The sequence below is a fragment of the Crocodylus siamensis genome, chromosome 4 (assembly GCF_052110815.1).
Source record: "Crocodylus siamensis isolate JL-2025a chromosome 4, ASM5211081v1, whole genome shotgun sequence".
NCBI classification, from domain to species: domain Eukaryota; kingdom Metazoa; phylum Chordata; order Crocodylia; family Crocodylidae; genus Crocodylus; species Crocodylus siamensis.
In genome coordinates, this window is record NC_143398.1 from 207,643,881 (window position 1) to 207,862,711 (window position 218,831).

A 218,831-nucleotide genomic window follows, 5' to 3' on the forward strand; every position below is an offset into this window, starting at 1 on the left:
TGGGAAGGAGGAAAGGGAACAGGGGAGCTTGTTCTAGGGGTTGCCCAGCTGGTCCTGAAAGGTGGTGGGGGTGGACTGGAGCCTTGGCGTAAGCTGCAATCCACCCACCTCACCCTCTAACCCCAGCTGGGCAACTCCCTCAACTCTCAAACAAGGGTGGGCAAAATGCAGCTTGTGGGCCGGATGTGGCCTACCAGACTATTCTAATCAGAGCTTCTAAAAAAATTAATATTTATCTGCCCCTGGCTGCCTGTCATGCGGCCCTTGAAGGCTTGCCAAAACTCAGTAAGTGGCCCTCAGCCCAAAATAACTCCCACCCCTACCCCAGAATGAGCTCCCTCCACATTCCCTTTCCCTCATCCCATTCTAAAAACCGCGCTGAGAGCAGGGCAGCTCAGCCCAACTCCTGGGGCATGCAGACACAAGTTACTGAGGGTGCTCTGCTTTGTAACATCTTCATCTTCATTCATGTAATGAGGGTTCAGATTTTCACAGGATTGGGCCCTTTTAAAGCAGTCTGTGGCCATGCACTTGTTTGGTCATGGCTATAGAGTGCCTGCAGGGGCCAGATCAGGCGAAAATTGGCACTTCTGTCTGCACCTACAAAGTGATTTTGTTTTTCTATAGTAATCTTCTGTTTGGAATACTGGAACAAACAATGACCTAGATGCTCCCTTCCAGCTGTCAGTTCTACGCCCTGCAATTGAGAGTACCATGTCATATAATTTTTAAAATAAACTTATCAAATTTCCCATTAAAACCAGCTAGATTTTTTGTTTTCATCACGCCCATTGGAAGGTTGTTCTAGAACCCAATTGCTTTAATGGTCAGGAACATTCAACTTTTGGACAGTTTATGCCCATTTATTTTTACATGTTGCCCTTTGGATTCATTTCTATATTCACTTGAATCTAACACAAGGTTTCTTCCTCCTAATCAGCATAGGGAAAAAGCTCCTTATCTTAAATTTGCATACAGGGTGGAGGGGTGGGAAGCAGGCCTCAGACTCAGACCCACAGCAGCTGCCTGTCTCCCATTCTGCTGTCCCTCTGGAGCTTCTGCCCCACCTCTGTCCCCTTCCCCACCCCCGACTGTCAGGTGCAGCTCAGCTCTGGTTCAGGCTGGATTTCCTTCTGGGCACAGAGCACAGGAAAACTCCATCACTTGTCTGTCACCATGCACCAAGGTGCCTGCTCCTTTAAGGGCACAAACTGCCTAGGGAGAAGGCCCTAGTAGTCCGTCAGGAGCCCCACAGCTGCAGGTTACTATGGTAGCAAGAATGAGGGGACTAGTCTGCACCTGCAGGCAATCAGCTGACTGGAAGAGGCAGGGCCTGGGATGCACACAAACCCCAGGGATGGGACTAGAGGCTAGTTGTCTGTCAGCAGTCAAGGAGCTCTCTTAGAGGAAGCTAAGTGGAGCTGTTTGACTGCCTGTTCTACTTATGGTAGGATTAAGAGGCTCTAGGAGCTCACCAAGGATCTGGCCTACAAGGCATTTAGTGCTAGTGGGGGAGGTTTAATGCCTTTGAAAGGACAGAGCATACCCTGAGCTGCTTGCATTATGTTATAGCCCAGGGGTTCATATTTTGATTTCTGTTTGTAAACTGGTGGATTGGGCAGAGGCTATGGGGGAAGGAGGAGGCCTCACTGGGGGACCACTACAGTATGGGGACCCCAGTGCCAGGGGATGTAGTGACAAAAGGGGGAGAGCAGACCCTAGCACCAGGGGGCATAGTTACAGAGGCTGGACTAGGTTGAGGCCTCAACTCAAGGAGACATCGGCATAACATCTGCGAGGCTTAGGTGCCCATACATATGACACCTCCTGAGTATAGAACCTAATAAAGGGGTGAAACAGCCTACAGGGTTTTGGGGAGACTGTCAGTACTGTGACCGAGCAGCAACTTGAGGGCAGTCTCCTAATCCATCATTTATGACTACAAGATGTGGCAGGTGAGATTAGTAGGGCAGAGCTTGCACAGTCACGGTGTCCTAGGGACATCATGGCCATCTCTGGGGTGGCTGTATCCTGACACTGCCCAGCCAACCAGCAGTGCCAACGCTACTGCATGGCCTATCAAAGACTGATCTTTTATGTGCTGTGCGCTAATAGATTCTGAGCAGCATCTCACAACAAAGGGCAGGAAGAAGGCAGAGACTGTGGGGAGTTTGGGATGGGGAGATGCATGTGGCTGGGGAGGCAGGAAGGCTGCAGGGGGAAAACGTGGGTGAGGCAGAAGGCAAGGGGGCTGCTTAACTCCCCCCTCCACCCCACCCTAGCCACTGCTTTCCCTGCTGCAGGAATGGGGGGACAAATTTAAGATGACCCTCTGATAATTAGATTCTATTAGATTAAACTCAACAGCTTATCCGTGAACTTTTGTTTTCAGATGATTGTGCCCTGGTGGCCCACACCCAACATGATCTGTAGTACATGACTACTTGCTTTGCTACTGCAGCACAACTCTTCAGACTCTCCATCAGCTTGAGGAAGACTGAAGTTCTTCATCAGCCAGCTTGATGCCAAGCTTATATGCCACTGAAGATGACTATCGAAGGAACTGAGCTGCATGACAGCATTTAGCTCACCTACTTGGGAGTGTCATCTCATATGATGACATGATCGACACAGAGGTATATAATAGACTCTCAAGAGCCGGTAGCGCCTTTGGCAGACTCTTCAAGCATATCTAGAACAGTTACAGCCTACGGGCACAGACCAAAGTTAAGGCATGCAGAGCTATTGTTATCTCCATCCTACTACATGGTGCTGAGTCATGGGTCACTGCCATGTACACGTCCATGAGCGCTTCCATCAGTGCTGCCTCCACCATTCTTGAGATCTGTTGCTATTATGTCACCAACGTGGAGGTGCTACAAAGAGCCCAAACCAGCAGCAAGGCAATTCTCCTGCAGACTCAGCTGCGGTGGGCAGGCCATGAGGCCCAGACGGAGGACAACTGCCTACCAAAGGCCATGCTGTATGGGGAACTGACAACTGGGGAAATGTGACAGAAGGGCCCCACACAAGCACTTCAAGGACACCTGAAGAGGTCTTTTTTTGCCTGTGCTATTAACCATGAGCTGTGGGAAACACAGGCTGCAGATCCAAATCAAAAAGGCAACAGCCCTCCTTTTGAATGTCAGTGCAGAGCCAGCATGGAAGAGAAGAGGAGGAAAGATACATCCCCATTTAGCAGCAATCAGCCATACACATGGAACTGTTGCAGCAGGATTTGCCTCTCTGCAACTGGACTGACTATTCACCAGTGGGCCTGCAGCCAGAGTGGACATTTACCTTCCTAATACTTTCATCTGTGAAGAACTGCCACAACACCTGGAAAACAAAAAAATTCATAAATTTGTTAATATATGGAGTCTACTGGGGGATCATCTTGCATTCAGAGTCATCTTAGCTTTAAGTAAATATAGTAGTTCTTGTTTTCCCTCACTGGAGTATACCCTGATGTAGTTATAAACAGCAGTTCTCAACCAGAGTGCTGTTAAAACCCTTTAAGGGTGCTACTCAGTATTAGTGCTATAAGGTGTATAAATACCTACACGTGATTCACAAGATAAACCCAGAGATTTCAAATAGGAATCCACAGTGTTAAAAGTATTTTAACCTGCTGTGGTATTAATGAGTTCTTTGCTGTAGTAAAAAAAACAAAACAAAACCCCAAACAAGTGAAAGCTAAGAGCTGAGGGGGTGCCTAAAAAGGTTGAGAACACTGTTACAGACAAATCATATCCCTACTCAGCCCTGGTGGTGGTCTAAACAAGCCAAGTTCTTCTGGTTGCCTACTTTAAGGCAGACCCTTCATTTCCTTATCATCCTTCTAGAAGTCTGTCTTTGCACCTGTGCCAGTTGGAGTTCGCTCATCCTCAATACGGACAACCAGAATTGTGCGTAATGGTCCAGATGTTGTTTGAACACTGTGCACATTTAATACTTTTCTACCCCTACTGGAAATAACTTAGCTGATTCAAACTTAGGATCATATTTGACTTTTAACAGCTGTATCAAACTGGGGGCTCACAGTTATCTTGTAATTGATTAGTAACACTTGCCTCCTTCCCTTTTCTAGTCCCATTGAACTAGTTTATAGCAGAAGTCTTCATTTTTGTGCATGACCTTGCATTTTGCATTCTTGACTCTGACTTTCATCCCTTATCTGGTACTTTAGTCCTGAAGATCATAAGCGTGCTCCTATTTCTTGTGCTAGTCATTAATAAAGCACTAAATAAAACTGATGATGAAGGCACTCCACTACTAACATGCTGTGAGCTGATACTTCATCTTTCAACACTACCCATTGTAGTCATTCCTTAAGGCAACTCCTTAACCATCTTACAATTCCCCTACTTATCTCCATCTTCCCTTTCTTAATTACGTTCCCAGAGGCCAATGTATGAAGTACCTTACCGAAATCCAAAGAGGAGAGATCTACTACATTTTCTTTGTCTAGAAACCATTATGAACTAGGCTGCATAGAACTATATGAAAAAAAAATTAGTCCAATCCAGTTGTCTAACCCAATATACCTTTGGTAAACCCATCCAACTTCCCCGTTGTATCCACGTGTCTTATCATCATTCTTTATTTCAAGGTCTTTACTTGAGGTCAGACTTGCAGGTCTCTATTCTTAAAGAAGTGTTATATTTGTTATTTTCCAACTGAAAGTTACCCAAACTGCCTTGACAGTTGCTTGTCACCAGACTTGCAAATTCACGTGCCTGTTCCTAGTAGCAATTTCTATTTTCATAGCCTCATTCCCATTCTCTATTTTGCCTTTCCCCCTATGGTCAACAACATCACTGTTACTGAAACATAAGGCCAAACACTTGTTAGTTTTTGGACATACCAAATTATCCATAATCTCTACTCTGTCTTCATTGAATACTGACCCTGCTTCTTTCTGTTGTCTTTATATGAGTAAAGTACCTTTACCTATTTTTTGTGTCTAAATCAGTGTATGGACAGGTAAGCTACACTTCTTAAAAGGTTTGGGGGGATGCAGTAAGGAAAGACTGTGTGGTACAGCTGAATGCAGTATTGCTGCTGTATCCATCTCCTCCCAATAGCAATCAGCCAAGTTAAACTGGCAAAAATTGGGTTTCATTCAGGGGTAAGTTACTGTGGTACAGCCTCCCATTTGGCAGGTTAGGAGTAAGAGTTACACTGCATGAGCTGACATCTGCTTCTGAGAAATAGGTCCTGCTCTCTCCCCTTTAAAATCTTGTCATCAACCATCTGTCTACGGCCTCATCCTTTTTGTCAGCTCTTACCCTCTCTTTAAAACACATTTATTGATTTATTTTAATAAACAGGTCCTTTTTTCCCTATTTCTAGTAGACGCCCTGCTTATTCCTTAAGGAGTTACTAATCCCCTTAGATGCGGAGCCCCTTCCTACAGTTCTTGTTTTAACCCTCTCCGTGGCAAGACAGTTTCTTGATCCCTTCCCAACCTTGCCTTGACGTGACAGGCCTCCTCCAGAGCCAATGTCGCTCTGCTCCTCGGCCCTGGCGGGCTCCCTCTTCGTGTATGAACTCGGCCATGGTGGCACCCAAAACGTCAGCTTAACTTTTGCTTCTCTTCCGTGTACTTCAACTCACCCAATCCTAAGCAAAACACAGTAGAAGAGACCTTACATTATTTAAACATCACTTTAGGGGGACAACACCCTGCAAATCGGGCAAGTCCTGCCTCGGCGCACCCCCACCTCCCGCGGGCGCTGGTGCCCGGGGCCGACGGGGAGCGCGGCTGGTCGTGCAGGCAGAGCCACGCCCGGCCGCAGCGACGCGCGGGGTATGAGCAGGCCGCAGGGGGCGAGGGGCCGGGAGCGGCCCCGCGAGAGGCGGGCAGCGGCTGCACGGGCCCCGCCCCGATGCACTGGCTGGTGGGGATCGCGCTTGGTGCCGGCTGCTCCCCCCCACCTGCCTCTGCCCCCGCCCCCCGGCTGCCCGGCCTCCTTCCTCCGCCGCGCGGCGGCTGCTGGCAGGGGGCGGGGCGGGGCGAGGAGCCGTGCCGCTGGAAGGGAAGTTTGAAGGAGGTCGCGGGTGCCCGTGCGCTCCGGCAGCATCATGGCGGAGCCAAGCGACTCGCCCGTCCACGTCCAGCCGACCCAGCCCGCGCCTGCCCCGGCCTTGGCCCCAGGCCCGGCCCCGGCCGCCGCGCCGGCCGCCCAGGCCCCCGCCTGGCCCATCTGCCGGGACGCCTACGAGCTGCAGGAGGTGATCGGTCAGTGCCGGGGCCGGCCCGGGGCGGGGATGCTGCGGGCGGGATGCGCCGCCGGGGCCTACCGGCGTTTTCTCTCCGCTCCTTGCGGCGGCTGCGGCAAAGTTTATCGGGGGGCGGCGGCTCGCTGTAGACCCGGCCCCGGCATTAACTTGTGCCCTTCCCTGATGCGCGGCCCGGCCCCGCTGCCTGGCGCCCCGCACGCGGCCGCTCTCGGAGCCGCGCCGATTACTCTGCATTTTCCGCGGCGGGGGCTGGGAGGCGGGCGAGGCTCCGCGCCGCCGGCGCCGCTGCCGCTGTGGTGGCGATTTCCTTCTCCTCGGCGAAAGCCGCCTCCCGCCTGTCACTCGGCGCCGCGGCGGCCCGGCTCCCCAGGCGCGGTGCGGGCGGCATCCTGCCCCTCGCCGCGGAGCAGCCTGGCCGGCCGGGCGGAACGAGCCGGTGCGGTGCAGAGCGCGGGGCTCTCCGGGTCTGCGGTGGGGGGGCTGGCCCTTCCGCACCCGCAGGGAAGCTTTTGCTTTTCTGTGCACAGCCCGGCCCAAGGCTGCAGAAGTCCGAGGCTGGACCCAGGATGGCGCGCGCTGCTCCTGACTTAGGCCATGATCCACTTGGCTCCCAAATTCCTGGAGCCTTGTGCTGCCCTGGGTTATCTTTAATACTGGAAACCGATGGCTGCTTGTCAAACGTGTGACAGCCATAACTATGTGCTATCGATCTGGGTTGTAAATAGTGAGCACTGGGTCCTGAAGCTATTTATTTCCCATTGTTTGAAACCAAGTCTAGAGAAGAATAAAAATTTCTTCCTTCGCAAGTTTTTTAAAACACCCACTCCCTTTCCTGCTTTATTCTAATGACTGGACAAGTTTGAGGCCTGGTCTAGCCTTAAAAGTTGTGCCAGTGCAGGTGTGTTACTAGGAGCAGGGTCAGGGTCAGGGGAGGCCCCTTGCTGGGAGAGCTCTCCACGGCATCTCTGCTGGGGTTTCTGTAGTTATGTTGGCAAAACAACTCATTTTGCCTGGATATAGTTTACTTAGCTTTGAGAATGGGTCTTATCTAGCCTAGAGTAAGAACTTTTTATTTTGCTGGTACAGGCTGCATTTCCAATGCCAGGATTTGCTGGTATAGCTAAAGGAGCAAAGCCTATGGCACAGAAAAAGCCTTACAGCAGTGCTTCTCAACCTTTTTTGTACCGGGACCCATTTCTAAACATCGATGACCCAGTGCCCCTCACTCCTGATCTGCTGCCTCCCACCCCTAGGCCCCAGTGCGCCCCCCCAAGTGTTTGGGCATGGGGGGCCCCAAGCAACCCCTTGCAGGTTGGAACTCTGCCATCCTGCAAGGGAAAGCCACCATTTCTCATGGTTTTCTCTCTTAAAGGGAAATCCATTTTTTAAAGTTTGTTCGCAACCCTTTCATATATTCTTGTGACCCATGGGTTCAAAAACGCTGACTTAGAGGATGTTACATTGATTCTTATCTGTGTTACCACTTGAATCTGCAGCATGCTTCTTAAAGGGTGGGAATCATCCTTTTCTGCACTTTTATAGAGCTTTCAAAAGTTTAAAATTCTAGATTTTTTTAAAAAACATTCACAATTGCAAGGATGCACTTTCTTTTTTTTCTGTAGAGAAGATACTGCTTATAGACGGTCCTCCCTGCTAACTGACTTAGTATTATTGAGCTACAATATGATTGGTAAATACATTATCAGGGCGGCTTCCTAGCAAGGAGCTCGTGTTTGGATTCTATTGGACCTCATCCAGTCAGGTCCTGAGCACCTTCTACCCTGTGCTGAGTATCAGCAAGTTCATAGGAGCGTTTTACTAAGTTTGGGTTAGTCATAATGACTTCTCTACTCTAAATGCACTGAGTAATATTTCATACTAGACAAATATAAAAATACCATGCTGAGCAAAATAGCTCTTTCGACTGCAGTTTTGCATATTGCTAACTTTTTTTTCTTTTTCTTCTCTTTTTTTTTTTTTTGCCGTAAGTGACAAGGGACTGCTGTAACAGAAGCTACTTGTTTAAACAATAAAAATGACTTCTGACACTTTCATTTTCTGTACGTGGATTCCATGCCAATCATTAAATATTAATATATAAGTGTATAATAACTTAATATAATGTTAAGAATTAGAGGTGCATCAGTATATTGCTCCATATTATATCGGCACCAATAAAAGGAAAAATGACATTATTGACAGTCGGCTTTTTTGGCTGATAATATCACGGATAAATGCCACGTGCGTGAGTGCAGCTGCAGCATGCATATGGCTAGGAGTGTAGCCCGGCAGCTTGGAGAGTAGCAACCGGCTGGTAAGTCTGTTGGGGGGAAGCGGGGGCAGAAGGGGCATGGGGCAGATTGAGGCCTCTGTGGTGAGGGCTGGGGTAGGAGCAGGCATTGCCCATCTGGGGTAGGTCAGGGTGCAGGTCAGAGCTGGCAATTCATGTGAGGGGGTGGCTCCTGCTGCTGCGCGCACCCCCAGGGGAGGTATGGAGGGCATATGCTCCCTTGGATCTGTGCGTGGGGTGAGGGTGGGCTGCCGTGGTGCGCTTGGGGCTGGGGCTGCTCCAGCCTCTTCCTGGTGGCTGCACTCGGGCCCTGGCCCTAAGCATGCGGTGGCATCCTGCCCTTGGTCCGTGCACAGATCTGGGGGCCCACATGCTCCCCGTGCATCTCCTGGGGGTGTGCACAGCCATGGGAGATGCCTGCTCCCCCCCCCCCCCATACCTCCTGGGTGAGCGCTGGCTCTGTCCTGCGCTCTGACCCACCTCAGCAGGGCAGCACCTGTCCCAGCCCCACTTCCTCCCTCACTGTGGGGGCCTCAGTCTGCTCCCCTCCCCCCTTCCCTCATCCCATCTTCCTCAACAGACTTACCAGCTGGACACTGCTCTCCCTGCTGCCCGACTGCATGTCAGCAAGCAGATCGGTATTGACCGATATGACTGGTCAATAATTGGCCACTGTTGTCCCAAAAAAATCTTAATGTAACTTTGCAGTTCCAGGGTAAATGTTTACATTTTTAAACTAACGTAATGTGGGTTGCTTTTGTAGAACTTCTTCATATTCCTTGGAAAGTAATACAGTGGATTTTGCAGCTCTTTTCTCTTTTGCACTCACAGGTTACATACAGGCATTAGGTTTTTACCAGGATAATTGCTGCTCCTATAGTAGAAACTATGACCATGCAAACATTTGTTTAATTTGTCCTAGGGGAAACATACTTTTTCCAGAAGAAAGATCTTCCAGTTGTCAGTAAGGAAGAAACTCTCTCAGAAGAGTGAGTGCTTTTATGCTTCCCTTCTAGTTCGATCCATGAGGGGAGTGAAGCAGCTGGGTAATACTCCTTGCACTATCCCAGGCTGGGGACTGCCTGGTCGGGGGAATAGGTAGGGGGCATTGCCGTGCTGCTCCAGTCCCTTCCCAGACTGTTCAGGGAGGGGACTGTAGCAGTGGGGCAGAGCCTCCCTATCCACCACTTAGACCAGGGTCTGAAGTTTGGAGATTGGGCAGGGGGTTTGCTGTTCTATTTCTTCAGGTTGCTTCTGGCCACTGGGAGCCAAGCAGACAATCAGTTAGACCTTGCCCCCCACCTGCTCCTCAGACCAAGGTCCCTGGTCTGGAGAACGGGCACGGGGCTTGGCCCTGTTGTTCTCTTCCCTTCTCTCCCAGGACTTGTCATTCTCCATCCCCCCCTCACTTCTGGAGACTTGGAACAGAGTGTAGGGGGTTACTCCCAGTAACCCTCAGGGTGTGGGTTTCTTTCTGTGACACTCCACTTCTCCTGGGGACTGAGTGGAGCAGAGCAACCATTCTTCCCTGTGCCTTTCCCAAACTAGGATCATCTCTGGTGAAATCTTGGAGAGCAGGTGGGTGCCTGCAGGTTGAATACCTGTATGCTTCCTCCAGAAACATTTCCAGTGGTGGACGTTTCTCAGAAGTTGAAACCTGGAATGCAGAAATTCAGGGCAGGAGGGAATAACTTTGTTTTCTGTCTATGAATACATTGTGGGTAAACACTGGAAGGGGAGAAAAGCTGGTTGTCCTTTAGCTGAATATTGGTACAATAACTGATGGTTTAAACTAGTCATTCTCAACCAGGGTAGCCTGGCACCCTGGGGTTCTTTGAGATGCTTTCAAGGGAGTTACACAATTGCTTATCAATGTGATTCACAAGATAAACCCAGAGATTTCAAATATAAATCCATAGTTGTGGTCTTTCTGAGTTTTTTGGAACAGAAAAACTGCTCTATTTTTTTGTAGTCAAAAAACAGTGAAAACTAAGAGTTGGCATTTTACAAGGGGTGTCTTGAGTCAATCCAGAGGTACTTCAAATCTATCCAGTGGGTGTCTTGACTCAAAGTGGAGAACTGCTGGTTTAAGCTGCCCATGGACCGTTTTGGCAGGACATTAGAAGACTGCGTCACACATCAGGGCTAGGAACAGAAGTTGCACGTAAACTGGTTTAAGTGATCAGAAACTATGTTAAACCTGCAACAGAATAATACATCAGTACACGTAAACCATTTTCAAAATGACTGAAACTGGTTTAAGATACACCTGGTTGGATGTAGTATTACACTTAACTGATTTAGGTTAAACCGGTTTATGAGACTTCTGTCTCAAATCGCTTCCTGGTTCAAGTTAAATCACAGTCCCCTAGCATGCTTTGCAGCCTTAGGCTGGACTGTGCTGTCTGCTCCAGAGAGCAGGGTTGGCCCTGCCCCTCCACTCCCTAGCCAGAGCAGTGAGGGCTGGCTCACTGCCCCTCACCCCCCAGCAAAACCTGGCTGGGGAGGGGGGTTAAACTTCCCTTCCCCTGAGTATGGTGCTGCCCTGCCTGGCTTACTTAGTGCTGGCTGTGACTGTGGACTACAAATCCCAGAGGCACCTGGAAGTAGGAAGAGGAAGTGATGAGAGTTCTGCTGCTATGATTGTGGACTGCGAATGCCAGAGACAGCAGGGGGCAGCAGGAAGAGGAAGCGAACACAGCAGAGCTGTAATTTATAGTTCTCCAGAGAAATAACTGTTCTTGTTCAAGCTTTTATGAATTCAGTGTCACTACCTTTTTCCCCGCCCACCCCCTCCTCAGCCTGGCAGCCTTCCTACCTTCCCGCCCCCAGTAGAGCATGGGCTGGGGCCTGGCTAATGCCCCCTCTGCTCCAGTGGGGGGGGGGGGAATCTTGGAGGGCTTCTCTCTTCCCTCCCTTTTGGCAGTGGCTGGCAGGTGTGCTCTAGCCACCCCCAAGCTTCTGGCTTGAGCCACTGCAGGCATGTACCTGCATTTCCTCAATCAAAAGTGATTGTCTGCTCATTTGCTTATTGGTTCAATCTTTGCGGTGTAGACTAACTTGCAAAGACTGAATCAATTCAGCCTCAGGCTTTTTGACTGTCTGTACTTAGCCCAGAGCAGCGAGGTTCTTGAACTTCTTTTCTAGTAGGAGTGGGCAGGGCAAGAAACCTAAGTGCTTTTTAAAATGAAGGTTGGCCCCTTTATGAAAGGCGTTATCTGATGATCTTGCTTGTGATTGCAAGACTTGAGCTTAGCAGGGACCTATGAAGTCGAATTTTAATGGGCTTTGTCATATTGGAAGATGTTGTTGCAAGTTCATTTTGAACATTTTTTTTGATGCAGACAAGGCTTGAGATGCAACTATTACTTGTGGGAATATTATTTTTAATAGGAGTTTGTCAGTTTAGGCCTTCCATTTCTGAGTTTTTTTCTCAGCAAGGCAACTGAAATTAAAATGCCTCTGAGATGCAGTTATTTATAAACTTTGTTGTATTTGCCTCTCAAACAAGGGGAAATTCACATCTTAAATTGATTGTTTTTAAGGATATGCTCAGCGAGTTAGCAGATGAAGAATCATATAAAAATCATGCTAGAGTTGACCTGAAATGGATGAATGTTATTAAAGACTAAGAAATATGATAATTTTTAGAAGACTGCTTGACTGCTTTTGAAAGAATTAAGTATGTGGTTTGTCTTTTTCCATTTCTAAGTTGCGGACTAATACTTTTCTACCTTCTGGATGTGCAAGACAGGCAGCCGACTTCAGTAAAGTGCTTTGAGAGTCTTGGGTGGATGACAGAAGCAGTGGCGTGATTGTAGCCAAAGTTTGTAGGCAGGATCTGGTATAAAGCTCTTCCTTTGCCTGGCTTGGAAAAATAATAACTCTAAAAGTAAAGGGTTGCATCTAGATGATGAATTCTCTTCACACCTAATACAGGTCATTTTTAAATATTTGTGTACTTGAAGATTAAGACTCCTGTGTAATATCCGTTTACTATCCTCAAGCTCAATAATAATTTGTAACCTAGAGTCCTGTTAGACCAGGGGTACCCAACCTTTTTCTCAGCTTGACCCCATTTAGACATTGGAAGTTTTTTGTAACCCCAAAATAATGCAGATGAGGAAAATGAAGATGGATTCATCAAATTTCCACTTTTGTCTTGCACTCCTTTTGTTTCTTATTCTCATCTTGTCATTAGTTTTACTGCTAGAGCTCAAAGCAGAAACTTTGGAGAAGAGCATCCACGTTAGATTTCTTTGTCATGTAAAACATATTTCAGCCAGTCAGTATCAACATACTGATTTTACGTCAGCTTCCTGTAACATACGAGCACCTTGCATCCGAGCTGCAACTGTTGTGCGTGGATGAATAACTGCCAAGTACAAGAGTTACATATCTATAAAGAGGAAGCATATTTATCATAATCGGTCAACAGTTTTTGGAACCCCCTTTTTTAATCATTGGGACTGTGAATGGGGTCACAACCCCAAGGTTGGGAACTGCTGCATTAGACTGTAAGTATAGCAGAGTTGCATTGCATTTGGCTTTATAGTTATAGTTCGGTTGAATAATATTAATTTTTCTCATGGAAAATTTTTCCACTTTTCTCAAGTAGAAATTTTGGGGTAGTCTGTTCCTTTAATGCCTGAATTAGAGGTTTTTAAAAATTGTTTTTATTAGTATTTGGGTGGTAGAGGTGTATGTGTGGGGTGGGGTGAGTATTTGAGGATTTTTTTTCGCTCTGTCCCTACTCCCTTTCACAGGACAGTGTATACTGCATCTGTATTGTTAATGGTAAGTGTTTTTGGTTTTGTTGTTTTTTGTTTAAGCCATGAAAGAATAAACACTCCTTAGTTCTTACTATTTGTGAGATCATCCTTTAGCTCACTGGTAGAAGCCAGTGGTGCTAAAGGACTGGATTCTGTAGGTGTTTGTTTTTGGTAGAAGAAGAAAAAGCTTTTCTGTAGTTAAATTGTAATAGCATCTGTATTATCCTTCTTATACTTAGAGGGTAATGGCTCAGTAACAAGTAGAATGCTTAAAAAATTTTGGATAAACATGAGTGAATAATCATTGAAATTTAAAATACTCAAAGGGCTCTTTTTTGAAATGGGTTGTAGTAGGCACAATGAAACACTAGCCACTCTCAGTCTGCTCATCAGGATAATGTTACACCACAACACTTGAGGCCTAGTTAGTTTTTGATACTAGCTCCTGCAAGAAACCTGTGTTCAATTACTGCATTATTTGAGAACTAGTATTTATGCAGTATTTAGTTTTTCTGTCAAAAGAAAGTTTCAGTATGAACTAAATATCTAATGATCTTAATTTTGACCCAACACAAGTACTGTTCAAAATAACACAGCACCATTAAACAAAACTGCATCTAATGTGTATGTGCATATAATGCTACTAATCTGCACGAGCTGAAATCAACACAAATAACTTGATAGTCAAACATTCCTATTAAGCTAGATATTCAACATGTTTATCAGGAAACAATTATTTGCTAAGAAGGTCTGTCATTAGACAGACTGTCAAGTGAAGATGACTAACGTTTAACTTTTCAAATTTTGAGAAATTACTTGATGTGTAGGGACCTAAAATTCATGAGTCACAGTTGAAGTGAATAGTGATAAAGCTGTTTTTATCTGTGAAGATTATGATATAATTGTGTGAGATTCCTAGCTGTTTGACCTAGTCTGGCCTTGACAGTTTATTAATACTGTATTTAGAGAGTTTTTTTTGTTAACCTAGAATAGTTACGTCTATAAAACTGTCTAGTATAGACCAGGTCTTAGTTTTTGTAGCTTCTTAGGGCTTGTGTGGCTGTTTTAGTGACATAGTAGTTAAATTTGTTGTTGCTTAGCAACATTGACTTATTTTATGGGAGTGCAAGGAAATTATAAAGGTTTTTGTTTTCCCCTCAATTTCAGATTTTGTTTGAATTTTAGCTACATGATTTCTGCTTTCTCTGAAGAGATGTGAAAGTAGCTAAAAATAAATAAATTTAAAAATTACATATCAATAGTAACACACATAACAGAGATGAATAAAACCTGTTAGTTTAAAACTAGCTTGATAAACTGGAGTTTAAAGGCATACAGAATGTATGGAACATACTGGTACTGCATAGCATTGCTTGCTTATGAGTGCACAAGTGCATGCTACAGCTTCTCTCTTTTTTGTCAAACTGCTGTGCAACCTCTCTTTATATTTGGACAGCTCTTACTTTCTCTTCTCAGTCACTCCCAAAGACTTCCTGACTTTAAGGTTCTGTACCTCTGAAACCTGAGCTGACTTAACTCCACAGGGGAAAAGATGTACTTGAAGAGGAACCATTCTGCTGGGGAGCTGGGGAAGTTAGATCTTTAGATGCCTAGAGTAAGCAGTTGCTTTTTTGTGTCCTTCTCCCCAGCACCCAGAGCCGGGGCTGCTATCTATGAATGGGGTTATATGACGTGGCTGCTAAGGTAGCAGCGATGTAGATCGAAGAGCTTGATCTACAGTAGCCTGTCTCTACTTCCTGCCAGGCGTTTCTCTCTCCCTCAGCAGCTAGGTTCCTGGTGAACGCCGTGCAAATACAGCAGGGCCTGAACATAGGGATTCTCTCCTGGGAGAAGTGCAGGTGGCATGGTTTATCTAAGAGGGTCTGTTGAGGTAGGAGTGAGGGCAATAAAAGTAGACAAGATAATCATATGTTCTCTGAAATATATGCCCTCTTAAGCTTCTGGGAGCTACACTGACTAAGGTACAGCAAAGTCCATTAAGTACTTACCTTCAGGGCTGAAGAAAGACTTTATTTACTTGGAGCAGGGACTTTAACTCAACATAAACATTGCTAACTAACTACAGGAAGGGTCTTAGCTAAGCTTTTTGTGCCTTATTAATGCTCCTTTGTTTGTTATGCTTTTAATAAGCGCCCTTGAAACTGCCATGACCTACTCCAGGGGTGGGCAAAATCCAGCCCGCAGGATGGATCCAGCCCACAAGGCCATTTTATCTGGCCCATGGGGCCCCTAAAAAAAATGTAGAAAATTAATATTTCTCTGCCCTTGCTTCCTGTCAAAAGTGACAGGAACCAAGCGCAGTAGGACCCAGGGGAAGCCCAGTGGGCTCCCACAACAGAGGGGCCCACCTGGCCCCATCCCCCCAGCCAGAAGCCCCAGCCAGGGTTTCTGGGCTGAGAGCACATGGCTGCCCCAGTGCGGGAAGCTCAGGTAAGGGGGTGGGATCTGCTCCAGACAGTCCCATGTGGGCTGCAAGCGCTTGCAGCGTGGGGCACTGGTTGTGGGGCAGGGGAGGGGCCACTTCCCCCACGCGTTCAGGATTTCCCTGGGCTCCTTCCCTGTGTGGAGAAGAGTGGCCCCTCTCTCACCCCATGGCCAGTGCCCCACGCTGCAGGCACTTGCAACCCATGCGTGGGGCTGTCCGGAGCAGGCACAGGCAGCCCCAGGTGGGCTGCGAATGCCTGCAGCATGGGGCGCCAGGGAGGGGGTGCTTCCCCTCTCCCCCCGGTGCTCAGCACCAGCTTGTAACCAGGCCCCACTGTCAGGCTGGCAGCAGGGGCAGATTACAAGCAGGTGCTGAGTGTGGGGAAAAGTGGCCCCTCGCCTGCCCCATGGCCAGCGCCCTGTGTTGCAGCCACCTGCAGCCTGCATGAGGCTGCCTGTGCCTGCTCTAGGCAGCCCTGCGTGGGCTGCAAGTGCCTGCAGCACGGGGCACCGGCCATGGGGCAGGTGAGGGGTGACTTTTCCCCACGCTCAGGACCAGCTTCTTCCCTGCTGGTGAGCAGGGGGTCGGGGCTGTGCACTGCCCCCTGCCTGTACTGTGGGGCTGGAGGGCACTGAGTGTGAGCGGGCAGGGAGCCAGCAGGAGCACAAGGCCTGCACAGGTGTCCCGGGGCCAGTGCTGGTGGGGCCCAGAGTAGCATGGCAGGAGCACAGGGTCCTGGCTGGCAGGGGCTGTATGGAGCCAGGCCAGCTCCCCACTCCCTGCTGCTGCAGGCCAGTCTGGCTCCACAGACCCTTGCCAGCTTGTGCCCTGCTCTGGGCCCCACGGATGCTGGCCCTGGGACATTGTTTCCAAGATGGTGACCAGGGGGCGGGGCACCTGTCAAGGGGCGGAGCTACCCATGCGGCCCTCGACAGCCTGCCAAAACTGGGTAAGCGGCCCTCTGCCCAAAATAATTGCCTGCCTCTGACCTACTCAGTTTAGGGGTGCTTGAGAACTGTTTAAATTGACGTTTGGGTATTAGTTTCACCAACTATGCAGTTTAAAAATGTACAGTTCAATTATAAGGTAGATGGTGAGGCTGAAAGATGGCACGGATTTAACCCATATGCAGATTATCAGTGTTTTTTACAATGTAAGCAATAGGTAACATTAGAAATGGTACTTTATTATTCAGCTAAGTGAAGTATGCATTTACCTAATATGTGTAAGTAGAGTACATGTACCCCCTAGATTAATTTCTGGATTATTTAGAAAGTAATTGTATTTTAATCTCCCCCAACATACTTTTGTTATATTAATACGTATAATAAAGATGGAAGATCTGGAAGGTTCTCTCTGTTTCTGTAACAAAACTGGAAACATTCAAAAGGCACTGCCAGTGATAGTTTTCAGGACTCTTCCAAAAGAAGCTATAATGAAAAGCATAAATTATGATTCACTAATTGGTTGAAACATTCATTATGTTACATCAGAGGAGTTAACATTTCAACCTGAGATCCCTAGGCATTTGCTCTGACTTTACTAGTCAGGTTTCTGAAAGCCCCGTATGAGAAGCTAGTATCAAATCTTGTTTCATGATTAACAACAACTGATGAATCATTGTATTAGTCTAATTACTCTTCAATACTCTGTGGATCACTGATGCCTCACAAGCTTTCTGATCAGAAATTGTGTTGGGAGCTCAAGGCATCTTGAAAAGCTGGTATAATATTGAAACAGGCTGCATCAGAGGTAGCCAAATGACAGCTTGGGAGCTGTGTCTGGCTTGTCAGCACAGTATATGCAGCTCACTGGAAATTGGCCAAAGTCCTAGTCTCCTGGGACTGCCGGCACAGGTACCAGGCTGCCAGGGCGGGGGCTGCAGCCGTGCCGCTTACCCCAGGGCACACTCGCCGTGGGGAAGTCGGAGCAGCTCCAGGTCACTCGGGACTCTCCCGTTACCCCACTTCCATTTGCACTGCAGGTCACTCGGCCCCGCCATCCTCCCATCCCACTTTTGAACTTCCGTGGAGGATTGGACGTGGCTCCCAGGGTGGGTAACTCTGGCCACCCCTGAGCTATATGATGTACCTAAAGGGGACAGAGTTTAGAAGTGGTGAGAGAACTGAAAGGAGCAGAAGTAGTAAGCAGTTTAGTTTGAACACAGCCATGCCTTTCCTATGGCAGAAGCACTTGCTCAGTTGTGTGAAGCTTTATTTGTAATTGACTCATGTATGATCTCTAAAGTCAGAATCAGTGCTGAATGTTGCATTTTAGCTTGCGCAAATAAAATCAATCATCACAATAGCTGCAAGAAAGCAGCTTATATTCTTTAAGCTAGTAGCAGAAACATATATTGTTGTTTTAATAGGTCATAAAAGTACAGGGCTTTATGTTGTGAAATGTACTATGATCTAGGAACGGTGATGCACAAGTTGTCATGAGCTTTCTTTCGTAATGTTATAGTTCTAAATAAGTTCTATTTACCTCCAACAGCACCATTAAATTGTAAGATGTGCCCTCCGAACTTCTACCCCTCTGGAGCTTGAAAAGAAACTGTATTGCATATGTCAAATTAAAAGCAAATACATATTGATGTTTTAACATGCCTGGTCTTTTTTCTTCATCCAAATGGTCTTATAATATTGGCTTAAAACAACTTCTGGAGAAGCTATTTAAGATGGTGCTTTTATTTTCCTTTTAACTTGAGACTAGAAAAAACAAAAATACAGCAATAGCAACAACAAAACCTTTGGAGTTACTTTGGCAGTTAATGTGAGGGCATTTGTTACTAGTGTCCTCCCACAACAGAATCAAATTTATAGCAAAGCAAATTCTAGTGATACGAACTAGTTGGAGTTGCTTTGTAACTAAAGCTCAGTAGTGGAGCATTAGCTGGAGACTTTGGTGTTAGTGCAGCAGCAGTGTTATCTTTGTTTTTGGTGACATGTGGTTAGCCTGCTCCAGTCTTTGCAGAAAATGACAAGCTCTGCTTTAACATATGAAAGACTTTGAAAATTCTCCGTGAATGCCTCTGCAGCTCTGATTGTTTTAAAAGGTTTACTTCCAAACTGAAATAAGAGCAGTAAAAATGTGCCTAATAATAAACATCACAATCTTTCTTTGTGTTCTGGTGCCATTTGAAAAATGAGCTGTAGTTCTTTAAAAAAGCTTATCTCTTGTTATTTAGCTTCCCTGGAGAAGTTCTTTAATTTAGCCTGCTTGTAGAGTGTGGCTGGGAGAAATAGAGCTTCTATATTGATAAATCTAGGATAACAAACTAGTTCAGGATTTGGCTTCCCCCTCCCTCCCTCTCTCCTTGGACATTCGTCTTTTTCAGAAAAACCTCTAGGAGCTAGTTGTATTTTAATTATTTAACCACATAAGATAATTGCATAATTTTAAGGACTTTTCAGGAATACTATTTAACTTGTGCAGCATCTCCCTTCTGTAGATCAGTCTGGGGGACTTGTATGAATGATACTTTGCAACATGAACTCTTCTGGTGACTTTGGAAAGCAGAAGGTTTTAAAGTTGCTGTTCTGCAGCTTGTAGAGAAGAAAATAATTTTTGAGATGTGAGACTAGGTAGTGGTTAATTTATCATAAAAACATACCTCCTAACTGCATCTTTTGTCTTTTCTCTTCTTTACCCTTCAAGTCTGTAAGAACCAGTTTTTCCTATTTTATTATTTTTAGGCGATGTTATACCAGTAACTGCAGCTCAGATCAGCATCATCCTATTGGGATTTTTTTTTTTTTTTTTTACTTTTTATACTGTAGGCCCTGATTCTGCAAAACAGGGAAGGGCTAAAATATAAGTTCATAAGTGGTGTCACAAGTCTTTCACTGGAGACTTTAAATCCAGAGAAACCATAAGCAAATCTAGCAGTGATCTAATCAGCAGTGCCTTGCCCTTTCAAAGGCCATGTGCCACGTTCAGTCTTTACAACTCACAGGCTGGGTGTACCTTCTTGTTGGTTGTGGGAATGGATTTAGAAGCCATTTATGGGTGGTGAGTTATCCCAGTATTTGTCTCCTTCCAGGATCTTCGGTTCCCTTGGAACTGTATGGCTTTCCCTGTTAAATCAGAATTTTGTACTCGCAGCTTTGTCCTTCAGGTATACTTATTCACAGTTCTATTATTTTCCACCCCCCACCATCCCTCTCTGTCCGTAAGAACAGAGTCCAGCTGCTGCTGGCAACTGAATGCTTCAAAGATAACAGATAATAAGATTTTTCTTTTTCAGAAAGCTTTCGCTGAGATTGCTGTATGAGTGTATATGGAGTCACATTTTAGAGCTTGGAGACAACTATTTCTGATGCCAAATATTTAAGGGGCATATGAATGCCGAATTTCCTATTTTCTTCTTGAATGAGCCTCTCCAAAATTAATTGTGACATACTGTCTGGCATTATTTTGATTTGGAGCCAGATGTTTGTATAGAAGTTTGTTTTTGCTTGGATTTTAAAACAGATAATACATCTAGTTTCTATAACGTACTTCTGTGTCTAAATAGAGAATTCATACTGTGACAGGTTGGTGGAGGAAAGAGGATGCTTCTGGCATGCTTCCTGATGGGCTAATTAGGCAGAGTAAGGACCAGTACATTTCTAGCACAAAATTGTAAGGAGAGAAAATCTACAGTAGAGAAAGGATTTATCATATTAACTTTTGTAGGAGCTCTTTTCCTTGTGAACTAAGTGGGTTTCACTCATTCAGCTTAATGCCTAGAAGCGAGTCCCTAAATATTTAATAATTTTTCCTAGCATTTCAATGTGTTACAGTACAGACAGACTAAATGGTTAAAAATGAATGAGTGTTCCCTTTCTTGCTTTCTTTATCACCCCTAACTAATCATAATCAAGGCCTAAAATCATGACATAAAAAGTGCCTGTGTGTGTTGGGGAGGAGGGTGGGGCGTTGCTTAGTAAAGCTGGCACTTCTCTGCATCTTTGAGATGAGAAATTCCGCTTTTAAAATAAAAGTTCAGATTATTGCATAATTCCTAGAGCTGAGTCTTTTTTTAAAATGTGGGTTCTCCCTTCCCTCACCCCTCAGCTTACAGGTTAATGCATGCAATATTGACACAACTTTAATAACATGGGTAATATTGGTGATTGTCAATGGGTTTGGATAAATGCTATATCATAATAGTGAGCCCTGTAGATTATTTTTGGCATTTTTGATTTGATGTATTTGCTCCATGATTAGCATTCCAGGTAATTTACCTTTATCCATAACTTAATGTAAAATACGAATATTAATACATTGACTGACTTTTGCATATTTCACAATATTGAACACACAAAGCACTATTTCATGTACCTTGGGTAAGTATGTCTGAAATGAGACTGTTTTCTTAAGGTAATCTGATTATAGATGATTGGCATATTTTTAATTGGATGGTTCAGATTCTGTTACTTTTCCCCACTTTTTAAAAAGCAAAACAAAATTCAGGATCCTGAAGGTTTAGTTTTTAGAATATGATGAAACGGGTGACACCAGTTGTGATTGCATGCATATTACACGTGTTTTTTGGGTTTTGTTTTTTTTTTTGCATAATGGCTGGGGTGGAGGGGCAGCATATTAGGCCTCTCTTTCAAGGGATTTCAGTGGAAGGAACAGATTTCAAATGCACTAACAGGTATAAGTGAGAAAATTAACTTGGTAAGCTTTGGTTTTAACGGCATTTAACAGACTAATGTACTCTGAAACCCTCTTAGAAATGCATGTTGAAAGAGGCTTTTAGTATGTGATTGTTACTTCTGATGGAAAAGAAGTTGGTAAAAAAATTAATGAATAATATTTGAAAGTAGTAAGAAAATTGCATAGAAACAGTGCACAACAATTCTTGTTTGGATGACTTCCCATCTCCATAAAAGTTGACTGCATTTTTTTTGGGGGGGGGGGGGGAGGGGGGGTTTGATGTAGTGATGTGCAAAAATGTAAATTATGGGATGGCTTTATCTCTTGGAAATCTGTGACATGCAGGAAATGGACCATGATATTTGTTGGAGGAAACCTGTTTAGGAATTAACAATGAAAACTTAAAAAAGTAGTTGAAGTACAGAATTATGAACTTTCAGAGCTCTTACAATGAGGAAAATAGCATATAGTTTCTAAAATGGATGGGACCTGGTATTTGCCCAATTCATTGCAGGGAGTTGCTTAGCAAATGAAAGTCTCAGTGTAAAAATAGCAAATGAAGGTCCCAGTGTTGTTTCACAACTGGGAAACAACAGCTTTTTTGTATGCTAGCACAGGGCTGGCAAACTTATCTGGCTTCAGATGAGTGGTGTAGGACGGGTCCATGGACTAGATGTACACCCATGAGCTGTATTGTGTCCATGGACTGCCGCCCTCCCCTATGTTGAATCCAGTGCCTGCTCTAGTTGGTCCAGGACTGTGCTGCACTCTGGTTTGATTAGGGCACAAGCCACACAGTGTCTGCTCCAGTTGACCGGGGGCAGGTGTCATCTGTAGCGCAGGGCCTGGAGCAGGCATTAGAACTGGCATACTGGGGACCCACAAAGCTTGCCTCTTACTCGCCACATGATGGATCCAGTGCCTGTTCTGGCCAGTCTGGGAGTGTGCTGCAGGTGGCTCACATTTCAGGCTGGCCAGAGCAAGTGCTGTCTGCAGCTCTCATCCCGGACTGGCCAGAGAAGGCACTGTGGGTGCTGGATTTGGCATGCAGGGAAAGGAGAAAACTCTGTGGTTCCGAGGGATTTGGCAGTATGGGAGTGGTGTCACTACTTTTCTGCCACCAAATTTCCAGACCAGTGGGGAGCCTTGTGTGCTAGATGACATAATTCCATGAACTGGAGGTTGAGCTCCCCTGCTTTTAGAATTCTGCAGCATCACTAGGTACCTTTGTCCCAGTGCTTCAACTACCACTTTCATACTAAGAAAGTTGTTCCTAACAGTTCAAGTTTCTCTTGTAATCTAAAGGGAGGGTTGTTTCTTGTCCTGTTCCTTGTGGGCACAGAGAACAGTTGATGGCCCTCTGTATAGTGATCCCTTTTTGTATTTGAAGACTTAAAAATCTCAGTTGTTCCAATCTTTCCCTTTAAGTTATGCTTTCTAGGCCTCTAATAATTTTTGTTGCTCTCCACTGGGATCCTTTCAATTTGTACACGTCTTTCCTGAAGTACAGTGCCTAAGGTCATTTATCAAAGTCATTTTGAATCCTAATCCTATCCTCTAACATGCCTGCAGATTTACTAAGTGGACACTGAATTCTATCTTTCAAATCATTAATGAAGATATTGAGCAGCCCCATACTTCCATTATGTGGAACTCCGCGTGATACCTCCTCCCAGTTGGACATTGAGCCATTGATGACTACTCTTAGTTGGGTTGTCATGCTTAATTATGCATCTGTCCTACAGTATTTTTATCTAGACTGTATTTTTAAGTTTGCTAATGAGTTGGTGTGGAAGACAGATGTCTGAAGCCTTGCTAAAATTGAGATCTCATCCATTGGCTTTCCCATACACATAATTCATTTCCTCATAGAAGGAATTTGGCTGATTAAGCACAACTTGTTCTTGACAATTCCACGTTGGTTGTTCTTGAACATTTTGTTAATGTCCAAATGATTTATTTTCAAACTGGGGTATATGTACCCCTAACCTCCACATGTAGTGCTATGCCAAGGTGTACATACCTAAATTTTAGTAATGGTGGTGATGCTGCTGATTGGTCAATGTGTAGTGATTAATGCTACTGCCATGCTGTTGACATTCTTCCTAAGCATGAACATTCAGAGATGTTGGGTGTAGAGGCTATGAACAGTAATGTTTTTGTAGGTAAAGGGGTATGCAGCCCAAAACGTTGAAAACTACTCTTGGTGTGTAGCAGATTTCTTAATTCCTGACATGCTTCATGATCTTTCCAGATATTAAAGCCAGATTGACAGGTGCGTGATTACCTAGATCCTATATATTTGCCCTTTTCCAGTCAACAGTTCTGCAGTTACCTCAGCCAATTCTTCACGTACTCCAGGATCAATCTTTTCTGGCACTGCTGACTAGAAAACCTAGTTCTTCGAGTAATCTCCAACTTGCTCTTTCCCTACGCTGTTTTGACCATCTCTTCCCCCGTCCTATCTGCTAACTGCTTTTCTCAGAGTTGACCTTTTTTGTGAAAATTGAACACTTTTGTAAACAGGTATTATATCCATTATTAGATTTCCCTCTCCCTTTGCTGAGGGACCTACATTTTCCTCAGTCTTTCCTGTTACGTAAAACATACTAACAGCATATTTTTGTTGTCTTTTATGTCCTGTGATAGCTGTATCTCTTTGTGCCTTGGTCTTCCTGATTCTTTTCTCTGCATGTCCATGATTCACTTGTGTACTTGTTCTTAGTAATTTGGCTAAATTTCTACTTTTTGTGAAACTTCTTTTTAAGTTTCAACTCACTGAAGAGCTCATTGTTCACCCAAGGCAGTCTTTTGCTGCTTTTCCTTTACGTTGCTTTAACATGACTGTGTGTCTGTAATGGTCTCTCTGTGGGCTCCTCTACATGTGCACAATGGGAAATAAAGGCACAATGGGATCTAATGAGCAATCCATGCAGTCTCGTCTCCTGCCATGCCAGAGCGCCAGGAGTTTTCAAAGATCCATGCCAGAGGCTGGGCTGTGATGCTCGCCAGCTCCTTCAGTACCCTGGTGTGTAGATTGTCAGGGCTGGCTGACTTGAAGGTATCCAGCTTCTCAAGGTGTTCCTTCACGAGGTCAGCATTGATGGGGGCAGGGGATCTCCCTCACCCAGACCTCCCTGTCCCGTAGCGGGCATGGGCATTCCATGGGACTGATGAAAGACCGACACAAAGTACCCATTTAATAGGTTGGCTTTTTCCTGGGCGTCAGTTGTCAGTTGACCCATTGGTTCAGGAGGCATTCAGTGTTGCCCTTGCTTTTCCTCCAGCTGCCCACATATCTGAAAAAGGACTTTTTATTGTCCTTGATGCTTGAAGCTAGTTGGAGTTCAGTTGCAGCCTTGGCTTTCCTGGTTTGCTCCCTGCAGGACCGGACCAGTGCAGAATAATCCTCTCCTTGGAGGTGAATCCTGTCCTCCATCCTTTGTAGGCCTTTTTTGAGCCTCAGGAGGTCTTCTAGGTCCCTGGAGAGCCAGGGGGGCTGCTGTGCCCTTTTGCTGCCTTTCCTCCTAGATGGAATAGACTTAGCTTGTGCATTGAGGATCACTCCCTTGAGGAGCAACCACTCTTCTTGAACTCCCCTCTCCCTGGGGTCATGGTTCCTTAGGACCTGACTGACAAACCTCTTGAGCTTGTCAAAGTCGGCTTTTCTGAAGTCAGGGACTTCTATGTTGCTGACTGACTTGCCAGCTTTATGGTGGATGGTGAAGGTAATCAGCTCATGGTCGCTGTCACCCAGCTTCCCATTGATCATTAGGTCGCTGATTAGGTCATCCCCTGTAGCCAGTACCAGGTTGAGCAGCGCTTTGCCTCTTGCTGGCCCATAGACTTCTTGAGTCAGGTAGAGGTCATCCACGCACGAGAGGAAGCTTTGCGACTGCTCGGATTTTGCTGAGTGATCCTCCCGCGAGATGTCTGAGTAATTGAAGTCACCCATGACAACCAAGGTCCTGGAGCATGTGGCCTCAGCCAGTTCCCAGGCCAACTCCTGGTCAAGCTCAGGACTTTGAGTGGGAGGTCTGTAGTAGAGTCCCATCATTGTGTCCCCTGTGCCGTGTTCCCCACGAATTTTAACCCAGAGGGTCTCCAGTCATCTACCCTGGTTGCCAGTATCAGCTTGCAGGAACACGTAGCTTTCCTTAACATAGAGAGCTACACCCCTGCCCCTTTCATTTACACGATCCCTCCTGTACAGGGTATAGCCATCTATACCCGAGGTCCAGTCTGTAGTCTGTCATTGGGATGTCCCTGAGAGAGCTTTTGTTGTAGGCTTCCTATCTTGATTAGTTCTTTTACTTGTGTAAATCAGGGTAGATTCATTGAATGAGCAGAGCTCTCCCCATTTCCATCAGTTATACTAGTTATGGACTCTGGCCTGTTATCTTGAATTGGCATGTAGGAAAGTGGCTTACAGATTTGGAATAAGTTTTAGTATGTCTGTATTGTGTATCAGTTCAGTGGATTTCAGTTGCTACATATTGCATTGGTGTTACCTAGCAAGGGGTGTGCGAAGTGGGCAATATTGGATTCAAAGTTGCCCAATTTGGGGGACAGTGATTTGGTTCGCTGATTTGGATCACTGTCTTAATTTGATTTGGCTAAATCCAAATCTGAATATTCAATTCTGTTTTGGAGAATCAGTGATTCAGCTATAGACACAGTTTTGTATGTTTCTTTCTACATACCTCAAAGTACCAGTTGTGCATAGTGAACACAGATGGTGGGGTAGATGGAGCGTCCCATAGCAGTGTGTGTGGGGGGGTCTGCCGCTTGCATCCCAGCTTGGTGATTGGCCACAGGGGGACCCTGGGTGCCCCCCCAAACCCAGGAGGCACCAGTCACTGAGCTGGGGGGAGGTGAGGTCCTTAGCGCGCTCCATGGCAGACCCGGAAGTGGATCAGCTTACATCTGGGGTCCACTTCTGGGTCTGTTGCTTAGCATGTGGGAGACACGCCCCCCCACACGCTCCCATGGGACACTCCATCCACCCCACCATCTCAGTGTTCATGAGCCATGCCTGGTACCTCAAGGTATGTAGGAAAAACATATGAAGCTGTGTCTATGGCAGAATCTCGCCAAATCAAATTGGAGGCTTCCGATTCAATTCAGAGAGAGTAATGGGTCTCCTGGTTCAATTCAGATTTGGAGATGCAGCTGCCAACATTGGGCCAAATCTCCTCCGAATCGAATCAGCAACTGAAGCGTCACATGGCCCCATAACAAGTGTTTGATGGATGAGGTGAGATTTCTGGAGATGTTTTCATTTTTATCCCAACTATGCAATAAAATCTATTGGAAATGTTGGTAAAACATTTCGGGGACCCAAGCTTAAGCACACTGAGTGCTCGGGGTCCACTGATAAAGATTTTCTTGGCTGATGCCAATGGCCGATTTATTAACTAGTCCTATTTACTGATATCAATCTGATAGCCAATTTTATAGGAATGCAGCTGAGCAGTGTTTTGATCTGCCTCCCCATGCCCCTTCCCTACCCCTGCCCTTTCCACCACAACAGACTTACCAGCTACATACACTTCATGCTGTATCAGAAATCGGATTGGTATTAGTCGATATGCCTCCTTAAAAATTAGCTATCGGCCCCAAAAATCCCTGTCATTGCACCCCTACTTCAGAGGTATTATGATATTACACAGGTATTCTCTAAATTTTAGCTGAGACTGTGCTTGTGGAATATATTTTTGGTAGTGGACCACTGCTGAGGTAGTTTTGTTTCCCATGGATTTTAATAGCACCTTTGTTTACCAATACTAAATCAATGTTATATCCCATATGTGTTATCAACCAGAAACGATCTATTTTGGCGAACTGTGGTGTTTTTACTTGTATTAAAAATGCTCCGAGTTGCACTAGAACTAGAATCCACCTGGTACAATATCTCCCTTCCATTTAGATGTTTGTGATGGCAGGACTTCTCCATCCATTGCTGGAAAGCTATTTTTTCACTCTCTTTGGAGAGCAGATGTAGCTAGGTAGATCAGTGGGGATAGGAAAAAAGAAAAGTTTTACTATGACTGCTCAGTTAGATTACGAGGTAAAACTTGATTATTATACTTCTTAGGGGTTGGCAGAATTAAATATGTTTTTACACAATTACACTGCTTTTATAAAGATTAAATCAAATTGGAACTGGTGCATGAAAGAGCTACTGTGATGACTAGGTGAAATGAAGAGCCTATCTAATGAGAGAAGACTAGAAAATGTTGGCTTATTCTGCCTTTGTTATTAATAAATACAACAGGGAGTGGGAGGAATAGTCAGGTTTCTGGACAGTGTTGATATAAGAACAAATGATGTAAATTGGAGGTTCCCAATCCTGAGGCTGCGAAGGTTGTCTGCTGGACTGGAAGTGACCAGCATACTGTGGGCTGGTTGCCACGCCGCAGTATGCCGGTCAGTTCCGGTCCGCGGTTTGCTGGTCCACAATCAAAATTAGAAGGTTTCCTAACAAAACAGTCAGATTCTGGAATAATCTTCCAGCAGCAGTATTAGAGACAAAAGATTGAACTGTTTTTGGGTTTTTTTTTAAAGCTGAAACTAGAGAAGTTCACGTAGTTCTTCAGTAAAAGGGAGCTGCACTTGACCTGAGTTCCCTTTGCAGCTGTGTATTCCTATGTAATAGAACATAAGGTCAGCAAAGAAATCTGAAGTCTTCACTACCTTTAACTGGTGGGAGTTTGACTTTACTGCACAAAATTCTGATGTGCTGTGTTCAGTCTACTATTTCATTGTTCAGTTAAATCTGACTCTTGATATCTGCATGTCAAGTTGCAAAACTTTTGTCTAACCTTCAGGTTAAATAAATGAGACTACTTGGAACCACCCCTCCATCTTCCAGGATTTTTGTGTCTGCCCTCCATTCCAAGGTGGACAAGGGAGAATGATGAACTTTTACAGTAATCAAGAGTCTTTGACTGGAAGTGTTTCCTCTTTGTGCTGTAAGGCTGCTATCTTGCAACATGGAGATGGCCATAGTTTTCTAATTAGAAAATAGGGATGTGAAAGGTTAAAAGATTAATTGTTTAATTGATAAGCCCAGTGATAACTGGTTAGCTTGCCGGTTACTGTTTAGCATGGGGCAGGGCACCGTCTGGCAAGGAAGTGGAGGGATGTGGGGGGAGAAGGGAAGCCTCATGGTGCCCTGCAGGAACCAGAAGGCCTCAGGGCAGGAGGGAAAGAAGAGAGAAGTGGGGAGGTGAGATGGGACTAGTACCCATAGTCTATGAAGTTAAAGAGAAAAACAGTAATGACTCATCAGTTAAGCTATTAGTTGCTTATTCACAGGTGCTGTCTTCCTGCCAGCCCGCAGGTTTCATGTGGGCTGTGTTGTCTGGCACAGCTTGCCCCCGCTTCCTCCCCCAGTCAAAGAGTCTGGGGGCGGCTCCCACCAGCACCTATGTCTGACCTGCAGGTTATCGATCAACCATTTAACCAGTATGATTTAAGGGAGGTTAAACGGAACATTTAAAAATGATATTTACATTCGTATTTGAAATGCATATTTTCTAAATGACTCTGGGAGCCTTTAGATTGAAAGTCACCCATTAAGGACAGTATTTCTGTTTTATCCTTTTTTGGAAGGCAACAACAAAAGAGGTGGATGTTTTATCTGAATTTCCTATGGATGCCTGAAAAGACTAACCATAGTTATTTTGCTGAGAGGAATGATTTGCTTCCACTTCTCTGTCCTTCAAGTTGACTTAATTGTTCAGACTAATGTGTTAATAATGAGCAGGGATACATACGACTTTTCCATTTCCTATGGAAAAACAGAGTAAAACATGGATGTCCCCCCTTACTGGAATAAAAAGTGGATTTCTCATTTTAGTGGAGAAACCTGTGGATTTTGCAGTTATGCAACGAACCCTCTGCAGGGGCCTTTAATTTTCATTATAGATGTTGGGGGTTTTATTAGAGAATTTGTGACTTATTTATTTTTTAAATCGGGGAAAATCAGGATCCCTGATAATGAGCTTTTCTTACAGTCCTTTTACTTTTCTGCCTCTCCCTCCCCCAAAAGTAGGACAGTATATAAACAAAACTTAACTCCTGCATTTGGGTTCTGTAGAACTAGATATATGTGAAATGCTGAAAGGACAGCAATTTGCAATAAAGTGAGGGATAGAAAATGACATAATTGGTGCACCATTCATAGCCAAACACTTTTATGCAGTATGGTCAGCATCTGACTAGCGCTATCATTCCTAAAATGTTTTTCTGTCTTGAGACAACTTTATAAATGAAAATGCAGCACAAAAAGTTGATGTTTATTTTTCTCCCTCCCTCCCTCCCTCCCCATGCTCTAACGAGTTATGCCTGTACAGTCTGATGTTTCTTAGCCCATAGGCAGACTGGCTGTTCTTCAATCTGACAAAAAGCTCTAAGAACATGTCTCCTTTTGCGAGTCTTTAACAGCTTTTGCATGAATTAATATTTTCCTTAAATTTGCTGTTTGGTGCCTCTCTGACCCTTACACTCAGCTGCTTCATGTTTCATTCGCTTCTCATGCTTCTTTCACCTCTGTAGAGAGGTTGGTCTGTCCCTTGCACAGTCCCTTACACTTGGAACTCTTGTCTTTTCTTCTTCAGAAAGCTTTGTTATTATTTCTTTAAATCTTGCCTTAAAACCTTTTCTTTCATCCTTTTTCTGCATTTGTAACCAAAGTTCTGTAGTGATGCATGCTATATAAAATTGCACTGAGTAACTAAGCCAGCAGTATGCCATCCTTATTCCTGGCATGCTAAAAGAAGTTGGGTTTGGGATGCTGGTATTGCACCTGAGGCACCATTCCTTTAGGAAGTACAGGCATTACCCACTCCCAGCACTGAGGGTTGACCTAAGGTTTACTGTAGTACAGCTACTTTTCACTGATTGTAAATGATGGAGTTAGCATACAAGGCTCTTCAGTATGACAGGCTTTTGAAAAGTCAATTGATTTATTTTGTACTGTCTGCCTAAAGAGGGTTTACTGTGTAATAAAGGATGCTTCAGACTGAAAGGTAATAGCCCATCTGGATCAATGAAGAACTGTTTCCTTTTTGCTGCTCTTGACCCTTTGGTCAGGAGAAGAAAAGCTTTTCAGAAATAAAGGTACAGCTGTTCTATACTTGTGTCATAAATTTGGGGATGAGTTGGGGGTGGGATTTCTAGGAATACTTTGTAGTAGAGTAGGCAAGCCAGTAAATTGACTGGTCAAATATTGTCAATTGTGTGGTCAGTTGACTGCATTTTTTTTTTTTTTTTTTGGCCAGTCAAAGATTATAGCAATTTTATTTAAAAACCCCCCCCCACACTTTTTAAATTTTTCTTGACAGAAATATGATTTTTACAGTTTTCAACACATTTTTTTAAGGGAAAAACAGTCCTTTTTTATGTATTATTTGTACCTATTGGCAATTTATTACAATTTTTGACTGAGATTTGACTGGTCAGTTGTCAGAATTTAATTTGATTTGTCAAATACCCAACCCTACTTTGTAGTGCATGTTCAAAAATGGAAATAAGTATGGGGAGGGAGTGCCAAAGGAGAGGTAGAAGGGTTAGAGCAGGGGTGGGCCAGATGTGGCCTGATCCAGCCCATTGAGGGACTTTGTCTGGTTTGCAGCAGGTCCCTTGGTCCTCTCTGGCCCAGGCGCTGTTTGGCCTCTGATGCATCCTGCTGCCCCCAGGCATGCAGCTGGGTTGAGGCGGCTCTGCAGCTGGAACCCATGGAGACCAGCTGGGACCTGTGTGGGCAGGGCCTGATCCCTGGGCTGAGTGCATGGCCCTGGCCCATACTGCATGGGGGGTTGCGGTCCCTGCAGCCCCAGCCAAGATGAGTAGCAGCAGCGGTGGCAGCCTTGGTATGGGCTCTAACTCCTGCTTTTTCCTGCCATTGCTGCTGCCATTCATTGTGCCTGGGGTGAGCGGGTCCAGAGCAGGCGCTGCAAGGACTCCAATACTCCCTGTGCAGGGTGGGCCAGGGCTAGGGCTGTGCACTCAGCCTAGGGCTCAGGCTTCATCCATGCCAGTCTCCATATGGCTGGGGCCCGTGGCGGTGGCAGCCAGAAGGAGCTGCTGCTGCCTCTGGGCCACCACTGCCAAAGCCAGACAGCAGTTCCAGCTCCTGTAGTCCCTCCTCGGGGTAGAAGAGTGGACTGGAGGCATTGCTGGTGGTGGTGGGGTCCAGGCCTAGAGGCAGCGGCACCTCCTTTTGTCTGTTGCTGCCTCTGTCCCCAGCTCCTTTTCTTTGCAGCCTGCCCCATGTCAGGGTTAGGGGTTCCTGTAGCACCTGCTCTGGACCTACCCACCCTGGCCACAATGGGCTATGACACTGGGGAAAAAGTGGAACTGGGAGCCTGCGCTGGGACTGTCCTGTGGTTTCTTTGTGCTGCCCCATGGCACAGCTTGGAAGCAGCATTGGTGACAGCAATAGGGAGGAGCCACAGGGCAGCCCTGGCACCCATGCCAGTCCACCTGTGGCCCCATCCCACATCGGGAGGTTTGGTGAACTGTTGCACATGGGAGGAGGGGTGCTGAAGTGACCCATAACAGCTTCCCAAACCTCCCTATGTGTCCTATGTGCCCAAATAATTGCCCACCCCTGCTTTAGAATTAAAGGCCAATTAAGTGTGAGAGGGAAACGGACAAGATAGATGATCGGAAGAAAGCAGACGGTTCAGTAAAAAGAGACCTGATTAGATGGGAAGGACTCTGCACTGGTGTAAATTGTCACCCGGAGGTACCGTTTAGGATCTGGCTTGGGTAAAAGACCTAACTCATAAAAAAAAATATCTGCCTGAATACTTCCCACTTTTTTTTTTCTAGTTTTGTGAATTGTAAACAGATGAAGGGTGGGGTGGGGAGGACAATTAATTGGAATGTGAAGCAACATAAAGTAGATGCAAGCACAGTTGGCTGGGTTTTATTCATCAAATCTCTTAACTTTTAAAGTATTCTTAACTCTTGCTTGTGTATCTCAATGACAATGTGAAAAGAAGAAATGCTCAGAGGAAATGCTTAGCCAAGAAATCAAAAGGTTTTGATAAAACAAAGTCAAAGGAATGACTAGTGTACTAAGTGGGGTAATCAGATCAGATGGATCTGGAATGCAACTTCTGATGAGAAAAATTCTGTTTCCATGTGATTTCTGTGTATTCCAGTTTGAGTGCTACTTACTTTTCAGCACTTTGATGTTATTATCTGCCTGCCTCCTTTCACTTCTTATCCCCCTTATTTTTGTCCCAATGAGGGTGAGGTGTCTTGAAGCATTGGTTAGGGGAAAGAGAAGATGAATCAGGCATTGGGCAGGGATAAAGAAGGAAGTGGGGATCCTAGAGTATGAGAGAATTCCAGGTAGGGTAAGAAAAGTGTCAGAAAAGAATGGATTGGGATGAGAATGGGTATGATGCTGTTACTGGAACAAGAGTCAGGACTTACAGGGTGTGTTGAAGCTGTTGACAAAAGCTGAATTATTGGGGGAGTTGCTCAAATATCTACAACTGTAAAGATTATGCAATATTAGGTGCACAATCCAGCTAGCAGCACCTAGTGTGGGGTACTTGGAATTAATTTTTCTTGGTGAATAATAAGAAAAGTCCAAATTTATCTTTTTTCTTACTATAATAACAAATGGATAACAAACAATAAATGAAAAGCTTACAAAGAAAAACATTAAAAATAACAATATATTCTTACTTTTTTTGGGGACTTAGTCTCCAGCTGCTGCTTCTGCCATGTGATCAAAAAGCGGGGGAAGGGTATCTGTGCCACTCCATCCCCTATGGATCCACGCGTGGTTGGGTGCTCTCTCAAGCATTTCAATTGTCATATTTGCTAACACAGTGCCAGAGGTCCTAACTAAATAGTAAAGACCATGTTGGATCAAGTGTAGTCTTCCCCACCATCCTCAATGCGTGTGTATAATAATCATTTCTAGTAGCGTGGGAGATTTTGTTTGACAAGTGGTCACCCTTCACATTTGACAAAAATTCAAGAACCTAAATTGTTCTGGCTACCTACATTGTTTCTTGAGGTGTATTATAAACCATGCAGCCTCAAGGAAGTACTTCAATCTCCTTCAGCTCTAGAAGAATGTGGATAAAGGACTACAGATTGAAGCAATAAAAACACAAACTAACTGCACTGGTAACTACTTTGTCACTGTATTTCTTACAACTTTTCAAAAACTTGTTTTAAATATTAGTGGAACAAATGGGGAGAGCTTTTGTCCAAAAAACTATGCATTTGGAAAGAGAGATACTTCCATCTCAGTGGAAAGAGAATACTTGGAGCAAGCAAAAGACTGGAAGGGGAACATGCTAACTAAAAGTGGCTCTTTCCATTGGTGAGATTAAAGAGAGTAAATCTTCAAAAATTAAGACCTTTCTTGGCTACACATGTGTAGGGAAACAACCAGTTTTGTAACCTTGAATGTTTCTCTGCACCTTGGTATAAACTTCAAAGATGCTCCTTTTTTTACCAATTGGAGCTGATGGAGGGAAGAGGGAGAGGTATGCTTCCTTCCAGCATGTTATCCTCAAACCTTGGTACTTCTGCCTTTGCTCATGCTTATTCTGGGAATTTCAGATCTACCTCTGGCTAGCAAGTTTGGCAAACTTATTGATACCTTTTTCTTTTTCTATCCCTTCCCAGCCAGTTTGAGGCATGTAGCTGTTACTTTTTTTTTAGCAGTTACTCTAATCTTGCCTTTGCTCAGTCTTCCTTAGCAGTAGCAGCTTTAAATTTTTTCTGGACACTGCTGAATGTGGAAGAGCCTCAGGAAACCCAGATGTGGCAAAACTCTCTTGAACTCACGAAATGAATCCAGAAGGCAAAGATGGACTGAAGCAATGGAGTTGTTAGACTTCACACACTCAAGCTGTAAAGCTTGGAGTCTCCTGAGACATAGGAGTTGCAGCACCACCACCAAATAAGACCATCAATATATGTCCATAAATTCCATCGCCTCAAAAATGCTCCTGGATGGAAGGACCCCTAGGGATTGCCAGACTAAACAGTGAGGAAGGGCTCAACTCCTGTCTGTCACTGACAGAATGTGTACCAAATGTGTCCTTGCCATCTCCCTTCATTGAAGCCCTAAGAGTTACCAGATCTGGGAAGGCTGCAGGATTAGATGGTATCTACCTTGAGTTCTTGAAACATCTTGACCAAAAAGGATGTTGTTGGTTGGCCACTCTTCTCCAACATAATGTCTACAAGCAAAATTCCCAAGATATGGCAACAAGCAAAGGCATTCCTATTCCTAAACCCTGAAAATCAACCACAGACCCAGAAAACTTCTGCCCTATATCCTTGCCTTGTACGATGTATAAACTTATCAAAAAATGCTACTGGTTCACATGTCCTCCATCTTTGAGAAGGTCATACCAGTTGAACAGACTGGCTTTTGCCCTGGATGCAGCATTTGTGACCAAGTGCTGGTGCTCACTATGTATATTGAAGCTGGATATTAGCACAAAGAGATCACTGGAGCTGTCTTTATGATTTATCAAGTTTATGATACTTTATGGTGAGATGGCCGCCTGCTGAATGTGTCAAGTCATCAGGTGCCAGTAGACCCTGAGCCTTTTATCAGGACTTCTGTCTAACCAATAATATTGTGTCCACCTAGGAAACAGCAGGACCGGTCTGCTAAATAATGGTCTCCCACAAGGATCAGTGCTTGCACCAGCACTTTTTAATGTATACATAAGTGGTCTTCCTGTAACCACCAGCCAGAAATTCAGCTATGCCAATGACTTGACGCTTGCTACTCAAAGAAAGACCTAGGCTGAAATCCAGACGGATCTTTGAGACGACCAAGTTATTTGAAGAATATTTTGCATGTTGGAGACTCCACCCAGATCTGAGGAAAACTGTTGTCATGTAGTTTCATCTAAACAGTGCCCACACTGACCAGAAACTTGCCATTGCTTTCTAAGAGGTTAAACATGAGCAAGTTCGCAGAATACCTCAATGTAACTTTCAGTCACCTTTCATGAACATCTGCGGAACATAGCTAAAAAGCTGAAAATGTGGACACCTACTCCATAAATGGAGAATCAAAGAAAGTCCAGATTGTGATTTTGGTGCAATTTTTCAGATGGTTCAACACATTATGAATGATTGCAGATTTAGATCATTTAATGGCAATCTGAAATCAATCCATGCAGCCATCCCTGAAGCAGACAAATGGTTATCAAATTTAGGATTACAATGTTCATAGATTAATATCTAAAAGGTCATATGAAAGAAGAAGCTATTACTTTTCTGCAATTAATTTAATCCTGCCTTTGCTCAGTCTACTTTAGCAGTAGCAGCAGCTTTAATTAGATTCTGGACACTGCAGAATGAGTGAGTAAGAAACTGAGTCCTGTTGATTTTTAATGTGGGCTCTTGGAATTTGAAACAGAAGTAGACAACCATGACTGCAGTGGTCTGGTTTTTTTTATCTTTGAGAGGCATCCGTTTCAACTGCATCCACACTGAGAAGGCTGCATTGCAGACATGAAGACAAAAATCCTTTTAATTCCTGGTTTTTGTAATGAAAAACTGCTTTTTTTTTTTTTTTTTTAAACTGTCTGGTTTGGCAGCATGAAAAATGCATGGAGAGTGATTATGTCAGTAATGCATACCCAAGCATTCATTCAACACCTAAGGAGGTGCTCTGCAAGTTATTTCCCATTTCCCATAGGTGTATACTTCTAACCTATCCAAGATGCAAAAAGGAGAGTTTCTTATTGGAGTAATCTGTTAGATTCCAATTTCTGAGTCCTTTCTTGTGCTTGCTGTGAACACATTTGGAGTATTTACTGTGCTGTAACTGAATGTCATCTCATCTGTTTCATAGCTTTTCTTCTGAACTCTCAAGGTTTTCATGCACTGGATTGGAGTGCAGCTTGGTATAAAATCAGAAATACTAAGATGGATAGCAAAGATAAGTGACTTGAAGTTAAAACTTGTGGGTTCTGTTCCAGTTAAAGCCATGGGCTTTAAATTACCTTAGCACTTCTTCTATCCCCACAACTCCTATTTATAAATTGCATATGGTGAGGTAAGTTGTTAAAGTTTGTAAAAGTTGCAAATTCTTTCTTAATTCTGTGATTTAAGAAATGTTGCAAATTTCTTTCAATGTTAGTATGAAAAGCAGTGATTGTTGTAAAGGGTAAGGGAAGGGACTGGACTAGTACTTAGTTAAGTATTGTCATTCCTTTGAGATTATATATTAATAACACTTCTTGTTCCTCCTGTTGATATAAACTGAAAGGCTTCCTGCATTCACATACAGAGAAAGTACAAATAACTTCGTTATAGAATTGTCTTGCTGTCATCGTCTAGAACTCTGAAATGTTCTGACACATAGCTAAAAATTTAGAGAAGACAAATTGGTCTTGTGGTGATCAGTCAACAAAACATTGGCATTTATTTGGTCACATTCTAGAAAATAAACATACGTATTGCAAAAGCTGTTTTTGATTTGTGCCAGCAAAGCTGACCGGTGTAGGAAGCAGAACCCCATAGTACAATCCATGGCAAACTTCTCAAAAAATGAAGCTCTCCAAACCAAAATTCACTTTTTGCCAATAGTCTGTTGTTAGATATAGGTAGAATATTTTTATGTACCTATGGTTCACTTAAGGGAAAAATAGACCTAGAAGGAGCAAACCCAAATATGGTAGGACTTGAAAATTAGATGAATTATTCCTTTTGGTAGCTGGGAGATTTTTAGATCAATGAGTTTCACTTGGCTGACAGATTTGTTTCTGAGTTATTAGTCTAGATGATTTTAACTTAAAAGAATCCTAAATATTGGAGTTGCATTTACTTTTTGATAAAGATTTTTTATGACTGCATGGAGATGCAGATTATATTGATGTGTCTGTTCCCTAAGCGTTAGAAGACTGAAGCAGCTAAGGGGAGAGTGGGCGGGGGAGGAGTGGCTGACACTATAGGAGGAGCTCTACTTGCTCCCAACCTTCCTCCCCTTTACCCCATCCCACATTGGGGTGGGCAGATCATGCTGTAGGAGCAGCAGGGGGGGACTTTTAAGTCTCTGAAGCAGGCAAAATAACTCTTCCTCTCCCTTCTTAGGAGCACATCCCTTCTGCTTCCCTTTTTTCTTCCCCACAGGCAACTGGTGGGGGAAACATTCCCTCCCTGAGACTGGCCTCTGAAAGTGGGGCAGTTTTTTTGCTGTGTGGCAGCATGTGTGTGTGTGGGGGGGGCACTAAGCCGTGGCACAGAAGTATAGGAGTGGATATGGGGCTTTTGGCCTGCCTCTGGGCCTGCCCCCTGATTCAGGAGGTACCAGTCACCCCTGTTCTCCACACATCTCTCCTGTCCTTGCCACTGTCCCCATTGTCTGGGGGTCAAGGGGCATTCCAGAGTCACTTCTGCCCAGCTCCAGCTGGGCTCTGCAGAGGCTGGCACTGTGACAGCAGTGGTGGTGGGAGGGGTTCCATGCCCCCACATCTGCTCCTGGGCTGGCGGGGAACACCTGGGGGGACCAGGTAGGCAATGGGAACCCACTTGCTGCTGTTGCTGTCCTGGCCTGGGCCTGGGCTTGGGCAGCCTCTCTGGATTTGTCTCTGTCAGAAGGTGGAAGTATTTTTATCCCATTCTGCAGGTCTGTGGCTGATACGTGGAAAATGCTTTACCTGAATGTCATCTCATCTGAAGAATTTCAGACATGGGTATTTAACACCCCCCCTTCCCCCCCCCAATGATTAAAAAAACAAATTGTGAGCATTTAAGTGCAGGTCTGCAGCCTTAGTTCTGACTATAGAGCTGGACCTAGACCAGTGAAATTTGGGTGGGGGAACAGGTGCAGCCAATTCAAATACAACAGATTGTAAATTTTAAAATGTATTTGATGAGTTTATAAGATTGTGAGCTCAATTCTAAACAGCATGGGATCTTTTAAAATTAAAATGCACACTCTGCATTTAGATATAAATAAAAGACGCATTACAAAACTAAGATTATCTTAATGTTTAAATGTGCCTGAGCTTTCTATGTAAATTCTTTTTACTAAATTAGTTTTAATAACTTAGCCGTTCAGTTATGGTGTTTGCTCCTCCTTCAGCTAGTAAGAATGCATTAAATGTAATGTAGAGAAATGAGTCAATTAATATGAAACTGGGCTGAATCCAGCCATCTATGCTAGTGCTGTTTTTATGCTTAATCTGCACTATGATATGGAAGTGCTACCTGTGTAATCTACAAGTCAGTGCCCTTGCAGTATAATTGAACTATAAGATGCTGCACATCTAAGGTTACAGAAGATGTATTCACTGTCTGAGCAATAGGTTTTGAACATATAAATAATATGTGGGGAGGCTGTACTCCAAGGTGGGGGCAGAACTAAGATTGCATATGTCATTTTATGATATTTCCTGACTCTTGAGTGCTTAACTGGGCACTGTTAATATAGTTATGTCAATAAAATTGAAAGTTGTGTCAATAAAATCTGTACAGCTTCTTTCTTCTGAAGGTACCTTTTATACCATCAGGATGTGATCTGTTAAAACTAAACATTACAATCCAAACAGAGCATAAAGCAAAATAAGAATTTGAGTGCCAAGAAATTCATGATAAAAACAATAGATCATTGCATTTCCTTAATGAACAATGGCAATGTGACTTTCTTGCCATGGAGTTCACTACACCCTTATTTAGGATTATCTTTGTGATTTGTTAACTGGGACAGTGTCACTTTTGTTTCTTGTGATTGGTGGTAACATGCTTCTGTGTCCTCTATAAAACAAGGGGGAACTTCTTTACTACATTGTTTTAAATAAGGAAGAGAGTGGTGGTCCCGCCTCATCCTCCTGGAGAGAACCTTTTTAAATACCTTTGTAGCTATTACACTAGTATTAGTAATATTACACTAGTGTAGGTAGGGCTTAAGGACTGGTCTGCAAGGGGGGATTAATTGGCATAATTATTACTGTAACTCACCACATCCTGGAATTAGTACCTATATTCAGTTCAGTTTATGTTTATGCCAAAACCACATGAAATGGAAGACTGCAAAAAGTGGTTCATTTTGTGTTGCCTTAAGTAGTATGGAAAGTAGGCACCTTTTCATTGCAGACAAGATGTTTGCATTAAGATTTGTAGTGATTTAACCATATTGCCTGTAAATTATCCCAGCATGTACAAACTCCAAGACTATTAAGCAGATACATAGAAAAGATGGGTGAGAGTAACAGATGTTTTTTTTTAACTTGCTCTGAGGAGAATCCCAGCTATATATTGAAGTGTGGATTGGTCTGGTATTCTTCTCTTGTGGTGTTAAAGAGAGGATATGTTTTAAGTGCTGATTAACAGAGGGAGACCCTTTGCTGTCTGCAACATTCTTGTAAGTTTGCCACTTGCATAGTCGAAGATTTCTGTTCCAAAAATCTAATTTGAGATGCTTTTGTAGGATTACTTGTATTTGATTATTTTGAGGTTGTGAACAAGTAATTTATATGCCAGGGGTGGCCAGAGTTACTTACCCTGGGATTCTCTCTGTGGAAGTCTTAAGATCTCGGGGGAGGGGAGGTTGAGGGACCTAGAGTGGAGCGGGATAGTATAATAACTGACGCTTTGCCAGTTAGTGCTATAAATATTTATTCTTAAAGAGTTAAGCTGCAGAAGCCAGTGGTATATACAGAATTAAAATACATGAACAGCAGGTTGATAATTTTTAAACCACTGTGGTAAACTTTTGAAGCTGTACAATGAAAACATATTGGGATCTCTTCTCCTGTCTAATAATTCACTTGCAATAAGAATACCATGCATTATAAATCAGAATTGTTTCACATTTGTTTGATTATTGTGAAGCTGTTCAAAATAAACATGTCAAGTGACATTTATTTATTTTTATTGGGTGAATCTGGAGAAATCCATCTTAAATGACATTTCTGTTGAGATTATACAGCTGAAATAGTTTTCACATGTGTAAGGGTTTAGCCTAAATTTTAATGACCAGAATTTGATATTTTAGAATCCAGTGATTGTGAAAAGTAATGCAGGGGACTAGACTTGATAGCCCAGAAAGGCGCCTTTCAGTCCTATATTCCTAAGTAATCTGAGAGAGAGAGAGAGTGCATTCGTACCTGGAAGGTGGGTGGGGAAAGGACTGGAAACTGAACAAAGAACCTTTTGATAAGTTTGTATCCTATCTTAGAATGACTGTAGGAACATTTTCTACGTAGGCTTCAACCCGTGACAAATGCTGCATTTTAAGAACTGGATTTGTGTGTGTGTATGTGTGTACACGCACTAGCAAGGAAACTGCTAGTATTTTAACGGAATTAGGAGCCATGCTAACTTTTGAAACGCAGCTTTCTGCAAGTGATGCCACTTTTGAGGCATACAGATCTTTTCCAGCATATACATCACACCTTTCCCCCCAAAAACTATATGGAGAAAGTTGGGATGTGCATATATGCAAGGAAAGGGATCTCCGTGCGGGGTGTGGGGGTGGCAGCATTAATTGCTGCAGCTCTGGGAACCACAGAGAAGAGCGCTGCCCAGAATGTAATCCTTTTGCTATGAACTTTCTGGACCCCTGGGGAATTCTCCTATCCAACTGCATGCTGGATCAAGCCAGTGCATGGGGTTTAGCCATTGCTGGAACTAGTGCCCTGAATCCAACCTGGCATATAGCCCCAGATCTAGCATGCCAGGTCTGGACCCCACATGCTGGCTCTGGGGCTATGTGCCTGGTTGGACCTGGCGTGCCACTTCAGAGCTAGCAGGGGGCTATGAACCTGGCACGCGGTCCTGGATTCAGTGTACTGGGTCAGATGCGGCATGCTCCTCCAGAGTCAATGTACGGGGTCAGACTTAGTGCGTGGTCTCAGACCTGGTGTGCTGGGTTTGTCTGTGGTTCTCATCCAGCACATAGGGCCAGTAGTAGGCTAGGGAGCAGTTTCTGCTCCCTAGATGCTGGCACTCGCTTACCTCAATGATAGATAGATTTATTTTTTGTTCAGGCTCCCCTTTAAAATCAAGGTATGTACTATATATGGGGGTGTGCTACAAGTGAGTGCATGCAGTATAAAATAGTGCATAATGGCTAATTATCATAGCCCTCTAGTCACATTTCTATCCTGCAGAAAACGGAATAATTAAAGATGAAGAACTCTTCATCTTCCTGAAAAGGGGAAAGGTACGGAGTATAGAAAGACAGAATAAAGAAATGGCTACTTCTGCTTCTTGACTCTAACATATGTAAATTATGTAACCTATTCATACCAAAGAAATGGTTCTTAGTCTAAAATCCACAACCAAGATTAAGTGTTTGGGTCGGTCTCTCAACAATTTTACCTGTCAGCAAATGGGATTATTGGGTTGTAATTCTTAGCTGTGCCCTGGTGGTAGAACAAGGAATGGGTCCACGTTTTGGCTTGAGCCACTACCCACAATCCTGGATGAAAACCTATCCTGCTGAGATCCAGAGAGACAACTTCCCCATTGCAAGCAATTTAAACCATAGCCTGATTTATTGTGGGTAAATAAATAACTAATGTTAAAAAAAATGAATTCACTAACTCGTCTCATTCCCCTACTACAACTGTTAAACTGCCCAGCTATTAGAAATGTAAATATCCCAAATACGGAATACCCCAAACAACAACAATTCCAAATGCTCACCCTTCAAAATTCTCCACTTTGAAATTAATAACCCCAAATGTCAAAGAAGCTACGCTATCAACTATTTAAAATATTAAATAATTTAGCGATATTTAACACACAGTTGATATCTTAATGTGCGTTAAATTTGTCTGCCCTGTGGAGTTGCAGTGGCAATTAGCCCCTTCTTCCTGCCCTTTTCCTGGGGAGTTGTGTGGCCTTACCCAGTCCAGTCTGGGGGAGAGGGGGCAAAGGGGTTTCTTCTTGGGTCATTTGGGAAGAATTTATGCCAGCTTGCCACTGGTTCTGGGGAGCATTGCTTTGTGTTGCTGATGCTCGCTACAGCTTCTGGGGTCGAGGCATCACTTGCTCTTCCCGGCACTGGTAATCCCTGCCGCTGCTAGCCCTGTAAAGAGCTCTGCCTGGTGGGCTAAAAAATTTTTGCTCTGTGACAGTTGTTCTGCTGCCACTTTTGGCGAGTGCTGCTGGAGTGGCTATTCGCTGTGGCTGGATTTGCTGACACTGCCGGCACTTTAAAGAGCTCTGCTTGTCACTCTTGCCACTTGCTGCTGCCTGTGGCTGTTTTGGAGTCGCTTTTTAGGGCAGCTCCCTTAGGTCTCACCAGCGAGACAGCCCTCCTGTGTAGTACTGGTGACGATTTCACTGTTCTCAGTGAGAAACCCTAAAGGGGGAAACTCCGCACCAGTCTGTCCTAGGCTTTCCAGTCACAGTTATGGAGCTCTCCTCCCTTGGCCTTTTTGGGTGCCCTCTCCCCTTCTAGCTGTCACCCATCCTACTCCCCTGCATTCAGAATGAGGACCTGCCAGTTACAGAACACCTTTAATAGGTCACATGACTAACCACATATATTACATGGTACATTGACATGAACTAACGTGGTTCTCTCACTGTGAAATTCTGAAATTGTGAGAGTACCCTTTGCCAACTTGAATCTGTTCTTTATGCAATGCCTGCTCTAGTAGTTGGGAGACAGACTTTCCTGTTTTTTTTCTGACTATTGAAAAAAAGTGATTTTCTTCCAAGCTCTTGTGAATGTGATAATTGATCGTTTTTTGTATATCTGTCTGTCTGTTCATTTTGAAGCTTAGTGGTATGTTAGATACCCATGACATTTAGATACACTTTAAAGATATGTGTATCTCTTTTCATTCCTAAAGAGTTGAGAACTTCAGTGTCCAACTCCCCCTCCTTCCCTCCCCCTCACCCCATACCAGTTGCACTTCTGTAACCCTTCAAAATGCATACTTGAAGACAAAGCTGTTTGCTAAATACAATTCTGCGCTTAATTTGTAAAATGACTGATAAAGTCTCATTGCTGGAGGATAGTTTCCATGTGATTGCTGTATAAAGAATTTAGGGAAAGTTTACAAGGTTTTACAAACAATAGGTTATTGTAGTCTTTTTTTATATGCAAAACTGACTGTTTCTGACTGTATGCCAGGACAATTCTCTAGTTACTGTGTTACCCAAAATGCTGGTTAGTCCTGTTGTAGCACTTGTCCTTCAGGGACTGTTTACGTCACTACATATCAGATTTATGTTTTATTTTTGTATATCTGCAGTAACACAAAGGACATTTGCAGGTTTCTTTTTTGTGTCCCTTCTTTCCTTCCTACCTATTGCTTAAATGTATTTATTTATAAACCTAAGGAAGAGAGAATAAGCATAATGAAGGGAAGGAGGAGGCATGCAAACTAGGGGCTAAAATCATTCCCTCGGCCCACCAAATATTTTGTTTCAATTTAGGTACCTAAAAGTGAACTTGCTAGACAGACTACAGGCATACAGAAGCTAAATACCAAGCTGTGGACCTCTGCCTTCAAAGTACTGTGCTCTTGGGTACAAGAAGAAAGAGAAATTGGGTTAGCAGAGGCGCTGATGGATTTGCTTTATTTTAGTCTGTGCTTACAGTTGTTGCTGTATCATGGGTGACATTTTTCCCCTCCTCTGTTTTGCTGTTCATAAAGATAAGTCAAGGTGATCAGAAGCTGGTAAACAAAAAGAAAAAGTGAGTATTTCTAGTCCATGATGGAAGCAGTGATACAAGTAGTTTTTAAACTTTGCTTGGACAAGTCTTAAAGAACTTGCATCTCATCCTGGTTCTGCAAACAAAGCAGAAAACATTTTCTGATTAATGCTTAATACAGAGCACTAGATTGGAGCGGAATGAGAGGGAGTCCTTAAGAGGGGCTATTTATACTATAACTATACTTTTGGGGTTCGAGTCTACTGTTTAAAGTAAAGCACATATTGAAAATTGAGAAATAGTTTTATGTTCCAATGGGATTGCATGCACGTGAATTTAATTGGGAGCAAGGCCTGGATGGATATAATGACGGGTAATTTTTACTAGAGCAGTTTTAGACTAGAAAGGCATGAAATCTAATCCAGAAGAGGGGTGATAACAAACAGAAAGTCTGGTTTTCATGCCTAGCTGTGGCGCTAATTTTAGTTGGCACCTAACGAAACACTGGGGATGAATTCCTGGGTTCAGTAAAGTCAGTGGAGTTTTTCATCTAGGTGTGCCTTTAACTTCAGCTTTGGCTCCTGTACCAGTTTGAAAGGTGTAAATCTGGGTGAGTTCTCATTTTTACAAAAGGTGTAAAACTCCTGATGTGAGAAGAGAATGCTGTCTGGAAGTACTTGTTAGTTCTTGTAGCTTCCTAGTTTTTCACTTCTATTTGTGACTTTTCCACACTGTAGCTCAAATCATGAGTCAGTTTGCTCATGTGCATCAAATAAGAACTTAATGAAAGCATTTTAGGATGAATATTAGAAAACTGGCTTGTGCTGGGTAGTGTTTTCCATTCTGGTGATATTTATTTTTAATGTTTATTATTCTTAATTCCTTTTCTGGATAATGCCTTTTATTGGAATAGCTTAAAGACTGTTTTCAAGTTAACAGAGCAGGTTGCATCAATATTTGCTAAAGACCACATGCTGCAAGAACACCTTGACTTGTGCCTTTTATTTACTCTCTTTTTTTTGATTAGTTCTGTTTTTATTTTGTAGCAGGGTTGATACAGTGAGCTAAAAGCATTGTGTTCAAGCGCAATTTAGATGAACAATACCATATAAACAGTGCTTCTAAATAACCAAACAAATAGCAATTAAAACCTAGACAATCACTACCAGTCATGAGGTATTGTCAGTACTGTTCTCTGATGTGGGAGGGGAGAGCCCCCAATTGTTCTTAAGTCAACTGGTAACTGAAGCCACATTTGTGGAGCCTAGCAAAAAAGGCTTTTTTTTGTTCGCAAACTGTATTCATCTATAACATGGTAATTTCAAAGCCTAAGTAGAACATAATGTGTGAGCAGGCCAATAGGAATGTAACAAGCCTCTCAGTTCAGTGATTTGGTAGAAATCACTAATTTAAATTGAAATAGTGGTTCCACAGGTTGTAGCTGACTGAAATACTTCAAATTAGCCTGCTGTCCATTCATGTAGCTCTCATTCCATGTGGGAGTGTTCAGGGCTGTATACTGTATAATTTGCAAATGCACATGTATTGCAAAATTTTCCTCCCTGACTATTAGGAGAAAGGAACACACTAATTTAGAAGCAGTAGTACTAAGGTGCCCACTCTGGAACAAATCGGCCTTGTAAGCTTTTGATAGAGCAAACCTTTGTTATCATCTCATCCTGTTGATAAAAGCAAAATGTTCAGAGAAATATCTTCTTAGACAGGGGTGGGCAATTATTTTGGGTGGAGGGCTGCTTAATGAGTTTTGGTGAGCTGTCAAGGGCCGCCAAGATGGCCCCACCCCCTGACAGGTCCCCTGCCCCCTGGTTGCCATCTTGGGACCAGAAATCCTGCCCTTGACCTTTGCCACTGGAAGTCCCTCCCCTTACCCCAAAAGTACTCCTTTTGGGAGTGGTGGTTGCCATCTTGAAACCAGAAAACCCCCCCAACAAATCATATACTGAAAAAATCAAACCTCTACTATAACTTATTTTAACTTTTATTAAAAAATATATTTCTGTCCTGATTTGTGTGTTTGCTTAAGGCTGGGATCGAAAACATTTACTCTTCTATCTAGAGGCAATTGCAGAATAGCTTAAAGCACAGTCTTACTATTGTGTGCGGTGGGTATTTGGTTGGTAGGGGAGTGTGGAGGAGCTATGGGAGGGTATGAGTGGTTTGGGGAAATGGTGGGGGGGTGGCGTGTGTGTGTGTGTGTGTGTTGTGGGGGAATCCTCGGAGTCCCTGGAGTGAGAGAGTCCCTGAAGCTGCGCATGGTAGCAGTGAGCAGGCTCAGCTTAGCCTGGCCCCTTTGTACTCGGCTCCCCGTGTTCCTGCCTTCTTCCTGCAGTGGGAGTCCCTGGCCCTGGCTTGGTGGGGCCCTCGCCTGCATTCCCAGGCTTGCAAGCAGGGAGGCTGGGAACAGCCTTGGGGTGGCCAGGCACAAGTTCGGCAAGGCAGAGGCTTCTTGTCTCTAGTGCCCCTGGGCTTGGGGCTGGGGGAACAAGGCCAGGCTGGGGTGGGGGGTGGTTACTTAGCAACCAGGGCCACACTTGCAGATGCCGACTTGGAGAGGTGCAGCTAGGGTCGGGACTTATGGAGGGGCTGGGTGGAATTGCCTGGTGGGTCAGATCCGGCTTGCAAGCTGTATTTTGCCATACAAAAGTCCACTGGACTCACTTTACTTAATATAGCTGTGTCATAATTGAAAATTAGGAATAGTACAGCCATGCTTAACTTAAATAGCACTTAAAACTTTTTCGCCCTTCCCACCTTCTCCCCTACTCCTGAGCGGTATAGAAACTTTGTCTGAGTAGCGCTTGTCTGATTATCCTGTTTGTCACATGCTCCTTATATTGCACATTTGGCTGGACTACTCATGTCTATGAGAATAAGTAGGAGCATACTAAACAGCGGGAGCTTTGACATGCATGGCTTTTCTCTCTTCATTGTGCATCGTGGACAAAAGGCATGGCTAGTTCTACATCAGAGAAAAATGATGGTTGAAAAACTACTAAAAAGTATGTGTATTTTTTTTAATACATTAATAATGCTTGTAATGGGATGTTTAAATTCCTCCAATTGAAACCAGCCTGCCACAAGATCTGGGGTTGACACCTGTGGTGCAATAAGATAGTTGTTCAAAATACAGAGCAGGAACTGGAGGTGAAAAACTGAATGCAACTCACAAAAAAACCCTTTTTTTAAAAAAGGCCAGATTTTTGTCCATTTTCTCTGAGCATACGTTGATATATATTTTAATTTTATTTTTTAAATGTGATAATTAACATGTTGATAGTAAGTACCTAGTACAAAATAAAGCTTGGAAAAAACATTTGAAAATGAGTCATTGGCAGGGATCCTGGTTTTCTTTGTTTAAAAGTGACAAATTCTCTGATAAAAATCTCAAATTCTGTATTAAAAACACCAAATCTGTGCTTTTCTGTGATTAAAACAAAATGTCACTGAGTGTGAGTGTGTATTGGTTGAACACATTGTTTTATTGATATATTTACAATTTTAAAGCCATTTGGAGGCCTACCAGTGCCTCAATCATTATAATAAAATAAATTCTAAATGCATATAAATCATGGCATTTGATTCTTCTGGTTTTTTTTATTATGGAAAATCAGAGCTTCCCTCTCCCCCTTCACTCACCAGGGTTCAGGTCCAGCTGTGGCTGTCTCCCCACTGTGGCTTTGTGGCATTGAGTAGCCCTGATATGCTGGTGCCCTTCCCCTGCTGTTGCCAGTCATTTCCAGTTCACCACCCACCAGCCCTGCCACTCACTCCTGACCTGCTGCCCCCCCACCCCCAGCTCCCCCAGTGCATGAGGAAGTAGATTGGTGGGGGGGAAGGGAAGGGAGTATGTGGGTATAGGCAACCTGGGGGTCATGGGATTTCTGCACCCACAGCAGGATGTGGGGCTGCAGGTGGGCTAGACCAGCTCCAGCTTCACAACCTGGTGGGAGGGACTCTGTGTGGGAGGGAGTGCCATGCTGCCATGGCCACCAAGGTGAGGCATGGTGGTGGCACAGAGTTGTGCCCCTCACTGCTGCCGGGTAGCAGGGGGCCCCTCACCTGCTGCAGCCCTGTACCCCATTGTGGGTGCAGAAATTGGGGAGGCAAATGCCCCTCACTGTTGCCTGTGCCCTGTTGTCTTGCCCCTGCTTCTACCCGTATAGACTTATCTGGAGGGAGCTGTGGGAACTGCTCTCTACCATACTGCCTAGTTGCCACGTGTGCATGTGCACACACATATGCATGTGGTGCCCCCTGCACCCTGTGTCCCACTCCCTCCGGCCTGAAGAAGCCCCTTGCAGGCTGGAACTCTGCTGGCCTGAAAAGGGAAAGCCAGTTTCCTGGGCTTTTCTCCTTTAAATCTGTAATTTTCTCCGTTAGAGTAGGAAATCCATGTTTTTCCATGTCAAATGGAAAACCCGGTTCCCTGGTTATCAGCAATTTCCTTAGCGACTGGTTAACACTAAATCTTATGCCTAATAATTCTCAACAGTAGCATAACAATGGGTGTGCAAACCAGACACAAGGTGCAGGTGCTTCCTAAAGGGGGCCCAGAATGGAGCCGGGGGCTCTTACCTTCCTGTTTTGCCCTCCCCCCAGCCGCTTGCCTCTTTCCTCCTTTCCATACCCCACACAAACCTTCCCTTCCTTGTTTCTGGCTCAGGCAGTGGGGAGAGCACAGAAGTGGCAGCATTATGTGGTGTGGGAGGAGCAGCCAGAGGTTCACTACTGCTGGGGCAGATGTTACCTCCTTTTTGTTGCCAAAAAACAGCCACCACTGCTCTGTCCTCCTCACTGCTGGAGCTGAAGTTGGAGCTGGAACAAGAAAGGTAGGGCATAGTGGGGCAGTACTGCCTTGGGCACACTTCAGTGAGGCCCCTGTCTCTTAAACTGACAAAGTTTAGGGGCGTCTGTTAGTAAATGTGCATTCCAATTCTTCTAGCTCTCTCTCTCTCTCTTTTTTTCTTTTTCTTCCCCAGGGAGTGGAGCTACAGCAGTAGTCCAGGCAGCACTATGCAAACCCAGAGAAGAACGTGTAGCAATAAAGCGAATCAACTTAGAAAAATGCCAAACCAGTATGGATGAATTACTTGTAAGTAAATCCAAATGGGAAAACAATTAGGTTTTTTTCCCCTTGAGCTGAGATTTTAAGCAGAAAATTGAGCTAAAGGACTTTAAAAGAACATGGATGTTTTACTACACTAAGAAATGTATCCAAATTATCCAGTACCCCTACCTCTCCAACACAGTAGGTATGATGGTGCATGAGTACACACAACAGGCAGTGGAAGACCAATTTCTCAGGACTCTGTGTTTGGGTAGGGGAGCGGGAGAAGTTAGAAGATGTAGGAAGAACTGCTCTACCCAACATTAAGCTTGTTGGTTTTTGGAGACCCTGTTGTCAGGAGAGTGTGATATTTGAAGTACCTTTTAAAAAAAAATCTGCAAAGTAGAAACTTACAATTTTAGGGGACACTGTTGAGTCAAACTTATAAATGGCAGACCTGGGTAGCTTTTAAAAATACCTTGGAAAATACGGAAATGGCCAGATTATTTAGAGTTACTACACAGATGAAAGTTTCTTCCGTATCCCAGGAACTCTCTCAGACACAGTATGGGTTTGTGCCACCTCTGTGTATCAAATTTAGTAAGAGTTTACCAAGCTAATGCACCGGTCATGGCAGTCAAGTCAGCAAGTCACTCAGAACTTTTTTTACTAGCAGGCTTTTTAATAGTACCTCTTTTATTGAGGTGCTTAGTAAGATAAATTGCCTTATTATGTTGGCAGCGTAACAGTAATTAAAGGACATGAAACGTCTCCAAAAGGGACAGCACTTCTTGCTGCTTTGCAGGTTACTGTTGCCAAGAAGGTAAAAGCTTTTCCCCTCCCTCACCAGTGCAAAAATTCCTGTTGCTGAGCAAATTGATTATCTCCCGTGTGGAAGTACCAAGGCAAGGTTTCATTAAAATTGTTACCAAAAGTTTACCCTCTGTCTAGTTTCTTTTACATGGACTGTCCTGTAGGTCCTGGGTTCTCCACTATAAATGCTTTTTCTCCAGTTTTAATGGCTGTTGCATTTGATTTATAGAGTGGGTATTCCAGACAAGGAACTGTTTTGAATCAATTGTAGCAGGGGGATTTATCTCTTGGAAAACCTGATTTAAATGCAGTCTCATAGATCAGGACTGTCTAACCTCTGACTGGTGGGGGCCATAGGACTGTGCTATGTGGGTCCCTCCTAATCCACCAAACAGCATGTGCCCTCCTGTACCATGCCAGTGCCCCATGCTACCCTGCATGGACTCCCTGGATCCCCCCAAATCACCTGGCTTTGGACTTCCTCAGACTTACCAGAATGGGATCAAGCATTGGAAGCCAGCAAAGGAAGGGGGAGCCCAGACACTCCAGCTGCAGGAACTCTTGGATCAGTGAGAGTAGGGATGCCCTGACTGGGAGCCCAGGGGGTGCATGTTAATCCATTGGGGGCCACATGCAGTCCTCAGACTACCAGTCAGGTAGCCCTTTCTTAGATGATGATAGAGGCCTTGAAGTGAAACTGAGAGGAAGAAAAATGGACTGTGTATTGTGAAAAACTAGGTGGTAACTTACCACACCATCTGATACCTCATTCCAAAATAAAGTTTCTATTAAAGCCAAACTGTATTATTTTGAAATAACAACAGTCTCTCCCTTAGACTGAGGTCAGAGACCATTCAGAGTACATAATAATAGTAATAAGTTTAAAAAAAAATTAGTTGTCATTGCCCTCCCCTAACCTTGTCTTATATGTTCATAAAAGACAATTTTTTGCAGGAGTTTTGAGAGATTCACTAAACTATCACTGTTAAGATTTCTTGTCTGTCTGCCAAAAGAGGCAACTTTGCTGTATCCTCTGCCTTCCTCAGACCCTGGATATTACTGGCAATGCCATCATTTTAATACATTAAGTTCCAGTTATGCTGTTTGTGCATTGTTCTTGAAAAAAAATCTTCCTGCTACTTTGTTTTAATTGAAATAGAAAGCCTTTCCCTCCCAATGCCTGTCACTACTTGGCTTTTATTCATTGCCCTCCTGTGTTGATTTTTCTGACTGAGTACATATTTACATTCTTTTTTGAGTCTGTAATCAAACACATGAAGAGCCAAAGGACCTTGATGATTTATGTTTACTCTCCCTCTACTTACATTTCATTGTTGCAAAATAGAGATGGTCTACTGCAGTCATGCATACAAAGAAACATAATTTCATCCTTAAAAAATATTTTATGTAACCTATGCAATCACCATTTACCTGTAACTGTAGCATTTAGAATACATTTTCCAAAAGTCTGTGAAAGCAATCTGTTTGGACACTTGATTTTTTTGTAGTGAAGCCTTTTGATAATGGTATACAGCATCTGAGGGGAAATTTTTTCCAAAGATAATGAAAGATGCTATAGAACAATTTTTCTGCTGGGTAGCTCACAAGAAATAAATACTTCTGCTTTATAGTGTATCCTTTCTTTGTAATAGTACATTATACTTGAAAACAAACAATTTTGTTCTTTTTGTTCATTTGCTTTTTATTTTTTTTAAAAAAGCAGCCTGATTTTACAAACTACAAATACAGATCTTTACCAGCATTGTCTACTGCTGTTTGTCTTGAATACAGCTTTTAACTAATAAATATCAGTATGAGAAGTTCATCCTCATAATCAGCACAGACTCAGTAAGGGGATCAGTTTTCATAGGTGCATTAAGTGGCCAACACTGATCTTGGATGGAAAAAAAATTGTGTGCGTATGAGATGGGGGAATGATTAGCTGATTCTGAAATATTACTTGCAGCAATTAAGTTGACTGATTATAGAGTACACACATAAGTAAGATCTAGAGTGCTGGATTGTGGGTAGGTGTTGTAGGTAATTGGCCTCTGTAAAATCTTTTTTAAAAATATGGTCAAATGGCTTCAAATGACTTCTAAGCTGACTCTGGTACAATAAGCCGGTGATTCCCAAAGGGTGGGTTGTGTCACACTAAATTATTTCTGAAAGAGAAAATAAATGCACTCTTACCCTGTCTGGCACCCTGCACATATCCCAGCTACTTTTACAGTTGATCCTCTGACTGCTGCCATGGCTGTCCCCTTCTACCCCCATCAATCCACTGTGCTGAGAGTGGGCGGGCAGGCTGACACACAGATGGAGCTGTGCTTTGCAGCCCAACTTGTCCCTTCCACTCCTCCAACACTCCTGGGACCAGGTTGCTTCAAATCTACAGTCTGTGACAGGGAGCCTCCTAGGGGACGGTTAGAGCAGGACTCTGCAGCTTGGGCCAGATCTGCCCTGTTTCTAAAACCTTTGCCTCTAGCATATGGTCATGGGGCTTCGGCAGCATTTGGCAATAGGGGGTGCCTTCTGCAGGCATTCTCCTTGTGGCATTGGGGAGACGAGCTGCAGTGGTGACAGGGTTCTTGTGCCCACCCACCTACCAGGCTCTGACCTAGGGTGGACTCTAGCCCTCAGCTGGAAAAGGTTGCCTACACCCATGTTAGGGGAGTCATCTTCACCTGGGTCAGCTGGAGCCTTATAAGCTGCTGCTGTCCTAGAGGTGGAAACTGGAGAGTGCTGGCCTTTTGGATGGCTGAATTATTACTTTAACTTGGTCCATTTTTAAGTGCAATAGCTGGTCCTTTCAATTAGCCTGCCTATGCTTTAGGGAAGGAATTCCTAGGTCTGAGTAATGGATTTATAACAGAACTGTGGCATTTTTAGATATGATCATTAGTTCCCCCCACAATAGGATAACCCCTTGTCTTCATACCTTTGCTATCAGGAACTAAAGGTCTATCTACATTACTGAAAATTACAAGGCTGGTTGTTCAAAAAAGGCCTAAAAAGAACTACTTTTAACCCAGTAACATCCTCACAAATAGTTCACTGATACAGTTTAGTGAAAGAGAACTGTTGAAAGAAAAGACAGGTGAAGAAGACAACCTACTTCTTACTCCACCACCAGTTATAGGTACTCTAGAAGAAGGAAATTTTTTAATATAGATTTACCAAATTCATAATTATCCCTTACTCTTGATTATACTTTGAGTGGGAAGGGGTTTTACTTCACTGCCTGGCTCAGTCCTCCCAGGAGACAGGACCGGGTTATGTGAATCAGCTGTACAGTGGGGAAAAATGAAGTCAACAAGGATGCCTCAGATAATAAAAACCCCAAGGTGTCTCTCATATCTTCAGCTGTTACTATGCTGCTTAAAGAAAATGAAGAAAGAAATGTTTTATTTCTCAATGTATTAACAGTACTCAGAAAATTAATCTGTGGTTTTAAAATCAAACCTAGAAGCACAGGTTAATTTATTAAACGATAATAAAATTGACGAAGACATTTCAAAGAATGGGTCTAATAAAAACAACCAAAAAAAACAACCAAACCAAACTCTGAATAGTAAGGATTTTATCAGTTCTTGAAAACTGATACAGCTGATGAACTGACAGTCAGTTTCTGACAAAATTCCTTCCCAATTTTGATTTAGCTTAGTTCCATTAGAAACAGAAACAAAAAATTAAGACAGCAAAAGTATTTTATTATTTATTTTTTATCCACTCGAGAGAATCTTTTTAGTGTGAAACAGAGAATACTATGATTTTTAACGAAAAGACATTTTTCTTAAGCTATTGGAAAACAGTTTATATATCAAGGCTATAATCAATAAGAATATCAGCTAGATATCCCACTGAGAGTTAGTTTTAGGAGCCTATATGTTAGGTATCTGGTGATAAAAGGGGCAGTCAACTGTCCTCTTAGCAGGATGGAAATTAAAGATGGTCTTCCTCTGCAAAGTACGGAATATGATAAACAATTGAAGAACTCGGTTCCTACCAATGATTATCTTAATCTTGTATTTGTGGACTTGAGATTGACTAGATTCTAAGGAGAAGCGAATTGTTTGATCTTTGGATGAGATTGGTGTGGAACATAGCTGGATTGACAAACAACTTGATCCATCGTGGACAAGTTTTATTAATGATTTTGCTATTGTGATTTTACAAGAGACGTATGGGAAGGTGGTGTGCATTCCTGGACTTGTTTCATTTTTATAAAAATGCCTGGAAGGGTCTAAGTAAAGGGTGATGGCAGGGAGACCTGGTTACTCTCATTTCAATTAGGAGTCTGACTGAGGGATTAGAAATCAAATTGGAGTCTAAATACCTACTAGCAGTTTTATTAAACTTCATGGTATCACTCCTTTAATTCTTTTAATGACTTGCTAATGTTTATTTCCCACCATTTACATCAAGAACGGTTGCAGTCTTGAAATTTGAATTGTTACATAATACCCTGGAGTTGATCCCAGATAAATAGGCAGAGTTGGAAATAATAAATAGCAGGTGATTTTAATGCTAGATTTGGTTGCACTGATATCTGTGATGATGAAAATGAAATATGGGGAATTCCCTCAGCAACTTTGTGATGAGACATTTAAATTAAGAAAATTTTGAAATCGATTGCAGAAGAGAATTTTGGAATGCTTTATGGACTAACTGGAAAGGATATACTTGGGGCATTCATGTTTGTTAGAACTAACAAAGAAAGCTGATAGACTATATACTAATAGAACCACATATGTGGCATAATTAGAAATAATTTGTAATTCTGCAGTGCATAGAGTGTGACCACTTCCCCATGTCTCTAAAAATTTCATTAGAATTTCATGTGGAGTCTTTTTCATCTACTGTGCAGCTAGCCCCCCTTCCCCATGTAAAATTGGTTAATAAAATGAAAATTAAATGGAATGAAGAGTTAAGAGAGAAATGTGTTACTCTAGCTAAAGGGAGACAAGGTTCTTTGCATGAATCTGATATCTTTAATTAGACCAACTTAAATAGTTGGAAAATAATTATTATTAAGCAAGCTTTTGGGTTCAAAAACCTTTCGTCAGCTTCAAAAACCTCACAAGAAAACCACTCTCTCTCCAGTCTCTCAGTTCTGATCCTCAGAGGAAACTTACAAAACACTTCCCAGACATGAGCCTATGAACTCCACTTCATCTACCTCCTGGATACTAAAAATCATGGATTAAATATAGACATTGGATTTATGACACACTATAACCTGCCTGACATCTGACTCCCCAGGTATCTCTCCACTATTCATTCCCCTTCTCTCTCTTCCCCCCGTCCCAGCCTGTCTCTCACCCATTGACTCCTCAATCTACATCTTCACTGACTACCTGTCTTGTATGCAGACCAACCCAGCCACTTGCTGCTTTACTTTTCATTCCATCCAGGAAGAGCACACACCAACTGCTGAAACTTCCTTAGCCTGATGAAGCGTTTTTGAACCCGAAAGCTTGCTTAATGATAATTATTTTCCAACTATTTAAGTTGGTCTAATAAAAGATATTAGATTCACGCAAAGAACCTTGTCCGCCTGTGTCCTTAGACCAACACGGCTACAACCTACACCCCTGCTCTAGCTAAAGATACTTTCTTAAGCCCCTCACCTTGAATACTCAAAGAAAAAGACTCCCAAGGAGCAGCTACTTAATGGTTGTCCAGCTGCTGGAAAATGATTTTACAAAGACTTATCTTTGTAAGGATTAGGTGTCAGTGGCTATAACAATGATTAGGACTGCTGTAAAGCTAAGGACTGTGATGGAGAAGCCATGGAGGAATAGAAGTCTATAAATGATTGCGCCAGCTTCCAACAAATCAAGAAGATTAAAAGAAATTTAAAAAAAATCTAATGGAAGAAACAGTATCAAAGGATGATGTGGAAGGAACTGGTAGCTGCAGGGCTATAAAAATAATTAATGCTTTTGGCAGATTATAGCCAAAGAGACTAACATTTTTAGCTGAATCCCTGATGCACATATTCCTGAAGAAACACAAGTTTTGTTTCATGAAAACATGTTTAATCTACTCGTACCTGGTAAGGAAAATAATAGCTGCTTGCTGAAGGAAACTATCTGTTAAATCACAGGTAGACCATTACCTCACCTCTGAATCTCAGGTAAGATCATATCTATCTCTGCTGAGCAGTGAGAAGGCTGCTGACCTTGATTTTTCTTCCCCCAGTAATCTTGGGGTATCCAATTTTGACAAAAGCATTTAACATAATTATTTTAGAAGCATTTATCCTAAGTATTAGAATGAAAATAATATTAGTCCCAATCTTAAAAAAATGGTGATAAGCGAGATCTTGCAGCATTTTGTCCTATTAACCTTATGTCTGTTCTAGCCAAAATATTTGGGAGACATTTAGTCTTATCTACAACCATGGATTTCTGAAAATAACGTTCTAGAAAAAAGAGCAAGCTGATTTTGGAGAAGGCTATTCTTTTGTAGACCACTCAGTTGCATTATTTGATATCCAAATATGTAAAAAGACCAAACCTTTTACATGTAGCCTTCATTGTTCTAAAGGGAACTTTTGACTCCATAGACCAATTAAAAATTATGGATGAAATTGGCAGAGACATCAATGGATAAATTCTGCTACAGTTAATCATTGCTTCTTATTCAAATAAGAATATAAGAATTGCCTTTTACTGGGCAAGATCATAGGTCCATTTTGCCTTGGTATCCTGTATTGCACAGTGGCAGAGCCTGGATACTGAAATGGAGAACAAACTGGTCATGCCCAGGGTTTTTTCCACTGTTTCTCTCTTATTTTCAACCTCCAGCATTTAAAGTCTAGGAAGTTCTGATTCAGAAGCTGTATCCCTAACTCCTATACCCAATAGCTACTGATGCCCCTTTCTTTCAAGATTTGTCCAGTCCCTTTTTTAATCTGGCTAAATTGTCATCTTCCACAACATCTTGCAGCAATGAGCTTTAATTACACGCTGTGCGAAAGAGGATTTCTTTTTGCTAATATTAAACTTAGTACTTACTAGTTTCAGTTTGTGACCCCCCCCTCATTCTTGAACTGAGAGAACAAATAAATCCCTATTTATCTCTCTACCATTTAGATTTTGTAAATCCTTGTCTTGTCCCTCCTTAAGTCTCTTCTAAACTGAATAGGCCTACTCTCTTTTAATCTCTCCTCATATTGAAGCCTCTCCATACCAGTAATAATTCTTGTTGCCCTTCTCTGGGTGTTCGCTAGTTCTTCTATGTCCTTTTTGAAGTGTGGGGACCAGAAATGGGCACAGTATTCAAGGTGTAGATGCACCATGATTTTGTAAAGGGACGTGACGATACTTTCTGGTTTGTTTACAATTGCCTTAATAATCCCTAACTTTTTTTTGCCTTTTTGATGGCTGCTGAGCACTGAGCTGATGTTTTCAATAAACTGTCCACAATGACTCCCAGATCTCGTTCCTGTTTGGTAACAGCTGATGTGATATAGGTGTACTTTGGGTTATTTTTGTCCATGTGCATCACTTTATTCTTCTCTGCATTGAATTGCATCTGCCATTTAGTTGCCCATTTGTGCAATTGTGCCTGATCCTCTGTAGTTCCTGACAGTCTGCCATGGTCTTTACCACTTTGAATAATTTTGTGTGGTCAGCAAATTTGGCCACCCCACTCTCTCTACCTTTTCCAGATAATTTATAAATACACTAAACAACACTGGTCCCAAAACAAATCCTTAGGGGATCCTGTTGCCTGTTTAGTTCTTTCCATTCTGAAAACTGATGATTTATACTCTTGCTTTCTATCTTGGAGCCACTTTCTAATGTACAAGTAGATGTTCCCTGTAATCCCATGACTACTTGACTTTAAGAGCCTCTGGTGGGGGGACCTTGTCAAAGGCTTTTAGGAAGTCCAAGTATGCTATGTCAACTGGATCGCCCCAATCTACCTGCTTACTGACACCCTCTAAAAACTAGTAGGTTGGTGAGGCATGATTTCCCTTTGACAGATCTGTGTTGATTTGTCCCCACTAAGTTATGTTAATCTATATACTGAGCATTTTTTAAAAAATTGTTTATACTAGTTTTCCAGGAAGAGAAGTTAAGCTCACTGGCCTAGAGTTTCCTATTGCCCCTCTAGAGCCTTTTTAAAATATGGGAGTCTTATTGGCAACCCTCCAGTCCTCAGGTACCAAGCTTGTTTTTAGCAATAGGTTGCATACTACAGTTAGGAGTTCATCAGTTTCCAATCTGAGCTCCTTCAGGACTTACAGCATCTACAGTGCTTTATGGGATCCGGGGTGCCTGTCCAGTAGTTTTCCAACTAAAACACGGGTATGAAAAGTATACTTGCTTCATCTGCTACTTTTTAATCTATTCCTGAATGATATAAAACCTGTGCCAATAGGGAATCAATTCTGTGCACCCATGACATTGAATAATCTTGTCCCTGTTGTGCTTTATGCAGGTGACATGCTATTAATGTTACAATTCCAGATAGGTCTTCAAGAGTTATAAGATGCTTTTCAGAGATAGTGGACATATCTACATGTTCATTAATGTGCCATAATTATGTTACATTAAGTTTAGTACCTGTAATGTACTAAATGAGCTGTAATCAGTGCTACTGTGCGTTAGCGCAAACAAACAGTATTTTGTGATGTTTATGTGTAGTAGACTAAATCTATTGCACATTAGTGCACTAGCATGGGTTTTGCCTGCTGTACTAATGCGCAGTAGAATTAGCCTACTGTGCTCAAAGCATCTCATGTAGATGCGCCCATTGCGTCTCAAAAAGCTTGGATCAACACTGCTACCTCCAAGGTACTGGTCTTTGGGAATCAAAGGAGGAAATTGGCATGGGTTTTGTAGAGAAATAAATTGGAGCTGGTGTCCTCACTTAAATACCTTGGAATCTATTTCAATAAAAATCTGAGCTGCAGTAAAAATACTGAAAATCTAAGTGTCAAAACAAAACAAACCTTGGGTGTAGATTCATTCTTTTACAATAGGGCAAGCAAAAGAGTGGTACTGGCAGCACTGAAGTAGTCCATTTTATTGTATGGAGCAGAACTGAGGGATGTTCACCCCATGGTTCATTCAAAATAGAAAAAAAATTAATTACTTTTTAAGGTGGCTTTTATGTCTACCAAATTCTGTGACCGGGGGGAGGTGCTTATGCAATCTGAAATAGGGCTGCTTAATGTGAGCCCTTTAACTAAATTATTAGATAAAAATTAGAGCTTGCTTCCCTTTTTAAATACCCTATGGAGTGCATTTTAGAAGCCTTTCTTTTAAAGTCTTTCTAATTATTGTAACTTGGGCAGTAATTCTCAACCAGGCGGCTGTGGGGTGCCATACAATATTAACACTGTCAGGTGTACAAACACCTATACATAATTCACAAGGTAAGACTAGAGATTTCAAATAGGATCTAGTGTCAAAAATATTTTGACCTATTGTGGTTTTTCTTATTCTTTGCCGGAGAAGAATTGCTGTGTATTTTTTCTGTAGTAATGAAAAAAGTGAAAGCTAAGAGATGGCATTTTCTGAGGGGTGACCAGAGACTGTAAAGGTTAAGAACCACTTGTCTAGAACCTTTGCTTAATAACTTGCTAGAAAAAAACCTATTCTGTCATAAATCTCACCCTTATCATGACCTACAGTTAAATATGATAGGAATAACTAACAGGAATAAATGATCAAAGCAGTTTTCTCTTTCTCCTTTTACAAGAAGCTGACTAAAGCAGCTGCTGTAAGGTAGACACTTTGCTTCTTTCCCATTTTGAAGGACATGGGTAAATCCAATATGTACATCTCTTAAACAAATAAACAAACAATGAAATGTTCTAATATGCAAAGTAAAGAGTTAAGCCTTTGACAGATATATAAATAGATTATGTCTTTTTTTTTTTTTAATTCCTCCACATGTCTACTAGTGACTGGCTGAGGATGGTGTGGCTTGGTTAGTACACTATAGGACTATAGTTGTTAGTCCTGTGGTGTAGTCATGGCAGCATACTCCTCCACTCAGGACCGTCATGTTTTTTTGTTCCTGTACCTGTGAGCATGCTCCTTCCTCTTGTGCTTTGTTCCACTTAATTTTGAACTCCAGATGTCCTCTCCCTGTCCATCTGTCCTTGTTACTCTGCCTGTCCATCCAAAGAATAATCAATGTTGGTGTTTCTTTGCATATGTTGCCTTGGTATTTCCAGCTGTAAAGTGCTTTTGAAGAAAAGCCAGGGGTGGTATTGGTTTATTCCACGACAACATTTGTTCTTTAACTCCACCAATTTCCATGCTGTATCATGATTTTCTTATCCTTCCTCTCCTCCAACCTTCGGTACTTGGAGACTCTTGATTATTACTCCTCTGAACTGATGGCTTTCATTCTTCCTTGTTCTCAGAAGAATACTGATAGAATTATGCTTCTGTCTTTCCAGTGAGTCTCGTTAATATTTCCCATACTAATATATTTTGTCTTGTACTGTATATGTATACACCTATAAACAGCTCTAGTATGCTGTTTCCTATGCATCCTTAACATATTGTTCTGATAGCTCACTTTTAAAAATAACAAATGAATGAAGCATGTAACAAAACAGAATTGTTTGGTAAGACTACTATGCAATGTGTGTTCATATTCCTTACAGAAAGAAATTCAAGCGATGAGTCAATGCAGTCATCCCAATGTAGTAACCTATTATACATCTTTTGTGGTGAAGGATGAACTTTGGCTAGTTATGAAGTTATTGAGTGGAGGTAAGTTGCTGATTGCCCTTCAGCAGAGCTGACCCGAGTAGGGTGCGGGGTCCGGGGCAAATCAACCCCCATTCTGATCCCATGGGCCTGAAGAAGTTTCTGCTGTAGTGGTGACAGTGTCAGCACCAGTGTGGGAGGGGGAGTAATGAGCAGCTGGACGCAGAGCTACCGCTCTGTGCCACTGCTCCACCCAGCTCTGCAGGGCCCGCCAAAATGCGGGGCCCTGGGCAGTTGCCCCAATTCTTCCCCCCCTGCCCCCCACCGGGGTCAGCCCTGCCCTTCAGTTTGTTTCTTAAAACTGTGTACAATCTCATTTTTTGTTGTACATCCTTTTTAAAATAATTTATTAAAAAAGGATGCAAACTTCTGAAATGAAACAAAAAGGATGTGCTCTGAAACCTACAGGCTTAGCTGAATGACATAGTCTGGATGTTTCATGTAGCCTTTTTTATTTTAAGAAATGGGCATCAGCAAGACATACGGAGAGGTTTGTACTGGTGTCAGGCTCTAATCAGTTCTGCTGGACTTTTGTTTTTTCTTAAGCACCATTTTCTAAAATAAGAAGAGTAGATGACCCACTGTAGTTTCACTGTGTTCCTCCCATCCTTTTACTTAAGGAAGAGGGGCTAGTACCATTTCCTGCTTATTAGTCCTGTAATAGGAGCTGTCCATGTCTGTCTGTCTGTCTGTCTGTCTGTCTGTCTAGTCCTTTTCTGGACAGTTGGGCAGGAGGAAAGGTAAATGTTGTGTATGTTAGTAGTTGGGGAAATCAATTTGGTCATTTCATTTTTCTTGTTAGTTGCCATCATCAGTTTCTGATCGGCAGCCGATTCTTATTACATTGTCATAATCCGAAAATAAATGTTAAGAGGTCTCTTAAAACAGAGAGGACTAGAGAGATGCAGTGTTGCTTTATATACACAAATTGGAAACTTGCAGCCTCTAACTCAGCTCATCAAGTGCTAGGAAATGCTTGGCTAAAAAAAAAATGTTGCTATTCAGAAATACGAGAAAATAATTAATAAAGACCCTCCCCATGCAGAATACCTTATACATCAAGCTCCATGTTATTATAATGTAGTGTACTTTTTATTTTTGTGGCACAGCTTCTGGAACTGGACCTGGCTTCCATAGGATTTATGCAAGGGTTGGGGCTCTGAATTGTAAACGTATGTTCTAGTCTAGCTTGTAAAGTGCTTGTACTTTTAAGTTAGAGTGCTCTGGAAACATAACACTGGTAGATCAAGAAGCTGTGTTTACAAGTAGAATATTGAGTGTTTATAATACTTTTGATCGGTGTATTACCATGTTTCTTTTCTATTTAGAACAAGTTAACCATACACCATTATAACAGATGGTTAGCTCTGAGGGTCCTTAGACATGTGAAGATGTGCGTGTATCTAAGAATTCATGTGGTAAGGTTGCTTCAAATTAAACAGTTTTATTTTTTCTCCTGGAAACCTGAATTTGTCAATTTAGGTTCGATGCTGGATATAATAAAGCATATTGTCAACAGAGGGGAACACAAGAATGGTGTACTTGAAGAGCCAATAATAGCAACAATTCTTAAAGAAGTTTTGGAAGGTTTAGATTATCTACACAGGAATGGTCAAATTCACAGGTAGGAGCACATGTACAGTGCGCTGTATTTTAAGATTGCATTTAGAACCTTCTATGTTTGACCAGTAGGCTGGCTAAATTAATTTATTTTGATGGTTTTAATAAGTATATGAAATGATTTAGTAATTACTGATTACAAGCAAAATAAAGTTGGTGTGTGTGCTCATTACAACTCTCCCCTGCTTCCGGCCTGGAGGTGATGAGCCCGGCGCAGCTGTTTGTAGCCAGCCTGCTGCTGAGCCCACTTATTATTTATGTGTACTGTCATTGTCTGCATTACTTGCATCTTTGCTTAGAGCAAATTAGCTGGTTGGCCACAGAGCTTCTCATGGGTCAGACAGCTCACCCTTGAATCCAACCTTTATGGCTTTTCTCTGCAGTTGTTACTGCTATTGTTGTGGCAGTGGCCGCTGGAGCTGGAGTGCCAGCACCCAGGTGGGGAATGCTTCATAGTTGCCAGCAGCAACTTGAAACAGCTATTCCATTTTGGTCACATTCAACCCTGGGTTCTGGCCATGCTGATGATACAGCTCTAGCAGCTGTAATGACAGGGCTTCAGTGGTGGTAGCAGCAAGTCCTGGTTGCTGGTGCCCACAGTAAAAGCCCTGCAGACTAGGTGATCCACTTTTGTAGGTCGTATCTTGCCCATGAGCTATATTTTTGACACCCCTGGCTTAAATGAAGGGTATGTCTGTACTGCAGTAAACAAGCCCAAACTGTGCTTTACGTTGCTGTGGCTGTATTGCTAGTGGTATTGAAGCTGGCTAGTTTAAAACTAAAACTAGATTGGATACCTGCAGTGCAGTTCAGTGGAGTGTATATGGTACTCCCAGGATGGCTGTACCCCTTGCTCCCAGTCTCCCTCCCCCAGGGTGGACAGACTGCACGATGGGAATAGTAGTCAGAGACTTTAGGTCCCTGAAGAAGGTAAGAATTGCACCCTTCCACCTCTTTGCTCAGAGGCACATTTTCTTTCCTTTTCCCATACTCCCCACCTGCCAGTGCTGTTGTCCCAACTGGCCCTGAGGGTAACAGGAATTCTAGAAGTGCTCCAGCCGGGTTGGCAGGGGCTGGGCTTAGCCCAGAGAAGTGGCAGGTAGGTGTGTACACTCTCTCCTTGCCTACTCCTGGGCTGGTAGGAAATAGGGTGGGGGGAAGGCAGGGAGGAGGATCCTACCCACTTGTTTGCCGATGTTCTGGGCTGAGCCCAACCTCCATGCAGGCTGGAGCAGGACAAGCAGTCCCCTTGCCCCTAGGATAGCAGGGATAGCAGCAGTGGCAGGTAGGGATGAGGAAAAGGGATGTGTTCCTGAGTGTGTGGGGAGAGATTTATACCTTCTTTGGGGATTTAAAGTCCCTGGCTTCTGCTCCTGCTGCATGGTCAGAAAGGGGGATTCAAGCACACCACTGCACCCCCTCTGGATCTGCCCTTGAGTGTATCTATAACTTTACATTTTAATTTGATAAGAATAATCTGTTGTTTGTATGGAGTTTCAGTGCAGTAAGGTCCTGAATGGGATAACCAATATAAATACAACATAGCCAATAAAAAGAAAGTAAATATGTATTCCATTGTGACAATTAGTTAGTGCTTACAGCAGTCCTAAAATCTTTTACTTGATAATTGTGAGTTGAAGAGCCCATGCATGTTGCTGATGTCTCCTAGTAATTGCCTGTTCTTCAGCCTTGCCCTTCTGTATCTCCTTTCTCTTCTCCCATGAGCTTCCATGGTAAAGATAGCTCATGACATTTCCATGCTGTCAGGGTATAACTACTTCCATGATGCTCCATTTCTTTCAGTGGGTTGGAGTCTTTGTCAGAAGCACTAGATTGCAATCTTGCTAATATTTTTTTGTTAAGGTGAGGCTGGCTATACAGAAAGATGATTATAAATGTCCCAGAATGGGTACTGCTCAGCTGGATGCAGTAAATGGTTGTTTGTCCTGGGTAGCACGTGCGGTGTTCACATGATTTTTAACAAACTAACCACCTCTCAGGCAAACTGGGAAATATTTTCTTCTTTCTTCAAAAGGGATGGATGAGAAAATAGAAGTTGGGTTTCCTGACTTGACTTCCAGTCTTGAATTTCAAGAAATTTGCCATAATTTGTAGTCTTCATTAAGCACCTTTTAAGGCTGAGGGAAGTTTGCTGCGTCTCATGTGTCTTGTTAAGAAGAAAAAGGTTTTCTCAACTCTACAGGGACTGAAGAAATTTGGAAAAGGTCTTATTGTAAGATTGAGTTGAGAAATGCAAGCTTTCTATGTTTTTTTTCTTCAAATGGTTTATAAAGGAACGCTGATTAGAGATACTACTTCCAAAATGGCTTGTTTTCTTCTTTCCACAACCACCTGCTTCCTTGCCAGAAAATGTCATTGAGTAAAGTGTTTTCAATGGCAACAATTGTTAATTCTTCTCAGTAAATCCTAGGAAGATTGACTCATTGAAATTAATGTTTACAGTATGCATGTTGAACTTCCTTCCAAATGGGAATATAAATTTCTATTTTTAAAGAGGGTCCTAATCCAATGAAGTCTTAGACATGTGCTTATCTTGAAGCAGTAAATAATCACATTATGTATGTAACCAAATTCATTGAATTTTAAAGCTAAGCATGTATTTGTTTTTGCAGGATTGAGTTCCTAAGGTTTGTTTATTAAAAGAAAACAAAAAACAATGCAGCACACTATAAAACAAAACAAAAAGCAAACAAAAAACCCAGACAATATTAGTAGCTTTTGTTCTTCAATCTGTGGTGAATTTATTTCTTGTACAAACTGATCAAAAGGAGCATTTTAGAGGTAAATAATGGAAGCACCTTCCCCCTTCTCCTTTAAAAAAAATTACTGTTTTCATCAGTTTTTAGGATGGAAACCATTAGGGCCAACCATTATAAGCTGGCCAACTCCCTTGATATCAATGGAGTTCTGCTCTTTTACATCAAAAATGATTTTATCTCAAGTTGCCATCAGTGTCCTTTGAATTCTGCCCTTTACTTAGTATTACATGCCAATTAAATTCTGTCACTTGTTTCTCTCTCCCCTTAATGTTAAATATCAATGGCTTTTCTTTACTGGCTTCTTTATGGTGATAGATCATGAACCAAACATTTTTTGAGTGGCTGAAGCTTATCAATTTTAAAATGGCCATCTTGTGATGATCTTGGAATAAATTTCATAGCCTGTGATTATAGTTCCTCTGCATAAGGTCTAACCAAACTTATTTGTGCATTCTAGGGATTTGAAAGCTGGTAATATCCTTTTGGGTGAAGATGGCTCAGTACAAATAGCAGGTAATGAAGCTGATCAAAATGTAATGGTTTGTCAAGGAAAAACAGGAAATTGGCTAATCAGGATTAAAGGACACATCTGGGTACATGTGGCATATGTGCTATTTTATAAGATTCTTCAAATTATATCTTTTTATATGGCTAATTTCATAAAACGGCTGTTAGTTGAGAAATGTAGTGCAGTAGCCACGTTTCACATTATAGGGTGTTCAGAGCATGTGAGAGAAAGTTTTACCACTAGTGTCAGAAAACATATTTCTACTCTACTGTTTCTTGTGACTCTACACATTGGGGAAGAACCTCTTAGCCAGAGGTCTACCAATTCACATTCACATTTGTGTTCAGCGCGTTATTTCAGGAAGTATCCTTTTAAGTAATTTTAATGAATCATGGTGATTTGAAGAACAGCACTACAATACATACTGCCATTTATAGTGATTGGCTCCAGCACTCTTTACTATTGTTGTAGAAATGCTTGGAAAAAATGCTTTGATTTTGAATGCTAGCATTTTGCTGTAGTAATACAATGGTCAAAACTTCTTGTAGTATCTTGACTTCTGCTTTTCTTATAATTAACCTACATTTTATCATAGTTGTACCAAACAGCTTGGTAAATCTCATGACGATTGAATATGTATGTGCCTTTTGAACTGCTTTTTGTAATAAGCCTAAATAGGCGTTGAAACTGGATATCTCACCTACAGCTTCTGTTCTTTCAAAAGCAAAATTCTTATCAGAAGAGAGTATTAGTCTTTGTTTTTCAAAGCAGAAAAAATCTTAGGTTTAGTTCAAAATATGATATGTACAGTTTTTGAACTGCAGTTAACAATGATTTCTTTTTCAATTAATGCTAAACTGAAACACAGAAGAGTTGTAGAGCATACTTATAGCTGTATCTAAAATTACCAAAATGTTTGGACTTAAACAGTTTAATATTTGAGATCCTCTAGCTTTCCAAATTCTCCAAAATCTAGCCATACAATGATTACATTAGATTTTTTTTTTAAGTCTTTATTTGATTTGAACTTTAGATCATCTGGTTCATATGAAATCCCTCTAGTTTCTAGTCTTTTTATGACCAATATAGGGTTTCTGGCCAAGTTAGCCTTGTGTCTTTTTGGCTGTTATATTGCATCTTCTTTTTCTAGCTTTACCCCTTTGATTTGATCTTTTTCTTTATCCTTGCCCTACTCTAAGCATTCCTTTCCATGGGTAAACCCTTTTATTGTGCTGTAAAAATGTCCAGTTAATGAGGATTAAGTGTCACAGTTCGATGTGCAGACAGCAGTTTGTCTTTGTGGTACATTTTTGTCTAGAAGGCTATTCTAGTTCTTACCCTGGGAAGGAGAATTGGATCAGAACTCTGTTAGCAGTTTTGAAATGTGATTGCTATAAAGCCAGTAATAGCTAAAAGCAAATTTACAGACCAAAAGTGTCTAAGATGTTGTGTCCTCTTGCATCTTGATCTTTCTTTAAGAAGCTTATTCTAAGCCAGGCATGAGCTATTATTTCAACTGGAGGACTGCTTAATGAATTTTGGTTAGCTATTGAGGGCTGCATGGGTAGCCCCACCCTTGACAGTTGGTGACCAGGAGGCAAGACATCTTGGGATCAGAAGTCCCGCCCCTAACCCCTGACTTAGGCCACTGGAAGTCTCTCCCCTTGCCCCCCAGAAATACTTCTTGGGGGGGGAGGGGGGGGGTTGCCATTGTAGAACCAGAAAGAAACAAAAGTCGCTGAAGTTAAACACCAACTATAACATTTTAGTTTTATTACCAAAAATATTTTTGTCATGATTTATGTTTGCATACTGTATATGGAGGTGATTGCATAATAACTCAAAAATAAAGTCTTAGACTTGTATATGATGTGGGGAGGTGTGCTTGGGGTGTGTGTTTGTGTGTATAGTGAGGTGTATGGGGGGGTTGAGGAGGTGTGGCTGTGTGTGTGGGTGCAACGGTATTTTTGGGGGGTTTGTACATGTGAGGAGTTGTGGGGGGCAGGGTGTGGATGTGTGGCATTTGTGGGGTGTGTATGGGGGTGGGAACTCCTCCCATGGCGTGCAAGCTCCCACAGGCAGGAGCAAAAGAGGCAGGCAGGGCTGCTCAGGCGCCTAGTGCAGGTGCTGCTGCTTAGCAGCTTGTGGCTCTGGCCAGCACTGAGCATTGCAGCAAGAAGCACAGCTTGGCCAGCCAGCCTCTGTCTCTGGGGCTTCCCACCACACACATGCAGCTCCTGCACTTGCACACCACGGGGGAAAGCCCCACGCAAGAGCAGTCTGCTTTTCCCACCCCCTGCCGCGCAGGTCCTCAAACTCCTTGGGGAAGCAGGGAATGGGGCTTTATCGGGTGGAGTCCCAGGACTTGCACAGCAGGAGCTGGGGAAGGGAGTTGGCTCCCACTTCCCCTGGTGGCGCACAAGTGTGGGGACTGTACATGCAAGGCAGTGAGCTCTGGCGATAAAGATGGGCTGGCTGAGCTGTGCTCCTTGTGGCAATTTTACAGCTCCTGCACCTGCATGGGGACCCTAAGCCTGCTGCTGGTGCTGCTGTTAGTAGTGTAATAATAGGCTGTTAACTAATATGGGCCTTATATGTGTTGACTACTTGGAAAACAAGTTGTGTCTAGACTTAGAAGGATGTTAGTTCTCAACCCATGAGTTGTGACCCAAAATGGGTTGCAAGAGTTCAGAGGATTACAAGCCATGGGTTGAGAAATGCTGATCCCAGGAAAGTGCTTGGACTATGGCAGAGGGGCAGTGGGAAGGTGCCTGCCCCTTCCAGTGGGGGAACAAGGTGGAAGAGAGCTGTGAGGCTGCACTGGTTGCTTGTAGGGTGGCAGGGAGATGCTGTTCTGGGGGCAGAAGGGGCTGTGACCAGGTTGCCTAGAATGGTGCAGCAGCCCAGGGCAAGGGTTGCCACAGGCCTCACCTCCTCCCTTCGGCTCATGCTCGGGCTGGATGCACTCCGCTGCTGCCTGCATGAGCCCAAACTACTGCAGCCACTGTGCTCTGGCCCAAGCAGGGGCAGCTGGGGGGCCTCTGGCAGGGCTGGGAGCTGTGGGCTGGGAGTGAGGTATACTGTCAAGGCTGTGGGGACAAGGGCTGTGGGTTGGAAGTGAGACACACCAGCATGACCTGGGGGGGAGCCTGGGGATTCTGGGGTGTGTACCAGCAGGGCCAGGGGGTTGCGGGTGGGGACAGACCATAAACCTTTGCAAATGGGTCCCTGTAGAAAAAAGGTTGAGAACCACTGGTCTAGGGGTTCAGTCTAGCAGGTTCCTCAAAAAAACCCAGAACTATACTAAGTAGTACCAGTCACAGATCTAGAGGATTCTGGACAAAATCACCTTGGGGAAAATAAAAGGAACTATATAACTTTGTGTATGGTTTTGAACTTTCTTTTTAATGTTCACAAACTCCTTTTTTTTACTTCTTGTGGGGAATAAAAATCTTTAGACATTGCATTGGTAACCAAATGTTTCTAAAATCATTGCAGTTCCACATCTTATTTAATACTAATAAGGTTGTAAAGTTTGGTGACCTGTGCAAGAGAGATAATTGATACTTCATCGATATTTCAGCCTTCTAAACTTGAACTGCCTAGAGAAAATATAAAAATACCATGAAAAGCATAAAGGAACAGAATTCCAAGTTGAGGTAAGGAGCACATACTAATAAGTTTCATAGTTTCATAGTAGCTAGAGTCGGAAGGGACCTAGGTAGATCATCTAGTCCGACCCCCTGCCTTGGCAGGAAAGAGCACCGGGGTCAGATGACCCCGGCAAGGTGCTCATCTAACTTCCTTTTAAAAATCCCCAGGCTAGGAGCCTGCACCACTTCCCCTGGAAGCTGGTTCTAGGCCCTAGCCGCCCTGACTGTGAAGTAGCGCCTCCTAATATCTAATCTAAACTTACCCTCCGCCAGCTTGTGACCGTTATTCCTGGTCACTCCTGGCAGTGCACGGGGGAACAGGGACTCCCCCAATACCTGCTGATCCCCCCTGACCAGTTTGTAGCAGGCCACAAGGTCCCCCCTTAACCTTCTCTTGTGGAGGCTAAACAGGTTCAGGTCCCGTAGCCTCTCCTCATAAGGCCTGCCCTGCTGACCCCTGATCATACGAGTGGCCCTCCTCTGAACTCTTTCCATATCGTCCACGTCCCTCTTGAAGTGTGGCGCCCAGAACTGGACGCAGTACTCCAGCTGCGGCCTGACCAGTGCCGCATAGAGGGGGAGGAGCACCTCCCTGGACCTGCTCGAGATGCATCTGTGGATGCATGACAGGGTACGGTTGGCCTTCTTGACTGCCTCCCCACACTGCCGGCCCATGTTCATCGTGGAGTCAATGACGACTCCAAGATCCTTTTCCGTCTCCGTGCTGGCAAGAGGGGAGTTCCCCAACCTGTAAGTGTGGTGCCGGTTCTTCCTCCCCATGTGCAACACCTTGCACTTATCAGTGTTAAACCCCATCCTATTCTCATCCGCCCACCGTTGCAACCTGTCAAGGTCAGCTTGTAGCCTATTGCACCCTTCTAGTGCACCCACATCCCCCCACATCTTAGTATCATCAGCAAACTTGAACAGGGTGCTTTCTACCCCCTCATCCAAGTCACTGATGAAGATGTTGAACAGTGCGGGCCCAAGGACCGAGCCCTGCGGAACCCCACTGCCCACGTCCTTCCAGGTTGAGAAGAACCCATCCACTACCACCCTCTGGGTGCGGCCCTCCAACCAGTTGGCGACCCATTTGACCGTGTGGGCTTCGACACCACAGTCTCCCAGCTTTTTGATGAGGACAGGGTGAGAGACAGTGTCGAAAGCCTTCCGGAAGTCCAGAAAGACTACATCCACAGCAACCCCTGCGTCTAATGATTTGGTGACCTGATCGTAAAAGGTCACCAGGTTGGTCTGACAAGACCTGCCACTGATGAACCCATGTTGGTTGCCCCTGAGCATGCATTCCCCCGCAAGGCCCTCCTGGATGTGTGCCAGGATAATTTTTTCAAAGAGCTTACCCGGGATTGAGGTAAGACTAACTGGCCTGTAATTTCCCGGGTCCTCTTTTTTTCCCTTTTTGAAGATAGGGACCACATTGGCCCTCTTCCAGTCCTCCGGCACCTCGCCAGAGCACCACGAGTGCTCATAGAGCCGCGCCAGGGGTCCCGCAATGACCTCGGCCAGTTCCTGTAGAACCCTAGGGTGAAGATCGTCCGGACCAGTGGACTTGAACACATCCAGCCTCTCCAGAAGTACCCTAACTAACTCCTCGCTAACCCCTGGCCCAGGCGTGTCTCTCCCGGGGCCCGAGGGGGGCCCAGCAGGGAGGTGGCTGAACTGGTCCCTACTTAGGAAGACAGAGGCAAAGAAATCGTTAAATATGTTAGCTTTATCATCTGGCGTGATGACTAAGTTGCCCATCGTGTCCTGCAGGGGCCCCACATTACCCGGGACCCTCTTTTTACCCCCTATGTATTTGAAGAAGGACTTCTTATTGTCCTTAATCCGGGAAGCTAGTCCTATCTCCATCTCTGCCTTGGCCCTCCTGACTGCCCCCCTACACCCTCGGGCGACTGTAACATAGTCCTTCTTGGTGATGACCCCATCTCTCCATTGGGTATATGCCTCCCTTTTAGCAAGGAGACATTCCCGGATGCTCTTAGTAAGCCATGGGGGTTTATGTGCCCTCCTGCTCCCTTTGACCCTTGTTGGGATTACCTCCCTTTGGGCATGGAGGATCGTCTCCTTAAGGAGCAACCACTCACCTTCGACATCTGATTCCCTTCCCCTCTGGGTCCTCAGCGCTTCCCCAACGATCCTCCTTAGCTTGTTGAACTTTGCCCTCCTAAAGTCTAGGGCTGTTGCCTTGCTGCAGCCCTTTGCCACCTTACGCTGGATGGTGAATTCCAGCAAGCGATGATCACTGTCTCCCAGGTGGCCCATCACCCGCAGCCCCCTCACCAGGTCATCACCCGTGGCCAGCACCAGGTCCAACAAGGCGTCTCCCCTGGTGGGACTGTGCACCTCCTGGGTTAGATGGAGGTCCTGCACTCCGGCTAAGAACCGACGTGAGCGATCAGACTTGGCTGACTGTTCCTTCCTTGTTATTCCAGTTGGAGAGTAGGGAAAATATGTGGTTTATTATACAGAATTTTTAGTCTGTATAAGAAGTGATAATTTTATTGCAAGGTGTGAAAGAAAGATCATGCAACTTTTAGGAATCTAGGAATACTTTCACCTTCTGTGGAACCAAGAATGAAAATTTCATCAAACTGCTCTTTCCTTGTTCATTGTTGTGGCTGTGAATATTTAACTAACCTCTTCAAGTGCCTTTTGAAGCCTCTTCTGAAACTGTTTTTAATAGAAATGTTTTAGCTAATATTATTCAGTTAGATTTAAACTTGGCCTGAAAAAGTAGGTGGGTCATGTAAAGTATACACAAGATTTTAGTGCTTTTCTTTCAAATGTGAAAGTGTAATAATAATTTTAATATCGGGAGGTTGCACCCAAAACCATGGGTTTTAGAGTTCAAGGTAGCATGACTCTGGCAGTGCACCTTTGGGTGTCTTCCACTTTAAGGGCAGTGTCAGGCAGCTACCTAGGTGCCTGATGGTGACAGCCATTTTGACAACCTGGTATATAAAATCTGCAATGTGCTGCTGCCAGCCCAGGCAGAAACATTGCCTGGCTGAGCTGCATGGGACATATAGTAGGTAGGAACAGGAGGCTCTTGGTCCTGGGCACAACCTAAAACTGGACCCTGTCAGGGATGGGTGGTTTGGTGGGGCTTCTGGTGCCACGGGAGCCCCCAGGTAATGCCAGGCCAGTTACCACCTGGTGAAAGGTGGGTTGGGGTGCCTTAACCCCTAGCCCCTACAATTTGGTGGGTTTGAGAGCCAGACATGGCTACTGCCACTTGAGCCCTATGGGGTGGAAGACCCCAGGAGAGGAGTGGGGCCAGGCACAGCTGAGCCTTTAGGGGAGGAAGACCCCAGAGGCCCCTGGTGGGGAAGATAGTTGTGTGGCCCTGGAGAGAGAGGGCAGTTGTGAAGGCCCTGAGAGGGCAGGGATGTAGATGGCCCTGCACAGGGTACGGTTGAATGGGAGTAGGCCTGAAGGGCTGTGCGTGAGGGGGGTTGAATAGGGAGTAGGCCAGAAGGGCAGTCCCAGGAGCTGCTGCTGATGATGAGAAGACCCCAGAGTGTGGTGTGGTGTAGAGGTCTTAAAGTGGGCACAGTAGGAACCCCAGGAGTGGGGAGTAGGCCAAGGTACATCTTTGGATGCCTGAGGCCATAGTTGAGCCAGAGGCTGAGTGGGGAGGGCTCAGCTAGAGAGTTAGGTGCAAGTCCTGACCCCAGTAAGTCCTCTAAAGCAAGGAAGCCATATGTGAGTCAAAAGAAAGAGCAAAAGGGTGAGCACAATGACCTGCTGCTCCAGGGAGGGAGTGAGAGTCCCTGTGAGACCCTGGAGCACAGGTTGTGGGGTAGGTTATAATTACATCATGTGGATGCCATCTATGAGGCACGGGCTGTGGTGTAGGGAAGGGTTGAAGCTGCATATAATGCCCCCTGGTATCGGGGCAGGAAGTGGGCAGTCTCCCACATTATACTACTAGTTTATGGGAACAGCAAAGTCGTGGCAGGAGAGACTGGGTGGACTGCCCCAGAGAGACAGGTAGTTGGGCCAGCATGAGACTTGGCTTTGAGCATGCCCCCTGTCACAATGACATCTACTATGTTCATTGTCATTTTTCCTTAACGTAATTCCAAGGCCAGGGGGAAAAAAATCATCTCAAAAGGTATAATGCCCAGGTACCATAGACCTGAGCATTTCCTCCTGAATTGAGACTGGCAGTGGTTCACATCACATCACATAATCACTGTGCTGTTTTTGGAATAACTTTCAGGATTAGAATGAGATTGCATGTAAGTAACTAATTTAGCAGTAAAACATCCTTTCTGCTACGATGTGTGTGTTTGAATGTTTGTTTGTTTGTTTATTTTACATTGACCTTGGTGTCATAATCAGAAATTAGGTGGGCACAGAAGACCTTAAGTCTCATTGACTTGGTCCATACACCATACTCAGGGCTTACTGGAAGTTATCAAGGGGTTCTATGTTGCTCCAGAAAATGGTGCTTTTGAGTAACCTTTATTTCATGTAAAAGTTTATAACTAGTGGGTTCTCTCACTGTATGTAGAATCATCTGAGACTCATTATTTTTCCATTCATAAAATCCTTAAGAAGATCCATTGAATACCATAGTTAACAGGTCTCCCTTGGCAGCTGTAGTGCACAGCACTGCTATTACTGCATAGCATTATTTGTCATCAACTTCAGTTTCACCTTTTTCTCTTTGTGTAACCTTTTGTTCAAGTGCTTTAGAATTGTCACTTCTCTGTGTTTAAAAGAACAGGTCTAGGCTAGGCCAAGGGGAAATCAAATGTCTCTTGAGTAAGCAACCTGTATTTGAGGGATCTACATGGGCTAGAGAGAAGAACAAACCTTCTTTTTACTGAGTAACTGTCATGACCTCCTGTTCTTTGTTCATCTACTAGATATGATTTGTCAGAAAATATTCTGCTAATGTAACATGCACTTGGAAGTCCTTCATATCTGTTAAAACAAGAAATTCTTACCTATGGGGCAGCACATGCATAGGTATTATGAAGTTTATTGTTTTGCAGTTTGTCTTCTTGCATTTGTCATCATGGGTAAAAATAAATAATAAAACAACATAGGTCAATAAAGACATACAAATATATATGTGTAAATAAAAATCTATAAAAAAAATTAAATATTCCTGTAGTGAATGAAACAAGTGAGCCCTGGAGAAATAAAAGAGCTAGACCCATCTTTCATCTGCATTGCTCATTTCATTCAAAGAAAACTTGAGCAATTTTTAATGCATCATTATTTTGTTATGTAATGTATTCAAGTAATAGTAAAAATAGTGCATTCAAATAATAGTAAAAATTTAATTACCATCTCTTAATTTTAATTCTACTGCTATCTACAGAATTGGCTTATTGATGATATAGTTATTCTTTTTTCTGTTACGGATTTACTGCCGTTAGCCATTTTAGAACATCAGCAAGTAATACAGCAGTGACTCCTGCACTTTTAGCATTATATGAAACAAAACAACATGCTTCTTGTCAGAGATAACAACTGCATAGCTGGATGAGTTGTGAGGCAACTGATGTGCAGCAGTAGCTGTTTAGGGTTTCTCTCTTTATCTCGTAATTATAGAAGTTAAACTCTGGTAATAGAACAGTTGTTTAGTTCAGTGCACATCACCCCAGCATAGTTCCTACTTACTGCAAGACAGAGTACCTGCATAAGACATCCACAGAAAGTCAGCGAATGTACAATTGATAATGTTTGGGCTGCAAATGTCTATTCTGTATTTCAGTAATGGAGATGTATCACTGTTAAGCTGTTGTGAAAGAATAACAGTGCAGTATTTACTGCTGCATGCCAAGAATACTGGGTTAAAATGGAAATAAGCTCTTGAGTTAAGTAATTCATGCCAGTCATTTAACAGGTTAATTGTCAGTCCAGACAACTTAAGAAATACTGTCCTAAAAAGGACTACACAGGAGATTATTTTTAGCAGCAGCAGAAGGAAGCCCTTGGAACACTTCACTTGAAAAATGGCATATTAGTTCCTCATGTGGTGACTAGCAGCGGGTTATATTAAGGAAGAATACACATCCTCATCAATTAGCAAGGAGTACAGGGGAGGGGCGCTCTGAAGTGCTTTGGGTTAGAGTACAAGGCAGTCGAGGGGAAAGGGACTTAACGGTGGGAGTCTGCTACAGACCTCCCAACCAGGGAGAAGAGCTTGACCAGGAATTCTTGGGTCAGCTCACAGAGGTAGTAAAGGCTAAGGATGTGGTAGTCATGGGGGACCTGAACTTCCCAGACATCTGCTGGGAAGAGCAGTCGGCCAGGTCTGAACGCTCACATAGGTTCTTGGCCAGAGTGCAGGACCTCCATCTAACCCAGGAGGTGCACAGCCCCACCAGGGGAGACGCCTTGTTGGACCTAGTGCTGGCCACAGGTGATGACCTGGTGAGGGGGCTGCAGGTGCTCGACCTCCTGGGCGACAGCGATCATCGCATGCTGGAATTCACCATCCAGCGCAAGGTGACAAAGGCATGAAGTAAGGCAGTGGCCCTAGATTTTAGGAGGGATTTTAGAAGTTCAACGAGCTAAGGAGGATAGTTGGAGAAGCGCTGAGGTCCCAGAGGGGAGGGGAGCCAGGTGTCCAAGGAGAGTGGTTGCTCCTTAAGGAGATGATCCTCCAAGCCCAAAGGAAGGTAATCCCAACGAAGATCAAAGGGAGCAAGAGGGCACACAAGCCTCCATGGCTCGCCAAAAGCATCTGGGAATGTCTCCTTGTTAAAAAGGAGGCTTACACCCAATGGAAAGGAGGGGTCATCACCAGGGAGGACTATTCTGTAGTTGCTCGGAGATGTAGCGGGGTAGTTAGGAAGGCCAAGGCAGAGATGGAATTGGGACTAGCTTCCCAGATTAAGGACAATAAGTCCTATTTTTAAATACGTAGGGGGTAAAAAGAAGGTCCTGGGTAATGTGGGGCCCTTGCAGGACGCGTTGGGAAATTTGGTCGTCACACCAGACGGCAAAGCTAACATGTTTAACGATTTCTTTGCCTCCATCTTCCTAAGTGGGGACCAGAACAACCACCTCCCCCTCGGGCCCTGGGGGAGGCACACCTGGGCCACAGGTTAGCGAGGATTTACTTAGGAAGCTTCTGGAGGGGTTGGACGTATTCAAGTCAGCTGGTCCGGATGATCTCCACCCTAGAGTTCTAAAGGAACTGGCCGAGGTCATTGCAAGTCCCCTGGCACAGCTTTACGAGCACTCGTGGTGCTCTGGTGAGGTACTGGAGGACTGGAAGAGGGCCAACGTGGTTCCCATCTTCAAAAAAGGCAGGAAGGAGGACCTGGGAAACTAGAGGCCAGTTAGTCTTACCTTGATCCTAGGCAAGCTGTTTGAAAAAATTATGCTGGCACACATCCAGGAGGGGCCAGCAGGAGACTGCATGCTTAGGGGCAACCAACATGGGTTCATCAGTGGCAGGTCCTGTCAGACCAACCTGGTGGCATTTTACAATCAGCTCACCAGATCATTAGATGCAGGGGTAGCAGTGGACGTAGTCTTCCTGGACTTCCGGAAGGCATTCGACACTGTCTCTCACCCCGTTCTCATTAAGAAACTGGGGGGCTGTGGTGTAGACACCCACACAGTCAAATGGGTCACCATCTGGCTGGAGGGCCACACCCAGAGGGTGGTAGTGGATGGGTCCTTCTCAACCTGGAAGGACGTGGGCAGTGGGGTTCCGCAGGGCTCGGTCCTCGGGCCTGCGCTGTTCAACATCTTCATCAGGGATTTGGACGAGGGGGTAAAAAGCACCCTGTTTAAATTTACTGGTGACACTAAGATGGGGGATGTGGGCACACTGGAAGGATGCAACAGGCTTCAATCAGACCTCGACAGGTTACAAGGGTGGGCGGACGAGAATAGGATGGGTTTCAACACAGAGAAGTGCAAGGTGATGCACCTTGGGAGGAACAACCGGCACCATACCTACAGGTTGGGGAACTCCCCTCTTGTCAGCACAGAGGCGGAAAAGGATCTTGGGGTCATAATTGACTCCAAGATGAACATGGGCCGGCAATGTGGGGAGGCAGTTAGGAAGGCCAACCGTACCTTGTCATGCATCCACAGATGCATCTCGAGCAGGTCCAAAGAGGTGATCCTCCCCCTCTATGTGGCACTGGTCAGGCTGCAGTTGGAGTACTGCATCCAGTTCTGGGCATCGCACTTCAAGAGGGATGTCAACAGCATGGAGAGGGTCCAGAGGAGGGCCACTCGTACGATATGGGGACAACAGGGCAGGGCCTCTGAGGCGAGGCTATGGGACCTGAACCTGTTCAGCCTCCAAAAGAGAAGGCTGATGGGGGATCTAGTGGCCTGTTATAAACTAGTCAGGGGGGATCAGCAGGCATTGGGGGAGTCACTGCTCCCCCAAGCACCGCCAGGAGTGACCAGGAATAACGGTCACAAGCTGGCAGAGGGTAGGTTTAAGTTAGATATCAGGAGGCGCTACTTCATGGTCAGGGCGGCTAGGGTCTGGAACCAACTTCCAAGAGAAGTGGTGCAGGCTCCTACCCTGGGGGTCTTTAAGAGGAGGTTAGATGCACATCTTGCTGGGGTCGTTTGACCCCAGTATTATTTCCTGCCATGGCAGGGGGTTGGACTGGATGATCTGCTCAGCTCCCTTCCGACCCTAGAAACTATGAAACTATAACTAAAGTACAGAACACTTATTAATATCTTGCAGTCCAGCAGCATGAAGTTCTTATTTTCTCTACAGAGGCAAAATACTTAAAGTAGCTCTTGTCTTATGATTGCAAGAGTACTAGATGTGTCCAGATGCTGCATTCATTTAAGAAATTGAACAGATTAATAAACAAATCTGAGATGCTTCTGGGGGGGGAGGGTGGGAGATTGTATAGTAGAAAAAATAGTGCATTGTTTTTCCCATAGTTGTTGGGTTTTTGAGCAAGAGCCCAACCCTGTTTTGGTCACATTGTCTTTTTCAGTTGGGATTTAACTTGTTTCTTTGGGTTCTCAAAATGTTCCTGGACAGATAGATAGATGTATTCTAATATTATAAAAGCCTTAATTTTTCTGTCTGTTCATAACTCTTCATTCATGCTCTGATTGCCTGAATTAAACAGCCAGTCAGTGTGAATACAGCATTCAGACAGGAGGTGGCGATGTGGCGGAGCACCGCCATGATGGTGGGGACATGGGACAGAGCGGAGGGGCGAGGCCAGCGGAGGCGGCAATGGAGTGGATACAATGGGGATGGAACGGAGCGGACGGAACAGCAGTGCTGGCCTTGCCTTCGCGTGCCCTGCTTCCTGCAGGGGGCCAGGAGGGAGTGGGGGGGCGAGGACACCAGAGCTGGCCTTCTCCTCCCCCCTTGCTCCTTGGAGGTGGTGGCAGTGGTGGCGCAGGGGGAGAGTGGGGTCAGGACACTGTGGGGGGGGCATGAGGCCACCAGCACTGGCCTCAGTCCGCCCCTCCCCCCTTCCATAGTTGCCACCTGCAGGGCCGACACAGCGGGAGGGAGGGGGAGGAGCGGGTGTGCCACACCGGCAGGAACGGGGAAAGAGTGGACCCGGGCCAATGTGACAGTGGGAGGAGGGGAGGAGTGGGCCTTACTGATGTGAGGGTGTGGGGAGATGCCAGCCCGGTGGTGGGGGACAGCAGGCCTGGCCTGACACGGCAGCAGCGGGGAGAGAGGAGGAGCAGGCCTCCTCCCTCACCTTGGGCCCGGGTCCACTCCTTTCCTACCCTACCCTACCTCCCCTAGATCGGCCCTAAGCCCTCTTCTTTCATCCCTTTGCTGCCTCCAGGTGGTCCCAGGCCCACAGATCCCCTCCCTCCCCCCCGCCGTGGTGTGCCTGCTACTCCCCACCCTCAGGTCTGGTCTTCTGCATCGGGCCTGGGCCTGTTCCTCCCCTCCCCATGCTGCTGCGGTGGGGTGGGGGGAGAGGGCCCAGACCCCAAGAAGCAGGAGGGAAGTGGGGAATTATCAAAATTGAGAAGAAATTCTAGAAAATAAGCAAATCCAGAAAAGATTAAAAAATTAGAAATAGAAAATGGTGGAAAGCAAGTGCAAATTTCATTTGGTGTACAATGATCCTTTTGTAGATCTAGTTCCTTTGGAGTACAGATGGTAATAGATCTAAATATTCTCCTCATCAAATCTTATTCAGCATACTGAGGAAGTCTGATATGGAAGGTGCTTATTTGGAAATCTGCTTCAGTGACAGTAGTTTTACCTAGGTTTTCTATTCCTGCAGCAGAAAAGGGCATTCTAAGATAAAGCTCAAAGTGTAAACAAGGCTGGTCCACATGTTGAGTGCATACCTTACCAGCCTAGCCAGGCCACTGACTCCATTCTGCATTTCTAGGTTGCCTTACATTTTGGAAACTATCTGGTTAAAAGCAGGTATTTTATGAAGGTGACATTGCTACATTACATGTCTACAGAGTTTCAGAAGCAGTGAAAAGGTCAACTTTGCAACTGAATTTAAAACTCAATGACTGGACTAATTAAAAAAAAAAATTGTTCTGTTTCGGCACCGGTAGTTCATAATTCATTTGGCCTTTCCTCTTCTCTCCCCCCACAACCCCTGCCCCCACCCCACCTTTTCTTCCAGATTTTGGTGTTAGTGCTTTTTTAGCAACAGGAGGTGATGTTACTCGTAACAAAGTAAGAAAAACGTTTGTTGGTACCCCGTGTTGGATGGCACCTGAAGTCATGGAGCAGGTATCCTCATCATTTATTAATTGATTTTTGTGATGATTTCTAGAACATGTAATGTTACATTAAAACTTTTTTTTTTTGCCTTGCGTTAGGTGAGAGGTTATGACTTCAAGGCCGATATGTGGAGTTTTGGAATAACTGCCATTGAATTAGCAACAGGAGCTGCACCTTACCACAAATATCCTCCAATGAAAGTAATTACCATTAGAAAGCATCTATAATTTTTAACGTTATGTAAATTGAATTCTGGTTCATTGCACTGCTTATGTTTCTGGCATTTCTCTTTAGAGAATGAGTTTTTAAGGATTCAAAGTAGCAGAGAACTAGGAGATGGTATGCTTGGGTTGTTTGTTTGGTCTTCCTTTGCCTCTCTTATTGAACAAGCTTGGTAATGTATACTTAGCTCCACAGTGACAGAGCTACTTTTTGAAGGTTATCATGTGCGTCTCTTATACTTCTGAACAAATTTTATGCAATTAGCAGTACGTTTGTTTTCATAGTTTCATAGTGGCTAGGGTCGGAAGGGACCTGAGTAGATTATCTAGTTCGACTCCCCGCCATGGCAGGAAATAATAATACTGGGGTCAAACAACCCCAGCAAGATGTTCATCCAACCTCCTCTTAAACACCCCCAGGGTAGGAGCCAGGACCACCTTTCTTGGAAGTTGGTTCCAGATCCTAGCCGCCCTGACCATAAAGGAGTGCTTCCTGATATTTAGCCTAAACCTGCCCTCTGCCAGCTTGTGACTATTATTCCCGGTCACTCCTGGCAGTGCTTGGGGGAACAGTGACTCCCCCAATGCCCGCTGATCCCCCCTGACTAATTTATAACAGGCCACTAGATCCCCTCTCAGCCTTCTCTTGTGGAGGCTGAACAGGTTCAGGTCCCATAGCCTCTCCTCACAGGCTCCTGCCCTGCTGTCCCCTGATCATGTGAGTGGTCCTCCTCCGGACCCTCTCCATGCTGTCCACATCTCTTGAAGTGCGACGCCCAGAACTGGACGCAGTACTCCAGTTGCAGCCTAACCAGTGCTGCATAGAGGGGGAGGAACACCTCTTTGGACCTGCTTGAGATGCATCTGTGGATGCATGACAAAGTACGGTTGGCCTTTCTGACTGCATCCCCACACTGCCGGCCCATGTTCATCTTGGAGTCAATGATGTCTCTAAGATCCTTTTCTGCCTCTGTGCTGACAAGAGGGGAGTTCCCCAACCTGTAGGTATGGTGCCGGTTGTTCCTCCCCAGGTACATCACCTTGCACTTATCTGTGTTGAATCCCATCCTATTCACAGCCGTCCACCCTTGTAGCCTGTCTAGGTCTGATTGAAGCCTGTTGTTTCCTTCTAGTGTGCCCACATCCCCCCACATCTTGGTGTCATCAGCAAATTTGAACAGGGTACTTTTTACCCCCTCATCCAAATCCCTGATGAAGATGTTGAACAGTGCGGGCCCGAGGACTGAGCCCTGCGGAACCCCACTGCCCACATCCCTCCAGGTTGAGAAGGACCCATCCACCACCACTCTCTGGGTGCGGCCCTCCAGCCCGTTGGCGACCCAATTGACTATGTGGGCATCGACACCACAGCCCCCCAGTTTCTTAATGAGAACGGGGTGAGAGACAGTGTCGAATGCCTTCTGGAAGTCCAGGAAGACTATGTCCACTGCTACCCCTGCATCTAATGATCTGGTGATCTGATCATAGAAGGCCACCAGGTTGGTCTGACAGGACCTGCCACTGATAAACCCGTGTTGGTTGCCCCTAAGCATGAAATCCCCTGCTGGCCCCTCATGGATGTGTGCCATAATTTTCTCGAACAGCTTGCCTAGGATCAAAGTAAGACTAACTGGCCTATAGTTTCCTGGGTCCTCCTTCCTCTTAACTGGAGGGCTGTTGTGGCCACCTGGCATAGGAAGGTCCCATCTTCTATGTCAGTAGTAAGCAGAATATAGTTTGCAATCCTATTGTGCAGCCTGAGTAGAATCTGACTTAATCTCTAAAGAGTTTTACAGTCTTGGGCATATTTTGAACCCATACCAAATACTGTAGTGTTGGTCATTTCTGAGAGCACAGATCTTTAAGGAAGTATATGTCAGGGGTAATGAAAGTACAGGTCAGGGGTGCTTATGTGGTGCCACTTTGGAATGTAATTGTACTTTATTACTGTTAATCTATCAAAAAGTGATGAAACTTCATGGCTTTTTAAATTAGATTTTTTGCATGTAAAAAAAACTTTGAAGTCCTTAAACAATTATATGAAATGTCAAATTTATTAAGCTAGTATTTATTCTTAAAGATGGGAGAAAGTAGCTGTAAATGATTTTTAAATTTGGCAAACTTGAAGGCTTGCATGCAGATTTTTAGAATTTACTACAAAAATTACAATATGTCTTCAAGTTGATTAATTAATGACTAATTAGTTAAATGTTTTCAGTTATACCTTAATATATAGCTACATTGTACCTGAGCTTTACTTTAACCTAAGTAAGTCTTGATTTCGATCCTTTTCTGTGAACAGAACAGTGTAAGATGCATCTTAGTAGGAAAACTTTGTTTAAATAAGAAGGTTTGTGAATGAAAATTGACCTAGTAAAAGCTCTTTATCTAATGGCTTTAGAACAGATGAGTTAAGGTAATTACAGGTAATAAACTTAATGTGCAGTAATTGGCGCTACAGCTCAGTAGTGCCAGTGCATGTCTTTTAGGTGACACTAATACGCAGTAGACTAATTCTACTGCTTATTAGCGCATTAGCACAGCTTTCACCATGACATGCTAATGTACAGTAGAATTTGTCTACTTCACTTTTAGTGTCCCGTGTAGATGTGTCCTGTATGTACTATTCTTCTTTACACAACCTTTTCAGACTGCCTAGGATGCTTGAAAAAGGAATTAATGTGCCATCACAGAGGGACCAGAAAAATAGTGCAGGATGCAGGTGATAGTCCAGATGATTTTTCTATCTGGCATTTCAACAGAATAAGCATATGCATTGATACCTGAAAAGATGAAAAGTGCAGGAAAAATCTGTCTTGGTGACAGTACCTGCTGATTACATGTTTTTTAAGGAGGTCCTTCTCCTGGAAGATTCAAATCACAGGAAAATCACAGGAGCTGACTGACTACTGCAAAAAGAGTAAAAGAGAGTATGGAAAATCCTGTGCCACATGCAGATCACCAGGAAGTTTTCGAATGTGTTGGTTTAGAAAAGTCATTTGCCTCTATGGTCATGTCATCAGGCCCTATAGAACAGGCAGGAAACTATCATCCCTTCTGAAAAACTGCTTAAAGGCATAGCATGATGGGCTTAACCAATTTAGCTTCATGGTTGCCCATAGAGAGGGTGCAGAAGGGGCAGTTATTGATTAAGCACTGGGGAGGGAGCTTCAGCTGTTGGGACATACCAGATGACCCTCTGTATAAGATTGCTTCCTTGCCTAGCTGAGGGCTGGTTGGAATTGGCTAGGTATCATAAGACTATGGATATAGAGGCACCATATGTCAAAGTGAAAGGTTTAGGTTTAATCTAACTCTGAGTAACCTTTATATTAAATGTCTTTGGCCTGTCATGTTTTGCTAATTGCAGTGCACTTTTCTGGTGATGTGCTTTTTTAACTTTCTGTTAAGTTTGCATAACTTACTTGGTGTTGACTTCATGCTGCCTGCATGTTTTGCTCCTACTATTTAATGAAGCTTTTTGTTATCCTTACTTGGAGCTGAAACAATGATCCAGATTCTGTATTTCACCCTTCAAAGACTATTTTAATTTCCTCTATTATTGCCATCCTATCTTTGTCGTAGGCATGTATCTGCTAACAGCCAACTTGCTTTCTAAATTTGTATGGGTCACTTGTACAGTCTTTCTGTCTCTCTCTCTGTCTTCACTTATCTCTTGGCTTATATATACACCTGTACTATAAATTATTTATAGTTATAGAATAGTTTGTTATTGGGTAGTACCATTTGGCATAACATGTAAATTATTTCTGAAGATCATAGATTCTTAAGATGATGAAGTGGGTTTATGGCCCCTACCATATGTTACACTTAAGATATGATTAACCAGTTCAGTTGTGACCTGGCTACATAGTCAGTTAATGGCACGGTAAAACAAGGAATAAGCCATAAGTTTTTCCACAAAAAATGTGTAATAAGTTTGTGCCTCATTCCTGTCACACCATTAAGTGAATGTGTGGCCTGGTACCCCTTTGTGGCTGGGAGCCCTGTCAGCTGATGGGGGCACATAAGCCTGCAGCTGATCCAGGCTCTCAGCCACAGGGGTGGATCATGCACTTCTGTGGCTGGGAGCTCACTGCTGGCAGGGCTCTCAGCCACAGGGGCGCACCTTGCACTTCCAGGGCTCCCAGCAGCAGGGAGCACTATGCGTTCCTGCAGCCCAGAGCCTGCAGCTGATGGAATTCTTAGCCATGGGAGTCCACTATGCACCCCTGTGGCTAGGACTTCCAACAGCTGATCCCAGCCATGGCAGCGTATCCTGTGTGCTTGTGGTTGAGAGTCATGTCAGCTGATATGGACTCCCAGCTGCAGGGGCACACCATGTGCCCCCAAGGCTTGTAGTCTGCAACTGATGGGTCTCACAACTATGGGAGCTCATGGTGCACCCCTGCAGCTGCAAGCCCCATCAGCTGTAGGTTCCTAGCCTCAGGATTGCACGGTCCGCCCCTCCAGCTTGGAGCCGGAATCGGCTTCAGGCTCCTAGCCATGGAAGCTTGGTATTTGTTGGTGTGGGGGGAGTGCTGGATCATGATCCTGGGCTAACCCTGCACCAGGAATAAGGTGTGATGGGATCACGGTTCCTTGCCATGTGTGGATCACACATCAGCTCCTGTCTCACCTTTATCTGTATATCTGGCAGGGACCATAATTTGTCAGATTTAGAGGGAGTGATGCCATAATTGGATGTCACGTGAAACTCTTATTAGTAAATGAGTCCCCTAAATCAAAGACATTCTTTAATATATTCTAATTGCTATAAGCAAATTTTTGTGTAGTAACGTGATATTTTGAAAAACATGAAAATTATTGTTTGAGTGTCGAATATATGTGTCTTCTACAGTACTCTGCTGTATTAGTTTTACTGAGACACTTATGTTGTTACCTTTCTGGTTTTACTACAGGTGTTAATGCTGACATTGCAAAATGACCCTCCCACTTTAGAGACAGGTGTAGAAGATAAAGAAATGATGAAAAAGTATGGCAAATCCTTTAGAAAACTTATTTCACTATGCCTTCAAAAAGACCCTTCCAAGAGGTATGTCATTGTATAAAACAGATTTTTTATAAGGTACTCCAAATTTTAATTATTTTAAAGGTTCTTTTTAAATATCAACCATTGGTCTTTAAGCTGGAGAAAACTATCATCAACCATTTGCCATGCACAAGACTGGTGGATTTAATAGGCTAGTGGCAAATATTCTACTGTATTGAGCACTGCTCACTGTTGTACTGAGTCCCTACCTTGAAGAGTTTACAGCTGCTAACCTGAAATCAACAAATTGTAATATCTTATAGAAACTCATGTTTTAAGACCTATTTGTTTAAAGAAAAAAATAGGGCTGGAAGGGACTTCATAATGCCATTGAGTCAACTGCTCAAGGCAGGAATATCTGTTCTTGCCATTCTGGACAAACATTTGTCTCCCCTGAACTTAAAAACTTCCAATGAAGCAAGTTCCACAACTTCTGTAGGTCATCTGATCAACATGACTGGAGCAAACTCAGATGTTAATAACCAAACATACTGTCCACTTGACTCTACTGCAGAAAATGCTTACAGGTTTCTTTTTTCCTTTTATGATCTGATCTCATTTCCAACTGTAGAATGTGCTATATGTGCTATGTGACAAGATTACTTTAGAGAATATTAAGGGTTTTTTGTTTGTTTTAGGTAATATAATCAATGGGAAGGGTGTGTGTTAACGTAGGGTTATGCATTTCCTCTGCTTCTGTGCACTCAGCATAACTCTGTTTTTGTCACCTGAGAAAAATCCAGATAATGAAAACCTTCCAAAAGTCTACCTTGCTAGATTGCTAGTAAAGTTTCAGGGTGATTTCCCCCCATTTCATTTTAATCATAGTCATTTTTGTAGAAACCCATTTTGTAGATTTGCTTTTGCTGAAGTTGTGAAGGAGGCACTTTCTGTAAATAGCATATTCCCCAAGGTATTAATATGTTACTTAACCCCTCTTTTGGGGGTGGGGGGTTTCATTACTAGCATTGTAAGATTCTTGTGTAAAGAAAAGTGGGGCCAATTATGGTATAATTATATAGTTTGATTTCACGGGTCTCATAGTAACTTAAAAACCCAGAATAAAATAATTGTGAATTAGATGTAGCATGTCCTATTCTCATCTCTAGCTCCAGTAATTTAGAATTGGATCTAGGACCTGAGAGCAGGGAAAAATAGGGAGCACCAAGAATAGTTAGGGAAAAAAGAGTGTAAACTACAAGAAAACACGTTAATTTCCGACCATTCTTTAGATACTTTCTTTTGTCTCGGGGATCATATGTGCACTATTTTCAGATTCCAGAGCCTCTTGCAGTCTGCCTCTTTAAATCTGAGTCTCTGGACTCTGATCCTTTTCAGCTCAACCCTTCAACTTGTAGACTGCTTAAAATTTAGATTGAAGTGTGTTACAGGAAGTCCAGCTGTTTTTAGGATACAGAGACAAGCTGTTTTCAGGGCAAGATTATATTGGTGTATAAACATAATTGTCATGCTAAGATATAACAGTTACAGTATTCTTCTCTTAGTCCAAAATATAACATACTCTTTTTACCTGAATACAAATCAACTTGGAATTTAAGACGACCTCCTGATAATTGGATACTATACATGGAACATTTATAAAGATGAGTGGTAGATGTTTTTCCATGTACAGAATCTAATTATTGGTGATCTATCTACTGCCACTGTTAACCCTTTAGCTCCAGCCCTAGCCACGCTCCAGCTGGAGGCACAGAACACATGGTTGTTCCAGCTCCTGCCTGGCCATGTAGCAGCCATTGTAGTGGTGGCAGCTCCAGCCTAGTCCTGGAGCCAGAACTGCTTGTATTGTTGCTGCTGCTACCAGGGTGGTGCTGGGGCCAGAGCAATTACTTATTCTTTGTCTTGGGCTGGCACAGAATTGGAGCTCTGCCAGAGCTGGATGGTAGGCAGCCAGGGAGTAGAGGTGGGCAGTGGCTACAGGTCTGACTCTGACCCTGACCCAAGGTTACACCTGGGCCCAGAGCTGGAGCAGGAGCTGCAGCAGCTACCTGCCCCTGCTGCTGCCTTGTATTCAAAACCAAGATGAGGTTCCTTCCTCCTTCCCCCCTAGTTTAACATGGGGATAGAAAGACTCTCATCTTGGGTTTGAGTTCATACAGTAGTGTTTACTGTTGGTAGTGGAGTTTTTAGGAGTTACTCATTTTGCATTACCCATGCTGATATGCAAATGTCAGAGTACTAGCACTCACGATGCCTTTCCACTTAGGTTTGTCTAATCTTCAGAGTTGGCTTAAAATGATTGGGCCTGGGTCTGAACACTCAAGATTGCTATAGCTTAGTTTAGCTTTACCATATGACCTTACTGTTTCCAGACTCTTGTGTGAGAGACTGATGCCTCATCACATGTATTATTTGACCAGTGAGCCTTAGTTAATGAAGCACCTGAACTATAGTTTACCTCAGGCACCAAAGCAACATTTTCAAATAAAAATATTTTTGATTTTGGGCAAAAATGTTAGGTTTTGTTGTTGCTGAAATTATTTATGGGGGAGAACCCACTTGGACTTGTTTTGCTTGGCAGCCAGCTATATGTATTAATTAGGTATTTGCTTTAACATTAGTTGGAAGTTAAGTGGTAGGGAGCTCCTTTAGAAAGAGCAACACCTTCAGGCTAAACCTTTATATGCAGCTTTTGTGGGAAGAAACTGGTAACTTCTTTTGAGTTAAATTGCTATAGATTTCAAACTTGATATATTTAGGTGGGGAAGTGTGGGTACTCACTGAATAGGTAACTGAAAGGATTAAATTTAGACCTCTGGGCCATTACTTTGGGCTTTTCTTGTAGTCAGGGGCTAGAAGCACAATTGTCAGCTTTTGTTGGTTTATGAAACAAATTGATAAAGCTCAGTCTAGTTCCTTGTTGACATCTGTCCCCATCACCAAAAAACTGCAGTTGCCAATACCTGATGCTACCGTTCTTAAAAAAATAAAATAAATTACCCTTTCACCTGTAGAAGCCGATGAGTTGGAGTAGAGTTTAGGCACATGAAATAAGTTATTTAGGGGAGCATATATTATGTTCTTATGGATGAAAGGAAATTGTTTAAACCTTGGTTCAATCATCCAGTATGCATGTATTATAAAGGAAAGTGTCAGACTATCAGATATTTATTGTATTCCATGTCATTAATATCTAGGCACATCATTATTGTAATACATGTGTTCAGTGAAGGAGCACATCTATCATTAATTTTAAAATAATTTGAAATTATACACAGCAATAATTCAGAAGTATGACAAAAACATACTATTTCACTAATATTTTTTACAGTAGTTGTGGGATACTGCTCTAATCTTTGCTCTAATCTTTTATTGATCTTTCAGGCCCACAGCAGCAGAACTTTTAAAATGCAAATTCTTCCAGAAAGCCAAGGTAAAAATGTTTAACTGTACAAGTCAATTTGCTCCATTTTACAATCTGCATGAAATGTCTGCATCAGTGGTTCTCAGCTTTCTTGGACTTGAGGCATACCTCTTACAAACTGAGTAGTGCCCAAGAAATTATTTTCAGAAAGGAATTTGTATGTTATAGTGCTTCCCTCCTTACATGGGGCCTGCACAGTAGGACTAAGTACACACAGTCAAAAAGCCTGAGACTGAATTGATTCCATCTTTGCAAGTTAGTCTAAGCTGCATAGATTGAACTGAGAAGCAAGTGAACAGCCATTCATTTTTTATTTTGGAAATGCAGCCACATGCTTGCAGTGAGCCTGGGCCAGAAGCTGGGGCAGTGGGGCGTGGTGCTAGATCACGCCTCCCTGATCTGCTGGAGCAGACAGCTTCGGCTAAGGTTAGCTCGCCCATCTGTTGAGGTGGGGAGTTGCAAAGCACCCTAGGATGCTGGGGGACTGTAAGTTAACTTGAATCTGGAAGGGGTCTGGGACAGAAGTTCAATAAATGGATTTAAACTACATCAGTTACATCTAATATTACATCCATCCAGGTTTATCATAAACTGGTTTGGGACATTTTGAAAGCAGCTTGTGCACTGAACTTCTGGGCTAAGTACAGACATTTGGGAATGTTAGAGGGAGGTTCAGTTAATTCAGAATGGGTGCCCAATATTTGGCAAGTTGGGATGGGAGGGTGCTAGCTGCGGGGGTGAGGGTCTAGTGGGATGAAGGGGATTGAGGGTCTGCCAGGGTATAGGGGGGCAGGTGTGATCTATGGGTTGGCTGGGGTCTGGTGGGGTAGGGTCCCCAGCAAACCTACATCCCCATCCCTCCCTCCCCTCCCATCTCCGGGACTTATTTGCTTAGCTCTGGCAGTGGTAAATGCTGATAATAGCAGCTGCATCCAGAGCAGCTTGTGGCATGGGAATTGAGAGGGTGGCTGGGGGTTGAGCAAAGGTCCAGGGGCCTAAAACAAGACCAATGTAGGGGAAAGTAAGAGGAAAAAAAACAGCTTCTGGGCTGGGGCCAGTGGCTAAGTTTTTCCAGCTCTGGGGATGCCCAGGGGAAGTAGACAGAAGTTCCATGCACTGGTTTTGACTTAAATTGAATGAGCTCGGTACTACATAGATCCAGGTATATCTTGGGTTCTGCAGTTTTTAGACTGGTGTGTGTGCAGGGACTTGTGTTCATTTACAGGATTAGATTGATTGCAAGTCAGTCAGACTGCGTCTGTAAGTGTAAAGTTGGCACCGGGATGAGCAAAGTTTAAATCGGGTGGCCATTTTGGACTCAGTTTAACTTCCTGAATATCTGTACTTAACCCTGTTGTGTTACAGATTTGAACCGGTTTCTGATAACCAGTTTGTATGTAATTTCTGTCCCTAGCCTAGGTGTGAGATGCCCTAGTTCAAATTCACTGGTCTGCACTCTTTGCATTGGATGTAATGCCCTAAATGCTTTTTCCTTTCTTTCCAGAATAGAGAATACCTGATTGAAAAGCTTCTTACTAGAACACCTAATATAGCACAAAGAGCAAAAAAGGTAAAGTTCTTTACACCTTTTCTTTTTTCTAGGCAGTAGGATATATTGTTGCACAAGTGACAAAAGAATTGACATTTTAATAAATTAACAGGTAGAAAGGAGCAATTCTTTTATTAACACATTCATAGATGATTAATGTTGTAACTGATGTTAAAATGACTGGTTTCTGAAGCTGATCCATCTCCAGATAGGCTTGGGGCATTTTTTACTTCCTTCCTTACTGTGCCCTGACAAGCTATCAGTAAGATATGCAGGGTATCACTTCATTATTTTCTTTTCAACAAGCTTATATACAAAGGAGCAAGGAAATATTTTCCTTCCTAAAAAGCACAGAATTTCCACAAATACAGGAATTTGTGGCTTCATATTAGAACCCAAAATACAAGGCTAAGAATGGTGCAAACAGTATTTATTAAGAATTACCTGCTTACCTGTGGATTTCAATGTAATTATCTCAGATAGGAAGTTCGTAATTGTGTGTAACAAATTAACAGAGTATTTATTGTCCAGCACTTTGTAGTTATTCTTACCAATACAGTGTTGGTGTCAAGGGGTAAAAACTCTACCAACTTTAACTTGCATTATTTTATACCTGGTACGGAGTGGAGCCATGGAGGACTGGGCCTTTTTGGCAAGTGTACCAGGAGTAGTTGATAACTGGGAACTGATAGCCAGCTGCTGTCTAGTTAGGTACATGTGGACCTCAGGGTTTGGGTTTTTTTTAAAATTGGTTTGTTTTTTTTCTTTTTCTTATGTTAAAGTAATCATTAAATTTACCATGTCTTGTTGTGGAGTGCTAAGAAATGCTAAGCATCTGCAGCTGTCAATGCTTTTTTCCTAAAAGCAGGTTAGTGAGGAAGAAATTTCCAGAGGTGTCATCATCTACTTTTCCCACCAATATCTTGGGGTGTCCTGGGAAGATTTGCTGTCTTTACAGGCTCTCTCTCAGTACTTGGTTTGGTTGGGTGGTGATCCTGAGTAAGTTTTGAAAGGATATTGTTTCTTTCATCTAACGTATCCAGAGTATGGCTTTGTTTTGGGAGGATAGGGTTGATAGTGACGGAGGGAATTGTTTTGGTGGTCTGGTGAATCAGTGTTGAGAATGGACTGGTTGTCTGTGTCCTCAAGAGGAAAGGGAGCATCAGGCAGCTGTAAGATGTTGTGGAGTAGGAGTACAGAGCACTGCAGCACTTTGTCCATATGGTGGCAGCAATGCATGTGTGAAAGTTTCCTTAATCTGACTCAAACTCCTCTCCTCCTCACCAAGTCTTTTAAATCTTGTACCAAAATGGGATCACCATGAGTTTGTCTAAGGGTTTTTAGACCATAGTTTTCATTCTAGAGCTTTTTGTGTTGCCATGCAGACCACCACCTTTTCCTTCTAACAGTTTGAGGCCTCAGAGCCAGTTGAAGAATTGCTTATTAACAAAAGCTATGACTTAAATACTTTCTGAAAATCTGAGAACAGGTTCCTTTGAGAGATGCATATGCAGTTTCATGTTAGTTCATCATGGACCCACAAATGCATACTCCTTAGACCACAGGTGGGAATCTTTGCTCTTGGATTTTTGAAACCAACTTCTTTTGCTTTTATTTTTATTTATTTTTGTCTTTAAGATATGTGAGCCTTAAATGTTGTAGGCTGCTATAGAGGCTAATAGATTACAAATCTGCTAAATGCAGTTTAACTTTCAAACCTGTTTTTCGATTTAAGCTGTCAACTAGTGGAATTGATACATTCTTTTAATTTTTTACAAGCCTCAATATTAACATTTATTAATGAAAACTTGAATTCACTATAGTTTCTAGTGTGCCTGTTTTTATGCTTTTCAGGAGTCTTTCTTGTAAGAAATAACCCTTATGCTGAAAGTACAAATGTCTGTGGGACAAGGAGGGGAAAGTGTTATGTGTCATCAGTTCTTATATTTTAAAAGCACTTGGCATGGAGTGCCTGGAAGTAATGATCCATAGCATGACAGCTAGTATAGGTACTGGAGCTGCCCTGAAGGAATTTTAATATTCCATGCATCTACAATTTGTCATTACATTGCCTCAGTGCCCCAAACTCTGGCTTAATCCTTTCTCTTTATGTAGCATTTCTTGCTCCTGCTTTATGTAAATGTTTTGTACTGGCTGTTTTGTTTAAATCATGTTTAGCTATCATGTAAAGTTGAACATAAAGTAGGGAAAATATTATTCCCCTACAGGCATAATCTTACAAAATTTGTAATAAATTTATTACCACCCCCCCCAGTTGCATGCTCCTTTGTTAATTTAGTAATTCAAAGCTATTGATTCTAAATTACTTTTGTAACAGAGCTAATTTATAAATTGTCTCCCTTTTGGCATTTTCAGTAGTGAAGAGTAGAACTGAGATGTTTTCTGAATTTGTTTGCGTGATAAGAGTATAACTTGCCTCTTTAGCATAAAATCTTGTTTAACACACGCTAGAACTGATTTAATAGACTCTCTAGCATGATACTAAAATACTTCCAGTTTCATTAAGTTAACTTCTCACTTGTAATAAAACTCTGCATCTTCTATTTTGCGATCTCATTACTTTAAGGCTCCATCAGATAGTTATGTGGGGATAGTGTGCTGAGGGCCAAGATCTGATTAACAAAAAAGAAATCTTTGACTATTGAGCTTTTTCTGGAGGACGAAGAAGTTTTCAAATGGAAACTGGGAGAAGGGTGAACAGTCAGATGAGAATGCCCATCTCCCCCTCTTGCCCTACCTGCTTTCTCTTTGTAACCTCACAGTGGTGCAGGTGGCTGTCAGACAATGTCACCTTTTAATCATTCAGAGCACACCTATGAAAGTAGTGACGCAGTAGGTCTAGATGCCCGAAAAATTATAGTGGTGAGATGAACCACCCAGTTCAGAAGACCAGTGGATCTGATTAGAAAGTTGAGAGAAAATAGCTACAGGTCAGCACTTTCAAAGACTTTCTTTTTAAGCAGCCCTTATGACTTGGTCTGGCAAAAGGCATAAGGGACAGAGGAAAACAGTTTCAATAGAACTGGGCTCTTTTGGATATGAATATATTGAGAAACAGTATCCAGCAGGAAAGTTTATTCTAGTCTTTGTAAGATTTTTAATCTGTCTGCACAGGGTTGTCTCTAAAGAATTTTCTTAACCTTTAGTTAAAGATTTCTTGTTATTAATAACCAGTGTTTACTAGTCACCTTCCATAGATGATTGTTTAAGATGAGCTTCAGTGTTTTTATTTTGTGAGTCTCACTATTATTGTACCAGTAATATACATTTTCAAACTTAGTATCTTTTAAAAATATTCAGGTTCAATCTGAATAGAAGTGCAGTGGGTTTTGTATGTTTTAGTCCTGCTGAGTGAATGGGAATTCAGTGGAGCAAGAGTCTGCTCTTAGGTTAAGGCCATTAGTTGGAGTTTTGTTTGGCTGGATTTCATTCTCTAGAATGGCAATGTTAGGTTAAAAGGGAAAAGAGCAAACTGCTTCAGGAGTTTAAAGAAACAGTTTGTTTGAAACCTAGTTATAGTGGGGAAAAATCATAATTAAATTTGGATATTTAAATACAGTGTAAGATCATGGCAGTTTTGTGATTTTATAATCCTGTTTCTTCCATTTAAAATGACTCTGGATAAAGCTGTCAAATCTACCAAGCAAATAGGGAAAAATACTGTTTTTAACATTTGATAGTAACCTTAGGTCCTACTAATGAAATACTAATTGAATAATAATATTATTTACATTTTATATTGGGGAATAGTCTGCTTAACACCTCTACATTTTTTTAGTGCTTGAAGCTTTTAGCATCATCATGAAGACAATGGTAGAAAGAAGTAAGAAAACTGCCTCCCTGCGTGGAGGATTAAGTGATATATTTGGTTAAAAAAAAAAAGTTACTTATTTCCATTGGAAATATGTTTAGTGATCAGAATAAAATGGAAAATGACTCTTGGAGTTGGAACTCAGCAATGAAGTGGACACACTTGAGTAGTTCATACTGAGTTTAGAGATTGGGAAGGCCTCAGAGGGAAGAGAATGCTAGAAACAAAATACATATCTAGGTCAAAACTAATTGAATGTTTAATAAGTTGGCATTTTCATATATCCAAAGTGGTGATATTGTTGAGATGGTTTTAATTTGATGCAAACACCTCACTGAAGAAGCATTGAGGATTGGCAGTAATACAGTTGGACTTGCCACCTTTGCACAACAGAACTAAATTAGTTTGTCAAGTAATAAATATTCATTTTATAACCAGCATTACAAGTATCTCTTAAATACTGGCATGTTACAGAGAAGAAGAGACAGGTGTTAATGTTGAGGTTTTCTTATTACCAGAAAGCAGCTGTTGAATTCCAAGCAGTACAGCTTCCATTTACTTGGAGTTTTTGGGAGCCTTTCCTGCTGCCGCCCCCACCCCCCCGCTTTATGCTGTATTGAGCGTTTACCTTTTATTAGATGTGAGAAAAAATATATCTAGTGAGTTTTTGTATGCACCCAGTTTAGTGGCATTGAGAGCTATATCTTTACGTTTCTCGGAGAACCCTAAAAAGTAACATTTTTCCAACTACTTGAGACTATTAAAAAATCTTGTGGGAAAGACTGTCATTCTTGTAGTTTACTGTATGTGATATACTTTAATGTAAAGCTTATTTCTACAATTGTTCCATTGTGCAGTAGTGTTTTTTTGTTTTCAACAAAAATAGTTCACAAAACCAGACTGTTAGTTTTGTCTTGTAGCTCTATTAGTAACTGGATTGAAACTCGGTGAGCTAACCAGTAATGCCAATTTGCAGCTTGGTCAGTTTTCTTCTGACTGCAGATTCAGAAAGAGAATTGCTATGAACTGTTCTGCTCTGGAACTTTTCTGAAATAAATTCCCATTATAAGATGTGAAGTCAGAGGAGCAGTGACTTACATTGCTTGTGGGTTTTCCCCTTTCCTATTCCAAATATGCTATTTATGACTGTAGCATTGGGAACTTTGAAAGAGTGTGTGGGAGTTAAGCAGAGTCCTCCCTAATAGCGTATTTCCCGAATCAAACTGTCATAAATTAATCCAAAAACTTTGGGCTTCTGAGTCAATCTTGGTACTTGAGGTAGTCACTGCTGTTTAAACTCCAAGTGACTTATGTATTAGTTAACACATAAGCTGTTGCCTACTGTCAGGATTTAAAAGAACCTATTTGATTAATTTGCATCATTAAGACCTGTAGGCAATGGCTTTCATTTTAATTATAGTATGCGATCTGTAACTTGAATACTGAGTTACAGTGAAACAGTAATTGTCCCTTAAGTAGCAACGTTGTGTGGATGGCTTCTTTAGAAGTTTCTAGTTGTAGCTATAACGATGAGCTCCAGGATGCGTCTACCTGCTTGGCACATAACCAGACAAAAATCCTGAGCTCCTTTCAAATGTTGCAGACTTCCATTGTTTTATTACCTTGTGATGAATAGATGTAGTGTTCTAGAGCAATAAGCTTTTAGCAATGGTGGACTGAATTAATACAGCTTGATCTGATTGTGGGCTGTCACTATGGCCACTTCTCCTACTGTCTCTGAATAGTGCTGCCATCCTGGTTTGGGTCACATAGAATTTCTTTGCCCACAGGATCTGGCCCATGGATCATATATTGCCAACCTGTGCATTGGTTCCCAAACTCAGGGTATGACCCAAATCAGAGTCACCGGGGGGTGGGGGGTGTTATTCCTCAGTGGGGTTGTGAAGGGCACATGCACACAGCACAGGGTGGGGTCACCACACACAAAGGGGGCAATGGCAGTTCCCCTGCCCGTGGGCCTCTGCCGCTGCACTCCACTCCCAGTAGCCCCTGTGGTGCCAGGTCGGGAGGTCCTGCTGGATGCCAATTTAGGGTTGCAGCCAAAAATGTAGGGAACCACTGGCCTAGGGTTAAGCAGTATTCTTTACAGCAGGGATGGGCATTATTTGGGCTGAAGGCCACTTCGGGAGTTTGGTGAACTATATTGTGGACCAGGTTAGCAGCTCTCTACCAAAACTCCCTAAGTAGTTCTGTCCCATGCTCAGCTGGGTGTGGATAGGATGGGGCTATGGGTGGGTGAAAAGTGGCATCTGGGAGCTGGCAGGGCTGAGGCTGGGATGAGGATCTCAGGGCAGCGATGGTATGGGGCCAGAACCTGGGGCAGATCCTCTGTCTGCTCCCTTCATGCCCCTGTGATGGGTGCCAGTTCTGTGGGAAGGAGTGTTAGGAGAGCAGATTGTGGCTCTGCCCTGGGCCCCAGCCCCATGCTGTCACAGCCCTATGATCCCAGCCCTGTCCACCTGTCCTGCTGCTGGATGCTGCTCCCCACATACCTGCAGCCCCATTCCTTGTCCGCTTGTTCCATCTGGCATCCTTGGTGGTGCGTACAGGGTGGATGGGCCAAAGTGCCCAGGCAGCGGTGGCCATGGAGACTGGCAGTGGGAGGCAGCAAGAGGTCCAGTGGTGGCAGTGGAAGCTGGCAGCAGCAGCAGGAAGGAGCCAGGGCTCCTGGGAAGTGAGTCTGGCTGCTGTGCTGCCCCAGCCCTGCTGTACTTCTGGGGGCAGCAGGGCTGGCTGCACGTGCCACAGCCTGGGCTGCCCACCCCTGTATCTGGGCCGGGCAGGGCCGAGGGACCCACCATGGGCTGGACAAAATCCATTGGCTGGCCAAATCTAGTCTGTGGACTATATTTTGCCCACCCCTGCTTTAGAGTCGCATAGCCAGATTTTTTTTTTTTTGGATAAGCCCAGAATGAAAAGCATAAGTGTCTTCAAGCAACAAAACTATTAAATCAGTGAGAAGGACCCAAAACTTATTTTTCAATCCTCTCATTTTTAAATTAATTCCAGAACATTTTTGAGATTAGGCTAGGCTAGATTCAACTTTTGAATGCTTGGCATTAGTTGTATCTTGGGTTAATATGTTAAATATCACACTGAAGATAATCTCCCTCTTGGAAAGCTCTGAGCTAATGCAGTTAGCCGGACTGAAGGGAAGGGTAACGTTTCCATGGCTATTTGATTCTTTCCTCTTGCTGAGAATGCCCAGGAAGGTGACGGCTGTCGTTCTAAAAGAGTATACTTGCTTGCGAAAAATTGAAATCTTCACTTCTTCAATAATAAGATACCAAACTGCAATGCAAGAAGAAGAATCACAACCTTGTCTGCCCTATATTAGAAGTGGCTGGGATGTGGAGGCTTTGTTTCTCTTTGTTAAACATTGAGGTTATATAGTTCAAGAATTTAAACTAAAATTCTACCCCGTTACAGTAGGTCAAATGCTTTTTACTGGCCAGATGTTGCTCAGTCTACATACACACACCTTTTGTGGTACAAGCCTCTGAAATTTTGGTGGTATAGAGGAGCATAGATCACTTCCTGCTTATCACAATGTGTAGGGGCAAACTAAGAACCTGTACTTTATTCAGCAAAGGCATGTGAAGCTGTGAACAGGATCGAGCTGAAGACTGGAATGTGATTGAAAATGGTTTCTGTCTTCTGTGTTTTATTTTGTTCTTCTTTTTTTTTTTTTTTTTGATAAGTCAGGTGGTAGAGATGAGCTCCACGAGGAATGCTGTGATAGCAGGATGGATCGGAAGCAATGCTGCTATTTGTCACTGTGTTATTGCAAGTGTTAAGATTGCTTTTTCTTAAATCTCTAGGCACTAGAGTTAGGTAACTTTATGAAAATCTCTGCTGTCATTAAAAGAAATAGAGTTCTAGCCCCTATAGTTTGAGAGAAGCTGGAAAATGTGATCCAGAGACAACCAAGATGCTCTTTAGCTTGGATAAAGGTAACCCCTCAATACAAGATGGTTTTAAAATCATTTAAAAATCTGCCTATGAGTTGTTTGTTTGTTTTTCCTGGGACATGCCTCATGGTTTTTTGTCTTTTCTTGTTGTGGTGATATGGAAGTTGCTGGAAGTCCTGCTAAGGCAGTGTAGGTGGAGCAGAATGTCCTAGGATTAGGAGTATGAAACATGTGAACATATGAACATAAGAATGGCTGAAACATCTACCTGGCTAAGAAATTAAAAAATGTGGAATGGGGTTGAATGTTTTAGAGACAAGTGCTTGGAGCTGATTCGTGGATCAGAATTTGAGTTGAGATATGCTGGATTAGTAATAAGTGTATGGCCAGGCATAAGTGTTTCATTTGCAAGAAAGGTAGCTTCTGGGCTTAAGGTATTCAAGTTGTACTTGCATACCTACAGTATGAAGTGCAAGGAAAAAATCAAATAGATAGCTCTAACAGAAAGGTATAGAATTGTTACTCTATAGTTAAAAGTTATTTTCCAGCAGAGGGCAGCAGTGCATTTGAAATGCATTGCTCTTACTGCACAGGAAGAATGAATAAGATTTGGTCTTCTACATTGAAATTTAAAATAATAACAGTGGCTGAAAGCCTTGTTTTTAAAAAAGGCTTCACTTGTGGAGTGGAAAACACTATACTGATAGTCAAAATAGAGTTGCCTTGTTGATATTTTATAATACCCAAACTATTTGGGTCTCTACACATTCTTAGGTGCAAAATGCAATGAACAAAATTTTACAGAAGCTTTCATTTTAATTGGATTAAAAATAACTCTTGTCTGGAATGAAGTTTTAAAAATCTGTGAGAGAGCTTACTTTGATAATACTTGTAAGGTACATAAGAGATTTGATACCTTGCATTTTGTTGTGTTATTAGCAAAGGGAAGCATTCAAATAGCAAATGCTGTATTGCAAACATTGCAGCATTCTCTGGTTTTGTTTTCAGAATCTGGCCCTTGGAAAGTAATTATTTAGCAAAGCTGTAACTAAAGCTGTATTCACCTTCTGTGGTTGAAGAAAACAACAGTTTGGTCACGTAATCTTTCAGGTTCTTTGCTAAAGCATAGCAGTGGTGATCAGAACATGTTGTCCACAGCCAGATGAGTGTGGCTGTGCAGTATATTCTTCGTTCCATTGTTCTCCATGTTGCAGGGGAGCAGTGTGGAGGGTTTTTTTGACCCCTGAATACCCAGGGATCAAAAAAACCTGTGGGGGGAGGGGGAAGGGGGGAATAGTGGAACAGTGCGCATGGAGGCAGTGTCCACCGCCCAAAGCTGGATCCAGGCCATCTGGAGGCACACTTCACTGTTGGCTAGTCTGTACACATTAGGATTACCACTACTGCAGCCCTGGGAAGCCCCTAGGACCCCAGATAAGGCTGCTGGGGCCATCCCAGTGCTGGCCCCAGCCTCCCCTCCCCTAGTCAGGGTAACTTTCCACATGCCAGAGTGCATGTGGTATAGGCATTCCATAGGGGTAACTAGCCCCAGCACAAGGTGCGCTGCTGCTAGTTGCCCCCAAATGTCCATGAATGTCTGAACATTTTGAGTGCAAAAGGAGTAGCCAGTAGCTCTTCAAATAATAATTCTTCCATATGACTAGCTAAGAAACAGAACTAGTCCTGCTAGAGATTTCTTTTTCTCTGTCCTTCATCTTTCGTCTGTGTGCCTGATGTGGCAATTAGTTGCATTCTTAATTGGCTTCCTTCCAGTCCTGAAAATTAGCTGCAAGGCTGCTTACCTTAGTTTTAGCTGGGGAAAATACATGAGTGGCTCTTGCATGTAGGAACTAGCCATTAGGGGGTGCCATGAGAATGGCTTGTTTGGGAGAAGGTTGTGCACACTATCTGAGAAGCACTCAATAACCATTACCCTGCAGATTGAAATTTCCGATTCTTCTGTCATACAAATGAACATTCATGCCTAAAAGAAGTATTTTTCAATAAAACACCATGAATTACAGAAAAAAGTGGCTGGTTTGCTGGTTAAAAAATTGCATTGGCGAGGCTCTATTTAATATAACTAATAAACAGAGAAACACAAAATTTAAAAGCAGGATTATTAACCTGGTAGCATAACAGAAATATGCTTGGTTATCTGTCGCATTCTTGTTCAGGAACAGAAAACAAGGTCATATCTTGGACTTCTACACATACTTGGGGACCAAAACTGAGTGTGTGTACACATTGCTTACTTCTGCCCCCCTAAACCTAGTATGGTGGAAAATGTCTGCCTGCCTTCCAACCCTGTAATGTGAGATGAGATGGAGCTCTGAATTTAAACTGTACAGTTTGGTTGATTGAGGCAGCAGCATTATTATAGGAAGAGCAGTTGGGGACAGAATAAGATGGATTTAGCAATATTTCAATGCTGAAACTAGTGGATCCAAACTCCCCTGTTATGTTCTGATGTGAGAGGTGGGGTACAGTGCTCTGAAACAAAGTTGACTTGTAGCGGAGACCTGAGTAGAGCAAAAAAGGCATATGTGGTTACAGGCGAAGCAGTATAGAGTGAGGGTGATCTACCTGTTTTGTTGACAAACGGATATCTGTAGTAGGCTTGCTGAATCTGGTTTATTTGCAAAGTTGAGTTGTGTTTTGTATCTCAGAAAGACCATTCTTGGGATTGAAAGAGGAGCTTAAAACAAAATTTGGCTCACTTCAGTAACTTGCATGAGCTGTCTGAAGCCTGTTATTTGGAGGGGCTTGCTTACTGTGGTAGAAGACACATTGGAATAAGTGATTCTCATGCCTGAAGTCCTGCAAGCTGGAATTTAAGAAGTACAGTGTGTGAAAATTCACAAGCTTAAACCTGGGTCTTTCTTTTTAGCGTTAGGTGTATGGTGACTCTCTCTTCCCCTCCCTGGCTTCTTCCCACACAAGCAAAAGGTAGATTGGTATAAGTAAGTATATGGAAGGTGCCTTTTGGATTGCTTTTCTTCTTTTGGCTCTCCCTGTATGTTCTGTATTCAGCTTGTGTATTGACCTTATTCTAATTTGTTTTCATTGGGATTTTTCACTGCTCAGAGGTCTTTCTCCATTCTTGTTCATTCCAGTTTGTCACAGGGTCTATCAGACATGAACTTGATAATATATATGTTTCAATGGATGGAAACAACTGTCACTGAGAGTATAAATATAACTGCTTTCTTGTTGCTTTTGTAACGCATTCATGATCCATCTGTGACAGACGCCACTTATGTTGCTTCACCTCTTCATGGAGACCTTTGGTGCTTTGATTCCTCTGATACAATTTATGTGCAATGTATTCCTTAGCAGTACAGGATGCTGCCAGGGTGAATTAGTGCTCTGGTCCCTAGAAAATGTAGTGGGATCAGAATGGAAAAGAGTTATTTCTTGTAAAATGTACTGCCAGTTAGATGAGAGGCATTGGGAGTGAGAAAATACTGGGGAAAAGAGAGCTTTGGAGATTTGTAAAGAGGAGAAAGTAAAGATCCTGGAAGAGTTGGGGTAAAGAACTAGAAATGGGAGAAGATGAGTAAAGATTTATTGGGACTTAGAAATTTCACTAGCAGGTCCTAGGTTAGGGAAAGCTTGAGTGAGGTGGCAGTTTTCCTTTCCTACCTTCTACAGAGGTGACAGACTTGTCATGAAAAGCTTTCTCCTCCCCTCCCCCCCCCCAAAAAAAAACAACAAAAAACAAAACAAAAGAAAAGAATGAATAAACCAGTTTGGGAAATCATTGTAGTCCATTATCTCATCTGTTGTTTCTATAATGATATAGTGGTTTTTCTTTAAAGTCTTTTGTTGGAAATGATCTTGGGGGTGGGCAGCAAAAGTGGTGGAACTCAAGAACTGCACAGGCATAAGCCATCTTGGCCCTTTAAGGGCATAGGTGAGCAAACAAGTTACTGCAAAGCAAAGCAGGGTAGGGTTTTGATGCTTGTCACCTACTCTGCAGTTACTGCTAGAGTGTGCACTTACTCTAGATAAATGAAAGCTACCTACATTAGCTTAACTTTCAGTGAAAAAGAAGTAAGTTGCTGTAGAGCAGTTGGGGAGGGTGAGAATTTGCCTCCTTGTATCTCAAGATAACTTGTTGGCTGGTGCTGGTGGCACAAAGAGGAACCCTGAATGGGTTGGTTCTGCAGCACAGAACAAATGAACATCAACTTACTTAAATTCCTTAGGGTCTGAGGCATTGACCACTGCCTTCCAGACAAGCTCTGCCTAACATGCCCTAAGCATGATTTCTCCCACAGAGAGGTTTCTTAAGGGAAAAGTAGGCAGAGCTGTATTGTATGCTGGAGAGAAAGTTATGCAGCAGAGGCAACTTTCTGTGCTTTGGAAGAAGTAACCCACTGAATCCAAATGCTCATTTTGGAATAAAAGATTAAATTTAGTTGGGAGGTACTTCAGACTAATGGTGTAAATATTACTAACCCCACAAGTATAGTTTCTGAGTCTGTTCTGGGCCACTACTGAAAAACATTTTCCTTTGTATCCAAGCTCCATGTTCCAACCTGCTCTGGAACATAAAATATATAAGAATTAGCTGGATACCAGCTCCAAAAAGATAAAAGAAACACAATCCACGGATAGGCAAGGGACATCAAAAAGGAGGAGAAAAGTTTTTCATGTCACCATATTCTTGATGTTCAGCAGAACATGTTGAACGATAGCGTGATGGTTTGAGATACATAATTGAATAGTCCAAAGGGGAATAGAGACCAAATACCATATTTACTTGAGTAGAAGACAAGTTTTTTCCCCCAGTCAGCATAGAGCAAAAAGCTCCTAATCTTGCAAGGAAACCTCGTTAAATACATAGTCTATCAATTAATCTGCTGCCAAAAGCAGCATGTGCTCAGTAATAGAAACCAACTGCGAAGTTGATTTAAATGCAGCAAACATTGAACATGACTAGAAAACATGTGGCTTCTGTTGGACAAACGTATTGATGGGAACCTGCCACAGAAATAGGTTAGAGCAGCTCATCTGAATAAGATGTATTGCAGTGCCTATTAGCACTGATTCTTTTAACTCATGGTGAACCAGTAGACTGAATACATTTCTACTTGCTCTTCACTCTTACAGGTGAGCCACACCTTTCTTTCCTATTTCCAATGATTCCTGTTTCTTCACCAACCTTAAATGTCTGACAAACTTCATGAAATGGGGCCCCAAGCAGTTTACCTGGAATCCCTCTGTCACCCCCCTCAGCCTGTCGCATATGGCTAGTGTGGCCTTCCCTTCCGTAAGGTTGCTCTGCACCTCTTCTGCATGTAAATTTTTGGAGGATCCCAGGAATCATGACAAGAACACCCTGTTCCAGTCCAGGTTGGGAGGGGGAGCAAATTAGCATATGGATCGTTTATAGGGGGTATCTGGACTACATACACACACACCAAGCAGTGGAGCTGTGGGATCACCACGGCTTGAAACACTGTTGATCCTGCTGAGGCCTAGCTCAGTGAACCATACAGTAAATCATGAACCTTTGGTTTTGGACTTATATTGTGCTAGCTTGGACTCCCTGTAAGTAGATAAGAATGTGCTACTTACAAGTGTGTTTATGGAGTACCTGTGCTAAAACTTGAAGCAGTTTCAAAAAAAGCATAACTGTCAATTCTGGATGAACTAAGTCTATGAGTACCTGTAATAATTTACCTATATGCAAATTACTACAGGTATGTTTATTTCAAGAACAGTGTTTTGAAATTTGCCCCTCCCTTCTGTATGCTCAGGGAGAACAGTGTTTGATAGTAAGGAGCTGGGGAAGGTGCTTCAGGAAGAAGAAGTTGGGCAGAGGGCAAGGGGGCTACCTGACCCCTCCCCAGCCTTATTTTCCATGCTGCAGCAGTGGGAGGGGGACAAATTCAAGGCAAACCTTCAATAACTAGATTGTATACCTGGAAAATTTGTTAAAATTTTCCATGTAGAATCCAGCTACTGGGTGTTGTCTTGCATTCAGGGTCATTGAGTAAATATACTAATTTTAACTTTTTTTTTTTTTTAATGTCCTCTCAGTACTTGTTAATGCGCGAGTCCAAAAGGACAAGTGTGTGCCCTGTATTCATGGAGGTCTGCATGTTTATTTCTTTCTGTATGTTGGAATAAGAAGGGTTGGTCATAACAATACCAATCTTCTATTTTGCAGAAAGGAATAGATCATGAATTTCCCATTTCATGATGGAACAAAATAAGAACTTGAGAAGGAAAGACGAACTTCCAGAACAGTGAATAGCTTGGGAGATTCAGGTGCTTACCTAGGAAGTGTGAGAGCCAGGCACAAACTGGAAAGAGTTAGAGACTTGACCCTGGGTTTCCCACATCCCAAGTGAGCACCCCAACTGCTGAATGGAGACAAGAGGGAGTTGTTGAGAGTGTGATATCGTAGCTTGAACCTGAGCATCTTTATCTGACAAAGGCTTGATTTTTTTTCTCCCCCTGCAGAATAGCTTGTGCTGATGAATGTGGCTTTTTCTGACCAAAACAAAGTGGGAGTGGGGGAAAAAAAATCCTGATCAGTTCTAGCAACATAGGGCTAGGCAAACTCAAGAGACCAGAATGTGTTGTGAGAGGCAAAATTGTGATTAGAATTTAAGTGCCTTTAAGAGCAGTATTTCATTTGAAATATAATTTAACAAGGATGGTATTTCAGGAATTTGACTGTTAATGCCAATGGGGAGTAAACAATTTGTAGTGGCAGGTATTAAAATTTGCTTCTGCATCCAGTAGCGTAACTGGGAAGGGAGGAAATGGAAGGTGAGCAGGCACCTATTCTGTGTGCGCCATTTGGGCCCCCTTTGGGAGTCTTTCCCATAGCAGGTGCAGCCCTGTATTACCTGGCCTTTGGAGCCAGGCAGGTGCATCCCCATATCCAGTAACATTTCTGGGGGGGCAGGGAGCAAACGCAGGAGCAGCTTCTGGGGAGCCTATGCCGCAGGGCTGCTCCAACCAGTGTGTGGCCTACTTATCTCCAGCTGCAGCAGCCAAAGCCCAGGCTGCTGTAGCAGCAGCTGCCCGAGTATCGAGATCTGGGGCAAGTAAGATGTTGCTCCTCCTCCCCATAACCCTTCCCGTAGTTGCCCTGATTGCTGAAGGAGCTTGTTATACCTTGGTCTGTATTTTTTTCTGAATGTCTTCCAAAGTGCTTCTGTATACCTACCTATTGCCTTTTTAAACTATGTGGTAAAGTCAGTCTGCAAATGTTATTGTGAGTGTATATAGTAAAGCAACTTTGTTTCCCGGAGGTGGCATCTGGCAACGTTGATTCTGACCATTTGCACAGAACATATCTATGTCAGAAATAGAAATATTTTAATTATTCCTTCTTGATATCCATTTAGTTTAATGAATGTTAGATACATTGTTGTACTGGAAATCAAAGCTCTGAAGATTTTTGGTAAAAGAAAAAAAATCTTTGAATTCACCAGTTAGGAGAGAAATAATCATTTCTGAATGACTAAACCTGAATCAGCAGTTCTTGGCCACATTTATTATAAGCTTATGCTGTCTCAAGTAAATCGACACCTAAACTTATCAAGAAAACAGCTGGGCCCCAGTTTATATAGCTTGCATCTGAATATTTTAAGAAACTGAGGCAGAATGAAGGCTGTCCTAGCTGACTAGTAAAAGACAGTCTCCCCTTTCCTGCCTCCCCCCCACTTTTTTTTTTTTTAATTGCAAGAATGGCCATAAATAGAGCCTTCTCTGGAGGGTCATTTTGTAGCATTCCTTCTTTTTGTTACCCAATGGTCAATAATTAATTTCAGAAAATGACTTTGCACAGGGGGTTCACTGTCCATTGTCAGTTCTCATAGTGTGTGCTTTTAATTGAATTAGCATAATCATGTAATTGTTCAGAGTCATTGGGATGGCTGCCATTTCCTAAATAAATTAATGCATCGAAGAGCTGATATTTGGTTTGTTTGGAATTCTTTTCACCATCCTAGGATTTATGTACATCAGAACAGGCTTCATTTTTTAAATTTGGCTTAGATGCATAAGTATCATTCTGCCAAGACTCTTCATTACCTTGATAATTAGAAGATCCTGCATTGTGGCATCTTTTTGATCACATCATCTGCCATTTAGTGCAAATATTTTTCCAATCCCTTTGAACAGCCAGTTGACTTTTTTGTGAGCTACCTGTGCTTAACAGATCACAAAGATAATACAAGTGCTTCCTTGTGGTCTCAAGCTTTAAACTAAATCTTTTATTGTAATAATAAACTGGGTTCAAATTTCCCTGTTTCTGCTGGAGCGAGGAGTCCTTTGTTTAACTGAGAATCAGTGAATACTCTCTAGTTGGAAGGGGGAACATTTTTGGGGTAAGGTTTTTTAGAGGTGCATCGATTATATTGGTTCGTATCGTATTGACACCAATAAAAGGAAACATGGGTGACCTGGTGCCACCTTAGTCAGGTGAGGCATGTGTGTCATTCCTTCTCCCTCCCCCACCCCGCATGACCAGTCAGCAACCAGGGGAGGGGGTCCCCCCCATGGCTAATCTCGCTGACTAGGCCGATCGTGAAGTGGCTGTGGCCTTTTCTCAGAACGTTGTGGCACTTGCAGGGGGGGCACCAGCACTCCTACCTGCTCCCCACCCATTGCCTTAGTGGCGAGCATGGTCAGTCAGGGGGTGCACATGCACCCCCTATGAATTGCCATTGAAAGGAAAATTGACATTATCAGCAATCAGTTTTTTTTGGCTGATGTGGGCGATAGTGTTGCCAATAAATGCCGCATGCATGCATGCAGCCACAGCATGCATGTGGCCATCCTGGCAGCTTGGAGAGCAGCGTCTGGCTGGAAAGTCTGTGGGGAAAGGGCAGGGGGAGGGAAGGCGCATGTGGGGAGGGCAGATTAAGGCCCCTGTGTTGAGGGAGAGAGTGGGGCTGGGTTTGGGGCAGGTGCTGCCCAGCTGGGGCGGTGCATGGGATGGAGCTGCAAGTGGCTTGTCCAGGTGGTACGGGGGGAGGGTAGTGGGGAGCAGCTCCCACTGGTACGCACACCCCCAGGGAAACCATGGGGGGGGTGCCTCCTGGATCTGTCCACAGGATGAAGGCAGGCTGCTGCTGTAGGCTGGGGCCAAGGGTGGTGCTGGGCTATTCCTGGTAGGGGGTTGGGCCAGGGCTGAGCTCAGGATGGGTGGTGGTGCTGTGAGAGGGGGCTATGGAGAATTTTGGGGTGGTCACAGCCCATCCCATAGATGTCCTCCCATCTCAGTAGTGCCACTGCACAGGTCTGGGGGGTACATACTCTCCATGGCTACCCTGGGGGCACGCATAGTGGTGGGATCCCTTCCTCCCCACCCTGCCCTGGCTGGGCAGCGCCTGCCCAAGTCCAGCCCCAGCCCCATTCCCTCCTGCACAGCAGGGGCCTCCATCTGCCCCCCCCATGCCCCTTCCCTCCCCTGCCCATTCTTCCCCAGCAGACTTACCAGCTGGACACTGCTCTTCAAGCTGCCAGGCTGCATATTGGCAATCAGATTGGTATCAGCCAATATGGCTTGGTAATAATCAGCCATCAATATTGGCCCCCAAACACGTTATCAGTGCACCCTTACTGTTTTTAGTGCAAAACCTATGAAAATGTGGCAACTTTTAGGAAAGTGTCATGCAGCAATGCTGGAGTACTAAAGCTTTTTCAGAATTAACCCCTCATTACATTTCTGAGTAAGCATTTTTGGCTTTCTAGTTTTCTAGCAGCACCACTTCCACACTTTAGGATACTCTGTATGGGAGTCAGTATACCCAATGTACTATGTCATAAGGTTGATAATTAAAAATGTTTATAGATCCTTTCTTACTAACAAGTGAAGATCCTCCTACATCAGAATTACTGGAAGTAGCTGGGAATGTCTCATTCTTGTTCCACAAGGAAAGCTTTTGGGTTTGATCAGTTTAAAACACTAGGTACAGTCTCATATCTAACTGCCTTTTGAATAGTTCGGGGTGAAGAGGAAGCTTATATTTACCACTCTACATTTCAAACTTAGTATATATTTCTGAACCTTAGAGATTAAGAGGCATCTTTCAAACTGCTATATTATGGTTTGTTATAAAAGATGCAAGAAAAATGCTTGAAAGTTCTACTAAATGCAGTTTTGCACTCCTACCCACATACACTGTACATATGTATAGATATGCAAATTGAAGTAATCTGTAATATTACAAGGAGTGTCAAATAAGGATCTTTGTGTACATTCTTATTTTCTCCTGAATGACTTGTGCAGCTTTGCTGGCTGGGTGAATTAGTCCCTCAAACTCATTAAATTAAGCATTTGTTAAAATTAGTTGTCTCTTCTCTCCCTTTTATGTTTTCTAAATCCTTTTCAGAATCTGGGATATGTTAGATTAAATGCCGTACCTTTGCTGAGCAAATCATACACAGTATGGCTATTCCTAGTAGAAATTTGTGATTTTTGACTAGATAATTTCACTTTTAATATTTTTTGTCATAGTCATGATTTTCGCCCTCTAATTTGTCCAAGCATTCTCTCAATTCCAGCTGACATTCATATTGTCTTCCTTCCACAGCTGTGGGTAATGTTGGCAGCAGCTTGTTAATTTTTTTCCCCCTCCCACAAACTGCTTTCGATTGCAGATTACAATGTGCTGAGCTGCTTTTGTGCTGGATACAGTTTAAATGCCAGCCATTCAAATTCATTTTTTATTTCCTGCATGCTCTTTTGATTCATATGAAATATGTTTTCTAATGCATGTTAATTTGCTTTTGTAAGACTGAGTGGTCACATTGTTTTCTTTATTAGCTAAAGTTACAAATCTGTTGATTTCCTATTGTACGAACAGGTTTTAGTCTTGAAATAATAGAACCCAAGTTGGAAGGTCATTGTTTTGTTTTTTTCTTTCCTTGTTCCCATTCCCTCTGACACATCCTTGCATAATAGCCAATGGTAAATACTCATGTTGAGAATAACGTAGATGAAGACATACAGGTTGATACCTGTTTAATTTTCAGTTTTTTCAGATAGTATTTGGGAAATGGATTTGATTATCTGCTCCATCAGAGACTTTGTTTTTGAAAATAATAAACACATTTAAAGATTTGTGAGGTGTTTAGATATGATACTGGGAGCCAAATGCATTTTGTTAGGCATCTAAGTTGTTTCACTGTGTGATTAGTAACTAACTGCTTCTGATGGCTTGTTTAAGCTTGTAAACATCTTGCCTTTTGTCTGAAAATGAGAAGGTTGCATGTACATTCAATCAAGACTGCTGAAACACATTGGTTCTAGGCAACTACTGCTTAGCGCCAAACCTGTTCGTAGGATAGGTTTGTAGAAAAACTTGTGAAAGGATGGCTATCAGCTCCTAGAATCAAACCTAAATTCTAGACCTGGAATAGTCTGGAAAGACATGGAACTGGAACTGCCTCAGTAGGACTGAAGGATAACCATCTGTCAGTGGAGATGAGGTTAATCTGTTCTCATGCTCTGAGGCTTGTCTTCTGCTTCTCTTCGTGGCCCACCCAGGAGAAGGCAGAGATCCCAAGTAACATGTTAAAATTATCAGAGTGCTTCTTGAATCAATATGTCCAGCAAGTAGTAAATTGTTGCCTCCTTCATGAGAGCCTTGATATATAAGACATTCCCCAGGAATCAATTCTCATCAGTCCTTTGACCATATAAAGGAACCAGGAAGTGAACAATATGCACTTCAGTGCCATGCAGATAACACATAGCTATGCAAATCCAAACTCAAAAGAACATGTAAAGGTAACACTTATTGGCTCTGTACTAGTTGTAGGATACCAGGTAATAAACAGTTTGAAGATATGGTATTGTTGTATCTTGGCTGAATAGATCGTATGATTGATGCATGAAAACCAATGGTTACAACTTGTAAGGATAAAATTGGAAGAAAGAAGAAGGCTATCTATTTTCTCAGTGTAAAGTGCTATATTCATATCACAGTCAGCAGTAAACCCTGCACTATTGGCTAGCAGTTTTCCTCTACGTTTTGCAGTTTTCTCACACCTTTAAGAGCATGCCATACTACGTTCTGTCCATTCAGTTAAAACATTGAATCACGCTCACAGCAGGCCTCCGCTGCTTCTGGCAACTGTTCCTGCAAGTTTTTGCTTAGGCAGTCTTCCTCCACTGATCCTGTCTACAAATCCTGTGCACACACAGGATTTTTTTGGTAATTTGTCTAGATTTATCCAGATACCCTGTAAACTTTGGACAGTTGCCTCTTCATTAGCTATATACAGAGCATAGCTAACATGTAATGATTTTCTTTTCTTTCCTCTATGAGAGAAGAAAGCTTCTTAATGCCTTGTTTCCTTAACTCCATCCCTGGAACGTAGTAAGTTCTCAAAGATGCCTTTTATGCATCATAATACTCAGCATCATATAGATGCTCAGCTGTCTATAAAAAAGAAAACTGTATCAGATATCCAAGTGATGTTTATAATCCCTTGTAACCATGCTGTATTTCTATTTTATGTATTTATTTTTTTGAAATACTGTTTATTCCAATGTCTCTAGTTTTGGGTAGGAATATTTTTGCCCTTTTGACAGATTAAGGTATTACCATTTGTGCATTCTTTTTGCATATCTGTAGATCCGACTTCTATTTCTGTGGCTGCTGTTTTGTATCAGGTTTTTTTTACCTCTTATTGCAACAATCCAATCAGGTTAGTATTGTCAGTGAAGTACAGATTGCTAACTTTCCATCCAGTGATGGTGCATTGTCAATGGTTTTTCCTAAGACTTCTGGATAATTGTTTAAGTGATACAGTGATAACATACAGTTTAATAGATTTCATAGACATTCAGACTGGAAGGGACCCCGAAGGATCATCGAGTCCAGCCCCCTGCCCGGAAGTCAGCAGGGATCATAGGATCCCAGCAAGATAAACATCCAAATGCGTCTCAAAGGCGTTCAAAGTGGGTGCTTAAACCACCTCCGGCGGCAGTCTATTCCAAACCTTCGGGGCTTGGACAGTAAAGAAGTTCTTCATTATGTCCAGCCTGAATCGGTCACGGCAGAGTTTGTGACTGTTTGATCTTGTCATCCCAGTTGAGTTTTGATATTTATCCTCCTGATGCCAAATAATAAATTAGCTTTAGTGCTTCTGGAGCTTGAGCAGTCATGCTGGTGTAGAGGTTTTGTTTTAGTCTTACAATTTTACTTGCTCCAACCAGCCACAGGATTGTGCAAAAGAGGTTTATTCCACACACATTTATCAAATGGCTTAGCAAATCCAGAAGGACAGACCATTTTTTCAATCCTTCTCCAGCACTTTCTTGTATAGCACATGTAGATTGGATATTAGTTTCACTGATACTTTCCTGGATCTAAACCCAGTTTATTCAGCCAGAAAGTACTCAATCTTGAATGCAGTTCTCTTCAAGATGATGAACAACACAATTCATAAGAGTGTATCAGTAGTTTCCATAAACCTACTAGTTCCCCCTTTTTAGGAACAGGAGCTTCAATATATTTGTGTCCAAGTCTTGGACCATTTTCTGGACTCCTTAATTGCACTGACAAGCGTGTGTTAGGCACAGATGAGAAGCTATTCATTTACTACGTTTTAATTAATTCTTCATCAGTATTATCCTCTTTGCACTTGATTATTCTTTTGATGGCTTTACTGCATCCTCAGCTTTGAGCATTGGAGTGAATGTGCTGTGATGCATGGATTTTTATCGCATGGATCTCGTCTGCCTCTTTCACATTCAGTATTGGCTTTGTTTTATTCATGTAATATAGTTCTCAGCAATACATGCCCTGGGCATTAGATGTTATGCGGTTTTTTCTTTTGGATTTTTGCAGAGAGGTGTTTTTTGAAAGTTTGTATTTGTTAAGACTTTGTAGTGATATTCACTACAAAATAACTCTATAACAATTGAATATTGTTCAAGCCAGTTTTCTGCCACTCTAATTGCAACCCATGTCATACAGGAGAATTTTCTCCTAGTTTCATCCATCTTCCTATACAGCCCTTAGCTTCCTGTGATCACACTACTTGATAATCTTCTCCATGAGTCACGGTTTCTTTAGAATCTGCTTCTACAGGAGCTTATCTACTCTCTCTGTAATGCAGACGGAGATGCTGTGCTCTATCTGATCAATGCTACCCATACAGAGGTTGACAGCTTGCAGGTTTTGTATAGTCTTGTTTCACAGACTTCCAGTTTTTCATTGTTAAAAGAACTCTGAAAAATATTTACTGGTTTTCTTTGCTTGGTGGTTTGGCTTTTACTAATTTATGATTGCATCCTATATTGATAATTATGAAGGATTGACTCCCCATTGGTTTGGTATACTGCCTCTTCAGAGCCACAGTATAATCTTTCTGCGTATAAGTATGCATCTCTGACAATGCCCACAAACTTGGGGATGCTTGAACAAAGTATTTGTTATTAATAAGTCCTAAATCTTTTCTATTGAACATTGCTTGAGTTTTAATCCATTGCTGTTTGTTGGAAAGTTCAGATAGGGCAAGACGCAGTTATACTGTGCTGAGAATATTATTGAGGGGCAGGGTGTAATGTATACTAGATACTTTAGGTGTTAAGATATTTCTATAGGGAACAGCTGCTAGTTCCATCCATGTTCTTGTATAGCTTATTGACTTATCCTTATAGTCACCTATGTGGGGCCTGGCTCTACAGAACAATTACATTTTAAGGATGAGTTGCTGATGTGTGAGGGTCATCAGCACATTGCTGACTGCTCACTGTGTAGCAGACTACAATCCAGTCTGCTTGCTAATAAGCACCACAGCCTTATGCTGTAATCCAGGTAAGTGTTACATTTTACAGTAGTCATTCCATTCCTAGTCCATCTGGACTCTCACAAAACGGAAATTTCCTTCTTTTACAATGAGGGCTCATTTTGTCTAGTTGAAATTGACCTACTTTCATGGTGTAAACATTTCATGGGCTGTTGGCAGTGCTTGTTTAGCCAATTCAACTTGCTTGGAAAAAAGCATCTTTGGAATCACCCAGTGTAATGCATCCGTTTCCTTGGATGCAGCAGCCAGCGTGTCATCACTGTGTTCTACTTTTTGTCTTTATGAATTATGGACTGTAATGATGGTAGTATCCACTGCCATTGTCAGCCAAGAATGGCAATTCCAAGCAGAGATGCTATGCCTCCAACAATAAATGGAGAGTTCCTTCTAGGTTGGCTGCCTGCATTAAGCAGTTTGGTTTACTCTAAGAAAGTCCTGGACACTAGCCTCTCATACATTTTTTCAGAGGAAACATCTTTGCTGCATCAAGGCTAGTTATGGGCAGTTTGGCTGTCAAAAGTAGTTGGTTTCAGCAGCTGTTTGTGGCACATTTGTAGGCATGGGGAGCTTGTCTGTCATAATGGCTCTTTTAGGAGGTGAAAAAGGGGAGGGCACTCTCCTTCAGATGGCATTTTACGTAAGTTACAGATAAATTGGAATTACAGGCAGCTTGGAATTGTAGAACCTTGAATGCTTATGGATTAAACTACTAAAATTAAGAGGGCGAATTAGTGGGCATCTCTAACTTCATGCTTTGGGAGATTTGTGATCTGTCTGCTGCCTAACTGACATGGAGTCCTGCCATCTGTCCCCCAGTGGTGCCCTTGGGTCTCGGAGTAAACCCACAGGCTGCATGCAGAGTGCACTAGATGAGTCCTGTGCACAGGGCCCCAGACCCATGCCACACATGGTGCCCATCCTGGCTGCTCCTGGGCCTGCACCACATGCTGTGCACATCCTAGAACAGCTGGAACAGGCATCATATGCAGTGTGGGTCCCAGAGTGGGAGCCATGGGCGCTGGATCCAGCATGTATGGGGGTGGGTCTGTGGGCTTGATCTGGTCTGTGGATAGGCCCGATGCTGCTCATCCAGCCTGTAGATGAGTTTGACATCCCTGATATAGAAAGTATGTTTATATTATGGAGCCAGTAGCAAAACTTAGGTTATAGAAATAATAGAACAATATCGTGAACTCAGTAGTGGCTAACACAGTAATGAGTCCTATACTCACATAGTTAATTGCTCAGGTTCATTCCCTGATCATGATGTCGTTTCATTTATTTTGTGCAAATGGAATATGTATACTGTGTGTGTGTGTGTATGTGTGTGTGGGGAAGGGAGGGTATGTAGGGAGGTGTGGGTGCTTGTAGATGGTGGGGTGTACATGTGGGGCACCCCTACAAACATTCCCCTCTCACACAGGCCTCCCTACCTCCATTGTGCACAGCCCCTGCTGCCAGTGGTGGTGGCAGGCAGAGCCCTCCAGCAGCATGCAGTCCCAGCGAGCTGAGGCCAGGCTGTGATTTCCATTGGATGGGGCTCGTGTGGAGTTCCCAGATTCTCCACCTGAGCCCTGCATGGTGAAGTCAGTGGTACATGTCATGGGGCTTGGCCAGGGTAGCAGGGAGAAGAGTGGAGGAAGTCTGGCTAGATAGTGCAGAGCTCCCCACAGTCCTCATGACTTGCACATGGCAATGAGCTGGGACGGTATATGGGCTCCATCAAGCGGGGCTGTCCTATGAAGGTATGCAGCTCTGACAGAAAACCCAGGAACTGCATGTGAGCCCTGGGGATCCCTGCATGATGGAGCCAGATGGACCCTGCATCCTCACCAGCCTGGCTTCCCGCTCCTGCTGCCCTGCCCTGGGTGCCTGCCAGCACTTAGCGTGGGCCCTGTGCTCCAGCCCAGCTGCTGTTTCCTGTTCATTACCACTTTCCTACCACTGCTGCTTGCTACCACTTTCCCACTCTCCCATTGCTGCTTCCTGCCCCTGCCACTTGCTGTTTCCCCCCATCTGCTGCTGCCCTTCCCCCACCCACCGCCACTGCTTCTTCCTTACCTGCGGCGCCAGGGTCAATGCCATCCCATGGGTGAGGGTGGGAGCACAGCACTCACTGCCCCCACAGGAGTGTGCAAGGCTTGGGGCCCATTTGAGCACAGCAGGGGCAGCCTTGGGGGCAGGCTGGATACAGTGAATTGGTAAGCACTGCCCATGGGCCAGATGAAATTGCCTGGTGGGCTAGATCCAGCCTGTGAGCCATATTTTGCCTGCCCCTGGTATAGTGTGTGGCAAAAGGGCTGATGGATGAAAAGGACAGTATTTAATAATAGTAAGGAGATAAGCTTGGGTGTGTATAGATAATGTGATCATATGTCCTGAGCAAACCAGAACAGTCCTGGCTTCAGTAACCCAGTCCCAGCTGGTTGGTCAAAAGTCCTGGAGTGGAGGCTGGTGGAGACACAGCGCAGCATGATGCATCAGGTAGATGGCTGGGCAGGCACCGCTGCTGCTGGGTGAGAGCAAGGCAAGCAGACTGAACCAGGTGCCATCCTGCTCCAGTCTGCCTGACTTGATCCCATCAAGCAGCAGCAGTGCCTGCCTGGCACACAATGCAGCTCCATGTCCCTACTAGCCTCTGATCCAGGACTTTTGACTAACTGGCTGGGACCAGTTTACCTGAGACATACAGTCACCCTATGTATAGAGTGTATAGAGTTATACAACAACTACTAAAATAATGTATCCCATTCTGGCATGCACATCAGAAATGAAAGAGTTGAAAGCATGGTTATGATTCAAGGGCTAGAAAGCTAGCCTAAGGATGCGACACCTAGGAACTAAATCTATTCAGCATATTGAAGAGAAAATGAAGAGGTGCGGGCACTTTCATAAAGAAACGCGGTCTGTTTTGGGGGGACTCTTCTATCTTGCAGGCTAAGGCATGAGACCAATGGCTAGAAGTCAACCTTAAAATAATTTACAATTTTCTAGTTATGGGGCATTTAAATTTTGGAGTAACTTTTCACAATAGGTGGTGCACTCATCAACACTTGGAGTCTGTTAAAACAAGATCTGATGTTTTTAGAAACAGACTCTAAATCCAGCTTCTGAGAGAAATTTTGCACTTTCAGATACAGGACAATGAGACAAACCATCCTAACTGTTCCCTCTGGCCTTAGTTTAGTCTGTGAATCTGCCTGTCAGCACATGATCACATTGCTGTCATCCAGATGGTCCAGTGTTTGGACAAGATCAGCTCATGGATGAAGGACACAGCTGGCTGAAACTGAATTTGGGCAAGAAGAGATAGCTGCAGAGGAAAGTGTTTTGAAAAATGTGCTGCTGAGGTTTGGTCTCCTTTGACTGAAGGTATGCACCTACAGTTGACCAGTTCAGTTCATTACATAGAAGTTATTGCTAACATCAAGCTGTTATATTACATAGTGGCATCCTTGAGTAAAATTTTCTGTCTTCGCTACTTATTTGGGAGATTCTATTCTATTCTAGTAGATGGCGATACAGCCTTAGTTCTTTTTGCCTTTATTAATTCTTGACTGGACTACAGATGGAATTTTTACTACCATAATTACTCAAACCAAGATGAATGGTAGTTCAGCATGTTCTCCATTCAGTAGTGAGGCTCAATCTTGGATTCAAGTACCAACCCAGGTTAGGCAGCTGCTCTGACTCCGACTTCAACCCAGGCCTGGGGCTGGAGCTGTCACTGCTGTGTGGGGGGTTAGGAAGGAAGAACAGGTGATGGGGTGAAGGTGGGAAGTGGGGGCACAAGTGGTTGTGATGGCATCATGCAGAGGTCAAACACCAGGAAAGTCTATCTTGGGTAAAATTAAATGTGCTCGTATCCTTAGGTGAGTTGGTTTGGCATCTGATTATGATCTATTTCTATCCTGCTAGAGTCCCTTGGAATAATTCGTATAAAAGATAGATTAACCCTCCCCCTATTAACTGCTTTTGTGATTTCCTTTTAAGGCTAAGATGACTGCACATTATGAAAATGAAGGTGTTAGTGGTTTTCAGGGACATGAGCAGGTTTAAATAGCATCATATTTAGGGCTAAGTACAGACTTTGTGGGGAGTTAGAGGGGCTAGGGACAGACATTCAAAAAGCCCGAGACTGAATTCATTCAATCATTACAGGTTAGTCTAAGCTGCAGAGAGTGAACCAGCTTGAAAGTAGATAGACATTCACCACATGCCTGCAGTGGCTCAGCCCAGAAGCCTGGGGGTGCTAGAGCAGCCCTTCCCTTCCAGGAGGGAAGCTGAGCTGAGCTGAGCGGGGAGTAGCCAGGCCCCGGCAGGACTGTGTTAGACTGAGGAGGGGTTTAAACTCCCAATCTCCCACGTTGGCCTGCAGGATTTAGAGGGTGGGGGAAGAGGGAGCATCTGCTGGGGGGCAGGAGGAGGGGAGAGCTCTGCTTGCCCCAGCAGCTCCCCGACAGCTGGGAGCAATCTAGGCATACGGGGCTGCCCAGCCCCAGAAGGGGGCTCCTCCTCCTCCTTCTCCTCCCCACCCTCTTGAGGCACTGCAAGGCTTCTCGGCCCCAGAGGGGGACTCTTCCTCCTGCTTCTTCCCCACCACTGAGGGGTGGGGGGGAGGGGCTCTATGCAATACTTCCCAGTCCCGGATGGGGACTCTTCCCCAACCCCCTCCGCCCTCCACAAGGCAGGTGGAGGCTATGTTCTATGTTGGGGACGGTACTCTTTCCCCCTCCTCCTTCCCCTTCCCCGGCCCCTGCCGCTGAGGGGAGCCTTGTGCGAGGCTGCCTGGCCCCAGCCCTGGAGGGGGACACTTCCCCCCTGTGGGGTGGGGGGGCTCTGTTCAGTGTGGGGGTAACTCTTTCCTTCTCCTCTCGCCACTGTGGGGTGGGGTGGGGAGGCACTTGCAGTGCTCCCTGGCCTGACCAGCTGGGGTGCAGGGAGAGGCTGTAACAGAACTGCAGCTGCTGGGGGTGGCCCGGGCCCTGTGACTCAGCCTGGCCTGGCCTTGCTGAGCCCAGCTAAGGCAGCCATTTGGTGGGACGAGGCAGGGCTGGGCCATGGGGGGGGGGGAGGACCACCCCTGAGGGGTACAGCTTAGCAATGGGGAGGCAAGCACAGCTGGGCAGCTGCTTCCCCTCTCAGCGAGCGCAGCCTGGTGCACACAGTCATTGGCTGGCCAGGCAGCAGCTTATCCAAGCCTGCTTGCTGATGCTGTGGGGGCAGAGAGCTTCCATGGTGTGTGGCTGCCAGGCTCAAGGTCCACAGTGGGTGGCTGCTGGGCTCAGGGCCTCTGAATGGCCCAGCTAAGCCTCTGTCCGGCCAGCCAGCTGTGCGTGCAAGGCTGTGCTCAGTGACAGAGGAAGCAGCTGCCCGGCTGTGCTTGTCTCCCCATCACTGAGTTGCATTCACTGGGGGTGGCCCTGCCCCCATGGCCTGGCCTGGCCTGACCCCACCAAGTGGCAGCCTTAGCTGGGGCTGAGTGAGGCCAGGTCAGGCCTAGCCAAGGGGCTGGGGCCACCCCAGGCAGCTGTGGCTCTGTTACAGCTGCTTCCCGCACCCTGGCTGGGCCGGGCCAGGGAGCACCGCAAGAGCCTCCCCTCCCCTCCCCTCCCTGTGGTAGTGGGGGACAGGGGGAGGAGGAGGAAGGGGAAGAGCTCCCTCCAGCACTGAGCAGAGCCCCCCCTCACCCTGCGAGGGGTGGGGAAGTGTTCCCCTCTGGGGCCAGGGCTGGGCAGCCTCCTACAGAGCCCCCGTCCCTGCCCGGTGGGGGCAGGGGGAGGAAGAGGACCAGAAGAGTACCTCCAGCATGGAACAAAGCCCCCCTCCCTGCCTCGCGGGTATGGGGAGGAGAAGTGTCCCCATCTAGGACCAGACAGCGTCACATGGAGCCTTCCCTCTTCACCCTGTGGCAGCAGGGGAGGAGCAAGGGGAAGACAGGAAGGGGGCTCTATGCAAGGCTGCCTGTCCCAGCCCTGGAGGGGGAATCTTCCCCTTGCTCCTCCCTCACGCCCGTAGGGTGAGGGAGGGCTCTGTGCAGCACTGCCCGGCCAGGGTGCGGGGAGTGGCTGTAACTGAGCCACAGCTGCAGGGGGTGAAGAGTGGGGGAAGAGTCCCTCTGGTTTGAGCCAAATCAGTTCAACCAGGTTTATCTCAAACTAGTTTCAGCCATTTTCAAACTGGTTTATGTGCACTGAATGTCTGTTCTGTTACAGGTTTAAACCAGTTTCTGATCACTTAAATTGGTTTATGTGTAATGTCTGTCCCTAGCCAGGGAGGTTAGATTGGGTTCAAAATGGCCACCTGATCTAAGGTAAGCCCGGATTGGGGGATCTAGTATGGGCATTAGGGGGACTTTATGGGCAAGGTGGAGAATTGGTGACAGGGTGATGGAGAAACAGGTGACATGTGGGGACAGAGCTTTCCCTAGGGGTGTGCGGGGCCTCAGGCATATCACCCTGTGTAGGGCCCAGGGCAGGGGAGCAGCCAGAACCAGCGGGTGGAGCTGCGGTGAATGGTGGTCGTGGTGAGGCTCTCCCAAAGCATGGGGCCTGGGGCAGTTGCCCTGATTTGCCCCCCTAGGGACAACCCTGCAGAAAGGAATGATCAGTGGGATCAGGGATGCAGGGGGCATCTGTAGCAGAATGGAGGAGATGACCAGGTGGTATCCATGAGGGCTTGCTGGGGTCCATGGAGGTTTGAAGGGATCAGGGGAGCTTATGGTGTTCACAGGGGGACTTGAGGGGGACCAGAGATTATTTTTAGGTTCCTGAGCCCCACACCCTCTCCCCAGCAAACCTACACCCCCATCCCTCTCCCCACTGGGATTTACTTGCTCAGCTCCTGGCAGTGGCAAACACTGTTAAAACTGATGGCAACCATGCAGGTTGGAGAGCGGAGGGAGGGGACTTGACTGGTTTATGAGAGGAAGGAGGGAGACAAGGGGCCAGGAGGCTAAAAATAGTTTGGTGCCAGGTGGTAGGGGGTGTGAAAAGTGCAGCACTGGGGTGGGGGCTGCCAGCTGCGCTTTCCCAGCCCCGGATGGCGCAGGTAACTGTACAGAAGGTCCGTGCTCTGGCTAACCTAGATTGATTAATCTGATACTTCATTAATTCAGGGTTTCAAAGTTTTAAAACTGGTCTGTGTGCATGGAATTTCTGTATAGCTACAGGTTTAGATTGATTTTGGATCACTGAGACTGGATCTGAGTATGACCTCTGCGCTTAGGTGAACTAAGTTACATTGGGTGGTCATTTTGAACACAATCTAACTTCCTCCTAACCTCCTCAAATGCCTGCACTTAGCCTAAGTGTGTATGTCTCCTAATAAGTAGCATAGAGGTTGGATTTTGTAGTAACAGGAACATATAGTAAAAGCACTATTGAAAGGCATTTAGCTATTACTATTATGAAAATGGTAGAAGAACCAAAATAGAAAAAACTGTTCTGACTTAGTCCTATATAAAATCCAAGCTTCCTAAGAAAGTTTGGGGCAAAAGCTTGTGTCTTGGTGTGAAGTGAACAGAGGGAAATACATTTTCTTCCTATTTAACATAGCACACAATTCAGAAGTTGAACATTAAAATATTACATATGACTAATTTTAGAGGCCAGCTTTTTAAAAGCAGTTGGAGTGATGAACACTTCAACAGCTGACCCTAAAGGTCGGAAGGAATCAGGTGAGCTTGGTTCAGTGTGTGGTTAAAAAAGAATCTTCTGAAGGTTTAGTTTAGCCCCTTGATATAACCAATAAAAATGAGAACACTTTCATCATTGGCAGTGCTTTGAGGAAAAATAGTGTTGAAGCCAAAGGCCATGTTCAGTTCTAGTTGGTTGGCAAGCTGGTTATTGGAGTATTATGAAAATTGGTGCTGAAATAGCAAATACTGTGGGGTGATTTATTTCTCAGAGGAACTGAATTACATTCCTTCCGTTGGCTTGTGCTGCTGAAAGATCTTGCAGTTTTGTGCATGATTTAGGGTTATGTTATAAAACATAATATGAAAAATGGGTGAACAGAACATCCATGTTCTTACAAAATATCTGCATGTGGAAAAATTTGGAAATTGTAATTAAGTGCCAATACCAACTCTGAGCTTGATAGGTGCAACCACATTTGTTCTTAAATGTATTGCCTTTGAAACAGAACTTCCAGAAAAAATTAATCAAAGCCTTGGAGCTTTGCAGTTTGATATATAAATGTTTTGCTATAAGAAATAATATTATTTCTAATAGAAAATATAATATATATTGTATGGGATGTATTTAGTTACTTTTCCTGGTATTTATATGTTGGAATATCACTGATAGATAATGGTATTGTCATTTTTATAAGCAAAGCAGAGATGGCTTTAAAAGAGAGAGAGATGCATATGAAGTTACTGTAAGCAGGCAGTGATTTGAGTTCATTTATTTTTTTTAATGGAAGAAAGTAGGCTGTTCTCTGGTAATATTATCAGGACTTTGTAACAAAAGACAATATAAAGATATCTGTGTTTTGATGACCAACATGGAGAGAGAGAGAAACTGTCTTACCTAAAATATGCAATAAGAAAAGGGAAAAAATACTATGCTGGTTGAATTCCAAAACATGAGCACAAATAAAATTCCAAAGGCTGGGTGGAAGAAATTAATGTAATTTTACAGTAGCCCATCTACAGAACAATGCATGGGGCATGTGTTCCATTCCCACTACTCAAATGAAGGAGATCTTTAAATATATGCCTAAGTTTTGTTTTGTTTTTTATGGCTGCCACAGCAAAATTACTTGGGTAACTGTTTGGCTGCTACATAATATGAATTTTGTTCTGTTTTTGCTAGTAAATATTAATTTTCTATAAATTGAGGAAGGTGAAATGGTAGCTTTAAATCATACCTTCCAGTATACTTATTTAAATTTAAGTAATTTTGTGCCTAAGTGTGCACTATATATAACTTGCTTATATATAATATGAATGTGCCACAACATAAAATGTAGTGAGGAGGAATTTTGCATTATTGAAGGTGACTTCTGTTAAATGGTTTGGGTGTTTTGATAAAGCTCAAGTTGACTTTTTCTTGTAAACATGTATGCACTGTAGTCTTCTCATCAAACTTGTTCCCTATAGGTCTAGATTTATGCTTATTCTGCCTTCAGACAACTTTCAAGAAAACCATTTAATTGAACACCATATTTTGAAGAAAATTATTTTCTTTTCCTTGAGCCATTTGTTTATTGCTTATTAAGAGGCAATCTATTTAAAAACTTTGAGCACACTCCATCTTCATCAGTAAGTCTTTCTCTTATAAATCTCTGCCAGCATCATTAAACTCCATTAAAATCAATCTAGTTAGAATAAGTTTTCAAAACTGTGGGAAGCGTTCCTGCCAAACACAAGTGGTATAGAGTGTGATCTATTAGATGGGAAGAGTTTCTAGAATACAGAAATAGTGCATCTGAAAACTGTAGTTAGAGTTATGGTTTGGGTCGTTTGCATGGATTTCTCTGAAATTGTTAAATAATAACAACCATCTTGGTTAACTGCAAGCCTATAAAGAACAGCCTTTAGAATACCATTACTCCATGTATCTCTCAGTTCTTTGGGGGAACTGCTGCTTGTGTAGTCTTCCAGCCAAATGGTACTCTGTGCGGTGTGATAGTAAGGTGGTGAAAGTCATTTCCTGAGGGGACTAAAAATATTTGAGTTCATCTTGTGCCACACCACCTTCCTGGTGGTCAATTAAAACCTTTTTAGACTCAAGGCACCTCTCAGAAAATGCAAGTTGAGTGAGCAAAATATGGCCCATGGGCCACATCCTCAGGCCGACGGATCGATTTGTATCCAGCCTGTGGTTCTCTGCATGGGGCCAAGCCCCTCCCACTCCCACCCATACCTGCCCCCTGCGTCCTCTGACAGCACTGCCACTGCCTTGGCTCCGGCCCAAGCCAGTACACAGTTTTCCTGGTGAGGCTGCTTCTGCTGCTCCTGCAGCTGCCTGGGTACTACTTGGCACCCCCTGCCTCCAGTGGCTCCTTCTCTGCTGGCTCCTCTGTGCCACTGTAGGCAGGGGAGAAGCTGCAGCCAGGCAGCTCCTGCCCCAGTTCGCAAGGGCCTGGATCCAGCTTCTGATCACCATCCACCCACACTGCCTGCCCAACGCAATGAGCAGCCACCTGAGTCTGAGTGAGTGGAAGGTGGCTAGGAGCTAGAGCCCATATACTGGTGCAGGAGCCACCCACCAGCAGCTTCCACCCCTGCCTGGAGCAGCGCAGCAGGGCCAGGAGGAGGAGCCACTGCAAGCAGGTGTGCCAACCAGATTAGTACCTAGGCAGCTGCAGGAGCAGCCCTGCCAGAAAGCTGTGTGCTGGCTGGTTTGGGGCAGTGCTGTCCATAGGCTTGAGGCAGGTGTAGGTGGGAGTATGGCACAGGTTTCCCAAGGTGGGAGTGGGCAAAGCCTGGTCCCATGGTGGTGGGTGCATCTGTGGGCCATATGAGGGGTGCAGATCACATCTGCATCACACCACTGGGGCAAGCTCTGGTGCATGCTCCCTTTCCGTCCCATCTCCTCCATCCCAACATCCCTGGCTGGTTCCCGGGACCTAGCATGCAGGCAGCCCCTTCCCATACGTGCAAAACCATCCCATACCCCCCTGTGCAACCCACCATTCAACCCCCCCATGCAATATACAAGAATAAGACTTTGTTTTGAACTATTATGAAATCAATTCTATATATACTACTCCAGAGAACAAAAATCAGGACAAAATATCTTTTGAAATAACATTTAAATGTTATTATAGATGTCTGATATTTTTTTTTAGTATATGATTTTGTTTATCTATAATTTGTTATAATGATATCTTCTGAAATATTTTTTGTGCAGCCCTCGACAGCTCACCAGAACTTAAGTGGCCCGTCAGCTGAAATAATTGCCCACCCCAAGTTAAAACCATTGGGGAGCAACCACCATAGAGCATACACTCTGCACATCTAGGTTTTCAAGAAGCTATTATCTTGTTAATAATCAATCAGTAATAAATTCTCTAACCTTTGCAAAGGTTTAAACTTTTTTTGCATGTTTTTCAGCCATATGAAATAATAACATTGGCAATAGTGAACTCCTTCACAGCCTGTGACCATTATCATGGTGGTTTTAAATAAATAGGATTGTACAACTTCTAAGTGGCTGGGGGCTGCACACCCCTATGGCCACACTAGCATGGGCTGCACCACCGGCGACCTTGGACCGTACCCTCCCTTTTCCCCTCTGCTGAATGACATACCTGTGTGCCCCTGCCCCCACACTGGTGCACTGCATGCCTTCCGCTGCTCCTCTCCATGCAGGGTGCTCCTCCACATACTGTTGCTCTCTGTGCTCCTTCGCTGCTGCTCTCCATGCTGTGCTGCTTCTACACCGAATGACCCCTGTGCTGCACCATGCATACCCTCTGCTGCTGCTCCCCATGTCTCTCCACTGCACCCCTTTGCTGCTCTTCCTCATGCTTCCCTGCCCTTCCCTCGCATCATTTTCAGGCACCATGACTTACCCTTAGCTTTCCAGTCATAAGCTCCCCCACTCTACTGTGACATTTAGGCACTCTGGGATGTGGACTGTCCTGGCACTAAAGGCAGGACCACATGACGCCCCTGAGACAAGGGCAGGGCAGATGCTGGAAGGGGAATTCAGAGGGAGGGAGATTCTGGAGCCCCTGGCTACCATCGCAGCTGGATAGGAACTCAGTGGTATAACTAAGGCGGGCAAATGGAGTATGCAGAAAAAAGTGGCTGCTGTTGGCAGCTGCAGAATTGCAGCTGTGGTGGCAGCCTACGTTGCTGACTAGGGGCTACAATTTTAGTCCCTCACAGGCCACCAGTTGTTCAGACCTGAAATAAATCAGTATGCAGTGTGCTTGGTAGGATTAGATTTTTATCGGTAAATGTTGATTTAACCTCACACTCGCAGACCGATGAAAAAATATGTCCATCGTTAATAATCAAATTTTGTAGAAAGGGGACATGAGAAAAATGATGGTTGATGAAGTGTGTAATGACTTGGGGAGCAGTCCTACAGAACCATACTAAATGTAGTTTGGACTGCAACTCCCAGAAACCCCAGGGGCCCGGGAATAAAGGGGGAGGAAGTGACAAGGCAGACAAAGGAGCTAAAGGTGAGCAGAGCAGGGATTGATGGCTGCTTAGCCACTCAAGCCGGTTGTAGTCATAGAGTAGTTAAGTTTATCATTAATAAATTGGCTGCCCCCCACACTTCTAATTCTGTGCAGTCTTGAATATTTAAATTGATTACAAATCAAAATACATGCTTAAAAATAAACATTGATATTATCTGTCAAAATTATTAAAAAATAAAAATCAAATTCTGCCAAGCCTAAGTGTACTTTAGAACAAAATATATTTAGCTGTAGGCTTGGGTTTCTTTTGAGAAATGGTACAAATAAAAACCTTACCTAAAACCAAACCTGGACCAAACTGTCTTATGTAACTGTTTGGTTCCCAGCAACTCTTGGTAGTTTTGAGTGGTAACAAGCTTTTTAACCTTCAAAAGCTAGAATAGCTACATTAGGCTAAGGTAGTAGTAATTACAATGGACTCTTTTTTTTTTTTTTTTTTTTTAAGAAGACTTATAAGAGTACCTTTTTTCTGGTATTTCTTCCTGTGCAGAAAATTGCTTTCTATGTACAGCTCTTCCCATTACATATGCTGCTAACTCTTCATGTTCCCTTCTTTCATTTACATCATGATTACTTTTGAGAGCAGATTGTTTCCATGTTCATACTTAGTACAGTGGGGCACTTCTTAAAGCATCCTCTTGAGTATAACTGTAAAGGCATTTTTAAAGTTCTGCCTTATGAACTACTTTTGTGTCTTCGCTCAATAAGGTGAAGTAATTAAGGAGACTGATTTTAATCTAAACACCAATGTGGTTACTGATTACCATGCTGTGCTTCTAGCAGTCTCATGAGTCTTATAAATGCTTGCCAAGGTATGTTAAGAATAGGCTGATGCTCTTTTGTTTTGCTCAAGTAGGCTGAGCAGAATCCGGGGAAACCAAGCATGATGTCAGGTTCTGAAAAAGAGCAAGATGGAAACAGAAGGGTATTTGACTTTTTCTTCCCTTTTTTAGGATTTAGCCATTGGATGTTCCTAGTGTGCTTGGCTAGACTGCTTGATATATGTATTTGCACAGTCAGTAGTGTGGTGCATGCATGCTTTTTCTTTTTTTTTTTCTTTTTCTTTTTAGTACTTCAGTCTATATTATAAAGATGAAAATTTACTTACAGGTCAAAGAATGTTCCATAGGCTTTCACGTGACTATTGTGCTATAGGAGGGTGGGCATTAAAGTTTGTTTTTTTAATGGATTTTTTGGTTTCAACAGGTTCCTCAGTCTATAGCAATTCTGTTTTGCACTGAAAGCCAACCATTCTTAGGTGCTATTCTGGAGGAGGAGGGAGAAGGTTGGAACTTCCTATATTCATTTTAGTTCAGCAATTTTATGATGTTATGCAACTACATGGAAATCAAAAGCATAAACCCTCTGATCTTGAGAAACAGTAGCATGTGGAACACCAAGTATCATGAATATGGTCCCATTGGCATGAGGCTACTTATAGCAACAACTTCTGTGCATAGTAATCTTTTACCCAGTATGCCCTAAAGCAGTTATATATATATATATATATTTTTAAAACAAAAAATAGTGGTTCTCAAAACATAAATCCTTATTAGCCCAACTAGTCTTTACTGATGGTCCACAAAGTGCTTTTCCTTTTTGAAAGCCCAGGTGTTAGGTAGTCAAGGTGATCCAGGAAAAGATCTTTCTTGCAGCAGACTACAGGATGAAAACATTGGAGAGCTGCTGGTAAATACAGCAACCAGTTGTATAGTTCCCAGCATGCAAGTGAAGACTTTAGAAATCTGGGTAATAAAGAACACCTAATATTTTGTTTTCTGTTAGGTTAGAAGAGTACCAGGCTCAAGTGGCCACCTCCATAAGACAGAAGATGGGGACTGGGAGTGGAGCGATGATGAAATGGATGAAAAGAGTGAGGAAGGCAAAGCAGCTGTTTCTCAGGAAAAGGTGATATTGATAGCAAGCTAACAAACTGTGGGGTTCCTCTTATATTATTTTTAATTAACGTACAAAATTATAATTGCTCATATCTAACTATACTTATTTTACAGTCCCGAAGAGTTAGAGAGGAGGAAAATACAGAGGTAAATGATTTTTATTACTTTACTACTCCCAAATATTTTGATTAGGTCTGTTGATCTAATTTCTTACTTTATAAGAGTTGAGAGAAAACTTCAGGTGGTTTGATTCTCATGTATTTAATGAGCAGTAGTTGAAAGAGTGAGGGTTACACAATTGGGCCTAGAGGAGTGATTCTCAACCAGGGTGCTGCAGCACCCTGGGGTTCCTTGAGATCCTTTCAAGGGTGACATGCAGTGTTAGCACTATTAGATTTGCAAACATGATTCACAAGATACCCAGACATTTCAAATAGGAATCCATAGTGTTAAAAACATTTTGACTTTCTGTGGGCTTTCTGAGTTCTTTGCAACAGCAACTGCTCTATTATTTTATCTGTAGTCCAAAAAAAAAAAGTGAAAACTAAGAGCTTGCATTTTCCAAGAGGTGCCTTGAGTCTAAAAAGGTTCAGAACTACTGGCCTAGAGTGATGAACTTAGAGCCCTCACAGGATAAAAAAGGTAGGAAATTTAAAATAATTCTGTTCATGCTTTCTAACATTGAAGTCTAGTGAAAAATACTGGTTACTATAAGGCGATTTGGTCATTTTTAAATGAGTTTTTATAACTGGATCACACTAATTACTACCTTTCTCTCAAACTAATGATGACTGTTTCTTAGTAGTTGAAAGAGCTCCAAAGTTCTGATACAGATTCTAAAGACAGAATTTTCTGTCTTTAGAATCTGTATCAGCTCAACGCATAGCTGGTAATTAAAATGCTTCATACCATATGCAATGCAATGGTTCAGTACATTGGTACAATAGATTAACTTAATTCAGCCACCCATAAACAGAAATAAAATGTCATATTGAATTTCATTTCCTCATGCTTGGAGACCAGGGAGCAATCCTCCTATATACAAATGGACTAAGATTTCTGGTTTAAGGCCAAAATGCTATTCAGATACCTGTTTGAGGTATGACACATCACCTGAAGCTACGGTTTCTCCAGTCCAAACTGATAAGTTGCACAGTCCTTCATGAAGGCTGACAGTCCTTAAAGATTTTGGCACCCTTTCTTGACAATTCAAAACCCGTGTCTTTCAAATTACTCTAGACTGTTTAAAAAAACAGGTGGATATATTTCTTGCTGGTCACTTGATTTCAGCTGACTTTCTGCCCATGGTGGTGGGACTGGACTTGATCTCATGAGGTACCTTCCAGCCCCTAATATCTGAGAAATCTGTGAAATTATTCCTGTCTGAGCTTTGGAAAAGACACTTTATATGCCATGATCCTGTCCCTGTGGGAACTGCTGATTAGGTTTGGAAATGCTTTGTGGGTTTGTTCAGTAACCCCCTTGCTTTTCTCTGCTTTACGCTACTTGAGATTTACAGCAGTGGCCAAATGATTTACAATTCACTAAAGCTGTTTCTTTGCTGGAGATCAAGACTTCTGTCTCTTCAAAGTCTAGATTTGGTAGGGCGAATGCAGATTCCTTATGTGACACATATAGGAACCAGTTTTTTAAATCTAGTAAGCAGGACTAGCTGTATAGTTTTCTTGAGGAGAAGCTTTAGTGTGTATATATCTAATCTATATACAGATTTAGATATAGAGATATAGATACGTGGCACAGTTGTGGCCCCTAAATATTAGGGGGAGATTTGTCCCAATAAATGTTTTGGATTATAAATGATCAATCAGTTGTGAAGTCTTTGGAGTCACCTGCATAGAAGGCTCTTTATACATTTAATGTGGTAAGACTTCCTCTATAATAAAAAGTGAAATGCACATTCAGAAATATGAAATGGCTGCACACCTGTTTCATGACTCGAAACTTTTTATTTACTCTTTGACATCTCTCTCTCCTTGCAGCACTGTCACTTACATTTGGCTGGAGAGCTCTGCTGTTAAGGTTATTGACTGCTTTTTGTGAAAGTCTTGAATGAAGCAGATTTTTCTTTCACTAATTGAGAAGTGATTGTTTTGGAGATTCTCTTGATCAGGGATCCATACAAGTAATATGGTAGAAAGGCATTCTTCCTTTGCACTTCTGAAACCAAAAGTTTCAAGGTGATATTTTTACAGAAATTAATCACATTTATTTTTAACAGCTTAGCTTTAAAGCCTAAGAGCCGGAACCAAATAATTACATAATTCACTTGTCTATTTTAGGTCTCTTCCAGATTCCAACATAGATCTAGGAAGTAGAGATGAATATCAGAGCAGTCATTCCATACACTAGTCATGCACTGGTGTGACCTTCTGGCTTAATCAGTCTGCTCTGTGGCTATATATGGAATATTAAATGAATTTGTATCTCAAGTGTCTGAATCAGTCTGCAGAATGGTAGTAACTCAGAACGGTGAGAAAAGGGTAGCTTTGTTTGTGCTCCTTAAATGTTAGTTATGATTTCATTATTTTTTAGTTCAGAAATGTAGAATGGTCTCTTCCTGTGTACTGTGGAAGATTACATGGGCCAGAGTTTGAAGGCTAAGATTATGGGGAAGTTCTTAAAGCATATTATCCAAGCTACACGTTTATCAGACATTATGGGATATGCAGTCCCATTACTTTGAAATAATTCTGCTGAAAACGGGAAATTACATGTAGCATAATAATACTATTAACACAATTTAGTTAAACTAAAGAATTCCTATTTGGCTTTTTGTGAAGGGTTCTTTAATTTAATTAACTTGCATTTAAAAAGTAGATTTGGACAAATCTTTGTATTGATGTGTTAAGATAATGACTCCTTTTCTACTCCTCATATGTGTTTAATAAGCATGAGTTTAATTGGAGTCACTGTTGGGGAAAAAAACCATTCATAGATGTATTTTGCTAGTGTGTGGGTTTTTTGAATCACTTCATAAAGACTTCATAATAATCTTTTAACAGATTACCATGAATGCTAATAATATCCCAGAACAGATACAGAATCTGTCTGTACAGGACCTTCAGGTACTGTCATTAGTTACAGTTTAGGATATTTTTTTTCTTGAGATTTCAGGAACATAGAAATTGGGGGTGGTGTGGAAAGGATGATGTGAGGATGGAGAGATAAATCATGAATATGGATTCTGTATAAATATATGAAAAAGCCAGTGATTTCCATCACTGGTAGACTACATGCAAACTCTCCACCTTAAGATGCAAGGGTAGCCACAAAACTCGATTAAAAATAAGAATTTACTGTGAATAAGAATGAGAAATGTGCTGTGAGTGAAAACTTCTAAAATAAAATATAAAGCCCAGCATTTTAACTGCATTACCCAAGTTTAATGTTTTATCAGAATCTGATGCAGAGTGAAAACTCTTGTACCTGGTCCCCTAACTTAAGCTTTCTAATTTGTGGATTTGTTTTATTTATATACACAGACCACTTCACTGGTTTCACTTGCATTTTAGACATATAACACTTTATTAAAAGTGCTTAAAAAGGTGCTTGAGAGTCAGAGGGTATGTTTTAAATAATTTATATTGACATCAAATCTCTAACATGGAAACTCCTTCAGTGTTTCTCTTTGGCATGCATTGTAATAGTGTGCTACTTTTTTCCCTTAATAGTCCCAGCCTGATGTTAGTAATGAATATAGTGAAGTTCCATGTGCAGTGAATCTTGTTTTAAGATTAAGGTAAGAGATTCTTCTATTTACCTTAGCATTCCTTTTTAGTTGCTATGTTATTCCTGATCTCCCTCATTGCTTTCATAATATTAACATAAAATGAGTATTAACCTCTTTAATCTCCCAGTATGACCAGTATGAATAGTGTTCCCATGACTAATTGCTGTCTTTTAATTGCTTACTAAAATGGAAGAAAATGAAAAGCGGAATGTGAACGTAGCTTCAGGCTAAGTGTACCCTTCATTAAGTATTTTCTTTCTTTTTTTTTGCATTGCAATGTAGGATCACAGTGAGAGATTTTTAATGAGTTTCTTTCACACTTCAACAGTCAGCCTCTGACAGAAATAAACCATGGCTGTATTACAAGTTGCCCGCTCAAAACATTTTTCATTGGCAGGTTTGATCAGCCACTGTGGAGAAATGACAGATATATTTTGAAAGAACATTCGGTCTTTTAGGAAATGGATACAAATGTGATGTCTGACTTCAATTTCATACAATAGAAGAAAGTCAGTTTACAACTCAATATTATATAGTAATTACTTAAGTATCTAGCTTTGTATTTGGAGAGAAAACAATTTTCTGTTTCTCCCTAAATCACTGATTTAGTTAGAGGGGAATATATTCTCTTCAGCTTGTCATTGGATCCTGTTTATGCAGATGAATAAGTTATGTATTTCACAGGCATCCTAATCTTCTGCTTTGGATAATGTTAAAAATATATGGTTATTATCACAAATACACAGCAAGTGCAAAAATAACCTCTAGGTTTGTTTGGGGTTTTTTATGGTGTTTTACTCTTGGGTAAACATAGAACAGATATTTGAAAGGTGTATGATGCAATGTAAAATAAACTACTTCATTAGAAATTGGCAAGCCATGTGGAACTGGCACCTTAAGTTAATTGAGAAATCCACTGTTTTTCTCTTGTCATTCCTTTTCCAAAACCCAACTTTTCATTCAACAAGAAATTGCCCAATCAGTGATGACTGGGTAGCATAGGAGTCCAATATTTTATTTGCAAATAGTTTTTCACATAACTTGAAATCAGTTCAGGTATTGCACAGATCTATCTGCAGTCTCATTGTAATAACTCTCTTTTTCTGCCATCCTTCTGTTTTCTTCAGACTCACTTGTTTGGTCTCTGTTTTAGATGATAGGTTCTTTGGGACTGTGGCTGTATTTTCCTACGTGTGCATGCAGCATAGAATAATATGGCCAAGAGCCTGACTGGGGCCTGTTACTATTTTATTAAAACATGTGGCTGACCATTTTAAGCAGGTCTACCACTTTTTAATAGGAAGACAAAAACTAGTTTTAATGCTCTACTAATATAAAATACTTTCTGAGAAGCCAGGACAACAGATATAGTTGAAAATGTAGATAGGAATCATACTTTAAATATGTGCTCTGAAAATCCTTTAATATTGTGTGGTTGGGGGGATAGGGGGGGAGGAGGGATGAGAAGTTGGCTTCATATCAACAAAATGTGATACCAGCTGATGAAAAACAACTTTTGCATATGTAGATCAGTTTTTTAAAAATAGGAACCCATTATGACTGCTTTTTATTGGGCTAACTGGAACATTTTAAAGCTATAGTAGGGTTGGAGTGTTGCTGTAGCTGTGGTGGTCCAGGAAGTAGGTGCAAAGCAAGGTTATTTGGTGCTATATTTTATTAGACCACTGTAGAGTTGGACAGATGTTATACAAGTTTTCAGTTGGCAAGTATTCTCCTTCAGGTCTTTAGAACCCTTTTTTTGTATCTATATAGCCGTAAAGCCAGGTACCTTTGCTGCCCAATTGCACAGAACTCCATCAAAATCTCTAAAAACAACTTCTGTGTTTTGTTACATAAGTACTGTGAATGTGCACTGAATGCCAGAACTGAAAATTTTAACAACTTGCTACTTCATCCAGAATCTTTAGGGCTAAGTACAGACGGTCAAAAAGCCCAAGGCTGAATAGATTCAATCTTTGCAAATTAGTCTAAGCTGTGTAGATTGAAGTAATAAGCAAGCGAACAGACTTTCATTTTTGGTTTTGGAAATGCAGCCACATGCCTGCATTCCAGGACAAAAACAGGGGTAGTGCTGGAGCATTCCTCCCTGCTTAGCTGGGGGAAACAACTTTAACCTGAATCGGTTAAGTTTGATACTGTATCTATCCATGTTTATCTTAAACTGGTTTCAGCCATTTTGAAATGGTTTACGTGCACTGAACTTCTCTTATGTTACAAACTTGAACCAATTTCTGATCATGATACCGGTTTATGTATAATTTCTGTCCCGAGCCAGGAAGTGAAAAGTTCTTCACTTAGGACAGAACAATCCCATGCACACATACAGGTTGGGGATCAACTGGCTAAGCATCAGCTCTGCAGAAAAGGACTTGGGGGTTACAATGCACAGTAAGCTGAATATAAGCCAACAGTATGCCCTTGTTATGAAGAAGGCTAATGGTTTACTGTATTGCATTAGTAGGAGCATTGCCAGCAGATCAAAGGAAGTGGTTTTTCTATTAAGTACTAGTGATGCCACATCTGGAGTACTATGTCCAGTTTTGGACTCCCACTACAGAAAGGATGTAGATAAATTGGAGATAGTTCAGTAGAAGGTAACAAAAATGGTTAGGGAGCTGGGGCACGTGACTTCTGAGGACACCCTGAGAAAATGGCTTATTTAGTCTGGATAAGACAAGACTGAGAAGGGATTTAATAGCAGCCTTTAGCTACCTAAAGGGTGGTTCCAAGGAGGATGTGGCCCATCAGGCCATTCTATCTGGCTCGTGGAGCCCTTAAAAAAATTTAGAAAATTAAGATTTATCTGCCCCTGGCTGCCTGTCATGTGGCTCTTATTGGCTTGCTGAACCTCAGTAAGCAGCCCTCCATCCAAAACAATTGCCTTCCCCTGCTACACTGTTCTCAGTGGTTAGAGATGAGAGAACAAGGAGCAATGGTTTCAAGTTGCAACAAGGCAAGTTTAGATCAGATATTAGTCACAACTTCCTTACCAGGAGGGTAATAAAGTATTGGAACAGATTACCCATATAGATTGTGGAACCTCCATCCCTATCTGACTTCCTGCCCCTGGGCCAGGGGGCTGAACTTGATGATCTTCGAGGTCCTTTTCAGCCCTAATGTCTATGAACTCTATGAAATCTGGGTAGGCAAACCCTTGACTAGGGTGACCTAGTTGGGGATGGTTCTACTTTGAGCAGCGAGTTTGACTAGGTCCCTTCCAATGTTTAATTTTCTGTGATTCTATGATTCTAAATCTTAAAATAGCACGTTCTTCAAGCAGTCAAAATATTAAGCCCCCAAAAGGTACACAAAGTGCAGAATATAGCAAAGTTGGCATTTTATTTGTAGTTTGCAACAAATGCTTCTCAAATTGCTTATTGCTTCTCCTGAATTTAGTTTTCACTATAAAAAGATGTCCTTGGTACTTGCTTGGGAAAAAAATGCAAATGCTTAGTGGTAGAATACACGCAGGAATTAATTAGCTGTTTTCTCTGTTAGCAAGGCTCTTCTAAGTATCCATGCTATAGACAGACATATCACCACTTTGCTCCCTCTGCAAGACAGTTCAATGTATGCTTTTAGCATGGGTCTTTAAGCAAGCTTTGGAGGTCACAAAATAATGTGTTGTATTTTATTAATTATTCATGTCAGTGGAATTAAAGGAACATTCCAGATTGGTGGAAAGTCTTGGTGTATCTTCTAGGTCAGATGTGTCAAACTCTCCCTGCCCTCTACACCGAATTCGGACCACAGAGGTCTTTATGGGCTGGATCCAGATGCTATAATGGGGTTAGTGGCAGTTACAGGGATTACTACACCTGTCATTCATACACCCCACTGATGTGTGCCCAATGGGGGCATTGTGGCTTGAATTTCAGCAGTAGGCTTCACTTCTGCTTGTTGCGCCCCTGAATTCCCAGCTCCTCTATTAGCCTGACAGGCCACATGACACAGCTACCACAGCTAGATCTGGCCCATGGCCATAATTTTGACACCTCTGTCTGAGTAATATAATGTGGTACTTTTCCAGTTCTGTAAGGGTGGAAATAACAGACGTTACTTGTACAGGACCAGGCCCCTCAAGCCCTAGGAGCCCCTGCCTGGCTTTTTCCCACGTCCAGACACACTCAAGGCAAACTCTGGGGCATGTCTGTGATAGGCAGTCCCAGCCACAGAACTGCAGACTACACTGGAGTGTTCCAGCTTTCCCTGCTTGAAGAAATGTTCCCCCAGACGATCTCTGAGTTTCTGGAGATCATCAGGGCCACTCCTGCAAACAGAGAAAGAACACACGGTCTGTTGTCCTGGAAGTTCAATAGGTTGGACAAAGAACAATGTGCATTTTGCTGAATGAACTGGATCAGCTATGTAAGGACATTCTGGCACTGTTAATTCGCTTCATTTGGCAATGTCTATTTCTAGCCTAAGATTTCTCAAGCTTGATCTGGGGTGGGCCGGCTGTATGGGAAGTGCACACTTTACACCCAGCTATCTAGTGTAGAGTGAGTTAAGGATGTTAATAGAAGATGCCATCTCTTGCATATCCTGTTCAATTCACAATTCTCAAATGCAAGCAGTCTTTAAAGATCCCTTTGTAATTGTTTGGCCAGTTTCCAACTTGACTGTCTGATTTTGTTTTTTGCTAACCTTGCTTCATATTTAATTCTTTTTTAGAGAGTGCCATTGCTGCCCTGCCATGTGTGTGGCCCTCGACAGCTCACCAAAACTTGTTAAGTGGCCTGCCAGTCAAAATTGTTGCCCACCCCTGTTTTAACTGGAATAGATAGGATCATTCAATTATTCCACTTTTGCTTGAATTGAGTAGAAGCTGCAGCTGGACAGCTTCTGCCCCAGCACATAGGACTCCAGGTCCCAGCTGCCTTCCACCCACTTGGCTGCTCAGTGTGATAAGCAGCCACCTGAGGACAGCTAAGTGGGTGGTAGGAGGCCAGAAGCTGGGGCAGGAGCCACTGGGCTGTAGCTTTCTCCTGCCTGTCTGGGGCATCTGCTGTCTGGCATGCATCTCCACAGCTTCCCTGTGCTGCTTGCTGCCCAGAGTGGTGCAGCAGGGGCAGAAAAAAGGAGGAGCAGCCACTGGATACAGGGGAAGCTGAGCAGTACCCAGGCAGCTGTGCCCCACTGGGAAGCTGTGTGCTGTGTGGGGCTGGGGTGGTGTTGTCTGGCAGGCACAGGGAGGGTGCAGGCCAGAGCGTAGCAAAGCTCAAGCTGCGCCAGGCAGGAGTGGATGGGGCTTGGCCTCATGCGGAACACCATGGAGGCATCAAAGCCGGATACAGTTAATTGGTGGCCGCCTGCCTGTGGGCTGGATCCATTCAGTTGGTGGGCCAGATTCAGCCCACAGGTGGTATTTTGCACACCCTTGAGTTAAACTGTTGTATGGTATTACTACATTTTTGGCTTGATACTTGAAGTGATTCTGTATAAAACTTGTAAAATGTTTTTCAGTCCTTTTGCATGAAATGTTTAATATATACCAGTGTTATTTTTAAAGTACAAATTGTATTCAGGAGACTATTCTGCAATCACCTGGGACATATTTGCTTCCAAAAGGCAGTTGACTTTTGACCTGGAATACATCCAAAATTATTTGGAGATTTTAATGCAGTCATAGCATGTACATATCGATATTTCCTTTCCGAGACTTCACCAATGCTTTGGTATCCTTCCGTAGTGAGGAAATAACCAATTTTGCTGTCTGCTTGCTGTGGGGATAACTTTGAATACATGTAAACATGCATTGTTTCTTCTGAACTCTATAGTACGGTGGCCTCCAGACTTTTTAAGCAGGAGATCACCTTTGGCGTTTAAAAGCAACCTAAGAGCTACTATGCGTTGCCCTCCCCCCCCATCCCCTTCCCAGCAGGTAAGTCTGTGGGGCAGGAACTGGGGGTGTGCAGATTGAGGCAGAAGGAGAAAAAATTATTTTGGGGTGTGCCTCCACCACAGGTAAGTCCCACCCAGCCAGGGCCCTGCTCAACTTACCCCTGATCCTGCCTCTCTGGCACTGTCCCTCAATGCAGGGGCCTTGATCTAGCCCCTGCCCCTTCCCTCCCCCACGGCCTGACCTACTGGACTGGGGCATGTGCATGCATGTTCACGGGCACTCAGCCCCCCCACCCCAGCCTCAAATTGACTCCAAGAGGCTCTGAGATCTACCACAAGAGGCTCCGAGATCTACCAGTGGATCAAGATCCACTGGTTGGTGACCACTGCTGTGGAAGATTTAAAACTTAAATTTAACACTGTTGTACCTTAGCTGCAGTTTTAAGGAACTGTGGCAAAAGGAATAGTATTTAAATTGTAATAAGACTGAGAAGCATTATGTGGCAGGATTTTTAAAAAGCTTGGGTATTGCTAAGGCCATGGCTATGATCTTAATCAAATGAACTTAAAAGGTTGGCTGAGAGAAGTAGTTGCTGTGCATATACTTAGAACGGTAGGCAGGCTTTGGGTGGGACACTACACACCATGGGAGGAACAGGAAGTCAAATAACTTCAGAACAGGAGGCGGCAATAAAAAGGAACAAAGCCTCTTGAATACAATCTAACTGGAAAATGCAGGAGGAAACTTTGAACATGTATGGTAACCCGTTTTTGTTTATATAATGGCATAAAAAGAATGCCACTAACTTGTCTGAAAAAACAAACAAACCTGCATTTCAATAGAAAAGTTCTGAGTAAGTAAATAAAAGTAAGTTCAGCAGTGCTGGGAGCATGTCTGAAGAGCACAGATGTATTGCCATAAAGGGATGCTCAAAATAGATACGGTTCTTTAAACAGTATGTGCTCTGCCTGGGCTAATTTATTCTCATTGGCAGGGGTATTTAGCACAGAACTCCACCTGAGCTCATGTAGTTATATTGCTTCTGGTATCCAGTGTAGTTAATTTCAACTAGCTCATATAACTTTGCATGGTACAAAGACCGTAGAAAGATGGCATGAAACGTACTGAGCGAATATACAAGGGATAACTGCAGTACAAAGCCAGGATGGATGAACTTGCCTGTACAGCAGAAATGGGAGTCCTAAATGACCGCTTCCTAAAAAAAAGAAAAGAAAAGAAAGCTTTAGTGATTATAAGGACAAGAAGACAGATCACAAGTAAGGGGTTAGTGCTGGAAAGCATCTCAAATGATGGGAAGAAGTATTGCGTGTATTGCATTTTGGGGTACAGAACTGGTTCTTAGCCTACAAACACCTGTTAAACTGGTAAAGCCAACACTTTAGATCTCCACTGTACACATTTCTGATTCTAATTGGCATTTGACCCTGAACTCCTGCATCAACATAGTATCTATAGGTATTCTTTGCACATTTCTCAGGAGTACGGTGCTTACCTGTCAAACAGCTTTTTGAAGTTACCTTAAAGCCTATCTTTGCAACAGATAGCAAAGTGAAAAAAGTGAAATGTGAAAGGACTGTCTTTCATCATTATGTGGCTCATGGCTCCCTCCTAATCCATAAAGAGCAAATCTCAAGTGCAACACTGCCACATTCTCCAAAATCACTGCAGGTGATCCACAGGTCAAGGGAAGAAACAAATTCGCTTCTTCCCTGGGATGCAAACCATGCTCTTTGAAAGAATGATGCTACAGAAGGAATTTAACTCATTGATCATACTATTTTGGGATGGATAGGGAAGGGGATCCTTTGTCACTCAAAATTACCAGAGTAGCCCCAAAGACTGTTAATGTCAGTACAGATTAGACAAGGTCACTCTCTAAGGACTTGACTACTTAAGAGTAATAAAAAAAGAAATTTCTTGTTAAATTAGAAGACTTGTTAGTAGATAGGAGTTAAGAATTGCAAATGTTCTAAAGCAATTAAAAAAGGTTAAATTAGATCTAGTGATAGGCAGATAATTTACTGACTGAGATTTGTAATGTCTCTGGACCTAATTTAATGCACTTCTTGTGATGAATTCTTCCTGTGGCAGTACAAAAGGGGGGAGTTCTTTCCATGTGCTTACTGCACTTGAAAATGGGGTAGTTAGGTTGTATAATTATCTGGAGCTTTGATGGAAGGCCAAGTAATAAGGAACAACTGTTTATAACAGCACTTTGTTAGTTCATGTTTATCTAGAGAAAGAACTTCTTTATTAGAATAATCTTTCTAGAGTAAAATAGCATTCACATGTGAAATTATGTGATTTGATCCTTTTCTGAAGAACTTTTGTGCCTTTGTTTCTACGATTTCTGCACAGATGATCCAAAAGCAGCAAATACTAGGCAACTTGTGATGCCAGCCTAAAATAGTTACTAGGGCCAAGTGAAATGTGTATTACTTGCCACCTCATGCCATAATGTAGCCATTGTTTCTTTCAGTTAAAGCTTAAATTCGGATCCTCCTGCTATGGTGTAAGAAAATTTATATGCAATTCAGTTTTGTATGAAAGATTCCAAAAACATAAGCAGAGCCATAATCAATCAGACCAGTGGTCCATCTAGCCCAGTATCCTGTCTCTGACAGTTGCTGGAGTGGTTGCTTAAGAGGGAGAATATTGAATCACATACATCAAAAGCAGTGGTTCTCCACCTTCTTTTGGACCAGGACCCATCTGTAAACATTTGATGGCGAGTCGTGGCCCAGTGCGCCTCACTACCCACCTGCTGCCCCCCACCCCCAGAGCGCAGCCCCCAGTTTGTGGGTCAGAGGGTGGGTGTGTGGAGCAGAGTGAAGGGTGTGTGTGTGTGTGTGTGTGTGTGTGTGTGGCAAGGGGGCCCCCAAGCAGTCCCGTGCAGACTGGAACTCTGCTAGCCTGCAAGGAAGAAGTTACAGTTTCCCACATTCTTCTCCCTTAAAGGAGAACCCATTTTTAAAGTTTGCTCATGACCCTTTCATATATTCTTGTGGGTCACAAGACTGCTTTTGGGTCACAACCCACTGGTTGAGAAACACTTATCTAGATCAATTGTTCTCAACCAGAGTGCTAGGACCACCTGGGGTGTCATGAAATCCTTTGAAGGGTGCCACAAAGTATGAGGAGCTAAGCAGATAAGTGTAGGCTGAGGCTTATACCTGCCTGGGCAATCCACCTACCTACACTGCCTGGCCCCTCTGCAAGAAAGTAAGCACTGCAATATGCAAATTAGTTTTTGAAATTAGAGGCCACTCAATTCACAAAAGTTATGGAAGGGGCTGCCTTGAGTCCAAACAGGTTGAGAACCGCTCATCTAGACTGGTATATTCCCTGTTCATTATCTTCTTTGGCATTCTACCATCATTGGTTTAGAGATGGCAGAGAAAATAGCTTCAACTGTTCTGTTTACTAGTTAATAGATTTGTTATCCATGAATTTGTCTCATCCCAGCCCCAGGACCTAATGGGAGTCTGGAACTGGCTCTAGCTGCGTCAGGTTCCAGGGCTGAAATGGAAAATCAGCTGATTGTTGTTCCCAGCTCTGGAGTCTCCAACCAAGTTTAGTACAATCCTGAGGCTGAGACCAAAAATCAGTTCATTATTGGCTCCAGCCCTGGAACTGCACTGAAACCAGTTTAAGACTCCAGTGGGGTCCCAGGACTGAGACCAGCAATCAGCTTGCCATCCCAAGCCCTGCACTGCACTGGATCCAGTTGTGGGGTTGGGACTGACAATCGGCAGATTTTTGGTCCTAGCCCTGGGACTGCACTGAAGTCTCCAACCATCTCTGATCCTAGGGCACTAGCAGGATCCATCAGCAAAGGCAGCATCCTCTCCAGGGCTTAGGTCCTCATGCTTCCTTCTATCTGCTGTCAGCAGCAGAGGTCCAGTTTGGAAAGTTGTAGCAAGCATTACCATGTGACTGCTTAGAACACATTCTAACTGTGGTAGTACTTACTGGGCGTGTCTACATTTTCATAAGTGCACTTTAGGTAATGCACATTATATTTAGTACCTCCACTAGAAAAAGGTGCATTAGCCTATTTTAATACACATTAGCTAAAGAGCACAGGTTTTTTGTGACCCTTTAATGTGCATTAAAAAAGGCTAATGCTCATTAAAGTGCACATGTAGACACAGACTTTGATCTAAATAAAATGTGTTAGGTGTCCAATGCAAGAAGGCCCTTAAAGAAGTTGGTTCATATGACACATGCAGGTAGCCTCTAGAAACTGCCCCATGCCAGTTAATTTATTTTGAACAAAAGTCAGTTGGATCTACCTGATTTTACAGACCATTCTGCCAACTTCAGTTCAGGTACTAAGGCCTTCAAAACACAGGAGGCCCTTTCCTTAGTTCAGAGCAGTAGCTATGGACCCTGTAACAAGGAAGCAGGCCTCCTGTAATTTCACAGAATGGATCAAATTACTGCTAACCTGACAAGTTTGTACCTCAGCTATAATACTTAAAAATATATAATACCTGTTGTAGCAACTTTTCATTCTTTGGATAAAATTATTTAAAATATCTTGAAGTATTAGACCTGCTACTATCATTACTAGTAAAATAAAACTACTAGGAGAAAACTGAATAAGTGGTGTTGACCTAGCACCTCTTGGCAATGTATTCTTTTGATAATGAGACTCTACCTCTGTTAACATTTATGAATTGTTTTTTCCTCTAGTCCTTTTTTGTAAGGAATGACTGAGGATTTATCTCATTCATCAGATATAGGCATCTCTGGTTACATTTTTGTGAATGGTAACCAAGAACTGAAATCAGTAAGTTAGATGGTTAAAAATCAATGTATAATATTCTTAGCCATCTGAAAGCCTTATAATGTGAAAATAATGTATGGCTTCCTTTCTCTTTCAATGTAATTATGGGGACCGATACGGTAAGGATTAGGTCCTATAATTTTTTATGCAAAATTTTGTCACATAACAAAATCAATAACAAAAATCTTAGCCCTGAAGCCAAATGCATACATGGTTACGGTAATGAGCACTATCCTACCTTTAGATTCTTTCATCAATTCACAGTTTAAACTTTTATGCTTATACAAAGCAGGATTGTTTGGGGGTTTGTTTTTTTTATTACATCTCCAATTTTAATCTTGATTTTAAATCCTGCATGCTGGTCTTTTTTAATCTTTGCACTTGCATTTTGTTTTCCTGAAGAGAGATTCATTTCTATCAGTTAGCATGCATATTTAAATACGATGATATGCAAGGAAATAGCCCAAGTACCAAGTTTTGTGTGAAGACTAACTAGGAGAATACTCTCTATAAAATTTTATATCGTTCCATATTCAGATTCTACAGTTTACATTTTGTATCGTGTTCAAAATGATAAATGAATCGCTTCTTAGTAGAGGATAGTTTTTACTTGGGCCTTGTCAATCTGCATTTAAATTAAAATGGAAGAGTGAATTAACAGTTTTTCTTAAATGGATTTCTTGGTTAAATAAAACAACCTTATGTTGAATAACCAAGAAGGTTTATCAAAAAGGAGTTTTACATATAGAACTTATTTTATTGAACAAGGAACTGTTAATTGCTGCTGAATCATTTTCTGATTTCCATGAGTCAAGTTATCCAAGGTATTTTGGTAGCTACAGGTACAGATAAAATAGGGATTGGAAACACACGTGCTTTGGAAAATCTGACTTGGCACCCATTTGTATCTTCACATGCCTAACTACCTTTGAACATCTGTTTGTGTGCCCTTCAGGTTTTTAGAATTAATAGATCTATGATTTTTTTTTTTAAAAAAACAACAATTTTTCATGTTTCTTCAACTCCCTGCCAATTCAAAGCAAGTAATTTAAATTAGCCCAAATAAAACATCCTTCCTATACAGGGTTTTCATAAAGTCCTTATGCACTTTTAAACTTTAATAACTTAAGTTATAGGTATGATGGAAACAATCTGTAAATGTAATTTAAAAGCAAATTTATTAAAGTTTTAAACCATAGTACACAATAGTAGGCTTCATAAGTAATAACTAATTTATTCTTAAATAAGGTGGAGCTCTGTGCCAGTATGCATGTTTTCCCAGAGAAGTGGATAGGCAGAGGGGGACCAATTGCTTGGCCACCTTGTTCACCTGACCTGTCGCCGTTGGGTTTCCTTTTATGGGGACATGTTAAAAGTGCAGTTTACTTGTCAAAACCACATTCTTTAGTGCAACCTAGGGCTAGGATCACGAGTGCAATTAGTGCAATAACTCAAGAGCAACTGGGAAACATTTTCAACGAGTTGGAAGATCGGATTGAGCACTGTATCATGATGGATGGTGGTTATGTTAGTCTAGCATTGTGTACTCTAGTCATCCTAAAACGATAATAAATTTTCTTTTAAATGCCATTTTTACAGATTGTTTCCATCATACCTATGACCTAAGTTATTGAAGTCTAAAAGTTTACAAGGACTTCATGAAGACCCTGTATTTGGTAGCTAATCTAAAATCAAACGTAATTCAGGCAAAAGTGTTTTCTGTAGAACAGAACATGGACAAACTTAACATTCAGAAAAAGCAAATGCCAGTATTTGATCATTAGTCTGAAAATACAGACACATAATGAAGAACATGATATTATGAAATATTTATACAGCTTGAATTGACCTCAGGTTAAAGGTGATTTCTTCTAGTTTGTGCATAACTACTGTTACAGTATGTATTACCATTTGCAAAGGGGTTATATATTAAACTTTAAGCAGTTCATAAATTAAGCCATAGTATTGTTTCACATTTTAAATAGGTGTACTTTTTTTGAAAGAAAATTATATTTATTTAAACAAAATTAGATGGGAATCCATTTTTAAAGACTCCATCCAGTTTTATTCAGCCTGCCTTGTAGTTATAAGTATATGTGTAGATTCCTATCTGCCCAAGGGAAACTGTAGTCCATGGTTGAAAAAGCATATGCATCTTTTTGATAGCCAAAGTTGGAGATTTTGACTAGGGTATCCCAGTGCTCCTACTGGGACTAAAACCCTGGGGTTCTTGGCTAGAGTGTGTTGTCCTAAGCCAGTCCTTTCTAAAATGGGTTTAATCCAATTGTCCTATCAACTATCAGACTGTGTGCAAAAACAGATCAGAACTGGAATGTAGATTTAAATTGCTTGGTCACGCACAGTTCTGTACTTGAGGAACTTGCCAACATGCCAGTTCATTATCATCTCTTGCTCTTATGCACAAGCATGCAGAAGCATAAAACTTAAAGGTTTAAATGTTTAGGCTTTTTAAATGCACATTTGATGCTTTAGTGCATCTCTTGTAACTCAAAAAGAAAATGTCTCAGTTCAGTCGTACAGCTAATGTGGGCTGAAACTGTGCTCATTTTATGATTAACTTATCACAGTCACAAAGATCCCTTGCACAGGGCTAATCCAAAGGGGTTAGTTAACCTAACAGACAAAATCAAGAAAGCCATCTACAACTGCAGCAGGTGCTCTAATGGGTAATAAAGGGTGATCAACTTCCTATGTGCACAAACAATTGCCCTCTTCATTGTCATAAATTACATCGCTGGCATAAAGTGTTTTTTTGCACTTTCCTTATTAGAATCCATTTTCAGATACCTCAAGCTGCTTGTTCAGAAGAGATCCTGCTCTTTGGACTGAAATTTCTCCTGCTTGGTAAAAAATAAATAAAAAGTCCAAATTTCTTGGCCCTTTTTCCTTATGCAAGTACTTATTTAGAATGAAAGTTGGTTTTTTGTTAGTCAAGCTTTTTCTTTGTTCTTTTACTTTAATTGAAGAATAGCTTTTATGTATTTATTTACTTCTAAAATGTTGCTATGACTAGTATTTGCATAAAAACTGGATATAATGTAAGCAAACACTTGAGAGAAATGCAGGAAAAGACGGGACAAGTCTGAGCTTCAAACTGGACATAAGTCGGGAGAGTGTTTATCTGTTGCCTATTAAATGTGATTAAACGGATAACCCATGTGCCTTTTACTGCCCAAAGAACTGAACTTTTAAAGAGAGCCATGCATACTAAATTAAACTTCTGGAAAGGAAATGATGCAATTAAATGTCCACTGTAGATGCTGACCTCTTCATTTCCTTCTGTTTAGCAGCCTACAATGGCCAGTAAGGAAGTTTAGCAAGGAGATGCAGCAAAATAGCTATAACACGACACCTACTTGTATCCTTAACTGCTGTCTCCAGCAACAGCTGGAAAGTTGGTAACTAGCTGCCTTCTATTTGTGGCCATATACTGTACAGTGCAGATTTAATAAGGGTTGTTACAATCAACATTAAATTAAAGCTATTGTAGCTCCAGTTTTCAGTGGCTGAATGGGCAGGTATATGTTTGACACGGACAGAAGGAGCAATCCATGATTTAAAAAATTTCAGCAAATCAATTTCAGCAGCCTAATGAGAGACAGGATATGGTTTCTTTCAAGTATTAATAATGTCTAGAACTTTAAAAGCATTATTTGGTAGACACAGGTTATTAAAATGTATCTTATTACATTGTATGTTACCACTTTGCTTTGTGGAAAAATAGCAATGCTTCTGTAAAAGAGAGGGAGGAATAAATACTGTTTTAGTTATGAAGTAATGCTAAAAAGCATGCAGTTATTAATTACAACACTTTCTGCAGTCCTCAAGGACCTCTGAGAGAGCTGTTCTTTAATGAAAAATGTTTTCTGTCCCACTATTCTAGGAACTTTCTTAACCCTATCTCATTCTCTGGTTGTATATCCTGGTTACCATTTCTCTAAGCAGTATATAATCAGAAAATTTAATAGAATAAGAATAAAAGAGAACAGAATATTCATAGACCATTTATAAGAAGGAAAGAAAATCCTGGTCATAGAATTGTGCCAAAATGCTACTAAACATTCTGTTTCAGTTTTTTAAAATGTCTTAAGACTGAGCTCAGAGTCCTAAACTTTTATATAAAAAATCTGAACCCTCACTAATAGCATGTATCTAACATACATAGGCCAGGGGAAAATTATAGAGCATGTTCCAAAGCCATTGAGGAAAGCAACAAAATTCACTTTGGCTTCGAAAAGCATACATTATTAACAAAAAAGTAAAATCCTGGCTCTTCTGAAGTTGATAGAAATGGGCTAATGCCTTATGCATCCAATTTGCTTATAACAGAATTTGCTGTAAATGCCCTTTCATTCCTCACTGACCTAAATTGTGTAAAACCTTTTCAGAGGAACCATGTCTCCTTAGGAAAAGCACCACAGGATCTGATGCACAGTCCCAATAGTTGTTCTTCCCGCCACGCTATACATGCATGGCAGGAGGCGTGATTTGTGGGGTCAGGGATCAGATCCCCATCACACCATAGTGCCAATGGACTGGCAAGTAGGAAGCCAGTCATATCCTGTTTCCAACTTTGGCGAGCATATCAGTCAAGAGCTCTGATTTGCCTCCAAGGCTGGGAGCAGCAATCTACTGACTCCCGTTCCCAGCACTAAGGGCACACCAGGGCCCTTGACTCTAACGTGCCCATAAGGCAGGGAGCCCTAATCTGCTGCTGCTCCCAGTCCCCAGAGTGCAGCGGACTTGGAAAAGTCTCCGCTGTGCCCCAGAAGCTGGGAGCACAGATCAGCCGGTGCATCTAGTCACAAGGATCACTGGAGTCAAGGGCTCCAATGTGTTCCCACAGCTAGGAGCAGCAGCTGATCAGGACTTTCAGGCTCAGGGACACATCAGAGCTTTTGACTCCAATCTGCCCCTTAGGTTAAGAGAGAGTTATCTGATTGGCACGCCCAGCCTCAGGAATGCATGAGAGTCAAGGGCTCCCATGTGTTCCCAAGGCTGGAAGCTCTAATCAGCCTGGCCACACGTTCAATTTAAGGCATTATGGTAACCAGCCACAAGTTACTACGCTTATTTTGTTTAATAAATTTATGGCTTATTCCTTGTTTTATCACACACTAATATAGAGGATGGGCAAAATATGGCTAGCAGGCCATATCTGGCCTGCCAATTCATTCTGTCCATCTCACTGGCCTCCACCCTGAGGAGGGAGGGCTGCAGCCTGCACCACTATGCTCTGTTGCAACCAGGGCCAAGCCAGGCCCTGCAGCATGTGGACTCTGTCGCGTTCCCCACCCCCTCTCAGCTTCCTGTTGACGCTGCACAGTCCTGGCACCCAAGCTCACGTGGGATGGGGCATGATTTGGCATACCGAGTAGCTATCCTACCCACACACCTGCTGGGATGAGCCACTGCTGCTGCGGCACCACTAGAAGGTGAGTCTGTGCTGGCTGCAGGGAGAGCTCTGCCTGGGGCGCCCAACTTTCCTGGTATCACATGATGGCAGTGGCTTATCACAGTGGGCAGGTGGGCATATGGCTGTTGGGCACACTGCATTGTGCCTTGTCCTATGGCTGCTGGTGGCCACAGTGCCAGGAGGAAGCCAGGTTTGATAGGGGGATGGATGCAGGGGGCAGAGGAGTCTGCATACTGTGTGACCTGGCCTGGCCCTGGCTGTGGCAGAGCAGAGCTCTATGTGGGGTGCAGTTCTCCCTTCTCAGGCCAGTGGGCTCGACATAATCAACTGGTATCTTTCTTTCCCTCTTGTACCCCCCCCACAGCTCCCAACAGCTCACCAAAACTCGCTAAGTGGCCCTCCAGCCCAAATAATTGCCTACCCCTGAATTAATGTATGGCCAGGACACTACTTAACATGTTTAACTGGTTAATTACATCTCAAGTGTAACATCATGTGCAGCAAAGCCTTAGAGAAGGTCAGTGTTTCTTTACAGAATCCTTCCAGCTTATATATGTGGAGATTCTCATATTCAGTGTGAAAGCGTTTAGGGCACTGATTTATAAAATCATGAAACACAAGTGTCAAGTTGGGTGTCTGCGTGAGCATGTTGCTTGAATAATCTGTGTTTATTTACTTGATTTTGTGCTGCTCTTCCCAACAAAGGTGCCATGCAGCATGGTGGCTTACAGTGAGAGACCAAATAATTCATGAAAGCAACTAGAATATTAAAATAAAATACAAAACAAAACTCCATAAATAAATATCCCAGCTTAACCTTACTTGCCAAATATCTGCTGAAATAAGACGGCCTTACAGTGCTTCCAGAAGATGTCTATGTTCAGGCTCTGGTGGACTTCAAGGGAAGAAGAGTTCCAGGGGTGAGGAATGACATTGCATGCATTTTCACCAAACACTTTGCACACTCATGGTTCTTGCAGGGACTTGCTCTCAGTTGACCTTGCAGATGGCAATGGGCCATAATGATGGGTTTCTTATGGGTGCCTATACATAAGTGCAGACACAAATAATAAAGTCTGCCAGAGCATGGCAATTGTTCCACTTCAGTAGCCTCCTGCATCTCATGTATCCTCGCACTTAAAAATGGTGGCGGGGCACTTGAACTAAAGCTTGTCAAACGGTCCATCATTGATTCCTGCTACCATTTTTAAGCACAGGGATGCTGATACAGGAGATGCAGTGGCACTTTAGAGGGGCTCTCAGAGCTGCTTTAATTAAACCTCCACCACACCCCCACAACTCCAGAGCACGTGTAGAAGTGCCCTATAAATTTAAACCAGCACTTTGAAGTGCACCTAGAAAGCTACTGGAAGCCAGTCCAGATTCTGCAGGACTGGAGTTATATGCTCCTGGTGACCCACCCCCATCAAAAGGCAGTCCACCACGTTCTGCCGTAGCTGCAGCTTCTGCATAGTCATCAAGGGCAGCCCCACAAAGAACACATTGCAGTAATCTAACCACGAGTTTACAAAAGCATAATGATGCTTCATTAGGACTTGCAATAATTTTGTCAGGCAGGCAATTGGTCCAGACACACAGATACACTGAGAACTTGAGCCCATGTTTGAAGATGTGAGAAGGGAGTGTTTCTTATCATTTGCAAGCAATATTTTCCATTGGTGCAAATGAAACTATACACAGAGCATGACATGGAGACTTGATGAAGGTAAAATGGAATGAAGTGGACACAGCAGTACATTTCCTTTAAAAATAATTAAAGTAATTTGAAGATGTCATGTTTCATTCCAGTATTTCATTGCATGGACAGTATTTATACAGTGGCTCCGTATCTAAAATTATAGTAATCACAGTCCTTTAACAATTCAGTGGACGGAGCAGAAACAGTTAATATGTGACCATTTTCAGTGTATTTTCAGTTGACTTTTTAAATCAGAGTTATACTTTTTCCTCTCTCTCTCTTTTTTAATTCAAGTATATTGCGTCATTTTATCAAGGTTTCCTTTAATGCCAAAAGTAAACCAAACCGTGATAACCCATCTTATGGTAAAATTGACTTTGTGACACACTATCAGTAAATCACCATCCACAGGGACAGTAAACTCAATATAGTAGCCTTGGAATAGAAACAATGTACTGAAGAAACAGTAAAAGATAAATGGGAAAATTCTGGTTTGTCTGTTCTGTGGGATAGCATTTTCAAGCAAGTATGTTCACATGGATGATAGACAGTTGAAATCACCAATGCAAGATGACTATGGGAATTACTCACCTGGTTATTACCCCTTCAGTGAGGAATAGGTTGTTTCATGGTTACAATTTCAAGTACACAATAACAACATAAAAACTTTGCCTAAGCTAAGTCACAGCCCAGTAATAGACAATGACAACACACATAACTTAGTTTAACTTAAAATGCAACATAATAAGCCAAAAGACAACAGAAAGCTCTTACATCAAGGGTGGGCAAAATATGGCCCACGGGCCAGATCCGACCTGTGAGGCCATTCTATCCGGCCTGTGGGGCCCCTAAAAAAAATTTGGAAAATTAGTATCTCTCTGCCCTTGGTTCCTCTCAAAAATGACAGGAACCAAGGGCAATAGGTCCCAGGGGAAGCCTGGTGGGTTCTCATAACAGTGAGGCCCACCCGGCTTCACCCCCCCACAGCTGGAAGCCCCAGCTGGGGTTTCTGGGCTGGGAGCACATGGTTGCTCTTGTGCAGGAAGCTCAGGTAAGGGGGGGAGGGAACCCTGAGCAGGGAAGGAGCGTGGGGGGGGGGAAGTGGCCCTTCCCCGTCCAGTGCCCCACACTGCAGCTGCTTGCAGCCCGCATTGGGCTGCCTGTGCCCACTCTGGATAGCCCCATGTGGCCTGCAAGCGCCTGCAGCATGGGGTACCAGGCGTGGGGTGGGAGAGGGACTGCTTCCACCCCCATGCTCAGCTTTTCACTGGGCTCCTTCCCTGCACGGAGAAAAGCGGCCCTTTGCCTGCCCCACGGCTGTCGCCCTGTGCTGCAAACGCTCACAGCCCACACGGGGCTGTCCGGAGTAGGCACAGGCAGCCTCAGGTGGGCTGCGAGTGGCTGCAGTGCAGGGTGCTGGGCTTGAGGTGGGGAGGGGCTGCTTTCTCCTCCCCCTGCGCTCAGCACAACCTTGTAACTCATTCCCACTGCCAGGCTGGCAGTGGGGAGGGTTACAAGCTGGTGCTGAGTGTGGGGAAAAGTGGCCCCTTGCCTGCCCCATGGCCAGCACTCCACGCTGCAGCCACCTGCAGCCTGGATGAGGCTCCCTGTGCTTGTTCCAGACAGCCCCATGTCGGCTGCAAGTGCCTGCAGCATGGGGCACCGACCACAGGGCAGGCAAGGGGCTACTTTTCACCAAACTCAGCACCAGCTTCCCTGTTTAGCGAGCAGGGGGTTGGGGCTCAGTGTTGCTCCCCGCCTGTACCATGGGGCTGGGGGGCACTGAGAGTGAGCGGGCGGGGAGCCAGCAGGAGCACAGGGCCTGCACCAGTGTCCTGGGGCCAGTGCCATTGGGGTTCAGAGCAGGGTGGCAGGAGTGTGGGGTCCCAGCTGGTAGGGGCTTTATGGAGCCAGGCCAGTTCCCCCCTCCCTGCTGGTGCAGGCCAGCCCAGCTCCCCAGATCCTTGCTGGTCTGTGCCCCGCTCCGGGCCCCACCGGTGCTGGCCCTGGAACACTGGTCCCAAGATGGTGACCGGGGCAGGGCACCTGTCAAGGGGCGGGGCTACCCATAGGGCCCTCAACAGCCTGGCAAAACTGGGTAAGCAGCTCTCCGCCCAAAATAATTGCCTGCCACTGTATTACATAATCCTGGGGGCAGAATGTCTCCTTGCAGCCAAGTATTCAAAATGTCTTTCTGGGGGATCCCCAGGTTGTCTTGGGTGACATCCCACATGCCTCATCTCTGCCTTGGGTTTTATAGATGAATCTGCAACTCCTCCTTCCCCTCTCATGCCTTGATATGCTTTTCATATCATTCACGTACTGCATATCCCTCATGACTCTCATGCATTCAGTGTCTCTCTCTCTCTCTCTCCTCTCCCCCTTTTACAGGTTCCACTTTGAAATGTAAATGTAGCTCTCTTCTTCCTTTGGTCACACCAGCCCAGTCTGGGACCCTCCCCTGCTACCTGAGGTCTGTCACTGTAGCTCCAGCCCACACTTCCGATGATTGTGCTAGATCTTTGCTAACAGTGTCAAAAAATATTGCAACTGAGGCTGTACATGTGAGCCAAGTCTTTTTTATATATATTGAGTTGCATTAAATTTCTAAATAAATTATCTTATTTTTCTCTGAATTTTCTTTGTGGAGTTTTAACCAAAAATCCCAAAACAAAACAACCCAGAACAAGCAAACAAGGTTCTTGCCCTGCAATGTAGAATGAAAATTGGAAATGAGAACACAGTTCTAGGATATACTGCAGTCAAAATGAGGAGATACTTTAAGTGGTTTTTTTTGGGGAGGGGGTTAACTACAGCAAGTATTTTTAATTACAGCAGTAAGTGAAGTGGGGCAACAAATACAGTATAGCTCCTCCTTGTATTTTAAGCTATTCATGTCTTGTTTTTCATTGTGGATTTGGCTTCTTTAATGGTGATTTAAACATATTTCAAAGCAGAACAGTGTTTAAGTTCTTGATTCCATACGAAGTTTCTTCTCAGGCAGGAATTTAGATTCAGCTCTTGATTTGTGGAATCAGATTGTCATATGTGAGTTGCTTTGTTTGTTTGTGCTATCTACGATAGGTGAGAGACTGATGCAGGAAGCCAAATGGTGCTGTCCCTGCTGATTCTCTGCTTCAGCTGCCAGGAATATGTTGTTTTATTTGCAAACTCTCTTGTTAGTAATCCTCAAAGAAGAACGGGTGTCTTTGTACCTTGGGTTCCACTAATCCAGACTTCTTTGGAGTGGATATCTCTTAAGTATAAGAGTGACTATACAGACCTGTTCTAAAGTATGGCCTGAGTCTGTTTACTTTCACATAATTATGCATCTTAAAAGTAACTCTTTTATCCTAATGGAGCATGCAAGAAGGAACATAGATACTTCTCTTGCGTCCTTCCAAGAGGCGGCAACACACATTTTACACTTGATTTCTTAAAGAGGTCTTGATGCTCCCTGGAGCACCGAGGGTACAAATGAGCTTTCCTTGCACCGAATGATCATGGACAAGATGATGCAGAAACTTCTAGCTCCTTAATCACTGCTGTATTTGAGCAAGTTGAAGTCTCTTGCCTGGACAGTCTCTTTCAACTGAATACAACACTAGGGTGTTTGTACACCTGTTGGGAGGCTGGTCCAACACACTGTAATTACAGAGATTTAGTTGAGTCTGCTGCGGCATGCTAATTAGTGCGCTCCAGCCAGCTTCTGTCTCATGTATCAGCCTCCCTGTGCTTTCAAATGGTGGTGGGGGCGCTTTAACTAAAGCTTGTTCATTGAGCTTTAGATAAAGCTCTCCACTACCATTTTGAAGAATGGGGAAACTAATGCACGAGGCACTCTAGCACTTTAATTAGAGCAGCTCTCAGAGCCAATCTAATCAAAGCGTACCCCCCCATCAGCCCTGGAGCACATATAAAAACACCGATAGAGAATAAGTTCTGTTTTTCAGCTTTCTTCCCCTTAAAAAAAGGGAAAAAAAATCCTTTTTTGACCTCTCTTGTCTGCTTCCACTGCAGCTCAAGAGAGAGGCCAGAAGAAAGCTGAGAGCCATGGGACTCTTTAGCCTGGAAAAGCGTAGACTCAGGGGTGATCTGATGGCCACCTATAAGTTTATCAAGGGTGACCACCAGGATCTGGGGGAACGTTTGTTCACCAGAGCGCCCCAAGGGATGATGAGGTCGAACGGTCACAAACTCCTGCAAGACCGTTTCAGGCTGGACATAAGGAAGAATTTCTTTACTGTCCGAGCCCCCAAAGTCTGGAACAGTCTGCCAGCGGAGGTGGTTCAAGCACCTACATTGAACACCTTCAAGAGTAAATTGGATGCTTATCTTGCTGGGATTCTATGACCCCAGCTAACTTCCTGCCCTTTGGGCAGGGGGCTGGACTCGATCTCCCGAGGTCCCTTCCAGCCCTAATGTCTATGAAAATCTATGAAAGCAGAAATCTCATATGCCCGCAGATGGAAGATAGACAGCTAGTCCTGAATGTGTAACCCAGTGAAGTCCTGGGGGTGGGTTCAGTTTCTGGTGATAATGGTGTTGTTGCTGATAAATGTTTTCTGCTGAACCCCTGAGGTTTTGCATGTTCAACTTTTTGTTTTTAGTATTTCTATAATAGTTTTTAACAAGTCTCTTTCTTGCTTCCTCTGTACCAAAGATAGAGAAAATCAAAGTAGGATTAGAATCTGCCCCTGGCCAGAGCTGCTGCAGCCACCACTGTACATCAACTCTGTTAAATCAGAGTAAGATTGTTCCAGGGGTGAGTGAACTAATCAGGATAGGCTGCCATAAGGCAGCAGTGTCTACTGATCTTTCCTTCTGTACTTCAGTTATCCCTAACCCTTGCATGGAGTGGGAAAACTGAAATACAGAAAAAAATTCTCATATTTGTGTCTTTTGTTTGAACATACGTTCAAGTCTAGTTCTTGAAGGCTTGCTTCTGCAGTAGTTCTTTCTGTTTAACATTCATTTACATTAAAACATACTAGTATTCCTATGCAGGGGCCAGCAACCGATGGCCCATGGGTCAGACTTCTCCTGCAGAATCATTTAAATTGGCCTGCAGACACGGGGCTTCAGCAGCATTCGGTCGTGATGAGCTTTGGCAGCAGTTGTTCTCTCCATGCTGCAGTGGCAGCAGCTGGGTCCTAGCACCTACTTTCCCACCTCCAATTCAAACTGGATCAGTCTGGCCTATAGCCTTAAAAGGTTACTGTCAGCTGGTTTACCAGGTTTCTACTAGAAAGCAAGGTAGAGGTGTACCTTATAGACTAGTTATTTGTTCGCCACAAAAAGTGAAGAGAAGTAACTTTTTTGCATATAATAGGTTTGTATCCTAAGAACACAAACAGGTTAATTAGGTTCTTGCAGTTCTGTATTAAATGGTCTTTGTGATCTACAGCCTGAAAATCATGTTCTTTCAGATAAGCCCTGAACACTTTCAGACAAATAGAAATGGGGGATGGATGAGCTAGCTTCCAGGAAACAAAACCCAAAACTTCATTACGTTCCTGAAGTCAATCTAAATTCCCTTCAGTTTTTGTTTTTATACTTGTTTACTAGTCAAGCCTTTTTGAAGCTAGAAAGAGCCCTTGAATAACCTTTCACACCATTTCATACCTGACCATGAATAGATTTGCAAACTGACTTTATTTCTGGGATGGAGGGTGGGAGGTACAGACCTGTCGACAGAAAAGTGTGAGGCCTTGGCATCTCATGGAGAAGAGTAGAGTTCTTACATACCCCATAAAAAGTATTCAGCATGCAGCTTTATGAAACTTTTCCTTTATAATGAAATCACAAATGTACTCCTTGACTTCAGTAACCAAAGAATACTATATTCAATGTATTTCTCAATACTAGGCTAAAAGTAAATGTCATTTCAGTATTTTTACTGCTTTTAAAATGTAAATTAACAATCTAAAAGGTTCTTGCAAGAACGTGTAGTATTGGTCAGCTTGAATATCACTGAAAAACTGTTCTCTTAAAGGGACAGACCATCCTGTTGCATTAATATAATAGGTTTTCCAGGCAACAATCAGCCCTGTTGAAAGCCCAACTGTGGGGTATTTAGATAGACAGGAAGAGTCTCCCTTTGAGTTTTATACAGCTCTGAGAAGAGTAAGCAAGGGAGGAGAAATGCAAGCTGCAAGTAGAACAGTCTATTACAAGGAGGGGTCAGGCTGCTGAGCCTGGGACAGAGCTGAAGGGTTGGCTTTATTTGTCTGTTGCTTAAAGACTGTTTTATTTGGGAAGACTGGATGAAGGGCTCCTGGCAGAGCAAAACCCACTTGCAAAAGCAGCATGCAAGGCAACCCACTTACAATCACAGCCTCTTATAACACTATGTCATTGAGTGCCTGTCTATACTATATCTACAGGGATGGCACATCCAGTTGTTTAAAGTCAGTTAATTGTAAGTTGCCTTGATTCCTAGCCTCTGAAAACATCTGAATCCAAGAATTCTAATGTTGCTGTAGCTGGATGAATGCAGCTACAATTTGTATTCAAAGAGTTTTCACCTACAGATAGTCATAAATCAACTGTATTTATTGTTACAATTCTTCTACCACACAAGCTAGTATCCACCGGTCTCTGTAAAGCCCTTTCAGGTCATTTTTTAAAACCTAGTTTTTAACAGAATAGTGAAAATCTGAAAAAGACAGCACATGAAGCAGAAACATAAACTGACTGACATTGTTTCTGCTTTTCATTTAAAAGATCAGTTTTGTCTGAGTGCTCCATAATTCTGTAGTTAAAACAGTATGTTCTTCATCTGGCAATCTAGATTATATTTTAATGCTCATAGGCAAGGCAATGAAACATTTATTTGTCTGTATAATAATCCTGTTATCAAGGTATCCTTGACAAGATGCCATTCAAGATGGTAGATTTTGAAGCTTGTTGGAAATAGAAATGAATGCTTCAGTTAACCTAATACAATAGGTGATACATGACCTAATGAGAAATGAAGCCATCAAAGTATAGTCATAAACAATGGAGACCTGCTGTCTGCCATGTATCCCAACTAACTCAGCATGATTGAACTGAATTTTTAGTTCCCATTCTTTTTAGTCTAATTCATGTCAACAGTTTCATACAAAGCACTTAGCTACTAAGATAAAAATAAGAGAAACTTCCATTTTAAATCTTTGCAATTTATAGTTGAAACATTGCGCATACATGGTTTCCTATTTTAATTTCGTATAGTAAGTAGAAGTCTTTAAGAGAAGTAAGTTAATTTTACATAATGTTTTACAGTGTACTTTTTCCACTCCTTGGTTGTGCAAACAGAACCTTTATTTTGTAAAACCATTTTTCCTTTAAAAAAAACTCTACTATTTTGGCCTTTAAGTAATCTCCTCTAAGCAGGAGATTCGCATACAGAAGGACCCAAGTGATAAATGGGTCACAAATGTTTTGATTTCTTTAAACCAAGGCTCTCTAACATATAAGCAGATGCAGGCCCCACTGGTGGAGACTGTACATCACGTGGGTTGTACCACTGTGAGCCATGGTTCTCCCCTGCACTGCACTGCACTGTGGAGGAATTCCCTACCCCTTCCAGCCACTGCCTTGTGCTATATGACCATCCCTTGCCTTTGCATCAGGCTGTGTGTGTGGGTGTGTCCTCAGTGTGTGAGTTCGTGCCAAATTATGTAAGGGCCGAATTAAGCACAGGCTCAGACCTGGATGTTCAATTTAAAACTTTTATTGTTTCACAAACTCATAAACTAAGGAGGTCTGTTGGTTCATGAGGTTCCCAAATCAAGCCCTTGCTTTCTAACCCGAAGGCTAGGTGCGGCTGCCTGATTCAGTAGTCTCAGAACTGGTCAACAGCTCATTTAAAAGGAGTCCCTTATCTTTTTTTAGAGAAAAGATACAAAACTGTCCCCACTCTAAGAGTGAGACATTTAACATAACTTTACTATTACTTATATACGATAACACATACACATATGCATTTCTAATTCTTACTTCTATTGGTTACTTAATTAACTCATCTATATTATAATATCAAGTGATACGCTCTTTATTATAATTTTTATGCTTCTTATGCTAATTCTTAATGACCTTAAATATAACATTTTCCAGACTCTGCTTGACCTTAAATGTATCATTTTCCAGACTCTGCTTGCATAATATGCGGTTATCTTTCGTCATTGCGGTTTAGCCATGCAGTTTCCTGTTTTAACAATATAAGCTGCTTGCTTGCAGTTTTTATCATTGTCAGCATTTCTATTCAAGGGTCAGATGGTGATCACCAGAATGTCAGTCGCTGACTTCTCAACCTCCTTGAAGCATTCTGGGAGTTTTAGTGCATTGTTCTTGATGCTAGGCCTTGCTTAGCATAAGCACTATCTCACACTCAGCCCCTGTTTCACGACACTGTAGCCCCCCAATCACAGCACCCCAACTGCAGATTCTTCTGTCACTGATTACTGTACTGTTCTGCCCTGCCTTCTGGGGCAGCGTCAAGGAGCAGAAAGCAGAGGATGGAGGGGGAGCCCAAAGATCTTGGAATGAGAGATCTTGGCTGCTGCTACAACAGGAGTAATGTAGGGGGAGTGGCAGCTGGTTGGAAGCCCAGAGGCCTCATGCAACCTCTGGCCCACTAGTTGGACATGCCTGGAAATAATTATTTGTTATTACGCTAGAAACCAAGATCTCATTGCTTTTGAAATAAAATGTTCTCAATTGATACACATGTTAGCAGAATCTTAAGGCTTTAAAAATGCATCTGTCCAAAAAGATTCTTGGAGGAGTGCTTCCTCTACTGTCCTGTTATGATACGTAGTCATGCAGAATGCCTTGGTTTGAAGTGTCATTCCTATTGAAAGCAAGTTGCTAGAAACTGAAAGTAGCTATATTCATATTAGATAACAAAAGGCAATTTGGGAAGAATAAGCTTGATGAGTGTGCTATGGTGTATAGAACTATTAAAATTCGGTAGTGCAGAAAAAAGCTGAGAAATCTTGAACCATCATAATTAAGGTGAATCAAGCTATAGAGACACTGAAGAATGAAGGAGGGAGTAGCAACAAAAGTGGGCTGACACAGGATGACAAAAGACATGAGTGTGCATTTTTAAAGAGAAGTAGGTTTTTTTTTCCACAAGTGCATTAAAGAAAAGTAGCGTTAGAGGAAACTAGGGACCATTAACAAAAGATGAGGGAGATTAAATTAATTATTAGGATATTGACTTCCTTTCTGCAAATGTTTCTATTTAACAAAAATAAAACAAATCCGTTTGAGTTACCACTTTATTAAAATGTTACAAATATAAGAGTGGGGTCCTGCAGGGTTTGGTTTTTGGACTGGTGTTGTTTAATATCTTCATCAGTAATTTGAATGATGGTGTGGAGAGCACCCTCTCCAAGTTTGCAGATGATGCCAAGTTATGGGGCAAAGTTAATGCACCGGAGGGCAGGGAGCAGATACAGGCCGACCTGGACAGGTTAGATCAATGGGCAAAACGCAATAGGATGCAATTCAACAAAGATAAATGTAAGGCACTCCACCTAGGAAAGAGGAATCCCCAGCACACCTACAGGTTGGAGGATGACCTCCTCAGCAGCTCAGAGGCTGAGAGAGATCTTGGAGTCATAGTTGACTCCAAGATGAACATGAGCCAGCAGTGTAATGAGGCCATCAACAAAGCCAATCGCACCTTGTCGTGTCCAGGTCAAGGGAGGTGATACTCCCCTTCTATGAGGCTTTAGTCAGGCCGCAGTTGGAGTACTGTGTCCAGTTTTGGGTGCCGCACTTCAAGAGGGACACACAGAATCTGGAGAGGGTTCAGAGGAAGGCTACTCGCATGATTAGTGGTGTCCATGAAAGACCCTACGAGGAGAGGTTGAGGGATCTGGAGCTCGTCAGCCTTTACAAAAGACGGCTGAGAGGTGACCTTGTAGCCACCTACAAGTTTATTAGGGAACGACAGCAGGGAATTGGGGATGCGCTGTTTACGAAATCGCCCCAGGAAGTAACTAGGAATAATGGGTGCAAACTAGTGGAGAGTAGATTGAGGTTAGACATTAGGAAGACATTTTTTACAGTAAGGGTGGCCAGAGTCTGAAATGGGCTTCCAAGAGAGGTGGTACTATCACCTAACTTGGAAGTCTTCAAGAAGAGGCTTGACAATCACCTGGCTGGGGTCGTCTGACCTCGGCCCTCTTTCCTGCCAGGGGCAGGGGGGTCAGACACAATGATCCATTGCGTCCCTTCCACTGTATAATATATGAAAATTGGAACTCCTATTTCAATGAAAGGAATGGAATACCTGGGAAATCTGCATATAAACTAATCAACTAGTCCAAATAATCTGCATCCAAGTGTATCAAGAGAATTAACAAACCAATTTACTGTACCACTGACACTAATTAGAGCTGGAGTGGTGTCTAGAAACTGAAGAGCAAATTCAGTTTTCAGCAAAGGGAGGAATGATGCTATATGCTCCCAAACCTATATACTTCCAAAGTGAATACTTTGTTTATTTTTTAATCAAATATAATGATTTAAAGAAATCCATAAATGCTGATAGCTTATATTTTCATTATCCTCTAGACATTATAGGTTTCTGTCAAATTAATCGTGTCAAATGAACTTGTTTTGCTTTCTTTGTTAGTTTTGAACAATTAATGGGTTATGGACAAGATGTCAGGCATAATGTTTTGTGGGAAACGGTCAACTTAGTTTGAACATGAACATTATTACCTGGATAAAACAATGATAGTAAACAAAAAGTAGTAATAGAAGGAATGAATGAGCGAATTCAAAGAGTGAATGAATGCAAACCAAGTTTACCAAAACTATTTATTGGTTTCATACTAAATTGACTGTGCCTTTTCTAGAAAATTCAGTGAAAGCAAACACCAGGTGTGCTTATAGAAGCAGTGCATTTAAAGCACATTAAATCAAATACTTGTAGAGGACAGCATGTCTCAGCTTAATTTAACAATTTGCTATTCTAACCACAAGAAAAAAACATTAAAATACAACTTGGATGTCCAGTCAAAATCAGCCAACATAGCTCAAATTACAAATATTAATAAAAAAGTTTTAGAAATGTTCTTGGAAGCTATTTTGAAACCCATGTTTAAGTATACTAGTTGCTTGTAGACAATTTATCAACATTAATTGTTTATTTAGATAACTATATGGTGATTCCTAAAGCAGTGATTGGGGTGACAAATAAAAAAGGAATAATCTGAATTGAGAGGCTGGGATCAAGGGGTTAGGGAGTGTCTGTAGCCTTCCAGAGAAGGAGGTTAGAACCCCCATTGCTGGCTGCATGTCTTAACAGATGCTTAGTCTAAGTTTAAATTGTACTGTAGGGACAATCCTGCATTGGTAGTAGGGAGGAAGGTTAATTGACACAAGTTGGGGTTTTTTCCTCTCCTTCATCTACAATGATATTACTGAACCTATGCAATATATTCCTTTATTGATTTGGCAGCTCTTTGTACCCAGATATAAGTCTGTGGGGTTGTCAATTTTTTTCTGGCTATATCTTTACAGTATTATGTCTGCTCTGCCTGTTGATTCTGGAAATGAGCTTCTACTAATCATATGCTTTTATGGATCACTGGAACAGCTATCAGTTTGAAGACTAAGCCATTTTGGGCTGATATTACAGCTAGGGACAGACATTCAGAAAGCCTGCGCCTGAATTGTTTCCATCTTTGCAGTTTAGTCTAACGTGCAGAGACTGAACTGATCTGCAAGTGGATAGACATTGACTTTTGAATCAGGATATGCAGACACATGCCTGCAGTGGCTCAGGCTAGGAGTGGGGGTGCTAAAGTGAGCCCTCCCTTCCCTTCGACAATGCTGAGCTGGGGTGGGAGGGCATAGCTAGGCCTTGACAGGATGCTATGATTAGGAAGAGGTTTAAACCCTAACCCTGCCTGCAGAGTCCCTAGCCAGAGTGTACCTGGAGAGAGATGGGGAAGCAGCCCTCACCAGGCTTTTCCCCGCTTGCTGCTCAAGGAGTCCCCGGCTAGCACTCTGAAGCAAGGGGTCAGGGAGGGAGGACTGCTTGTGTGGACTGCATGCATCTGGTGATGATGGTGAGCTTTTCAATCTCCCTCTCTCTGCTTGTTCATACTGTCTGCAGCAACCTGATTGCATTCACAAGTTGCGTTCATTGCAGTCCAGGTTATTTCTCACACCTCTCTCTGTCCCCTGTTGAACGTTGACAGATTGCAGGCTTTGAAGCAAGCAAACCAGCAGGGAGCTTACCAGAACACAAAGCCAATCAGCCCATCAGGCCCTACAAAAGAAAACAAATGCAACTCTAGTTTCAAGCTCTTCTTATCTGCAGGGTGCATTTGCGTTTACAGGCCACTGGCTTGTAAACATAAGCAGACACTGTTCTGTCTACCTTTGTTCTAATGAAATTGGAGATGCACACAAATACTGCTATTAGCTAGCAAGGGAGGGGCATGGCCAGATACCGTCTGGGGTCCGTGCCACCGGGGTCCTGCTGTGGGAGCAGGGCAGATGGGGAGATCCCTGCTGGAGTAGCAACCTGAGAAGGGGGGAGATGGGGCTGGGGAAGCCTGGCAGACGCTGCAGTCCTCCACCTCCTTAGCCAGCTGGAACTTTGGCTAGGGAGGGGAGGGGCGGGGCCAACCCTGCTTTCTGGAGCAGACAGCTCAACCCAGCCCAGCCCACCCCAGGGGGACTCTGATTTAACTTAAACCAGGAAGGGGTCTGGGACAGAAGTTCCATAAGCCAGTTTGACCCAAATCAGTTAAGTCTGATACTATATTCAACCAGGTTAATCTTTAACCAGTTTCAGCCATTTTGAAACTGGTTTATTTCACTTAACTTCTGTTGTGTTACAGGTTTAAACCAGTTTCTGATCATTTAACCTGGTTTATGTGCAACTTCTGTCCCTAGCCTACAGGTTCCAAACAACTGGCAAGCAAATGAAGAACTGCTCTATAATATGTTTATAAACTTGCCTTAATTATTCATGTTCCAGGACCTTCCTAAACTGTTGCTAACAGAACACTTACTAATGGTCTGCGGAGGCTGACTAGCTGCATGATACTGTCCCTTCTTTCTTGCATCCAAGTTGGAGAAACATCATAAGCGAGAGGATTATGCTCAAAACTAGAGTGATGAACAAAAACCTAAGTTGGAGAGAAGTTGGGAAACAAGACAGATGATAAAAATGCTTTTTCTCCCCCAAAATGGAGCGTCTGTTAATTCTCACAGAAAAGATGTGTGATTTACAATTGATGACACAGGTGACAAGATAATTGGGAAGTTTATCTGTAGAATCCTCATTATGTCCTCTCGTTACAAATTGGACTTGGAACTACTTGTAGCCAGATCATAGTCCTTTTAATAGTTTGAGCATGTCTCCCTGCAGTGAAAGTCTCACCATAATTAGGTGTCTGACTCTAAAATACCATAGTTTAAACAGTCTTTAAACCTCAAAGTATAGCATAAGCTTATACCCATGAGTTTTTTCCAGGGTACAGACTGTATAACATGCAGTGGCACAGTGTAGAAATTGTCTATCTGATGTATTGGTTTATCAGGTTATTTTGCATACATGATGTTCTGAAATTTGAAAGGCTCACTTTAAAAATTGTATTTGTGACTTGCACGAGTCTGTTGCACCTTCTTAAATACTATGTTCCAATTGGGAGAACTTAATCTGAGGGGTGCAATACCTCCGGTTGTTTTTAGAAGCAAAGATTGTAGAGTGGCATAAATCTACAGGATGTTCCCAAGTGCTACATTTTGCATTTGGATGGCTTAGTTTTTCTAGTTGAAGAAGTACGCAGTGCAGTGGTGGCTCCAAATCTGAAAGTGTTTAGGTCTGTTTTTCATTTAAAAAAAATAATAAATATAGGGAGGTAGTGATGTTTCAGCAGTTCCAAAAGGGTTTGTGTAAAAATTAGTACAGACGGCTGCTGCTCCTACATTTGATTAAACAGTGTCCTGTTTAAGGGGGGGAGGGGAAGGTGGGGGGTATGAGACCTCTGAAAACCAATGGTAGCCAGATCAAGTGTTTATAGTGGAGTTTGCTTGTCGTCCCACATACCAGTCGCACAGCAACGTAGAATCTGTATCTGAAGAGAAGTTGAGGTGACTTTCTCATTCTTGGTAAATCTAGCTGGAAACCAAAACTCCCAAATTTTTCTAGGGAGAGAGGGGTGGAAAAATCCTTAAATTTTGAGCTTGTTTTCTGCTAAATGCAAATATACTTCAGGCAAAATCTAGCCTGCTGTTTGCCAACTTCATAGCAGAATCAAGTTAGCTTAATAAAAAGCTATACCTTATTAATCAAATATATGTCTGCATAGTTGCATTATTTATCTGTTAGATTTTACTTAATTACCTGTCTTGCTAGAATCAAATTCTGGTTACCTGAAAATATTTTAAAATTGAAGTCTGTTTAGTTCATTGCACAGGTGGATATTTCACTTCTAATGCTACATATGGCTTAATTATTTCAAAATTTACTATCTCATTTAGTAAGAGTAAGGCATCTCTTTTGCCAATCGTTTTGCTTTTGTTTTCTTTCATTTGTCTATTGCTTGACTATAATACTTTTATACATATTTAGTGGATGATAATAGTTCTGAGTCACAGCTGAGCGTGCCTGGTGGTTGGATTTATTTTTCCCACAGCAAAACTTCATGGCCTGGTACACTGAAATATGACTCTACTTACAGTTTCCTTACTGAGGAGAAGAAGAATAATGGACCGCAAAACACATTCCACTGCTATTAGCTTTTGAAGTAGATTGAGCTATTCACTGGAAAAAAGAATTTGCTGCAGCAATTAAGTTCATCTCTGGGCTTAGCCTGTTTGCCAGTTCCAAAAAACCAGATGAACTTCTATTTTGTAAAAGAATTAATGTTTTGTTGATGCTGAGAATTATTGACTAAGACCAAAGTTGAAAATTTGCAAGAGACAGAGCTTTCTTTGGCAGCACAGCCCCTGTCAGGTCTCAAAGAATTTTTGAAAGATGTACAGGGACCTGTGTTAACTTTTGTTCCATGCTGAATTGGCTAAAACACTTTTTCATGGTAGACCTGAAGGCACGGATTCTTATGCTGCTATTTTTCTTATGTCCATGAAAAACCTCGCAGCTGAGAAAGTGTTGGTAAAAGGCGGTAAAAGAAATTATTCGTATTTAAACCAATTTTATAAGCATTGTTAAAACTATAATACACAGCCAAAATCTGATATATATTTATATTAAAGCATTTAGGATTGATGAGACCTTTTAACGAGGTCCACTTGGCAAGCATTTTCAAGCAAGTTTCTAGATAAGTCTGCTCTGAGACTGAAATCTCTCCTAGGTTCTGTTGCGCCCCATAACGCCAGTGTACCCTTGACCTGCGAGCCTGGGTCGGCACGACCGGCTTGGCGCAAGGAGGGGGATTTATGACCGGGCAGGTGGGTGATAACGGTGAGCAGGAGTCAGTATGATTTAAACACAGCGTGATGATTTCACAAAAGATTTATTTTACTTACGCTTCTGATGGCTAGAGCATAGGCAGTGGAGCTGATTGATTTAGTTACAGCATGCAGGTATCATGTTACCCAGCATTTACAGGGTGGGTAAGACAGCTGCTTCCGAGCGATTCATATAAGCCGTTGCAGTCTGCAAGAGCTCTTGATAAGAAAGATAACGTCAAAGATAAAGAGATAAACGGACCGGTAAGACGAGACGGGTTACGCCAAAAAAAAATAAAAAAAATACGGAGGCGGAGAGAAACACCTGTTGTGGACAATCTGTTCTTCTTGAGTGTATACACAGTTCTCTGCTTTGGGCGGAAGTTCTTTCAAAGTTTTATTAGGCACAGGTGACCAATTACTATACGACAATTATAAATAATTAATGAGTTGGCACTTGTGCTTTCTTTGTTTGCTCAGGTTTCATAAAAAAAGGGGGGTTATTTTTACTTGGGTGGTACTGGTTCTGTTTGGTCACAGGTTGGCGGGCGTAGCATATTTAATTTTACAACTTCATTAAAGTAGTTTCATTTTTATCTGGTCACTATGGGTACCGTTATCTCTCGTGCTGAATTGTCAAGGCCAGTTTCTCTCGCAAGTAATTTGAAATGAGGCACAGACAGGGGTGTGTATATTCAACACTGTTAATACAGAGGGATAAATTACAACCACAGAGTTTGTTGTGTTAGCTTCTGACCTTTTGTCATCTGACCTTTTGCCATCGGCATCTGAAATCAAAGACTTTGATCTTTGACAGGTTCAAGTGGATCTTATTGGTTATTTTTCTTTGAAGGAGAACAGCATGGCAGATGAGCGATGTCATATAGATTCGATAGATAAGTGATGTCTTCTGGATTTTTTTTACACACAATCAGAAATTTAATTCTACATTTGGATCATGCACACTTATTTAAAAGATTTGAGATTTACCTCCTATTTTAATCTCTAATATGTGTGACATTTTGCAAACCTGTATGTTGAGAAGGTAACTAATGGTATATCTACGCCACCGGCAGAGGCTCCTTGTTGTAGACATACCCAAGTCGGTTTTAAATTAGCTGATTGGTTTGTATACCGAGTGTAACCACGCTGCCAAAGGCTTTAGCGTGAGCCAGGTAAATATTCAACAGCTGAAGCTTGTGCCACAAGGGCTACACTGTTGTTGGTACCTGAACTAGTAAGTTTAGAGATACCTGATTTAACTTAATATGAGATGCAGTCACAGTTTTGGATTATACACAGATGTTCTCAAAGCCATTTGCTATCAAATCATATGGTGAGTGAATTTCACTTGGTCCTGTCCAAAGACTAGATAAGCTGGTTTGATGCAAACATGTAGTTGTGGATATTATAGGACCCTCAGTGCATCCATTTTTACAGTTGATGCAGTCTTGGCTTCTTCTTGTCTCCTATTTCTGGATTCCTAGGTCCACATCAGATTGGTTTCTTCTGTCACTTATCTTTATCTATGGTGTTCTCTGTGCCAGCCAGTTTGGATCCAGAGCACATCCACATACAGCCAATGAGGCTGCACATTTCTTTATTCCCATTAATGTACAGCTTTACTGTCAGTCATTTGTGTCATGTTGGTTCTAGATACCATTTCATGTACCCTCTGTGAACTGTCTATGCATGGGTGATTTTTGCACAGAGTGTGATATTTTGCTATATTGACAAGTACTAAGTTTTGGAGTTCAGTTGAGATGCATGTTCTATGCTTCAGACATTTCAATGAACATCTAAATCCTCTGGTGTAGAGAAGGGGAGAAATACTTTCAGTTTCTGGTTGTTACTTCTAAAGAATGGTAAGACCTGTGGTCCTCCATCATTTTAGATGTGCATTAACATGGGTGCTTTCTCCCTTAGTCTCCTGAATTGATTGTGAATACATTCTGTAGTGCATCTAGTAATATTTGATATAGTGTTAGTAATGATGGCACAGGTTGGCTGATGAGGGGGAAGGAGGTAGGAAAGGTGGAGGGGAAGGGGTAAAGTAGTTTACAGCTCATACAGTTTGCTGGTATTGATTTAGTTAAATTTTGCTCTTGAGGGTGGGGACTCAGAATATGCAGACCCTGAGCATTATATTATGGGTGATATCTGAGAAGGTGGATTATCCAGAAATAAATGCATGCAGAGTGTTTGCTACATTAAATGTCCAATTCAGTTATAAATAGAAGCACAGTTGTGAACAATATTTTAGGACCTTATTGCACATTTAATTTTAGGTTGCTTCTGGAGTTCTAAACCTTTGGATTAACACCTGAAACTAGTTCTAAGCATATTTTAGGCAGCTTAAAGTTATGCTACTCCAGGGCAGGTTTATTTCTGATCCATGTTAGGTTGTGTTCCATTAATGTGTGGCCACTCCCCAGAGATGAGTCACCCAAGTTGCAGGCCTCCAGCATCCCAGGATGCAGTATCCCCTCCCCTCCCTGTTCTGTGTGGACAAACTTTCCACACCCTGAACTTTATTGCCCCAGGAACAGATCTAGCACCAAGTCAACTTCCCTTCCTGCTAAGGGTGTGACCTTCCTACCTGCAGGGGTGCAACCCCATGTAAACAGCCTACAGAGCACATGCCAGCTAGCCAGGTCACAGGGCACAGATGGGTCCAGGAGGGGGATCTAGGGGAGGTTGTGGGAGGAACATGGTAGGGGTCTGGATTGGGTGCCCCTGAGCTGGGGCTTCCTTCCTGGGGCAGGAGCAGTAGCTCCCCTGAAAGAGCCTTCCAATACTTCTCCCACCTCCCAGCCATCCCAGGAAGCATGATTGGCATCCCCCTACACCAAGTATGCACCCCCCATCCCAATTTATGAAAACATGGAACCTTCTTTAATTTATTTCTTATTTCCTTTTAAACTTTTTTTTTTGTTTTTTTTACTTTATTCTTCAGTGGCTGGCTTCATTTTACCACTCTTCCCCCACTCCCATTTCCTTTCCACCTCCCATTTCATTACCCACCCCCATCCCATTAACACTCTGCCTCCTAGCTTCATGTTCCTGTCCACCCCAACCTCTCTTTCCCCCAACCCCCAACTAGGGCAGGGGCCTGTCCCGGCTTACCAGCCCTGTAGTTACAACTCACAGCTGTAGCTCTTAGTGAGGCCCCTGCTTGTGAGCCCTCTAATAGCAAGTCACAGCTGTGCAGGTGGGGGACAGTCAGAGAACGTTTTTAGCCCTAAGGTGTGACTGCTCCAAACTTGAACTAGAACTAACACCAATCAACTTTTGAGCAGCTCAAAGTACAATGTGTAGCGAGTCCCTCACCACATATCTCATTACACCCATGAGGGTAGAATGCTAGGGTTGAGAACTGAAGTGCAAAAGACAGATATTAAGTTTAAAGTCATGATATCCATAGCAGCAATTTACATGGCCAGATTGCACAAACACAGTAGGCTGAAGTGACCCAGTCAATCCAAATGATCATTCTTCCTTCAGGAAGCTGTTGACTTCTGTTAAAAAATAACACCTAAGAACAACTGTCAGGCAGCTGTCATATGAAGGCTTTTTTTTGCTTGCTTCCATGATTTCTTCAGGGTGCTGTGGTCCTGGGGTGCTGCCCTATCTTTTGAAGGGTGTTGTAAGGCAATATGTTTTTAGGAGATGTACATAAGTACAGGCTCAGGCCTGTCCCTGCTTATATGAACCCGCATCCCCACTTCCAAGGCTCTCTGCAAGGAAGTAAGCTCTATAATCATTAAATTCGTTTTTAAAATTGGGTGCCATTCATATCACTAAAGTTAGGAGGGGTGCCTCAAATCCAAAAAGGTTGAAAACCACAGGTTTACTTTATACATCACACAATGCATTGCTGTTTTCTCTCGTTTCCCTCTATATGGGGTCAATTCCTCTGTTCCATTAGAAGCATTCTTTTTAAATGTTACAGGCCCCTGGTACACATTAAATATATTACACAATTAACTGGTGACTAACACTGTAGCTGGTTTCATTTAAACGTGTAGTGGGGACTACACAGACCTTTCTAAGGAGTACTTCAAAAGGAAATGCAAACTTACATCTTGCAACCTTGCAGCGTGAGAGAGTAAGGGGAAAAGTCTCTGTGCTCAAATTTTGTGGAGTATGGTCAAGCGCTAGGACTAACGTGTAATAATAAAAGCTTTGAGCTAAATCGGTCATTTACTGTGTGCTACATTTGTAAGCAGGGGATGTTTAGTCCTGAGGAAACATAGTAGCAGCTTCCTTTCTAAATTAGGTAGATAAGCTGATTCTGGAGAGCTGGGGAAAGGGAGTATTGTAATAGACAAGTTTTGCAGTCTGAAACAGTAAAGGGAAAGCCTTCTATTCAGTTTATCAACTGACTTCTTCAGTCCATTGGCTTTATATCATATGGTGTTCTCATTTTAGAAACAAAAAATTGAATGTCCTTTTTATCAAAAGGCTTATTATTTGCTGTTCCTGTATTACTTTAAATTAAGTATTGCCATATAAACTGTGAAATCAAAAATGAGATTATTTTCTATACTAGTTTTTTAGTGTTTTGAATTAATAATATTTAGTATGTTGTACTGTTTCACATTAACTACTAAGCAAGCAAAGAAAATTAAACATCTTTCTGTCAAGCTATATATTTCTTTGTTGTGTATGTGGAAAGCCATGGACTTAAGGATTGTTTGTTTTTGATGCTACAGACCCATGTGTATACAGTTCAGGGTTGGAAAATTTCTGTTTCTTAAAACATTTCTAATTGTTTACATTAATGATTTTTTTATTCTGCTATACATACTAGGGATTCATGCAGTTTGACATTCACTTGCATCAAGGACTCAGTGATCCTTTTCTTATCAGTTTTCTGGTTTTATTCCACTGTTTTGGTCCCCAGATTTTTATTTTCAGTGATATGGTCCAGCCTTACACAAAAAGGGAGGAGTACTATAAATAAACCTGTTTAGCATACTCCTGTTATTCAGATTTTATTAAGATTGTTAAAGGATTTGAAATACTGCATATTTTATTGGAACAGTTTTAAAGTATGCCCTATTGTTACATTTGAGAAATTTAGGGACATTTTTAACAATAAAATTTTTGTCTCTATGAATGGATTTGAAGTCATAATTCATCACAAATGAAAATATGTAATTTTATAATCCTAACAAAATAAGTTGCTGGCTGATTTTTATAAAAGCAAAATGTTAAATTCCCTGGGCTTTCCCCCTTATTTATGCTTTCATGTACTTCTATTCCAGTTGGGGGAATACTAGAATATAAAACTGTAAAATAATGTTTATGTATTAACAGTTTATTTATAAAGATGAATACATTTAGGCTTTATAAGCTGTGCTTCATTACATTTTAATGTGTTTGATGCATTTTTTTTTTCCAGAAACTCTAGAAAGGAACTTAATGACATACGATTTGAGTTTACTCCAGGCAGAGGTAAGGCTTTTCTTTAATTGAAATTATTCTTATATTGCTCAGAAGGGTATTTCAAAAATTGATTACTGCTTATCGTTAATATAAATTACCACTATGAAGTGTTTTCTCTGCTGCTACTTAACCTGAACAAAAATTGTGCAGAGTATGTAAATTTTAGTAACAAAGCTATATAGTATACAGTATATTTTATAAGATTGTATATAGAGAAGTATTTGTCAGTTTCACATTGTTCATTTAATGAAAAATTCTGTACATAGATCACTTTGAGTGATGCATAAGAATCAGAGAGTCAAAATGCACATTTTTTATGGTGGAGGAATAAATAAGTGATCATAGTGCAAGGTTTGGAAAACAGAATATAGTATCCTGAAAACACGTGAGGTTATGGTTTGAAAAATGACTATAAAGATGTCACTGTAGGGTTCTGCATTTGAGTCTCTGACTTTCGTAAAAAATTTGCTGAGTTAACAGGTAAGAAGAGTTTCACAAAGCATTTCACAAACTCCATCTTTTTAACAAAAAAAACTTGAATTGTCTTTTCTGGCCGTATCTTTGTCAGAAATAAAGCTTCTGACATTGGGACTTTAGAATCTAGCTCCTTTTTGCAGAGTTCTATTGGTTTTCCAGTGTGACCTGGTATAAGAAGCAATGAAACTTACTTTGTCTGAAAAGCAAAGCAGGTACTACTTGGATATATGACACAGAGGGAGTTGATCTGTTGTACTGCAGTTACATTGGGCCATAGCTGCACCTGACATTTCACAATAGTCCTTTTTACTCCATTAAAGACACTTTTGAAAGTGTTTCTCTCCAAAAATGAATCCAAGTTGAGAAAGCTGTAATGATAACATAAGTAAGATGTCTTTTTTTTGTACAGTGACTGGGGAGGGGAAGGAGTAGAGGGGCATGTTTGTGTGTATGGATCCAGACAAATACTAGAGCTGTAATTCTCAACATTTTTAGACTCGAGGCATCCCTCAAAAACTCCAGCTCTTAGTTTCACTCATTTTTAGACTACAGAAAAATAACAATGATTTTTCTATTGCAACAAACTTTAAAAGACCATAACAGGGCAGAATCGTTTTAACACTGTGAGTTCCTATTCAAAATCTCTGTGAATCATGTTTGCACACCAACATTGCTAACATTGTATGGCATCCAATAACACCCTTAAAAGGATCTCAAGGTACCCTAGCATGCTGTGGTGCCCTGGATGAGAATCGTTGTAATAGGGGACAGGATCACATCATCCCAGTATTCTGGTCTGATCCAACCTCCTCCCTTTTTTATATAAAAGACCCAACATAGCATTGTAATTCTAAGCTTCGAAGTTGGGGCTGACTTAGGCACCATCTGTGTTTCCTCAGCTCTGGCTCTTTACAGCAGCTGGACTCTTTGGAACGAAGCAGCCACACCCAGAGAATAAAAATTGTGAGACCTGAGGACATCTTTCTTAAGGCCAGATTTTGTTAGGTTTGTAGGTGGGTAAAAGCACCTAAGTGCAGGCCTATTGCACTCTGCTCAAGTCCATGAAAAACTTTTAACACAGAAGGTGGGTGAGATCTTTCACCTATTGGCTTGCTTTTTTTTGTGACTCAGTCTTAAGGATAAGATGCGTTACAAAAGCAGATGTGATGTGGGGTTTCAGGGACTTGAACAGGGAGGAATAGAATTACATTTAGGTGCGTGTGATCCATGTAGATTTTCAATAGTGGAACAGAATCTGTCCTTTAATATCTGTCCCACAACTACCAACATCTCTTGTCTAAAGGACTGTGGATATTGCAACTCTCAAGCTTAAGTGCAAGGACTTACCTCTCACCTGTCTGTCTGCCCCAAGAATAACAAATAGCACAAAACATTAAAGCTTTAGACAGCACTCGTATTGAGTTGAATGGGTCTGAGATAGGGTTGGCAAGCTGGTCAGTTGACCACCTGTTATTTGACCAAGGTCAAATATGGTCACATTTCATAAAACCCAGAATTCCTTCGTATAAGTGGCTGCCTACCTTCTTTATTGTGTTATCAAGGGCAAAAGCTGAGGGCTCTTTTTTCCCCCCTGCTACGCAGGAGTCAAGATCTCTCTACACACACACACACACACACACACACACACACACACACACACACACACACACACACACACACACACACACACACGCGTGCGCGCACGCCATTTTGGAGTGGACACCCACTGCTGTCCTCTCCCTTGAGCATTTCCTTCATCCTTTCCCTTCCCCCTATTAAAAGGAGCTACTGTGATGTGGGAAAAACAAACCCAGGACCATAGAAAAGCTAACTTTTGTCTTTTATGGTTGTGATGTGTGGGTTTATTTCTGTTTGATTTCTTTTGTATTGTAGCTGTTGTGCTGACCCTAGGGTTCTGGGATAAAAGCCAGGGAAAGAAGAACTGTTCAGTACTAAATTTGGCAGGCAAGATTCTTTGGTTAGATGTGATATCTTTTCTTAGACCAACTGAGTAGTTGGAGAACAAGATTTTGGGTCTAGTCACCTTTCATCAGACATAGGTAGTCTCTGCTGGTCTGAGACTCCAAGGAAAGAGAGAAGCTAAAACTTTTAGCTTCTCATATTCCTTGGAGTCTCAAACTAGCAGAGACTCTCTGGGCCTGACAAAGGGTGACTTCACCCAAGAGCTTGCTAAGAACTTTTTTACAACTATTCAGTTGATCTAATAAAAGATATCACATCTAACCAAAAAACTTGCCTGCCTGTGTCTTTAGATCAGGAGTGGGCAATTATTTTGGACAGAGGGCCACTTACGGAGTTTTGGCAAGCCATCAAGGGCCACATGACAGTCAGCCAGGGGCAGATAAATATTAATTTTCTAAATGTTTTAGGGGCCCTGCAGGCCAGATAGAATGGCCTGGCAGGCCGCATCGGGCCCCCAGGCTGCATTTTGCCCACCCCTGCTTTAGACCAACTTGGCTACGACCAAAAACTTGGTCCTGAATTTTACATTTATACTTACCAATGTTGTTGGTTATAATAATTCATACGTTTCTTTAATTTCACTGTTTCACAATGCCACATTAATTTTAAACAAACCTGTTTTTTTGTAATTAGCACAAGTGGATAAATAACGGATATTTGATCATGATTTAATAATATATGACTGGTCAGTTGACCAAATATTTTTTCATTGGTCAAATACCAAGCCCTAGTACTGTGGGCATTAGGAAGAATGTCAGGACACATGGCAGAAATCCCAACTTTATTTTTTTAAGTAAATTCCTAATTAGGTAATGGAGGAGAAGCCAATGTTCAAGTAATGATCTTTATAGGATTCATAAAGATTCAAATTGTTATCTTGGGTATGTACGGTTGTACAGTGCATGATGGGCTAATTATCGATGGAAAATCATGTTGGGTTTGTGTTTCCTAACAAAGACCATTTTGAATCCAAACCTACTTCTGTGAATATTTGAAACTGAGATGTAAGTAGGTATTTTAAATTTCAAACACTTCTTTTGGGGTTTTTTGTTTTTATTTTAATAAAATAAAATAATTATTGTTATAATTATTCATTTCACCTTTTGGACAGATACGGCAGATGGCGTTTCTCAGGAGCTGTTCTCTGCAGGCCTGGTTGATGGCCACGATGTAGTTATAGGTAAATTACATTTAGCTTACAATTAAACTCTTGCTACATGTCTGTGTTAAATGTATGTACAAAATGAATAATCTGGTTTTTTACAAAATCCTTGATTTTTATTTTATTTCATTTTCGCGTGTGTATTTATTTTTACTTGCACAAAAGAGTCTGGCCAGTTTTGATGGAAATTGTTTTTTGGATGTTGAAACTCCTGGTGCTTTAACAAAAGTTTTATTTCCTTAATGTACAGCTCCTTCAGTTACTTTGCAGTAATTGATAACTTTTGTGCTAACTTCATTTTTAATTTGTTTAATAGAAAATTGACCTTAAAGAGTTAAGATTTGTAAGTGGGATTTTTCCAAAGCAGTTGACAGTGACCTAATTTTGCTCTTACTGAAGATGTTAGCAAATCTCCCATTGAGTTCACAGTGAAGAGAATCAGACTGTGTTCAAGCAAGTCCTAGGAGGGAAGTTGAATCTTGAGGTTATGCAGTCACTGAGGAAAAACCTAGTGTCACTTTCCCCGAGCACACTTTGGGCATCTCTTCTGGAAAACTAAACTAGGCAAAATGTGACTGTTTTGGAAAGCTTTCTTTCCTGACACATTCATTTCAGGAAAAACAAACCAAAAAAAAGATTGCAAGAGACAATAGTCCTGTTTTACCAAAATAAAGGAATCATTGAGAATCATAACAAGGGAGACTTTTTTTTCCTGTTGTATTTCATTGCCACTTTGAAATAAATGTAATCTGCAGTTTTGCATCAGTTTTGCAATCAGTTGATTTTTGCCAGTGCTAAGAAGCTAGAAAGGGCCAATGTTTACCTATTGACAAAACTTTTATTTAGCCACTAATGACAGTGTGCTTCTGTGAGGAGGGATTGGATGGCAGAGAGACTACTTCAGGAAATACAAAAACTTCTCTCTTCTGTAGCTCAAATCCAGTCCCAGTCTCCTGAGACTGAAAGTCAGACTGATGGCTGCTTGGCCTCCCTCCAGTATTCAGTAGCATATAGCATGAAAAACTCTACCACCACCATGGGGGGTGACAAACAGCTGTCCTTTTAAGTCCTCCAGAGAAGTTAACTAATGAACAGACATGGAAACTGAATTATTTTTTAACTCCTAAAAATGTGTTTTGGTCAAAGAAGCTTTTGGAGAACTTGGAGAAGTTTGTATCTTAGCAATCTGTGCTGCAGCCATTTCCATGAACAGGCAACTCATTTGCAATGGCCATTGGCATCTTCTAAGGAGCACTGGGCCCTGTAAAATAGTGTTGCATGGACACTGCATTCTCCAGAAGGTGTTGTGTTAGTAGATGTTTTTGTGAGGGAATATAGAGATGCTGAAAAGGTTCAGAAAGCCATCCTTGCTCAGCATGCTTCCAAGTAGACACACTGGAAATGGAAATTTTCCCTGAGTTTAAATTTGCTGTGTAAAATTGGCAACTAGTTCCTCTTACACTAGGTGTACTGGGCACTCACAGATTCTGAGTGGTCAGTTCTCTTTAGATTTGAGCAGTATAAACTAACTGTTTGATTGCAAGAGAGTTGTATCTCTCAAACAAACAGTTTGATGCAGTGTTCTGTTTATGCTTCCCATCCCCTACAGACTGGGGGGATGGGAAGTGTGCCCCTGAGAGAAAACAAAATTCACACATTTTTTGTGTGAAATATTGTGTATTAGCCATTATATATGGTACTATTTCTTTGAATGCTGATATACTATATACCTCCTTGGGCACTATGTTTGCGTTCAGTTTTGGTTCCTGTTCAGAACAACAAAGTTACCAACCATTTACATGATTTTGTGTTCGCTCTCCTGGGTTAGCCTAATCTTTCCATCACTGTGAAGCTGCCCACTTTGAATGTCCAGTGAGCTTTATGGTCATCCTTTTGGGTAAACTGCAATATTATTTAACCCAGACAGTAATAGAAACCGATTAGCTTGCTTTATACTTTGCTTTGAACTGCACCCGAGTTGACTTTTTAATACTTCAAGGATCTCCTTTATCTCAGTTCTTTCCTGTATGTGAGATTAGTAACACCGTGATACGTTTGCAGGAAAAGCCTTTTGTGTAAGTGTTGGATGCTTACAGTTTTATACTGAAGTCTTGTGATAATCATAATTGCAGTAAGTGTAAATAGTGGTATTGCTGCATGGTAAAATTTAATGCAAGTCCTTCTCTTGAGTATTGCAAAAATGTTCTTAGCATTACGTGTGTCTTTAATTTAGTAGGCAGTATTTTATAATATAGTACTAACTTCTGAGTCTGTTCATCTGTGCAGCATTTAAAGTTCCCAAATGGCCATAGAATATTGACCTTTGTGAACAGAGCTTGATGCTTTAGATCTTACCAATAGATATATCATGCAAACTTTGTTTTGCCTTAATTAAAAAAAGATCATTCAAAGTCAAATTTGAGTCTTGTAACAAGCACCAAGGGTTTCCATAATACCCCCTAGTGGTTACTTTGACCCTGCCTGGCTTTTGCCCTTGCTTCCCAGGGTCCCAACTTGGTTCCTGGCCTGCCATGTCTTGTTGTAAAATTTGATGAAGGGAGGCTGCCCTCAGAGGCTGGTGAACCCAAGGTGCTCCATACCAGTTCCTTACGTCCTAATGTCCTACCCACCTTAGAGGCTAAATTCTTGGCCTCTTCCTGCTGCTATATCCATGCCCATTCCTTGCAGATGTTACTCTATACACCATTCCATCCCTTGTAGAGGTCTCAGCCCTCCTGCCTTTAGCCTCCCTTTCCTCTGGCTGCATGGCTCCAGTCCTGGCCAACCTGTTTGGGCCCAGCTCTTTTAGTTTCAGCCTTGTGTTCTCTGTGTGTCTGAGCCCCTGGACACTGGCCCTCGCTCTAGCCTATCCCTTAATCCACACGGTTCCTGACCCCAGGCTGGGCTGCCCTCAAGCCTCTGGTCCCTCACCCCAGACTGGGCCACTTACTTCTCTCTTCTGGTCCTTGATCCTGAGCCAGGCCACTTGCCTCTGCAGCCCTCTGGTTTCATAGATTTCATAGATTTCATAGACATTAGGGCTGGAAGGGACCTCGGGAGATCATTGAGTCCAGCCCCCTGCCCAAGGGGCAGGAAGTCAGCTGGGGTCATAGGATCCCAGCAAGATAAGCATCCAATTTACTCTTGAAGGTGTTCAATGTAGGCGCTTGAACCACCTCCGCTGGCAGACTGTTCCAGACCTTGGGGGCTCGGACAGTAAAGAAATTCTTCCTTATGTCCAGCCTCAAACGGTCTTGCAGCAGTTTGTGACCGTTCGACCTCGTCATCCCTTGGGGCGCTCTGGTGAACAGACGTTCCCCCAGATCCTGGTGGTCACCCCTGATAAACTTGTAGGTGGCCATCAGATCACCCCTGAGCCTGCGCTTTTCCAGGCTAAAGAGTCCCATGGCTCTCAGCCTGTCATCATAAGATCTGTTTTCCTGACCTCTGATCATGCGCATGGCTCTCCTCTGGACTCTCTCAAGCTTCTCCACATCCTTTTTGAATTGTGGAGCCCAAAACTGGACGCAGTACTCCAGCTGCGGCCTCACCAAGGCCGAGTACAAGGGGAGAATGATGTCCCGGGATTTGCTCGAGAAGCATCTATGGATGCACGCCAGCATTTTGGTCGCTTTACTAGCCGCAGCATCGCATTGCAGGCTCATGTTCATCTTGTGGTCAATGATGACCCCCAAGTCTTTTTCTTCTGTAGTGCTAACCAACGTAGCACTGCCGAGCCTATAAGGGTGCTGCAGGTTTTTCCTCCCAAGGTGGAGAACCTTGCATTTTTCGGTGTTAAACACCATGAGGTTCTCATCTGCCCATTTGCTGAGCTTGTCCAGGTCAGCCTGGATCACCCGCCTATCTTCTGGCGTGGATGCTTTGCCCCAAAGTTTGGTGTCATCGGCGAACTTGGCCAGTCCACTCCTGACTCCAATGTCCACATCGTTAATGAAGATGTTGAACAGTATGGGTCCCAGGACAGAGCCTTGAGGGACCCCACTGGTCACAGGGCACCATGATGAGTGACTGCCATCAATCACAACCCTCTGGGTCCGACCACGAAGCCAATTTCCCAGCCAGCGAATCGTGGTGGAGCCAAGGCCACAACTGGGCAGTTTGGCCAAGAGGTGATCATGGGATACCAGATCAAAAGCTTTTTTGAAGTCAAGATATATGACATCAATCTCTTCTCCCTTGTCCAGGTGATAGGTCACCTGGTCATAGAAGGAAATGAGATTGGTCAAACAAGACCTACCGGCAACAAACCCGTGCTGGCTGTCCCTTAGAATGTTAGCCTGGGCCAGTCCCTCAAGGATGGCCTCCTTAATAAACTTTTCTAAGATCTTCCCCAGGATAGAAGTCAGGCTAATGGGCCTATAGTTAGCCAGATCCACTCTCCTCCCTTTCTTGAAGATTGACACCACATTGTCCTTCTTCCAGTCTTCTGGCACTACACCAGAGCGCCAGGAGTTTTGAAAGATCCGTGCCAGGGGCTGGGCTATGACGCTCGCCAGCTGACTTGAAGGTATCCAGCTTCTCAGGGTGTTCCTTTATGAGGTCAGCATTTATGGAGGGTAGGGGATCCCCCTCACCCAGATTTCCCTGTCCCATAGCAGGCATGGGCATCCCGTGTGACTGATGAAAGACTGACGCAAAGTACCTATCTAATAGGTTGGCTTTTTCCTGGGCGTCAGTTGTCAGTTGCCCCATCTGGTTTAGCAGGGGTCCAACATTGCCCTTGCTTTTCCTCCGGCTCCCCACATATCTGAAAAAGGACTTTTTGTTGTTCTTGATGCCTGAAGCTAGTTGGAGTTCAGTTGCAGCCTTGGCTTTCCTGGTCCTTGAACCCATCTTGGTTGCCTTATGCTGAGTGCTGTACCAGGAACTGTTCTGTGGCTTCCAGACCTCCCTGGTAGCCACAGTCAAGTCCACTGGTGTAAAGCCTAATTCGCAACCTAAAGAAAAGCACAACAGGAGAATCTGCCTAACTCTTGGTCATTAGGGAACATCTACAAGGAACAACTCAGGTGCCTGCATTTACTACATGCATCTCCCTGAGGAGCACCTCGCCCTTCAGCATGCACGGCCAGACTGCCTGTTTTGTCTCGGGCCCCAAGTTTATATGCCTGGAAGCTACACCCCCTTTTGATCACACTGGGTTTTCCCTGTCAATCAGCTTACAGATATATCAGGGGCTAAGCCAGGGGCAGCCAGTTATGTCACGTGGAGGGCCGCTTACCCAGTTTTGGCAGGCTGTTGAGGGCTGCATGACTTGCCCCTCCCCTTGACAGGTGACCTGCCCCCCGATCACCATCTTGGGACCAGTGTCCCAATGTCTTGGGACCAATGTCCCAGGGCCAGCACAGGTGGGGCCCAAAGCGGGGTACAAGCTGGCAGAGGTCTTTGGAGCCAGGCTGGGCTGCACCAGCAGGGAGGGGGGGAGCTGACCCAGCTCCATTGAGCCACTGCCAGCTGGGACTCCGCGCTTCTGCCACCCTGTTCTGGGCCCCACTGGCACTGGCCCCGAGACACCAGTGTGGGCCCTATGCTCCTGCACCTGCTCACTTCCAGTGCCCCCCAACCCCACGGTACAGGCAGAGGCAGTGAACAGCCCTAACCCCCTGCTCGCCAACAGGGAAGAAGGTGGTGCTAAGCACGGGTAAAAGCAGCCCCTCGCCCGCCTCGTGGCTGGCACTCCCTGCTGCAGGCGCTTATGCCCACGCAGGGCTTTTTGGAGCAGGCACAGGCAGCCCCATGCAGGCTGCAAGTGGCTACAGCAAGGGACACTGGCCACAGTGGGGGTGGGGGCTGGGCAGGCCCTGCTGTTATGGGGGCCCGCCAGGCTTCCCCTGGGTCCTACTGCCCTCGGCCCTGTCATTTTTGACAGTAACCAAGGGCAGATAAATATTGATTTTTCTAAATTTTTTAGGGGCCCCGTGGGCCGGATAGAATGGCCTCACGTATTTTGGCCACCCCTGAGCTAGGCGAACAACTCTTCACCAAAGCACCCCAGGGGAAAACCAGAAATAACGGTCATAAACTCTTAGAAGAAGATTTCAGACTGGATATAAGGAAGAATTTTCTTCACAGTTCATGTGACCAGACTCAGGAATGGACTCCCAGCAGGGGTGGTGCAAGCTCTTCAAAAGGAGACTGGGCTCACACCTTGCTGAGGTTGTTTGACCCCAGCAATCTTTCCTGTCCAGAGCAGGACCCGATAATCTCCCAAGATCCCTTTCATCCCTAAACTTCTGTGAATCTGAAGGGCCAGCCTGCTTTCCTGCAGCTGTGGCCCCACACAGCCAGCTGAGCTGGCTCCATCTTCCTGGCTCCCTGCCACAGTTCCCTCTTCTCCCCTTATACCCACATAACAGAGGTCTGGGTCCTCTGTTGCAGTCCCCTTCTAAAAAAAAGCAGACAACCAGATGTTGCATAGAAGTTTACTAAAAAGGCTCATTAACAAGTAGATGCATAGTATTCCATATTCTATTTTGAGCTCTGTGGAAAAGTATTAAAAATCTGCCCATATGTTGGAATATGCCTATCCTCAAATTCATATTTTAACAGTACTATGGAAGGACTACCCTACTCCAAAAAGACAGGAGTAAACTTGGGGGTTATGCAGTCAATCTGTTTTATAGGTATGCATTTCTTAAATGCTGTGTTTCCAGGAAGAAAATAGGAAATAGTTTTACATTCTCTGCAGCTGAGAACTGAATGATTGTTTGAATTCCTGGAACATGTCTAATTACACTACACTGAGCAACTTTTGTTCTACTGACTTCAATATAGCTACCCCAGGAATTAATTTGACCTGTAATTTAAAACTAGAAGTCATAGTTTAAAACTATTAGTTTAGGTGTGATGGATGCATCATTTGTTTAGGAACCTCACTCTTTGCATCTGTCTTGATACTGCCTTTTTTATTTCGAAAATAATCTGTGGGGGGAGGGAGGGCTACAGCAGGGAGATTGTCTTGGTTAACCTTGCTTCAACAGAGAAACCAATTCCATTAGCTTCCATATTGAGAGCAGCTGATAAATTACATTCTACTTTTCAGCTGAAGCACGCAGAAAATTCAGTCTCTGTAACATGAGTGAAAACAAAACTCGAAGTTTTTTGAAAACCTTGTGTAACTTGCTATTCCTGTAGTTCTTCTTAATAAATCTTAGAGGCTGTGGAGGTGAAAAGGGTGGGATGCTTCTGAGTAATGTTGGGTTAGACAGGGTTTTTTTGTATACTGACCAGCTCCTGAAAGGATACTGGAACTGCAGTCAACAAAGACTGCTGCAGAAAGTGGAAATTGCAAACACGAGTAAAAGTTGTTACAGGGAATCAATTGGTATGTAGCCTTCCAGAATGTTTGCTGCTAACCACCAACCTGTTTTACTTCCTGAGTGCTGCTGGATTTGCTTTGCTTAACAGACTTTTACAGGAAGCGCTGAACTGTGCTTCTCTACAATTCTGTAGAGAAACAAAAGTCCATATTCCTATGGTTTCTGACATTGCTAAGATTGACAGGTTACTGTTCTTGTTGACAGTAGCATTGTTTTTCAAGGATGTCAGTAGGGAGAATGTTTCATATTAAGGAAGCTGCCTAAGAATTCAGATTCTACTCAGGGCAGATTCTGTGATCAGTCATGGGTGTCTATTTGGTTGTTTGAGGTACTTTTACATGCTCATGAGACTGTAACGTTAAAAGTATTTGGCTGATCTTGAGTATCACCTGGAATGTAATTTTGCAATTGAAGTCTGGGGGAAAAGTGAATACATATTAACTAAGTTTTCTTCCAGCAATGCTGTGATGCTCATAAATGATAAGATTCAAAGAAAATGAAGTCATGTTGCTTGGGCTACATTTTGTTCTTGATGGCATCTCATTAATAGCTGAATGTTAATGCAGACTTCATAAAAATGTATGGAAAATATTTTAGTATCCCTGTACTGTACTAGTAGGTACGATTAGATAAGTAGCTTTTGTAACTGCTTTAGGATACTAGTTAATCAGCTATAGGTGAGTTTCAATTAAGTTCTAAAAACTCCAGGTGCTTACGTGTTAAAATATATTTTCCCCTTCCTGCTCAAAAATGCTGGTAGTGTTTTTGGAACAAAAGGAATAGGGTGCATCACTGTATTAATGATATGATCCTATGTTGGTATATAACTTAGAATGTTTCATGAGACAGGGCATTTTCTATAGTGAGATCACATATTAGATACTTTAGTGACATGTTGGCTTCATGATGGTGGAAACCAAGCAACATCATTTTGTCATCAAATAATCAAATCAAAAGTTTCCTTCTGAGGGATCTGATATATACAAATGAGCCAATTGAATAAATAAATAACACATATTATTATTAATCCAATAGAGGCCAATATTTTTGGTAGTGGTGCTACAAAATAAGCCCCATATCCTTTGCAGGTACCAGTCTGATACCCTTCCCCTAGCCAATATGTTACTCTGCTCCCTTCCCTCTGCTTGTTGCCCAATCTGTTGCTTTGCTTTCTGCTCCTAGTCTTGTCTGTCACCATGTTGTCTGCTCTTTCCCCAATCCTATGGATGATGCTCAGAGGCCACAAACATTAGTTTTTTGCCAGAAGAAAAGCCTTTTTCCCAGAACAAAAAGAGAGCTTTACAGCTGTTCAAGGGCTTCTTTCTCGCAGAAGAGAACTGGCTCTTATGCAAGACGTTTGATCAGTTACCTACAACGAAGATATCCCTCCTTCAGATCTAACTTGAATGGCTGTCTGGTTCTCTCAGGATGGAGGACACCAAGCATCCCACTGTCCTCTGCTCCCCCTCCCACCCTCCAAGGGAGAGGGAGGGAAAGCATTGGGTCCCTGATAGCCTGCCCAGGGGCAAACTGTCAGGGGGACCGGTGCAGACCCTGCAAGGGAAAATTCTCCTTCTTTTCCCACCAGTCAGCTGATTGATGGGATGGCAAGATATTCTTCAAGGGCTTAAACCCCTCATGATCTGTTTGCAACAGCTATTGCTGTTCAGCATTGCCAACTACCAGTTGGCAACCTGTCCCCTTCCCAGGCACAGGAGAGGGCAGGCCGTCAATCATTGGGCTCCCCTTAGGGTGGGGCTTGGCCCATGGAGCAGTCCTCTAGTTAATACTGTCTGGAGAACTTGCTTGTGGAGCTTTTCAAGCAGAGGTCTGGGACACATGTATGCTCCAGCTCCAGGGCTATTTTTCTACCAGTAAAAATTTCAGAGGAATTCTTATAGATAAAAATGAGCTCCTGTGTGTGGCCAGAGCCTGCCCATGTTACTTGTGGCATACATGCTATGGGTTGGCCATCTCCTGAAATAATCAATTCTATTTCAACTACATCTGATGCATCCACTTAAGTTTGAGCACTCTTAGTATCATCTTAAAATATCTTTGTTTACCTAGATTTCCTTTGGATTTCATCTTCCAAGAACTAATGAATACCAGATTGAAAACCACACACTTAAAGTGGAAGACTGTATTTAAAGACGAGCATGATGACCTCACCCATATACTAGACCAAATTTGCAGTGGTTTCACTGCAGGGTGTGTTGTGCAATAAATAATATCACTGTCTCAGTCATGGCAACTTAAAATGAGAGACTGAGATACAATTAGCTTATCTAGCCTGGAAGTACTCCTTGGTAGTACTGAATTATTCCCTAGATTTTTCTAGGGGACAGTCTAATTTTGAAATATATTTAATAGGTATATATCTTCTTTTTCCTTTTTTCCCATAACTTTTTTTTTAGCATCAGGATTCTGTCCCCCTCCTCCCACTGCTACTTTTCCCACATTTTCCTCTTAACTTTTCATCTAAACACTTCTGTTTACTGTATTTGCCCAAATCCAAGACAGCTCTGAATTTCAGATGACCTCCAGTAATTAGATTCTATACATGGAAAATTTTATATGTTTATAAAATGTCTAATTGGGGGTGGTCTTTAAATTCCCCCACTGCTACAGCAGGGCAAGAAATGGCAGGGTGGTACAAGTGATGAGGTTGGGCGGTGCTAGGCCCTGCAGCCGCTGTCAGGCTGGGCTGGGGCTGCAACAGCTATGTTTCCTGCCCCAGGTTGGAGCAGCGACAGAGCCCTGCTAGAGCAAGGTGGATGAGGCTATGGAGAGGAAAGCAGAAGGGCAGAGCAAGTGAGGGGGCAGATTTGGGGGTGGGCAGCAGTTGCAGCTGTGACCCCGGGCCAAGGCCAGAGTCTGAGCTGCAGCAGGTGCCTTTCCCCTCCCCACTTTGCCCCCACTGGCTAGTATCTGAACCCAGAACAAGGGGATTTTCGCCCCACCATGTTAAATGAGGGGGGAAAGCCTCATCTTGGATTCAGGTAAATGCAGTATATCCCATTATGCTATGTTAATAATTCCTGTCATCCTTCATGGTTATGACCTTTTACTTCCTTGAGCTAGCAACCTAAAATATAATTGTTACCTGATTGTATTGCAGACTGTCTTTTAACTAGTTGTCTGTGCTTACCGCAGGTTTATACTGTTATATTATTTCATTCATTTTCTTGTCTGTACTTTATTTGAAAATAGTAAGATTTGCAAACACATTGCTTAAATTCTCTTCATTTAAACACAGATTGTTTTATTAAAAAATCTTCCTCATAAGCTAATTCTACAACTGAGTTAACTTGTTCTCTGAGTTTCCTCCTCTTTTATATATTCTTCTGGTAGCAAGATATTTAGAACTAAATTCAATGTATCAGATGGTCTCAGAACCTTAAAAAAAAAAAAAGCATTTTTATCCCTGTCAACCGCTGATCTACAGAGAGTCTGACTTACCTCACTCCACCAGCACCATCCTCCTCCAAAGCCAAAAAACTGGACTCGTACATCCTCTGAGTGGAAATGCCAGCTGCCAGTAGTCTCATAACCTTACAGAGCTTGCATCTTCAGACACATTGATGATGTATGTCTGCTAGAGAAAAAGGTGTCCGACAACATAGGACCATGACTCCGGTTTCTGGCCTTGACTGTCGCTCTTGTTTCCTGTGTCTTGTGGTTTGAAATGTAGTATTCTCCTCTTAACTACTGAGGTGTATTGTGCATATAATGGGTTAAGCAGTAAGTATGCTCTACCACAAGGGAATCCAAAAGTGACACATCAGCAGTGGCACATCCAACTCTGCATAAAAGAGGAAAAACAAGCCCCATACTTGGTGCTGTTGGGTCAGGACAGTATGAAACACTACTATTCATAACACAGAGGTGATTCTTCCTTCATTTCCCTCCCACAGTATGAAATTCCCCTTACCTTTTACTTCCTTGAGCTAGCAACCTAAAATATAATTGTTACCTGATTGTATTGCAGACTGTCTTTTAACTAGATCTCTGTGCTTACCGCAGGTTATACTGTTATATTATTTCATTCATTTTCTTGTCTGTAAGTCGGGCTTTGTGACTCCTGCACCCCTCCAGCCGTTTCTCATGAATCTCTGCCTCCATAATTGCTGCCTCATTAAATGAATAGCATCTTAGTTTCTTTGCCTGGTGAGGTGTGAGAGAGAATCTTTTATGCAGACTAAACTTAATTTTAGACTGAATTTAACTGAAAGGATTCATGTTAAGCCACATATGAATTCCTTTTTTGAAGAGGGTAAGGTTATTAGCTAGCTCTGGGAAGCATAGGCTGCATGCAGGCTAATCACTTTGGTGCAGTAAGACTCTCAGTACTTCGAAAAGCTTGGCCACTCGCTAGGCAGACTCTGTCGCTTTTTTTAAGGACATCAAAAATTAGAATGTGCTCTTCTTTCAAGAGTCCTCTGAGGATTAATTTGTTACAGATCTTGTGATTAGGCTTTCATGCTTCAGTCAAAATATCTAAAAGTGAAAGCTCTGTATGTTAGCATAGTATCCTTCTTAACATCTTCCCAATTCATAAGGCATTTGTAAACCAAATAGAGGAAAATGCCAGAAAATTCTTCATAGTTTGCCCTTTTTCCTTTTCCTTTGCTCCTTATTTTTTTTTCCTTATCTAACATCTTTGTTTAAAAAAATCATTAAGTTGTCATTTGAACTTATTGATGCTTGTTGTTCAAATAATTGTAGCTTATCACTTCACTTACTGTTATAAGGAAATGTAATTGTGTTGGAAGAATAAAATATATTGCACTGATTTTATAATCTAATGAAAAGCTCTAATACTGCTAAAGGTGCGTGGCTTTGGCTAGCACTGTTGTCTGAAAGCCTTAACAGTTCATAGGTTCACTGTTAATATCTTAATGAAAAGGTGCTTGCTAATTTTAGTAGTCTTTGGGGGATTTTGTCGAAGTATTTATATTTATGTAAAATACAAAGATGCAATACCAGTTGCTTCGTCCAGTTGATTCTGTCACTATTAAGTACATCTATTACTACACCCTTTTTTTTCCCCCTTCCCCCTGCAGATCTAAATGACAGCATCTTTTTGATATTCTAACAATGAACTGAACTGATAGAAATTGGCTTTTAACTGTTTAATGTTTACTTTATTTAAAAAGTAATTCTGGAAAGCTTTTTTTCTTTATATCTCTCTCAAACTGAATCTAATCTTTCTTGAGGCATTGAACAGTAACTGTAGCCCCTAAACACATGCACAGAACTCCCATTAGCTTTAATAAGAGATGTGCACACACTATGGATAGGTAAATATCTATAAAATCCTTAGGGGCTAACTAGGAGCTTAAATATTTCAACACATCTACTTCATTTAGATCCTAACACATTGAAGGGTGACTCATCATGATTTGACTCTTGGGAATTATCAGAGCAGAAGCTAAACCCTTAGGTAATCAAGCCTTGCATCTAATTGCTCCTTCAATGAAAGGAAGAAAAATGTGAATATTCTGCCTATTTTAGACATGCAAGCTATATATAAAGATGTTCTTGATGCATAAGATCTAAGTTCATTGAGAGAGTATAATGTTTAAAACATGCCTGTTTCATGGAAGTGCCCATTATTCTGTTGCTTTGTTAGTAGCAGTAGCTGGGATGCGAGGTGAGGAGATGAATAGTGCATCTAGTCATAAGCACAGCCAGCACAGTTGCTCGTGGCTGAATTTGAGGTTTAAGTGTATAAACACAAGACATTTTCAAATGTTAAGTAAACCCATTAATCCCAGTACGGTATATAAACATATCACAACAGCTGTGCGTGTTTATCAAACAAATCACATTTTTAATTTATCCTAAAAGAATTAAATTGATGACTGTGTTAAATTACTTCATTTAGGAGACAGTGGACTGGATTCTGATCTCAATTTAGTGTGAACGGGGCATAAATCTATTAGTATTATTGAATCTACTAGGATTCGACTAATGTAACGGAGATCAGAACGTGGCCTTGGGAATACAAGAATATTAAGAATCCTAGTTGTATCTAAGCCAAATGTTCATTTTCCACCTAATAATGTAATATTTCTCAGCTGTTATACTAGTAGCAGAAATACTTGCAGACAGCAAAGATATCTGTGACTTTTCTAAATAAAACCCATGCCCTAGTATACATTCCCTTGGTATTCACTTATCTCCCATGCCTAGTAAGTCAAAATAAGGATTAATCACTGCTCTTTAAACTAAAGGTAGTCTGGCATACCAGGGAGTCTTTCCAAAGAGGTGTCTTATTCTTGGTTAAAATACAGGCATACCTTGGAGATATTGCGGGTTCGGTTCCAGACCACCGCAATAAAGCGAATATCGCAATAAAGCGAGTCACACGAATGTTTTGGTTTCCCAGTGCATATTAAAGTAATGTTTACACTATACTGTAGTCTATTAAGTGTGCAATAGCATTATGTCTAAAAAAAACAATGTACATACCTTAATTAAAAAATACTTTATTGCTAAAAAATGCTAACCATCATCTGAGCCTTCAGCGAGTTGTAATCTTTGTGCTGGTGGAGGGTCTTGCCTCGGTGTTGATGGCTGCTGACTGATCAGGGTGGTGGTTGCTGAAGGCTGGGGTGGCTGTGGCAATTTCTTAAAATAAGGCAACAGATTAAGTTTGCCGTCTTATATGGGTGTGGTTCATGGCGCCCCAAAACAATTACAATAGTAACATCACAGATCACAGATCACCATAACAAATATAATAATAATGAAAAAGTTTGAAATATTGCAAGAATTACCAAAATGTGACACAGAGACACGAAGTGAGCAAATGCTGTTGGAAAAATGGCGCCGATAGACTTGCTCGACGCAGGGTTGCCACAAACCTTCAATTGGTAAAAAACGCAATATCTGCGAAGTGCAATAAAGCAAAGCGCAATAAAATGAGGTATGCCTGTATGAAGTATTACAATGGCAGCTGGGCTACTTTTATATTCTGAGAAGTTTTGTCAGAACAAGATATAATTCAGAGCACACCTCAGGACTTGAGGAAATATGAAGGTCCAGTAGAGAGATGAGATTGCCAAGTACTAATATGCCCATCAGAGTCTGACCTAGCTTTATTTATATATACCTGTGAAATGGCTGTCAGGATATTGATAATCATTAAACTTAAAGACTCGGTATATAACTTTTGACTGAAAACTAATGCTATCTTTTTATATGCAGTCAGTGGTAAATGATTTGTTAAGCCTCTTGCCCTAAGCACAGTGATAGATAGATGCATGCATGCATACATACAGGCTGTGTGGGTCCCCCCCGCGGGAGAAGCAGCAATGCAGTGGGACAAGTGACAGCCCAAACAGGCAAAGACTCCTGTTCAGGCCGCTCAGTTACCTGGCATATTTTATCTGGCACCCTCCATTCTCCATGGGTGCCAGATAACAAAGCTTTTACTGTAGATAGATAGATATAATAGGTAATATGCTTTATTTAATGACAGACTTCAATATATTCCCTCCAACTTGTTAAAAAGCTGCTATTATAAGTGTTACATAATAGGTCTGAAATTTGTATAATTAATGTCAGAACATCTGAGACTCCAAGGGTCATCAAGAAGTCTTTTTCTAATTGAGGAAGATATTCTGAATTTCTCTTTAATCAGCTGTTCATTCAGTCCTTACTTACGCAAACTACCACTGGAGGCCAAAGGAGTTTGATGAAGTAAAGACAACACAATCAGTCCTTTAAATATCTAGTTACATATCTGGCAGATGTGTTAAAATTATCATGCAACCTGTTCTGAAATGTTTATTTTTAAGCCTTTTGTGATCTTCACTCCTCTGCTAACTATCTTATCCAGTTTTTTTCAGGTTTATCCTAAATGTTATTTTCTGTTTTTTTCTATATTTTCTGGAAAAAGAGTAGTTTAATAGTTACATATTTATGTTTACTTTTTAGTTTTAAATTATTACTTTCTGTTGATTTAATCTGTATGTTTTCCTAAGAGTACAAGGAATACAGTAGGACAGGGGTCAAAAATCTGTCCTGTGGGCCAGATTCAGTCCATGGAACCCTATGATCTAGCCCACAGTACTACCTGGAAGTCTTTGACCAGCACACATGCCACTTGCAGCCCATGCCAAACCCAGCCCCATGTGCTATGTGGAGTCCACGCCAGACTGGCCTCATGCACTGCATGAGCCCTGGACCAGCCTCATGCAGGAAGTCACAAATAAGTTCCTTGTGACAAACCCACTTTTCAACTTGCTGGCTTTGAACAATCATAGCAAGAGTGGTTTCTGCTAAACAGATTCAAGACAGGTAAAGCCCCTGTACAGCCAACGGTCACCGTTGGGGTCTCAGTGCTAACCCATTATGCACTTGTGGAGAGATGCAAACAGTGCCACACATTACCAAAGAATGTCCCGTCTACCAATCAAGATGTGGTTTAGTAAGTTTGAACTCGACTAATGAGGAGGCCATTGATTGGCTTTGTGGATTTACATTCACCAAATAAATAAATAATTAAATAACCTTGTGCTACTGCTACTTGCCCCCAAGGAACACCCATGCCATGCATGCTCTTTTACTTATGCCACCAGGTAACAGTAGTGTAGTGCAGGTCAAGCTTGGTTACAATGACAGCTGTAAATGAACTTATTGATAACGGAGACGAATGAGTTGTTGGTCAGAACAAAGTCGAGCATGCGAGGGAGGGGTACACTGGGAGGCAGCGGTGGTGGGGAGACAGTCACAAGTGGCCAGCCTGTGAGGTAGCTCTGGGTTCATGCAAACCAGGTTCCCATCGGGGTTCTTAACGGTGACGAAGATGTGTTCTTCAGTGTATCCTGCAGTAATTGTGAGTGTGGCAGTTAGGTCGATGGCGTGTAAAGGGGTGTGTTTTACTGTGGCTAGGAGGTCGTTGAGGGCCTTCATGTCCCGTGGAGTCCATGGGGCTCTCTTCCGAGTTTTGTCCCAAATTTGCTGCTGCACGCCACCTAGGACCGGTAGGTGTCAGGGGTTGACATGGTGGCGGAGCCATCCTAGACGTCCAAGGAGTGCTTGGAACTCGGCCTTGGGCATATCGTGTGTGGTACTGTGGCGAGTTGCTTTGTTGAAGGTTACTCCTAGGAAGGTAACTGTGTCAGAAGGGTTAAGACAGGATTTTTCCCGGTTTATTGTCCAGCCGTCTCCTGTGAGGAATTGTACTAGGTCTTCTGTGACCTCCCGTACTGCCTTTTTCTCCCGTCCCATGATGGCTATGTCGTCCACGTAGCTCCAGATCTTTTCTGTCTTGTGGTGTGGATTTCTCTCCCTGAACCTTTCAAGGCTGCTGTTGATAGCTCTCGTGGCTAGTGCAGGTGCGTTGCAATACCCTTGCGGGCAGACATTCCACTTAAACATTCTTCCTCCTACGCACATGTTGAGAATCCCATCGATGTCGGAGATTGGGATCGAAAAGAACATATCCTTGAGATCAGTGGTGGTGCCCACCCACTTACTGGCTTGAAACTGCACCATGTCTTGGATACACTGGGGCAGTGTACAGGGAGTCGCTTGGGATAGGGTGGTACAGTGCTTGTTAGCCTCATGGTACTCCATGACCAGGCGTACCTGGTTTCCCAGTTTTGGGATCCCCCATCCAGGTGACAAGTGTGTACTTGCCCGGATTGGGGTGATGCACTGCTGCTGGACTAAACGCTAACAAAGTGTCGAGGGAGTTATGAAGGTGTGCTTTTTTGGGGATGGTGTGTATTTCCATGTTGAGATGTTTCGCAGTGTCAGCTGGTGTCGATCTTGTGCCGCAATAGTGATTGGTAGGGCTTCTAAGACCTGATGTTTGAGGTCCGAATAGTGATGGTGGCATATGGACGGGGATCAGGATTGGCTAGTTTCGATGCGCCACAGGCCAAGCCGGCGACTAATCATTTTTTGGCTTCTCATTCACTCCAGTGAATCTGAGTGCTTGAGCTTGGGTTTTTTGTCCTTCGTGCCCGAGTGCTCTGAACTGGGCCTTAGTGAGACCGGAGTTGTTTAATAGAAACCCGAACATCGCCCATTCTGTTGTGGTGCGTTGCGGTGGTGGGCCACGGGCCTGGGGCCGCTGGCCCGCTCAACTACGGCGATCGGGGCCATACCCAGCAGGGTAGGCTGATGGATTGTCCGTCCCCTTTTCAGTGATGGGGAATGCCATCTTCTGGTGTTCAGGGTTCAATGCCCTTTGGAGGCAACCCACAAGCCCCAGTACATGTGCCACTGGGCTGTTGACTGACCCGTTTAATAGCAGTCGGGCAGTTAAGCCTTGAGGTCCACCATAGACTTTAGTGGCAGCCTCTACCGCTTCCAGTAGGCATGGTACATTCCCTGGATGTGTGGCGTAGCGATGGGGCCAGACCCCTTGCGCTTGGACTGGTATAAGATTTAATGCCTGTTGAGCTGGATTCCAGCTGGCATAAGACGCCCCGACGATGGTAAATACGAGGGTACTTGCATCCGGGTGAGGTGATATACCTTCATGCCAGGTATGCATCTTCCGCACTAAGGATTCTACCACTAATGCTGGGAGTGGTATGGGCCAGACGATGTTGGCGAGCACTGGAACAGGGTCTGTAACTTTTCCTCTACTCCAGGCGGTGCAGCATACAAGTTGCATTGCTTCATCCGAATCTAGTGTTTCACTTCCCGCTTCTACTACTAGACACCCGAGCCAGACAATCGGGGTCTCTTCTGGTCTAATGCCAGTTTCCTCCTTTAATTCGTTCATCTCGGTCCGGTTGTGTGTGCGCGATGTGGTAGTGACTTGTGTCCCTTGGCCTCCTGGGCCTGTCACTCGCTTCCGCACTGTGATGAGTAATGCCGCTGCTAAATCTGGATACAGCTGTAATGGTGAAGTGTCTGGCGGCGGTGCGGATGCGTCCTTTTCTGTATCCCGCTTCTGTATCAGTTTTGGTTTTTCTGACTTCTTTTGCCGCCTCCCCTTCTGGGCGTGTCTGCTTGTACGGCGGTGGTGACGGTGTGAGCGGTGCTGCAGGAGGAGGCGGGCTCCAGGTGGGTGGTGTTGGCATGCTTTTTCCTACAGGGTTTCCCACCTCGCTTGAGTTCTCCCTTTTCTCGGCACCATCTTGCAATGGTGGCACGGCTGCATTGTCTGTGGCAGCTTGGGCAGCAGTTTCTAGCTGCACCTCTAGATCTGCGTTTTCTCTCAATAGCCCAACATACGTGTAAAACAGAATATTAAGCATTTTGCCCTTGTCCCATTTCGGGCTGGTCCACTTAGTGGCTGTCTGCCCGTCAGCTTCTAGGTTTTTGCGGAGCTTGGTTAATAGCTCGTGCCCCCTAGATCCTTGCGAGAGGTTCGGACAGCTAAACTTGTCCGGAGGGGTGTTTTCGCCTCCCTCTTTGAGGTGCCAGATGCATCGGGCAAATTCTTGGGCTGGGCTGGGCTGGGACACACTGCACCCGTGGGTTTAACATGGGCAAGGGATAGGGACCTGGTCTCCTCCTGTGGACAGTAGACAACCTTGGGGTCCCACATGATGCAGCCGAAGGCGCTAGGAGTTAGCTGGATGGCCCATTTCTTCTCGTTAGTGTCGCTCCTGCGAAGGGAAATGTATCCGTTCACTGTGGGTGCGGCTGAATTGGCTGCTTGGTGGTAAACAATGTGTGCCCGTAGATCGTCCGAGTCGGTTGTTGCATGGTCCCCGCTATGCCATGGGCAGTAGCGGATCAGCTCTGACTCCATCTTGCCTCCCCTGGATCCTGTTCGTGATGCCATGTGGTGACCAAGTTGACTGGCCATGGTCTGGGCTGACACAATCCAGCATGTGGCTAAAAAGGAAAGCCTACAAAGGATGGAGGACGGGATTCACCTCCAAGGAGGATTACTCCGCGCTGGTCCGGTCCTGCAGGGACCAAACCAGGAAAGCCAAAGCTGCAACTGAACTCCAACTAGCTTCAGGCATCAACGACAACAAAAAGTCCTTTTTCAGATATGTGGGGAGCCGGAGGAAAAGCAAGGGCAATGTTGGACCCCTGCTAAACCAGATGGGGCAACTGACAACTGACGCCCAGGAAAAAGCCAACCTATTAAATAGGTACCTTGGGTCAGTGTTTCATCAGTCACACGGGATGCCCATGCCTGCTATGGGACAGGAAAATCTGGGTGAGGGGGATCCCCTACCCTCCATCAATGCTGACCTTATGAAGGAACACCTTGAGAAGCTGGATACCTTCAAGGACAATCTGCACCCCAGGGTACTCAAGGAGCTGGCGAGCGTCATAGCCCAGCCCCTGGCACGGGTCTTTCAAAACTCCTGGCGCTCTGGTGTAGTGCCCAAAGACTGGAAGAAGGACAATGTGGTGCCGATCTTCAAGAAAGGGAGGAGAGTGGATCCGGCTAACTATAGGCCCATTAGCCTGACTTCTATCCTGGGGAAGATCTTAGAAAAGTTTATTAAGGAGGCCATCCTTGAGGGACTGGCCCAGGCTAACATTCTAAGGGATAGCCAGCACGGGTTTGTTGCCGGTAGGTCTTGTTTGACCAATCTCATTTCCTTCTATGACCAGGTGACCTATCACCTGGACAGGGGAGAAGAGATTGATGTCATATATCTTGACTTCAAAAAAGCTTTTGATCTGGTATCCCATGATCACCTCTTGGCCAAACTGCCCAGTTGTGGCCTTGGCTCCACCACGATTCGCTGGCTGGGAAATTGGCTTCGTGGTCGGACCCAGAGGGTTGTGATTGATGGCAGTCACTCATCATGGTGCCCTGTGACCAGTGGGGTCCCTCAAGGCTCTGTCCTGGGACCCATACTGTTCAACATCTTCATTAACGATGTGGACATTGGAGTCAGGAGTGGACTGGCCAAGTTCGCCGATGACACCAAACTTTGGGGCAAAGCATCCACGCCAGAAGATAGGCGGGTGATCCAGGCTGACCTGGACAAGCTCAGCAAATGGGCAGATGAGAACCTCATGGTGTTTAACACCGAAAAATGCAAGGTTCTCCACCTTGGGAGGAAAAACCTGCAGCACCCGTATAGGCTTGGCAGTGCTACGTTGGTTAGCACTAAGAAAGAGACTTGGGGGTCATCATTGACCACAAAATGAACATGAGCCTGCAATGCGATGCTGCGGCTAGTAAAGCGACCGAAATGCTGGTGTGCATCCATAGATGCTTCTCAAGCAAATCCCGGGACATCATTCTCCCCTTGTACTCGGCCTTGGTGAGGCCGCAGCTGGAGTACTGCGTCCAGTTTTGGGCTCCACAATTCAAAAAGGATGTGGAGAAGCTTGAGAGAGTCCAGAGGAGAGCCATGCGCATGATCAGAGGTCAGGAAAACAGACCTTATGATGACAGGCTGAGAGCCGTGGGACTCTTTAGCCTAGAAAAGTGCAGGCTCAGGAGTGATCTGATGGCCACCTATAAGTTTATCAGGGGTGACCACCAGGATCTGGGGGAACGTCTGTTCACCAGAGCGCCCCAAGGGATGACGAGGTCGAACGGTCACAAACTGCTGCAAGACCGTTTGAGGCTGGACCTAAGGAAGAATTTCTTTACTGTCCGAGCCCCGAAGGTCTGGAACAGTCTGCCAGTGGAGGTGGTTCAAGCACCTACATTGAACACCTTCAAGAGTAAATTGGATGCTTATCTTGCTGGGATTCTATGACCCCAGCTGACTTCCTGCCCTTTGGGCAGGGGGCTGGACTCGCTGATCTCCTGAGGTCCCTTCCAGCCCTGATGTCTATGAAATCTATGTGGGGGCTAGTGACGAGGAGTCAAGCGGTTGATACTCATATGATTGCAAAAAAAAACTTTTTATTTTTCTTTTACTTACGCCACCAGGTAACAGTAGTGTAGCGCAGGTCAAGCTTGGTTACAACAACAGCTGTAAACGAACTTATCGATAACAGAGACAAACGAGTTGTTAGTCGGAACGAAGTTGCGCTTGCAAGGGAGGGGTACGCCGGGAGGCAGTGGTGGCGGGGAGACAGTCACAAGTGGCCAGCCTGTGAGGTAGCTCTGGGCTCATGCAAACCGGGTTTCTGCGAGAGCTGGTCTCTGCCTTGGGTGGAAACACGCTGGCTTAAATACTTTCCAGGTAGCCAATCACACGGTTCTCTTTTTGGAAAGTTCTAGTCAGATTACTAATTCAAATACCTCATTCAGATTACCTGCTGACCATGTGTGGGGCATGTTTGGACATGCATACTGGCTTTTAGGGGCTTTCCACTTGCATGCTCGCACTAGTTTCTTTTAACTCTGTGTTATCAGCATCCTTTTCAATTCTGGTTCAGACACAGCTGTGGGGGGGGAGGGTTGGGAATGGAGCCTGGCCCCATGGCCTCTCTAGTGTCCTGCCCCACCATCAGGGCTCCTGGCACTTGCACGCTTACCCCCCCACCCCAGCTCTGTAGAAGCCCTGACAGTGGGGTAAGATGGGACAGCACAGTGGCCTGCAGTTAGACTCCATCCCCTATGGGCAGGTGTTGGATAAGCCAGACTCTGGCCCCAGTTGCTGCCCCATGCACCCACCCAGCACCATGTGGTGGTCAGAGCCACCAGGGCCTGAGTTCAGCTTGCCGGGCAGGACAGGCCGCTTTCTCCTAACGTCCCGCCACAGTGCTAGCACAAGCTGGAGCCACTGCCCGCACCACCCACCAGAATGTGGCTTGTCCAGGGCTTGCTGTGTGGCACCACTGCCTATGCTGCCTGCCTATGAATAGAATCAATTGGTGGTCCACATCTGGCCAACAAGCTGTATTTTGCTGAATAGAATCAATTGGTGGTCCACATCTGGCCAACAAGCTGTATTTTGCCCACCCTTAGGCTAGATGCTCAGGTGGTTAATCACCAGAGCCCCATAAGCTTCAGACAAAAGCTTAGTTTACGGCAGCTGTGAATCTGCCCCCTCAAAATTCTTAATTTTGTTCATTTTTTAACTGCAGTTGGAGCCAGTATCTTTTCCAGTCCTTTGCAACCACTGTTAAAACCTTTATAGCTTTGCCTCATTTCTTAGAGTATATGAGAATAATAAAGAAATTGGGTAGAAAGGTTATAGTTGGTACCAAGAAACAAACAGGTCTGGACTGGTGCAATGGGATCAAATAATAGTGGAAGGGACTGTTGATCATGTTTTACATTGTAGCGAGTTGTAGAGTAGAGTTGGAAAAGAATCTTGTGGAGGCAGGAAGTACATGAGTACTGGTTAAGGCTTGCGGGGTGCTTTTATCTCGGATTCTTAGTACAGAAAAATTTAGGTTGTTTTCCTCTCTTTAGAACTGTCTAGTATGTTTTAGGTACTGGTTCACTAGAGGATAAATGGATTTAGTGTAAGAAAAGTTTTAAGAAAGTAATTAAAAACAAACAAAAGAACCCATTTCCCAGATTATTTTCCAGGGTATTATTGATTATCACCTTTCATTTTGTATACTTCATACTATATGAGGGGGCTCGATGATTTAAGGAGATCCCTTCCAGCCCTAATGTCTATGAAATATATAATGTACACATACACTTCAGTCATAGGTTTGGTGGGGTTTATACGACACCTAAAACAACGGCTTTCCTGATCCTCTCTGAGCTGTTAGGGCATTTATAGATGGGGGTGAGGGGGGCAGGCAGTATTTAATTAGTGCAGCTCTGAAAGCCCCTTTAAAGTGCCCAGAGCATCACGTGTATTAGCATCCCTGTGCTGAAAAATGGCAGCAGGGCACTTTGAACTAAAGCTCATCAAACAAGCTTTAGTTTAAAGTACCCCACCACCATTTTTCAGCATGGGGACACTCATGCACATGACACTAGAGTCTGCTGGAGCATGGCAATTACAGCACGTCGGAACAGCCTCCCTGCACATGTATAGGAGCCCTTAGGTACTTGGTAGTAATCATTTAAAGCTGTGGGGAGCTTCTTATTGTTATGAATTTTTAGTCCTTTTACATACCATACATGTACCACAGAAAATAAAGCAAGCTTAAGAGCTGCTCTGGTCCTCTTCAGATTATCACTACAGCCAAATGAAACTATTTTTCTTAGGTAAACCACATCTCCTGATTCACGAACTTGCAAATCAAGTTGCTACATGTAAAGTATCAGATGCTGAAATGCAGATAAATCACATCTTCTGTTTTTATCTTTATCTTCCATTTCAGCAATGTACTTCAAGGATTCAAACAAATTTGTGAGCCTTAATCTCTCTGATAATGTCCTGGTGACAGCCCCTTCATAAATAATACATTTCCAAATGTTTTTATGTTTTTTCTTATCAGTGTGTTCCTCATGAAAGTTAGACTTACAGCTGTGTTAATCTCAGGATTTTCTTTTGTTCCTTTCTTATAAAACACATCAGCTCCCTCCAGTCCTCTGGCAATACCCACTTATTAGCGAATTATCAGAGATCTTCACAAAATGCTTTAATATTTCTCTTGCTACTTGCCTTAAAATACTTCTAATAAAAAGGGACTTTCTGACTAGTATCTTGAATGTACAAATTTAGGAAGTGATGCCATATGTTTGTGGCAGAGTACCTTTGGTACCTGCCACTTCAAGGGCAGAAAACAGGCAGCAGCCAAGTGCCTGATGAGGGCAGCCATTTTGGACCCAGAGATAAAAGCTGGGCTGCAGTTTGCTGCAGGGGGAAGAAGGTAAGATCAGGCTGAGAGGCTGCTCTGGCCAGAGTCAGGAGGTAAGGGCAGGGGCAATGGGATGGAGGTGTTCCGTTGTCCTGGATAAGATGTAAAACTCCACCCTGCCAGGGAAGGGTGGTCTGGTGGGGCTCCTAGTGATGTGTGAGCCCCCATGAAATGCCAGGCCAGTTACCTCCCTAGTGAAAAGTGGTTGGGGGTGCTTTATAACCCCAGCCCCACATCCCTGGTGGTGTTGTAACGAGCAGGGGGAGCACAGGGTTCATTAAGGAGCCCTGAGGCAGAGCTCAGGCTGGAGGAGGGACCTGGGACCACACCCAGGTGGTAGGGTTAAGCCTGGGGGCATGAGTCAGACCCTGTTTGAGAGAGGTGATGAGTAGAGAGACCCTGAGTGAGAGGGGTGACAAAGAGAGCAGCCCTATGAGTGTGGGTGAGTGAGAAGGCCCAGTGGGGGCATAGTGGCCTGGTGAGGGGCTAGGAGTGAAATACGCCTGCAGTTGTACAATCGCTTAGTCAACGCTCAGGTGAGGGTAGTGGGACATACTGAACAGACTGCACCAAGGTTGACCAAGGAGAGGAGAGCTAAACCCAAAGCCAGGTAAGGCTGGGCAGGATGAGTGTGGCCCCTGAGAGAGGGCAGTATGAAAGAGGCTGGACAACAGCCAACAGAATAAATGGGACCCTAATGAGAGAGGGCCTCCGGGCTGTAAAAAAGGGTTACAATTGTGTGCCCAGTTTGCTCTGGCCATAGGCCAGAGAAGTAATACCAGAGAAACATCTGGCCCTTGTCAGCAGGGAGAGTAATGGGTAGCCTCCTACCTTAGTAACAACTCTCATATTTTTCCACCAAGGCGTGGCAGGAAAGCAAGGAGGGTGGTTACCCCAGGAGCAGGGTGGCTGGTAAAGACCTGATGAGGAGGAGGCCACCCTGTTACAGTTTATAAGACTTTTTGTCTTGTGTTGAGGAAAACTTGAACTATTTAATGATGCTTTTTTTTAGTTTTCAGACAACAACTTTGGTCATACAAATGTAGTATTAGGTGCCAAGTCCAAAGCTGATAAGTATTGATATATCACCATATCACCAACATTTACAAACTCTGCAATAGCTTGGGACTGTGTAGGTATACAGATTAAGATGCTTCTTCAAGACTAAAGAATTGTTTATGTAATACATGAACCTGAAATGATCTAAGCATGTTCTAATAATTTAGTGTTGCACCTTTCATGGCAAAGTGCAATGAAATGTCAGCCGTGAAACTTGTATCATAGTAAATGCCTTGCAATGCATAAAGCTGCCAAAAGAATACACATTAATGTAGCCCTCCTAGGGAAAGTCCCTCTGGCAGTTGAACGTTTTCAAGAGCTGCTAATTCCATTGGAGAATATCACAACAATCCAGCAGTCCCGCTTGTTGGAAGCTCGGCTGCCTGGAAAAAAACAAACAGTTAATTCAAAAGCCAGCAGATTCTAGGGCAACTGATGCCATGTAGGAATCTGCTTACCAAATGTGAATGGTAAAGCAACTACCTACCTGGAAGGAATTCACTTAAAGTGAAAAGGTGCTTTGAGAGAAACTTGGAAAGAGTGTGTCTCACATCATGAGTCAGTGCTGTTGCCCCTTAAAAAAACAAAAAACAAAAAAAAACAGGCAGTGAAGTAAATCCATTCACTGCTAATTCTACATTGATGTCTTCATGCAAGAAGAATGTGTGTATTTTGGAAAACTTGATAAACTTTTTAGCTACAGGAGATAGGTGAATCTTACTAAGTGGTATCACTCAAAATATAATACAGCATGCACATGCTTTATTTTTATTTATTAAAATAGTATTCGGATCATGTTGTTGTCTTTGTCAGCACCTATACAATATGGTGATTTTTGTCTGTTCCCAAAAATGTCGGGGTTCTTAAATGGAGAATGAGTTTATTAATTTTAAGTAGCTGGGAATGTTAAGTAGTTTCCCATCATTTGAAAATAGAGAGTTGTATAAAAATGTTGTTTTTTTGGAGTGAGCCATGACGTCTTAAACTTACAGATTCTGTCTGTGCTTTTGCCAGATGGCTCTGCCTCAGTTGACTGACTTGGCATTGTAGTAGAAAAGAAATAGCATTCTTCATATTGCTGTATTTGCCGTCTCATTAATTTTACTTTTCCAGAGATTTTCCCATATTTGGAAGCCATTAGGATTAAATTTTGTGCTTTGTGGAGAATTTCAACTAACCGGTCACAGTTTTCCATGACATTAGAAGAATAAAATTACAATTTAAATCTGGTAAAAGTGCAGCTAGTCTTTTTGTAGTTATGAAATTTGAATTGTCCTGTGGGCTCCCTCATTTTATTGTTTCCAGTTTGAATTAGCTGGTTGGTCTCTTACAAAACTGGGGACTTATTTAATCAACTGGAAGCCTTGTACAGAAGATAGTTATTTGTATCTCCATATTAGTAAATATGCACTTAGTTGTACTGTCACAAATTCTTTTTTACTTTATTACATCTATAATGAATTGGGATCCATACTGTGTTTATATACACAGTCATCTTGACCTTTTATTTAGTGTGCTCCTGGAGTTGGAATAACATTATTAGTTTGAGGGAATGCCACAGCCATTTGTCACTCAGCAAAGCCTTACAAAGGTATCTCGAATGAATTATGGAACACAAGTCTATTATATATCATTTAGAAACTTTTTGAAAGCAGCCAAACACCTCATTTATTACTGTAAGCAACAAAAAGCCCATCATACTAAAAATGTGTTACCTTTTAAAGCAGTGGTTCTCAGCCTGTTTGGACTAGAGCTACCCCTTAGTAACTTTTGTGAATTGAGTAGCACTCAGTTTCAGAAGTTAATTGATACATTATAGTACTTACCTTCCTGCAGAGAGGCTGGGCAAGTCGGATGGAGATTGGTCAGGCAGAGACAAGCCTGAGTCTGCTCTATATGCTCATCTCCTCGCACCTTGCAGCACTCTTCAAAAAGGATCTCACGGCATCTCATTGTGCCTCAGCATCCTAGTTGAGAATCACTGTTTTAGAGGAGTTTTGTTGTGAGAAATGCCATCAAGCAAACCTCCCCTCTACCCCCCGATACTTAATTTTGTTTTATTTGCTTCCTTCCCCTTACAATTATTTGGTTCTCTAATTTTATAGTAACACAATCCAAGCATGAGGACATGAAAAGCAAATGAAGCTGAGGCACTCTGATGTCTTAGTTTAGCGTCGGTCACTGGACAAGGGAATGACTGATAGCAGGGTTGGTTTTCAGTTCCTTTAAGTTCTGTGGAAACTATTACTATTCAGAGAAATAAATGAAAGCAGTGCTTCTCACCTGAATATGAGTACCTGAAGCACACCACATAAAATGGACTTTACATCCTTTAATTTGCAATAGAAATCCTGCCTTAGCTTTGGAGTGTGGGGTATGGTGTGTGTAGTTACATTTGTAGGTTGGGGATATAGTGTTTTTGTGGGGGTATTGTTTGGAAACTGCTCTCTTTCCCCTATGACCCCAGCTGACTTCCTGCCCTTTGGGCAGGGGGCTGGACTCGATGATCTCCCGAGGTCCCTTCCAGCCCTAATGTCTATGAAATCTCTGAAACATGCAAAGTTAGAACGTTGTGTGCATCACATTTTTTCGATGGTCGTTAAGCCTCCATACAATAAATCATTCTCCTGAGGGTTTTTTCCTTCTACTAAAGAGGGCACAAAAGCAGTTGTTGCACTGAGTTCTTCATCAATAAAGCAGAGGTAACAGTACCACTTACAAGCAGTTTCCTTTTCCCTTTCTGGCCTAATGCTATCAATAATTCTAACAGGGTTGACGACTAGCAGCAACTAAAGTTGAGTATCGCAAACCTCAGTGGTTTCTGGAATGGATTTCTATATTTTTGTCTAGGTATTGGCTAGGAGTCTTCAAATGCTGAATGATCCAATATTGGATATGCTGTATTATACAGTTGGTTAAGTCAGACTTTAAGTATAGATTTGTATCTGTCAGAATTGAAGGGACCTTCGTTAGGTCAGTTTGGCTGATGTCTACATAAATGAGAGACTGATTTAATTACTCTAAAGCCCTCTTTAAGCATCTGCCTATGCACTATGTAGCTTTATTTAGTTTTTGTCATTTTGGTTATTATATTCAGAAATGTGACTGCAGTGCTTACAGGCAGATGTGAACCAGTTTTAAACTCTCTAACTTAACAGCAATATCAACAACAGTCATGACAAAATGAGGCTCATTGTGAGCTACTTATCTGAGTGTTTACCCAGCTTCTTGGGTGACTTTTGCAGTCAGCATTGTGGCCTTTTTTTTTTTTATTAAAGGGAAAAAAAATTGGAGTAATAGTGTAAATAACCAGTCTACCAGTTTGTGGGCTTCTGCCTTAAATTATATGTGGTATTTTCCAAACAGCCAAGCCAAGCCAAAAACAAAAAAAGTTGTAGAGTTGGACCAGAATCTTCCAAGCTTGGGAAACCAGATTTCTTCATTAAAATTTAAATAAGTGGCCTTTTCTTTTTTGAGAATTATCTTCACAGCCTAAATTAAAAAATACATGACAAATATCAACAATAAACAAAATGTTGGGTAAAAGACAGGCAAGTTTTTTACAAGATTGTGCCATTGCTTAAGTGAGGGCTGTCCAACTTCTAATCCTCTGGGGGCTGTATGACACACTGGTCCCACCAGGCATGGTGTGCAGACACTCTCCTCCCCCCACCATCACTGGCCACATGGGTGATGAACTTGATACCTCCACCCCACGTGGACATAGCCCCAGACTCACCTTCAGCTTGCCACACTGTTGGACTGCCCTGGCTTAGGTAGTTATGTATGCATCTTTAAGTCTTAATTGATACTGATCACTCAATGTTTGTAGCCAAGGGAAAAGATGAAGTCTCTCTAAGTAGCTGGGAGGACCAGAGGGGATGACACTTTTCTGGAATACTCATTTTTGTTCTCTCTGATGTATCTCTAGGTAAAAGGCCATAAATGCAAACATTGCAGAATGCAAATAGGCATCGCTCAAGTGCTAGTCTAAAATAAAATCCATGAAGCAGAAAAACAAATACAGCATGTGGAGAGAATGCAGAAGACATACCTTTAGCAAAATTTAGAGGCTGCCTTTGTGAGATGAACTAGAAGTTTTTGTGTAAACTTCATGTTTCTTGCTATGTATGGCATTTCAATGGGTGTGCTTCCTAGATTCTACAGAATAGTGCCTCAAAACATCTGGTTTTATTTCCATAATTCCTCCTAATCCTCACTTAGATTAAATAATCATACTGTAGTCATAACACGTCAGGGAAGTGCAGCAAATGTACTTCATGTGCTTGCTCCTTAGACTTTTAAATATCTGCTTTCTCCAGTAAATTTGTTGGTAAAGTAAACTTGTGTTTGTGAAATTGGCAAATGCACAGATAAAACCAATACTTACGGCACTTTTACACAAAAGTAAGATAAAATCAATTGAAAATAACTGAGCTATTAGGATAAGTATCATGGTATTTTTTGCTGGTTGTTTTTTTGGGGGGGGTGGGTTTTGCTTTGTGATGGATAGAAAAAGACTTCAAATTTCTAACAGTTGAAATGTGGGATCAGCATCTGGAGACAAGAATTCTTAGGAGTTAGCATTCAGATTGCCAGGGGACCAGTGCCACTTCCTCCTCCGTGACAATGCAATGCAAAGTTTAGTGATAATGGGATATTGTACATGACAGTGCAGGAACAGTAACTGTGTCTTAGAGGAACAACAGAACCTGGAACAGTAGGAGTAGAATAGAAATTAACTCTGGTAAGTTGGCAAATAGTCAATGTTAGCTTGGGTAATGTCAGTTAGTATCTGTGTCAGTGGAGAGAAATTAAAAATGAACCTGAGCTTTTATTGTTGTCTTTGAAAAAACATGCAAATTAAAGTGGTTTTAGTTAATGCAGCTAATTTCCACCAGCTTTAATTTTTAAATAAATTCCCACCTTTAATTTTAAAATAAAATATTTCAGTGGAGTTCAAATAAGCTGCAAACAATTGATATATTATGATTGTAAACATATGTCTTATTTAAGGTGATCCTGATTGTTCCAAGTCAAAACCCGAAACAAACTGAACAAGAGAAGAGCACAACCCTACACCCCCTTCCTTGCCCCCCCCCCAGGCTTATCCCTGGAATGAGCCACAGGACAATAGGTGTAAACATCTGTAGGATCCAAGAACCAAAGGTTTTTCTCCCTAGAGACATGTTCCTTTCTGGCATATCTTTACTTTGTGTATGTATTATTGTAACAAATAGCTGTGTATCCACATGTGCACAACAATTTGACTAGCTAAAAGGTGAACAGAACTCACTGCAATAATGATCTGTTGGCCGGATTAGTGAGGTTTCCACTAAAATAAAATTAAAATAATTAAAATAAAAGCTGTAGGTGATGTCTTGAGCAAATATTATTATTTGTGATATTAGGATGTTAAAAGGAAAAGGCATTTAAAATGCCACTTAATTTGTTTCATTTATATAATTTTATGAATCTGTGCAGGCTAATTGGAAACTTTCCAAAAAGGGTAATCGCACAAAAAGTGGAAACAAAACCCAAATATTGTTCATGGTTGGCATTGTTTCATAGAAGTTGTAGCCTAAAATGTCTGTTTCTTGGATTGTGATATAGTTCCTCATTTAAAGGTAAATTCCATCTTGGAATGTGTAGTAAATGACCCATGATCATTTATGCTAGGGTTGATTTTGGAGCTTCTTGATTAGAAATTGTTTGATTCCTGTTTCCTCAGTTAGCAGCATGTCATTTAAAAATGTAGTTAATTGGGGGAGATTAAAGGTTTAAAGAAGCATTAACGTACAGTCTAGTTCACTGTTGTGTGCTCTCTACCCCTACTATATAGTCCTCAACCAGGAAGCATGTAGGAAAATGTTACCATTTCTTGGTTCACAATTTTGCTGTGCCAGTCTGTCTAGTGTCTTTACAACTTGAATGCTCTTGTTGCATTTCATTTACCAGTGTTTTGATAAAATTCTGCAGCAAGCAGGCTTTTTCTCATGATGATGTCTTAGCAATGATACCCACTCTCAGCAGTCTTGAGCTGAAGGTGACAGTGATTCATTTTTTAGTGTGCAGGTTATACAGAACAAGTTGAACAAGCCAGTGAATTTGAAAACAGTCACACTTATCTGTCAGGATTAACATTGCAAATAATGTCAAAGTAGGCTGTTAAAAAGGAGTCAAGTACTCTGATAGAAATTTACTGGTTTTTGTCCTTCCCTGTTTTGCAAATACTGATTGAAAATACTGATTGCAGTCTTGGTTTCTGTTTGTGAGTTAAGTTACTTGTTTTAAATTAGTGAACAATCAGATTTTATTTTTATGGATGTACACATGTAGAATATGTTCTTTCAAAATATTTGTCTTTTCCAGGTATGAAATAGTTAGATTATTTGGCACTTGGTCTTACTGGCTAACCAATTTTCTTGCACTCTTTGAATGCCTTACTCTTCCATGGTCATTGCTTGTAATATTTCCCTATATAGGATGTGTAATTACCAGGGGGTGAGGGTGGAGAGAGATTTAGCAGTGATCTGGCAAAGAGCTAGATGAACGAAAAACTGTCAGTACCTGTACAAGAAACATTCCTTCGTTCCTTTTGCTCGCCCAGACACCTTAGAAACTAGATTTTAGGCTATGAGGTAGCTAGTATACGTCCACCAGAAAAATACAAAGTTACGGTAATTGTAGCATGCTACCTGGCCATAGTAATGTTACCATTTCAATAGTATTTTACCACAGGGCATGCGGAATTTATGAATCTGTTCTGATCCAGAGCATTGGAAGTGGAAATATATTACTGTGGTTTTCTCTGTACACCATTTTTCATGCTTTGTTTTGCAGTAGCTGCTAATTTACAGAAGATAGTAGAGGATCCCAGGGCCTTGAAAACATTGACATTTAAGTTGGTAAGTAAAATGCTCTTAGTGACAAAATAGCATGCACAAATAAATGACACATTGTAAGCTTTTTTAACTCTAGGTACTTTGTTCTTGACTCTGTTGTATCTACATTAACTTTTTAAGAATTTAGAGGAGTATACCATTTATAAGAGGTAACTATTCACTGTCTCTAGTTAAGCAGAAACAGCAATGGAGAAAAACACTGCTTTGAATGGTTGAGCTTGTGATGCTTGTGACCCCTCATATACACACAACAACCATTCAGGGTTGCCGGTGATACCAGTTGGCTGAGGAGACTTGAACTGGGGTCATTTTACTTCTTGTCTTGTTGAGCTACTGTGTTCTACAATTTTGAAACTTCTGTTCTATACTTGGGGAAAATTTCAGAAGTCTATCCCTCAGTGCAGTGTTTTGGAAATTATCCAGAAGTGTCCATTTGAGAAATGACATAAGTCTCAGAATACATTGCTATATAACCATGGTTGAAAGGACAAACCCACACAGGGACATAGGTTTGTCAGTGTGGTCCTCCATCAAAAAAATAAGGATTCTGTGCAGGTACACAAGAGTGTGACAGGGTGAAATGAGAACCAGTCTGTCCTCTTGGCAGTATTTTCAGTGAAGGGCTGGGTCCTTAAGTCAAAATCAGCCATTTTCTGTTCTCTTACAATATGTCTGAACATTCTCTAAATTAATCTTTTCTGTGGAGAGAGGTTCTTCAAGTCATTGGAGAGGGAGTGAGCAAACAGTAAAAGACAACTGTATCAAGGTTCATTGTGATTTGGGGCTCTTGCCCAACAGCTCATGTGAAAGCCTAAAAACCAAGTAACTATTTATTGCATGTTGCTATTTTGATGGATAAATTGTTTGGCGGGTAAGTGGGCATTTGAGAGGAAAACCCTATAGATGCCTAATGTTATTTCGGAATAATAAAATGTAGAAAATTGAGCCTAGCCAAAGTGTTGTCTAAACCCAAAACTCTCACACTGAAGGAACTAAAACTCTGGTAGTGTCTCCCATCTCCCCAGCTACATCACCTTGGGTGCTAGGAACCAGCAGAGAGGAACCAGCCAGAGATTCCAGACAGGTCCAAGGAAAGGACCTTCTGAAGTTCAGAAGCATTCTACAGCTTTTGACTGAACTTTCTCTGCCCTGCGCTGATGGACTATTTGTAGGGACATACCTAAATTACATTGAAACAGGGATTGTTGTGAGCTGCTCACAGCCGGCAGAGCCAATTCTGTGTTCTTTACGCAGTAAGACACCCCTACCAAAAATTTTAGTAACGCTAACTGATGCTAACCTTGATAGAAACAATTCATGTTAGTTGTTAGACACTAGCATGCAGCATCCATCAGCAATTGCAGCTGACATCCTTTGTCTCTGTGGTATGAACACGTGTCCATACACTGAGATCACACATTCTGTATCCACTGAATTTGTTGGCAGTGTTTGAGATGTAGAAAGTGGTAGAGATTTGGAAAGTGAAAACAAATCAGAAACAGATTCCCAAAACGGTAACAGTCAAAGGCATCCAGCACTCTGACAAAATTCATGTAAGCAGCATGTTCCTTGTTGTGCACTTTCTGCTGTTCAGGGATTGATTTCAGTAGTTGAGGATTGAAATGCAGAAAAGGTACCTTATTGAGGTCAAAAATGCAAACAACGCTAAAAAAGGAGGAAGCAGGTTGTTTAAACCAGTGGTCTCCAAAGTGAGGTGCACAAGACGATCCATAGGGGTGTGGGAAAGAAATATTAGAACTTCTATTTATATTTATTTTTTATCTAAAAAAATAAAGAAATTAAGCTTTACTAATATTTAATATACGGATTGAAACTGGCGCCCTCACTTGGTCTATATTTCAGATGGTCACATGTCATGTATGGTACACAAAGTGTCCTGAGGGAAGAGTGGGAGTTCCACAACACAGAGGGGTTGACAGTGGCGCCCTCACTGATTCGTTCGCTTTCAGCGTATTGTGACATACTGCAGTTTACAAGTGCCCAGTTAGGTGGATGTATGAATTATATTATCTAGTAGTAACTAAACTAACCCTCACAAAATGGACAAGTGGCTTAAAAAGATTCCTGCAAAGAAACCGCAGGTTGAAGATGATACTAATAACGTGAGCACAAGCGAACAACAAGACAATGGCAGAGCTGACACTTCTCCTACTCCTAGAACGAGCTCTTCGTCAGCCATATTACAAGGTAAAAACAATGGCAATCTAATCAGATCTGACAAGAAGTCGGCCAAAAAAATTCAAAATTATCAAGAAGACTATTTGAAATATGGATTTACATCCACTATCGTTAACGATGAACTTCACCCTAAGTGTATCTTGTGTCTTGAGATATTAGCTAATGATAGTATGAAGCCATCGTGATTAGGAAGACATTTAAAAACTAAGCATCCAGAACCTCAAGACAAAACTCTTCAATTTTTTCAGCAATGTTTAAAGTCATGCGATACTCAATCCAGCACTTCACAAAATTTCACTAAACTGATAAATGTTTAGAAGTCTCTTTTGAGGTTTCTTACTTAATAGCGAAAGACAAAAACCACATTTTTTTGCGTTTTGGGGAAACGCTTGTTCTTCCTGCCACGGTAAAAATGGCTGAAATAATACACAGAAAACAATATGGCGACAAACTAAAATGCATTCCTTTGTCAGCAAATACTGTTGGAAGATGTATAGAAAATATTGGTGAAGATTTGAAGAAACAAGTATTAGAACAAATTTACACAGTGTGGGAGGTTTGCTATACAGTTGGATGAAAGTACAGATGTTTCTAACATGTCTCAGCTTATGGTATTTGCTAGATTCTGTTTCAATAATGAAATACACAAAGACTACTTTTTGTGAGCCACTAAAGGAAAGATGTACTGGAGAAGATATATTCTCAACAGTAAGTGACGACTTTAATAGAAACAGTGTTTTATGGAAAAACTGTGTAAGTGTAACCACTGATGGAGCGGCTGCTTTGACTGGAAACAAAAAAGGATTCCGGGGTACGGTTACAGAGATGGCACCACACGTGAAATTCATTCACTGCATCATTCTTAGGCAAGCTATTGCAGCAAAGAAGCTGGAGCCAGAAGTGCACAAAGTGCTACAGGATGTCAGCGATGTGGTTAATTTTATAAAATAGTAGAATTTTTACAATACTTTGTAATGAGATGGGGAGTGACCATGAAAATCTTTTGTACCACACAGACGTTCGCTAGTTATCTCGTGGCAAAGTGCTTAAAAGAGTTGTCAAACTTAAAGACGAGTTACGCATTTTTCTTTTACAAAAAGACAAGTGTTCCAAATTTACTGACCTTCTCTGTGATGACAAGTGGCTGTCAGTAGTACGCTACCTAGCAGGTATTTTCGAAAGAATAAACACACTTAATCTGTCCCTTCAAGGTAAAGGTGATGTTTTAGCAATGAGTGAGAAAGTAACTGCTTTTCAAAGAAACTCGTGCTGTGGAGAGAGCATTTTGAAAATGGATGTTTGGAAATGTTTCCATCGTTACGTGATTTTCTTGCCAAAAATGATGCAAGTGTGTCACCTATAAAAACTCTCATATCTGCACACTTAAAAAACTTGGAAACAGAATTTTCTAACCTGTTTAAAAATCTTCCAAATGAAGATTTCAGTGGGTTTTGAACCCATTTGTTAAAAATACAAAAATGCAAGACGTTCCAATTAGTTTTCAAGAACAACTGACTGACATCAGGGAAGATGGAAATTTACTAGCCAAATTTCAACAAAAACCTTTGCATAATTGGTGGATGAGATTGAAAAATGAGTATCATGATTTAGTAAGCACAGCCAACAATGCACTTCTTCCATTTGGATTTAAGTATCTTTGTGAGGTATCTTTTTCAGCTATGACAGTCATTAAAACCAAGTATCAAAATAAACTGAACTTAGAACCAGACCTTCAAATTGCTGTATCGCCAAGTGTTAAACCAAGATTTTCAAAAATAATGAAGCATACTCAATCACATTGCTCTCACTAAAAAATATTATTATTAATAATTTTTTAGTGAGAGCAAAAAGGGTTTTTGTACCATAAATAAATAAAAATAATAAAATAAAAATTATTTTAAAAATATTGTTTATTGCATCTTTATCTCATTCTTTTTTTAATTTCTATTTTTGCGTACATTTTATAATGTACATAATAGTACAGTAGTATATGTATATAATTTATAAATAAATATACATATATTAGGGGTGCATGCTCACAAATTTTTTACTGATAGGGGTGTGCGATAAAGTTTGGAGACCACTGGTTTAAACCATGGTGGTACTGACTGATCATACGTGTAGTACTGATTCAACTTCACAGCCTGGAACAGTTGTTAGCTCTGCTGGTTTTCACACTGACAGCTTGTGTGATGCTATGCGTATGACCCAGCTTATTAAATCCATCAGCTTGTTGTGTGCTTGGTGGATCAAAGCCTGCCAACTTTCAAATCACATTAGAAGCTCCATGAGTCGGGTGGCATTTTCAGCCACAAACTTAACTTGATATTCAGTGTTGTCCTGTCTTAAGAGATTGCACAATTTAAACATGCACTGTGTTCCAGGTGTGATTTCAAGCTCTTCGCACACAAGTTGCTGGTAGTATTTGATATTCTTTGCGTGGTAACTAACTGCATTATACCACAAATTCCACCTTGTAAGTACTGGCTCTGATGGATGTGACACAGTTGCATGTAGATCCCTGGTTTGATTGGTGATGGACTCCCTATATCAAAGCTTATGGCCTGGACCAATGTTTGACTCTTTTTTTAAAAAGAGGAAATCAGACTAGTCGCATCAGGAAAACATATGCACCAGAGGTCATTTGCCAAAGAAAAAATGTGCATTGCAAGTGACATCAATTGTTTCATGAATGGCATCATTCCATGGAACAGCTTAGAGATTTTCTTTGCATATATACATTGCGTTATCAGACAGAAATGCTAAGATCTGGTTAAATTCTAAGCCATAGTTTACAACAGCCTTCACTACAGCTTGTGCAATGGTAGAAAAATTGATAGAGACACAGTGAACCTGCTGCGTTTGACAAACAGGCAGGTCGCAGTCTGTCCAGCTCCCAAGTACATATAAAATGTGCAGAACATGGTCATCTTGGACATCTGTTGCTTCATATGCTACAATCGAGACTGATTCATATTCTGCCAATGCAGATTTTGTAGACTGAACGTGCAAAGCAATTACTCCTGGTAGATAATCTTGGTGAAGCTTGTTTGCACATGGGAAACTGCCAGCATTTGGCATGTGGCTGTTCAAGTACTCCCTTAATTTAGGATTATCAATTTTCTCCAGAGGAATGTTGGCAGCTGTGAATGCCTCCACTAGCATGAATGTAGCCTCTCTTCTTGTCGGACTGCTTTCAGTGGTTCTTTTAAAGATTGAGGACATGGTTGCTTATTTCTAGCTCTGACCTTCAGCTTCTGCAGCAGCTTTTCACTTATATGTGATTCGAACTGTAAATGCCAATCAATGCTGTTTTCCTCAACACATCCAGAGTCACGTTGCACAACGAACAAAACAATTTACCACCATCTGCATGCAGGGTTCCTACAGGGAATTTCCCTTATGCATTCCTGAGCAGGAATGTATTTAGCTTTCTTGGATTTCTTTTCACTTATCATCTTTAGACTGCAGCATTGCATCTGGCTTCTTAAAAGATGATGCTGAAACCCTTTTGCTTTCTTGACGGGTGCCTTTACTGAGTCAATCTCACTAGCTCAGCCTCTCAGTAGCTCTCGAACTATGTGCTCTATGGCTGCAGGGATTACTGTGCTTTCTTTGAGTTCCAGTGAGCTTTTATTTTTGGGGGACAATTACCACACACAGTCACAGCAAATGGCATTTTTGGCAGTGATCATGGAATACTGTTTGCTCTCCTCTTCCATCGCCCCCCAGTCTTCGTCTTGGCTTCACTGTCTCTCTCTGCCTACCCCTCTTATCCATTTTTCTTTTTGCTCTTTCAATGTGGTTTATTTTCTCCCTTATCCTGTCACCAATCATGAAACTAATCCATTGCTTGGTGCTGTCGCATTCACTTTCTTCCATGGTCTTTTCCATCCCACACCCAGGCTCTGTTTTGTATATTTAAATTGCAGGTCATTTGCAGTTTGGACTCCTTGCTTCTCTACGCAATAACAGGCTGCACTGTTGTTGATCCATAGGTGGTGGTACAGTGGTAAATGTTGTTATTAATATTGATTTTAACTTTATCTTGAAAAGACCGAGCTCAAGTTTGCAGGTGGTGATGTGCTATATTTGTTTTTCTTTACTACCAAAATTAAGTAGAAATATTTGCATACCTAAAGCTGTTGAATGATTAGCATGCAAATACTAGGCTGCTGCCAATTAACTTTCTAGTTTTAGCATCCTTAGTTGAGTGTGATTCAGCTGCTTTATGTAAGGTTAGAATAAGTGTCTGCTAGATACGAGGACCTCCAAAAGAGTTTCGTTTATCAAAGAAGCTGCCTTGCGTCGGACAACAGAGAAAATTTGTAGAAAAAGGAAGGATCCAATTGGTTGCCTGGTACCTGCTCAGGATTTATGATTACTTTGTATGGTTTTAAGAGTTGATGAACCTTTCCTTTTCATTTGTGAAAATATTCATAGAACCAACTGTTCACCTAATTTTTGGGGGGTGGGAAATACCCTTACAAATGTCCCTTTTCTCCATTAAACAGGACTACTCCAACACCCTAAACCAGTCCTTTTTCTCTGGCATTTACCCATTGCATACAAATTCTTTTTTACTCTTAATTGTTGTTTAGTGAGATTAGGCATGCCTACACCCTACCTGGCAGCAAAGCATGCTGCATCCACTCCATGCATGCTACCTCCTTACAGGGAAATTTTGTCTCTCTTACTGCAGCACTAGTCATGCATCACTAAAGCCTCTCCTGAGAGCATCCTTATTGCATGTACTCAGCACAATATTACCTGCTGCCTCCTGAATCAAAAGTACAGCATGCCTCATTGTGGTGCTCTCTGGCACCGCATTAAGCTAGCATAGACATGCCTATAGCATTGTTAATGTCACTATTTGTTGAAAACCAAACGACCTGATAAAGTTTTCTTGCATTTTGCTGAGATCCCTCTTTGTATCTGTTAGTAAAGTACACACAATAAGGGCTGTGCAAAGCTTCGGTCCCTGATTTGATTTGGCCCAATTTGGTAGCCGAATCTCCAAATTCAAATTGAATCAGATAACCCTTTAATCTCTCCGAATCAATTTGGACAGATTTGGTGATTCAGATGTAGATACAGCTTTAAATGGTTTTTCTACATACCTCTAGATAACAGAGGTTCTGAATGCTGCAGTGCTGGGGCAGGTGCAGCATCCCACAGAAGCACGGGGGGGCTCCCCAGTGCACTCGAGAGCAGACCTAGAAGTGGGCCAGAAGCACTTCCAGGTCCACCAGGGCCCAATGGCTTGGTTGCCTCCTTGGTCGAGGGGGGAAGGGGAACATGACACCCGGGGTCCCCCTGTGGCCAGTCTCCAGTCGGGGGGGGGGGGGCGCAGGGGTACTTCCAGTCCATTTCTGGGTTTGCTGTTGTGCACTCTGAAGAGCCCCCCATACTGCTGTGGGACATTCCATATGGCTCAGCACCGCAGTGATCACAAGCCATGCTGCTACCTCAAGGTATGTAGAAAAAACTTTTCAAGCTGTGCGTGTGTCCGAGTCACAGATTCTCCGAATCAGGATTGTATCATCATATTTGGATTTGGCGGAATTGAATCAGGGACAGTGATCCAAATCAACAAATTGAATTGCTGTCCCTAATTCGGACCAAATCTGAATCGAATAGGGCCTGTTTTGCACACCCCTATACATATTTCACATACCAGGCATGCTGTAATGAGGCGTTTCTGTGTAAAATTCAGAATTTTATGCCTTTTCTGATAGTTAAAACATCATAGCATATTTCAGTCTAATTCCTAGTTGCTGTCAACCTAAGAGGTTATTTACACCACAGTTATATGAGAATAACCATTTAACTACAAAGCAGTGTGACTAGGCACTGGGTTTCAGATTCATATCCATTATTAATCATTCTGACAAGCTGTATGTTGTCAGCCTTATCCTTTTCAAAGATGCAGTTTCATTTTGTGTTGTCACCAGTGGGCACTGGAATGGACTTTATTTTGAATAGTTGAATCTAATTTGTGCTGATATTTCTCACTTCTCTAGGTGTCTCTTATTTTTCTAGCTCGTGATTATTTTGTTTAGTTCTCCCAATGTATAGGAATCATCCCTGGATTTATTTAATATGTGGCTTTTCTATTCTGTTTGTTCCTGGATCATGTAATAGAGGCACTAAAAGTATTGCCTAACTCAGAACTCTGTCATTCCACTGCACACACTCATGTATTTTCATTACTTCTTACCAAGTTTTCACCCAGTTTAACAGCACCTCCTAAGTCGATTTAAAATTCACTTTTCTCATAAATGGTGTTCAAAAAATTGAAGTCTAAATGTAACATATTTCCAATGTTTGTTGGCTTTGTAGCTTGTCTGAAAAATGTTCATTAGCCTGGCATTATTTATTGCTATTGAGGAAATAGGTATCTAACTTTTTGATCATAGTTTCTGTTAGTATTAGATTTGCTATTCAATGAACAAATGTTTTCACCTTGAAGGGAACTTTAAAATACACAGTAAGAATTAATGTCCCATCAACTTCTATTTTTTTTAATAAATAACACTAACCTGTTATGGTTTATAATAATTTATATTATAAAATATCACCAAATTGTAATTATGCCTCTGTACAGTAATGCCACAAATTGTATGTTGTTTTTAGTCCTTGTTGCAAAATGCTGTTGCAGTTGAGCTATGACTTTCCTGAAGTCTCTGTTTATGAAGAACTGGGGTAGGAATATAGTTCTTTTTAAAATACAGATATTCATGAGACTAGCTAGAGAAATACAAAAATACGGTGCAATATAATTTGCAGTTTACTAAATTGTTTTTAAAGTTTGCCCTATAATAAAACACTGTTAATGGAGAGCATGTTCGCTGGTTTCTTGAACAATTTTCAACTAATTGGAGTTTTTTGGTCCATGTTAGTGTTTATGCTAAGCTTGAAAATGGAAAATTAATGGATTGTGTGTCTATCATTTTAAAGCACTGCTTCTAAAATCAAAAGGGCAAAAAATAATCACTGCCAGCCTAATAATACATTTGGGTCATTTAGAAGTAGACTATTGCTATTCCTGAAGAGGTATTTCTGGTTTGGTGGTGAATATTTCTACAATATTGCTGGCATGTCTATCTAGATATTTTGGGGCTCCATTCTCAGGTTACAGACTAACCTGTAATGAATGCATAAAAGGATTAAGGGATCTATTTTGTAGCCTTATTAGTCTAAGACAGAGACATACAAAACTGTAAAACTCTTGGTTCAGAGGTAATACCTTTTATTAGACCAACTAAAAATAGCAAAAAAAAAAAAGCTTTCTTTGCAAGCTTTAGGGCACATGCATCAAAGAGCAATTCACACAAAGGGACTCTAACAGACCCAGGGGAATATATGTCCAGCCTCAGCTTCTCCTGTGCAAAATGAAGTATATTTCTACCTAAGAGGACTTTTACAATTTTTGATCTCTCCTCAGCCTGAAGAAAGGTGTGTGCGCCCAAAAGCCTATAAAGAAAGAATTTTTTGGCTATTTTATAATTGGTCTAATAAAAAGTATGATCTAAGAGCCAAGAGTTTGAGTTTTTTGTATTTCTAAAGGGATTAAGAACATTTTCATAATAGGAACCAATTGTTGGCACAGCTTTTTGTGTGATATGCTTAAGAGTCAGAAACTACCTTGTAGGTAGTTTACCATTATCAAACTTCTTTATTTCTTAGGCTCTGTACATGAGTTCAGTTACAGCACAAGGAAAACATGGCAAGAAGTGGAACATAAGGCAGTCCAGCCCCTCATTGCCTCAAGGGAAAGCTCTCCAGACAAGGGCTGGTAGGGGGCTCCCAAGGAGAGCCCAATAGTTGGGCTGGGAATTATTCTCTTGCTGGGAAAGGGGCAGGCTGTTAATGACCACAGCTACCAAGGACAAACCCCTGCCCTGCTGGGTTGCCAGGACCAAGGAGAACTGCTCTCCTTACCATTGCCACCTCGACAGTGCTGCTGGTGGAGTCCCAGGGGGAATTCTGTCACCCCAACCTTATCCCCCCACAAGGGAGACCTACCTGTTCCGCTGATTGGCAGAGCAGACGGGTGGATCAGGGTGTTCGGGGATTGCTGCTGCTGCTCGAACTGTTCCAGAGGGAGCAGAGATGGTGCAAGTACGGTAGCAGCAAGGCCCTCAAAGGGCCCCCTAACAGTTCACCGCTGGGTGGGCTATCAGGGAGCCAGTGCTTTCCCACCCCCTTGGAGTCAGGGTGGGGAAGGAGGAGAGTGAAAGGTTGTGGACTACCATGGGTCCTAGGGACCTCCATGGTGCTGTGTGAAACTGAACACACATTGCACGTGGTGCTAGAAACTTTGCTTTCCAGCAAAGTTGCTCTTTGAAAGAGCCAACGGTTTGTGGCAAAATCAGTATGGTTTTTTTTCTGTTACAAGCAACTTGAATGCCCGCATGCTTACTTTTTGTGCCAGGAAAAGGGAACATTTTTCAACACAAATGTAAACCCTGTCCATGGCCTTGTACTCTGTTTTATACAGCAAAGAGGCATAGGATTTCAAACTAGTTGGGAACACCAGCAAGAATGTAGTAATCTCTGACCTATAGGAATACATTTTGCATTTAGAAAACACAGTGTTACAGTACCGTACAGTGGCTGCATTTATTAAAGGAATGATAAAGCAAGACTCTGTTCCTAAGAAATGAGAACTTTATACCTTTACCATTATTTGTGCAAAATGCAGTCTTGCTTTGTGCCAGTTTTGTACTGCAAAACACTCCATTAAAAAAATCTAAAAAATGCCATGTGAACTAATAGACTGTAAACTGCAGTCCCTTGGGTCTTTTTACAACAAATAATCAAAAAATGTCTACCTTTTCCTCATTCCTACCTTTAATTTAGGGCCAGAATTCTAAACAGTCTTAAAATCTGGAATTGGGATCCTTGGCAACACATTTGTATGTGTGCAGCACAATGTTTAAAACCACTACTGGGAATAAATCTCCCAGGTTTCCTCACCCAAAAGCTAGGTGCACATTGAGTGCAGGTTTGGACAAGGCTGGAAGATTTGGACAATATCTTTTTGCTTTTGTCTTTGTAAAAGTGACAGTTTTGGATGACGGAAAACTGACTTTTATGTAAGCGTAGGCACCAGTGCTTGTCCTCCACTTTCTATTTGTAATTAGTAATATTGTATGAAAGATGATGTATGATGGTAAAATGAAGTATGCTATATACTAACATTGATAGAGGATTGTCCTGGAAGTCTAGACACTTCATTCTTAAGCTGAAGAAACCTTTTTGTTACTAACTAGGCAGAGCAGGAAATACATAGACTGCCTGTCAAATATTTTGTAACATCACATAGTGAACATTTCTATTTTTTTTTCTTGCAGGCCTCTGGCTGTGATGGCACTGAGATCCCTGATGAAGTGAAACTGATTGGGTTTGCTCAATTAAGTGTCAGCTGATGTCTGTCACTTGAGCCCAAAGCAGAATTGTGAGATTGTGAAGAGGCCGGCTTAGATGCGAAGGAAAATTTAAAGCACCACACACTGAGTTCTGCTTCATTCTCTAGCAACTCACAAAAACAAAACAAGCAAAAGCCCACAGCTACATCGCTGCTGCTAACATTCAGAATGCTACTAAATGTCTCTTAGCAGTCAATTTGGATTTCCCTTAAATGAAAAGCATATGGTAATGCACTCAGGTGGCTGTATTTATTGGTTATAAAAGGAATTTTCTATTAAACTTATTTCTTTTCATAAAATTTCAGTGATACTATTTTAATTGTACTTGTGATTGACAATACTGCCTCTCTTCTGTTGTATTTAGAAATTAACATAATGATAAAAGTTAAGATTTATTAGCCAAACTTGAAATCTAGTTTTAAAACTGACTGTGAATTTTATTTTCATATATTTATGCATTACACATCCTAGTTATAAGAAATTGATTGATTTGATTATGTGCTATTTGCAGTTAATCTCCCATTATTTAAAAAAAACAAAAAAGGTAAGGTATATCTTTGAAGTACTTGTAACTACTAGTTTTGGAAATAACTTAATTAGGGATTAGGAAGCTTTTTTTGGTTTTGGTGTGTCTGGAAAAAAAACAAACAATCCACAGTTTGATTGTCAAGGGTGTGGGAGGTGCCTTGCAGACATTAATGTTTCAAGAACGTGCCTCAGGCTGCTTAAAATTAGAATAATCTCAGTTCTAGAAGAACCATATATAGTTATCTGAGCAAAAGACTTTAGATAAGTTTGGCCTAAATTGTGCTTTGTTGGGGAAGTCTACAAGCTATAACTATTATACAATTTGTCATAAAGCTAGACTGCTTACTGTGCCCATCTCTGATTTGGCTTATCTTTGTGATAGAAGTTGTAAAAAGGTGATGAAACTTGAAGAACAAAGTTCAAGCTTTACTTGAAAATCTGCAAAGTACCAAGGCAGAGTGAAAAAAAAACAGGGCTTTGTGCAATGACTAAAGTAAAATTCTGTTACATAACAAAGAAAACATTTCTGACCCAAGTAGTCTTATGCTTGACCTGTGACTTAGATATTATGGAGCTAGTAAACTTTAGAAAGATTCTCAAATTTGGAGCATATTTCCTGGGAGATACATTCCCTGGATATTACAATTTAAATTACTTCCTAGCTAAACCTAGATAAATGGCAGCTCTTTAATGTACTGAAAATGGCAAATATATATTATTAAGGAAAAAGTTATTTATAATGCCTTGTTATAATTGTTGAGGTGTTCTAGAGCCATTTGCAAACAACTCAATGTAATTTCATTCCATTCTATTGTTTACACAATGATTATTCAAAGATGACTGCAAAGGTAAAATGAAAAATAAAAAGTGTATTGCACAGAGTTTGGGTTGTGAGTCTTCTTGCTTTCTGTATTGCATGTGTTATGGTTAAACGTGCCGTTTGCCAGATTGTAAAGTTAGTTCCAATTACCAATATTTTTTTCTTTTAGTTTTCTTATAGAAAATGCCTCCTGGAAATCAGGTTCATAAAGTTCAGAAAAATAAATGTTGAGGGGACTACGTAATGGCAGACTTCTCTGGCCATCTACCCACATGGAGGATTGTTACTTACCATTAATTTTTCCAGTTCCATCTAATCTAATGTAAAAATCTCCATTCTTGCTTTCTGATTATTCTTCAACAGATTCCTCCCTCCTCTTCCCACCCCCAATATACAAACTCCAATTTCCTTTACTTAACTTCATTACTTTGGCTAATGCTCTCATTTATTAAAATAAATTTCCACTTTTTTATTTTAACATCTTTCATATATTGTGGACTGTTCTTTCTCTAACTCACCTCACTGCCTTAGCCTTTGCTTGAGTCATGGTATATGTACTGAAACACAGTAGTATTGGGTTATTGGATACATAATGGTCAGTAGCTGTGTTGCAGTTTGAGGCAATAACTGAAGCTGGCAGTGTTGAGAGCAAACTAGGATCTATGGAACTACATCTTCAATTATCTGGGGAGAAAATAAGAATACTTCCATGTCCCAGCTGAGTGAATAGGTACAATCTGAGGAATTTAATTGTGCATTATCAATTGCTCTTTTGAAATATGTATAGTTTCCCTTTTTGTTTATTCAGATGACTCCTAATTAGAAAAAAACAAACAAACCACTTGATAAACCTGTGGTCAGGTGGTTGATCACTGAGCGAGACCAAAACTTTTAGTACATGAGCTGTAATAGCTTTTAATCATTCTTGGCATGCACAGCTTATATTTTCAGAGAGCTGTACAAACATTAACTAACTCTCCTGTGTGGTGCCTGGCTACTTCCATTTTTAGAGAACAACATTAACTTGCAGGAAGCCTTGCTGTTTGCTAAAGACCACAAAAGAAGTCATGATGAG

General features: G+C 42.6%; 3 protein-coding genes across 7 annotated transcripts; 1 reads left to right on the forward strand and 2 right to left on the reverse strand.

Annotated features, from left to right (window-relative positions):
* Positions 1-399: 399 nt before the first annotated feature.
* Positions 400-8,212, reverse strand: LOC149867511 (uncharacterized). 2 transcript variants are annotated; one of them, XR_016442077.1, is made up of 3 exons: positions 6,307-8,212; positions 5,477-5,625; positions 400-3,339 (listed from the first exon to the last, which is right to left on the reverse strand). XR_016442077.1 is itself a non-coding variant. In XM_090045552.1 (2 exons), exons 1-2 carry the CDS (start codon positions 6,937-6,939, stop codon positions 5,611-5,613), a joined length of 648 nt encoding a protein of 215 aa, XP_089901678.1. In that variant the 5' UTR covers positions 6,940-8,212; the 3' UTR covers positions 5,388-5,610. The 2 variants fall into 2 exon arrangements, 1 of the variants encoding a protein (XP_089901678.1); XM_090045552.1 differs by lacking the exon at positions 400-3,339 and having other exon boundaries at positions 5,388-5,625.
* Positions 5,878-217,818, forward strand: STK39 (serine/threonine kinase 39). Of its 4 annotated transcripts, XM_090045551.1 has the most exons (19): positions 5,878-6,244; positions 49,037-49,149; positions 60,560-60,668; positions 62,148-62,289; positions 65,523-65,578; positions 79,837-79,946; positions 80,036-80,137; positions 85,081-85,214; positions 88,557-88,605; positions 90,101-90,166; positions 125,733-125,801; positions 126,662-126,784; positions 126,889-126,921; positions 129,798-129,860; positions 130,467-130,534; positions 169,183-169,235; positions 172,798-172,866; positions 204,714-204,778; positions 216,334-217,818. In XM_090045551.1, exons 1-19 carry the CDS (start codon positions 6,088-6,090, stop codon positions 216,406-216,408), a joined length of 1,656 nt encoding a protein of 551 aa, XP_089901677.1. In that variant the 5' UTR covers positions 5,878-6,087; the 3' UTR covers positions 216,409-217,818. The 4 variants fall into 4 exon arrangements, with proteins under 4 accessions (XP_089901677.1, XP_089901674.1, XP_089901675.1 ...); XM_090045548.1 differs by lacking the exon at positions 125,733-125,801 and having other exon boundaries at positions 5,879-6,244; XM_090045549.1 differs by lacking the exons at positions 125,733-125,801; positions 129,798-129,860 and having other exon boundaries at positions 5,880-6,244.
* Positions 190,291-191,952, reverse strand: LOC149867513 (uncharacterized). Its single transcript, XM_090046297.1, is given in 3 exon segments — positions 190,291-191,055; positions 191,138-191,626; positions 191,629-191,952. Coding segments are annotated over 3 exon segments (1,578 nt in total).
* Positions 217,819-218,831: the final 1,013 nt, after the last annotated feature.

Excerpts from the sequence above, each read along its gene's own strand:
- STK39 (XM_090045551.1), top strand. The coding sequence starts at position 6,088 with ATGGCGGAGCCAAGCGACTCGCCCGTCCACGTCCAGCCGACCCAGCCC. Across the intron at positions 90,167-125,732 it reads TAGCACAAAGAGCAAAAAAG|GCTGAGCAGAATCCGGGGAA; the intron begins GTAAAGTTCTTT and ends TTGCTCAAGTAG. Across the intron at positions 126,922-129,797 it reads GAGAGGAGGAAAATACAGAG|ATTACCATGAATGCTAATAA; the intron begins GTAAATGATTTT and ends ATCTTTTAACAG.
- LOC149867511 (XM_090045552.1), bottom strand. The coding sequence starts at position 6,939 with ATGGCTGTCACACGTTTGACAAGCAGCCATCGGTTTCCAGTATTAAAG.